The sequence below is a fragment of the Chiloscyllium plagiosum genome, unplaced genomic scaffold, assembly GCF_037043375.1.
Source record: "Chiloscyllium plagiosum isolate Xiang-an unplaced genomic scaffold, Cpla_swu_hap1 HiC_scaffold_33, whole genome shotgun sequence".
NCBI classification, from domain to species: domain Eukaryota; kingdom Metazoa; phylum Chordata; class Chondrichthyes; order Orectolobiformes; family Hemiscylliidae; genus Chiloscyllium; species Chiloscyllium plagiosum.
The window spans coordinates 25,657,802-25,875,910 of NW_028270171.1; the positions used below are offsets into that span (position 1 = coordinate 25,657,802).

Sequence of the window (218,109 nt, forward strand, 5' to 3'; positions counted from 1 at the left end):
CACCCAGGGAGAACACAAAATCTATATACTAACTGCCTGTCTGAAGCAGACATTTTGGCATCACTATGGCAATACCTCTCTGCAAGAGAGGCAGGACGGAACATATCACTCTTAAAGGCATTGTACGATCACAAAAGATAGGGAGGTTTTGCTAAAAACATACAAGCCACTAGTCAGACCAAACTGGAATACAATGAATAGTTTTGGGCCCCTTATCCAAGAAAACATGTACTGGTAGTGGCTGCAGTCCAGATAAGGTAATTAAAATGGCACGGTGGTTAGCACTGCTGCCTCACAGCGCCAGAGACCCGGGTTCAATTCCTGACTCAGGAGACTGACTGTGTGGAGTTTGCACATTCTCCCCGTGTCTGCGTGGGTTTCCTCCAGGTGTTCCGGTTTCCTCCCACAGTCCAAAGATGTGCAGGGTCAGGTGAATTGGCCATGCTAAATTGCCCGTAGTGTTACGTAAGGGCTAAATGTAGGGGTATGGGTGGGTTGCGCTTTGGCGGGTCGGTGTGGACTTGTTGGGCCGACGGGCCCGTTTCCACACTGTAAGTAATCTAATCTAAAACTGATATGGGGGGTGGGGAACTTCTTTGAGGAGAGTTGAGTAGGTAGGACCTGTACTCATTGGCAACCTTATTGAAACATACACGATTCTTCGGGGACTTGACAAAGATTATTCCCCCTTGTGGGAGCAGTCTAGGATCAGAGAGCGTAATCACAGAATAAGAGTTGCACATTTAAAACGGAGAATGAGGAGGAATTTCTTCTGAGGGTTGTGAATCTGTGGAGGTCTTTACCACAGAGGGCTGTTGAGGTTGAGTCAAGTATATTCAAGGCTGTGATAGACAGATTTTTAATCAATAAGGGAATCAAGGGTTACGGGGATAAGGCTGGAAAGTGGAATGGAGGGTGATCTGATCGGCCAGGATCTCATTTAGGTGCAGAGCAGGTTTGATGGGCTTCTACGTCTTTATGGCTTTTATGATACATGATTTGATTCTTATCATATTGTTGTTTATGGCATCTAGTTGTGTGCATATTTGCAGCTGTACCTGAAACATTGAAGTGGGGCTTCAAAGTAATTAATTGGCTGTAAAGAGCTGTGAAAAGGCCTGAAGTTATGATTTACATAATATACAAGTTTCATTCATCTGTAATTGATCTCAAAAGATTGAAGCCTTAAAGTATGAGTGACAACACAAGCTGAGTATGTGGCCACCAGCTCTTCAACCCTGTTCAATTAAATAGTGATTGCAGTACACTTTCATACCACTTACCCAGAGGGTTCCATAGCTTGTATACCTTTATTGAACAAACATCTGTCAATCCTTGTTACGAAACATTCAGTTTTATCTCTGACCACGAGGTATATTTTGGCTTGGGGATAGGAGATGGGGAAAGAATTCCAAACTTCCATCACCCTTTGTGAGAAAAGGTTATCTTGACATCGCCCTAATTCTAACTTCAAGGTCATCCCCTCTCTAATGTGAACTCCTGCCACCAGGTAAAAATAGATTTGCTCTCTCTCTACCTTTTCAACTCTTCAGCTTCTTAAGTCTTCTATATTCAAAGGAAATGGAGCCTACACTGTGCAACCTGTTTTCATAATTTAATTCTTCACTGGTGTAAAATTGCTAAATCATCAATGCAGCCTCTCCAGGAAAATAAAATCCTCACTGATTTACAAAACCCAGAACTACAGGCCTCCAGACAAGGCCTTGCAGCCTGTAGGACCAGTCCACACGTGCCAGAGTCAGAGTCCTACAGCACAGAAACAGGCCCTTTGGCCCAAACTGGTCCATGCTGACCCAAACATCCATCCACACTAACACTATTTCCCTGCATTTGGCCCATATCCTTCTAAACCTTTCCTATCCAAGTATTTGTCCAAATGTCTTTTAAATGTTGTTAATGTACCCACCTCAACCACTTCCACTGGCAGCACATTCCATATGTGTACCTCCCCCGTATAAAAAAAAGTTGCTTCTCAGATTCCCTTTTATTCTTTCCCCTCTAACATTAAACTGATGCTCTCGAGTCCTTGATTCCCCAACCCTGAGAAAAAGACTGAGTGCAGTCACCCTATCCAGGCCTCTCATGATTTTATACGCTTCTATAATATCCTCCCTCTGTCTCCAACATTCTAAAGAAAGATATCCTAACTTGTCCAACCTCTCCTTATAGCTTAAGACTGTTGAGTCCTCACAACATACTCCTTCCAGTTTAATAACATCCTTCCTAAAGCAAGGGGACCGAAACAAAACACAACACTCAACATGTGACCTCACCAACATCCCATATAACTGCAACATAACTTCCCGACTTCTATACTCAATGCCTTGGCTGAAGAAGGCCAGTGTGCCAAAAGCCTTCTTCACTATCCTGTCGACCTGGAACTCCACTTTCAGAGAACCGTACACCTGAACTCCAAGGTCCCTCTGTTCCAATACAATCCTTAAGGTGCTACATTAAACTCCATTTTGACTTGACTTTCCAAAATGCAAGACCTCACACATCTATATTAAACTCCATGCGCCATTTTTTTGGCCCACTTCCCCAGCTGATCAAGGTCCTAGTGTAATTTGAAAACCTTCCTCACTGTCCACGATACCACCTATTTTAGTGTCATCTGCCAACTTACTAATCTTGAATCTTAAATTTACTAAATCTTAAACGTTCTCATTTTTACCTTTTTTTTTTAAAACATGTGAATTTTGCAGAGATAATTCCCCCCCCCACCCTTAATCTACTGGATTTTTGCATGTTGTACGTTTTTCAAAGGGATATTAGATTATCATTTTACAAACTTGCATTAACTAGCTTTGTTTCTTTGTTCAATAAACATTAACACTAATTAAAGATCCATTGATCTGGCTTCTTCAAAGACTAATACAGATTGTTTGATCTGGGTACTGATACAGCCAATTTAGATTTATTCATGTCACCATAGTCTTCCAGACCATAGACGCTGATCTCTTCTTAAAGAGAAGCAACGGGGGGTGATTTAACCTGAGGGCCACCAAGACCTCAGGCAAGGGATGAGGTGGAGAAGCAAAGCCCTTCATGATAACCTCAAACCGGTGATAGGAATTGAAACCATGCTATTGGCATTACACTGCTCTGCAAACCAGCGATCCAGCTAACTGAACTAAACCAATTCCCAAATTAGGTTTTATGCTGTGACCTGAAACTAGAGAAAGACAGTTTCCTTCCATCTTAGTTTTATTAACTTTGTAATTTCGGTACTTCATCCTCAACTGTCTCCTTCAAAGTGAATGATCATAAAACCACTTGCCATTTTCCTCATTTGTCTATCAATGTGCATTTGTAACTTGCTACTCCCATCTATCACTGAACTGTGCCACTAACAAGGAATCACTATCAACTTGTATGTACTGCTTTTATATAAATTATTTAAATAGTGAAAAGCCTGAGACCCTAGTATCGACCTCTGGTGATCCCATATCACATCTTACCCCTGCTCTCTCACCCTTGAGAAATTTCATGCTTATGACAACATTACCTCCAACATGATGTGCCTTTTCTTACAACTTCCTCATGGAATCTTATCAATGATGTTTCTATAGGATAGAATGCATAGGCAATCCCTCACCCACCACCACAAATTCAAATAGATTTACTGGACATGACTTACCCATTTCAAATCTAGAGACTGTTCTCCTTTGAGAAATGGCAGCTAAACGGGGCTCTGGAGGAAATTTTCAAAAATCATGAGGGACCTGAATAGAATAGATAGAAAGAAAAAGTGTTCCTGCTGAAAAGGATTGAGGACAAGAGTGCATAGATTTAAAGGGATTTACAAAATAGCAAACATAACAAGAAAAAAAGTTTGCATAAGTGAATTGGGTATGGATTACACTTTGTGGAAATGCAGAGGAGACATTTTTAATTCAGATGGCATTACATTAATTAAATAGAAACAATGTGTAAGGGTATGGGGAACGGCGGAGTCATGAGGCTAATTTGGAGAGCCAGCAGAAAAACAAATGATGGGCCGAATAGTTTCATTCTAAACAATACTGGAGATATTGTGAAATCCACACTATATATACTTGCATATTCCAGTGGCTTGGATTCAAACTATTGATTATGCAGCATTCCTGGCAGTCATAAAAAATGCCGATGAAGGGTTTCCAAGTATAGATTGATGTCCAGACACCAAGATCTTGAGATTCATTGTGACCAGTAACATGCATTTTTGCCTTTGCTTTAACACCTATCAGACAGTATATATGATTTGGCTGTGATTATAGGTGGTGTGATTAGTAAGCTTGCAGATGACACTAAAATTAGAGGTGTATTGAACAGTGAAGGAGTTACCTCAGTACAACAGGATCTTGATCTGATGGGCCAACAGGCCAAGGAGTAACAGATGGGGTTTAATTCAGATAAATATGAGGTGCTGCATTTTAGAGTCAGAGATGTACAGCATAGAAACAGACCCTTCGGTCCAACCCATCCATGCCAACCAGATATCCCAACCCAATCTAGTCCCACCTGCCAGCACCCAGCCAATATCCCTCCAAACCCTTCCTATTCATATACCCATCCAAATGCCTCTTAAATGTCGCAATTGTACCAGACTCCACCACTTCCTCTGACAGCACATTCCATACGTGTACCACCGTGTGTGTGAAAAAGTTGCCCCGTAGATCTCTTTTATATCTTTGCCCTCTCACCCTAAACCTATGCCCCCTTGTTCTGGACTCCCCAACCCAGGGAAAAGACTTTGCCTATTTATCCTATCCATTGCCCTCATAATTTTGTAAACTTCTGTAAGGTCACCCCTCAGCTTCTGATGCTCCAGGGAAAACAGCCCCCGCCTTTTCAGCTTCTCCCTATAGCTCAAATTCTCCAGGCCTGGCAACATCTTTGTCAATCTTTTCTGAACCCTTTCAAGTTTCACAAAACTTTCCGATGGGAAGACCAGAATTGCACACAATATTCCGACAGTGGCCTAACCAATGTCCTGTACAGCCGCAACATGACCTCCCAACTCCTGTACTCAATACTCTGACCAATAAAGGAAAGCATACCAAACGCCTTCTTCACTATCCTTTCTACCTGCGACTCCACTTTCAAGGAGCTATGAACCTGCACTCCAAGGTCTCTTTGTTCAGCAACACTCCCTAGGACCTTACCATTAAGTGTATAAGACCTGCTAAGATTTGCTTTCCCACAATGCATCACCTTGCATTTATCTGAATTAAACTCCATCTGCCACTTCTCAGCCCATTGGTCCATCTGGTCAAGATCCTGTTGTAATCTGAGGTAACCCTCTTCGCTGTCCACAACACCTCCAATTTTGGTGTCATCTGCAAACTTACTAACTGTACCTCTTATGCTCACATCCAAATCGTTTATGTAAATGACAAAAAGGAGAGGACCCAGCACCGATCCTTGTGGCACTCCACTGGTCACAGGCCTCCAGTCTGAAAAACCACCCTCCACCACCACCCTCCAACTTCTACCTTTGAGCCAGTTCTGTATTTTGGTAGGGCAAATCAGTACACGGCTTATATACTTAATGATAAGGTCCTGGGGAGTGTTGCTGGACAAAGGCCTTGGATTGCAGGTTTATAATTCTTGTAAGTGAAGTTGTGGATAGATAAGATAGTGAAGACTATCTGGTATGCTTTCCTTTAATGGTCAGTGCATTAAGTATGGAGTTGGGAGGTCATGTTGCAGCTGTACAGGATATTGGTTAGGCCATTTTAGAGTATTATGGTCTCCCTCCTATAAGAAGGATGTTGTGAAACTTGAAAGTGTTCAGAAAAGATTACAAGGACGTTCCCAGGGTTAGAGAGTTTGAGCCTGAATAGGCTGGGGCTATTTTCTCTGGAGTGTCAGAGACTGAGGGCAGCCTCAGAGGTTAATAAAATAATGAGGGACATGGGTCGGGTAAATAGGCAAGGATTTTCCCCAGGGTGGGAAAATCCAAAACTGGAGGGTATAGGCTTAAGGTGAGAGGGGAAGATATAAAAGGGACCTAATGGGCAACCTTTTCACAGTGGGTGGTGCATATATGGAATGAGCTACCAGAGGAAGTGGTGGAGGCTGGTATGATTACAACATTTAAAAGGCATTGGGTTGGATATATGAATAAGAAGAGTTTAGAGGGATATGGGCCGGGTGCTGGCAAACGAGACTAGATTTATATAGGATATCTAGTGGCATGGACAAGTTGGACTGAAGGATCTGGTTCCCTGCTGTATTGCTATAACTATATGCATAAATTGAATGCCTTCATTGGACAGCTTGCTGCAGCAATTGAACTGAAGAAACCATTGATACCTGTCCTCTTTGAGAGAGAAAACTGTGAAGTATCACAAAGCTGTAAAATAAACACACCTGAACTGTTATATTGCTAGCAAGCAAGGCACACCCCCCTCACTGCTGCAGGATAACACAGCAAAGATCAACATAAACGAAGTTTAATTCTCATGAATGTCACAAAATGGAGAAGTTGACAAACCTTCACATCAACTAGAATTTTTCAATAAATCTTTATTTGTAACACATTTGTGGTAACATCTGCAAACCACTGTTACAATTCAGTTTAGCGGCACTGGTGTGACACATGTTTAAGGCACTTTTACAAGAATACGAGAGTGCGTATGTGTCTGTTGAGAATTCAACCAGTTTCTGTAGCAAACCTGACAGGAAGGTAAATGGAGCAACGTCTCCTGTGCGGAAAATAAATGTTGCAGCATTTAGGAAAGTGAGACATTTTTTACTCTCTTAGCCCAATGTGTTGTGTATGTAAAACATATCAAACCAAGGTCCCATACAATTCAGTGAATAAGAGAAGCTGGATACAGGATTGTTATATGTACCAGAGCTGGGCATTGAGTTTAAAACTGTGCAGTTTGAGATTTAGCACATTTTCCAGTTTATTTTAATTTTCTTCAATTGGAGGCCAGTGCTCAGAAAAAAAGATCATGATTGGCCAGAGCAAATGGTTACATTATATGCATATATATAAAAGTGAGAATCCATTAACAAATTTTTCTTGATTATATATTTCCTTGTTTAAATATATATTTGGTCCTTAAAAGAATCACAGGAAATGAAGTCATTTTACAAATCCAGTATAGCCAACAGATTATCAAAAACTGTTTCCAATACATTTATGAAGCGATACTCATTTAGATAAAAAAATGAATATATATATCTATAGGTTTCCTTTCAACAGTCTTCTTGGGATGTCATTGCACATTAAAACATTTGCAGAGAAGTCTTGGAACTGGCCAGGTTTGATGTGTACTGTCTGGTCTATTAGTGACCATGTACATCCAGTTCTGTGCTGCTCTTGACCAAGAATTTCAAACAGACATTCTGAACCAAGCAGAATGTTCAACAAATAACTGACTTAAACAGAAACTGTAGTTTGAGTTTTTAACGATTCAGAGATATGCCACAGAGAACTAAGAGTATTGGTTAGAAGTCTTCCTTTAAAATGAGAGGAATGCCCATGCTAACTACATATTCTGGAGTTGACTCTGAATAAGTTCATTATTTGAAAACTTTAATAGATAACAACTAAAGGAAAATGATATGTTCTCTACTCTACTTTACTTTACTTTCCCATGAAAATAGACCATTCCATAGATTCCAATAACTAAAGCTAGAAAATAAAGATTGTCACAATTAATTCACAGAAAATAAGTGTTAGGGAAAGCACACTGGTTTGCTAAGCCTCAAATCAGTATGGACAAAGCTAAACTGAAAACAGGTTTCCAGTTAAAAGTTATTGTTTTCTATTACTACTTCAGCCAATTCACATCAGCAGGAAAAGGGAAAATTCTGTTCTCAAAGCCACTGAAACCTCTTGGGCAGTGATTGGGTAGCCTGCTCCCCAAAACAGGCCAACTCCAAGCAGCAAGACTTCAAATATGAATGAGATATTTCCAATGAGATGGAACTGCTGTTAGTAAACATCAATGCTTTCCTCAGAGTTTAATTTTCAGATCATCATTGTGTCATTTGTACAACACCCACTGATGTTTCTGAACCACTGGATTATCTTTTGCTGTGTGAATCCCAAATGGTTATAAAGGATTGTCAAAACAACATGAGTTTGCCATCTAAAACTAGACATGAGTTCCCAAGGCCTCTTGCCCAACAAAATGCTACAGCCCTAAATCACACTACTAAAAATGTACCCAAAGTAAAATAAGGACAAAACTCTTCTTTTGAAGGAAATGAAAAAGATTGCTCTATAGGCTCAACTCTAGGCTAGGTCAGGTCATAAGCCGAGAATTATAGAAACTGCAATTAATTTTAGGAAACAGAATTCTACATAAGGATTAGGTCTTAACCCTCCTTCACTCGGTCTGCTGCTGCATGTACGAACCTTGTTCTTCCTGATACACAATAATTGTTCTACACTATTAGCACATTACAAAATTATTCAGAAAGTTACATAAAGCTGAGCAGGAAAGAAGAGGGGCCAAGTGGCCTGATGTTACCTACAGCAGCATAAAATATACAGTTATGCATTTTTTAAAAAAAAAATCGTAATCACAATAAGCCCAGTGATGGCGTTTATACTGAATGTAGATTGGCGTTTTGGCATTTATTCAGCAGCTTTGGAATCGCCTGCTTCACCTCGACCTTCAACATCATCATCCGATATTTCATCCAGTTTTCTGCCTGCAGTACGACGTATACCGAATGGCAACTCCCCACGCCTATGAAGAAACACATTTGAATATTTTTTCATGATGAACTTGTGAGAGACGTACTGATCAGCAACATGCAGTAAGCTTCAACTCAATAGGTCAGGCTTCTTTTGTAATTAACAGTTTCTCAACACATTACATATTAACATGTCCATTAGTATTAGCTAAGGATTCAATAAATTTTAAAATCAGGCCCCTCCAACTGGCAATTTAATAAAAACTGACAGCACAACCAAGAATCTGAGCAAAATTCACATTTCCTTGCAGTTGTGCAATACTTGAGTCTGTTCAAAGGATCAATTACTAAATTCTATTTACTTTCCATAGTTCCATATCACTCAATAACCAAACCTAACAAATGTCTATTGATTACTCTTGAAAACCTCAATCAACTTGGCAGCAGATTTCAACTAAAATTAAAGAAAACACTCCAGGTGCAGGAAATCTGAAATACAAAGGGAAAACGCTGTAGGGATTCACCATATCTGGCAACATTTGGGGAGAAAGATACTGTTAGCCAAGAGCTTGCTATGACTTTAGAAATGAAAACGGTTAAAAACACTTGGAAGGTGCATTCGGAACTTTGGGCAGGCAGGAGTAGAGAGATTAAAAAGGAAATATAAACAACGATACTGGAGTGGACCTGCAAACTCAAATAAATGCTTTAAGTAATGCATGAATTTGACAAGATTCTCAGAGATTGTGCACTTGCAATAAATATGCAAACTTAATTTCTTCCACTATGAAATTTGCAACAGTTCCTCAAACTGGCTTAATTTTCCTGCTGACCAAAGCAAACTAGAAACAAACCCTTTCAGGAAATAGCCTTACTTGTTGCCTGGCAGAGACTGAAAACAAACTTCCCAATGACTAGAAAACCAAAAACTGAACTATGTTTTTCGATTTCAAGTTTTCAAAAGAACAGAGTCATAGAGTCCTACAAAACAGTCAAGCCTTTCAGTCCAAACTGGTGCGTACTGACCAAAAAGGTCGATCAATGCTAACCCCATTTACCTGTACCTGGTCCATAAGTGTCTAAACCGTTCCTATCCATGGATAGGACTGAAGCTAAACAATTTTAATTTTGTGATCTTAGTTTCCTTTTCAGTTCAAATTTCCTTGAAATAAATTCCCTAACACTTGTTTCATTAACTTTGAAATTTTACCAATTTACAATCACCTTACTCCTTTCCAATTCCCTTTGAATCATTCATTTTTGCCCCAGTGTATCTTGACTGAAAGCATCTCTTTGGTCTTGTCAGAGTAATTTTTTTTTATTTCTGCCACTTCACAACTGAATGTTGTTTCACTGCCAAGGCAGAATGTGAAAGTACATATTCCTGCCTCTCTTCCAAGGCATCACGTGAAAAAGGACAATGAATGTGGCTAGAAACAAATGAAAGTTGGACAGATCCAGTTAATTTAAATACATTAATAACTTTCTTCAAGGCAAAGGTGTGGCCAAGGCTACCTGTATTGGCCCCAGTTATTCCTGTCTCTTTGTGGGACATTGAACATTCCCTATTCCAAACTTACTTGGGCCCCTCCAAACAATCTTTTCTCCAGTATATCCATGACATCATTGGTGCTGCTTCCCCTCATTTGGAACTGGAAAAAATTGTCAATTTAGTTTCCAATCTCCATCTTGCACTCACTTTCACCTGGTCCATCTCAGACTCCTCTCTTCCCTTCAACATCAGTTTCCATTTCTGGGGATCGACTGGCCACCGATGTACACTACAAGCCCACCAACACTCCGTTACCTCGACTATACATCTGCACACTCTGCTCCTCCAAGGAATCCATCCCATTCTTCCAGTCTCTCAATCTCCACTGCATCTGTTCTGATGATGCCACCTTCCACATGGGGCCCTCAAACATCCACCTTTTTCCTCAACTGAGGATTCCTCACTACTGTGGTCGACAAGACACTTAACCATGTCTGACCTATCTCCTGCACTTCAGCTCTCATCCCTCACCTTTCCTCCCACAATGACAGGGTCCCTCTGTCCTTACAAGCCTCTTAATCTGAAAGACTGAGATGACAAATGACAGTGTACAATGGGATGCCACAACCAGACATACATTTCTCTTCCCTCCCTTGTCAGCATTCTGCAAGGACTGTTCCCTCTGACACACTGGTACACCACTGCTCCAATCCCAACATCTCCTCACACTCCCAGGCACCTTATTATGCAACCACAGAAGATGCAATCCCTGCCCATTTACCTCCTCATTCCTCCACATCCAAGGCCCCAGACATAGCTTCCTGCTGAAATAGCTATTTAACTATACTTCACTCAATTTAGACTATTGTATTTGCTATTCACAATGTGTTCTACCACTACATACCAGAGACAAAACACAAGCTGGGTCCCCACTTTGTAGAACACCTATGCTCTATCCACAAAAATGACCCTGAACTTCCAGTTGACTGCCACTTCAACATACACACTGCATGCACTGGCCAACATTTCTGTTGCAGGCTGCTGCAACATTCCATTGTGCCACAAACTAAGTTTGAAGAACATCATCTCATTTTCTGCTTAGGACCTGCAACCTCTAGGAATCAACATCAGCTTCAATAACCTTAGGGCCCAATTCCATCCTTTTTTTTTAAAACCCATCCACAAATGGTTGTGTTACAGCATTGGTTGTAATATACACACAGTCACCATCTCCACATACTCATGTTCATTATCACATTATATGGGTTGAATTCAGTATTGCTATCCAATTTTCTCACTGAGCTCTTATTCAGCTTTTCTTGTCCTGGCCTGCTATCCATTATTTCCTCGTTTACCTACCCCTTTCATATTGCTCAGTCTGGGCTCTGTCTCCACCTATCCGCTCCCCTTCTCTCAAATCACCCCTCCCCTACTTTAGCTTCTTGCTATTATCAGTTCTAAAGAGTCACCAAGAATTTTGAAATGTTAAGTTTGCTTTCTTCCCACAGATGCTACCTGACATATGGCGTTTCTCCAGAAATTTTTGTTTTAGCTTTGTTATTATTCTCAAAAAGAGGATTTGCTCAGTGTGAGCACTATCAACCTCTTCTTACCTGAGCTTGCTCTTGAGTGTGCTGACTTCACGGGTCATTGCATCTGCCGTTTCAGTGGTATCTTCCAGTTCTCGCTGCAGTTTTCTGCGGGAAGCATTTGCACGCTGGGCTTCCTCTTCTGCCTCCTCCAACTGTCGTTTCAATTGCTTCAAACGAGAGTTTGCTTTTTCGACCTGTAAGGAACATGTACAAACTAGGATCACAGGGCTATAACTTCCATTACTCCAGTTTGCCAATCACCATTTACCATGAATTTAGCCATCTTTCTAAAGAAAACAAAGTATAACCTAGCACTGGGTCCACATTTAACTGCACAGATACAACTCATGGCTGAAGTGCTAGAATTTCCTGCAGTTCTACTTTCTGCAGTTTAAGTTCTGGACTCCTCAAAACAACATTACAGTTTAATTATGACCAGCTCTGACACATTCTAATAATTTGGCTATTTAACTCAACATTCCACTGGAAGGATCGGACAGATTCTGGACAGCAAGATTTTTTCCCCAGTGAGACAAAGTCATACCCATGCAAAGGAGATCACATAATCCGTACCAAAAGCTAGTGGGTCAACTTGGTGTAGCCTCGGCTGAAACAAACCTCAAATCCAAAAGTGGCTGAGATGATAAAGCCATAGGTGACAAGTGTTATGATCACAGTAATTCTAAGGAATTGTAACTTCTGGCAATAAGTTTTTTGTTGTTTCAGAGCCAGCGGGTGATGTCAGAAGGACTCAAGACTAATGGGAGGGATTGAACAGAATTCATGTAGTTTTTCCCAGAGTGGGAGGAAATTCAGAACGATCTTTTGAATGCTCCATCCAGCAGCCAGTTTAAAAGTATTACGTTCAGAGGGTTAACACTTGAGAAGTTTCAGGATGAGTTTCATGAAATATAAAAAAAGCTGACTATAATAATGGAGAAATAAATGCTTCAATTTCTTGATTTAACAACTTTTTGACCTGCTGTCTATGTTGTAAAGTGGATTGGAATGTGCACAGCTTAGCTAAAATTCATAAATCACATGGGTAGTTATTACAGCAAGAGGTAACTGACTTATCAGAAAACTTTCACAACATGCAACTCCAAAAGGCAAATATGAATATACAGAATAGGTGTAGTAGTATACCACTAAGCCCTACATCTATTCTTATTTTACCCGTTCATATTTGCCTTGCTGTTTGATGAATCACACTACCTTGAAAAAAAAGTCAAGGCAGACTTAAGGGGCATTCACCTTGAGGGAAACTTTAGAGGTCCAAACAGATGGCAGTCAAGAAAAGCATATGGTTTCGAAAGAGTTTGGGAAGGGGGAAATAAAACAAGTGAAACTTGTGCAGCTTGTATTTCAAAAGCACACATCTCACTAGAGATTATCAAAACTTGATACTGACCTGGTCTTTGTATTGATCAGAATTGCGTCTTTCATCCTCCATCTGCAGCATCACCTCCTTCAGCCTCTTTTCAGAGCGACGCACTAATTTACTGGCAGCTTGTTTTTCCCTAGTTTGACAAAGTCAGTAAAATTAGTTTGTATATTTTCTCAAGGCACTAACATCAACTGGTCAATTGATGTGTGCTGATAACCACTTAGGTGAAGTGCAATGGGCTAAGTATGAGATCTAGTCAACTTTAAAGGCTATTTGATTGTTTAAGATATTACAAATGAGTTCAATTCTCTCCAAGTACTCTTACCGCCAGCGAATCCTTCCAGAGATGTTAAATAGCAATCACTACTGATTAATATTCCCTCTTACCAAACTCAGAGGTTATGGCCTAAACATGCCCCAATGGAAGTCAGTTAATTAACCACAGATCAAAGATCAAACCTGGAATCTTCCTCAAATGATCACTCATCACCACAATGAGTATGCTATTTACCAACCCAGCCAGTAACACCTTAGTTTCATTGGCAGTTACTGGTTAAAATATATTTACAAGAATACTGATCAATGAGATTTAAAACTCAACTTTAAAATTAGTACAGTAAACATTATGAACAAGTCCATTTACTGAACAGAAAATATCCAATGATTAGCTAATTCGTTAGCAGCTGGCTTATTATTTGCACCAGCCCATTCATACCCTCAAAGTCAAAGTCGAAAGTGCCACCCACAAACAGCTGTGCTTCCTGCACAACTCAAAACTCACTGCCAAAATATTGAGTCAGTACTTTTTTTTTTAAATTCATTTGCTGGCTGGTCAGCATTTATTGCCCGTCCCTCATTGTGCTTGAGATAGTGGTGAGCTGCCTTCTTGAACCAATTGCTGTGGGTTGACCCACAATACCATTAGGGAGGGAATTCCAGGATTTTGACCTAGTGACAGTGAAGAAATGGTGACATATTTCCAAATTTTGAATATTGAAGTATTGGCTGAAATAGTGCTTTAACAATGCAGTGGTCCTTTCTCTATATTCTTGTGGGAGGAGACGTGGACATCGCTCGAATTTGTTGCTCATCCCTAGACTCAAACAGTGACATCCAAATCCAATCCAAAGTCATGGTTGGGACCTCAAGCAAATTCCAGGGAATCACTAATGTTCCGACTGATTTAATGTAGGTAAGCCCCCATTCTAACAGACAGGTCCTCACTTTGAGGTCCCTCACCTTCTTTCACTCTTGAAGGCCTCCCTGGATGGTATAGTTCTAGAAGCAGTCATGTAGTAACTAATGGGAGAGTACAGGCAGCAAGGGAGTGGGTAACCACCAGGGAGTTGAGGACCACCAAGCAAGTGTTATAGGAGAATTCATAGTGGATTTTATTTTTTACCGAGCAAAAATGATTTCAATACTGGCAAATGTTAGTTCCTCTTGCAACAATAATAGAGGATTCTACAGTTAGGGGAACAGACAGATATTTCTGTGGATGCAGATATGAATCAGGTCAGCATATTACCTCCTAATGTCAGGGTCAAGAATGTCATCAAATAGCTGCAAAGCATAAAGGGTGGAGGGCAAACAGACAGACTGTGTCAATACCAGCAAGACGAGGAAAAAACAATAAAAGTCCTGTAGAGAAATTTTAAACAAGGAAGGAGATCAAAAAATACACCAAGTTCAAGATTATTTCCAGTAACCACAAACTAATGAATGCAGAAACAGGATGATTTAGTACATGAATGCATGACTGGACAAATGGTGCAGCAAAGGGAGATTCTGGGGGCAGTGGGACCAGTTGTGAGAGAGGTGGAACTTGTATACATAGCTCAACAGAACAGGATCAATTGCCCTAATGGAGAAATATGCTTGAGTTATGGTTAAGAGTTTAAAATAGACCCTGAACCAATAATGCATTATTAGGAAATGTGAAGCTGGATGCAAAAGGAATTGAGCCAGAAAGACCATAGTAGAAACAGCAAGCTATTAATTAGGGTCAGATTAAGAGGGAACGCAGTAACGTTATGAACCCTAACAAGCCCTGCTCTATTGAGAGCTAGTTCAAAAAAAAAGACGACATGGCCTCATTCTGTGCTGTAACCTTTAAGAGTTTTTTTTAACATTTCTAAAATGTCTTGATCAAAGCACCATTACAACAAAGAGGAACATTGGTCTTATCTAGTTCTATACTTATGCATAGAAACATTTCCTAATTCAAACTTTAAATTTTAAACTGCAGCATATATATTTCTCAAATTCACTTTCAGGAGGCTAAGTAAGAGCACAGTGAATCACAATAAGGAACATTATTCGTTATAAATGTTTAGCTTTCAATCAGTTCAAAAACAGTTTCTACCCTACCTCCTCAAAAATATTTGCTCCTGGCTTATTTCACATATATCATTTCAGAACTTTTTGTACCGTGTTTCTGTATCGAGTTGCTCCTCCAGTTGAGCAATTTTAGCCTCCAGTGCTGTGATATTTGCCTTGTATTTAGATCTAACAGCATTCTCCATCTCTTGCAACTTGGCTTTCAGCTCCTTATTCTGACGTTCTAATTGCTGGCGAGCATTTTCAGCCTTCTGGGCATTGCTGCGTTCAGCTGAAAGGTCTGCATTTATCTGGTCAACCTGTGCAACAGAATTAAATGCAAAACATTAACATTTAAACAGATTTAGTTCTTTTGATCAGCATGAATGTGAGGAGTGAAACCTTTTGACCAAAATACCCTAATCCAAAGCATAGTTTCCAGTTCTTACTAACTACCTTCCCTGCTAAGTTCTTCCCAAAAGTAGAGAGTATGGGATTACAGACATACTGCAGTAGTATTAAATCAGCCCAAAATATTAAGCTTAGTAAATCATGCACATGTTCTCTATCAGAATCTTCAGAACAATTGTTTCAAGTCACACAAGCAATTTAAGTGTGCAGACTGAATCAAAAAGATACTTCACATTATCTGCCAAGTCGATGGACTGCATATAACACCTCCATTTTATTTTTACTACCAAAATTTTTCAAGTTACAACTAAACTGAAATTTAGGCAATTAATACAGACCAGTTCGCAAGTTATAAATTGTAACAGTAAGGTAATTTTATGGAACTCAATGCCACTTTGGCACATGCATGTGTGTGTTATTTAACAAAGACGAGACAGTTTAGGGGCTTTATTTTGAAGCGTGCTCCTGCTACTTGATTGGAAAGGCTACAGGAAAAGTTCCACATGCACATTTGGGCCATACGGCAGCCATAGGCTCATGTTTAACTGTTCCTGAAACTTCCTGGTTAGCAACAGATTTGGGAACTATCAAAGACAATGTAGCCTCCCAATGCTTTGGAACCTGCAATGTCAGCATTTCCCATGGAATTTCAATTTTAAATTCATTGCTCACATCTATGTATGTTGCTAGTAATATCACTAATAGCATTATAATGAAAATTCCATTGCAGCATTTCAGTGTAGCAAACAAAAAAAAGATGTTGGCAATTTATTCTAATTCCCCATCTGTGATCAGATCATGATGAAATCACAACACCAGGTTATAGCCCAACAGGTTTATTTGGAAGCACTAGCTTTCAGAGCCCTGCTCCTTCAACAGGTGCTTGTGGGGAATAAGACTGTAAGACACAGAATTTATAGCAAACATTTACAGTGTGATGTAACTGAAACGATAAATTGAAAAAGACCCTGATTGTTAACACACTCACCTTTTAGAAAGACCATGTTGGTTTCAGTTCTTTCATATGTAAATCACAAAACCTTTTTTAGAAGTTACTTTCTCAAGGTGAACTTTAACAATTGGTGTCATGTCAGACCAGACAACATACTGAAGGTGTGAGCTTCCCTGTGTGATGCTGTCTGTGCCACAATGGTCAGACTGTTTCAAATCTAAAAAAATGGAATCTTACATGGATTCATGAGTTTTTGAGCAAAGTAAAATGTAATTCTGCAAATACAAATTCACCCCACAAACTTATATGTATATGTGTGCAGTTGAGTGTCTGTGAGAAGGTGTTTGTATGTGTGTAAGTGTATGATTAGATTAGATTCCCAACAGTGTGGAAACAGGCCTTTTGGCCCAACAGGTCCACACCGACCTTCCGAAGAGTAACCCACCAAACCCCTTTTCCCTCTGACTAATGCACCCAATTGACAATTTTTAAGTATGGCCAATTCCCCTAACCTGCACATCTTTGGACTGTGGGAGGAAACCGGAGCACCGGAGGAAACCCACACAGACATGGGGAGAATGTGCAAACTCCACACAGACAGATAGTCACTCGAGGTTGGAATCTAACTCAGGACCCTGATGCTGTGAGGCAACAGTGCTAACCACTGAGCCACCGTGACACCCTAATGAGAGAGGGTCTGCGTGAGTGCACAACAATCAATAGATAGGAGTGTTCCCTCCCAAGTGGAGGGCACTTCAGTGGTCCGGAACATTCGACCTCGGACCTTCGGGTGACTGTCCTCCAAGACGGACTTCGGGACAGGCAACAACGTAAAGTGGCCGAGCAGAGGCTGATAGCCAAGTTCTGTACCCATGGGGATGGCCTCAATCGGGACCTTGGGTTCATGTCACACTACAAGTGACCCCATTGCACTCCCCCCTGCCCCACACACACACAAACTTAAACCCCTTTACACACCTCCTCTCACAGACACTCCTAACTGTCCACCTCCCCTACACACATACACCCACATGCACACATACACAAGTTTGTGGGGTGAATTTGTACTTGCAGAATTACATTTTACTTTGCTCAAAAACTGCATGAATCCATGTAAGATTCTGCAAATCAGTTTTTTAGATTAGAATCAGTCTGACCATTGTGGCACAGAGCCTCACACAGGGAGCTAACACCTTCAATATATTATCTGGGCTGACATGACACTAATTGTTAAAGTTCACTTGAGAATATAACTTCTAAAAAAGGTTTTGTGATTTACAAATGAAAAAAACTGAAACCAACATGGACATTCTAAAAGGTGAGACACTTAACCAACAATCCAGGTCCTTTTCAATATATCGTTTCAGTTACATCACACTGTAAACTTTTGCTATAAATTTGGTGTCTTACAATCTTAGTCTCCACAACCACCTGATGAGGGAGCAGCGCTCCGAAAGCTAGTGCTTCCAAATAAACCTGTTGGACTATAATCTGGTGTTATGTGATTTCTAACTTTGTACACCCCAGTCCAACACAGACGTCTCCAAATCATGAAGCTTTGTCAGCATTGACTCCTTAGGCTAGATCCTTTTTCTGTAGAGTTTCTATACAGTTCAGGTAGATTAACTAATACATCCGGAGGTTAATAAGGATTTCATTAATTCCACCTTCGTGATTCTAATTTTAAAACATATTTTAAAACATATTTTAAACTTGATCCTTCCATATTCATAAGTTACTGAATCAGAACCATGCGTTACAGAGGAAACATTTACTAAATAATGGGTGGACCATATACAAGACTTGCACACCTTAAAATGGATATACTTTACTGGTTTGTGTCAAAGCCATCCATCCAACTTTAGGTTACCACCAGCTCACCAAAGACACGGTAGAACCGTCCTTCCCATAATATCACAGCACAAATAAACACTGCCATTTTTTTTAACCTGTAGACATTTTGTCTACAAAAATTGTCTAACATTTTTTGACCCATCCGTTAAGTCAATAAAATTATTTGGTGAGCATATGGAACTATTAAATGTAATCTTTACTATCCATAGATCATGAATTACATGAAATGACATAGCAAATTACAGTAAGAACAAAGTGAAAGTTGATGGAACACATACCTGGAGATTGGCTTTTCTGAGACGATCATTGGCCATTTCAGCATTGGTCTGCTCCTCCTCTACTTCTTCCTCCAGCTGAGCAATCCGCGCCTCAAGCCGTCTCCTTTCCTCTAAAGCCAAAGACCTATACAAAAAAAAGGAGAAAATATTTGTCAAAAATAGCTCCAACTGTCAATGTTTCTGCACCTGAGTAAACAGAACACCCGCAACAAAAGCCAACCAAATGAACCTATTCTAAATGGACTCTCTCAGACATGCACTTAAAACAGTCAGCAGTCCTGTCACTTTACCCAGGAGTCAACTTTCCATGCCCAACCATGAGGCTTGCTCCTTGAGCATTAACCCTATTGCTGCCTATTATACAAATATATGGATGCAGAGAGTCAAAACCCTGAAGTCCAACTAGGCAAATCCAAAGTTTAGAAAATAGTATTACTTTTAAACGCCCTTATCCTCACTAACTTCACAAAAGTACTAAAGGGGAAGGGGCATAAGGCTAATGCCATTGGAATAGTAAACCAAAGGCCCAAACCAAAAAGCTGGGGACAGATCCAAATCCCACCACAGCAGCAAGTCGAATCTAAAACCAATTAATATATCTGGAAATTGCCTGTATAATGGTGAGGATGCCCTTTACCATACTATTTCCACAAAACTAGAAATATTAATTTTTCCACATCCTTCAAAACTTAAGTCCTCCAAGAAATTTTAAATATGAAGTGTTTGCATAACAGATGCACTGAGTTAAACACCTGATTAAGTTTGCCCAAGCTACAAATGATTTCATAAAAACTGCGATTGGATAGGAAGGAAATACTTAAATTCACTTATGGGATAGGAGAGTCGCTGACTGGCCAACATTTATTGCCCATCCTAGTAAGACACAAGATGATTAAACCACTCATGTGAACTGCATGATCACTGTAATCAAGAGAACATTTAATATTAAGACCCAAGTTATAGCACCACCAGTGTCACAACTGGCTCCAACCTAGTAAAGATATTTCGACTTCAAGGCTTTTAATGTAAAATGGGTGCGAGAGATCCAGTTTCGAAATTAGGCAGATCACATTTTTCCAAGTTCAGAAACTGCGGATATAGAAAAAAAGAAATTTTGCTGAAATATATCTCTGGGGCGGCATACTGGCTCAGTGGTTAGCACTGCTGCCTCATAGCACGAGGGACCCAGGTTAGATTCCAGCCTCAGGTGACTGCGTGAAGTTTGCAAATTCTCCCAGTGTCTGCAGGTGTTTCCTCCAGGTGCTCTGGTTAAGTGTAAAATAATAGAGTATGGGAATGAGTGGGATACTCTTTGGAGGATCAATGTGGACTTGTTGGGCAAAATGGCCCATTTCCATACTGTAGGGATTCTAAAGTAAACTTTTTGCGGCTTCATCAGTGAAGGCCACTTTATTCATGAGGGACAAATGTTATTAACAATCATATGTAGTCAAATGGGGCAAATTGAACCAGTAGTGATATGTCAACTTTTTATAGAGAGAATCAAGTGAAATCAACATCCTGGATTACTCCATAACTACTGATGTTGGCAAAATTGACCCTGCTTCGCTCTTTCCACAGAGAAAGAGGTCACTCCACAATGGTACAAGTATTGAAGAAAATAAAGCCCCATTTAGAAGAAGTACATACTTTCCAGAACTGTTGCTGGCAATCTCCTCAGCCAGCTCATCCCTCTCCTGCTGTATCAGTCTCTTGGCACGCTCTGCCGCAGCAAGTTCCTAGATGATTTTTAAAAAGTGCTAATTAAAAAAGTTAACTTTTCAACCAGTCATGATTTTAAAAACACAATACAAATGCATTTAAATAAAACTTAAAATAGTTGCTTGTAAATACAAATTTCAGCATTCTCCACCTGTTAAGATGAATATCCAGCATAAGTTCTTCCATGTATTTAGCAATTCCAGGGTCAATGTTAAAGCTTCTGTTTAAGTTACATTATTCATGGGATCATTTAACTATGTTATGTAACATAAGTACCAGCCATGATATTCTAAAGATAATCGGTTTGTTGCCCAAAACACAATCTCCTTGAAAGTGGAGTCGCAGGTAGATTGGATAATGAAGGCGACGTTTGATATGCTTTCCTTTATTGACCACAGTATTGAGTACAGGAGTTGGGAGGTCATGCTGCAGCTGTACAGGACATTGGTTAGGCCACTGATGGACTATTGCATACAATTCTGCTCTCCTTCCTATTGGAAAGATGTTGTGAAACTTGAAAAGGTTCAGAAAAGATTTAAGGATGTTGCCAGGGTTGGAGGATTTGAGCTACAGGGAGAGGCTGAACAGGCTGGGGCTGTTTTCTCTGGAGCTTTGGAGGCTGAGGGGTGACCTTATAGAGGTTTACAAAATTATGAGGGGCATAGATAGGATAAATAGACAAGGTCTTCTCGCTGGGATCTGGGAGTCCAGAACTAAAGGGCATAGGTTTAGGGTGAGAGGGGAAAGAGACCCAAGGGGCAACGTTTTCCACACAGAGGGTGGAATGGAATGGAATGAACTGCTGGTGGAGGCTGGTACAATTGCAACATTTAAAAGGCATTTGGATGAGTATATAAATAGGAAGGGTTTGGAGGGACATGGGCCGGGTGTTGGCAGGTGGGACTAGATTGGGATGGGATATCTGGTCGGCATGCATGGGTTGGACCGAAGGGTCTGTTCCCATGCTGTATATCTTTATGACTATGACTCTACATGGAACACAAAATAACAAAATCCCAATGGACTGTAAAAACTGTACACAGAGGTTCACTCTTATGGTGACAATGTCTGCAAGCTTTCAGCAAAAATCCGCTTCTGTGGACCAGTTGCCTTTTGATAGAACCATCATTGCCACTCACAGCTACCATTTGCTGCTTCTTATACAAAATCTTAACTTTTCAGAAATTCAACTCAAAAGCAGTGAAAACATCAAATACACTACACCGTAAAATTACTGATCAAACTTTGCTTCAACCACTAGTTATTAACTAAGTTTGCTTGTGGAAGACCAGGCAGATCTAGCTGGGTATTACATATCCAACTAGGTACTACATATCCAGCTGAACCAAACTACTGAACTTTTCAGTCAGCATTTGCATGCAATTTAACACAAAATATTGCTCTTTCTACTGAGATTTCATAGTGCATAAAGGACTAAGTAGAAGTGCAGAAACACACACACAGAATTATAGAACGATTACAGCATGGAAGACCATTCACCTTTTGCATGTTTGTCAGCTCCCGACCAGAGAACTGAGTCCCACTCTCCCACCCTTACCTAAAGCCCTGTAAATTTGAGATAATTAGCCCATTTGAAAGCCACAAATAAATCTGGTTCCATCACATCCATGCAGCACATTCCAGATGCAATTCTTCATGTCACATTCTGATGGTAAACAGACCTTCCTAACAGACTTTATTGCAGCAAGTATACATTGTTGTGGTTTGTAAGTACTTTAGATGTCAAATGACAGAGGTGATTGTTGTTATATTCACAGCAACAAGTTCACTTAAACCAGCATGTTCAGAGAAAAATGAAAATTTCACACATTGTTGACAACCAATGGATCAGCACAAGAAATAAATTTGTTAATAAAGCTAAAAGTTAATTTTACAATCTCTAAGTACTTAATAAAGCTCCTTCGGTATTAATCTCAACATAGCTAAATATTGTACCTCTTGCATATGAAGCATTTCTGCCTCAAGTGCCTTAACCTTCTTCTCATTTTCTTTGGACTGAGTCAGGATTTCCTCTCGAGAGCTGCAAGCTTCTTCCAGTTCACGCTGGTAGTCTTTCAGCTGAGCCTATTGAAAACATAACCTGTCACAAAATACAGCAATGCACACAGCTATCATCTCTCCAAACATCCCTCTTCCCCAAAGCAGGACAAACATTTCTTACAAGGGATTGATGCGTATTTCCACATATTAGTTTCCAGTCTGTGCTGGATCAAGCACCAATTAGGCACTTCTGTGCTTACCATGGGCTTCCCGACTCGTCAGGAGCTCAGCAGAAATCTTTCCCTACTTGAAGTTGCCAGTTAGAGATCGGCAATCACAGGAGTGAGGGTTGTGGAAAGGTGGTCAGAGAATCAGAGATAAGGCTGGTGTAAGTTCAGCAGCCAAATCCCTGCACACCATTACCACCATCATCACCAAGACCCCCAATTTCTCCTGGTTTGCAGCAAGTGGTGAACACCCAGGTCAAACAGCAGGAAGGTCACCCTCATTTCCCTCCTGGGAAAGCAGCATTTTTCTTGCCTGCTGGATATATAGTTAATTGTGACATTCCTTGGTGGAGGGTCTCAACAGTAATGCCATTGACCATCATGAGGTAAAAGTCAGTTTTGCTTTTTGGAAAGTGTCATTTCATATCACACAAGTGTCGACAACTTACTTGTCTCTCATCAGCACAATTTTGGTCGTTGTCCAAGCCTTTCTGCATTTGGAGATCGGCTATTTCAGTATCTGAGGATTTGTGAATGGTGCTGAACATCAGAACAATCAGCAAATTTCCCACCTCTGAACACATGATGGATGGGAAGGGCATTGATGAATAAAGCAGCTTGAGTCACTACCTGGAGGATCTTCTGCAGTTAAATCTTGGGGACCAAGATGTTGCCTTACAACCACAATAATCTTCCTTTTTGCCAAAAGTGACTCCAACTAGTGGAGCGTCCCTCTCCTACCTCCAATTCCTATAGATGCTAGCTTACTCACCCTTGCTGAATAAGCTGCCCTGATGTCAAGTCAGTCAGTTTCACCTTTCTCCTGTAGTTCTTTTGCCCATACTTGGATGAGTACTGGAGCCTAAGAAAACCAAACTGAGCAACAGTAAGCAGGCTGTTGCATGGAGAGCACCAATGATCCCTTCCATCACTGTGCTAACGATTGAGAGTAGACTGACAGAAGGTAATTGGGCACGTTGGCTTTGATCCTTTTTCTTAAAAGGGAATATACCTGGTCAATTTTTCATATTATTGATAGGTACCATGTATGCAGCTGTATTAGAATATATTGGCTAGGATCATGCTTTTTACAGACCACGTCTTCAGTACTAATGCCAGAATGGTGTCAGTACTCAGCCTTTGCAGCATCTTCTGTTGCTTTTTGATACGACGTGGAATTAATCCAATTGATTGAAGAGTGCATTTGTGATGGCATCAGACAGAAACCTTTTTGACTGAAGATGGATACAAATACTTCAGTCTTGTCTTTCGTACTTTGAGAATGGGGATCTTTAGGAATCTAGTGAGTTGTTTAATTGTCCATCACCATTCACAATTGAAATGCCATAGGACTACATAAAGAAACAAAAAAAAAAAACCAGAAAAAATGTCAATGTGCCTGCTTCCACCATGTCCTCTGGCAATGCATCCAGCCTCTGACCATTCTGTGTAAAAAACATGCCTCACATATCTTACTTAAACTTTCTCCATCTCACCTTGAACCTTGTAATTGAAACTTCAACCCTGGGAAAAAGCCTCTGCTATCCACCTTATCTCAGCCCCTCAGGTCTCCTTTCCAATGAAAATAATTCTCTTTTTAACCTTACCTCATTGCCAATGACCTCAGGACCAGGCAACATCCCAGTGAACCTTCTCTGCACTTTCTCCTAAGCTTCAGACAATACTCCAAATGTAGCCTGACAAAGATTTTATATCACTGCACAATAGTTTATCAACTCTTGTACGCCATGCCTCGGCTGATCAAGGCAAGCAAGCCATATGCCTTTTTAAATTACCTTGGCCATCTGTATTGCCACTTTTAGGGAACTGTGGACCTGCATGCTCAGATCTCTCTGTATGTTAATGTTTCTAAGAGTTCTGCCATTTGCAGTATAATTCATACTTAAATTTGATCCTCCAAAATGCATCCCCTCACATTTGTCTAGGTTAAACTCCATCTGCCATTTCTGTGCCCAAGTCACCTATCGATATCTTGTTGTATCTTTTCACAATGGTCAGCACTATCAGCAACTCTAACAATCTTCATGTCATCTGCATACATACATGCAAAAATCAGACCATCCACATTTTCCTCCAGATTATTTATATAAACAACCACCACAGACTGATCCTCTGTGGAACACCATTAGTAACCGGTGTCCATTCTGAAAAACAAAAACACCCCTCCGCCCCTACCCACTGTCTTCTAAGCCATAGCTTAGATATGATCATTTGTTGCAAAATCACTTAGGCCTGTGCATTCTGCTTCCACTATTTGACATGCAAGTAGTCCTGTGTGATAGCTTTTATGAGTTGACACTCATTTTGTGCTGGTCCTCATTGAATTTGTTTGATGGTAACAGTTGAGTGAGGACATGCTAGACTATGAGGAATTGAGTACAATTCTTTTTCTACTGATGGACCCACGGTGCATCATGGATGTCCATGGGTGGAGACAGGGAAGGGCACTTCACTGCATGATAATCAGGAGACTTCTTTGCAAATGTTTAACCTGATGCAATGAAACTTTGGAGAGTTCGAGCCTACGGTGAGAACTCACAGGGCAACTCCTTTCTAACTGTAGGTCACTGCTCTGCCACCTACAGTGGGTCTGTTCTGATTATTGGGACATGGTTCTGCTCCAGTGAAATACATGAGACAAGCAACAGCTTGGCCTAGCCAAGGACAGCTCTCCCAGATTTGGTACATATCCTCAGATGTTGATAAGTAGAACTTCGCAGGTTAAAGGGCTGTGCCTGCACGTCAATTTCACTGCCTAGGTTAATGCAATTTGATCTGGCTATGCCTTTTCATAGGGTAAAGTCAACCATATTAACGTGGGTCCGATGTCACACCTAAGTCAGTCAAGGTAGGATGTTAAGATTTCTTAACTCTGCACTACTGAGGACGGATGCTGAGCATCCTTCATGACATTTCAAACTGAAAAGTGCGATCTGTCCAGAGACCAGTGCTAAGTAGTCTATCATACCCCTATGCTAAAGCTTACTTGTAGTTTGCGGAACTGCTTCAAGGCTTCCTCACGACCTTTGTTTGATGTTTCAATTTGTCCCTCCAAATCCTTCAAATCCATTTCCAGCTTCTTCTTGGCGGTAACAGCCATGGAACGCTGCTTTCGTTCATCTTCCAGTTCACTCTCCATCTCACGGACCTGGAAAATATCAGCAGCAAATAAGATATTCATGATGTTTCTTTCTAAAGGTATATTCAATAAAGGTGTACTAATCAACTAAAAAAAAATTACTCCCACTAAGATGGACAAGGAACAGGACGAAGCCATTACGTATAGTTCAACTAGTCACAGTGAATGACATCCCTAGATCATTTCAAAAATTTTCAAGATAAAAACTTCAATTAGGTATTAGAAAGTCTGTTCTTTGCCCAGCTTTTCCTAGTCATGACATTTGAGGTGTAGTGGTAGCATCCCACTTGCTCCAGAGATGTGTCATAAGTATTTTTAATCAGCTTCTCCAGGTTAATGTCAAGTTCTTGATAACTCAACTCAAGGGATGTACTTGCCTGCTTAATTAACTGCCTCCTCTTTTCTTCACTCTGCTCATCCTTACTCAGCAGGTCCCTGTCAAACTGAGCTTTCATGGCTTGCAGATTTACTTCCAGTCGTAGCTTAGCATCTTCAGTGGCCTGGAGCTCATCCTCCAGCTCTTCCAGCTGAGTTTTCATCTCTTCCACCTGCTGCTCCAGAGCGCGTTTTGACTTTTCCAGCTCATGCACCTGCCCACAAATAAATAAAATTATGTAAAATAAAATTATGTAAGTTACAATAGATTACCAAACCAAGTTTCCTTTCAATAAGTTTAGTAACACACAGTATGGCCATTTACATGACTCTCACTCCATTTGGAGGGTGCTGAGGAGACAATTTTCCATAGTAACCTAACAAGCACCTCATTAAGAGATCAAAAATAAAATACATTTCAAAGTGATACTAAATGGTGGATTTCATGCTTGAGTTGGTTCCAAAGCTGCCTGGAAGTCACACTAAGCTACAGAAACCAGAGGGTCTTTGTATTCTTAAGGTTTTCACTGATTTAGTTAATAGCAACACTTGGTCCTAGCTTTCTCATCCAGCATATAAAGACTACACAACTGGAGGCTAACCTTGATCACTGTTAAACCACCTCTTGAAGAAGGTGTGCATGTGAGGGGTAGGCATGATAATCAAGATTGGTTGTGAAATCAAATGATAGTTGAATAGCCTAAGATGACGCAGAGCTATACAAAAAATACTGGAGTGCTGTGAATCTGGAACAGGGAAGAAACCTAAAAAGGATAGATCTCTAAACCCTTGGGGCATCGACTTACATTCTTTCCTACATCATCCTTGGAGCTAACAAGGTCTTCCATCTCTGCACGCAGTAGCTTGCTCATTTTCTCCATCTCTTCTTTCTGCTCCATAGCTGCCTCCAAGGCACGAGTCAGCGACAAAGTTTTAGTCTCTTTCTCCCGTGCCTCTGCCTGCGCACGATCCCGTTCCTCTGCGTTCTTTAAGGAAATGTTCTTTTCTTCAGCTAGCATCTGAAACAGAATGATGTGACCCATTTAACAGGATTGCACTAATTTTTTTTAGATAAAGGGTAAGTACACAGCTCAAGCTATTAATGTAATACTTTTGAGAATATTCTTGAAACTTATTAATATTTGGGTTAATGCAAGGTTAGACAAGATAAAAGTTGACGTTGACTATCTTAATATTGATGTATCACGTTCAGATGTACCATTCTTGTACAACACATTTGAATCTTGATGGCTAACTACACCCATAGTTGAAAATCATTATTTTCTGATTCCTTTCTACCACTAGAACCTATTGATTCTAATGGATAAGTTTCTGATAAATGACAAATTTACACATTGTCCGCAAATAAATTGTCAGCTACTGCTGACAAAGTCAAGAATATCGGTTCGGATTTCACACCTTCAATAAACCTCAAATTTCAAACCAAATTGATAGGTGATAGGAAAGGTACATTTCGATCTCTAGAACTGAAAACAGATGCTGAATTGGTTCCTTTGGATACTTTAAAATATGCATTACATTTTAATTTTTGGATCTTCCATTTTTGCAATTTGTTCTCAATATTGTCTTCATATTAGGATAAACAAACATTGAATGGCTTAAAAACCAAATGACAGACTTTGGATCAATCCTCACCTGGTCAAATTTCTTTTGTTTCTTCTCAAGATTGGAAACAGTCTGCCTTTGGTGGTCCAAACCCACAATCAGATCATCCAGCTCCTGCTGCAGACGGTTCTTGGTCTTCTCTAACTTGTCATAGGCACCTATTTTCTCTTCATAACGCTGAGTCAAGACTTCCATGTCTTTTTGCAGCTTTCTCTTAACTTCCTCAGCAAGTTCCAATGATGCATTTCCATCTTCCTGGCGTTTCTTGGATTCTGCTAACTGAAATATTTACAATGAGTAAAAATTCAACTGTAATGTATTATACCTGTGTATATGAATTATTATAGCTTAAATCTGTTCAACACAACTTCTCATAATGCACGATAAGAAAATGGCTTACTCGGATACACAGTATGGCATTTAAAGCCAGATGAACGAACAACGTGAAAAATGCAAACAGAAATATCAATGTTAATCAATTAAATGTATAATCATGTCCCTAGCATTGCATTTATTGATTATAATTTTGCAATATGAGGAAATAATTTGTGCATTTTGGTAATTACAAAAGCTGAAATCTTAAACCTCAAGATCCTGCAAAACAGCTTTTTAAAAGCACATCATAATGAAAAACTCCTTTAAATTTTGCCAACTACAAGCACAAGACAACCACGCCAGCAAAACTAGAGCTTGAAATGAGAGGTGAAAAACTATAGTGGACAATTGTGCACAAAAGTTAATCGTCTACTCCAACTTCTCCAAAAAGGAGGATTTTGATTGAACAGAACAATTTAAAGCACATTATTTTAACATGTAAGATCGTATTTATGATAGGTGCTGAAATTTAGGAAATTCCTAGAAATGACATTATACCATGTTTCAGTGGCTGTAGACTTGGAGAAAGGACAGAAGTGCTTACAGCAAGTGCCTATACAGAAACAAAATAGAACAGAAGTGTTAGGAGGCGTTTTACTTGAGTGTGGATGCTGGCAATCTGTTTCTCCAAGTTTCTCTTTCCCTCTTCTTCCTCTTCCAGCTGCTCTTGAAGGCGATTGTTCTCATCTTCCATGTGTCTCAACTTGGTACTAAAAGCCAACTTCTGTCGAGTCTCCTCTTGAAGCAGCTCCTGTACAGGGATGAGACATCATGGGTGAATGAAGCAAAACAGAGCAAGGATATGGAGCAGTAAATTACATCACCCAAAATATATATTCATAGATATGATGCTTCACACATCAAATTTGTTAAGTATTCAGTTATCTGCATTGGACAAATATTAAACCATTAGATTTCATTCCAACGTGGTTTCATTTCATCAGAAATTGGACATCAGGAAATAGATCCACATTAAAATTTAGCACAGCTTATTACAAAGCTTTCAAAGTAGCTTTTCCATGCACCAGACGAGTCTACATGGTTATCCAATTTCTCCATTCTGCATCATTTTTTTTTTGCCATCTCTAGTCAATACCCACAAATTCCTTCTGCTGTAGACTATATATTCCCAAGAACACATTAAGCTAACTGGCCTACAGTTGCCTGTTTGTTTTTGTCTCCCTCCTTTTTTGAATAAAGGGAGAAACACTTTCAAATCCTCTTGTACCTTTTCAGAATTTAAGGATTCTTGGAAGATTACTACCACTATTACGACATTTATCATCTCCGCAGCTACGTTTTTTAAAATAGGAGGTTGGAACTCATCAGGTCAAGGCGATTTATTGGTCTTTGGCCCAATTAGTTTCCCTAGTAATTTTTCTTTAATGATAGAAACAAACAGAACTCTCTTCTAAGAATATTATTAAGGGCTCAGAAGATTATTAATGCCCTTGAACATGATGACTGATTAAAATTATTTACTCAATTCTTCAGCAGTTTCCTGGCTCCTCACTTATTTTCCTAGCCTGGTTCTTTAATGAGCTTATATTCACTGTGGTTCTGGATGTAGGTTTGCTCACTGAGCTGGAAGGTTCATTTTCAGACATTTCATCACCCTACTAGGTAACATCTTCAGTGAGCGTCCAGGCGAAGCACTGTTCATGATTCCTGCTTTCTACATGTTTGGGTTTCTTTGGGTCGGAGATGTCATTTCCTGTTATTTTTCTCAGGGGTGATAAATGGGATCCAAGTCAATGTGTTTGTTGAGAGTGTTCCGGTTGGAATGCCATGCTGAGAGGAATTCTCGTGAGTGTCAGTTTGTCTTGTCAGAGGATAGATGTATTGTCCCAGTTGAAGTGGTGTCCCTCCTTATCTGTATGTAAGGATACTAGAGAGAGGAGGTCATGTCGTTTTGTGGCTAGTTGATGTTCATGTCTCCTGGTGGCTAATTTTCTGCATGTTACATACAGGTAAGGACAGACACCACGTTGACCGAGACAACACATCTATCCTAGGACAAGCCAAACAGAGACATGCATGAGAATTCCTAGAAGCATGGCATTCCAATTGGAACTCTAACAACAAACACATTGACTTGGATCCCAAATACCTCCCCCCCCCCCGAGAAAAACAGGAAATGGCATCAACACAGGAAATCCAAACATATAAACAGAAAGCAGGAAACACCAGCAGTGCTTCATCTGAAGGCTCACTGAAGATGTTACCTGGTGGGGTGATGAAACATCTGAAAGTGAACCTTCCAGCTCAGCGAGCAAACCTACATCCAGAACCTCAACCTGAGCTACAAATCTTCGCATTCATAGAGTCAGAGATGTACAGCACAGAAACAGACCCTTCGGTCCAACTTGTCCATGCTGACCAGACATCCCAACCCAATCTAGTCCCACCTGCTAGGACCTGGCCCATATCCCTCCAAACCCTTCCTATTCATATACCCAACCAGATAACTTTTCATTGTCGTAATTGTACTAGCCACCAACAGTTCCTCTGGCAACTGAGTGAAAATGTCCCCCCTTAAATCTCTCATATCTTTCCCCTCTCACCCTAAAAGTCTATGCCCTCTGGTTCTGGACTCCCTTACCCCAGGGAAAAGACTTTGTCTATTTACCCTATCCATGTCCCTCATGATTTTACAAACCTCAAAGGTCACCCGTCAGCCTCCGACGCTCCAAGGAAACAGCCCTAATCTATTTAGCCTCACCCTATATTTCAAATCCTCCAATCCTGGCAACATCCTTGTACATCTTTTTTGAACCCTTTCAAGTTTCACAACATCTTTCCGACAGGAAGGAGACCAGAATTCCATGCAATATTCCAACAGTGGCCTAACCAATGTCCTGTACAGTTGCAACATGACCTCCCAACTCCTGTACTCAATACTCTGACCAATAAAGGAAAGCATACCAAACGCCTTCTTCACTATCCTATCTACCTACACAACTCCATTGTCAAGGAGCTATGAACTTGTTCTCCAAGCTCTTTGTTCAGCAACATTCCCTAGAACCTTCCCATTAAGTGTATAAGTCCTGCTAAGATTTGCTTTTCCAAAATGCATCACCTCACGTTTATCTGAAATAAACTCCATCTGCCACTTCTCAACCCAATGGCCCATCTGATAAAGATCCTGTTCTCCTCTGAGGTAACTTCTTCACGTCCACTACACCTCCAATTTTGGTGTCATCTGCAAACTTACTAACTATACCTCTTATGTTCACATCGAAATAACTTATACAATGATGAAAAGTAGTGGACCCAGCACTCCCACTGGTCACAGACCTCCAGACCGAAAAACAACCCTCCACCACCACCCTCTGTCTTCTACCTTTGAGCCAGTTCTGTATCCAAATAGCTAGTTCTCCCTGTATTCTGTGAGATCTAACCTTGCTAATCAGTCTCCCATGGGGAACCTTAGTGAACGCCTTACTGAAATCCATATAGATCACATCTACTGCTCTGGCCTCATCAATCTTCTTTGGTACTACTACTACTACAAAAAAAACTTAAACAAGTTTGTGAGACATGATTTCCCATGCATAAAGCCATGCTGACTATCCCTAATCAGTCTTCACCTTTTCAAATACATGTACATCCTGTCCCTCAGGATTCCCTCCAACAACTTGCCCACCACTGACATCAGGCTCACTGATCTATAGTTTCCTGACGTGTCCTTACCACCCTTCTTAAAAAGTGGCACCACGTTAGCCAACCTCCAGTCTTCCAGCACCGCACCTGTGACTATCGATTATACAGATGTCTCAGTAAGAGGCCCCGCAAACACTTCCTTAGCTTTCCACACAGTTCTAGGGTATACCTGATCAGGTCCTGGGGATTTATCCACTTCTATGCATTTCAAGACATCCAGCACTTCCTCCTCTGTAATATGGACATTTTTTTTTTTTAAGATGTCACCATCTATTTCCCTATATTCTAATATCTCCCATGTCCTTTTCCACGTTAAACACTGATGCAAAATACTCAGTTTCTCCCCCATCTCCTACGGCTCCACACAAAGGCCGTCGTGTTGATCTTTGAGGGGCCCTACTCTCTCCCTAGTTACCCTTTTGTTCTTAATGTAAAAACCCTTTGGATTCTCCTGAACTCTATTTGCCAAAACTCTCTCATGTCCCCTTTTTGCCCTCCTGATTTCCCTCTTAAGTATCCACCTACTACCTTCATGCTTTAAGGATTCACTCGATCTATCCTGTCTATACCTGATGTATGCTTCCTTCATTTTCTTAAGCAAACCCTCAATTTCTTTAGTCATCCAGCATTCCCTTCACCTACCAACCTTTCCTTTCTCTGAACTCTCGTTATCTCATTCTTGAAGGCTTCCCGTTTTTCAGCCATCCCTTTACCTACGAACATCTGCACCCAATCAGCTTTTGAAAGTTCTTGCCTAATACCGTCAAAATTGGCCTTTCTCCAATTTAGGACTTCAACTTTTAGATCTGGTCTATCCTTTTCCATCACTATTTTAAAACTAATAAAATTATGGTCACTGGCCCCAAAAGTGCTCCCCCCATTGACACCTCAGTCACCTGCCCTGCCTTATTTCCCAAGAGTAGGTCAAGTTTTGCAACTTCTCTAGTAGGTACATCCACATACTGAAACAGAAAATCTTCTTGTACACCCTTAACAAATTCCTCTCCATCTAAACTTTTAACACTATGGCAGTCCCAGTCAATGTTTGGAAAGTTAAAATCCCCTACCATAACCATCCTATTATTCTTGAGGAATAACAGATCTCCTTACAAATTTGTTTCTCAGTTTCCCTCCGACTATTAGGGGGGCTATAATACAATCCCAATAAGGTGATCATCCCTTTCTTATTTCTCAGTTTCACCCAAGTAACTTCTGTGGATGTATTTCCCGGAATATCCTCCCCAAGTACAGCTATAATGCTACCACTTATCAAAAGCGCCACTCCCCCTCCTTTCTTGCCTCCCATTCTGTCCTTCCTGTAGGATGTGTGTCCTGGAATATTAAGCTGCCAGTCCTGTCCATTCACTGTGGTCTCGGTACCATTTTATATATTTAAAGAAGCTCTTAATGTTCATTCTTGTGTTAGTTGCTTATTGGCCTTATTTGTTTATTTTCTCAATTTCTTTTAGTAATTTTTTGTTGGCTTTGAAAAAAAAACTTTCCCTATTCTCTGGTTTGCTACTAATCTTTGCCACTTTGAAGGTGTTTGCTTAAATCTCATTTTATCTCTTCATAGAATTTCTAGATATACAATTACAGAATAAGTGAGTTAAGCAAGGGTTTTCGCAAAATTATTCAAAACAGATAACTGTCTCATACCTGTGTGTCCTGTAGTTGGGATTCCAGGGTACTGTGGTCCTTGGTTAGTTTAATTGTCTTGCTTTCCGCCTGATTCATTAGCGAAGTAACATTGTCCAACTCACTCTGAACACAAAATAAATATTTCAGTCACCAGGTATTCTACTTAACAGCAAGATCTATGAACAAATTCCCACTTTGAAGCTAGGGTGTCTGACCATTTTCGTTTCCATTCCCACATGCTTGCTTCCAGACCTCTGATACTTTCCAAATCACAACCACATTTTATAGCGCACAGAAACGTGCAAAAAACTACTAATTCAAACATACTGGAAACCAAGACAGAAAGCAGCATCAGTCTCTGAATTGTGAAGCACATCCGGCAGCGACTTCTTCAATGATCTCAAACTGTGGCTCTGAAGAACAGCAAGTTAAATGATACCCTATCAAAACTACGCTCAATTCTCTTACCAAGGAAAGAAATGATCCATACTTTCAGCAATTAATAATCTGCATTTTTGAATAGCTTTTGCAACAGGTATGGATATATAAGCTACGTAGAAAAATGAATTTAAGCTCCATATTCTATCCACTAACTGCATAGCTGACACAACCCTCACCAAGTTGAGAGGTCTGAGCACTGCACTAGCTTCAGAATTTCTGAAACAAAAACAAATTGTTAGACAAACTCAACAGGTCTGGCAGCATTTGTGGAGAGAAAACAATCGAGGCCAGTAACCTGTGTTCAGAATTAGAAGCAGCTAGGTTTTTGTGTTGATTTTTTGTGAGGGAGGGGTAGAGGGGAGTGGGCTGGCAAGGACAGAAGTCCAGAGTGTGGCACTGGAAAAACATAGCAGGTCAGGCAGCATCTGTGCAGCAGGAAAATCAATGTTTCGGGCAGAAGGCCTTCATTAGGAATGAGGCGGAGGAATTAGTCTCATTCTTGATGAAGGGCTTATGCCCGAAGCATTGATTCTCCCGCTCCTTGGATGCTGCCTGACCTGCTGTACTTTTCCAGCACCACACATCGGACTCTAATCTAGCATCTGCGATCCTCACTTTCTCCTAATGAGGTTAGAACTCAGGCAGAGGAGAAAAAAAGGTAGGCAGACAATTTGGGCAGTACGGTGGCACAGCGGTTAGCACTGCTGCCTCACAGCACCAGGGACCCAGGTTCCATTCTCCGGTCTGTGTGGAATTTGCACATTCTCCCTGTGTCAGCGTGGGTTTCCTCTTGGTGCTCTGGCTTCTTCCCACAGTTCAAACATGCAGCATAGGAGATTAACCATGCTAATTGAGGGGTATTTGGAAAGGTAGTGTGGTCATGATGGGCCAAATGGCCTGCTTCCACACTGTAGGGATTCTATGATCCTATGAAGATGGTTGTTGATAGCAAGCTTTCCCAATTCCAGGGAAAGTAGCACCAATTATGTCATCAAGGTACCTGAGAGATACCTTGTGGGAAGACACCCTAGTAGATGTAGGACAAGAAATGATCTACATACCCACAAAGACACAGGCATAACTAGGGCCCATGCAAATAACTCGGCATCACCTTCTTTCCAAAAAAAAAAAGAGTTAAAGGGGGAAGTGTCAAGTGAAGATGAGTTTGGCCAGAGGATGGTTCAGTCTTTCTTTCGAGGAGGAAATTTAGAATCTCTGGATTATCCTGATGGGATTTGCCATGTACAGGAATACATACCTATGGTAAAGAGATGGCAGCTGGTGTCCGTAAACTGGAAAATGATGCAAAGTGCCAGAATTAGATGCAAGTGGGATGGAATTAGACATTGGGGAGGAAACAAAAAGTCCAGAAAGGAAGAAATAAGTTCCATGGGACCAGACAGATAGAAATAATTGGTTCACCAAGACAGTCCTATTTGTGGATTTTGATAAGATGGCAGAAGTGGTTGTATTGGGTAAGAGAACAATAAGCTCAGACACTGTTGGGAAGGGAAGAGTCCAGATGAAAATGAGGTTAATGACAGTCAAGGACACAGCATTATGTTCGATGGTACAGTAATTGGAGGCCATGTCCAAGAGCTACTGGTCAGCCTCCAAACATAGATGTCAGTACATTAGACAATGACACTACTACCCTTGTCTAATTATAAAGTCAGGGTTGGATTGGAGAGCACAGAATGCAGTCAGTTCATTGGGAAACAGGTTAGAATAAGTGAGGGGAACAGAGTTATCTGTCACTTCAGCAATGTTCCTAGGCTAACATTTATCATTTCAGTCCACTGCAGTGCTCCAGCCAGCTCAATGCAAGCTGGAGGAACAATACTTCATTTTCAACATGATACTGTACATACTTTTGACTTAAAGTTCAATAATCAGAGCATGAACATCTATGTCTATCGCCTACCCCACAACCGCAGGTACCATCATGAAATGGGTTGCTTTCAGCACAGCCAATCCATTTTTAACTACCTGGTCCCCATTGTTACCCATCTAGTTTTTCTTCTTCCCTGTTTTACTACCAACAATCCCTTAGCCTACCATTCCTTTTTTCTCTCTCGGGACTCATGTCCACTTTGCCACTCACTCTTTCCCACTGTCCTGTTCATCAGCAAAAATTCTACATTTTCTGAGCTGCTTCTAGGTTCTGAAGAATCACTGGTCTCAAAATGTCAATCGTTTCTCTCCACTGAGTTTCTCCAGTGTTTTTGGTTTTGTTTCAGATCTCCAGCATCTGCAGTCCTGAGTGTTATTTCAGCATTTCTGCATTACGTGTAAATCAGGCATAACGTCTGCAGCTCTATGCTGTTTTAATCTCAAATCACCACTCATTGCTTAGGGTCACGCAGTAACAGACACTTGGGCAAGCTAGCACTGGATTCCTGCTCATGACATCATGTCAATTCAAAGAGGGGAAATGGGGAGCAGTGGGCAAAAGGAAAGCTAGTCAAGACACCTTCAACCAATACAATTGATAATTTAAAAGAAACCCTAAAAAGCAGGATCAACACCACACAATTATGGTCAACATGCTGATCGACTGATTACAATTAGCTCTTGCCATTCCCATAAATATGTGTTGGGAACTCATTGATACCCTTTAGAAGATGAAAGGCTAGAAACTTTGGATTTGCACATAATGGTAAATTCTGACATAAAAACACATGATGCCTTCTTGTTGCCAATTCTCCAGTACTGTCAGCTGATACTGGGGCTGATTATGGAATGGAGCAAATGTAGACAAAAGTACTGGGATTTTCAAACAATACTGATTACAAATATACTTGATATTATAAAAGTATTTATAAAGTAAAAAAATTCAAATATAGATAGTTCTGGGACAACGCACAGTTGGGCAGCTCAACTTGACTACAATGTCGCTGAAGAAATAGGGAACAGTATTTTGGAGAACACTTACCTCCATTGGCAATAGCGTGATTCCAGCAAGGATTGGTTTGTGCGCTTCGTTCTATGCATGTGGCTGAAATCTCAGCAATGTTCTGCGCATGCAATTAACACACCAAAATCTGTGGGTTGTGTGTATGTGCAATGTCCGCGCTGAACATTTTGTGCTATTCTGCACATGCGCAATGTTAGTGCTGGCCTTCGTGCCGTACATCAGTGCCAGTCTTGATTTCATTCTGTACGCTCCCCAATGTCAGCTGACAAAGCAGCTTTGTGTGACAGGTACTGTACAGAGAGCAGCTTTCTTAGGTTTTTTTTAAGATGTACTGTGTTAAATTTACTTTTGTTTTACGTTAATAAATCGGATTTCAATTTTCCTTCAGGCTGAGCTAAAACTTTGCGTGACACTTTTGGATGATTTTTGAGCAATCATGAGTAACACATTTTGCTGCTCCTAACCCCACTTTTCCCATAGGCCCCATTATTCATATTAACGAATTTATTAAGCAAGGTTTTGCTGTAATAGGAGAAGTACCTGTATTAGAATATATTAACTTAATTTCACCAACGAATAGCAATACCCAGCTCGTGCATTCACCTGCAACTTGTTGACTTTTTCAATCAGCTCAGTTCGGGAACGATCCCCATCTGTATTTTTAACTTGGAGTTCCTGCAATTGGGTCTCCAGCTTCTTCCGCTTGTGCTCAGATTCAGCTTTAGCCTGCATCAGACGCTTCACTTCAGTGCTAACCTCATTGCGTTCATTCTCCAGGGCCTGTTTGGTTTTCTCCAGTCCAGTTTTGAACTGTAGAGAGTAGCAGAGTCAATTTAAGTTTGTCAAACTTAGCTCACAGCAAGACCCAAATTTATAACACTCATTTCCTTTATTACAGGAAGATGTTAATTGGATTAATATTCAGTGTGTTGAGTATTGTTATCATGCACCACTGCAAGTTAATTTATTTACTCTTCATCTTCCAAGCCACATAAGTGCTGCATGCAGTTCTGGCCACATTCTGGAGATCACATATAGAAACAAATACGATGATGCACATTTATATATAAAATTGGTATCAGAACTGAAAGTAGTGTTATTTGGAAAGACTGAGACCTGACAAATTTATAGATAGGTTGGAAAGGGTAGCTGTGGAGAATATATATATTCAATTGTGGGGGAAAGCAAAACAATAAATATAGGATAGTTGGGAATAAAGTCAATAGGGTGCAGGCAGAAATTTCCTAAAACATAGCTAAAATATAGAGCTTGCTACCACAAGAAGAGATTTAAGTAAACAGTTTAGATATATTCCAAAGGAAACTAAACAAGTTTGTGAAAAATGAGTGAAAGGATATGCTGAAAGGACAAGACAAATGTAAATGAATGAAAGAGAGCCTATTTCAGTACTGCATGTACCATGTAATTTTATGAGATAGATCTGCAAGGCAGAAGGAAAAGATATGTTAATAGTGATAGTAATTGCTTTAAATTTGTACCACACGTGGATAAATTTTAAAATGAACTGCAAATTATAACTCAAATACAACTAAACACTATTCAATTTTCATGTTATTTTCTACAAATAATTTTTTTTAAACCTAATTTAGGAAAAAGACAACAGAAACAGCATAGACATTGGCAAGAATAGCATATTATCCTTCTTTCTGTCTTTGGAAATCACTTAGTACTTACTCTGTACTCACTACTCGCTTACTATTGCGGAGCTTGGAGTTGGGCAATTATTCAGTGAATCTTGAGTCACATGTGACCAGTACCTCAATAATGGGGACATTAGCCTGAGAGATACAGCACACATTGACATGCCTGTCCTCCCATTAGATTTTGCAAAGACAATGCTGGTGGTACCTCTGCAGGGATTTAACATGTCTGGCCCACGGTTCTGATGAATACAGAAGGGCGGGGACTAGGGTTGCCCTTTGGAACATAAGCTTTGTGCTGGGTTTCAGGCTCTGACTTCAAATACTCTTCTTCTTAGGCATCGGAAGGCTGTACTGGTGTCAACGTTGGATTGCATTCTCAATGGCTGTTCACATTTAAAGGAAGCTTCGAAGTTATGGAAAATAATCCATGATGTAGATTTTGATGGTCAGGGACACTGTTGTGTGGCAGGAGTGGGCTGGTAAAGAACCTTACTTTTCCATATATTTAATGTGAAACCCATTCTCAATAAGGCCCAGTGAATGTGTCAATAATGGTTTGTCAAACGACCTGAGTGTGTGAACATGCAGCTGTCATCTACGTAGTGAAGATTGATGACTGAACTCAAGATGGTTTTGGTTTGGCGTGCAGGGAAAGGTTGAACAATTTCCCATTCATCCTGAAACATTAGTCGTTGCCAGGTTAGCTGAGATGCACTGTCCAAGTAGATCTGGCAGTCCAGCAAAATTGAGCCTCCCATCCAGAGTTTTATCTATCAGCTTAGGGCCAGTTTGTATATTATACAAAGAACTATTTACACTTATGCATAAATGTATCTAGACCATTTTTTTGTTCCTACCTTACTGAGTTCTATCAAACTCTTGACAACATTGTAACAGTGCAAAGAAAATTAATTACACAATTGTTAGGTGGTTTGTTCCCACATGATATTCCGAATTGGAATATCTGTGTAGCATTACTTTGCCCTATTTTGGGCAATACTTGAGTTTAAAATATTTGGACTTTGGTTCAAATAAAATTTAAATTCAATACATGAAAAGAATAGTAATTGAAAGCTAGTCTCAGTAATGGTGACTATGCAACTACAGATTTTTGTAAAACTCATATGGTTCACTAATGATCTTAAGGGAAAGAAATTTCTGATCTTGACCTGCATATGACCCCAGATCAAATTAACATGGTTCACGTAATCATCCTTTGAAATTGTGCCACTCAGTTCTAGGGCAATTTGGGATGTGCCAACATTTATTGCCCACTCCTAGATGCCCTCAAGGTGGTGATGAGCTGCTTTCTTAAGCCGTTGCAGTCCATTTGATAGGTACATCGACAATGTGGTGAGGGAGGGAATTCCAGGATTTTGACATTGTGACAATGTCAAAACAATGATACATTTCCAAATGGATGCTAAGTGGTTTGGAGGAGAATTTGTAGTTGGTGTTCCAATGTTTCTAATAGCGTTTGCTGGCTTGGAAGGTGCTGTCTCAGTAGCCTTGGTGAATTTCTACAGTATATCTTGTAGATGGCATGCATTGCTGCTACCAAGTGACAGTAGGAGGAGGATTAGATGCTATGGATGTGGTACTAATCAAATAGACTGCTTTGTCCTCGATCGTGTCAAGCTTGAGGTGTTGTACTCATCCAAGTGGCAAGTGTACTAACATGCTCCTGATTTGTGCTTTGCAGAAGGTAGTCAGACACTGGGGAGTAAGAAGACAAGTTACTCACTACAAAGATTCCTTGCCTCTGACCTGTTCTTATAGCTACAGTACTTGTGACTAGTCCACTTCAGTTTCTGATCATGATAACCCCCAGAATGTTGATAATGGGCTATTCAGTGATGCTGATAGTATTGAATTTGAAGCAGCAACGATCAAATTCTCTTTTGTTGGAGATGGCCATTCACACAAGGCAAGTACCAGGCGATATTACGTGCAACACATGAGCCCAAGCCAGAATAATGTTCGGGTCTCACTAAATTTGTGTACGGACTGCTTCAGCATGCAAGTAGTTATGCCTCAGACACAGCATCTCTGAACTTTAAGTATCAAACCAATAAAGAAATTAACATACCCGTTTTGTCTGTTCAAGTTGCTCAGACAGATCTTCCACAATCTGAGAGTGTTTTTGTCTCATTTCCTGAATCTGTAATTCATGGGTTTTTGCTTCATCTTCCAGGGCTCTCTTCATCTGACTCACTTCTTGCTCCCGTTTTGCTCTTTAACAATTATAAATGAAGGAGGAAGAGAGCGGATAAAAAGATAGTAACAAATTTAAAATGATGAATACATGTGTATAGAAAAAGCCATGTTTTGTAGTATTAAAACAGATACCAGATGCAATTCAGTGTTAATTACCACAAACGGAAGAAAAGGATCCCATTGATTTTAATTTGTTTTGAAGAGGAGACAATAGAAATGGACATGACAACATTTATGGATGTCATTTATATGGATTTCCAGAAGATTTGCTCATGTCCTTTAATAAAGGGACCGCAATTGACGTGAAGCCTATAGAATTAAAAACAAACTATTGACCAGGTTGGGAAATAGTCAAGCCGAAGAAAGAGAACAGGAGCAATGTGAAGGAATTTTAATTGATTGGTGTGATCAGTAATGGCCAAGATTGTATGTTAGGTCCTTAATGGAGGGGTGTACCACACATTCTCAGACCAAAATGGCCCATGTCTGCTCTCTCAAAATGGCCAAGACAGGCCAGCCAGCCCACCCTTGCACTAAAACACTAAATGGCTGAGAAGACAAACACTACTAACAGCCAGTTCCAGACAGTTTGATAAAAGCATGCCTACAAAACAGACAAGTGACTAATCCCAGCTTCATTAATGAAAGAATAGCTGCCCAAACTAATGAATAAACACCAGGTGAGAGATACAGCCTATTAACTCCCTAAACAGCTACCAGAACAACAGCTAAAGTTAATTTGTAGAAATTAGTTTTTAGGAATACTTCAGAATATTAAAAAATAGACTCCTGTTAAAGATTCTTCAGCGAATCATAGGGGTAGCTTTCAAGATAAAAGCATAATACAAGTATTAAGGGAAAAGCATTTAAACCTAGATGTAGGATTAATTACAGAATGACTTCACTTCCACGCTTAATAAAATAGATTGTTTGCAACTACTAACCACAAAAGGGCTAAACTTTACACTTTATAACTAACATTATAATAGAAATCACCATTACAAATGTTATAGCAAGTTAAAACTAAATATCTTTTGCATTTTTACATATATAATTAGGTCAGTAGGAAATACAATGAAATTACAGAATTAAGGCTGTCCTTAGAGGTAAGACAGCCTGAGACAGACCCAAAGGAGTATAGCTAGTAACTCTGGAAAGAGAATGAATAGGATACATAGAAGATTATAGTGTCTGCTAAGCACCATAAGATCATGGGAACCTGGGGTTTCCCATCATGGATTAGGTGTCTCATAGGATTGGGTATAGAGACTAAGGGGGAAGGACATAGTGACAGTGTTGTATGCAATCGCTGTAACTCAAAAATGTATAAGAATACTGCTTTATGCTGTAAGGTCAGTGTGTTATTGTTGAAACTTTATTGCTGGAACAGCACAGCAGGTCAGGCAGCATCCAGGGAACAGGAGATTCGACGTTTCGGGCACAGGCCCTTCTTCAGGAATGAGCAGAGAGTGTTCAGCAGGAGAAGATAAAAGGTAGGGAGGAGGGACTTGGAGGAGGGGAGTTGGAAATGTGATAGGTGGAAAGAGGTCAAGGTGAGGGTGATAGGTCGGAGTAGGGTGGAGGCGGAGAGGTCAAGAAGAAGACTGCAGGTCAGGAAGGCGGTGCCGGGCTGGAAGGATCCGGCTGAGACAGGGTGGGGGGAGGGGGGATGAAGAAACTGGTGAAGTCCAAGTTCATCCCCTGCGGTTGGAGGGTTCCCAGTCGGAAGATAAGACGCTCCTCCTCCGACCGTCGGGTTGTTGTGGTTTGGCGGTGGATGAGTCCAATGACCTGCATATCCTCGGTGGAGTGGGAGGGGGAGTTGAAATGTTATTGATCTATCTTCCAATCTGAGCCAAAGACTAAGGAAAAAATTGCTTTTCTATGTCAAGCCAGATTCAGGGAAGATCCTTTGGCCTTTACCCTGCAGTCAGTCAGTTTCTGCTTGAATAAAAATCTTCCACTTGCCTGAATCCTGCCTGCCTGCCTCTAGAGTCTTCATTCCTAGTTGGGAATTACTCTCCTACATTCAATAATTCAGTGCTGAGCTAGATGCTACGTTAGAAAACTACACATCTAAATTTAGTAATAGCGAGAAGATTTGTAGCTCAGGTGGAGGTTCTGAATGTAAGTTTGCTCGCTGAACTGGAATTCATTTTCAGACGTTTCGTCGCCATACTCAGTAATATCTTCAGTGAGTCTCCGGACAAAGCAGTAATCACATAACTATATTAAAGTATAATAGAACTTGTAGATTAAAGAATATATTCCATAAATCTATCAATAGTTTAAGTTAATAGTCAAAAATGAGAAAAATGTGGGTCATTCACTTTAGACCTAAAAAGCAGAGGGTAAATCTCCCCAGATTCGACACACACAGGGAATAGGAGTGCCAGTTCGAACTTGACTCCTTGTCACCACAAGACATGCTTGTTTTAAAAGCAAGTGACTGCTCATAAATATTGTCAGCAAAGTTTTAATAAATAGAAGGACTTTCTTCTGCTAACTTTCTTCCCATTTCCTCCCAGATAGTACGGTCACGTATTCTACTTACTGCCAGAAGGCATTTACATCAAACAAAAATCAGATAACGAACAAGTGGAGCCACTCGGCTTTAAGGGATTTAAACTCAAGAAAACTTATGAATGTAAAGAAATTGGGCCATTATTCAACATTTCCCAATTTTCATGCAATATGAGGAATCATTTGGATTCTTGAAGCCAGGATCTGAAGGCAATGTCTTGTACAACTGAAACATGACATCTCAACTCTCTTACTCAATGCTCTGACTGAAGGCAAGTGCGCCAAATGCCTTCTTTACTATCTTGCTTACCTATGACGCCACTTTCATGGAACTATGTATCTGTACCCCTAGATCTCTGTTTGACAACACTCTCCAGGACCCTACCATTAACTGTGAAGTCCTGCCCTGGTCGGTCTTAAAAACGTAACACCTTGCATTTATCGGAATTAAATTCCATCTGCCATTCCTCAGGCCAGAGGTCCAGTTGATTAAGATCCCATAGTATTCTTAGATAAATCATCTTCATTGCCCACTATACCACCAATTTTGGAGTCATCTGCCAACTTACTAAACAAGCTTCCTATACGCTCATCCAAATAGTTTATGTAAATATCAAAGAACAGAGGACCCAGCACAGATCCTTGTGGCACACTGGTCACAGGCCTCCAGTCTGAGCAACAACCCTCCACCATTCTACCTCCTTTAAGGATGCCAATTTTGTATCGAACTGGCTAGCTCTTCCTGTATCCCATGTGATACAACTCTACCAAGCAGTCTACCATGTAGAACTTTATCAAAGACCTTGTTTAAGGTCCCTGTGGACAACTTTCACTGCTCTGCCATCATATACCTTCTTTAAAATTGAACTTTATAGGTAGTATTGAAATGTGATATTGTAGTTATTATTCTTCGGGTTACCTGAGTTCTTGTTGGGCAGCAGTAGAGTCAAGTGTATCTTCCAGTTCGGTTTTCAAAGCCTCCAATTCCTCACCAAGATCTCTTTTCTGTTTATCAGCCTTAGCTCTAGCAACTTTCTCAGATTCCAAATCCTCCTGCAACTCACTAATGTGAGATTCCAGTTCACGGATTTTCTTCAGGGCAATATTCTTTTGCGTAGCTTCTTCATCTATTCTGTAGATGATATGAAATCAGTTAAACTTTATGCTTCTTGGAACTGGCCAACTCACGTCTTGCTTATTCCAATCAATTGTGTCGGAGTCAAAGTAATTTCTACATATTAGTAGTAAGAGAACAAAAGCTATCTTCGCCATTTACCATTCCACTGCAATTTTTACCTGGACAGTGCAGCCTGGAGCTCCTCTTCTTTCTTAGCTAGCAGTGCTCGGAGTTCTGCAATCTGTTGTTGCAGTTCAGAAATCTGATCATGTAAATCAGACGAGTCTCCCTCCAATTTACGGCGATTCTTCTCCAATTCTTGTCGCAGCTTTTCCTCTCTCTTCAAACGATCTGTCAAAATTAAAACATACTGCCATGCTGATTTTATGTATATATCCCCTCAAAACCAATTGGTATTTCAAATTACATATCCTGTTCAGGATGGAAATGGGACACGTGCAGAATTCATTTCTTGTGGACCAAAGGTTGATCAAATGAACAAAAGAACCCAATACATGCTAGGTTACTAAAGTATCCCTTCAAAAGGGAGAATAGTTCACTTCTGTGAACTATTTTAATCCGGCTGCAAACTTTTGCCATCAGTCTGGGGACAACTGGCAGCCATTAACTCAATTCTTAATTTTCATAAATGTTTATCCCTTACAAATGCTTCTAAAACATGTTGAGAAAGTAGCAGATTGACTTGAAAAACAGATTACTGAACAGCTTCCTACCCTGATCAGGACTAATAACTGACAATCATCAAAACATACAACTTACCACAAATCCTATTGCTTAACTGTGTCACCTCCAAACACACAGCACTCAAGGCTATCTTCAAAGAGACAGTGATTTCAGAATACTCCAGGGCTAAAAAGCACTCACTGACATGGCAGTATAGCGATTATATTGGATTGCTAATTCAGAGACCAGGACTATTAATCCAGACGAGGTCAGATGAAATCCCATCATGGCAGTTTGAGTAGTTTAACTCCAGTTTTAGAAAATATAGTCAAAATGACAAGGTGTCAGAGGATTGTTGCAAAGTTGTCAACTGATCCTTTTTAAGGGTGGCAAACCTTCTGTCCTTACTATGTTGTAGAACCAGAATTACACTGATTAATTTTGAATTATCCTTTTAAACCTCCAGCGAAGGTGGTTACCTCAGAGGAGAGCAGGATCTTGATCCTGCCAATGGGCCGAGGAGTGGCAGATGGCGTTTAATTTAGATAAATGTGAGGTGCAACATTTTGAAAAAGCAAATCAGAGCAGGACTTACACTTTAAGGTCCTAGGGAGTGCTGCTGAACAAAGAGACTTGGAGTGCAGGTTCATAGCTCTTTGAAAGTAGAGTTGCAGGTCGATAGGATAGAGAAGGCAGCATTTGGTATGCTTTTCTTTATTGGTCAGAGTATTGAGTACAGGAGTTGGAAGGTCATGTTGCAGCTGTACAGGACATTAGTTAGGCCACTTTTGGAATATTGCATTCAATTCTGGTCTCCTTCCTATCAGAAGGATGTTGTGAAACTTGAAAGGGTTCAGAAAAGATTTACAAGGATGTTGCCAGGATTGGAGGATTTGAACTATAGGGAGAAGTTGAATAGGCTGGGGCTGTTTTCTCTGGAGCATCGGAGGCTGAGGGGTGATCTTATAGAGATTTATAAAATCAAGAGGGGCATGGATAGGATAAATAGACAAAGTATTTTCCCTGGGGTGAGGGAGTCCAGAACTGGAGGGCATAGGTTTAGGGTGAGAGGAGAAAGATATAAAAGGGACCTTTTCACACAGACGGTGGTATCTAGAATAAGCTGCCAGAGGAAGTGGTATAGGCTAGTACAATTGCAGCAGTTAAAAGGCATCTGAATGGGTGCATGCATAGAAAGGGTTTAGAGGGATATGGGCTGAGTGCTGGCAAATAGGAATTGATTAGGTTAGGATATCTGGTCGACATGTATGAGTTTGACTGAAGGGTCTGTTTCTGTGCTGTACATCTCTATGACTCTGTGAATCCAAGTGCCAGAGCAAACCTGATGAAGTGCTTATGCCCGAAATGTTGATTTTCCTGCTCTTCAGATGCTGCCTGACATGCCATTCTTTTCCAGCACCATACTCAAAACCATGAGCAAACTATTCAGTTTTAAAATTATAGTATCCTAGAATCCTTACAGTGTGGAAAGAGACCATTCACCCCACCCTATCCCCATAACTCCACATTTACCATGGCTAATCCTCCTAGCCTACACATCCCTGGACACTATGGGCAAATTAACATGGCCAATCCACCTAATAGGCACACAAAATTAAAAGAGACGGAAATGTGTTGCCGGAAAAGCGCAGGTCAGGCAGCATCCAGGGAACAGGAGAATCGACGTTTCGGGCATAAGCCCTTCTTCAGGAATGGGGAAAGTTTGTCCAGCAGGCTAAGATAAAAGGTAGGGAGGAGGGACTTGGGAGAGGGGCGTCGGAAATGTGATAGGTGGAAAGAGGTCAAGGTGAGGGTGATAGGTCAGACTGGGGTGGGGGCGGAGAGGTCGGGAAGAAGATCTCAGGTTAGGAAGGCGGTGCTGAATTTGATGGATTTGACTGAGACAGGGTGGGGGGAGGGGAAATGAGGAAACTGGTGAAATCCGAGTTCATCCCTTGTGGTTGGAGGGTTCCTAGCCGGAAGATGAGGCGTTCTTCCTCCAACCGTCGTTTTGTTGTGGTCTGACGATGGAGGAGTCCAAAGACCTGCATATCCTTGGTGGAGTGGGAGGGGGAATTGAAATGTTGAGCTACAGGGTGGTTGGGTTGGTTGGTCCGGATGTCCCAGAGGTGTTCTCTGAAACGCTCCGCAAGTAGCGTTTAAAATTCAATGCAAAATTAAAATTCAATGCAACTAGGGATAAGAATACAGAGCATTCCTTTTCTGTTACATCCACATCCAGAGAAATGTGCAATAAAATAATTAATATTCAAGATGAACTTCAGTACCAGAGTTCAAACATCATTTCAAACAAAAGATTGAATGCAATCCACCTAAACAGGGTCCAAGGTGAATTATGACAAGCATCATGACTCGAAATTGAACGAAGACTGCAAAAATAGGTTTAATACATATATTAATACAACCATACACAATAATGATGCAGGTAAACAGGCTGATTTAATTCCTCACCTTCCAGGTCTGTAATCATGGTTTCATGTTTAGCCTTGAGTTTGGTCAGACTTTTGGACTTCTCTTCTTCTTCTGCAAGGTTAGTGGTGAACTCTGCTATTCTGTCCTCCATCAGTTTTTTCTCCTATGGATCCACATGTGTACAGTGTATTAAAAATAGACCAATATACTGAGGTAATGAACGTCATTATAGGAGATACTTCACAACTTCTATTTCAATTTGAGGAAACTATATGTTGTATATAAAGACATTTTTTTTTAAAAAACTACCAACCTTCATGAGTTTACTGCTCTGATCTTCCAGTACAAAGATTTCATCACTCATGGCCTTCATCTTACAATCAAGATTACTCTTTTCCAGTTGCATCCTTTGTCGAGTTGCCTCCTCTTCTTCCAGTTGTTCCTCCAATTCCTGGAAATCCAGAAATTAACTTGAGCATTATTATCACACATTCCCTAAAAACAATAAGCAACCTTTTCCCAACTTCAGAGCATTCAGACACCTTCTCCATATCCATTCATTTGCAAAAGCGTGGAACAGCAAACAGGCAATATATATTATAAACACACTAGCAACAGCCAGATTCATGGCACCATCAATTCCAACTCAAAACTTTGGACCAGCTTTTCACTAAGTTGAAGACAGAATTTTTTAAACAAATTCTGTTTTCCAACCTCCTCCAAATCTATGGGCTTATGAAGTTCTTTAGTTGCTACACTTCAAATGTGTTAAAATTAAACCATTAGTCCTACTTACATTCAAGAAAGAAACAAGTGATGTGTCCAACTGAACAGTCAGGCCAAAGCTTACCCTTAACTCCTAAATGCCACATGTTTTGATTTTGAAGAATCTCACTGAAGATTTCAGCTAGCAAAACTGTAATCATGAATATCCCAACAAATCAAATAATTTCTCTTAAAAGCACAAGTGAACCTCTCTCTATCCTTGCAACCAAGTATCTTTCAGGCTTAACCTGGGGAGTTAATGACTTTCCCCAGACCAACTGTGAATGATGGATCAAGAAAATAGAACAGTGAAAAAAAACCACTGTCTGTTCTTTTTTCCTGTCTACAAATCTATTTCACGCAGATATACGTTATAAGCCATTGGCTATGTATAAATTACTAAGGTGATCAAAGACATAGGAAGGGCCATAATGATGAAGAATTGATAAGCTCATCATCCACAAGTTCCAAATAATCAGTGTTTTAAATAGCCACCCTTAATTAAACTCCCACTGACAGGCTTCATTTGTCAATGTTGGTTTAGGACTGTAGGCAGAAATGTGAAACCGTGCTTGGCACCTCAAAACCAGATAGCTCCAGGCAGGCGAGGGTCATCAGCCTTTCTAGCAGAAGAAAAGATGTAATTTCAAATTCTGGGCACTGATCAAATAACCTTTTTTGACTGAATGTGGAAGTAGTCAGAGTGGATGGTAATGTAGAAAAGGCAGGTTTAAACTGGGAGAAGACCAACTCCAGAATAAAAACTCACATCGTTGCAGTTGCTGCACTCAGGTTGCACATTGCCTCATAAGAGTGGGAGCGATTCTGCACAAACCGCATTTGATTAAACATACTCAATTGACGGGTTGTTCACTGAACATTAACTAACATTTCAAACTTTCTGGACACTTGTGCAATGAAGCAGGTGAGAATCCATATCATTACTCATTATTAGCCAGAAAGCAAAAACTTTGAAGCTCAATCTGATCACTCATTCTCAGGTTACAAAAACAAAAACTGAATTAGTTAGCTGTTAGGAAATGTTCCTTTTCAAAGAGAACAGTAGACTCATGGAGCATGCCAGCTTAGAAACATAGAACATTGAACACAGGCATCATTCAAGACAGAACTGAACCATTAAACAAAGAAATGACTGCAGATGCTGAAAATTTGAAACTAAAGCAGAAACAGCTGGAGAAACTCACGTCTGGCAGCGTCTGTAGACAGCAAGCAGAGTCAATGTTTCGGGTTGAGTCAGCCTTCTTCAGAACAGTTCCAAAGTGTCACTGGACCCGAAATGTTGACTCTGCCTTTTCTTCAGACGCTGCCAGACCTGCTGAGTTTCTCCAGTTACTTTGACTTTTGTTTTAGAGCTATACAATTTTCTAACTTAGATCACCTCAAGTAGTTATTGCATAAAATCAGTTCAAGTATCCTCTGTGCTAGATTTCATTGTCTAATGAAATTAGGGAATATTATGGAATTTATATTCTCTTAACTGATTTGTACTTCGACCTTTCTGAGGAAATTATACAGCTTTGTTGAGGGGTAGGAGCAGACGGGTGTATGTATTATGATACACACAGGCATGGGACAATCTGGCTGGACCAATAGTTTCATCATTTTTGAACCTTCATATTTCACAATGCAAATCAGTATGAGACACTGCCAACAGTTGATGTCCTATCAGTTCCTACAACAAGCTCATGGTCTGATCATAATCAATTGTTGCAAGAGGTGCTACAAACTAACAGTGGTTGCCTTGACATGGCTTGCAATCAACTCCCATTAACAGAAAATCCCAGTACCTGCTGACTTATTTTTCAAGTTGATTTAATACCCAATAGACTAAAACACTGCACATATTCTCAAACCAAAATAACTACCATTTCCTATGAAGGTAAAAATGAACTGATATTTCATTCCCTTAAATCTTAGGTTTGGATGGAGGTGGTGATTTAATCCAGCAATTCTAAAAGCCCAGCATATTCTTCAAGACACACAACTTTACCTGTACTGTTTGTTGCATTTTCTTCTTATCGGTTACTAGCTGCTGACAGTGTTCCTCCTCCTCCTCCACTCTTGCTTCCAGATCATGGAGAATCTCCTCCAGCTCCTGCTTCTTGGTTGCAAGTCGTGCCCTCATCTCCTCTGCTTCAGCGCAGAGCTCAGTCTCAGCCTGTAGTTGCTCCTGCAGAGCAGACTTCTCAGCCAACAACTGCAAGTCAAAAGGCAAGTTGAACTAAGTATGAGAACTAAAATAGCAACCACAGACCATCATCTCCATAACAGAGGTTAATTATGAAAATCTTGGGAGTGAATTTGTTTGCATGAGGAGAAATACATTGACCAAAATATTATCCAATGTTAAAAATAATTTTCTTGACAGTGCAAATATTTCAGATTTTTCCAGTCAGGTCAAGGAGGAGTGCTCCCAGGGAACAATACAGATGAACAAAGAGAACAAAGAACAAAGAAAATTTATAGCCCAGGAACAGGGCCTTCAGCCCTTCAAGCCTGAGCCGATCCAAGCATACTGTCTAAACCAGTCGGTCAACTCCTAAGCATTTGTATCCCTCTGCTCCCCACCTACTCATGCATCTGTCCAGACGGATCTTAAATGAATCTACCATGCCTGCCTCTACCACCTCTCCTAGCAACGCGTTCCAAACGCCCACCACCCTCTGAGAAGTACTTGAAACCTCAAGACGGGCCAACAGTCATTCAATTCAGAACTATTTACAAACTTGGAATACTTTAAATGCTTTCTCCCCAGGGTCAGTTAATTCTAGATGACACCACTGATTGGTTATGAAATGGCCTAGTCCTCCTCACATTGAGAGTAGCTACACTGCACAGAAAGTGCACAGAGATACAGTGCAGCATAGATTATTTGGGCTCTCATGTCTTCAGAGGATTGTTTTCAATATGCATTCATCTGTTTACATTTCCCAGTTCCCTTGAAATTATACTAATTCATAATAACGCAGTACTAAAATTGATTTTAAATCATTTTAATCTACGTAAGCAATATCAATGCTCCATTAACATTTCAATTCCAACTGTTATTAAATGGCAAATATAAAATGAATAACTTTTGAACATGGAGTGCACATTGGGTGATACTTGGAGAAATATATATGAGCTTCTTTGAAAAAGGTCATAAAGTCAGATGAGGCAAAATTGATTAAATCTAGAGAAGCAAAGTTCATATGTCATAAGTGATGAAGCAGAACTGAATGGAGATGTTTTATAAACTTGAACATTCTCCATATGGTCCAATTAAATCAAATTTATATCAAGATCCACCACCATTAGATTGGATATTACTCAATTAATACAAGAATAATTTAAGCATTAGAGGAACTAGTCCAGTGAAATTGCTGTCCCACCATCTCCTTCCAGTGAAGTCAGTGCACTCCAAGTGATATCACAAAGGAGGCCCTGTCACACTTCATGGAATTATATTTCTATTAATGTTCACAAATATTTTATTTCACTGTTAGATGATGCTACTAATACAGGGCTTAATGAACATTAATCCTTATGAAGGCAAATATTCACCTGGGTGTGTTGCTCCTCCAGTTCAGACAATCTATTTTCTGCTTGCAACTGTTTCTCCTTGGTTTTCAACAACTCATCCTCCTTGGCAATCATTTCCTCCTCTTGTCGACTCACCTGAAGCAATGGCTTCACCTGTGTATTAATAATCATTGTTAGAAGAAACAATCCAATTGATAATTTTTCAGATGAATTAAAAATGCTTGTACACAAAGATAACAATTCAGGGTAATAGACCTCAGTTGTTTCACAGGACAGTTTAAATTACATCTTAATAAAAACCAAAAGAACTGTGGATGCTGTAAATCAGAAATGAAATCAGAAGTTGCTGGATAAGCTCAGCAGATCTGACAGAATCTGTGAAGAGAAATCAAAGTTAACATTTCAGATATGGTTGAGGAAGAGTCATTGGACCCAAAACATTAACTTTGATTTCTCATCACAGGTGCTGCCAGACCTGATCAGTGTTTCCAATAACTTCTGTTTTTGTTTCTAAATCACTGGTAGTTAAATTATGGTAAGAGTGATTTAGCAAATACACAACATTATATTTTTAAAATCTTTGAAAATTTTCAGTTGAACATTCTTAGTTAATTCATGACATTGCCTTTTATCAAGACACAAGTGGTGACATACGTGGATTGAAATTCTGAATTGAAATGGTTTAAAAAAAAACCAAGAAATGGATGGATACAGCAGTAACATCTCTGTGCTTCTGGCCACTTTGCCTGTGGAATTCATGGAAACATTGTAAACAATATATTTGGCTGTCATCAGTGCTTGCTCTTTGATTGGGTTGCTTCAAAATCACCTAAGTTTTGCCCATAATCCTCAAAAAGTTCCTCATCCTTAAGAACCTGTCAATCTACCTTTCAAAACTATTTATAGAATAATCTTCCGCTAGCTTTTCAAATGGAGTGTTCCAAACCTCAGGTTCTTACATATATCATCTCTTCTCACTCCCAACTTTATATTTTGCCAATTATTAAAGTTTACAATCTCTAGTTATTGATTGGTTGCCAGATCGAATTGTGTTTCTTTTAACCTATCACGAAAACATCTGTCAACTCAACTTTCCTTATCCCAAGATGCAGTCTAACTTTAACTTCTCATAACTGCAGGTCTTTACCCCAGGGCATTTCTTCTGATCCTTTCCAAAGTATTGACATTTTTTCTAAACTGCTCAGAATTGTCCAAAGTATTTCAAATTGAAGTGATTTCTACTAGTGATTTCATGAGAATTCTATACTTCAAATTTATAAACAAGCTATTCATCATCAATTATTATCCTAACAACTGTTTCTTCTATTGTAAGTTTTGCATCAGCTATTTTTAGAAGATAAAGTACTGATTATAGCATGTCTCATTGGGAAAATTTCTCTCAATTGTGCCAACATTTGACAAAAGAGCTACCAAACTGAAATGTTAACCTTGTATTTCTTCACAGGATCTGCCGACCTTTCTGGGCATTTCCAGTGCATTTTAAATTTATGTTAGAGTACCCATTGGTCATGCAAAGTCACTAATTACTATCCATGCTAATATCCAGGTAAAGGAGAACAGCCTACAAACAAATGTTAAGTCAAGGAACTTTGTTGCCCATGTCTTAGGGGTTGACCAAATACTTGCCTTTGTGAACAATCTCCACCATTGCCAGTTCCGCAGTTTCAAGTAAGCAGCACAGTTCCTCTGTATCACTTTCATAGCGTTCAACTGTTGCTGGCGTCGAGCAAAGGCCCTGCAATACACTTGCTATTAAAATAGAGCTCCCAAAAGCAGTACAACAGTAAATTCATAGATGAAAGGGTTATAAAACAGGAATTTAAAGGATGGTTAACCATACAAATAAGTAGAATCATTAAAAGGAGTCAAAAATGTCTATACAGAAATAGTAGCCATATAAAACAGCAAAAGTGAAAGCCAACATATTGTGTAAATTAGACACTATAGTAACCAAGATATGACTGCAGGAAAATGAGGATCAGGAATAAATTTGCAGAGTAAAACATGACTTTTTTAAAAAAAGGAAAGAAAGGAGTAAATGGAGTAACTATATTTATTCAGAATAAATTAATGGCAATTAATAAAAAGATTCAATTGTGCACAGTGCTGGTGACATTTGCAAGACTGATTTTGGAGATGGCAAGTCTGCCTTCATAATAAATTCAGAAGATTGGAAATATGACAGGCCATCTCAGAAACATCCAGAATTCTTAAAAAAGTTGTGGTGTCTAGAATCTGAGGGAACAGAATAAAAGACAAGCCATTTAGCACCACAAAAGGAACTTCTTCACTTAGAGGGTGATTAACCTTTGTTCTCTTAGATGATATGGAAGCTTGATCATTAATTAAGTTGAGACAAAGACTTCTAGTTAAATGACATCATGGATATGGGGACAATAGAGCAATGTAACAGTGAGAAAGAATATCAGCCATGATCTAGAATAGTAAAGCAGACTGAAGATGATGGCGGCTTACTCTTTTTGCCATTTCATAACAGATATGGATAAAAATACAATAAAAGGTTCAATTGCAGTTGTAGTGTACTCTACAGACCACCTCATTGTGAAAGTGAGGTTGAGAAAAATATTCAGACAAGTTAGGAAATTGAGTTCGAAAAAATGTAATAATGAGGGATTTCAACTACTTTATATTAACTGAAGAGGTGGATGAAAGGGAGAATTGAATGGAATTCCTACAATATGTACGAAGAGCATATCGAGTTGGAAAGGAGTCTGTAGAGTCTCAGAATCAGATATACAGCACGTAAACAGATCCAACTCACCCATGCCAATCAGATATCCTAACCTAATCTAGTCCCATTTACCAGCACTTGACCCATATCCCTCTAAACCGTTCCTATTCATAAACCCATCCAGACGCCTTTTAAATGCTGTAATTGTACCAGCCTCAGCCACGTCCTTTGCAGCTCATTCCATGCACACACCACACTGTGAAAAGGTCCCTTTAAATCTTCCCCCTCATCCTGAATTTATGTCCTCTAGCTCTGGACTCCCCCACCCCAGGGAAAGTAACTTGTCTATATACCCTATCCATGCCCCTCATGATTTTGTAAACTTCTACAAGGTCACCCCCTCAGCCTGTCGCTCCAGGGATAACCGAGCCCATTCAGTCTCTCCCTACAGTTCAAATCTTCCAATCTGGGCAACATCCTTGTAAATCTTTTCGGTACCCTTTCACATTTCACAACATCCTTCCGATAGGAAGGAGACCAGAACTGCACGCAATAACCTTCCTGAATCAGAGAAGAGAATTAAAAAAAAATACAGAAACATGCAAGTGACCATAATACTGTGCACTTTAAAATGTGTTAAAGGTGGTCATAATTATTGAAAACCAAGTTAATAGATTGGAAGAGGGATGATTTTGAGGAACTGAGAATAGGACAATGAAACAAAGTGAGTTTCCAATTACCAAGCAATGATGATCAGGGATAAAGGATATGACAACTATTTGGAACAGGAAGAGGGAGAGTAGGAGGAGCAAAGCGCAGATACGTGTGATTATGTACCAGCGTAAAAACCTGATGAGAGAGTATTGATCGCAGTCACATTACATCCCAAGGAAATGTCACTCCGCGTTCCACTTATACCTCCAGATAGGCAAATGGACATATGAATTTTAAGAAATTTTATTCCAAAGTTTACTTAGTTCAAGCAAAGGAACTAGATTAAGTCATACCCAGTTTTAACAAGGTTAGGGTATGATTGGCAAAGAGACCAAATTTACCCTACAATTAAACGAAGCAATCCAAAAACAGATCCCTTACTTTCTTGCCAAGTAACCTCTGCACAGGGCTTGGAATTCTATGATGACATCAGTGATCTTCAAGTCTCGCTCTTCCTCAAGATGAGCCAATACACCAGCACGGAAGAACACCTTACTCTGTCCAATCCGGTACAGATTAGGATCCAACTCTAGAGCTTTGATCTGCAAGAATCCAAGAGTTAATTTTTTCAAGGTACAGCTATAAATCAGCATTGCCTGATGGGTTCATGATTTGAAACTCATGGAATGACGTGTTAAATATCATTTTGAATAGTCAGCTTTCTTAGCCCTGTTAGATAGCCAATGGTGTCTACGGAATCACAGGCATCAGTAGATGCCAAGATAAGATCTTGTTGCGACAATGTCATTGTCTAGACTCACACTATAAGCTCTATTAAGATTAATGCTAACACATGTAAAACTATATTTCAAACAAAACATTAGACTAACAGAAAAGAGATAACTAAACTTCACAGAACTAGCAATCTCGTTTTATATTTAGATCACTAAATTTAAATATTTTTTCTGCAAGCAAAGTTTGAAATGCTGACTCCACTGAGGATCACAACTGGAGATTAGATTATTCCACACAATCGTATGAAATAGAAAAAGGAGTTGGTCAATAGGTTTCTGGAGCCTGCTCCACTATTCAATAGAAATATGGCGGATCTGATACTTGTCAGATTCATGTTCACATTCACTTGTCACGTTCACTTCCCCGTCCTTTCCCTACAGGTCTCAAGTCCTCTACTCAGCTCTACAGGGTCAGGTGGAAGATGCAGAAAGCAGTAATGATGGGGATCCTCTAGTTAGAAGAACTGAAAAGTTTTCAGCTATTGCAGACTTGTCTCCACGTAAGCATGCTTCCTCCTTTGTGCCAAGGATGTTACAGAGCAGTTGTGGAGCAATTCAAGGAGATGGGTCAACAGGCTTTAGATTCCTGGAATATTCAAAATATTTTGGAAAGTGGGACCAGTGCAATTCAAGCAGACGAGTATAAATGGATAAAATAGAAAAAGGGGAATGTGTGACAAACATCAGGTTGATTATACAAGTGAAAACCAAGCCAAGTATATAAAGTTCTGAGGAGAGGTGAGAACTAAAGGTAGATGAAATTGGTAATAAAAGAGAATCCAAAAAATCTTCCATAGTCATATAACGAAACAATGCTTATAACCATACTTCATGTTGAATCAGGTATTGGTGCTCAGACATTCACATCATGCATTAAATGCTGACCTTGTCAAATGATACCCACATCTCAGGACTAAAAATTTTTAAAAATTACAAGTAAGCTCGAAAATACTCAAATCTATAATCAGATTTAAAATTGCATACCATAAGTACACAAGCCTGCTTTCCATCCATGAAACCTTTAGGAATTGAATTAGGAGTAAGGATTTCATATCTGCAAGAAAAAGACAACAAATCAAAACAAAAGCAAACTACCAGCTCACTTATGCACAATGCTAACTATATAAGCCTATCAATGAAAGTGACCAGATATTAGCTTTCTTCATGAACAATTAAAAAACTATTTCAGTATAGGCTGAATGATTTGACAATAACCTACTCAACATATTGCTGCGAAAGCTTTGTTACTCGACTCGCAAAGGCAATCAAAACAGATATTTTCTGTGCGTGTACTTAGAATTGGAACAAAGTCTGAGTCAAGCAGTACGTATCACTAAAAAATCTAAACCAAGTAAATATAGACTCCCATTTCATCCTTCATAACTAGCTTGGAGTACAAAAATCTACACAACATTTTTTTTAAAACTCAACTTTGTTCCAATACGATGTCACCATTCAACCTGGCCTTCCATAATTAAACCACATATTTATACTGTTACTGCCCTTTTGATTACAAGAACGAACACATGGACAGAAGTTTTCTTTTTTGCGAAAACTAGTTTGCTTTATTATTCTGCAACATGTAGACACATTCACTATTGGAAACGTTAAGGCAGATTACCTTTGACGGAATTCCTGAAACACAATCCTGTTGGGAAATCCCTGTCTACAAATACGAATACCCTCAAGGACACCATTGCATCGTAACTGATCCAAAACAAGGTGAGCTTCCAGTTTTCCAGACTATTAAAATCAAAGGAGGCAAAAGTTTAAAGCATTTTTACTGTAAACTACATCATATAAAGGAGATGTGACATTATGGTAATGCACATGACTCAGAACCCCAAGATCAAGCTGAAGTGACTAGCCCAAAATACAGAAATCTAACTTTTAATTTGTTTCCCTATTTCTTGTCAACTGAGACTGCCAAATCTATAAATAAGGATTAGAGTGGTGCTGGAAAAGCACAGCATGTCGGGCAGCATCCAAGGAGCAGGAAAATCCTGCTCCTTGGATGCTGCCCGACCTGCTGTGCTTTTCCAGCACCACTCTAATCCAGACTCAGGTTTCCAGCATCTGCAGTCCTCGTTTTTACCAAATCTACAAAAAAGCTTAGCAGACCTGGCAACAATTGCAGAGAGAGAAACAAAGTTAACGTTAGAGTTCAGTAAAACATTAATTGTTTCTCTTTTCACAAATGCTGCCAGACCTGCTGAGTTTCTCTAGCATAGAGTTTGTTTCAGATTTTCAGGATCGGCAGTATTTTGCTTTTATCAAAAACTACATTTAAAGTTGTGCAAACTTTTCTTCACTGGTAAATTATGCAAGGCTGTTTTGGCAATAACCCTGATTTACCAGGTTAATATAAGCACAGTTTCGTGCTGGAAAAGCACAGTAGTTCAGGCAGCATTCGAGGAGCTATAAAATCAACGTTTCGGGCAAAAGCCCTTCATCAGGAATACAGGCAGAGTGCCTGAAGGGTGGAGAGATAAATGAGAGGAGGGTGGGGATGGGGAGAAAGTAGCATAGAGTACAATAGGTGAGTGGGGAAAGGGGATGAAGATGATAGGTCGGGGGGGAGGGTGGAGTGGATAGGTGGAAAAGATGATAGGCAGGTTGGACAAGTCATGAGGACAATGCTGAGCTGGAAGTTTGGAACTAGGGCGAGGTGGGGGAAGGGGAAAATGAAGAAACTGTTGAAGTTCAGATTGATGTCCTGGGGTTGAAGTGTCCCGAGGCGGAAGATGAGGCGTTCTTCCTCCAGGCTTCGGGTAGTGAAGGAACGGCGGTGAAGGAGGCCCAGGAGTGGGAGGGGGAGTTGAAATGTTGGGCCACAGGGCGGTGTGGTTTTAATATAAAGGACAGTGTAATACTATGCTCATAGATTATTCAGAATTGTAAAGATTTTGCACTTGGGGGTAAGCTTGAAATAGTTCACTTTATGTACCCTCCCTTCACGGAGTTTTTATAAACTCTCAAGGCAAGATAGAAGTCTCAAATATACACTACTGAAAGCAGCCAATTGGCCCATTGCATCTGTAAAGGCCAACTAATGATCAAGCCTAGTTCTCCTTTCCAGCTGTTGGTCCATAGCATATAATCTTGTAAGATCTTGCATTCATGTGCATATCCAAATACTTTTCAAAACTGTTGACCTTTTCTAATCTCTTACCACTCTTTCAGGCTTTGAGAACTCAGTCACTCTCTGGGTAATAAACAACCCCTTGAATCCCACCTCAACGTACCTATGACTGCATAAATGCTCTCTGATATTGATTCAAAAGAATAATGGGAATAATTGACTCATACCCAAACCCCTCAAATTAATGAACTGCACAATTAGATACCTTTTAGGGTCCTTAGTTCTGAAACTCTATACGATCTTTCCTCATAGCTAAAATGCTCCATTCCCGGCAACCTCCTCGCTAAGCCCATCTGTATCATCTCTAGTATAATCATATCTTTGCTAATGTTCAGAACAATATGCAGTACTCCAGCTTTGGAATAATATTTTCTACAGTTTCAGTATAATATCCCTGCTCTTAATCTTACCTAAATGCATTATACCACGCTTCTCCAGATTAAATTCCACTTGCCACTATTCCACCACCCACCTGAAACTATTAAACATATCTTGCACTCAACAAAGTTAAAAATCACAACACCAGGTCATAGTCTAACAGGTTTAATTGGAAGCACTAGCTTTCGGAGCACCACTCCATCAGGTCGTCGTGGAGTACACAGTTGTACACCAGTATCTCCAAATCATTGCACTCAACAGCTTTCTTCCCATCGGTCCTTTGGCCAATTTTTGAATAATCCATAAATTTCTTAATGCCTGTAAGATGAAGTCCAAATCATTGATATAATGACAAAAAGGGACCGAGGCCTAAGCCTTGGGGACTCCCACTAGATAGATAGATAGATGGAAACAAACAAACACACACACACAAACAAACTTCCAGCCAAAAACTATTTAATTTTGCTTGCTGCTCACTCCACCAACTTGGTTGCGTCCTTTTGGAGTTCTACACTGTTCTCCCCTCATTGCGCTATCTGCAAGTTTTGAAAATGCCCCCTGCACACCAGGATTAGATCACTCAAGGGACTTGCCTACATATTTGCTTTTTCATTTCCTTATGATTAATTGGGAGTCTGTCGTACACACAGTTCAATTTCTTTATGTATTTTGGCTCAATCCTCACAGCCTTACTTGATGACTCTTTTGCAGTTATAATTGGCTTTTCAATCAATTTTGTGACCCTCCCTACCTCTTTCATAAACTGACAGATCATGGACTTACCTTCTTCTCGTGGTTAGGAATAATGCAGCGTACAAAGTTAGGGTTGGTGTTCCTCAATGTAGCCATCAATTTTGAAAGCTGCTCTTTGTAAAGTTGACTAACTGTGCGGAACATGCCCCTTTTGGTTTTGAATGCACCAGGCAATGTTGTATGGGACATCTCTACAACTTGATCCAGTCCAACAATGCGGTCCACTGAGAAAGCAATGAATCTAAGTTGATTAACCATGTTAGCAATGTAGAAAACTGCGAAGGTGAGAGATGTGGTAAAGGTAGTAATGTAGTGAGTAGTGACAGCAAGCAGTAATTAAACACTGAAAAGCTGCAGCAATTGATTAACCCACACAGGTGATATTTCAAAACCTTAGACATTTCTCTTTAATAGTTCAAGCGAATATAGAAAAAAGTTCAAAATTAAATGCTGCAATATTCAGTAGAAATTAAAATATATATATGGGAGGGAAATTCTAGTCTTCTCAATCTATTTCCTGGTATTGGCTTTCAAATTACACTTAAATACAGAGAAATTGATTACATTCAAAAAGGTGCTAAAACCTTTAATTTATAAAATGGTAGGTGAATTTAACCTAGGCAGACACAGCAATGCACGCAGGTAAATAAGCAAGTCAACAGACAGAATTGCTGTCAATGGTTGTAATAGATTTCAAGAGTATTGAAAAATGTGTAAACCTAAGGTTATGATTATATTCTGTTGATAACAATTGCTGTCTTGTGCAATTAGCCAAATGGCAATGGTATAACTTCTGAAAAATGGGAAACTTCAGAGTTCATAGAAGTTGTTTAAGAAGTGTTTGGAAGAGTGAGAAGGATTCGGAGATTAAGTTTGAGGAACACCAGCATTTCTGTAAGAGGTCAGAGAATAAAATGATATTATTTAACTGAAGATAAAACTGAAAACAGTATCAGGACAAATATCAACATTAAGTCTCAGATAAGAGAAGAATTCCACGTTCATTAATGAATCGTGAAATAAAGAACCAAAAATATTGTATAAACGTCTAAAAGTCAAAATAGGCTTGGACATGCTCAAGGACAATTTGTCACAGCTGGTTAGCAACTGATCTTTGGTACTAGTCTATCTCAGACTGGAATTAGCTTGGTCTCAAGTTTATACAAAATGTGTTGATATAGTTACAATTTTTAACATGCATACCTCAAAAGGATAAGAATGCCTTCAATTAGCCCTTTGCAATTAGGTTATGAAAGTTGTTCAGAAAGAAAAGTGAAAACAGTATGTTGATCTAGCAGGGGCTTTAGTGCTGCATTTCAGTTAAAGAACAAATTTTATTCTGCAGTCAGTCATACTACAGACTTAGAAATATTTGTCCAAAATGACAAAACATGCCATTCATCAGCACCAGTGCCCTTCACACCTCAACCACACAAAATCTACAAATCATTTGTTCAAGAAACATTGCCTTTGCATATCCACATTTTGGTCACCTTGTGGAAAGATATATAGACTTGTTAAACAAGTATTCACTTGTTTTGCTACTATGACCTACACAAAGCTGCCTGTAGGTTCAAACACAGTATATGTATAATGTTTGAAAATATTTTTCTCTTTTGCAACTAGTTTGGCTGGACAAGTCATAGATACTCCAAGTAATGAAGCAGAAGGTAGATGATGATGTTATCAAAATTGGGCTAGACAACAAAAGGGACCCTTTCTCTTCCAAAAGTGAACAGCAGCATCTGTTTCAAATTGTGAACAGAGCACAAAGAATCGGTAATGCAAAATAGAATTCTCCACGATGAATACCCTGAGGACATTTCTACTGGCTACAGCATCACAGTATCCATACTAGTGAAAACAAATAATTACATTTTAACTGAAATGTGGGAAATCAATCTTAACACCCATGTAGGATAAACAAATTACACCACAGTTTTCAACTTCAGCTGTAATTTCTACATATTACATACGGTGCAACTTTAGAGCAAACATCCTAGGGACATACAACTCAATAAGCTTAGAACTCAGCAATGCACAATCTAACCAATGTAGGGAAACTATTCTGCACCTAAGGAACAGTTATTCTCCAACACTGCAACCATTAGCAATATTGAAAATGACCAATGTAGAAAGTCACAATGTTAAATGGTTTTTCTTTAAAAGAAAATGGCAGAGCTATCTTTTCTCCCCCAACAGTTACTTTAATGGCTATACAAACATATGACATTACTAAGTACTACACAACCTATTTCTAATTTCTTCAAATTCCAATTAAACATGTTACATTTTACAATCTTAGTCAAGTTGTTTAACTGCACCGTTGACAATTTCATTTTCCTGTTTTCTCTTGCAATGTTTTTTCAAATTAGATTCATTGTAGCTTTTATGGTAAAGCATCTAAAATATTTTAGTTAACTTCTTTTCACTCTTACAACATTGACTCAATTTGTGCTTTCAAGTGATATTTTAAACCAGTGCAAATAAATGGTTTAAACCAGTGCAAACCCCACAAATTCTCCAACTTTTTTTTTCCAGAAAAGCTCCAGTTTTCAAGTATAAATAAAAGCAACGTTTTTTCCTGGCATTTTTTTTCCCCCACACAGTTTCTACGATACGGAAGAAGAAGAATAATTGACCCACATTACTGCCACTGGGTTTTTGAAAGAAGCGTTGGTTTAATGTCATCTCCAATTTTTTTGCCTGAAACCCTATGAATTTTCATCCTTAAGCACAAGTCCACCTTTATTTTATGATTAAATTTTCATCACCTTTTCAAGTAAAGCTTTTCAGATCCCAACACGCAGTTACAAATCATCCCCCCCTCCAGATTTATAACCAATAATTTTGAATCGTAGTCCTGCTTACTGATATACTTGCCAAAAGAAATAGTTTTTAAATCTATTTGATTAAAGCCTCTAATTATAAAAGCCTTCAAGTCCCATCTTAACTTCCTCTGTTCCAAGAATTATGTTCCAAGAATTACCCAACGTTTCCTCATAATTCAAGTCCCTCTCCTTGTTAACATCTGACTCAGCTTCTTCCTAACCTTCTCTGCAACACTTGCATCTATTCTGTAGTGCGATGTCCAGAATGGTCTACAACAAGTAATGTGGGGCTTAAATGAGTGAATTGCAAAGTTCTAACATTTATTAATTTTCATTATTCTATTCCTCCATTTATCACCCATGTAATCCACTTGATCTCTTAGATCACCTTATCAAATGCCCTACCATCTTTAAGGGATTGTGCATATCTCACCAACTTTCACTGCTCACTACACTTAAAAATAAATAATTTATATTCATTGCGATCTTTCACATTCAGGGTGGAAACATTTAGAAGCATTAAGTGCCAAAACAATAGTCCAAGTTAGACTGAGATAACAACACTTGTTGATAATAAGCTTCATGATAAACTAAGCTGAATACAAAGTTTTACTACTTTTCATCTATGTAAACCAAAATTAACAAACATGTTTTGCAGACATAAGCCACCAATAAGCTGGGCCATCAGCTGCATCCCAAAACTTCCAATTACAGGAAACAACAGCTTAACCCTAAAAACACGCCTTGATCTATATACTGCATATATTTGCAGCTACACCAGGACATAGATGTACAACTAAACTTGACACTGCTCAGAAATCTATAACCAGTGTTTGATTTGTTATCTCTTATTGAGAGAAAGATACTCAAGTTCACATTTGGGGGTTACAGTGATGTTGCAAAAATACTTTCCTTGAAGAAAACCCTCAAATGGAGGTGGAATTCCTCACTTGGCTTATAAAAATTACAGCTGAAGTATTTTGCAATCAGGTTAAACTGACTAAGTTTGGTCTTTAATGCAGACAAATGTTGCTGTTACACAAATGCAAGGTGTGGAAAACTAAACTTATTTATAAACTAAACAGTTTTTCTTGTTAAAAAAGGTACCAAAATTAATTTCATATAGATTGTAAAAATCATAGATTTCAAGGAATCTTCAACTGCTCCAGAACATGAAAAATATCAGAATCTTTAGACCACAGAAAGTGGCCCCAAGTTAGCCCTCTAAAAGAGCAATTCATCCAGTGCATTGCCCTGGCATATCCAGAGATGTGAACCTGCCTCCAACTCTGGCAGTGTACTCCAAATCCCTATCATTGTGTAAAGTTCTCCCCTCATGTCACAATTGGTAACTTTGCCAATATTCTCAAATGTTTGTCTTTTCCTTTATTCTTTCAATAACGTGAACAGTTACCCCAATTTTTTCTTTCCAGATCCCTCATGATTTGATTACTTCTATCAAATTCCCTCCCAATCTTCTTTTCTTCTGCTGTCTTTCTACACAACTGAAATTCCTCAGCCCTGGAACCATTCTTACAAACGTTTTCTGCAACCTCTCCAACAGCTTCACATTCTGTGTTCAACCAGAACCAGACAATAATTAAGCGGAGGTCAAAGCAATATTTTATACTAGTAAAGCCCGAGACAACATGTTTCATTAACAGCTCTCAAATTGTTGAAGGTGACAGGGCAGGTTATGTATATATGACATGTGCACAAATCCCTCTGCTCCTACATCCCCTTTAGAATTAGGCTTTTATTTATATAGTCTATATTGGAAGCATTACTCCCATCAAAAATAAACATCTTCAAAATTGTCTATATTAAATTTTCTCTGCTAAGTTTTAAATTCAAACCACCAGAACTTTGGAAGTTCTGCACCAGTATTCTTGTGGCTCATGGCTGGCACACTTCCAATTTTTAATCTTGCTTCCTTTAGCATCCGTGGATGCAATCTTAGTGCAATAAGTTTAAAATGAGACACCTGAATCAGTATATCCTCATTAATTTTAAATTGTAACACATTTAAACTAACTCCTCCTTCACGTTCTGGATCGCATCTCCTTTCTTTGTAAAGACAGCTGCAAACAATCCTAACCCCTCAGCAATGTCCTCTGCTTCCAATCATAAATCTCTTTTTTGGTTCTGAGTTATCTGCATTCATTTTATCACCCATGTACAATTATACTAAACATGCCTACAGAAGACTTTTTCACATTTTTCTCACTTTAAAATTCTCATGGGACTTTGGCATCGCTAGTTGGCCTGCCATTAACTGTCTTCAGACAGTAATGATGAGCTGCCTTCTTGAATCACTGCAGTTCATGTGCTGTAGGTGGACCCATAGTGCCGTAAGAGGGAATTGCAAGATTCTGACCCAGTGACAAAGGAATTGCGATAAGTTTCCAAATCAGAACGGTGAATGATTTAGAAGGGAACACCACTTGCTGCCCTTGTCCTTCTAGATGAAAATGGTCATGAGTGTGGATGGTGCTGTCGAAGGATCACTGATGAATTTTGGCAGTGTAATATGTAGATAGTATACACTGCTGCTACTGAGTGTTAGTAGTGGATGAAGTAGATGCTTGAGGATGTGGTGCCAATCATGTATGTTTCTGTGTCCTGGATGATGTCAAGCTTCTTGAGCATTGTTGGAGCTACATCCATCCAGGCAAGTGTATTCCATCACACTCCTGACTTGTGCCTTGTTGACAATTGACAGGCTTTGGGAACTCAGGTGTTGAGTTACTTGCCACAGTATTCCTAACCCTTGATCTGCTGTTGTAGCTATCGTATTTAAATTGAGTGTTTAGTTCAGTTTCCAGTCAATACTAAATTCAAAGGACGTTGATCATGGGGAATTTGGCGATGGTATCAACAATGAATGTCAAAGGACAGTAATTACATTGTCTATTATTGGAGATGGTCATTGACCATCAATTGTGGCATGAATGTTACCTGCCACCTTTCAGTCCAAGCCTGCGTACCATGTAGATTTTGTTGCATTTGAACATGGACTGTTTCCGTGTATCAGGAATCAGGGAAGGTCACGGAATCAGTGAAGTCTGCTGGACCAAGGACACTAACCTGACGAACTCCCGTAGAGATGCCCTGGAGCTGAGATGACTGACTTCCAAAAACCAACATCTCCCTCCCTTGTGCCAAATATTCCTCCAACTAGCAGAGAGCTTTCCCCCATTGATTCCAGTTTTTATACGGCTCCTTGATGCCACACTGGGTGGAATGTGGCCTTGATGTCAAAGGCAGTCACTTTCACTTCACCTATGGAATTCAACCCTTTTGTCCAGATTTGAACCAAGGCTGTAATGAGGTTAGGAGCAGAACTCAAACTAGGCAGTGAAGTTACTGCTGAACAGACACTGCTTGATAGCACTGTTGATTACATCTATCCATTAACTAAAGCTCGAGAGCAGAGTGATGGTGTAGTAATTAACCATGTTGAATTTGTCCTCGTGTGTACAGGACGTGCCTGAACAATTTTCCATACTGTTAGGTTGCTGTCAGCCTTTTTATGCTGACTGGAAAGGTTTGGCAAGGGATGTTCTGGAAGCAGGTTTAGCACAATTCTTCAGTACTATTGCCAGGGTCAAAGTTGCAGTATCCAGTGCCTGCAACTGTTCTTGGTATCATGTGTAGTGAATCAGATTGACTGAAGACTGGATTCTGTAATGGTGGGAACCACTGGAAGAAGCAGAGATGGTTCAGCACCTCTGGTTGAATATTGCTGAATGCTTCAACCTTATCTTTTGCCATGATGTGCTGGGCTTTTACATTATTGCGGACAGGGATACTTGTGGAGCCTTGCACCCAAGTTGATAATTTGTCCACCATTCAAGACTGGATAGGAGAGCTTAGACTGCAGAGCTCAAATGTAGGTCATTAATAATGGAATTGCTTAGATTCGCCAGTCACTCGCTGTTTATCCTATTTGACATGCAAGTAACCCTGCTTACTAGCCTAACCAAACTGACACCTTATACCTTTAGGCATGATTTCCTGCATGTTTTACTGAACCAGGGTTGATCCCCTAGCTTGATGGTGTTGGTTGAATGGAGGATATACAAGACAGAGGTTGGAGATTTTGCTTGATACAATATGATTCTGCTGCTGTTAATGGCCAAGAGCAACCCATTGATGTCCAATGTGGACCTGCTAGATTTGTTGGCAGCCTGTCCCATTTAGCGTGGTGATAATGCCACACAACATTGAGGTGAAGGTGAGACTTTGTCCCTGCAAGGACTGTGCAGTGGTCATTCTTATATTTACTGTTATGGACAGATGCATTTGCTGTGAGGTTAATGATTTTTTTTCCCTGCTGGTTGCTTCCTTCACCAATAGTTCCAGACCCAGCCTAACATATTTGTCTTTCAGAACCCAACCAACTTGATCAGTAGTGCTCTGCTGAGCCACTCCCTGTGTTGGACAATAAAATCCTCCAACTAGAGTACATTCCTCCAAGTGTTGTTCAACATGAAGGAGTATGATTCATCAGCTGAGGGTAGGCAATGGAACATGGCAGTGGCTGGTAGCAGCTCGAGCCGAGATGGCAGCAGTGGCGGCAAAGGTGGTCAGTTGCGAAGAATGACGACAGCAGTAGTCTGCAAAGCAGCGGTCAGGGCTGAAATCTTGTGAGCAGCGAGGCCTGGCATGCCTGAGAGAGATCAACAGCTGTGGTCAGTGCATATCCAGTGCAGCAAAGCATGCTCAGTGCCAGGGGAGAGTGCGCCCTATTGGGGAAAGCCCAGCTTGCAGCATCTGCAGGCCAGTGACTTAAGGACTATTGTTTGATTTTTAAACGTCATTTCTTTATTTTCCACTTTTACACTAGGACGACTGTATGACTGAACCCTTTAAACTTGTATCTTTATTTTTCTACTTCTGTAACTTGGATTTTGTACCTAGACATTTTGTAGGTAAGTTGGTGTCATGTGTGGCAACACATTATACTTTTCACTGTTATCTTGTACCCCATACTTGACTACACATGACAATGAAACCTAAATCTAATCAGGAGGTTTCCTTGCCCATGCTTAACCCGATGCAATCACATTTAATAGAGGACTCCCAGGGCAACGCACTTCTGACTGTATACCACTGTGACATCACCTCGCTGAGTCTGTCCTGCTGATTAGAAAAGACATATCCAGGGAATATGATGTAGGTGTCTGTAATGTATGATTCCATGAATATGGCTATGTCAGGCCGTTGCTTGACTAGTCAGAGAGACAGCTATACCAATTTTGGAACAAGTTAATTAGTATGGGAAATTTTTCAGGATTGATCAGGCCATTTTTGCTGTTGTCATTTCTGGGGCATAGGTTGATGTCAGGTGGTCTGTCCAGTTTCATTTCTTCATAGTGACGGTTGCATCGGAGTGGCTTGCATTTCAGAGGGCAGTTGAGAATGAACCATATTGCTGTGGCTCTGGAATCGCATGTAGGCCAAGCCTGGCTAGACCAGACCAGCTAATGATGGCAGATTTCCTTCCATGAAGGACAAGTGAGACAGATTGGTTTTTCTGACAATAGTCGTTTCATGGCCATCATTAAAATATCCAGAGTTAAGAATCTATTGTATTCAAATTCCACGATCTGCTGCAGCTGGATTTGAACTTGGGTCCCCAGAACATGAGCTGAATTTCTGGATTAATAGTCTAGTAATACCATGCTGTATTTATTTGCTTTTTCAATTCCTCTAAATTTGTGGAGACTTACATTGATGAAAAAGGGAACAAACAGAAGCAGCAATTTTCTCTATTCCCATTGCACTCCCATCTTATCATCAATAAAGCAATAGGCAAGTCTAACTCTCTCTTTAGGCACCAATTCCCTGAACTTTTAAGTAGTCAGTATTTCATAGCTTTAAACTAACTCGCACAATACTATCCATCTGAAGGACCAGTGTAAAATAGATTTCTCTCTTTTTGGAAGTTCTCCTGCACTGTCAGCATAATACTATGTTAGTACACTACAAGTGTTTAAAAATCAAATATATCCAGTATTTTTAATGCTGGACTGCCAAGACAGAGACAGTGATTCTCTTACAATGTTTATGACAGATCTGTAAATCTTAAAGATAAATTAACCCAAGTTAGTAAATAAAATTTTGATGCTGATATACCAGTATGCAGTAATAATTGTGAATCAACAAAATGACATGCTTTTCAAAACCTGTTTCATGCAACAATATTTTATGCCACAAACCAGGATACATGCCTGCACTGTTCACAAACCTGCTACATTCTTAAATGACCAATCAGAACTTCAATTTCATAAAGCATAGCTTGCGGATTACAGTAGAGGGAATTGATAACGTGCACTTTACTATTTTATTCCAAGTTGATTAGTTCAAATTTCTGATTATGCAAAGACTGCAAGAGCCAAGGCTGCCTGATGGTTACACATAGTAGAACTGAAGCAACAGAACACCTTGGACTATTTGTTTAAGTGTTCTGCCAACCCAATCAAGTCTAACACCGTAAAAAAGGTCCAGTAATGGGATGCCAATTTTCCTCCTTTCTCAGCAAATGATGGGGTGCTGGACACCAAATTGGAAGAAAGAGAGAAGGGGGAATTGTGGAAAGTACAGTTTAAAAAAAATGCTTAATTGAGGTTTAGTTTGTAATGGCCACTATCTTAAAGAAACTGGCACGTCACCAAGCCCCAAGAATAAAAAGCTATATTTGAATTTAGGTCCAACAAAAACCAAATGATTATACTTATGAAATCAGGCTCATTATTGAATGCAGAAGAAAATTCCTTGTATTCCAAAAACGAGTCACTATTAAGATCAAGCTAATTTCAACTTTTTCCACACAGGTGCATCTTGCTTACGAGTTGGTGGAACATGTTTCACCATTGCAGCTCGGGATGAGGCGCTGTTGAAATAGTTGAGCTGCATTAACCTCAAGCGAAGGGGAAACAGAAAAGAAAACTGCACAAGCAGGAATGGAGAGGAAAGATGAGCATTCAAAGCAGGCGATTCTTGGAAGCATCGATCTACGGCACTATCACAGTCTCCTCTCTCACTTCACCTGGTTCTAGATGTAGAATAGGAAAGCGTGTATAGAAATAGGCTCTCTGAAAGCTTTTTATCTCTGCAACAGACACAGAGACATCAAGGCAAAATAAGAAAAAAATTCTTTAAAAAACTAACAATGAAACTACAAGATACACAAAATTTGGTCTCCTTAGGCACTTAGACAATTGTTAAATGAGTCATTTAGCAATTATAGCATTGACTGATTCTTTGGAAGCAGGTGCTGAGTAGAGACCAGGCATTCCTCTAAACAGTGAGGGGTAGGGAAATATAAAAGACAAAGGTCACTCATCAGTTCTTGATATCAAGTTACTGAGCAGCATTAACAGAGGCCAGTAGGTAGATCACCTGTTCATCTTGGGCTAGTGTGTTAATGTGATTTTATAAATGGACATGTACAGCTAAAGATGAAACATTTTTGCTAGAGTAAAATAAGTGCAACTAAACAGGTTAATTGCTTCCATTTTACAGGGAATACAGTAATACAAAGTTTCCAATACAAATAACTTAAGGTGAAATGCAAGAAAAATCTCAACCTGCTACTTTACTAGCCTGACTGCAGTGGTCAAGAAAACACTGGAATCTAATAATAAAGAAGTTTTAAAAATGCATTGAGAAAATCATGAATTAACGAAGAGAAAGACAACAATATCATGAAAAGGAAACTTGTTAAATTTTACTTTTTAAAAAAAACATTGCGCAAGAGAAGGAGAAACTGGCAGACAGAGCCTACTTGAATTTCTGAAAATGTGCCATATAAAACAATAACGTGCAATTTAAAAGCTCATGGACAAAGGGTTGGTTAACAGACCTGCATTAGAAACAGTAGACAGACTGCAACTGGTGGAGTGGCATAAAGATCAATGCTAGGATCTCAGCTTTTAACTATGATAAATACTTAGAAACAATACATTGTCATCCAAGTGTGCTAACTATACAAAGGTAGGTGGAAACACAGGATGAGGGGACAGAAGTTACAAAGAGGTACAGACAGACTTAATAAGCAATCAGTAAGATAGGTAGGTAGAAAAAGATGTGAGGGCAATGAGGTTATTCATTTTATATATATCGTCAAAATATAAAAGCAAAATTTTAGAAAAAAGTCTTCTAAAATAAGATGCAAAACTTGTAAATGCTGATATTCAGACAGAGTTATGAAGCTGTACAGGGAATTCCAAAACGTTAGCACGCGGCAATAGAAATTAGGAAGACATATGGAATGTTCGTCTTCATTATAAAGGTCATTGGTAGAAGATAAGGAAATCTGGCATAATTGTGTGGTTTTGATGACAGCACAAGTGGAGTGCTTCACACAGTTTGATCTCCATCTTTAAAAGATGGATACTTATGCATTGAAGGCAATACAGCAAACATTTCCTCAGTTGACCCTTGGGATAACAGGGCTGTTTTATGACGACAGGGTGGAAAAAAAGTTGGTATATTCTCTAGAATTTAAAAGAATAAGAATTGATCTTATTTGAAGTATGCAAAATCCTGAAGGGGTTTGACACAGTAGAGACAGAGCTCGTTATCGCTGGGTAGGGAATCCAGACTATGGGGATATAATCTCAGAATAAGATATCAATAATTTAAGATTGAGAAGAGATTTATTCATTCAGTCAAAGGATTGCAAATGTTTGGAATTATTCACCCCAGAGGGTTGTGGATGCTTTATTGTTGAATATATTTAAGGCTAAGTTAGGTTGAATTTTGGTTTCTCAGGAAACTAATTGACACAGATAATGGACAGGAAGGTAGAGCTGAATCTGAAGAACAGCTATCATAGTGAATGGCTGAGAAAGCTTCATGCACTATGGTCTGAATGATAAAGTTCAATGCGGCATATAGCCTAATTTTGCCCCTTTTTCTCATATCCTTGCTTAAAGTAATTAAACCCATGAAATTTCAAATAAATGGATGTATTCCACATAGAAGGAAAATGATGATATTTGTTGTATTCTACAGACCACTTTTTTCTAAGCTGATTTCTGTAATATGCAAAAGTCTAAATGGCAATTGCATTAGTGGGATGAAGCACTTCACTACTCAATTTACTAATCATTGCTTAGAAGAAGAAATTTAAATTAGTTTACCTAACCAATTTTCTAAGCAACTAAAACTCATCCGAAGCCAAGATTTGACTGTCCTATCTGCAAGACAGAAAGGCAACCAACAGCTAGCACATTTCCATTACATGAACTAAATTAAGGCTCAGTTCCGTACAATGGGTATGTCTGTGCTGGACCCTTGCAATCCCAATGTTATAATTAGGTACACATTGTGAAGACTTTCAAAATTCAGTTTGACAAGTGACTGGAATACCAAATTAAAATTCACCAATACTAAAATGTGTTGCTTTCTAGATTCAGGGAAACATGCAACAGACCATGCTCTGCATTTAAAAAAATCTGAAATCCAAAGCAACATAAACCTGAGAATAAAAGTATAGAGACAACCCAGGTTATTTATTTTCACCTACCATCCCTCCAGAGATCAGCTATAAACTTATCAGAAGATTGATGCAGTAAGGTGGCAATGTTATCATTCAGTGGGTCCATATTTTTCATCAGCCATTCATTTGCTTTGTAGTCCACCTGCATTAAAGAGAGGTATTACCCAATAATCTCTACACAGTGAATCAAATATCATTATATGGTTGGTTGGATTCTGATTATGAAATTTGGAGCATATAGATTTTGCTATGTTCTGTGTAGATAGCACATGCTAAGGTAAAGAGACTAAAACAGTTCAACAAAATGGCAATTAAAATGACTGGACCACCTTATGCACTCCTAATAATTCTTTTAGATAAACCACATAAATGACAGCCCATCAAGTTTTGAATCAACTTACCTTGCCAGCATAATGAATAATGCAGAAGTCAGCTTTGTCTTTTAGCTGCTTAGGTTTCTGGAACTTAGGATGGGTTCCCTGCTCCTGCATCACTTTCTCAACAAATGTCTTGTCAGTGGCTTTGGGGAACCAGCACTCTTCATCAAGCAGAGCCAGAATACCAGGAGGGCTAGCCTGAAAAATATTTTTGAGAAACAAGTTAGCCCCAATATTCTTCTGGGAAGCAAATTAACTAAAAGCATTAAGGGAACAAAGACTTACAGATTTTTCAATTAAGTCAATGCAAGGTTGCAAGTCAAGACCAAAATCAATAAAATTCCATTCAATTCCTTCTCGCTGATATTCTTCTTGCTCCAGAATAAACATCGTGTGATTAAAGAGCTGTTGCAGTTTTTCATTTGTGTAGTTAATGCACAACTGTTCAAAGGAGTTTAGCTGTAAAAGCACAGAAAATAAAGTTACTGGGAAGGGAGTAAGAATTAGTTAGTACCACATAACAATTTGTCGGTTTTACTGCAAAGCACCTCTTTCTTAGTCAAGATCTGCAAAGTTCCTGCCTTGTTTTGTTCTTGTAGGATCTCATCATTAGTTTGTCAGACAATGTTGACATTACAACCTTAGAGATTACACACTTTAAGACTGCATCACGCCTTTACAGAGTCACAGAGATGTCCAGCATGAAAACAAACTCATCAGTCCAACTCATCCACACTGAATAAATTATCCTAAATTAACCTTGTCACACATGCCAGCACTTGGCCCATATCCCTCTAAACCCTTCCTATTCATATACTCATCCAGATAAGTCTTTTAAATGTTGTAATTTTACCAGCCTCTACCAGTTCGTCTGGTAGCTCATTCCTAACACACACCACCCTCAGAAAAAAGTTGCTCCTTAGGTCCCTTTTAAATCTTCACCTTCTCAACCTAAACATCTGCCCTCCAGTTCTAGATCCCCCCAACCTATTTCTATACACGCTTTCCTATTATTAATAAGTATTGCTCATCAACAACAGTACGTAGATGTTTATTTAATACCTTTAAATTGAAACGTTTCAATTCAATATTCAAGTTCGTTCAAAAATGAAAGTCTACAATCAAAGTCTGGATATTTATCAGCTTAATGTCAAGTCTTTGAAATACACTCAATATTTGCTCCAAAAGTCATCCTCTCCAGAGGTAAAAAAAAACTGGCATAAAATAACAGATACAAGGACCATAGCGATTTTTGAGAAGATTTGCAGCTCAGGTTGATGACAAGTATGTAGGTAGTTCGCCAAGATGAGGCTTGTTTTCAAATGTTTCGTCACCATACTAGGTAACATCAGTTAGTGTCTTCGGTGAAGTGCTGGTGGTATGTCCCGCCTCTCCATTTACAGGTCTTGGTTTCTTAAGGTGGATCATGTCATTTGCAGCTCCTTTTTTTCAAGGGAGGGAGATTGGTTTAGATCTTGTGTTTATTGTTGGAATTCTGGTTAGAATGCCATGCCTCAAAAGAATTCTCGTGTTTGTCTTTGTTTCACCTGTCCTAGGATGTGTTTGTTGATTTTCTTTATCTGTACGTATGGAAACTAGTGATAGTGGGTCATGTCTTTTGGTGGCTAGTTGGTGTTAGTGTATCGTGATGGCAAGTTTCCAATGTATTGTTTCTTACAGTTCTTGTAAACGACATTAGTTTTGCTGTTAATATCTAAAGGACCCTTTAAGTTTATTAGTCGCTGTTGAAATGTATAGGTAGGTTTGTGGGCTACCATGATACCAAGGGGTCAGAGTAGTCTGGAAGTTATTTCTGATATGTCTTTGATTTAAGGCAATGTGGCTACAGTTTTTGGTTGTGTTGTGTCTGCTTGTTTGGGTTTGCTTCCGAGGAGGAGGCCCATAATTTAAACAGAAGGGAAATTGGCTTTCACTCAGTTGCAGGTTATAAACTATTATAAATAGCCCTGAAATCCTGCCCTCGTACAGCCACAAAGGGTCTTTCTGTTCTTGGTTGTCAGATCAGCAAATTACCCTCAACTTTGAAATACCTCCAACCAAACAACCCAATTAATTCCAAGATACCTCAAAAATCTCAAAGCCAGCAATATCCAGAATGCCCACAAAGGAAGCACCCTGTCTCTTGGTCCTATCCAAAGCTTTGTTGATGCGCATAACCAGCCAACGGAAGAGGCGCTCGTAAGTGGCTTTGGCCAAAGCCTCAACAGCAAAGTCAGCCTAAAATGTAAAACAAAATTCAGGTAAGCTATTTAAGACAAAAAAGTGAAAAGGTCAAATAATTATTGATTATCAAAACTGAATAATACATGCAAGAGTAGCTTTGAAAAAATTAAACATAAGGCAGATTATGAAATGTGCAACTGTGTCTTTTAAAATAGGATGCATTGTGAAATTATTTGGTTTGCAGTATCTATCAAAAGCATTACAAATATGCCAACAGCACAAGGTTCAACAAGTTATTAATGCGGGTCTATATGGATCTATGTTAGTCTGCCAACTTCAGCCAGATTCTTCTTCCTTGTTATACTTATCTCAATGCACAGTTACATATTACAAAATTACTTACAACATACATTAATAACTTGGATGAGGAAAGTGAATGCACTATAGCCAGGTTTGTGGATGACAAAATAGGTGGGAAGACAAGTGATAAGAATAGACAAGTTAAGTGAGTGGGCAAAAGTTTAGCAGATGGAAATCAATGTGGAAAAATGACAGGTTATGGACTTTGATAGGAAAAAAAGTGTGATTATTATTTAAATGCAGAAAAACTGTAGAAAGCTATGGAATAAAAGGATTTGAGAGTCCATGATCATAAATCACAAAATTGGCAATCATTGGTTAACAAGAAAGGCAAATGGGATGTAAGCCTTTGTTCAAAGGGAATGGAACATAAAAATAGGAGATTTTACTTTTTTTAAAAAAAGGCATTAGTCAGACCACAGCTGGAATATTGCTAACAGTTTAGGGCCATTACCTAAAGGAAAGATATACTGGCATTAGAGGCAGTCCAGAGAAAGTTACTGGGTAACTTAAGATACTGGGTATGGTGGGACTGTCTAACGAGGAGAGGTTGAGTAGATTGAACCTGCACGGATTGAGATTAGAAAAATGAGAGATGACCTTATTAAAATATAAGAACCTGAGGGGACTTAATTGGGTAGAACAGCCACACTCCTCCTTCCTTGGGTGGGGGAGTTCAAAACTAGAAGGCATCGGTTTAGGGGAGAAGGGAAATACTTTAAAAAAAAAAGGAACTAAAGAGAGGATAGTGCATCTATGGAACGAGTTGCCAGAGGAAATGGAGTCGTCTGGTATAATTACAATATTTAAAAAGTAGTCTGGATGAGTATATGAATAGGAAGCATTTAAAGGGGTAGAGGCCAAACGCTGGCAAATGGGATTAGATCAGACTGGTATGTCTGGTCAGCGACTATGAGTTGGACTGAAGGGCCTGTTTCTTTGCTGTATAACCATGACACTCTGACTAGGATAGACTGGGACTAGAGGGCATAATCTTAGAAAAAGTTGTAAACTTATGACAGGTGAGGGAATTTCTTCTCTGAGGATAGTGGAACTCTTTACTGCACAGATCTAATGAGGCTGGGTTGTTAAGTATATTCAAGGCTGCAACAGACAAACTTTTAACCAGTAAAGAAATCAAGGGTCAGAGATAAAGCCAAGAAAATGGAGTGACAGAGGTCAGATCAGCCACGATCTTATTTTAATTAGTGGGCTGAATGGACAATATCTGCTCCTACATTTTATACTTATTTCACATTTCTCAGTCCTGACAAATTCACTGAGAATATGCCACAGGGAACTTGCTTACAATAATGGCCATTACCAGAAGTATTTCATAATATTGACTATGCTGGATGTATGTAGACCTGCAGAGAATTTCAGTGAATTCAGCAATTGTGTTTTTAATCAACTACTCACGTTATATTATATGGATATTCTCAAAGTGCTGTGAAGCAGATTTACTGGCCACAAAATGATTACAAGAGAATATAAGTAGTTCTGATTACAAGAAAACATAGGTAGCACTGTATTCGGCAATTGCCGGGCTACTGTGGCGACTATGCAGCAGGGAGAAAGAAAGAAAGAAAGAGGGGATCTTTTCCTCTATCCATTCTGAACAGGAACAGAACCCTAGGGGCAGATTTCTATCAGTATTACTTTACAGGCATTACAGGACTGGCAATAGACCATGGGAGATGATATTAAGAATGAGCCTGCAAAATAAATATTCAGTTAATGAAGCTCTCAGGTATTTAAACCAGATGCAGTACAGAAAAAAAATGTAACATTTCTTTAAAATGTATTTAAGAATGTTTGTAAAGGGCTTTTTAAGAGCATCAATTAAAAAAGGATGAATTGTCATTTTCTCATGTCAAGGTAACATGGCAAATAAGCAATATGTTTGCCACGTCATATTGACATGTACATATTTATATTTTGAGAAAATGGCAATTCATCCCCTGCATGGTGGCTCAGTAGTTAGCACTGCTGCCTCACAGCATCTGGGACCTGGGTTCGATTCCCGCCTCGAGCGATTGTGCAAACTCCACACAGACATTCTCCCCATGTCTTGCATGGGTTTCCTCCAAGTGCTCCAGTTTCTTCCCACAGTCCAAAGATGGGAAGGTTAGGTGAACTGGCCATGCTAAACTGCCATAGTGTTAGGTGCATTAGTCAGGGGTAGGAGAGGGTAGGAGAATGGATCTGAGTGGGTTAATCTTCGGAGGTTCAGCGTGGACGTGTTGGGCCAAATGGCCTGTTTCCATACTTTAGGGAATCCAACCAACAAGAAGGTCAAACAGAATTAATGAAGTGGGAAGTGAACTGGAGGCAGAAGAGATCAGTACACATGTAAATGGAGGTAACTAAAGCAAAACACAATTATCAATCTTCTTGTATAATTAAGAACATGCCTGGTTCTCTATGAATATGGTCATTTTTCATCTGGTTAAAAAAATCAGAATTACAAACGTTCTTGTGTGAAGAGCAACACTGCTAAAAACTCAGACATGTAATAAAAGTAAGTGCTCAAAACAAGACTGGGTCTTCTGGTTGTTTGAAAATAAACTCTGGAGAGACATTTCATCTGGTTTGATGTAACCTGAATGAGAGACCATTTGTTGATAGATGCCCTGTTAGTGATAACTGTATCTGGGAACCTCAATCAGTTGCTGCAATCAGTGCAGAATCAATTTTATTTTTTATTAATTCATGGAATAAGGCAGTGCTGGCTGGGCCAGCATTTATTGCCCATCTTTAAACTTGAGAAAGTGAGGACTGCAGATGCTGGAGATCAGAGCTGAAAATGTGTTGCTGGAAAAGCACAGCAGGTCAGGCAGCATCCAAGGAACAGGAGAATCGACGTTTCGGGCATAAGTCCTTCTTCAGAAATGAGGAAAGTGTGTCCAGCAGGCCAAGATAAAAGGTAGGGAGGAGGGACTTGGGGAGGGGCATTGGAATTGCGATAGGTGGAGGGAGGTCAAGGTGAAGGTGATAGGCCGGAGAGGTAAGGAAGAAGATTGCAGGTTAGGAAGGCGGTGCTGAGTTCGAGGGATTTGACTGAGACAAGGTGGGGGGGAGGGGAAATGAGGAAACTGGAGAAATCTGAGTTCATCTTTAAACTTGAGACGGTATTGTTTAGCTGAGTTCTTGAACTGTTGCAGTTTGAGTGAGAAATTGAGCGTTCTGGCTTACTAAAGGCCATGTTGAGAGACTCTGCAATTACACAGATAGCACATTGATGAAGGGAGCAAAGTCGGTTCTTGAGGTCCTGTAAGGCCCCTTTTTGCATTAGTGAAATTCACTTTTCTCATTTAAGGAATCATTTGCCTGTAACTCAATTTTTAAATTTATATTTGTTTTTACTCACACTCAAGTAAAAGCCAAAAACAAAAAGGAGCTAGTTAATTTCTTCCTCGAAGGCAAAGTTTATTACTTTGTTTTAGTTTCCCAACAGAAACTGTAATTGATTTCTGGGATAGCAGGATTGATAAAAGAGGAACTTGATTAGGTTTACACTCACTGGAGTTTAGAGGAGGGATGATTGTATAGAAACCTATAAAGTTTTTTTTAGAAACAGGACTGGACAGGATAAATGTGGAAAAGATATTCCTGATAATGGGAAATACAGACCCAAGAGTCTCAGTTTTAGGATACGCGATAGACCGTTTTGGACTGAGATGAGGAGAAATGAGAAGGTGGAATTCACTACCCAAAAGTGCAGTGAATAAGTTTAAGGAGTTAGACAGATTTTTCATTGGTAAGGGTTGAAGGGTTACAGGGAGAAGGCAGGAAAAGGTTTGGGGTGGTGGGGGGGGGGGGGGGGGGGGCGCCAAGAGCTTATCAGCCTTGATCAAATGGCGAAACAGACTCGATGGGTCAAATGGCCTAATTCTGCTTCTGTAATTTACAAGCTTATGAAATGTCTTCACCCAGATCAGCAACCCTGTGGTATTCACTGCCATAGAAAGGGGAGGCAAAAATATTGAATGTTTAAGGTGAGAGATACAATTCTTTGGGCTAATCTGACCAAAAGATATGGGGCGAAAAGTGGGAACAAGGTATTGAGTTGGATTATTAATCATTATCATATTGAATTCTTGAACACTTTAAAAAAAAAAGGACCAAATGGCTTACTTATATTTTCTATGCTGTGTTGCTATATATTATGAAAGGTTTTACCGTAGAAATTAGCCATGTGAGAAACAGTAGAAAAATAGCTAGTTCCCACTATCTTGAGACAGATATGTTCTCCTGCAGTTTGTTATTGTTTGTAGTACAGAATTTAAACACTGCCAAAAGTCAAAGCTGTTCATCTTGCACTCATCAAGACTACAATGCAAGAAACCAGAGAAGGAACATGAAGTTTAAACTATGGAAGAAAGGTAGGATGATTGACTGGACCATTGCTGGCATGACATTGCAGCAGGAACTGTTAAATGTCAAACTTAATTCGCAAACCATGTAGGTAGACTGATTGATCAGCATGTTGCTGTTGGAATAGAGATTGCAAGTGATCAAGAGAAAGGAATCACCGAGGATACCAGTGGGCAACATGCCAATAGTGCTCAATCAGCCCATGTTCACAACCACATTCAACAGTAGATGCAATTCTGTCACTGGATAGGATTTACTAAGTAAACCAGACTGTTCAGAAATACAATGGCAGGCCCACAGTTTGATGTATTTGCGTGTGCTCGAATCTATATAATGCAGTACACTTATCAAGGTACTTTTATCAGTGACGGTCTCTTTAACTCCTTTGCCAAAAATTTGCTGCGGCCCAAGCAACGTGCAGACCAATTGGAGCCTGTCTGGACCAAGAACTAAGGATGATGGCAGCATATCTATCAACTATCTCTATGCCAATGATGATTGGTGCGCTTTTTCCAAGTCTGGTTTCTTGCAACTTAGAAGATGCAAGATGAAAAGCTTCAACTTAATATCTCCTTTTAACAATATTTAAAAAGCTGCAAAACTGGTAAAATGTGGGAGTTCAACACACTATCCTTTCTCTCAAATGTCCAAATGCCTGATTGTAACTCGTTGAGCTCAGTATATAAAGCCCAGACAAGAGATATACTAAATAAAAAAAACAAAACAAAAAGGAACTGTGGATGCTGGAAATCAAACAAAAAAAAATTGCTGGAAAAACTCAGCAGGTCTGGCAACATTTGTGGACAGAAATCAGAGTTAACATTTCAGGTCTAGCGTCACTTCTTCAGAACTGATGGTAGTTAAGAAAAGGTTGGTTTTTGTGCAAAAATAGGGTGGGGACAAGGGGTAAGGAGTAAACAATAGGTGGAGACAGAGACCAAAGAGAGAGAAGAACAGTCGGACAAAGGTGTGAGTAAGGGTCAGGCAGGATAATGGACAGCAGGAGGCTGGAAGAACACAGCAAGCCAGGTAGCATCACGTGGTGAAGAAATCAACATTTCAGGGGAAACCCTTCTTCAGGACCCTGGTCACCCTGGGAGTGAATAGATGCTAAGGGAGACTATTATTGGCTGACAATGGGTTTGTGCAATAGCAGACTATGTGATAAGAAGGACTGGGTGTGTGGGGGTTAGGGTAAGGACATAGGAGAAGGTGCCTCAAGCCCTCAAATTGTTGAACTTGAGTTTGAGTCCAGAAGTCTGTACAGTTCCCAAGTGTTCTTCCAGCTTATGCTATGCTTCACTGAAGCATGCAGCAAGCCTGAAAGAGAGGTTGGCCAGGGATTAAGGTGCTGAAGTGGCAGGCAACTGGAAGCTCAGGGTCTTTTCTTTTGCAGACAATACTGCAAAATGCGTTGCTTCACATAGAAGGTGTGCTTGGGCCCTCAGATTCTGAGAAGGGACCAAATAAAATGGGCAAGTGTTACACCTTCTGCGGTTGCAGGGGAAGGTGCCATGAGGCTGTTGGAAGTGAAGAAGTGGACCAGTGTGTCCCAGAAGGAACAGTCCCTGTGAAAGGCTAACAAGGGAGGGAAGGTGAATATGTACTTGGTAGTGGCATCCTGTTGGAGATGGTGGAAATGGTAGCTAATGATCCTTTGGATGTTGGTGCTGGTGGGATGATCGGTGAGGACTAGGGTGACCCTATCACTGTTGTGGGAGGGAAGACAGGGATGAGGACTGAAGCATGGGAGATGGGCAAGACCTGGCTGATGGCCCTGTCAACTACTCTACTGGGAAATCCTCATTTAAAGAAAGTGGACATTTCAGAATGCCTCTTTACTAAAGTTGCCATCATCCGAACATATGTGACAGGGATGGAGGAACAGGGTGTATGGTTGTGTAATCAAGCTAACTGCAGGAGTCAATTAGTTTGTAATGAATATCAGCACCCAGCCCATCCCTAGAAATTGAAACAAAGATATCAAAGGAGGGAATGGATGAGTCAGAGATGAACCAAGTGAAGTAGCGAGCAGGCTGGAAATTGGAAGAGAAACCAATAAACGTTTCCAATTCTGCAGGAGTGCGGGAAGCAGCACCAATGATATCAATATACCAGGGAAGGAGTTGCGGTTGAAGGCTGGAACAGGACTGGAACAAGGAATGTTCCACTTACCCCACAAAAAGAGACAGGTATAACTGGGCCCCATGCAGGTACCCATGGCCATCCCCTCAACCTGAAGAAAATTATAGGAGTTAAATGAGAGAGGCTGCTCAGTGAGCACAAGCTCAACCAGGTAGAGGACGAAAGAGGAGGATAGAGGAGGATGGAGGAGGAGAAGGACAGTCCACTCCTTTTTTCTAGGATTTTTTTTAGTCTGCCAGGTAATAACAGCACCATCTTTGTTATGAAGTCAGGGTTGGATCAGAGAGCATGGGAGTTGCTTGCAATAAAGGGTATACAAATGCAAGTGACTTTTTAATGCTGTTACTCCAATTGCTTTAAATCTGTAAGTTGACAAAGTTATTAAGAAACAAACCTTTAAATTGTTTCAGTTGTTAATGTGTTAGCTTTTAAAATGTTTCCACAGAAACTAAGCCAATACTCACTTGTTCTTTGGTTTGAGCTTTCTGAACATAATCCCTCCCAACTTTAATGCGGGGAGTGAGAATTGCCCTGCTGAAGTCCATAACATTGATTCCCAGCAGATGGCAGACTTTCTGGGCAGCTGTAGAGTAAAGACAAGTCTTGAAGATTGAACAGCCTTGTTAATTTTATCTCAATGAGAATCTAATATTTTGTTGTCAACAAAATATCAGGTTCACCTTCAATAAGTTCTTATTCATTAGAGACAGAGTTAACAGCATTGAAAATGGCAATTCGGTTCAAAATGTTGTGTCAGTGATGGTGTTCCAAGTCTTTTCCCACCTTTAGTTTACACAATCAGCTTATTCTTCTATATCTTTCACCCATGTAACCTACTTTGTTTATTGCATCTAACTTACCTGTATCAACTACTTCAGTGTTGCAGATTCTACTTTTTAACCACAAGTTTTATTTTATTCACCCTTGCTCCCCTTCATGTTATCATATTTATGACTAATTATTGACATATCCTATGTTTATCCGACCAACCTATTAAGTCACCTCTCAAAACATCTTTGAGAGCACAGAGCTGTTTAAAACTTAGTTCAGCCACGATGCTGATAAATCTTTGTAATATCAACTTATTTTATAATGCAAGAGATATCAGAAATGACGAAAGCACAACGTTAAGCCAACATTATAAGTGAACACAACTCCCCTAGTTTACAATACTATTCATCTACAAAATAATCTGTGCTTTGTTTACTTTTTTTGGTCTTAAACTGTATTGCATGATATCTGTAACTAACCAACAAGTCCTTTGCAACTTTAGATTCATATTGCCTCCCTCCAAAAAAATACACCCATGTCACATATTGATATTGCAATAAATTTGCTATTTACACACCTATTTTGCAATTTTATTAACATCTTATTTTGTCACAGTATTTCTCCATATTATGTGTCTCCCCTGTTTTGGTCAAATTTATTTGTAATAGTGTACTTTTGATTCTGAAATCTAAATCATTTGAGTGAGTGTAAAGACCACAAGCACAATCCTGACATTAAATGCAATTTAGATCTGCTGCTAACAGGTCTTCTCTCAAGTTCTCGAAAATCTAACGTATATGCGGCAGTTGTCTCTTTCAGAGAGGTGTTGCCAGTGCTGCTGAAATGTCTGCTTCAGACAAGCAATTGACAAACAACATTGGAGTTCGTCCTAGGTGCTTTTTTAAACGAAAAGAATCATGACTGGGTGGGGTCAAGGCTCACAGAAAGGAAGATTCTTAGGTTTGCTTTCAGTTAGTTGAGATTTTCTGCTGGATGCTGAGCTAAAAGCTAGAGTTCCTGGCTGCTAAAGTGAGGTCTCAGACAGTGAAGCTTCTTCAAAAAAGTCACAAGGGGCAAGTTCTTTCTTCTGGACTGGAGAGACACAACATATCAGTACAATAACTGTTTTGCTGAATTGCAATTTTGCTAAAGGTGTACTTATGGGATGCTGCCTACATTGGAACAGTTGATGACTAGTAGTTAAATAATGCATGATCTTGTTAAGAATTTAAAAAGTTATTGTAGTTCTGTTCGCCGAGCTGGGAATTTGTGTTGCAGACGTTTCGTCCCCTGTCTAGGTGACATCCTCAGTGCTTGGGAGCCTCCTGTGAAGCGCTTCTGTGATCTTTCCTCCGGCATTTGTAGTGGTTTGAATCTGCCGCTTCCGGTTGTCAGTTCCAGCTGTCCGTTGCAGTGGTCGGTATATTGGGTCCAGGTCGATGTGCTTATTGATTGAATCTGTGGATGAGTGCCATGCCTCCAGGAATAGCCAAACAGAGAACAGCCAGGGAATTCCTAGAGGCATGGCATTCATCCACAGATTCATTCAATAAGCACATCGACCTGGACCCAATATACTGGCCACTGCAACGGACAGCTGGAACTGACAACCGGAAGCGGCAGATTCAAACCACTACAAATGCCGGAGGAAAGATCACAGAAGCGCTTCACAGGAGGCTCCCAAGCACTGAGGATGTCACCTCGACAGGGGACGAAACATCTGCAACACAAATTCCCAGCTCGGGGAACAGAACCACAACAATGAGCACCCGAGCTATAAATCTTCTCACAAACTTTGAATTTAAAAAGTTAATTATGTTTTTTTGTATTTTAACTGTTTAAGAATAAAGTGTGTTTTGATTAAAATGTGTTGTGGACCAATCAAATCACATTGAAACCACCTGCCTTTAAAAAGTTAAAAAGTTAGAGTCTAGGCTATCTCCTTCTAATACTTTTGAGGAGGAATCTGGTCTGGTCCTTAACAAATTGAGGACTCTGGTCCAGGATCAAAATCTCTGCTGTACCATAACAGTTTACCAACAAAGTGCATTTATATAGTATCATAAACATACTATATCTCAAGGTTCTTCAGAAGAATGATAAACTGCTTTATAAACCATATAAGGAGTTACTAGGACAGTTGAACAAGAGCCTAGCCAAAGAAATGGGTTTTAAGAAGCACCTCAAAAAAGGAAAAGAGAGACGCAGAGAGGTAGAGATATTTTAGGGAGGAATTTCCAGAGTTTAGGGCCAGTGTTCTGTCTGATTTCAATGGTAAACAGCTTTAAATTTCTGTAATCTCCCAACAAGGAACAATTTGAGCAGCTTGCACGTATCTTAAACAAGGAATCAAGCGGGCGAAAATGGGTCATGAAATAGCTTTAGTGAGCAGAATTAAGGAGAATCCCAAAGCATTTTATTCTTATAAAAGAAGCGGGTAACTAGAGAAAGGATTGGTCCACTAAAAGATAAAGGAAGGCAGGCTGTGTGCCGAACCTGAGAGAATGGGTGAGATTCTGAATGATTACTTTGCAGTGTTCACTGAGGAGAGGAACATAATGAATCTTGAGATTAGAGATAGAAGTTTGATTAGTCTGGATCACGTTAGCATAAGTAGGGAAGATGTGTTGGGTATGCTAGAGGTTATTATGGTGGACAAATCCCCAGGACTGGATGGGATCTACCCCAGGTTGCTGATGGGAGAGAGAGGGAAATAGCTGGGGCCTTGACAGATATCTTTGTGGCATCCTTAAATACAAGTGAGGTTCTGGAGGACTGGAGGGTAGCTTATGTTGTCCCCCTGTACAAGAATATTTCGGTTAACTACAGACCAGTGAGCCTGACGTCAGTGGTTGGGAAGTTGCTGGAGAGAGTACTAAGTGATAGGATCTATTTATATTTAGAAAAGAATGAGCTTATCAGTGATAGGCAACATGGTTTTGTGTGCGGGAGATCATGCCTTTCCAACAATTCTTCAAGGAAGTGACCAAGTTGTTAGATGAAGGAAGGCTGTTGATGTCATATACATGGACTTTAGTAAGGCGTTTGATAAGGTTCCCCATTGTAGGCTAATGGAGAAAGTGAAGTCGCATGGTGTTCTAGCTAGGTGGATAAAGAACTGGTTGAGCAACAGGAGACAGTAGTAGTTGAAGGGAGTTTCTCAAAATGGAGAAAGGTGACCAGTGGTGTTCCACAGGGGTCAATATTGGGGCCATTGTTGTTTGTAATATACATAAATGATCTAGAAGAGGGCACTGTTTGTATGATCAGCAAGTTTGCAGATGACTCAAAGATTGGTGGAGTAGCAGAAAGCATAAGGGACTGTCAGAGAATACAGGAGGATATAGAAGGCAGCAAACTCCACTACATTTTTTATAGCTGTCCAACAAGAGCAAGATCGTCTGCTTCCTAAGAATTGGCAGACTGATTGCATTTCATCCAACAAAAATGGAGGAAACACTATTTCCTCTGCAACCCAGCAGTTACTGCATCCATTGCTGGTATGGGGTGGGGGAGTCCAGAACTAAAGGGCATAGATTTAGGGTGAGAGAGGAGAGACATAAAGAGAGATCTAAGATGTAACTTTTCCACAAAGAGGCTAGTACGTGTATGGAATGAGTTGCCAGGGGAGGTGGAGGAGGCTAGTACAATTGCAACATTTAAGAGACATCTGGATGGGTACATGAATAGGAAGGGTTTGGAGGGATATGGGCCGGGTGCTGGCATGTGGGACTAGATTGGCTTGGGATACCTGGTTGCATGGACGAGTTAGACCGAAGAGTCTGTTTCCATGCTGTACATCTCTATGACACTTAGTACATAAATAGGAGAGATATGGACCAGAAGCAGGCAGGTGGGACTACATTTAGCATGGACCGAAGAGTCTGCTTCCACGCTGTATGGCTATGTTCTTTTAGAAGTTTGCAGCATGTTGTACTCTAAGCCAATGTTGATGAGCAACCGGAGGTGTTGGGTGAATGGAACCTGGTGTAGTGAGATTTGGATAAGATGTAGTTTAAGAAGAATGGAAATGAGCAATTTTCTTAAAATAACTTTGAGAAGGTGTTTGTCTTAGAAGGGTAGCCTAGGGGGGGTGGGGAAGAAGCCACTTTCAAAACTTCCTATTTTCAAATTTGCTAGCGCTGTTTATGAAACTTGTACAATTTTCACACTCACCAAGCAACATTACACCAGAGTCTAATTATTATATTTTAAAACAGAAAACTATAGGATAAGAGGAAAGTCAATCAGTCCTAAACTTGAAATAATACATTTGCTTCAAAGTTCAGAACAAAAAGATCAGCTTTGTTTTATGCACTGACTTTCAGACTAAGTAGACTGGATTCTGTCAATAGTTCAAAAGACAAAATTTTAGGAGCAGCTTTTTTAGAGTAGTCAATTAGTGACTAGCTGTTGGATAATAAAGGTGTTAACAAGTGAATCAAACAGGTATTTTGCATCAGCCTTCACTATACAGCATACAAATAACACCCCAGATATAAATCAGGAAATGAAATCGAGGAACTCAGGAAAATCACAAACACCAGGAAATGGTACTAAACTAATTGCTAGAGCTACAGACTAAAGTTCTAAGATGCTAAAAAAAAACAATCTAAAAGTAGCTAGTCAGAGTAACATAGCAGTGTGGATAAAAGTCTGGCTAACCAACAGGAAATGAGATGGCATAAATGTGTTTTTCTGATGAGCAAGATTGATGAGTGCTGTGCCACAGGAATCAATGCTGGGGCCTCAACTGTTGGAACAATACTTAGAACAAGGATTGTAAAGTATGGTTTGCTAAATTTTCTGACAACACATATAGAGAGAGGAAAGTGTTGTGAAGAGAATACATGGAGGCTACAAAGGGACTAGTTTATGACTTCTTGTTTTTTGGCCATCAATGACTGCCTGTTTAAAACATGAATGTTAATTGGTGGCACAACATGAATTTAGGAAAAACACTTCAACCAATTAAGTGCGTTAAAAACAGAAGTAAAAGGTTACTTATGTGAATAAAACAAAGAAGAAAGCATAACTCCCAAAGGTTTCTCTTGTTACAATTAGGCTTACCTGTATTATCAGGCATAGAGGCTTGGTCGGTGTTGCGTTCCTTCTTGAAAACTATGTTTCCAAATTGAAGTACTGCAGAAACAACCTTCAGCATGGCTGGAAAGAAAACCAAAAATTCATGCATAACTTAACATTTGTGCTAATGAAAAGTGTGTCAATATACCGTGTTAATAAATCAACACCTTACTGACATAAAAACTTTGCAGAGTGTGTAAACCAGGAGGGTAGATAGAGTAACCTAATAACTTAGATGTCTCCACCTCATGTTGGCTCACCAGCAATACTGGGAGAAACTCAACAGATTGCATACCTGTTCTCGGTCTGGGAATGTCAGGAGAAGATACACAAAAGAGACTCAATGACAAAAAAGATGCAACAAACATAATTTATTTTTCTTTTTTAAATGGATGCAGTCACCAAATGATAACCAATGTGCAATTATTTATTGGAACAGGTGCAAGGCCATAGATGAAGCACAACAGATAAGACTAAAATTAAGTGGAACGTGGATCTGTGCATTACATTGTCACGAGTCAACTGACCTGGCTGAACTTTCAATAACCGAGAATGAGAAAATTAAATAAAAATGCTGGGGTCTATAATCAGAGACACAGTATGTGTGGTGAAGGTGGTAATACTGAAGTTGAACGTAAAGGGTAGAATGCTCTCTTTTGGACCCCTTATTGCAGGAGAAATTTAAATAGTTTGTGGGATCCAAAAGCTCAAATTATTGAACTTAGAACTGAATAATGAGAAAAGATCATTCATCTTGGGATTTTACCTTCTAAAGTGGGAGATGCAAGTAGGAAAACTAAGTATTTAATCTTTCACAGGCATGAGGATTTTGTATCCAGTAAAGTCGGTCAGATATGGGACTCAGGATTTTGGGGACAAAGTTTGAAGTTTAGTAAAGTTTCAAAAAAAAGTGATAAAATTGAGGAACAAGTTCCGAAAGAAGGGGTGCTCTTCCTAGAATTTAAAAAATGACTGCATTACATATTTAGAAAAGGAATTCTTGGCCTTTAGTTCCAGAATCATAACAAAAGAAGCTGACACTTCTCTCTACAGCCTTCTGGTCTCAATATTGAATCAACAATTTTAGGGCTTGAGGCACATTTGCCCACATCCTTACCCCAAGCCCCACACACCCAGCCAAGCCTTGTTATCACATGGGTTGCTATTACATACAACCCACTGTTGACCACTAATTGTCCCCATTAGAAACTATTCACTCCTGGGCTGATCATTATCCACTTCTTTGCCTGTCCAACTGTTCTTCTCTCTTTGACCTCTATCTATATCTATTGCTTAGTCTTTACTCTCTCCCTCTTCTGCATAAAAAACAGCTTTTTCCTAGCTACCACCAATTCTGAAGGGTTACTAGACCTGAAATATTAACGGATTTCTCTTCACAGATGCTGCCAGACCTCAGCTTTTCCAGCAATTTCTACTTTTGTTTCCTATTTTCAGCATCCGCAGTTCTTCCAGTTTTTAATTGAGGAACTAACAAAGTTTGGAGAGGTGACTATATGGTCCAATGTTTTCCTTGGCAAAAATACAGCACTATGACAAAATAACCAAGATTTATTAATTGACAAAGAATACTTACACATAAAAATAAACTCCCATTCACTCTCTGAAGGGCATTATACCTCTCAGATACAGCATCTAGAGACAGATAGTATGTATCGGCCTTGCTTTGCTGACCACTTCCTGAAAATCTGTTTTAGAAATAACTGTACTTCTGTACAGCTATGAAATAATTCTAAAACCACAGCCATACAAATGTTTATAACCTTAATGTATAGATCTGTAGGTATAATAATTTCAAAGTAACAGATTTCTTTGCTTTGTAAACACGATTGCTCAGTTTTGTTTGTCTCTCTGCCCCTCCCCTATCTATCTTCAAGGTTTCTTTCTATAGAGGGTGCCTTCGAAGGTATAGGAAAGTAAAAATTAAAAGTCTGAAGCAGTGTAAATAATCTATGCTAACATTGGTAATAAGTAATATTTAAATTCAAAATATACCCAGTGGTAATGATTGAAATGCTTTCTGACAGAAAATTAATTTTGCTTCAACATTCTTAATAGCTATTACTGGCTTAATAGCTATAACTGGAACCATTTATTTCAAAGCAAAATCATTAAACTAGATTTATAAATTATTTATCACAAACCACTGTGAAAGAGATACAAACAATAGGTCAACTAACTCTTCTGATGTGAAATGAATTACATTCATTCAGAACTTAGCTTAAAAACTAGTAAATTAAAGGAACTGGGAAGAAGGATACACCTATTCTTTAAATGGTTTACAAGGACCCTCCAATTCAGTATGAGTGTCAAGTACAACATACATATGCGTCACTCCACCATTTGTTACTATACAGTAAGCCATACCAATTAGTTCATCATCAGGAATTCCCATGATTCGGAACGCCTCCATCGTTTCCTGAAACAAATCCTTGTCTTGCTGTCCAGGAATGGTGATGTGGCCATTAGAGAGAAATCTGTAGTTATTGTAACCCTCTAATAATAGATCAGCTGCAAATCAGGAGATTTCATATATTAGCATTGGAAGGAATAGAGAAACTTGCAAACATATACAAACGAGTTCAGGACATCCAATAATGTTTTACATTCAATAAGTACTGAGGTGCAGTCAGTGTTCTAATATAGTAAAATCATCCTTGTGGGGGCTAAAACCTTTAGTCAATTTTGCAAACACAATTCTCCAAATATAATAAATTTAAGAAAGTGGAGTTAAAAACAAATTATGTAAGACGATGAAGTAAGTTTATTGCAGGTAGGATTCTTTTAAACAGACATGAAGCAAGCAGTACTATATGGCTATCCAGATGTACCCAAGGGCCATTGACTTCAGATAAGGCAGTTGTGTGCTTGGTTGTTTGGATCAGAGGACCAATCATGGTAGTCATTATTGGATGTAGAAATAGTTCCTTATGCTCATTTGCTTGAAAACTGACTACACACATTTCTTTGTCAAGACATCCACTCACAAGAGCAACTAATAAAGCAAATGAACTGCTAAACTAAAACAGAAGCACACACGTCAAAAGAAAGATTAGAAGCCAGACAAAGGAGAAAAGGATACGACAAAGGAGAAAAGGGTGCATGTATCAGATATCAGGTTAATACAAATGCAAACAAAGCTACAGAAAATTGAGTGCAAGTGGGAAAAGAAAAGTAGTCACAAGGAGAGACTGGGAGTCAATGTAAAAAGGAATCCAAAGCTTCATTTATATGCTCAGACCACAAGGAATGAGGTTGATTAGGAAGCAAAAAATGGAGGGGGAAAGAATATAACAAAAGTGTTAGGAGTTTGCACCAGTCATTATCAATGAGGTGGTGCTGCCGTCAACGTTTGAGGAAAGATTTCTGAGATACTAATCATGTTATAAAGATGGATTAAAAAGGCTGCGGTACTTAAAAGGTGATAAGTCACCAAGACTGGATCAGTTGCAACCTAAGATACCATGGGAAATATGGTTGGAGATTGCAGAGGCATTGTCAAAAATCTTCCAACACTCCTCAAATACAGTGGTAGTATCAAGGACTTGAGAATCGCAGATGTTAAACTCATTCAAAAAAAAATTAAAGGATAAACTCAGCAACTGCAGTCAGTTCAACTATAGCAGTGGGAACACTTTCAGAAATATCACTGATAAAGCAGCAACTGAAGGTACTGCATAGTGCAAAGGCCTTTACAATATGCTAACAAAGCTCTGAAAATCTGTTCTCCAGCACTAGACACAATCCTAGACAAACTGCTCCAGACAGCTACAAAAGCAGCATAAATCCAACCTGGTTGAACACCATCTGATCATGTGGAGGAGCAGGTGTTGGACTGGGGTGGCAAAGTTTAAAAAAAAAATCACACCACCAGGTTATAGTCCAACAGGTTTATTTGGAAGCACTAGCTTTCGGAGTGCTGCTCCTTCATCAGGTAGTTGCGAAGCAGGACCATAACACAGAATTTATAGCAAAAGATTAATGTCTTGCAACTGAGATGATATATTAAACAAACCAATTGTTATTAAGTCTTTCATCTTTTGGAATGGGTTGCAGGTTTCTGTTGAATATGTAAATCCTAGAACTTCTTTTAAGTCACATTCTCAAGATAACTTAAGGTCGTATATTTTTTAAAAAAAGAGTTTGTGTGCGTGCAAGCTTGCTAAACTGCATATGTCAGTGTGATGTTGTTTAATGGGCTGTATGATGGGTTATAAGTGCGTGTCTGCATAGTGTATAATGTAGTGGGGTCACTTGTAATGGGACATGAATTCAAGATCCTGATTCAGGCCATCCTCGTGGGCACCAAACTTGGCTATCAGCCTCTGCCCAACCACTTAGCATTGTTGCCTGTCCAGAAAACTGTCTTGGAGGATGATCACCCGAATGTCCCTGATCGCTGAAGTGTTCCCTGACTAGAAGAGAACACTTCAGTGGTCAGAGACATTCGGCCTTGGATCTTCGGGTGACCATCCAGCAAGGCGGACTTTGGGACAGGGAACAACGCAAACTGGTCAGGCAGAGGCTAATAGCCAAGTTCGGTGCCCACAAGGATTGCCTCAACCGGGCTCTTGGGTTCATGTCAGACTGCAGATGACCCACAACACTGTACACGTTCTCTCACACACGCAAGCACAATTCCATGTGCAATTAGCTGAAAATGTGTTGCTGGAAAAGCGCAGGTCAGGCAGCATCCAGGGAACAGGAGAATTGACGTTTCAGGCATAAGCCCTTCTTCATTCCTGAAGGGCTTATGCCCGAAACGTCGATTCTCCTGTTCCCTGGATGCTGCCTGACCTGCGCTTTTCCAGCAACACATTTTCAGCTCTGATCTCCAGCATCTGCAGACCTCACTTTCTCCTCCATGTGCAATTACCCTCACGCAGACCCCCTCTCATGTACCATGCATGCACACACACAAGTCTATGAGGGTGAATTTGCATTTGCAGATTCATTCCATTTTGCTCAAAAGGTGCACAACCTGCAGGCGGTTAACGCAGGCAGTCAATGCATGTAATATTTTGTACATTCCACTTTGGAAATAAAACTAGTCTGACCCAAAATTAAGATCCAGACAGACTGTAACCTTACACTTTTAATGCATTGTCTGAGATGAGATGTTACTTTTTTTAAACTCAAGGTTTTATTTATCTCGAGAATGTGACTTCAAAGCAGTTCTAGGATTTACATATTAATGAATCAAAACCTACAACCCATTCTAAAAGATGGAAGACTTAACAACAATGACAGGACTGACAGCTTAATGTTCCCAGATATAAATGCTACAGGAAGGATAGAAAGGAGGGCAAGAAAACAGGGGGTTGGCATTTTTGATAAGGAATAGCATTACTGCTGTACTTAGGGACGATATTCCTGGGAATAAATAAAGGGAAGATATTTGGGTGGAACTGAGAACTAAGGGAATTGTATTATTGACCTCCTAATAGTCAGCAGGAAATTGAGAAACAAATTTGTAAGATTTCAGTTATCTGTAAGAATAATAGGATGGTTATGGTAGGAGACTTTAACTTTCCAAACATAGACTGGGACTGCCATAGTGTTAAAGGTTTAGAACTGAAAGGAATTTATTAAGTGTGTACAAGAAAATTCTCTGATTCAGTACATAGATGTACCTACTAGAGAAGGTGCAAAACCTGACCAACTCTTGGGAAATAAGGCAGGGCAGGTGACTGAGGTGTCAGTAGGGGAGCACTTTGGGGCCAGCAAACATAATTCTATTAGTTTTAAAATAGTCATGGAAAAGGATAGACCAGATCTAAAGGTTGAAATTCTAAACTGGAAGAAGGCTAATCTTTGCAATATTAGACAAGAACTTTCAAAAGCTGATGTTCACAGGTAAAAGTCAACTGGAAAATGGTAAGCCTTCAGAAATGAGATAATGAGACAGTATATTCCCGTTAGGGTGAAAAGAAAAGCTGAAAGGTGTAGGGAATGCTGGAGAAATTGAGGTTTTGGTTAAGAAAAAGGAGGAAGCATTGTCAGGTATATACAGGAGAGATCGAATGAATCCTTAGAAGAGAATAATGGCAGAGGGAGTACACTTGAGAGAGAAATCAGGAGGGCAAAAAGGGGACATGAGATAGCTTTGGCAAATAGGACTAAGGAGAATCCAAAGGGTTTTTTCAAGTACATTAAGGACAAAAGGGTAACTAGGGACAGAATAGGGCCCCTGAAACATCAGTAAAGCACCCTGTGCGTGGAGCCTCAAGAGATAGGGGAAACTCTAAACAAGTATTTTGCATCAGTGTTTACTGAGGAGGACATGGAAGATATAGAATGTGGGGAAATAGATAGTGACATCTTGAAAAATGTCCATACTACAAAAGAGGTAGTCTTGAAATGCATAAAAGTGGATAAATCCTGATCAGGCGTAGCCTAGAACTCGGTCAGAAACTAGGAATGCGATTACTGCACCCCCTTGCTGAAATATTTGTATCACGATAGTCACAGGTGAGGTGCTGAAGACTGAAAGTTGGCTAACATGGTACCAGTATTTTAAAAAATGTTAAGGAAAAGCCAGGGAACCTGATGTCAGTAGTGGGCAAGTTGTTCGAGGGAATCCCGAGGGACAGGATTTACATGTACTTGGAAAAGCAAGGACTGATTAGGGATGGTCAGCACAGCTTTGTGCATGGGAAATCAGGTCTTGCAAACTTGATTGAGTTTTTTGAAGAAATAACAAAGAGGACTGATGAGGGCAAAGTGGTGGATGTGATCTAGAATCACAGAATCCAGAGAGTGTGAAAACAGGCCCTTCAGCCCAACTAGTCCACACTGACCATCTGAAGAGTATCTCACAAAGCCATTGCCCTATCCTACTAACACATGCCTGAACACTATGGGCAATTTAGCATGGCCAATTCACCTAACCTGCACATCTTTGGACTGTGGGAGGAAACTGGAGCACCCGGAGGAAACCCATGCAAACACAGGGAGAACGTGCAAACTCCATACTGACAGTCGCCAGAGACTGGAATCGAAACTGGATCCCTGATGCTGAGGCACCATGCTAACCATTGAGCCACTGCACTGCCTAAATCTACATGGACTTCAGTAAGATGTTCAACAAGGTTCCCCATGAGAAATTGATTAGCAAGGTTAGTCACTTGGACACAGAATTGGCTCAAAGGTAAAACACAGAGGGTGGTCATGGAGGGTTGCTTTTCAGACTGGAGGTCTGTGACCAGTGGAGTGCCACAGGATTGGTGCTGGGTCCACTGCTTTTTGTCATTAATAGAAACAATTTGGATGTGAATGCAGGAGGTATACTTGATAAGTTTGCAGTTAACATCAAAACTGGAGGTGTAGCGGACAGCAAAGAAGGTTACCTCCGGTGAAAATGGGATCTTGATTAGATAGGGCATGGGCTGAAGAGTAGCAGATGGAGTTTAATTTCGATAAATGCGGGGTGCTGCATTTTGGAAAAGCAAATCAGAGCAGGACTTATACACTTAATGGTAAGGTCCTGGGGAGCGTTGCTGAGCAGAGAGACCTTGGAGTGCAGGTTCATAGTTCCTTGAAAGTAAGTCACAGGTAGATAGGATAGTGAAGGCAGTGTTTGGTATGCTTTGTTTTATTGGTTAGAGCATTGAGAATATGAGTTGGGAGGTCATGTTGCAGCTGAACAGAACATTGGTTAGGTCACTTTTGGACTAATGCAATTCTGGTCTCCCTCTTATCAGAAGGATGTTGTCAAACTTGAAAGGGTTCAGAAAAGGTTTACAAGGATGTTGCTAGGATTGGAGGATTTGAGCTATAGTGAGAAGCTGAATAGGGTGGGGCTGTTTCCCTGGAGCTGAGGGACGACCTTACAGAGATTTATAAAATCATGAAGGGCATGGATAGGATAAATAGACAAGATCCTTTCCCTGGGGTGCAGGAGGCCAGAACTAGAGGGCATAGGTTTAGGGTGAGAGGAGAAAGATATAAAAGGGATCAAAGGGACAACTTTTTTTTTTTTTTTACACAGAGGGTGATGCATGTATGGAATGAACTGCCAGAGGAAGTGGAGGAGGCTGGTACAATTTCAGTATTTAAAAGTCATCTGGATGGGTATATGAATAGGAAAGGTTTAGAGAGATACAGGCCAAGTGCTGGCAAATGGGACTAGATTAGGTTAGGATATCTGGTCAGCACGGACACGTTGGACTGAAGGATCCGTTTCCATGCTGTACATTTCTATGACTATAATTTCAATTACATGACACTGTAATCTTCTGTTATAAATTCTGTGGTCCTGCTTCAACTACCTGAAGGAGGAGCAGCACTCCAAGACCTAGTGCTTCCAAATGAGCCTGCTGGCCTATAACCTAGTATTGAGAGATTTTTAACTTTGACCATCCCATCAGTCTACTCTTGATGGAAATGATGGAAGGACTCATCAACTTCTATAAAATTGTCATTTTATCAACAATCTTTTTACTGACATTCAATTTGGGTTCTACCAGCAGAATTCCTTTTAATTTTTGTACAGGCAGCACAGGCCTCCATGGTCTGCGTGTAGCAACAATTTCCAGAATATGATTTCCATACATGGACCATCGGAGGAGCGATTGCACTCGAAGGTTACAGGGAAAACCAGCTGCAAACCAGGGCTACAACCACCACCTGAAAATTTCCACTCTGATTTGGAACTATCATTCCTTCACTGTTGCCAGACCAAAATCATGGAATTCCCACCTAACAGCACTCAAGTGTATCTGCCCATAAATTCAGTTCTCCAAGAGGTTGGTTTGTCAACTTCCCAGATCAGGGATTGACAATAAATGCTGGTCAAACTAGTGAAGCAAATAAAAAGGGTAATTCAGGACACAATTAACATTCACTAGGACAAGTATTAATTAATCACGGAAAGCCAGCACAAATTTGCAAAGCTAATGCGTGTATTTAATGAGGGAATGGAGAACTAAATGATGGTAATGCTGTTCACATGGAGAATATGGACTTACCAATTATATTTGAGGAAGTGACAAATAAAAGGCTTGACAAAACTTTTATGGCCTTGTAATAAAAGTGGCGTAAGGACACAAAGTTAGAACATAGAACATTACATTGCACAGTACAGGCCCTTCGGCCCACAATGTTGCGCCGACCTGTCATACCAATCTAAAGCCCATCCAACCTACACTATTCTATGTACGTCCATATGCTTGTCCAATGACGACTTAAATGTACGTAAAGTTGGCGAATCTACTACCGTTGCAGGCAAAGCATTCCATGCCCTTACTACTCTCTGTAAAGAAACTACCTCTGACATCTGTCCTAAATCTATCATCCCTCAATTTAAAGCTATGCCCCCTCATGCTCACCGTCACCATACTTGGAAAAAGGCTCTCCCTGTCCACCCTATCTAACCCTCTGATTATCTTGTATGTCTCTATTAAGTCACCTCTCAACCTTCTTCGCTCTAACGAGAACAGCCTCAAGTCCCTCAGCCTTTCCTCATAAGACCTCCCCTCCATAACAGACAACATCCTAGTAAATTTCCTCTGCACCCTTTCCAAAGCTCCCACATCCTTCTTATAATGCGGTGACCAGAACTGTACACAATACTCCAAATGCGGTCGCACCAGAGTTTTGTACAGTTGCAGCATAACCTCATGGTTCCAGAACTCGATCCCTCTATTAGTAAAAGCTAAAACACTATGCCTTCTTAACAACCCTGTCAACCTGGGTGGCAACTTTCAAGGATCTGTGTACATGGACACCGAGATCTCTCTGTTCATCTACACTACCAAGAATCTTACCATTAGCCCAGTACTTTGCATTCCGGTTACTCCGACCAAAGCGAATCACCTCACACTTGTCCGCATTAAATTCCATTTGCCACCTCTCAGCCCAGCTCTGCAGCTTATCTATGTCTCTCTGTAACCTATAACACCCTTCGTCACTATCCACAACTCCACCGATCTTAGTGTCACCTGCAAATTTACTAACCCACCCTTCTACGCCCTCATCCAGGTCGTTTATAAAAATGACAAACAGCAGCAGACCCAACACCGACCCTCGCGGTACACCACTAGTAACTGGACTCCAGGATGAACATTTCCCATCAACCACCGCCCCGTCTTCTTTCAGCAAGCCAATTACTGATCCAAACTGCTTTATCTCCCACAATCCCATTCCTCTGCATTTTGTACAATAGCCTACTGTGGGGAACCTTATCGAAATCCATATACACCACATCAACCGGTTTACTCTTATCTACCTATTTGGTCACCTTCTCAAAGAACTTAATAAGGTTTGTGAGGCACGACCTACCCTTCACAAAACTGTGCTGATTATCCCTAATCAAATTCTTCTTTTCTAAGCTTTTCCAACACTTTACCAACAACTGAAGTAAGGCTCACTGGTCTATAATTATCAGGTTGTCTCTACTCCCCTTCTTGAACAGGGGAACCACATTTGCAATCCTCCAGTCTTCTGGCACTATTCCTGTAGATGAAGAAGATTTAAAGATCAATGCTAAAGGCTCGGCAATCTCCTCCCTGGCTTCCCAGAGCAGCCTAGGATAAATGCCATCCGGCCCAGGGGACTTATTTATTTTCACACTCAACTCCACACAGACAATCGCCCAAGGCTGGAATCGAACCTGGGTCCCTGGCGTTGTGAGGCAGCAGTGCTAACCACTGTTCCACCTTGCTAATCAACTAAGTTGATTAGTTGATAAGATCTATAGCAGTGAACAGATATATAATTGGTCTAGATGGTATGTAGTGGGTTCCATAGGGGTCAGTATTAAGGACCCTCCTTTTCCTTAATTATATTAAATGATACAAAGTCGGGTACACAGAACAGTTTCAAACTCCGCTGACAACAAAACTTGCAAACAACAAAAAAGGACACAAGCATGCTGATGGTATGGGTGGACAGATGGAGATAAATCTAATGCAGAGATGTCTTAAGTGATGTATTTTAGTAAGAAGAAAGCAGCAATACAAAAATATATCATTCTAAAGGGAGGGTGGGCGCTCAGGGACCAAGCAGTTAATAAGACATACTTTAGGAAGGGTATAATGGCATAAGAGAGGATATAGAAAAGATGACTACAAAGGTTAAGAGACTTCAGTTACAAAAATAAATTGGAGAAGACTAACTTACAGTTGAATTGATTAGAAATAGAATGATCTGGGTCAGTAAATAGCAGAACTTGCTTCTATTGACGCAAGAGTTGAGAACAAGAGGACATTGGTTTAAGATGAAAGGCAAAGAACTCAACTGCAGTGAGAAAAATATTTTTAATCCAGTGAGTGGTTAGGATCTAGAATGCACTGTGTGAGATATTACCATAGTCTTCAAAAGTAAATTGGATAATCGGAATACAAAAAAATTTGTAACATTAGAGAAAAATGTGGCTGATCTGTTCGTGCAGATAGCTGACACATACAAGAAATGTCAATGGAGCACCCACTTTACTGTAAACATTCTATAGCTCCGCACAAACTGCACAGTAAGGGTGATCTTGAGGCATATAGCTACATAAAACATTACAGAAAGAAAAAGTTTTGGACTAGTAAAAGATGATACATGTCAGGACTGACATCTGGAAACACAATCAGAAATGATAAAATCGTGAAATTAATTTTAGATAAGATAATAAACACAAAAGCCATGAAATCTAGAAACATCTTGACCTTATGATGCAAGCACTTTCAAATTATTGAGATACTATATTTCCATCTGTTGGAAATTATTTATAATGAACACACTTACTTTTCAAGTGTTCTCCAGCACCAGAAAGTAGGTAATAAAAAATATGGAAGGTACGTTCATCTTTGGCTTGGCGTATGGCACGAGATTTTTCCAACAGATCTGGAAGCTGGTCGTTAAAGAGACGTCAATGCGAAGAGTACTAATGATGTGAACAGTAATATCAGACCACAACTGCTCATAGGATGGATAAAAGCTAATAATAGCAAGAGTTAATTACTTGTCTTCTTTCCAGAGGTAATCAGGGTTTAAAATATGGTAAGCAATTTGTTCCCCAAAACCTGCAAAAATATAATGTCGACTGAAGAATTAAAGAAATGAGTGTCACTTGGCCATATCAGTTACACATGTCCCAATACTAAAGGCTGATTAAACCAATTTTCTTTATCATACTTCCTCCAAGCTTTGAAGAAAGAAATAATTTTAGTTAATTTTAAAACTTCAAACCATTTTGTATTTATTGCTTTCAGTCTACAAGTGTCTGTTTCATATAACAGTACAACAAGTTAATGAAGTTTGGAACAAAAACATGCTTCATTCATGAAGTTCATAGACCTGTTCCATGAATTAACCTAACCCTTATTCCATTCTTCAATTTTGCCTAATTAAAATCTTCTGTAATTACTTAACTCTTTTCCTGGAGCACTTAACCAATCTTTTCCTTTTGTCATGGCCATTAGGTGCAATCCCAAATTAATTTCCTTCCCTGGTGTTTCAATTTCCATTCCAGTTAACTCAGACAGACATTTCACCACCTAAATCATCTTCCATAACTAGTAAATATTAGTCTTCCTCAAACTCTTACTGTCTAAATCCTAATGTTCAATTCTTACCAATTCCTGATCTACTTTTCACACAAATTGATAATGTTTGTGTTTTCCAACAATAATAAATAATAGGGCAAACTAATTTAATTTCAAAAAGAGGGCCCTTTCACCATTAACTTTTCTTTTTATCTTTGCGATATCCAGCAGCTAGCTCAAAAAAGGTCTAACAAACAGAGATTCTGTATCAACATTTCACGATGTGTCAGTTCCTTCTATAATTGATCAGGGATTGAATAAAACTTCAAATTCTCGTGAAGACAGGCTTGTCAAATTTTGCAACTGCTCCACTGAATTTCACCCACAATTAAAAATATATTGGACAATGCTGTTCACGGTTATAAGATATATGAACATCAACCAGCCACAAAAAGACATGACCCACTACCATTGTATCCTTACATTCAGATGAGGAAGGGCACCACTTTGACTAGGACAATAGATTCATACTAGGACAAGCCAAACAGAGATACGCACGAGAATTCCTCGAAGCATGGGCATTCCAATCGGAACTCTAACAACACATGGATTTGGATCCCATCAACCATACAAGAAAAAGAACCGGAAATGATGTCACCAACGCAAGGACATCCAAACACAAAAATAGAAAGCGAGCCATAACACCAGTGCTTCACTGGATGCTTACTGATGTTACCTAGTATGATGATGAAATGTTTGAAAACGAACCTTCCAGCTCAGCGAGCAAACTTACATCAGGTCCACACCCCCCAACAATCCACCCTCCCTTCCTGGCACCCTCCCCTGCCACCGCAGGAATTGCTAAACCTGCGCCCACACCTCCATCCAAGACCCCAAAGGAGCCTTCCACATCCAAAGTTTTAACTGCACATCCACCAATATCATTTATTGCATCCGTTGCTCCCGATGCAGTCTCCTCTACATTGGAGAGACTGGATGCCTCCTAGCAGAGTGTTTTAGGGAACATCTCCAGGACACCTGCACCAATCAACTCCACCGCCCTGTGGTCCAACATTTCAACTCCCCCTCCCACTCTGCAGAGGACATTCAGGTCCTGGGCCTCCTCCACTGCCGCTCCCTCACCACCTGACGCCTGGAGGAAGAACGCCTCATGAGGATGATGCTGAGCTGGAAGGTTGGAACTGGGGTGTTCAGAGGTGGAAGATGAGGCGAATGCTTCGGAACATTTCAACCCCATGGCATCAATGTGGATTTCACCAGTTTCCTCATTTCCCCTTCCCCCACCTCACTCCAGCTCAGCACCGTCCCCATGACCTGCTCTGCCTTCTTCCTTTTCACCTATCCACTCCACCCTCCTCTCTGACCTATCACCTTCATCCCCACCCCCATTTAACCATTGTACTCTTTGCTACCTTCCCCCACCCTCCTCTCTGAACTATCACCTCCATCCCCACCCCCACTCACCTAATGTATTCTATGCTACTTTCTCCCCACCCCCACCCCATTTCTCTCTCCACTCTGCAGGCACCCTGCTTCTATTCCCGCTGAAGGACTTTTGCCCAAAACGTCGATTTTCCTGCTCCTCGAATGCTGCCTGACCTGCTGTGCTTTTCCAGCACCACTCTAATTGAGACTTCAAATAAACATATTGAGACAAGCTAATGATGTGAAAAATCCCTTTCTGGCTTTTAATGGCTGTAAAGGATACAAGTTTCAATATTGGCTCCGACAATGTAGCCATTCACATCAAAGTTAATTCGAATAAATTTGCCCTGTGTATTAAAAACAGAGTTACAAGTTAACCGCTTGGAAGCACTAAAAAAGAAAACAAGCACATCAATAAATTTTTTTTTTGCTTCAACCTTCAAGATTTAAAATGAGAAAAGGTGCCTGCTTTGACTCAATTTTCACTGATGCATTTCCTTAAAACACATTTGTAGAAAAATACACTTTGGGACCCAAGGAGGTATTACTAGGCTAGTGATAAAAAACAGTCATTAGATGGTTGCATTATGGTAATATCACTGACTACTAACCTAAAGTCGGAGGCTAATGCTCTGGGCCGACTAGCTCCAATCAGAATATGGCAGCTGGAATTTAAAATTAATTAATAATTTGGTATAGAAAGCTAGTCTCAGAACCATAAAAACCAATTAATTAGAAACTCATCTAGCTCATTAACATCCTTTGGGAAAGGAAACCAGATATCCTTAACTGGTTAGGTCTACACATGACTCCAGGTGGAGGAATCCTAATCACCCTCACAGTTCAAGGGCAATTAGGGATAGACAAATTCTGGTCTCCATTTGCCAGCAACATCCATATCCCAAGAAAGAGGAATAATAGATCCAAGGACATACTGTTGTTCACCAGTTATAAAAGGCGTTGTAATTTTTTTTTAAAAACTCACAAATCTGGAAGAGTTGTCATTTTTCACGGTTTTTGCATTGCCGAAAGCTTCAAGGATAGGATTGGCTTGGAGCAGTTGCCTCTCAAGCTCTCCCTGTAATCATAACAGGACTGAGATTAGTTCATTGAAAATCTGCTTTGCAAATAAAACTTGTTAGAGAATTTTGAGGACTTTGAAGTATTGTTTACAGATCTGCAAAAGACTTTGATGCAAAATGAAAGACTTTAGAAGTAACAGCTGACTGCAGCAAGAGTACAAATACATGTTTTTGGTCACCCTGAAACTGAATACAAACAGATTTATCTAGTAAGAAAGAATATTTCCCCAGACAGACCATCTGGTAAAAATTAAGTTTTGTTATTCATAAACTAAATCAACTGTAGGTTGTACAAGCATCATTTAATTTGAAAACAAGCCAATAATTCCAATCTAACACTTCCAGTATTAGAAAAGTATATGGGGGAAAGACACAAAAGACCAAATAAAAACATCTAAATGGCCACAAATGGACATTAGCAAATTTCCTGCCACAAGAAAACATTCTTAAAGAAAATGTCCTTTCTTCCAACAAATTGTTCTGCCACCACAAAGTCCAAGAGCAGGATCCTACTACCCTTGATCATTGGGGCCGAAAAAGGTAAGGAATAGAACAAATGATACAATTATATCGAATGACCAGAAGTAAATGCGAAACTAAATTTTGCTTTTTACTATGAAGACTTGGTATACATCAAAATAAAGTTGCATTGTTTAATGAGTTCAAAGTTTAGTCCCTCATGACAAATCTACACCATTACTTCTATCAAGATACTTGTAACATCAATGTCTAAAGAGATGTGTACATTTACTTGAAAGACCTGCAAGGCTTCCAATCACTACCATCCCTTTGACAATTCATGCACACATATGCCAGTTACAATTTTTAAAAAGTCACCACTGCAAACAATACACCCAACACAACACTCCAATATCACATTCAGACACCACACATTCAGTAAACAAACTATTTATTATTCACTCACATCAAGCATGGGAAGTGCTCACAGGAACCATATAACAAATCAATTCAGATTTTTGCAACTGGTCAAAATATTGACACAAGTTTAACTTGACTCCAGAGAATTGGATCTCAATTATCCAGCAGGAAAATCTCAGGTGCATCCAGTTTAGAAGTGATAAGATCTGATGCACAGAGTGTCTTAGGCTCCCATTTAAGATAGTGAAAATTGTGATACACATTAAAACTTCTACAAGTGGGACACAAATGATACAACTTGCTTGATAGATATTAAAAGATTTCCCTGATCCACGTCAAGAAATATCCCATGGAAAGTCTTGGCAGTCTCTTCATAACATGGTAGCATCAGGATTCAGATCCTTGTCTTCACTCGACTTCCGAGCACAGCATTAAGTGCCATTCAAGTGGGTAAATGGAAGATTGCAAAATGATTTGAGTTTTTAACATAAGTTACCATAGTAAGAAACAAACACAGCCCTTTAATTTGAACCATGCCATTCTTAACACTATTTTTCAAAATATGCACTGAAGAACACACTGCGTAATAATCAATTTCACCATTTATAACTGTTAGATTAGGTCAGTAGCTTTCTTTAGCATTAGTGCTAAGTTAGGCAGGTGAGAAGCAAAGCATGGAAATTGTTCAGTCTCTGTACAGCTGTAAATGAATCTTGATATAATTTGATGTCTAAAATGGAATAAATTTAGACAAGTGAAATTTGGCAGCCGAATGCATATAATGCCATAAAATTTGTAAACAGCATGTATTAGGATTCAAATCTAACAACATTTTACACACATTTCAACACAAGTTGCCAAATATGTCAACTGAGGGGTCTGTGAACCTTTACAGCTTTACAATGAAAGAATGAAACTTGAGTTTTACAGAGGTGTACAAAATTGTCAGTCATATGTACACTCCTTACTACATGCTATATTTGGAGAACTCAATGCACATATTAATGTGGTAAGATTGGTGTTCATGACATAAACAGCCTGATACAGGGCACTCAAACTTTAGTTATATTTGAATTCTGAACAATTTTCATTTCTTTGGAGGAGGGGAATTAAAATCTAAAGAGCTACAACAGTTAAGAAAACTTCTAATGTCCGCAAAAAAGCCAATGAAACATCTGGCAGAAACTAAAGCATGGTACTTGTACATTATGTTCTGTACTGCTGGTGCTTAAATCGAGCACTGACTGAGTCAAACAAAATTCTAATTGTGGGCAATTGAAACATTATTAGTTAACAAATTTGAACTCAAGCTTGATTGATTTCTTCATTAGTCTACAAAACTAATTAATTGAAAGATTTACACTGCGTGCTTCTTGGAGAAAAATAACCCTTTCCTGATCAGATACACTACATTTCCTACTAAGATTACACTAAAGCCTAACAAAATAATAAGCGTTTTCTGTAAAAAAAAAATAAAGACAGCTAACAAATTCTATCATTGGCTGTCCATAGATAAATTAAGCAACTCATTCATTTAACAGAATTTCATTTAAGTTCAGGAATCAAAGTAAATGAGTAAAATAACTTTAGTTACAAAAACTGAAGGATGGAATTTACATTAAGTGGGGAAAATGCCAAATCTCTGGACAAATTGATTTCTGCTCACCACCACAATGTGGTTGCGCATTCCATATTTTCAAACTGCCTAGTAGGCATTAGTGCCAAAAGAGAGACGGATCATGGTTTTGAAAACTTACATGAACTCATTTTCTTCTGATGGTGTCAGATAGTACCCAATTTCTTTATTGGGAAAGGAACTCTCAGGAAAGGAAGCATCCCATTTGAATTAAATGTTCTGTTTTAAACAAATCATTTCCCATTTTTTAAAAAAAACTAGGATGCACTTGAACCACCTTTACACCCAAAGCATGCAACATAAACAATATACAGATCCGAACTTGCTCCACAAAGCCATCTAAACAGTTGGACATTTTGCCTGGCAAAATGACCAAGCCTCTGAAAACTTATGCATTCATTGTCGTCGTAATTTCTGCAGCCCATGGATCAAAGGGTCTGTTTCCATGCTGTAGATCTCGGACTATTGTGCCAATTCTAATTCAATCAGGATGTAGTTGGATTTAAAACTGGACTAACCCAAATGTCAGGGAGTTATTTTCAGCTCAAGCAAAAAGGACATGGTAATTGCAATTACTAATTCAACCACAATTATAAGGATTGTCACAGAATTTAATCTGCATGAAATAACTGCACTAACATCAATTATTATTTTGGTTCCACTGCTTCAGCAGGAAGTGCTGATAAAAAGGCACAAACTTGCACATTTTTCAATGTCAACAGTTTGTGAACTAGGGAGCAGTTACACATCCTGGAAAATAGATTGATTTCTGTGAATTGATTTCTGGGTTAACAATCTAAGCTTCACTACTTCCCAAACAGCCGTCGGATCTGTATACAAGGCGTAAAAAGTGCAGAATATGCAAATCAAATTATAATAACCCACTCACGTATGCTAACACCGTAGACTGCTGCAAATGTCGAAGGGGGAAAAGTGTTATCAATGGCATGCAAAAATCGGTAAGAATTCTTCAAGCATTTACTTTGTTAAAGGGATTTAACAGCCTGAAAGGCAGTATAAAATGTTAAGCTACAATAGGTTCAAAATTACAATTTCCATAGATTAAATTTTAAACAAGCAGCAGGACATCTGCAATCATTGTACAGGTAGATCACAATGTTTAATGCTGTATATTTCAAGTGAATTGCACGGAGGTTAAACAGCTTTGATATAAATAATGATCAGTGCCAGACTTTTATGAATGCAAATCAACACAAAAGACACTTACCTGTTCCTTTCTAGATTTGTGAGATGAAGCAACATGAGCTAAGTATTGAATCACTTTCTTGGTATTTTCTGTCTTACCAGCACCTGACTCTCCACTGTAAGTAAATATGTTTATGTGTTAACACTTCCATAGTGTTTCATTGAGTGAATATACATAATGGTTAAAATTTGGAATAAAATTAATAGGATTAAGTTAACCATAAAGGAATTCCCTTATTGAAAATCTGACATATTTGGTAGTGTCACCAATTAAATTGAGAAACACTAAATAATTCAAAAGTAGTGAACATTTCATAGAACCTGAATAGGAACAATTAGAAAACATTTTCTCTACCAGTCTGATATGTCTACAATTAAGTACACTTGATAATAAACGGATCTAGAATGACAGGTAAAATAACCACGAGTCAAGTTAAGACCATTTTTGGTTTATTAATAAACCACATTTAATATTAGGCTAATGGAAGAAGGCTGCAAGGCACAAAGGCAGTGTCCCTTCCTGCTCCAGAGGAATGTCATAAATTTTTTAAAAATTGTTTGGACAAGTTAAACAAAAAATGACCATAACAGAAGTTAAATGTTGAGCTCAAAAGAGAAATGCAAGAAATTAAGTAAGGTTTTAGATTTGACTCCTTCTCTATCAACGTCAATGAGATGATGTACAAGAGTAGCCACATTACATTAAGACGTAGGGGGAAGAGCCTTTTTGGTGATTCAACATGATCATGGTTGATCTGACAATCCTCAACTTCACAAATCCTGCCTTTTCTACATACCTTGGAACTCCTGACTGATTAGAAATCAATCACAGCCTGGAATATACTTAATGGCCCAACTCCACAACCCTCTGCAGTAAAGAATTCCACAGATTCACCACACAGGAAATATCTTCCTTATCTCAGCAAGATGGGCAACTCCTCACTTCAGTTACAGGGCAACCCCTGTAGCTGCAGAATCGTTTTCCACAGTTTCAGTTACCTGCGGATTACCATGGCCTGAACACAGTATAGGGAACCAGGGACCATGAGGCTACCAGGTAGGTACATTTCCCATTTAAATGAATGGGTTTGCTCCTCTCTGCAGTTTCGGGCATGCGCAGTAGGTCCTGGAATGAATCCCCCATGGGTACAGGAAGACTACTGTATGCTCTTAGTTCCCAAACTTTCCTACAAGTGGAAGCAACCACTCAGCAGCTATCTTGTCTAACCCTTTAAAATTCTTATAGGTTTCAATGAGGCTCTTCTCATTCTTCTGAACTCTAATGTGTACAACTACAAGTCCAACCCACTCAATTTCTCCACATAAGAAAATCCTTCCGTACTCAGGATCAACCTTGTGAACCATCGCTGGACTGCCTCCAATGTCAATATACATTTCCTTAGATAAGGGAACCTAAATTGTTCAGTATTCTAACTGTGGTCTGACTAGTATCTTGTACGGTTTTAGCAAGACCTATTTTTATACTCCATTCCCTTCTAAATAAAGGCCAACATTCCATTTGTTTTCACTAATACCCACTTTGCTTTGAGGGATTTATGTATTAGGTCCCTGAAATCAGCTCTAACAACTTTCTGCAACCTTTCCCAATTTAAATAATATTCCGCTCTTCTATTTTTCCTGCCAAAGCGTATAACATCACATTGTCCCACATTACATTTCATCTGTCAAGTTTTTTCCCCCCACTTACTTAACCTATCTATATCCATCGATAGCATCCCAAGTCATCCTCCTTACAGGTCTTCTCACCTATTTTGTCGCACAAACTTGGCTATATTGCATTAACATCCGCTTAAAAGTGTGTCCTCTCTTGGCCTAGACTCTCACACAAAGGGAAACAATCTCTCAGCATCTGCCCGGTCAAGGATCCTAACAATCATTTATATTTCAATCAGGTTACATCTCACTCTTCCAAACTCTGGTGAGTACAAGTCCAACCTACTCAACATCACCTTATAAGAAAATTGCTCCAAGCCTGTATCAACCTATTAAACTTTCTCCAGTCTGCCTTCAAGCCAGTATATTTTACCCGAGACAAGAGGACCAAAAGTCCCCAAGCTACTGAAGCAGTCAACTCCATAGGAAACAAGTCCCAAACAAATCCTGGTGTGGGCTGTCAAGGGGTAAGTAACAATTGTGCCACAAGGAGAGAATCTGACCATCACCCTTTGACGTTGTGGCAATGTGTGCCTTTAAAAGAGGGAATTGTTCTGTCCTGTTTCACTTAAAGATGTGTTGTTAACCTGTTGCCAAGCTGCTTGCTCCATGAAAACCAGATTAACTAACTTTGGGTTTTTTTAAATTAAATAAAAGCAGCATGAATGGGTGGAGTCAGGTTCACAGACCCAGAATTTTACTTTTGCTTTCAGAGGAAATTGGAATTTTTTGGCATTGAAGCTGCTATCTACAGCTCTCTCTCTCTCTTTCTCTCTTTGCTGCTTCAAAACGTTTGAGCTCTCTGTTACTAGATTCAGTCTACTGGTGTGCCTTTCGGAGACTGGAGGAGACAAATGAAGAAATCTGTAGTCTTGCTGAATTTATCTTTGTCTATGGGATGCTGCTTTAATGGAACAGTTGTTGAGAAGTAACATATTATTTTAAGTCTTTTAATAGTGTTAAAGTTGTACCAATTCCTTTTTGTTTGTGGTGCAAGAATAAAATGTTTTGCTTAAACCCTGGTTGGGTGACCAATCAAATCACATCTGGAACACAGTGCATTACAATTGCCTCTAAATATGATAAAAGTTGGATCCATGTCATCCCCTTCATATATTTTGGGCGAGTTTGGTCTGATCCATAACACTCAATGGAATTACCACTGCTGAACCCCTCACTATCAACATCCTCGTACTATTTATTATAGGCCAAACACTGAACTGGGACAGCCAAGTAAATACCACGGATACAAAAGCAGGTCATATGCTAGGATTCTATTAAGTAACTTGTCTTGTCACCCCATTCCCTATCCACCCTCTAAAATTCAAATGAGCATTACAATGGAATACTCTCAACTTGTCTTGATGAATGCAACTCCTACAATACTAAAGCAGCTTAACACCACCCAGGACAAAATAGCCCATTTCGTTGGCTCCCCATCCACCACCTTTAACATTTATTCGCCAATGCAGCATAGCAGCACTGCACACATCTAGAATATTCATTGCAGAAATGCACTAAAGCTCAGCAACATCCAAATTCACAATCTTTACCACCAAGAAAAACAAAGATCAACAAATGCACGAATACATCAACAGTTGGAAGTTCCTATTATCACTGAACTATTAACCCAGAGAACCAGGTAACTAAAATGGATCATGCAATTTGAATTCAGTAAAACTCTGGAATTAAGAGTCTAATGCTTACCGCTAATCTATTGTCGATGGTAAAAAAAAAGCCCATTTGGTTCACTTTTAGGAAGGAAACTGCCAGCCATACCTGGTCTGGCCTACATGTGACTCCAGACGCAGAACAATATGGGTGACATTAAACTACCTTCTGGGAAATTAGGGATGGGCAAATGCTGACCTCGCCACTGATACCCTATTTCTGTGAAGGAATAATGGAAAAAAAAAAGACCATTCTGACTTAGAATTTTACTGTCATTTATTCACCATCACTGGCTCAAAATCCCAGAACTCGAAAGCATTATGGTGTCTCTACACACCAAGAACTTCATTGGTTCAAGGCCACAGCTCATAATCATCTTTTCCAGGACAATTAACAGAGGGCCAGCCAAGGACACCCACATCACATGAATTTTTTTTTTAAAAAAAGATATTGTGCATTTACAGTAGTAGCCAACAAATCAACAATGCTAATACAGCGCTCTCATTCTGGATATACGTAGACACTGGTAGACACTAATAAAACAACTGGTCCTTGATAGAAGTCATGTCGTCCACTATTAAGAGAGGTCAGAAATTTCATTCACGGACTCCTAGACTCACTACTCTTCAACTTTCCTGTCAGAGCAACTCTTTGAAAGTCATCATTGCTTGAAACAACATGAACAAAAGCAATTTAAGATTATAGCATTTTTTTAAAATTGTTAGGAGCGATACCAAGAATATTTTACATGTAAACTCTATTTTTACCAGTCAAAACAATTTGTGGCAAAACTATTTCAGAACCTGAAGGCAATATAACAGTCTCAAAAAATACATATTTAGATAAAAAGCAAAATAGTTCTTACGTGCAGAGGATTGACTGGTCCTCACGATCTGAAATGAAACAAAATGAAATGCGAAATTATTTCTTTCCATTTTTGTCATCTGTTGTGGACCCATTCCATCCTCAAATGATCAATTTAACTCAAACAAACAAACAAAGTCTTATAGTAGAGTACTGTATGACCTAATTTAAAACATGAAACGTTACTCAGCTCTGCAGGCAAGCAATTGTTGAAGCCCATTAATCATTAGAAAATGGTATTTGTTTCTCACCTTCAACCATAACTGCCATTTGTTCTCAAGTTCACTTCCAAAATACAGATAGATGCAGTTAAAAATTTACTGCTGATAATGACAAATATTAAAGTCTAAAAATCTGCAGATGAAGAACAATTTTGGTTGGATGCATTAAAAGTAGCCAGCAACATTTTAGATCCCAAAGGGAAAGGTCGTACACTTCTGAAAGCCAAATACAGGTTCCACTAAAAAAGTACATTTTAGTGAGTATAGAAAATAACTGATGGCATCTAAATTGCTGCACTACTTTTGTCACAGATACTGGAAAACAGAATGAGAGAATAAACAAATCCCCAAGCATTTCCTTTTTCTACTTCAGCCAGACTACTGTCAGACCATACAAACATGATAAAAGAAGCTTCCAACTTTAGATTACAAACTGCATATGTTCAGACTGGAGTTAATGTTGAACATTCACAAACTTATAAAACAGAACACTTGAAAGCATGCATACACATTATGAAACAAGAAGCTTCACGTTGACCAAATAAAACAGTGCTTAGCTCAGAACAAAATGACTTGAAAGGATTCAGAAAAGATGTTGCCAGGATTGGAGGATTTGATCTATATGGAGAGGTTGGACAGGCTGGGGCTGTTTTCTCTGGAGCATCAGAGGCTGAAGGGTGACCTTATAGAGGTTTACAGAATTATGAGGGGCATGGATAGGGTAAATAGACAAAGTCTTTTCCCTGTGGTGGGGGAGTCCAGAACTAGAGGGCATAAGTTTAGGGTGAGAGGGGAAAGATATAAAAGAGATCTACAGGGCAACGTTTTCACACAGAGGTGGTACGTGTATGGAATGAGCTGCCAGAGGAAAATGGTGGAGGCTGGTACAATTGCAACATTTAAAAGGCATTTGGATAGGTATACGAATAGGAAGGGTTTGGAGGGATATGGGCCAGGTGCTGGCAGGTGAGACTAGATTGGGTTGGGATATCTGGTCGGCAAGGGTCTGTCTGCATTCTGTACTATGACTGAGGGTGGGTCAGTGAGCTGAGGCCATGAGAAGTTCAGCCACTATCTTGTTGAATTGTAGAGCAGCTCAAAAGGGCCAGATGGCCTAGTCCTGCTCTTTGTTCTTAGGTTATGTTCTTACCCTCAGCCAAAGGAAAAAAGTGCACAATTCCGACTTCAAAATCAACAGATACTTTTATCAACTGCCTTTCTGTAAAAGGAAATTTAGATGCAACGGTAACTGTCATGACTCATATCTGATAAATCAAGCATCCTGTGCTGCGCCTTTCTTCAATAACAAAGTGAGAACATCAAATCATAGAAACATATTGCAATACAGCTAGTTCTTCTATAACACTGATTTTATTCTTGTGCAACCCCGCATTATAGAAAAATCATGGTTCAAAAAACAGTATTTAAAATGTTAGTGATGTAATCGCATTACAGCCAACGCACATTTTAAAAGTTCATGCTTTAGAAAATGTACCCAATTTGTTAATCGTGTTACAGCCAATTTGCATTAACAAGTTATAGCAGAACAACCTGTACCTCAAAATGAAAATTTAGATTTCTTAACTACATAGTATTGTGGGACGGTATTTTTTTTTCCTGAAGTCAATTGCATATGTCAAACTCAAGTTCTGATCAACTCACTTATCTCACCTTGCTTAATATTATAATGTTAATCTAAAAATTCTGAGTCTACAAATCACTTGCACATGTTGCATGATAAATAGAGGAACAACAGCACAAAACCCACACTAAGATAAATCCATGCTTTTGGAACATTCTCCAGTGGGAAGGTGAGAAAATTTGCCCATGGTAAAGGTAGACTGGAAGTAATCCAGTTCACTTCCAAACTTCCGATGAAACCTAATGGGTAGCCCAGTTAACACGAACAGAATAAAAACACAAATAAGAAATGTCCAGTCTCACAAAGAAGAAAGCCAAAAAGAGAATAACGGTAAGAGGTGCAAAACCAATGGCAGCCTCAGGAGAGCCCCATTTTGGTCTACCTACTGCATTGTTGACAGGCCTTTTGCTAGTTCACATTCATTTTTCTGATTAATCATCCTGAACGTGGTCAGAAGTCAAAGTCTTCCAACTGGGTCAGAAGTATAAAACAAAATATATTCTCTCACCACCTGCCTTTAACTGAAAAAAAAAGAAAAGACAGTGATCTACTCCAAGAGCTTAATCTCAGCTGGTAAATTGAAAGTTGGGAGAAGAATGTTTCTGTAAGCAATTAAATATAAATTTTGTGGGGCAGTGGTAGTGCCCCTACAACTAGAACTTTAGCATTCTCCTATGGTGGCATCTTGTCAAACAAAATAAGAGCCCACAGTGTTACAGGAAAGGTACAAGCACAACTGACTAGTAGAAAGTACAGAGTGGGGATATTATTCATTTATTCATTCACAGGATGAGAGAGTCCCGGCTAGGCAGCATTTATTGCCCATGCCTAACTGCCCAGAGGACAGCTAAGAGTGAACCAAGCTGCTGCACTTTGGTTTTGCACTTTGGTAATGAGAATAGAGATAGATGCTATTTTCAAAATGGGGAATGGCTTTGGAAATCTGAAGTACAAGGGACTTTGGATGCCCAGCTCAGAATTCTCTAAAGGTTAACATGCAGGTCCAGCTGGCAGTCAGGAATGCAAATGCAATGTTTAGTATTCATTTCTCAAGGGCAGGATTACAAGAGCAAGGATATACTGCTGAGGGTGCATAAGCATTGGTCAGACTAGGTTTGGAATACTGAGCGTGGTTTTGGGCCCTTTATCCAAGGTAGGACATTCAGGCCTTGGACAGAGTCCAGAGAAATGCACAAGAATGATCCAATGTATGAAGGACTTGTTCTAGAGGAGCGGAGGACTCTGGGTCTGTACTTGATGGAATTTAGAAGGACAAGGGAGTATCATATTGAATCTAACCATACTTACAGGCTTGGATAAAGTGGACATGGAGATGTTGTTTCCAGTACTAAGAGAGATTAAGAACCAATGGCACAGTAAGCTTGAAGGGACAACTTTTTAAAAACAGATGAGGACGAAAGTTTTTTTTAGCAATAGGATGGTAAATGCATGAACTTCATTGCCACAAAAGACTGTGGACGCCAAGCCATTGAATGTATTTAAGACAGAGATAGATAGACTCTTGATTAGTAAGGGAATCAAAGTGTATAGGCAGAAGGCAAGAGAATGGAGTTGAGAAACCGGTCAGCCATGATCGAATGGTAAAACCAACTTGATAGGCTGAATGGCCTAACTCCACTCTCAAGTATTTTTATATATAATCTTAATCTAGAAATCTTGGTTGGGAGTAACAGCCTAGCGGTATTATCACTAGACTTTGAGACCCAGCTGATGCTCTGGGGACCCAGGTTCAAGTCCCACTATGACAAATGGAGGAATTTGAGTTCAATACAAACCTGGAATTAAGAAACTGACGACAACCATGAATCCATTGTTGATTATTGGAAAAGCCCAGCTGATGCATGATGGTTCTTTGGGGAAGAAAATGCCATCCTCATGTGGTCTGGCCTATATGTGACTCCACACCCCACAATGTAGTTGACACTTGACTGCCCTCTGAGCAATTAGAGATTTGCAATAAATACTGACCTTACCAGTGATGCTCTCATCTCATGAAATAAATAAATCAAGTCCCACATGCTGTGGACACTGGTCATTGTAGATTGGATCAACTTGATAAAGCATATATCACCAACACAAGTCTGACTGTCACTTAGTGAAGGGGAAAATAAAAATAAATAAAATTCCCATTTCCAATTGCTATGCAATAACCTTGCCTGGAACCAAGACAAAGTTAGACAGGATTGTGTTTGGCTACAACTGGGTAAACCACGTCAATAGTTACAAGTGAATAATGCTCTCTGATATTTTACCAACTGCTTAAAAATGTGTTGCTGGAAAAGCACAGCAGGTCAGGCAGCAAAGGAGCAGGAGAATCGACGTTTCAGGCATAAGCCCTTCTTCAGGGCTCCTGCTCCTGCTCGATTCTCCTGCTCCTTTGATGCTGCCTAACCTGCTGCGCATTTCCAGCAACACATTTTTAAGCGATCTCTAGCATCTGCAGTCCTCACTTTCTCCTATTTTACCAACTGGTCAAGCAAGCTGCATAGAACCTTGTCCCAGCAAGATTAAACCCACTGCATATTTTATGATTATAAAGGATACAATTTTTTTTAAGAAATTGGACCAAATTAAAGAGAGGAGTAGGAAACCAAAAACTCAAAAATTCCTGCAGACTAGTAAGAGTAGCACTTCCACTTAGCTGAATCACAATGGGACAAAAATGACACAACTAGATGATACATTAAACACTGAAGCAATTTTACCAAGTTATCCACCAACAGCAGTGTGAAAAATATCTGAAACAAATGCAAGCTCATTGGCACATAGGAGCAAATTTACATAACTCTGGGAGGAGCAGGAAATAAGTATTTAATTTGGTTTTACAATGGACTGACAAAGAAAACTCAAAATCCATTTTACTTCCATAAAAAGGAGAAAGATGACAATTATGTCATCAGTTTCCCTTAGGAGTGACATACCTGAAATACTAAAAGCCACTGATGCATTCAGAACAAAGTTAAAACTTAGGTGCTAAAAGCACCCATTAAAACTAAACATGATGAAAACTGAATTGATGAATTCATCAACTGAATTGATGAAAATTCAGAAATTTACATTTTATGCATACTCTCACTCTGACCCTCACAAAGAACAGTAGGAGACTATTGAGACCCTCCTGTATATTTCACCATTCAATTAATCTTTTTCTATATCTCAACTGGTCTTTTTTTGATTTCCCTCAATACCATTACCAACAGAAAAAATCATGAAACAAAACTCAATTATAATAAACATGAACCAATTATTTATTTAAAAGCTTTCAAGTGTTGGCACAATTGAACAAGGTTTGTAAAATCAAATTTAAATAATCAATCCTGAATCAAATCGCATGCAACTGAAAAAACAGAAAATGGAGTCTCAGTATGCAGGAAGATGTGCAAATTTGCAGCATGGATTCAAAATTGTGGCCTACAATTTATTGATAGATATGGTCTAGCAAGTTGTGCCTTCTAGTGGGTTGCTTTATTTGAAGTTTCCAGTACAGTATTTACTATTTTCTCAGCCTCATTTGTTTTCAGAGAACATTTAACTCCATAATCATTTGAGCCTCATTTCCTCATGCACATCTGTTGGAGAGTTTCTCTTTCAACATTCACTTTTAAGTTCTAGTGCTATGGTGCATATCAAAACAAAGTGACACAGACAAACTCTCCTGGCCTGTTCATGCCTGCCAATGACTGTTTATAACACCCTCACATCCTTGAAGATTTCTGATTGCTTGGTTCAGCCTAATAAAAGCCATGGTCCAGTGCATACCTGATCTCCCAGTCAAATCCTATGTAATTATCATCAATAATTTACCACTCAAAATAAAAAATAAATTTAACTACCTGGGTAATGTTCTTTTGCAAAATAGCATATTTGATGTGCCATCTCCTACTGGATTAACAGAGTCAGCTCTATCTTTGAAGAACAGATTTCCTTACAGGAAATAAAGGCTAAGTCTGCCAACTGAATCTCTTACATTCTGAATCAACTTACTCAAAGTAAGTCATAGAGATGTATAGCACGGAAATAAAACCTTCGGTCCAACACGTCCATGCCGATCAGATATCCCAACCCAATCTGGTCCCACCTGCCATCACCTGGCCAATATCCCTCCAAACTCTTCCCATTCATATACCCTTCCAAATGCCTTTTAAATGTTGCAATTACACTAGCCTCCACCACTTCCTCTGGCAGCTCATTCCATACACATCCCACCCACTGCATGAAAAAGTTGCCCCGTAGGTCTCATATCTTTCCCCTCTCACCCTAAACCTATGTCCTCTAGTTCTGGACTCCCCCACCACAGGGAAAAGACTTTGTCTATTTACCCTATCCATGCCCCTCATGATTTTGTAAACCTCTATAAGGTCACCGCTCAGCCGCCAGTGTGCCACGAAAAACGGCCCCACCCGATTCAGCCTCTCCCTATAGCTCAAATCCTCCAACCATGGCAACATCCTTGTAAATATCTTTTCTGAACCCTTTCAAGTTTCACAACATCTTCCCATTAGGAAGGAGATCAGAATTGCACGCACACGCAACAGCCAAACCAATGTCTGGTACAGGCGCAACATGACCTCCCAACTCCTGCACTCAATACTCTGACCAATAAAGGAAAGTATACCAAACGCCTTCTTCACTATCCTATCTACCTGCGACTCACTTTCAAGGAGCTATGAACCTGCACTCTAAGATCTCTTTGTTCAGCAACACTCCCTAGGACCTTACCATTAAGTGTATAAGTCCTGCTAAGATTTGCTTTCCCAAAATGCAGCGCCTCGCATTTATCTGAATTAAACTCCATCTGCCACTTCTCAGCCCATTGGCCCATCTGATCAAGATCCTGTTGTAATCTGAGGTAACCCTCTTCGCTGACCACTGCGCCTCCAATTTTGGTGTCATCTGCAAACTTACTAACTGTACCTCTTATGCTCACATCCAAATCACTTATTTAAATGACAAAGAGTAGTGAACCCAGCACCAATCCTTATGGCACTCCACTGGTCACAGGCCTCCAGTCTGAAAAAGCACCCTCCACCACCACCCTCCAACTTCTACCTTTGAGCCAGTTCTGTATTTTGGTAGGGTAAATCAGTACACGGCTTATATAATTAATGGTAAGGTCCTGGGGAGTGTCGCTGGACAAAGGCCTTGGATTGCAGGTTTATAATTCTTGTAAGTGAAATTGTGGATAGATAAGATATTGAAGACATCATTGGTATGCTTTCCTTTAATGGTCAGTGCATTAAGTATGGAGTTGGGAGGTCATCTGAAAACGAACCTTCCAGCTCAGCGAGCAAACCTACATTCAATTTAGCTTACTTCCTTTTGAAGGCAACTATAGAATTTATAATTACCATCCATCAGGCAATGCATTCCAATTCCAAACTACTATGTATATTTTTTTCTCAAGTCCCCTCCAATTCATTTATCTGTTACCTTCTCATCTATGAGCAGTCCCGGATGTAGAGCAATTTCACTTGTTTGGGGTATAACCATGTAGAACCTTAACCAAATTGACATTTCACTCTGACAAGTGTTATGGACCAGGCCAGACTCTTCAAAACATTAAGTAGTAGCCCAGACCCTAACTTTGCTAGTTGTTTTAAGCAAAATGGATATTCCAGGAGAAAGGCTGCTGGTCAAACCACTCAGTTTTAAACAAAACAGAATTTATTTAAAAAGATTACTGAATGAAACAAACAACAGAAAACAGAATACCAAATAACTTAATCTCTCCAAAAACCCAACAGAACATCTCAACTTAATGTTGTTCCAAATATTTGCAACAATCTCTATAAACACCTTTGGCACAAAAGGTAAACTCAAAACACAGTCTTGCAAGAGACAAGTCAGAGAGAGTACCAGCCTGGACTGCTTCTTTGGGTCCAACACGTTTTCAACACTCCTGCTAAAAACCAAACAAAACCAGAGAAAAGTTGAGCTGGGGGAACTGGCCACTCCCCTTACATTGTACAAGTTTTTTTTACTTGAAAGCCTTCATGTTAGCGGGTTTTGGTAAGATTTGTAGCTTACGTTGAGGTTCTGGATGCAAGTTTGAAAACGAGCCTTACAGCTCAGCGAGCAGACGTTTCGTCACTATTATAGGTAATATCAGTGAGCCTCCGGTGAAGTGCTGGTGTTATGTCCCACTTTCTAAACACACAAACACCTAAACACAAATAGAAAGCAGGACATAACATCAGTGAGCCACCGGTGAAGTGCTGCTATCTAGTATGGTGACGAAACGTCTGAAAACAAACCTCCTTCCAGCTCAGCAAGCAAATTTACATCCAGATGTTCATGTTATGGAGGTATTGGTGTTGGACTGGAGAGGATACTTTACCTGAAGGACCAGTCTCCAAAAGCTTGTATTTTTAAATAAACCTAATGGACGAGAACCTGCTATCATGTGACTTCTGACAATGTTCAGTTTGGGTTTGCCAGACCTCAGATCCTGACCTTATTACTGCCTTGGTGAAAACATGGACAAAATAACTGAAGGAAAACTGCCCTTATTACCAAGGTAGCATCTGACAAGAGTATAAACATGAAGGAGTTTTGTAAAGACTGGAGTTGATGGGAATTGGGGGAAAAATTCTCAACTAGTTAGTCATGCACAGCACAAAAGGATGCGGTTGCAGAAGGGCAATCATCTCAGTCTCAGGACATCATTGCAGGAACTCCTCAGGTTAGTTTTCAATGTCCAACCATGCTCAGCTAGTTAAAAGTTTTCATAAAGTCAGAAGTATGATTGCTAACAAATTGTGTAATGTTTAGCATTCTCATCTCTGAATTACCAAAAGCAGTGCCCAAATGAGGCAAGATCTGTACAGCATTCAGTCTTGCATGATGAGTAGCAAGCCAACAAAAGAGAAACCTACCATAAATTCCTGAGCATTTAATGGTTTTATTTTCTTTGAATCCCTCATTAACATTATTCTTAGGGATACTGTTGACCAGAAACAGAAGCAATTATAAGCACGATGGTTATAACAGCAGGTCAGAGGGCTGTAATCCTGCACTGGCTAACACCTTTAACTTTCCAAAGCCAGTTTGCTAAACTCAATTTAGGAGTGTGATGTAATACTCTCCACTTGTCCAGATAAATGCAACTTAACAATATCCAGGGCAAATCAGCTGCTGACTAGTACCCATTTAAAACTTTGTACACCACCACCTGCAAGTCCTTCTCCAAGCTACACATCATTCAGACCTGGAACTGTCATTTTCCTTCATAGTCACTAGGTCAAAGTAGTGTACTCCCCAATGTAATATTAAAGAGTTAACTTGCTCAGCTGACCTGTAGGAAATTGGATGACCCGAGGCTAGGGTGGGATGCCTCTGACTTACAGGTAAATTGTAAGGAAGTTGCATTCTCATCTCTTTTAAAGCCATTTGCATTGCCATTTCCTAGTTATTCAAAAGCCAAATTTACATTGTCATCTACTATTTACATTTTAATCCCTTTTCAGAAATCAATAAGAACATTACAGTTGGAATTTGACTATTCCCTGTAGTTAAAAAAAAACTATTTGCAACAGATTCATCAAGGGATGATTTACATTATATTGTTTCTGGAGATGATCAGGTCACTGCATTGTGTCTTCAGTTGAAAAATGTGTTGCTGGACAAGCGCAGCAGGTCAGGCAGCATCCAAGGAGCAGGAGAATCAACGTTTCGGGCATGTGAGAGAGTGCGCATGTGTGCATGCATGTTGGGGAGGGGGGGGGGGGGAAAAGAGGAGAGAGCGCGCGCGCGCGAGCGCTAGGGGTTGTCTTGTGGGCATTGTTGACTGTGATGTAAGGATTTTGTATAAAGGAAGGACTGTTTCCTTTGTTCAGAGAAAGCTTTAACACCTCGCAAGGCTTGCGGAGTTGTATGTGTTTAAAAAGTTCCTCCAGGAAGTTTGTACTGAACCCTGCTTAATAAAGTTTTGGTTGTTCACAGAAGTTGGCATGTTGCAGTTGCGTCAAGTGTGTAAGAATCTCAGGAAAAAAAAAAGAGAGCTTAACACCCAACAGCACAGAGGATGAACCTACATCAAAGACTGCAACAGTTCAATGCAGCAGCTCACTAGCACTTGCCCCAAGTGCAATTAGGAACGGACAATAAATGTTGGCCTAGCCAGTGACACAACCTTCCTATAAATGATTAAAGATAACGTTGAATTTAAAAGGAATTAATGTGCCAATTAATTGCCAGATATAACAAAGATATTTTAAAGGTCGTAAACAAATCACAAAGCATGATATCATTGACACACTGAGATGCAACAGAAAAAGCAAAACAAGAGCAAATCAAGATTAAAAATTCATGGTTTGGACTGAAATATTGACTGCTGCCACATGATCAGAACAATCAAACTAATATACTGTTATAAAAGGTGTAAGGGGGTGGAAACAGGCCCTTCGGCCTAACAAGTCCAAACCGACCCGCACCCACCCAGACCCATTCCCCTACACCTAACATTATGGGCAATTTAGCGTGGCCAATTCACCTAACCTGCACATTTTTGGACTGTGGAAGGAAACCTGAGCACGTGGAAGAAACCTACGCAGACACGGGGAGAATGTGCAAACTCCACACAGTCAGTCGCCTGAGTCGGGAATTGAACCCAGGTCTCTGGCGCTGTGAGGCAGCAGTGCTAACCACTGTGCCACCGGGTTGCCCTAGGGTACTGTACCTTTGAGTGCTGAAGGACTTCGCAAGCACACAGTGCTGGAGAATTTACAATGTAAAAGTTGGTCCAGCAGCTAGCAGTACCTGGTTGCTATAAGACAACCAAATCCAATGCTTTGGGGTATAAGACCAGGAAAAAAATTGAACAGTTGGGAGACCTGCCAAGCCACCAACATACGTGCACTACTCACAAATCAGCTGGCTGAAAAAGGTACTTTTATCTATCAAAGGCCTGTGAAACAAAAACCCTCAGAAGAGAAAAAAAGACATAGGAAGACACAAAGAGAAGTTTCAACAGCTGGCTGGTTTTGGAATTTTAATTTTTGGTAAATCTTAATTGGGGGTTTTATTGGACCAGTATTATAGAAGGGTAATTAACTGATAGGTTAGAGAAAGGAGTTGTAAATAGTTGTTAGTTAATTATTCTCTGTCATACAGTTAAAAAAAATAAAGTTGTTAATTTTTACTTTAAATAGTAACCTTTGGGATAGTTCCTGGCCTCTTGAATTTTAACAGATTACAACACAGGTTAAATCATTTGTGTTGCAGGTTTAAAGCAGCAGGGGGGTTTACCACATGCAACAATACATCATAATCAAACTAATCATAATCTTGCAAGGTACCAAAACAAGAACGAACTGATAAAATTATTTGCCTAAGGATGCTGCAGAAAACGAATACCACACAATTAGTTGCAAGATAAATTTTACCAAGAACAGACTTAAATCCAATAACTAGTGACAAAATGTGTAGCTCGCAGTGAGACTAACATTCAAATGGATAAAGCTATGCAACTTAACACAACTTGAATTTTATGAATGTTTTGGAAAATTACGGTGAAAGTTTTGTTTCAACGAACGCAGCGTTGTGCAAGACCTGCCAAAAAAAAGTCAACAGTCCATTCCAGATGTTTGCACAACCATCTGTAAGTGAAGCCAATAAGCAATCCAAGAGTAAAGGGAAGACCTTTTAGAACTGAGATAAGGAGAAACCTCTTCAGCTAGAGAACGGTGAATCTATTGAATTTATTGCCACAGAAGCCAGAGAAGGCCAGATTATTGAGTATATTTGAAATGGAGATGGATAGGTTCTCGATTGTCATGGAGATCAACAGTTATAGGGAGAAAGCAGGAAAATTATCAACCATGATTGAATGGTGGCGCAGTTTTGATGGGTTGAATGGCCTAATTTATGCTACAAATGTGTGTTATGGAGAATTTCTCTCTTCAATGTACTCAGCGACCCAAGTCTTCTGTGGTAGCAAATTTCACAGGATGACCATCGTCTGAGTGAAAAACATTTTCTCATCAGTCCAGAGACAGCGACTCCTGGTTCTAGACTCCCTGCTCTGGTAAACATCCTTCCTGCATCTGGCCTGTCTAGAATGTCCAAATCAGAGCCTTCACATTCTAAATTAATCAGTGAGGTTACTTCTTACCCTCATAATGCCACATCTAGGATCTCAAAATGATTAATCCTCTCAACCACAAGCTGCCCCGAGGTAATCCCATCAGAGGTTCAACTTCTACATTTAGTTGAGTGATGTTCAAAATTATATTCTCCACATATAATTAGGCCCCTAAATGTTTTATTGTGGTCAAACTGGCTTCCTGACGTCCAGTCCTAAACATGTTAAAGCTATCTCCAGCTAAACACAGTCTTAAGACAGAAGCCATTGTTTTCACACCACATTACAATGTGTACACCCTCACCAGCAGTTCCATTTTCCTTTTGTTACTCTCTCGGACTGAACCATACTGATCACAACCTTGTGCTGAAGATCACATATCCTCTCCTGCTTTCTCCATAACTCTAACTTATGGAAAATTCTACAGCAATTGCATAACTAGATCTCTTTCTATCCTTATTGATCTACACTGAATCCCAACTCCTGAATGTCTCACATGAAAAAACACGAGTTCTCCCAAACATTAAGTTTATTATGCAGTAAACTGTTCAAATGTGAAATAAGTGCTTTGTGGCAACTCAATTCAACACCGGTTTAAACTTGACTGCAATGCTTACAATGCTTGTTTCTAAAGCATGTCCCTTCTAGTGAACAGTGGGAAGATTCCATCCAGTTATACTGACAGGATATAAAATTCACCAGTGCCATACAAATGTGCATTCTAAAACAATTTACAAAGTAATCATACCTTTTCCAGTAAGAAATATGTGGGGTTTAATCATTTAATAAACCAATAGTTTCCATCTGGTCCATGCCTTTAGAATTTTTAAATCACAGTGCACATACAAGGCCGTTGAAAAGCCCAGAATGTTACACAAACATTTGATGCCATTATTCACACAATTAGAACAATACACTGAATCGTAATGTGTCTATCTAAACATGACTCAGTCACAAATTAAAATGTAATTCTAACAAATTGTCTTTAGCGATCAGGTCAGCTTCAGACTTGACAATCAATTAGGGAAAGGCGGTGGCATTGTGCTAACATCATTGGAATAATAATCCAGAACACTAATCAAAATGTTCCATTGGCTATAGGTTTGAATCTTGCAAAGGCAGATGGAGAAATTTAAATTCCAGTTTTAAAAATTTCTGAAATAAAACCACCATATAACCACTGTCAATTGTCATTTTTTTTTTAAAAAAAAGGCTATCTGGCTCACTAATGTATTTTAGAAAAGCAAATCATGCTTAATTGTTCTGCCCTACATATGACTCCAGTTGCCTTATGGTCTTCGGGCAATAAGTGCTTTCAGCCAGCAATGTCTACATCCCATAAGCAAGAAAAAAGCTAAATTGAATGAAGTGTAGAAAAATTCCTGTGTGTTTATTAAAATAAGTAGCATATACTGTCTGAAATTCATCCAATAGATTTTAAATGACCGCGACATCTTTGCCATGTCCAAAGTCGTACTACAGAACTACAATAATGATAAAAGATGTTGTCAAAGCTTTAAGTTTTGCTTTTATATTTGTACTTCTTGAGCATATAACAATTGTGAGAGCGCAACGGGCTGATTGGATCAAATAGGTTACAACATCCAACCATTTCTTCTATGGTTCATTTTCTCAGAGCAATTCCTTGACCAGAATCAAGCTGTCTGGTATAAATCTTAAAGCTTGGCAGTTAGCTGTCAGTCATCATTAACTTACGCATTCATTATGACAAGACCTCTGCCAATCAGCACCTTTCTCTCAAATACAAATGCAGTTTTCCCTTAATGCTCATATTTGTCACTAATTTTCCTGGTAATTGCAAGATAAAGTTTTTTTTAAAATGCTCATCTCAAATATCTGTTTATAAACTTGCAAATGCATGCACTTGAATATTATTCATGTACACGGAGAAGTGCCAGATGACTATGGAGTAATTAAATCTCTGGAGTCAGCGAGCAACGTCTACAGACTCATACAAACCTCCTCTCAAAACGTACCTCAATATCACAAAGCACAAAATTTAGCATGAACGAGCAGGACTAGACAACATTTTGAAAGTTCTTTTCTTTTCAAAATAATTATTATATTCACATCCCATGAAAGAATGAATTAAGAAAAAAGTTTGATTGATGCAGTTAAAAGTCAGATTATCAAAAAAATGGAGTATTAACCTACCACCGAGTTCAGATTTTAAAAGCACTAAAAAGTTGGGAAATTATTTTCTAGTTAGTTTGTAGCAATCAGCTATTTTGTAATTTTTTTTAAAAGTCATTAAAAACATTTCAATGCGTGCCTAATAATGACCTTGCCCTGAAGGTTGTAACTTAATGGTGAAACTTCTCAGACATGTACAAACAAGTGCAAGCGCAGACATGCCCAGTGGTGATTACTTAACATTCTCTGGTTTTGGTTCAGATAATTCCAATGTGGCACTGGAAAAGTACAGATCAGGCATCATCTGAGGAGAGTCGATGTTTCAAGCATAAGCTCTTCATGAGAAGTGGGGGGGGGGGGGGGGAGAAGCATAGGGGCTGAGACAAATAGGAGGGGGTGGGGCTGGGGCTGGCCTTCCCTTCCCACTCCGCCAAGGACATGCAAGTCCTGGGCCACCACTACCAAATCCAAGCCACCCAACGCCTGGAGGAGGAATGGCTCGTCTTCAGCCTTTGAACTTACAACTACACGGCATCAATGTCAATTTCGCCAGTTTCATCTCCCCTCCCACCTCATCTCAGATCCTACCTGTCAACTCGGCACTGTCTACTTAAGCTGTTCGACCTGTCCATCTTCCTTCCCACCTATCTGCTCCAACTTATCACCACACTCCCCATCTTCATCTACCCATCACCTTCCACACTACCTGCCCCCCAGCCTCAATTTTCCCTCAATCCCCTTGCCTCCCTCTTCCAATATTCCTCAGCCTCCTCCCATCCCCCCCAGCCAATATTCCAGATGAATGGTTTATGCCCAAAAATGTTGATTCTCCTGCTCCTCAGATGCTGCCTGAACTGCTGTACTGTTCCAGCACCACACTTTTTGACTCTGATCTCCAGCATCTTAAATCTTCATTTTCTCCTGATTATTCCAATAGTGAGTGAATTACTTGTTTTTAAAAAAAAGTGGAAAATCAATTAGAAGTTCCTGTGCCAGGTTTGATTATCTGCAATAGCGAATGTGAATACAGATCTGAAAGTTTGCTTAAATACTGAGTCATGGCAAAGTCGCCCAATTGCAATTCGCAAGCTTGACCAATCTACTCACTCAGATACAACCAAAAGTAGTTTTGTTACAGTTTACTTTCAAGAGTATTACAGATAGATTGTGTAACTGAAAGAGGCCATTTGCTGCTGTTTAATTTACTAAGTGATGGTAAAAAGAGATATAAAGCAAGCTCCAACTCATCTTCCAAGCATGCCTCTGAAATTACGAACAGTCTTGGCAGCTATACAGTAATTCATGTTTTAGGCTGTCTGTTAAAACATGTCAAAATGCAAAGGCATCATACAAGTTGTGCCATTAGATTTTTCTACCACCAGAGATAAGGATATGCAGTACATCAAAATGTGGCATTGAATTCCTAATAGAATAAGTTTCAGATACATCCATGCAAGTTGTTATAAGGTGGTGCGATGCAGAGTTAGCAGACACTACATCAATTATATAAATAATCATAGTACACAAATCAATTCTTTAGTTTTCCTAATAAATTCCTGTTAAGACTTGGAACCCAAGATAACTGCTCACTGACAAATGTCACGATTGCTGGAATTTTATTGCTCTCAGCTTACCCAGGTGTTCTGACGAGTCGTCATCAGACTCCATTGTTTTCTCCCAACAGATGCTGCCAAACCTGCTGGGTTTCTCCACAATTTCTGTTTTTGTCACCCAAATATTGATGATTGTACCTTTGCAGTTTAGTGACTACAGTAATGAAAGTATTGTAGCAACAGAAAGTGTAGCAACAGAAAGTGTAGCGCTACCAATGTTAGTAGATATGTAACAGGAAAAAAAATTGTACCTTTCATACCTTCAAGACACCTAAAAGGTGCTGTAGCCAATGAACCAATATGGAGCCTAATAATTATTTTCCTGCAGTCAAATACACCCAGCCATCATATGCCACAACATCACTTGACAAATTAAAATTCTGCTAATGAGCACCTAATCTACTTGAATAAAAATGTTGTTGAGGGAGGAATGTAGAACTTCCAAGGTCTTCAAAATAGTGTCACAGAATTTCAAGTCACCTTGAACAGGTAGATTGGGGTCAGTTCAATACTTCATCCAAAATACTGCAACACCAAAAATCCAGCACTCTCTCAGTACAGTGTTTGAATTACGTAACATTTGAACACATTACCACAAGAGAGCGAGAGGACTACCACTAAACCAAATTCAAATCAGCATTACATAAGCCTTCAGGTCATTTATTTATTATGATGAAGCACAAGAATACTCTTTGCACACTGCAATCTCATTTACAGCTGGATTAGGTTTTGACTTAGCAAACGATGGATCATGTGAACTTTTTGTTTTATTATTGAGTGCTCCAAATGCCTTCAGTGCTATGTAAAACTGATTCTGTTCTAATGAAATTTTTGTGCTTTTTCCTGTGTTTTGAATATTATTACAATGTATGGAAAATATTTCTCAACTGACTGTCAGGGCTTTCAGAGTGTACAGAGAATTCTGTCCAGATACCTCTGCTCATTATGCAGTTTACTAATAACCTGAAAGTATGGAAGCAGGTTTTCTGTGGTCCAACAATACACTTTCAAACAACTTATAAATATTTTCTTCTCCCTATATCATTTCTACTATCGGTTGATGTGGATAATCTGAAAAAGGCCCATTGCTTGTGCAGGTTTAGCTTACTGCGCTATTGGTGACACCATAAAAGATGACAGCTTTTTCTGTCCAGAAACTAACAAAGCTTTTGAAGGAGTTGATTCAGTTAAGCAGAGATGCCTATGTGTGACAAAGCTGCTCCTTTAACAAGGTGATGCTGTCCTTTTTTTAAAATGAGAGAGGTGGGTAAATAACAGACTCCAAAACACCTGGGGGTTGACGGGTTTTAGGACCAATTTGTAGTTAGCAGATACTGCATCAGGCAGAAGGCTTTCAAGTTTTACAAAAGAACACATGTACAATGAAAAGGGAGTGGCCAGTTCTTCCAGCTCGGTTTTTCTCTGGCTTGGTTTGTTTGGTTTTTAAAGTTGTGTGAGAAAAGATGCTGGACCCAAAGAAGCAGGTTGAGGCTAGCACTCTCTGACTTCTCTCCCGTAAGAACCTGTGTTTGATTTTACCTTTGGTGCCATGGGGTGTTTATGGGGATTGTTGAAAGTATTTGGAACAGCATCATTAAGTTGGATAGGGAAAAAAATACTCCCTATTCTGTTCTCTTTTGTTTGTGTTTCATGCAGTAATCTTGAAAATAGTTTTAAACAAAACAGAATTTAAGTGGTTTGACCAGCTGATTCTCTCGCGGAATATTCACTTTACACCTACTTAAAGGCAACTAGCGAAGTTGAGCCTGGACTACCTTCTTGAAAGGATTGGAGTCTAGCTTGGTCCATAACAGATTGGAACAAATCCCACAAAGACACCCATAGTTCCAAATTGGGATTAGAGTTGTTGGACTCAAAGGCAGTGAGTGGTAGGGGTTAGTGTCTTTTGTTCTTTTAGGTGTTGAATTCGGTTGGTTTAAACAGTGCTCGGGATAGCAGTGGCGCTTTCAGTCACGAAGGGTTTGCTGGGGGTTTTACAAAGGGTGATTAAGGCCAAGCTGCTGGAATTAACAGACAAGCTGGAGCTGCTTCCTTCTGTGAGGAAAGGAGAGATAATTACAATAATAGCTTAGCATTTAAGTTTGCTGGAAACACCATCAGAATCTTTGAGATGGCTAAAATTCAATTGAAAATGAAGAGCTTGAGTTAGAGGCAAAAGACAAGGAATTACAAATAAAAGCAGAGGAAAGAGGAAAAGAGGAAAAGAGGGGGTGGCGAGCAAGGAGGGGAAGAACGAGGAGGGGATGAGGTGCGCAGTTTGGACTTCAAAGGCCAGGTGAGAAACAATTTTAATATTTTCAAGCATTGCCTAAATTTGATGAGGAGGACATGGAAGCCTTTTTCATCTCATCTGGAAAAGTGGCTAAACAAATGCAGTGGCCAGTGACCATGTGGGTTTTATTGTTGCAAACAAAACTTGTAGGTAGAGCTAGTCAGGTATTTGCATTACTACCGGAGGTGGTATCTTGAGTGTACGAGGTGAAGAAAGCCATCTTAAATGCAAATAAGTTTGGCCAGAAGCCTACAGACAATATTTCAGGTATCTAAGGAGGGACCCTTGTCAAACATACATTGAGTTTGAAAGGATCAAAGTAATTTTGATAGGCAGATAAGGGCATTAAAATTGGAGCAAACCTACGACGCTCTTAGAGAGACCATTATTTTAGAAGAGTTCAAAAATTCACTTCCTGAAGTAGTGAGAACTCATGTGGAAGAGCAGAGAGTTAAACAGCAAGATTAGCAGCAGAAATAGCTGATGATTATGTGTTGATCCATAAAGAAAAGTTTGGCTTCCAGAATCAATTTCAATCTGAGGGGGATAGAAATTAGGGAAAAGAGAAAGCCTCACATGAAAAGGGAAAGGCAGATCTCAGTGAAGATAAAGATAACTTACCTCAGGGTAAAAAGGAAACGGTTGAAGGGGACAGAAAAGTTAAAAAGTTCCAGTGTTTTCACTGCAATAAAGTAGGCCCCATGAAATCAACCACAACGTTGGTGGGTTAGGAAAGCACTGGGAAGTCAGATGTAGGAAAACAGGATAAGCCAGTGAATTTTGTTGGAGTTGGAACAGAAAGCACAGTGGAGGCTAGAAAGCTACACCAGAATGTACAAGCTGGTCAGAGATTGGTTAAGGAGGAAATGCCAGATCTTCTTAAACCATATACCTGCAAAGGTAAAGTTTATTCGCACAGACCAGGAGCAGCAGGTAAAGATGTTACAATATTAAGAGACACAGGATTTTCTCAATCCTGAAAGATGAGGAGATGCGTACTTCTGAAAGACTACTGCCAGTAAGAATACTACTAACAGGAATTCACGCTGAGACAAGAAACACTCAATTATATAAAGTGAGGTTAGAGAGTCCACTGAAGAGTGGAGAATTCATGGCAAGAGTGTTGGACAAACTCTCAGCTCCAGGAATACACTTTATCCTTGCTAATAATATAGTTGATTTACTGGTAGGAGTACTGCCTACTGTGGTTGACAACTGAACTATTGCAGGACACATATTCTGAGATTTTTCCTGACTGTGTGGTAACGAAGTCACAAAGTCATGAGTTGACTCAAGAGAGATCAAAGAGTACAGATAAGTTGTTGAAGTGGAATTAGCAGAGACGTGTTTGATCAGATGGTTGAGACAAGCCAGGAGCAAATAGATGACAATGCAGACATCTTTAGCTCAGATAAATTAACTGAGTTACAGCAAAAAGATGAAAACTTAAATTGTATCAAAAAACAAACAAACAATCTGAATGTATCAAGTGTCATAATCTTAAAAATGAAGTCTTAATGAGAGAATGGAGACCATCACAGATTCAGGCAGATGAGAAATGGGCAGAGGTTCATCAAATCATATTGCTAGTGGGTTATACAAAAGGAGGTGTTGCGTATGGTCACAAATTACCTCTGGGGGCCATTTAGGAGGGAGAAAAACTCAAGCTAAGTACAAAAACATTTTTACTGGCCTGGACTGCACAAGGACGTAGTTGAATTTTGCCAGACATGTTGTATGTCATGTAACTGGAAAACCACAGGCAGTAATAAAACCCACACCTTTAATATCTATTCCTGCATTTGAGAAACCTTTTTTAAAAAAGAGTCTTAATTGATTGCTATCTCAAACAAAAAGTGGTAATCAGGTGTTTGTTAACAATTGCAGATGTGTTGACTGGATCTCCAGAGGTTGTTCAATTACGCAATATCACAGCTAAAAGGATTGTAGCAAAATTACATGAATTCTGCCACTAGGTATGAACTTCCCACAGAGATTCAATTAAATCAAAGGCCAAACTTCACATCAAAATTATTCAAGGAAGTTATATCATCTTAGGATGAAAATAATTCAAATCTGTTGTGTACCATCCAGAATCACAGGTAGCGCAAGAAAGGTGGCATCAGACATTAAAAACCACGTTGAGGGCTTATAGTCAAGACTATCCACATGATATGGAAATTGTTCTAAGTATTTGGAACAGCATTAAGTTGGGATAGTCTGTTGGGTTTTCAGATAGGATCAATTATTCAGTGTTCTGTTCTCTTTTGTTTGTGTTTCATTCAGTGATCTTGTAAACAAATTGTTTTGTTTAAAACCACGTGGTTTGACCAGCTGATTTTCTCCTGGAATATCCACTTTACACCTGCTTAAAACCACTAGCGAAGTTAGAGTCTGGGCTACCTTTTCTAAATGGTTTGAGGGGGTCTGGCCTAGTCCATAACAGATGGCAAGGCTAAAGAAAGGGTGTCAGATTGGAGGAAACAGACCAATCTTTCTTCCTAAAATAAGAATGTACAATTCATTAAACTTAGATTGGAACAAGTGATCTAGCCTGACGCTTTTACAACTTGAGACAGTTTTTCATTATGAGCTAGAAGGTAGTGGGTGAAGCATCCCATTCTCATCAACTAAATGCATGAGGCTTTAACACTACTTAGTTAAGTGCTCTTCTGCAAGAGATTCTAATAGTTGTGGCAGCAAAAAAAACAAGCAATCTGGCAGTAATCCATGATATTTTGAGAATTGTCACGTGCACAGCTATATGCTAACATTTGCCATTTCTGAAGATAAACAGAGATAAAAGAAAGGGAGTCTTAAGCAATACGATCTGACATTAGAACGCCTCAAAGTACTCAAACATCCAAGGATCTGTGTTGAAGTGCAGTCATGATTGCAAATATAGGACACAAGACAGCAGCGTTGTCACACAACAGCAATAAGGCACATATACACAGATAATACATTTTATGGTGTTGATTTAAATAATTTACTTTCACCAGAACATACAGACACACAGTCATAGAGATGTACACCCTGGAAAGAGACCCTTCAGTCCAACCTGTCCATGTCAACCAGATATTCCAATCCAATCTAGTCCCACCAGCCAGCACCTGCCCAATATCCCTCTAAACCCTTCCTATTCATATACCCATCCAAATGCCTCTTAAATGTTGCAATCGTACTAGCCTGCACCACTTCCTCTGGCAGCTCATTCCATACACGTTCCACCCCCTGTATGAAAAAGTTGTCCTGTAGGTCTCTTTTCTATCTTTCCACTCTCACCCTAAATCTATGCCCTCTAGTACATTTTGGAAGACAATATTCTAAATCACTTCCAATGCTGAATTCCTTACCTAGCTCCTAATTAATTCAATGCTTATCACAGAAACTGTCAAACCTATAAATATTTCCAATATTTTGATTTCATCCATAGTTTAAAACCTTGCCCATATGTCAATCAATTGAACCTCAAACTGAAAATTTCCAAACGTTTCACTGTGTTCAGATCTTGCTAACTTTCTTTCCTTCCTCTAACGTCTATGGTTTTAGTAAATTTTAAAATCTCAAATATTTCAAATTCTGCAGCAAGATTGAGAGCTTTCTTAAAAGCTAATGCATTCAATTGACAAAGTGACAAAAGGGTTTTACAAAGATAGAATTATTGAAGAATTTTCCTTATAGCTAGTACTATTTCCAGTTAACTTAAAATTTTACATTAAAAAACTTACAACTGAAAATATGTACAGAATCTGTAGTGGGATCCCAAAATAAAAGCATGCTGTCGCCCCAAAACTGAGAGATTTGCAGCACATACAAACCTAGATAACAGACAAGTATTTTACAACATTTTGGCAACCTAATAGGTCAAGAGAAGTGGACAGGTTATCAGTTGACAAGTACAGCCCAATCCCATGCTTTTGGAAGGTTTTATCATGGGACAAACTATAATAGTTCAAGAATGCAATTCACCATCTTAACAAGTACGAATAAGTAATAAACATTAGCTAACAAATGACTCTTCTGCTCCTCGTATGCTCCTTGACCAGCTGCGCTTTTCCAGCACCACACACTTCGACTCTGATCAGCAGTTCTCACTTTCTCCTAACAATTTATGGGACATTCATGAAGTTGTCGGAATGCACTGTCCCTTCCCTGATGGTCTCCCATTTGTGTTCCCGGTGGCACATCTCAGTCAACACATTGCATGTTTTTGCATGCACCCAGGGATGCACTCAACATTTCAAGTGGGCAAATTATTCAGCTATCATTCCAAAGTATTTATTAGACATCTTCACTTAGCAAGTTACTTTACTGGTTTCCTTTCCTCTTGCACATGTTTGTCACCATTAAACAGGTCCATGCTTTCTACTGTCGGTAAAGGGTATTTGCGAATGAAATGCACAGTTTGGAAAAGACAGCTCAATGTGAATTTAATTTGGGTTTTTATGCAAGAGGTCTATTGAATTGCGTCGAGTTTCGCACTTTCCCTCTTGCAGTCCTTAGTTTCACCGTGTTTATTCAGTAAATGTGTAACTGATGATGCTTCATTGGATGAGGTTTCAATGAAATTAAAATGGAAAATATAAATGCCTTCATTTTATTGAATAGTTGGTTTCTATTTCTTTTGCTATTGTACGTCTGTTTTGGTATACATTCTACTACAATTTTGGAATACAGGTATTGCATGCAATTCTGGTCTCCTTCCTATCAGAAGGATGTCGTGAAGCTTGAAAGGTTTCAGAAAAGACAGAGGCTAGATAGGGTGAGGTTGTTTCCCTGGAGCATTGGAGGCTGCGGGGTGGCCTTATAGGAGGTTTATAAAATAGTTGAGGGGCAAAGTATTTTCCCTGGGGTGGGCATAGGTTTAGGGTGAGGGGGAAGAGATATAAAAGGGGCCTAAGGGACAAATGTTTTACACAGAGGATGGTGCCAATGGAATGAGCTGCCAGAGGAAATGGTGGAGGCTGGTACAAGTACAGCATTTAAAAGGAACCTGGATGGGGACATGAACAGTAAGAGTTTAGAGTGATATGGGCTAAGTGCTGGTAAATGGGACTAGATTAGGTTAGGCAGGGATGAGTTGGACGGAAGGGTCTGTTTCCATGCTGTACATCTCTATGACTGAGTGATATCCCAATTTATGTATGATTCAAAGCGAAAATAAAATGTGCTATCAATTGAAATGTGGAGTCTAATCCCACGCCTTTGGAAGATTTTACCATGGAACAAATGTAGAAATTCAAGAATACAGAATGTGGTAAAGGCAGCTTGACAAGGATGGAATCTTGTGTGACACCTGAGGTATGATGCACCATGAGGTGATGGCCCAGCCAAGCTAACAGACCTAAAACATGAATAATTCCTCTTCACAGATGCTGCCTAATCTGCAAAGTATTTCTAGTATTTTCAGTTTTCAGGAAAACATTGGAAAACCAGTGGGCGATGACTGTCAAATATGCAAGGAGATCAAGAAGGATAAGAAAGGAGGACAGTGTACCTGTCACATTCAAGGTATTGTTTAATGCTCAAGGTTGTTTGAACTTTCCCCTCTGGTATAGAATTCAAAGGTTAAAACTAAGACATTCTCAAATACTTTTAACAACTGTATACACAAAGATTTCAGTTGCACGGCAGAGAGGATAATATTGTCAAGCCTTCCTTGAAACCTATTGCCATACACATCGACCACATCCTGAACAAATGTGAACCTTCTTTACAGTTATTTGCATGTGATGGGTTTGCAAAGCTTCACCATATAAGGAGAAACAGAACCGCCTGTCTGAGTCATCAGCCTGCTCATATAACTACCCGAAATTCAATGACCTGCAGCAACTATTTGATGTTAAAAGCCAGCTTGTCAGAAGCTGTTGTACTTCGTGCATTGCAGAAAGATACTCCCAGATTTTTAAGTATGATCAAATTCTGCATGCTTAGTAATCAACTATCACATCTTTGCAAGAACACTTCCCCCAAAATAAGGTAAGACACATCTTTTGGAGGTTCTGCACGAAACCTAAATAAAAGCATAATCCTATAATTTCTGTTTCTGTCATTGCTTTAAACCAGTGTCCTCTTTCATTCACTTTTGCTCTTCACCTCTTATCTATATTACCAATTTTCAGTTCTCCCTTCCTGAAGGTATTACACATGCCACAAGTCAATAACAATTATTTTAACATTGATGAAAACATTTGTGTTAATAAAACTAACAAGGCTACTGAATAAAATAATTGAGTAAAAGATCACTTGAAGCAACACCAAGGTGAATATCTGTCTCCATTCTGGATGGGAAAAGAGGCGAATAAATCACTTTCTAGTAGCTCAGATACACCCTTGTACTCCCTGGGGGAGCAAGAATAAATATAGGTCACACTACTTCAAACAGATTCTCTCTTCATACTTCTTTCCCCATTACTTATTAACCAAACATTATGCTACTATGATAAAAACAAAATACTGTGGATGCTGTAAATCTGAACTTTTCAGTTCTGAAGTCAGACTCTACACGTTAACAATGCTTCTCTCTCTACAGATCTGCCAGACCTTCTGAGTAGAGTAGTATCATTAAAAAAAGAAAAAAGATAATCAGTTCACTGCATCAGTAACACAAATAATACAGTCCTAAATAACTGCCTCTTGCACAGTCACGTTTCTTTAAATCATTCACAGGACATGGACATCACTTGTTAGGCCAACATTTATCGCTCATCCCTAACTGTTCAAGAAGATGGCAAACTACTTGAACTACTTCAAGTTTATGGTGAAGATGCTCCCACAGTGCAGGGAGATAGGAGAGTATTAGATTTTTGATGCACTCTGGTAGGACATACTTGGTGAGATGCTTGGATGTTGTGGGGTCCTTACGTGCCTACTATCCCTGTCCATCTAGACAGAAGTAGTTTTGACTTTGAAAGATGCTATTATTGAAGTCTTTCTTAGTTTGTGTAGTGCATTCATTTTGCTGATGGCATACACTACCATCTGCACAATGTGGCTACAGAGGGGTAGATTAACGGGACTGCAGTGACCAGTATACACTTGGAGCAATTGTTAACCAAGTTATATCCATTGTAGAGAAGCTAGGTGAGGGAGCTAAGTAGGTGGCAGTCCAGAGCTTCCTTATTCATACTTGATGGGGCAATAACAGCCAAAACAACTTTATTCTTTCTTTCTGTGCACAACAAATTCTGGAGTTTTCCACTTTTTTGGACAGCTTTCGTAGTGTAGCTTGTACCAGAGATGGAGTTAGTTTTGGAGGACGCCATCAGCATCACAGCTAGAAATTTGTCAGATCCATGGCCGATACAATGCCCAGTGCATCCAGTAGTTCAAGTGTCTCACAGAATATCTAAAATTAGTTGAAAACAGTTACCGAAGATTGTGGAGGACCAAGAGGAGACAGAGATAGATAACCCACTCGTCTCATTTAGCATAAAGGATTTGTTCAACACGATGAATAAATCTAGCGTGAAGATGGGACTTGGTATCCACAAGGACTATGTAACGGTCACTTCAACAGATGTTTTAACAGGAAGATGCATTTACATGAAGAATGTTAAAAGGTTCTCCATTAACGGAAGGGTTTGGATGTTACAACAACTATTCAAAATTGCACAATTCTGCACTGAAATAAAGCACAAAAAAAATTAAAATATACAAAAGCATCCGAGTTAACAAATGCTATGCAATCGAAAGTCCATTTACACATCTGCAAATTGAATTCTATTACCAAGAAAAGATGATAATTAAATGTTGGAGATTGGAAAGGGAGGCAAAGACATGTTTTGAAAGTTACACTTGAAAGTAAAATGTAAATCCAAAACTTTGTTAGACTATTCCAAATGAACATCGATTCGATCACTCCTAGACATTGACAGCATAAGCATGTAAGTTCTAACTACCACAAACAGATTTCACATTTGAATGCCTGCCATTCCTTCTAATTATCCATTATGTTGATTACAGAGCAACCCAAAGCAAAAGAAACACTACCACACCCAATAAAAATCTGAACAAAGGATGAGATCAGTCTAACTATGGTCCGTGTTCTAAGTTAATATTGTGTGCAAAATTAAAGATCCTGCAGACACTAGAAATCTCTAACATACTATACCAAAGACACAGATCAGGTGCTGTTAAGAAAGCCATTTAGGTTTCACATACAAAAACAGTTCACAGTTGAAGTTTCAACTTGTCTGTTGACTCCATAAATACTGCTCAAGTTGATGGTGACTTCCATCAATTACGTTTTAATATATTTTCCATTTCTTCAATTCCTACTCAATTTAGGTTTAGTCAGTGTTCTATGAAGAACAGTGAAGTACAAGAATAAATTGAACATAGAACCTCACAGAATAAGCAGTCATTATGCAATAAAGAGCTTAAAATGGTGCAAGCATCAAAGTTGCTTTTTTAAAAAAAAAGGAAAGACTACAGACAGAAACAGATAGCTACTTTACTCAGGGTTATCTGCACATTCTCCTGCTTAAAAAGGAGACTACCCTAGTTCCCACAGCCACCTCATTCATTTGTAGTTGTAATAATATCCGAAAAGCAGAAAGTTAGCTAGTGGCTCATTCCAGATCACACTTTGGCAAATCCTCTAGAAATATGCATGCATGGACATTGGTGGACATCAAGATAGGGTAATCATTCAAGATTACTTAAGACAATTGCTTATTTTGAACAGCTTATAGACAGTCATACAGATGTACAGCATGGAAACAGACCCTTCGATCCAACTTATCCATGCCAACCAGATATCCCAACCCAATCTAGTCCCACCTTCCAGCACCTGGCCCATATCCCTCCAAACCCTTCCTATTCATATAGGCATCCAAATGCCTCTTAAATGTTGCAATTGTACCAGCCTCCACCACATTCTCTGGCAGCTCATTCCATACACGTACCACCCTCTGCATGAAAATGTTGCCCCTGAGGCTCTCACCCTGAACTTATGCCCTCTAGCTCTGGACTCCCCCCACCCTAGGGAAGAGACTTTGTCTATTTACCCTATCCATGATTTTATAAACCTCACTAAAGGTCATCCCTCAGCTTCTGACGTGCCAGGGAAAACAGCCCCAGCCTATTCAACCTCACCCCATAGCTCAAATCCTCCAACCCTGGCAACATCCTTGTAAATCTTTTATGAACCCTTTCAAGTTTCACAACATCTTTCCATAGGAAGGACACCAGTATTGCACACAATATTGCAAAAGTGGCCTAATCAATGTCCTGTACAGCTGCAACATGACCTCCCAACTCCTGTACTCAGTACTCGGACCAATAAAGGAAAGCATACCAAACATCAACTTCACTATCCTATCTACCTGCGAGTCCGCTTCCAAGGAGCTATGAACCTGCATCCAAGGGCTCTTTGTTCAGCAACATTCTGTCGGACCTTACAATCAAGTACACAAGTCCTTGTATATTTGCTTTCCCAAAATGCAACACCTCACATTTATCTGAATTAAACTCCATCTGCCACTTCTTAGCCCATTGGCCCATCTGATCAAGATCCCATTGTAATCGGAGGTAACCCTCTTCGCTGTCCACTACACCTCCAATTTTGGTGTCATCTGCAAACTTACTAACTGTACCTCTTATGCTCGCATCCAAATCATTTATGTAAGTGACAAAAAGTAGTGGACCCAGCACCAATCCTTGTGGCACTCTGCTGGTCACAGGCCTCCAGTCTGAAAAACAACCTTTCATCACCACCCTCTTGGTTGATGCCTACATATAAATTCACAAAAAAACTGAAAATTATTAGGTGACTTGGTTTCCTGGAACTTTATACTAGCAAGGATTCTTGCAGTTTTGAAAGCAAAAATTTCACCTGAAAACACTAAACAACCAGTAACATTAAATTAGCACAGAAATTAATGTGTTATAAATAGTCAACACTAAGTCTCACAAAATAAAATTATGGATATAATCATAGCAGTAATAGGTAGATAACATACTTTAAGACAAAATCCTCACCTTGTAACATGCTCCTATATGCAGTGTCTGCAATGGCATAGATGTGAGGTGGTAATTCATGCCGTTTCTTTCCCTTGTACATCTCAACAATTTCCTCCGTGTAGATAGGCAGATTCTTGTATGGATTGATCACCACACAGAAAAGACCTGAGTATGTCTTTAAAAAAAAAGATTAAGTTAAACACATTTTACTATTATATCAGTAATAATTCAGACTAATTATTTCTCAAATTTTAAATAGGCTGTTTAATGTCAAATCAATGTCTCTTCTATTAACTCTAGGTTTTCCAAAAAGGATCTGAACCATAAATTCCTAGATTCAAGCTCCTGTCTGCGTTCAGTTAAATAATTTCACTTTTGGTGGTCATGATAAGTACAAATGGTTTCAACAAACCTGGCTTAGTTAGGCAGTAAAAGTATAATCTGCGATGGATTCTATTCATCATTACTATGTAACAACCACTTGTAGAAGTGCACATTGGCAAATGCCGCGCAAAGACAAGGCTGGACTCAATTGCAACAACCACTGCAATTAACTAGCACACCAAACTTCATCACTGATGCTGATAAATTGACAATTTCTTAAGTAAGGCATTGGAGAAGAATTGATTCCAACTAGCATAATAGCAAATGTTTTAGTGCCTTCAGGGCCAGAAGGAAGAAAACTAGCTATTAAAAACAAAATCCAAATTCAAATTGTGCATTTTTAAGTCGTCGAATACATTAATAATTCCACATATAAATGTTTTAAGAACAATTCCATAACTCTAAATAAAAAAAAGGTTAGATTTCACATTAGTAGGAATTCTAAATCCAAATGGTCTCCAGTCAGCCACGGAATTGTAATTGACCACTACTTCCTCCAATTTGGTCTGTTTACAAGATCAAGGGGACTGGGTTTAAGTCAGAGTTGTGTAACATCACATCTGAACAGGTTAATTAAATATCTAAAGAGCCCCGCAGGTAAGGCATATGGAGAGAGAATTGGAATCTTTTAAAAACATCTAAAATAATAATTATTTCTCTCTCTACAGATGTGGCCCAACCCTAGTATTTCCAGCAGCTGCAATATTTTGATTCTGAACTTTATCTTACAAACCTGGGAACTGACTTAATTCTCAAATGTTGCAAGAGAAACACGGCTGTTGTGTACCAACATTTACCACTAGGAAACTGCAGTATAAATCTGACAACACAAAGTACTTCAGAACAGCCTTCGTTCATGAAAGGGACTGCACAGATCAAAGTTTGTTCCTTTCAAACAAAAAGAAATCAGTGTATACCTTCAACCAGCTCACAGATCTCTATAAATCACTATCCAGGTTATTTTACTGTGTTATATTGTCAAGACATAACTCATACTTAAATGCTTGCAGAATTGTGGTAAGCAATTGGTGTTCTTGTGTAATAGCACTATACTGCAAACATCAGGTTGTTCTTGCTGCCCAAAATGAATATAGAACTGGCTCAAAAGGTAGAAGACAGAGGGTGATGGTGGAGGGTGGTTCAGACTGGAGGCCTGTGACCAGTGGAGTGCCACAAGGGTCAGTGCTGGGCCCTCTACATTTTGTCATTTACATAAATGATTTGGTTGCGAGCAGAAGAGGTACAGTTATTAAGTTTGCAGATGACACCAAAATTGGAGGTTTAGTGGACAGCGAAGAGGGTTGCCTCAGATTACAACAGGATCTGGACCAGATGGGCCAATGGGCTGAGAAGTGGCAGATGGAGTTTAATTCGGATAAATGAGAGGTGCTGCATTTGGGGAAAGCAAATCTTAGCAGGACTTATACACTTAATGGTAAGGTCCTAGGGAGTGTTGCTGAACAAAGAGACCTTGGAGTGCAGGTTCATAGCTCCTTGAAAGTGGAGTCGTCGCAGGTAGCTAGGATAGTGAAGGCGGCGTTTGGTATGCTTTCCTTTATTGGTCAGAGTATTGAGTACAGGGGTTGGGAGATCATGTTGCGGCTGTACAGGACATTGGTTAGGCCACTTTTGCAATATTGTGTGCAATTCTGGTCTCCTTCCTATTGGAAAGATGTTGTGAAACTTGAAAGGGTTCAGAAAAGATTTACAAGGATGTTGCCAGGGTTGGAGGATCTGAGCTACAGGGAGAGGCTGAACAGGCTGGGGCTGTTTTCCCTGGAGCGTCGGAGGCCGAGGGGTGACCTTATAGAGGTTACAAAATTGAGGGGCACGGATAGAATAAATAGGCAAAGTCTTTTCCCTGGGGTCGGGGAGTCCAGAACTAGAGGGCATAGGTTTAGGGCGAGAGGGGAAAGATATAAAAGAGACCTAAGGGACAACTTTTTCATGCAGAGGGTGGTACGTGTATGGAATGAGCTGCCAGAGAATGTGGTGGAGGCTGGTACAATTGCAACATTTAAGAGGCATTTGGATGCGTATATGAATAGGAAGGGTTTGGAGGGATATGGGCCAGGTGCTGGCAGGTGGGACTGGTTGGCATGGACGGGTTGGACCGAAGGGTCTGTTTCCACGCTGTACATCTCTATGACTCTAAGTTTGATTTCAAAACAAAATTAGCCAAATGCCCAAACCAAATGCTTTCAGTAAGGCCAATTACATTGCAATATATTCTGATAAAATTAAGCTCACCAAAAGGTTAGCTGTTTTTTTTTAAAAAACATTCATTTTTGCTAATTGGTGCCTGTGGGTGTAATGTTAAAAGATTTAATTGTACTCTCTCTGGACATTAATGCAATGTTTAAGAGTTAAACTGCACTATCTTTGGGTAGGGATGACTGTCATGAAAGAATGTGGATGACTATCATTTAGACACGACTCCCCTGCTATTGTCATGTTCAACTATCAATTTAATCTCTTCCATTCAGAAATACTTTCTGGCCAAAGGTATGTCGCACCTGTATGATCTTGGAATCTGAGTCAGGAAATAGTCCGCATAATGGGTCCCCAGGATTAAGACATTAGCATTTGCAGCATGATCTCAGAGGATGATCTCATCCTGCCATTGTACCTGCGGTAAAATATGACAAACTGACGGGGGGGTCTTGAGTGGCATGTGACTGTAGGGAGTGGCCAGAGCATCAGTCAACATTGCAACTGACTTGTATAAAAGTTAAAAATCACAACAGGTTTAAGTGGAAGCACAACAGCTTTCGGAGCGTTGCTCCTTCATCAGTTGGTAGTGATCACTACCACCTGATGAAGGAGCGACGCTCCGAAAGCTAGCGTGCTTCCAATTAAACTTGTTGGACTATAACCTGGTGTTGTGTGATTTTTAAACTTTGTACACCCCAATCCAACACCAGCATCTCCAAATCATGACTTGTATAAAGGTAGTGTGCTTTCTTTGTTCAGTGCCTCACTTTGGCCTGACGTTGCATGCCTGTGAAGAGGGTCTAAGGGGATCACCTGGTTTGTACAAGCTTTAATAATGTTTAACTGTTTGCAGACGTTGGTATATTGCAATTGCATCAAGTGTGTAAGAACCTCGGGAAAAGAACTAAACATGGGGACAGAATTGGAAATGGCTGTGATCAGCATATCTATTCAATACCCACTTTTATTTTAAGATTCCTACATTTTAAAAAACTAATTCAAAAGGAGATGCTAGAGATTACCCAGTATCTAAGAAACCGTAAACCAAAAATATGCTTGAAAGCATGTTTATCCCCTTAAGCCATTGAAGGAGATAAGAAAGTTTTATCAGGTGCTAAAATTAAAATGTTGAAATTTACAAGCCACCTATAGCTTGTATAGCAGTTCAGCCAAAAGTTGATGGAAACCATGCAGAAGATTAAAATTGCTTGGATCACCATGATTTAGTTGATAAACAACTAGAAATGTGTCAGGTTCTAAATAAGGCAAATATTATCATCTGTACCCTTTAGTCAAAAAAAGGCAACATTTCCTTCCCCTCATCAGGATCCAATGACCAGTGGTGGAAAGCTTACAAGTGAAAGCAGAGTCTGCCTCTGAATGAGGTGGTTCAAATCTCTCCTGCCCCAGATGGTGTAATAACATACTTGAACAGATTGATTATATACCATCTACAGATGAAAACTGCTATGTGAATGAGGTAGAATTGTGAACATCAGAGGAGAGTGAATAAATGCTGGAAGTGTGACAATACTATGGCATTGAGATGTATTTTGTCCTGGTCTTTCTTAAGAAATGTTGAGATGGGGTGGCAAGCGGTCAGCTCAAAGCGATTAAAGTCAACAGCTTGCAAAACCTTTGATTTTTTTGTTTAAGATGTTGGAACAACATGAACAACCTGAATGGATGGGGTCAAGTGCCGATTGAACCAGAGTTTTGAGTTTTAGCTTTCAGCAGTTGCTGGGTTCTTGAAACTGGATGTGGAAGCTCTTATTCCTCTGTTACAGCTGAAAGCTACTGTTCTCCTCCTGCTGCTGCGAAATTTGCATGAGACACAAATCTATTTTACTGAACTTGCCTTTGCCAAGAGTGTTAATGGGATGTTACTAAACTGGAACAGTTCATTAGTAGTAGTTAATATATTATTTCGTCAAGCATTGATAGACTTAAGCCAATTCTCTCATTTTTATTTTAACCATATAGTGTAAAAATATAGACAAGTGAAGTGTTTTGCTTAAAGTCGAGTAGTTTGACCAAATTGCATCTGGAATGCAACACCTTACACTTTGCTTAAAAGAAGAACAGTTAGGGTCTAGGCCCTCTTAATTTTGAGGGGATTTGGGTCTGGTCCTGAACAGAAGTGTTGACCAGGGACTGACAGGAAGGTGAATCACTGATTGAAATACTTACCTTGAGCATCAGGGCCCTCTGTTTTTGTTTCAGCAGCAGGAAGAGCATGGGCATCAACCAGGGGCTAACGGGAAGTTTTTTTTTTACAGGAGCACAGGAAGAGGCAACACCAAGGACCAGCAGGCTGCCCGGAATATATTTGGGCAGCAGCTGAACCCGAGACACTATACATGTAGTATCTCCCACCTGCTCCGCTAACCAAAAAACGGACTCTGATGCATTGACATGGTAAGGCTTTTCTACTTCTATTTCTTCTGTATCGTGTGATTGGTTAAAAGTTTGCTTTCTCATTTATCTATTAATTGGTTATTTGAATAAGACCATAGCAGAGATGAACTAGAAATTATTTACCTCATTAACTAGCATAAATTAATTAAGTAGAGATGGCTGGGCAGGTGATGTGCTGTAGCTGTATAATGTGGGAGCTGGCTGATCCCATTGTGAACGGCAGTGATCCCATCTGCAGCAAGTGTTGGTTGATGGAAGAACTCCAGCCCAGAGTTGATGATCTGAAATCTGAGCTAACACTGCGGCACATCGGGGGTCGGGTGGGGGGTTGGCGGGGTTGAGAGTTAGCTGGATGATTGTTTCAGGAGGCAGTCACACTTGATAGATTAAGTACTTCAAATTCAGTTAGTGATCAGTTCAACAGGGTGTGATTGCAAGTGAGGCAGGTAGGGGGAATCCTGAGTTCAGGAGTGGTGGAGCCTCAGCTTTTGACCTTATCCAACAGGTATGAGATTCTTGCTCCCTGTGTGGAAGAAGAAAAGGGCTGTGGGGAGGATGAGCCAAATTACCATGACGCAGAAGGACACTCAAGAGAGGGGAGCAAAAGGACAAGTGGTAGTTATAGGGGATTCTATAATTAGGATAGATAATATCCTTTGCAAGCCGGATCAGGAGTCCCACATGGTATGTTGCCTGTCCGGTGCCAGAGTGCAGAACAACTCTAACCGGCTTGAATGTATATCAGAGCAGGAGGGGATGGATCCACTTTGGGACTAACAATATAAGTAAGGCTAGGATGGAGAACCTAGGGATTATCAATGCAAGAGGAACAAAATTAAGGGTCATAATCTCCGGAATACTGCCCAAGCTACATGCAAATTGGCTCAGGGATAAGGAACTTAGGGAAGTAAACACTTGGCTAAAGAAATGGTGTGGGAAAGAGGGGTTCCATTTCATGGCGCATTGGCATCAGTTTGGGAACTAGAGAGATCTGTGCCGATCTGTAACCAGTGTTCTAGCAAAAAGATAAATAGGGCTGTCACCACAACTTGAGTCGGGGGAGGGAAAGGGAAAGCAAAAGCGAAAGCAACAGGAAGATAGTGATAAATAAAAAGGTAAGCAGCAGGTTAGCATGTATGCAGGATGGTTTAAGTTCAAGGCAGATAAAAGAAGCAAAAGGAAGGACAACTCAGGAGATATTAGAGATGTTATGAATCATGACAGTAAGAAAGCTAGCATAAAGGCATTGTACCTGAATGCTCATAGCATTTATATCAAGGTTGATGAGTTAACGGCACAAATCATCGCAAATGAATATGATCTGGTAGCCATTACAGACATGGTTACAGGATGGTCACGACTGGGATTTAAATATCCAGGAGTCCCAAACTATTCGGAAGAACAGACAGGAATGTAAGGGAAGTGGTGTAGCTGATATTCAAGGAAGACATCAGGGTGGTGCTGAGAGATGATATAGGTTCCATGAAGAATGAGGTTAAATCCATTTGGGTGGAAATGAGAAATTCTAAGAGAAAAGTCACTGATAGGTGTAGTCTATAGGCCTGGAAATGTGTTGCTGGAAAAGCGAAGCAGGTCAGGCAGCATCCAGGGAACAGGAGAATCGACGTTTCGGGCATAAGCCCTTCTTCAGGAATGGGAAAAGTTTGTCCAGCAGGCTAAGATAAAAGGTAGGGAGGAGGGACTTGGGAGAGGGGCGTCGGAAATGTGATAGGTGGAAAGAGGTCAAGGTGAGGGTGATAGGTCAGACTGGGGTGGGGGCGGAGAGGTCGGGAAGAAGATCTCAGGTTAGGAAGGCGGTGCTGAATTTTTCCAGCAGGCTAAGATAAAAGTCTATAGGCCACCAAATAATATCACATTGGGACGGACAACAAACACAGAAATAACTAATGCCTGTAAAAACAGTATGACTATTATCATGGGGGATTTTAATTTATATGTAGGTTGGTTGAACCAGTTTGGTCAGGCAAGCCTTGAGGAGGATTTCATCGAGTGCACCCATGACAGTTTTCCTGAACAGTATGTAATGGAAGCAATGAGAGAGCAAGCCATCATTGATCTGGTCCTGTATAATGAGACAGGAATAATTAATGACCTCAAAATTAAGGATCCTCTTGGAAGGAGTGATCACAATATGGTTGAATTTAGGACACAGATGGATTGTGTGAAGATAAAACGCAATACCAGGATCCTGTGCTTGAACAAGGGGGACTACAATAGAATGAGGAAGATCCTGGCTAAAGTAGACTGGAAACAATGATTTTATGGTGGAACAGTTGACTAGCAGTAGAGGACTTTCAAAGAAAATTTTCAAAGTACTTAGCAAAAGTATAATCCATGGGTGTCTAAGAAAATAAGGGAGGCTATCAAATTGGAAAAGGTGGCATACAAAGTGGCCAAAAACACCATGAAACTAGAAAATTGGAAAACTTTAAAAGGTTAACAGAAAGCCACAAAAAGAGCTATAAAGAAAACTAAGATAGAACATGAGAAAAAAGAACTAGCACAACAAAGACAGATAGCAGAAGTTTCTATAAATATATGAAATGAGAAAGAGTGGCTAAAGTAAATGTTGGTCCTTTAGAGGATGAGAAGTGGCATTTATTTACGGGATATGATGAAATGGCCGAGGCAACAAACAGGAGTTTTGTATCGGTGTTAAAGTAATAACCTGCCAGTAAGTGACAGAGGAAGGTAAGTGAGGACCTGGAAACAATTATTACAGAAGAGCTAGCATTGGGCAAGTTAATCGAGCTAAGGACGGCCCTGATGGAATGCATCCTAGGGTACTAAAAGAGATGGCAGGAGAAGTAGCAGGTGTCTTGGTGGTAATTTTCCAAAATTCGCTGGACTCCGGGGCAGTCCCAGCATATTGAAAAACATCAAATGTGACGCCACTGTTTAAAGGGCAGGTCATACTTGACAAAGCTTTTGGAATTTTATGAAGACATTTCAAGCAAGATGGACAACAGGGACACAGTGGATGCAATTTACCTTTATTTCCAAAAGGCCTCTGACAAGGTGCCGCAACAAGAAGCTGCTGCATAACATACGGATGCATGGCATTAGGGGCAGAGTAGTAGTATGGATAGAGAATTGGTTGACTAACAGGAAGCAAAGAGTGGATAAATGAGTGCTATTCTGGCTGGCAAGCAGTGACTAGTGGTGTGCCTCAGGGATGAGTGTTGGGATGGCAATTATTTACAATTTATATGGATTATTTGGAGTTGGGGAACACGTGTACGGTGTCAAACTTTGCAGATGACACTAAGATGAGTGGCAGAGCAAAGCATGTAGAGGACTGAGAAACTTTGCAGAGGAGCATAGATACTTTGAGTGGGCAAAGGTCTGGCAGATGGAATACAATACTAATAAATGTGAAGTCATACATTTTGGTAGGAGTAACAGTAAAAAAGATTACTTGAATGGCAAAACATTGCAGCATGCTGCTATGCAGAGGAACCTGGGTGTCCTTGTGCATGAATCACAGAAGGTTGGTCTGCAGGTAAAACACAATTAGGAAGGCAAATGGAATGGAGTCCTTTATTGCTAAAGTGATTGAGTTAAAAAGCGAAGAGGTTATGTTGCAGCTGTACCAGGTGCTGGTGAGGCCACACCCAGAGTACTGCGGACAGTTTTGGTCTCCTTACTTGAGAAAGGATGTATTGGCACTGGAGGGGGTGCAGAGGAGGTTCACTAGGTTGATTCCGGAGTTGAGGAGCTTGCCTTAGGAGGAGAGATCGAGTAGACTGGGATTATATTCATTGGAATTAAGAATGAGGGGGTATCTTACAGAAAAAAATGTAAAATCATGAAGGGAATAGATAAGATAGAAGTAGAAAGAATGTTTCCACAGGGTGGCAGTCAAAACCTGGACAAGAGGGCACAACCTCAAGATTAGAAGGAGCAGATTTAGAACTGAATTGAGAAGAACCTTCTTCATCCAGAGGGTTGTTAATCTATGGAATTCCTTGCCCAAGGGAAGTAGTTGACACTACCCAGTAAACACTTTTAAAGCTAAGGTAGATTTTTTTTTGAAAAATAAAGGAATTAAGATATACAGTGAATGGTGGAGCAGGCTTGAAGGGCCAGATGGCCTACTCCTGATCCTAGTTCTTATGTTCTTGAAGGGCAAGAAGATAACTGGATAATTCAGTATCTAGTATTGTGGGATTTCCTGCAACCAATAAGTTGCAATCATAATCTTCACTTTTATAAAGATAGGCAGTGATGCAAGGTCACATGACAGGAGGGCAATGAAATCATAATTATGGCATAATGTCCAAACTAAATTGTTCTGGAATGAATTTAACAAGTACCCAGAGTCATCCTTAACTCAAAGCTACTTTTTGTTGAGCTCTTTGTACCTCACCAGGATATGCATGCCCAAATTAGAATAGAAAACACCAATTTAAAATCAGCTCAATGATCTTCCAAAGAGGTTCAGAATATGAAGTCAGCATTAAAAACACACAGTACGATCTAACTATTTGTAAAATAATTTCAAATCTTAGATAGAAAAGAATGTATCAGTAAAGAATTGTTGAGACTCACTTAAATTGTGTAAATGACAAAGAAATCAATAAAACAAACCTTCAAACCAGTTATTTGTGGTCTTTAGGTCAGGAAGGAACTGGTTTTGTTAACTTATTTAAATTTGTTTCAAGTATTATTTATTTAACTAAATTTAAATTCCCCAACTGCCAAAGCATGTGAAAGATACAGCCAAGGTGGAAAAAAAATCACCGCTTTTTCGTTCCTGTGATATAGTACTGAAGATGTTTTGTGACTTGCTCTCTTGTTTACGGATAGCCAAAGCACCAGAAATGATTCAAATTTGATCGGCAGAATTCTGTCAATTTTGAAATTCTATCACAATCCAGAGTAATTCAAAGGGAATGTCTTTTGCAAATTAGCCTATAACTAAACTGAAAAGTTGAAGCTTTAGTTTTGCCATTCTTTCAACTGTTCTTCTAGGTGCCACACACACAAATGCAATTCGTATATAATCTGAAAAATGATTGTACCACATTGGCCCAAACTAAAAAGTCGACTTCAAATGCTTCAAAAATCGTGCTAATTTCAGGACAAGTAGGATCAAAACATATCTTCACCTAACCTACTTACAAGTTGAAGTAAAACAGTGAAAGTACACAGCATCTGGAAAAATAAACTAATTGTTTGGGTGAAGGCTCATATCCAGTCCCATCCACAACAAAACATTATCCAATTTTTTTTAAAACATGTGAAGGAACTGCTTTTTATTTCTAGTCATTTGTGTTCTACTTCGTTTCTGTAAAATTCTGCTATTACACAAGGCATTCTGGTAAAACGCATGTTTCATCAAAGCAAACTGGCTATAATGAGATTGACAAATTGTGGATGCTGTTTGGATAACACAACCTTTCTACTGAACAGGTTTAGTGATCTTCTACAGCATGATTTTCTCTAGCAGTTTTCCATGGCACGATTTTCTATAGCGTGGTTACAAAGGGACGCACTGTCACATTAGTCTCACGACAGAGAAGATAGTGGTAGTTTAACCTGAGGGTTATGATAACTCAGGTACAAGGAGAGGTCATGAAGGAAGTTCCTTCATGGTAGCCTCAGCCAGTGCAGGAACTGAACCCATGCTGTCGCCATCACGCTACGTCACAAACTGGCCGTCCAGCCAACTGAATCAATAATAGACACTGAAGGATAAAATAATAAGAAATCTACAATTCTTACCTTTATGTTTAACAAGGGAATATGAACTAGAATATTAAAAAAGCTGACAGTTTAAAGTAAGTATTCACACAGATACAAATCTCCCATATTCTGGTAAGTACTCTGAGGCTGCCGTGGGACTCAATGTCATGCATACCGAACCAGAAGCTTGCAGTTCTGAACCCTTGTGTAGAACTGACTGACCTCAAATAGCTACAATAAGCTTCAGACATTGAGCTGTTAAAATTTAAGGCAGGAAAACATCCGATATTCAAGTTAGATTAATGTTCAGTAAGATTTGATCAAGAGAAAAACTGTAGACACAAGACCATCCTGATGCACTCCACACCCTTCCCTGCACAAGGTTTACATCACTTGCACAAAACTAAAAAGAGTTGCTGTATCAGAGAAACACAGGATTATACAAAAAGGAGATCTGGGGATAAGGACTTTGTCCCAGATCTCAATATTGATACAAGATATATGACCTAAATTTCCTTCCTAGTGATTTCAAGATGCAATAGCTTTCATAATTGCAAAGCACTTACTGGATCAACAAATGCCAACAGTAAAACATTTATGACTTGACAATGTCTGAAACTAATCTTGGCAGCTACTAGGTCACATTCATAATTCAAGTGTCACTCCCAACATATCATTCAACAAATGGGTTGGTTCCCATAATATACTCCTGCAGCTTGAGTCAACAGGATGCAAACAGAACTATTCTTTAATTAGTATGTTTAGCAGATGTTTCTTCCCCAATTTCTTTACAGCTGCTCAACACTTATTCAGTGCTGAAGCACATCTTCCCATTCATTTTCTTTTTTAAAAAAAACAGACCGCTCTTTTCCATAATCTGATAAATTAGAGACAGCAATTAATGCCTTTTCACAACTGTGAACTTTACTTTAAACCATTCTTTCCATTTGACACCAAGTGCAATCTAAGTATGTTCCATTACTATCCAAGTAAAAAGTGGGACAGCCCAAGTTTACAGATTTGTTGAAGTCGTAGGTTTCCGAATGGGAAAAAAACTCAAGATAGAGCCAGATAACAAGATGGTGGGGTCCAGTTACATGAAACGTTATTGGGTGGATGGGGTTGGTTAACAGAAGATACTAAAACGTTTCCAGAACAATTAAAAGGTCTGCAGCAGGCAAAGGCTCATGAAGCTAACTTCAACCACAGCAGTTAAGGAAGACAAACAGGAGGAAGAACATAGCAAGCCAGGCAGCATCAGGAGATGGAGAAGTCAATGTTTCGGGTGTAACCCTTCTTCAGGACTTTGGGAGTTAAGGAGATAACTATCAGATGGAGGCAGTCAACACAGGTCTAAGGGTGTTATACTTAAATGCACACAGTATACAAAATAATGAGGTTGAAGCACAGACTGAAGTTGGGATTCGTTGGCAGTTATGTTGCAGATATCACAGACTTGGCAGCAAGGGGAACTAAATATCCAAGGATATACACCTTGGATATGCAGATGAGATGGGGTTGTTTCATTAGTAAAAATGAAATTAAAGTAAATACCGAGTCAGAAGGTGCAGAGTCTGTCTGGGTAGAGTTGAAGAGCCACTGAGAAAAAAAGACTGATGGGAATTGCTCCATAGAATCCCTACAGCGTGGAAACAGACCATTTGGCCCAACAAGTCCACACGACCCTATGAGGAGTAACCCGAGACCCATTCCCTTACCCTATTACTCTACATTTACCGCTGACTAATGTGCCTCACCTACACATCCCTGAACACTATGGGCAATTTAGCATGGCCAATTCACTTAAATTGCACATCTTTTTATTGCGGGAGGAAATCAGAGCACCCCAATGAAACCCGTGCAGACACGGAGAAGGTGCAAACTCCACACAGACAGTTGCTCAACGCTGGAATCGAACCCAGATCCCTGGCACTGAAGCAGCAGTATTAACCACTGAGCGACTGTGCCACTCTCCCACTGAGCCACCCTATAGATATAGAGGTGGACTGGGAAAAGTCAGGTTGGTAGTAAATCCTAAGAAATAGAATTTGTGCGATGCCCGAGATGGTTTTTGAAGCAACTTGTGGTAGAGTCCACAAGGGAACAGCCAATTCTGGATTTGGTGATGCATACTGAGGCAAACTTTATTAGGGAGCTTAACATGAAGGAATTCCTAGGGGGCAGTTACCATAATATGACAATTCACTCTGCAGTTTGAGGAGGAAAGAAACCAGAATCAGATGTGACGGTATTACAACTAAATAAAAGTAACTACAATGACATGAGGGAGGAGTTAACAAGAACTGATTGGAAGGGATGCCAAGCAGAGAAGACAGTGGAGCAGCAATGGCATGGGATTCTGGGCATAATTCCAAAGCATACATGTAAGCGTCCAACAGGAGATTGGCAAAGTTATCAATGAATATTTCCCCTGTTTACCATGGAGAAAGACATGACAACTTGGGAAACTTAATGGTGATATCTTGACCAGATATATCCAAGAAACCTAACAAGGCCAAAGAAATCTTGCAGCCCTGACTGATATTTTTGCATCATCATTAGCCAAGGGAGAGGTCCCAGAAGACTGCAGGTAAGCGAATTTTGTGCCATTGTTCAATAACGGCTGCAAAGAAAAGCCTGGGAACAATAGACCAGTAAGTCGCGAGAGAACGAGAGCAGGCCTCACAAATTTGTTAGGGTTCTTGGTGAAGTCACCAGGAAGGTTGTCCAGGACAGGAGATGTAGTCTATATAGATTTCAGTAAGGTCTTTGGTAAGGTTCCACACATAGGCTGCTCTGGAAGGTTACATCACATGGAATCCAGGGCGAGCTGCAAAACTGGATACAAACTTGGCTGGATAGTAGCAAGCAGAGGTTAATAGTGGAAGGATGCTCGTCAGACATGAGGCCTGCGACTAGTGGAGTGCCTCAGGGCCTATTACTGTTTGTTATCAATATCAAATGATTTAGATTAGAATGTACACGACATGATTAATAAGTTTACAGATGACACTAAAATAGGAGGTATCTTGGATAATGAGGAACATTATCAGAAATTACAGCAGGACCTTGATCAGATGGAGAAGGTGGGTCAAAAAACAGCAAATGAAATTTAATCTACGTAAGGTCTTGCATTTTGAAAACTCAAATCAAGGTAGGAGTTTAATGGTGAATGGTAGCACCTTAAGGAACGTAATGGAACAGAGGGACCTTGGATTTCAGGTACACGATTCTCAAAGTGGACAGTAGACAGGAAAATGAAGGTGGCTTTTGGCACACTGGCCTTCATCATTCAAAGGCACTGAGCACAGCAATTGGGAAGTCATGTTGCAGTTGTACGGGACGTTGGTGAGACTACACTTGGAATATTGTGTTGTTTTGGTCCCCTTGGAGGTTATTAAACTGGAAGGAGTAATTTATAAGGATGCTGCCAGGACTCAAATGTCCGAGTTATAAGGAGAGGTTGGACAAGCTAGGACTTCGGAAACTTGAGGGGGGGGGGATCTTATAAAAGTGTATAAGATCTAAGAGGCATGGACAGGGTGACTGCACTCAGTCTTTTTCCCAGGGTAGGAGAATCAAGGACTACTGGACATCATTTTAAGATTAGAGCGCAAAGAAAAAAGGGAACCTGAGGGGCAACTTTTCTTTTTACACAGAAGGAGGTATGTATATGGAACAAGCCGCCAGCAGAAGTGGTTGAGGCGGGTACATTAACATTTAAAAGCCATTTGGACAAATACATGGGTAGGGAATGTTTAGAAGGATATGGGCCAAGCACAGGGAAATGGTCTTAGTGTGGATGGACATGTTAGTTAGCGTGGGCCAAAGGGCCTATCTCTGTGCTGTAGCGTGGTATGACTATTTTCTGGCACGTGTGGACTGGTTCTACAGGCTGCAAGGCCTTGTCTGGAGGCCTGTAGTTCTGGGTTTTGTAAATCAGCGAGGACATACTTTCTCTGGAGAGGCTGTATTGATGATTTAGCAGTATTACACCAGGGAAGAATTAAATTATTAAAAACAGGTTGCACAGTGTAGGCTCCATTTCCTTTGAACATAGAAGATTTAAGAAGCTTGTCCAATCTCTCCTTATAAATCCAGACCAGGAGGTTTTGCTGAAAACATACATGACAGTAGTCGGATCAAGAAGAGTTGAAAGGGTAGAGAGGGAGAAAAACTATTTAATCTGGTGGCAAGAGTTCACATTAGAGAGGGGATGACCTTGAAGTTAGAATTAGGGTGATATCAAAATAACCTTTTCTAACAAAAAGGTGATGGAAGTTTGGAATTCTTTGCCCATCTCCTTTCCCCAAGCCCAAAATACACCTCGTGGTCAGAGATAAACTGAATGTTTTGTAACAAGGATTGACAGATGTTTGTTCAATAAAGGTATAAAAGCTTACGGAACCCTCTGGGTAAGTGGTATGAAAGTGTACTGCAATCACTATTTAATTGAACAGGGTTGAAGAGCTGGTGGCCACATACTCAGCTTGTGTTGTCACTCATACTTTAAGGCTTCAATCTTTTGAGATCAATTACAGTTGAATGAAACTTGTATATTATGTAAATCATAACTTCAGGCCTTTTTACAGCTCTTTACAGCCAATTAATTACTATTGAAGCCCCACTTCAATGTTTCAGGTACAGCTGCAAATATGCACACAACAAATGCCATAAACAACAATATGATAAGAATCAAATCATGTATCATAAAAGCCATAAAGACGTAGAAGCCCATCGAACCTGCTCTGCACCTAAATGAGATCCTGGCCGATCAGATCACCCTCCATTCCACTTTCCAGCCTTATCCCCGTAACCCTTGATTCCCTTATTGATTAAAAATCTGTCTATCACAGCCTTGAATATACTTGACTCAACCTCAACAGCCCTCTGTGGTAAAGAACTCCACAGATTCACAACCCTCAGAAGAAATTCCTCCTCATTCTCCGTTTTAAATGTGCAACTCTTATTCTGTGATTATGCTCTCTGATCCTAGACTGCTCCCACAAGGGGGAATAATCTTTGTCAAGTCCCCGAAGAACCGTGTATGTTTCAATAAGGTTGCCTCTCATTCTTCTAAATTCCAATGAGTACAGGCCCTACCTACTCAACTCTCCTCAAAGGAGTCCCTGCATACTGGTATCAGTCTAGTTTCCTTCTCTGGAACGCTGCCACTGCTAGTATATCTTTTCCTTGGATAAAGAGCCCAAAACTTCACTGTATTAGAGTTTGACTGCCTTGTATGTTCTTGGCAAAACCTCCCAGTCTGGAGTTATAAGGAGAGATTGGACAAGCTAGGACTTCTTTCTTTAGAGTGTAGGAGACTGATAGAAGTGTATAAGATCATAAGAGGCAGGGATAGGGTTAATACACTCAGTCTTTTTCCCCAGGGTTGGGGAATCAAGTACTAGAGGGCATCAGTTTAAGATTAGAGGAGAAAGAATAAAAGGTAACCTATGGGGCAACTTTGTGTTTTACAGAGGGCAATATGCATTTGGAATGAGCTGCCAGCGGATGTTTGTTTGAGGCAGGTACATTAACAGCATTTAAAAGGCATTTGGACAAATACGAGAGGAAAGGTTTAGGAGGATATGGGCCAAATGTAGAGAAATGGAGTTAGCATGGACAGACATTTTGGCCAGCATGGACCAAAGGGCCTGTGTCTGTGCTGTAGGACTGGCTCATTCAGGAGAAAGAGTAGAAATTCATCCAAAAGGATGAAGACACATTAAGGGGCAGAGGAGACAAACACAGCTGATAAGCGACAGCATAAAAGCAAAAGAAAAGGCATACAATAAGAGATTAGTGGGAAGAGAAGCCTTTAAAAACCAGAGTATAACTATAAAAGCAATAGAGGAAAAGATGAAGATGATCTCATTGAAACTTACAGAATATTGAGAGGCCTGGATAGACTGGACATAGAGAAGATATTTCCACTAGTAGGAAAGATAGGACAGCCTCAGATCGAAGGGACAGCCCTTTAAAACTAAGGCAAGGAAGAATTTCTTCAGCTGCAAGGTGGTGAATCTGTGGAATTCATTACCAAAAAAAGGCTGTGGCAGCAAAGTCATTGCGTGTATTAAAGACAGAGATTGATCGGTTCTTGAAAGGTCAATGGATCAAGGATTACAGGGAAAAGGCAGGAGAACAGGATTGAAAAACATATCAGTCATGGTCACTCCTGAGCCCCATCTCTGTAATTACTTAGACAGTCCCAAGCGCAGAGTTCATCTGCATTTCCCGTTAGGCCTTTTGCACTGAAATAAATTTATCAGTCCTACCTTGTTCTGTTTAGTTCCTGCCGACTTGCTCTCTTTCCCAACTGTACCAGTTTCAGATTGATCTCCTCAGAATTTCTCAAGAGCCACCCACCTTACTGGACATGGAGAAGATATTTCCACTAGTAGGAAAGATAGGGCAGCCTCAGAGTGAAGGGACAACCCTTTAAAACCAAGGCATACTGATCCTCCCGAACAGCTCTAGCAAATCTCCCTGTCAGTATATTAGTCCCATTCCAATTTAGGTGCAATCTGTTCTTATACAGGTGACCCCCGCTCTCCAAAAACCGTGTTCCAATGAAACCGTTCGCAAGCCGAAATGGCATAAAGCAACGAAGCAATTACCATTAATTTATATGGGAAAACTTTTTGAGCGTCCCAGACCCAAAAGAAATCTACCAAATCATACCAAGTAACAAGACCTAAACTAACACTAACGTATAGTAAAGGCTGGATGTTAGGGTGGTGGAAAATATAGGAGGGAGGGGAAAAGGGTGATCAATTAACATCTAATCATCGTCTGAATCCAGGAGAGTAGGCAAGTCACTAACATCCACACTTTCGTTTATGCCTGCCTGCCTGGATTTTGAAGGTCGAGGTTTGTCGAGGTTCTGCTGTGGAAGGCTTGAAATAAGACAGTACATGCTTGACTGCTTAACCTCACGCATTCTTCAATCATACAGTTCTCTGTAGGCACTCAAAACATCTGCAAACCTGCCCTAAATTTACATGCCCTTTCAAAATTGAAGTCACACTTTTCCATAATCATTGCAGCACTGTTGATCATAGCAAAAATCTCATGCAAGTGCTTCATATTCAGTTTCTGGATGACTTCACTTTCGGGCTGTTCACTATTGTGTTCGGTTTTGATTTGTACCCTTTCCTCTTGCAAGTGCATCAGTCTTCAGCTGTCAGTTCTTGGTCATGGGATTCCAAAACCTCTTCAACATCATCTTTGTCAACTTGCACAAATCCAGCCTCCTTAGCCAAAGTCATTATTGCCATATTTATTGTTGTTGATTCGAAGCCTTTAAAATCATTCACTGCTTCAGGAGAGTTTTCTTCAAACATAATTTCTCAGAGACTGTTAGCCTATCAAGAGCATCTCCAAGGTTGGGTGATTGCCAATTTTATACTGTTCTGTTTCCTGATCTCTTGCAAAAATGCTTTTGAGTTGCCATCTGTCAATGGCACTTACAATAAAACACCACATTTTGTGTAAAGTAAGCCTTAATTGTGGTTATTAGGCCTTGGTCACATGGCTGCAGCAACAACATATTTGGTGGTCAGAACACAACACTAATGTTACCGCCATACTTGATGCTAGGTGGATGAACAACACAATTATCGACAATCACAAGACACCTATTATCCTAGTTATTTTTTCTAGCGTGTCTTTCAACAAAAGGACTAATGTATCCATTCGTACTCAAAGAATTATTTGAGAATTCCAACCACTTGGATGTGAATGAAACAACAGGAAGTGTATTCTTAGCAAGTTCTTTAATGGCCCTCAGATTTTTTTGAATGGTACACAAGTAGAGGCCTAAGGTCGGCCTCACCAGTAGTGTTAATAATTAGGGGAAACCTGTCCTTCGATGCCTTGTGTCCGTTATCCTGCTCCTCTTCTATTGAAATAAAAGTCTTGCTTGGCAATTTTTTCCAATAAATTCCAACTTCGTCACAATTAAACATTTGCTTATACAAAAACCTTCTGTAATTATTTTCTTCAGTTCTTCTGGGAACTTTTTGGCAGCTTCAGTATCAGCCAAAGCACTCTCTCCAGTAACCTTTAAGCTATGATGATGCCCTTGCCTCAAAAACCAATCACCCATGGCTACCTTTAAATTCCACATTCGCAACACTTTCATCACCATCGCCCAGTGCTTTGTTTCAGCTAATTAAAAAGACTGACTGATTTCACCTCAAGTATAAGGCAACTTAACAGAACACCACACTTTGTACACCCATCAATCCAGTCAAGCAATAGACTTATCATTTTATTCATTATTGGATGCCGACTAAAAGAGACCACTTTGCTGTTAGAAGAACTAATAGCAACTTCAGCCACTTTCTCTTTGCGTGTAAATAGTATGAATGGTGGACACAGGCAAGTTCAACACACGCACAATGTCTTTATTTTGTTGATCAAGATTGAAACACTTAATTATGTCCAGTTTTATGCTAAGCATTACAGCATTATGAGCTCTCTTAGGCTTTTCTGATACCTTAGGACATATCTTGCTAACCAGATGCACACAAGAGAGATAAAGCACAGATGCTCACACAGTTCAAAGCCATGGCAACTTGATGTGGAGTGTAGTTCCTGGGAAAGATGCTTGGCAGTACCACTCTCGTTGTGCGCTTTTTCGTAAAATCCTCTTTCAATGAGTGAAAACAGGTACTAAAGTTGTTCTTTTGTAAAAAAGCAAATTGGCATAAAGCGAACATTCGGAAAGCAGGGGTTACCATGTGATCTGACAGACTCCTGACAGAAGAATCTACAGATGAAATATTCCTAACAGAAGTATCAGTGAAGACTTGCCTTATGAAGAAAGATTGAATAAGCTTGGATTTTTCTCTACGGAGAGAAGGAGGAAGAGAGAGACCTGATCGAGGTACACAAGATAATGAGTGGAGTAGACAGAGTCAATAGCCAGAGACTTTCCCGCAGGGCAGGATTGACTGGTACGAGGGGTCATAGTTTAAGATATTAGGAGAAAGGTATAGAGGAGACATCACAGGTAGGTTCTTTACGCAGAGTGTTGTGAATGCATGGAATGCGTTGCCAGAGGTGGTGGTGGAAGCAGCGTCATTAGGGACATTTAAGCGACTGCAGGACACACACATGGAGTTGAGGGGTGCGTAGGTCAAGTTATTATATTTTACATTAGGATTAAACCTCAGCACAACATCGTGGACCAAAGGGCCTGTTCTGTGCTGTACTTTTTATATTCTAAGACAAAATTCTGAAAGATGCGTAACCTGGCTCTACCTTCAGAGCCTAACTTCTATTGTGTTTATATAAGTGGGACTTATATTTATTGAAATATCATACCATTAGAATCTTGCATTATTCAGGAATAGTTAGTAGTTAGAGTGAAATTGTTCAGTCTGTTAATAGTTGAGTTCATTTGTTCACTATTAAGAGTTAGGTAAATAAATTGTTACTTGTGGATTACACCCCTCACACTCCTTTTTAATAAATTAAGAGGTGCTCCTCTTTGGGTTATTCTGTTTTAGTTTTCAAAGGTGGGTCCACCCCTGCTTTTAAGCCCTCAGCTTCTTCCTCACCAACAGACCTATCAGTTCCTATCCACCAATACCTTCCTGTGCCTCACCAAACTAGTCCACACCCTCACTTGTTCAGTTTCCTCCAAATCCAGGGGGTGGCCATGGGCACTCAGATGGGCCCCGCTCTTTGTCGGCCACGTCAAACAGATCCCCTCAGTACCTACTCAGGCACTGTGCCCCAACTCTTCTACCATTAAGTCAATGACTGCATTGGTGCAGTGCCCAACACCCAGGTGGAACTGGAGCAGTTCATCGACTTCACCCACAAGTTCCACCTCGCGCTCAAATTCACTTGGTCCATCTCTGACACCTCCCCTTTCTTGACCCCTCAATTTTCATTTCCAGTGACAGTGTTCAGATGGATGTTTACAAAACCCACACTCTCACGACTACCTGGACTATACCTCCACCCACTCAGTATACTACAAAGAACGCTATCCAGTTCTCCCAAATTTCTCTGCCTCCAGCACATCTGCTCAGACATGGAGATATTCCACTCCCAAGCATCCCAGATGTCCACCTATTTCAAACAACGTGCTTTCCCCACTTAATCATCCAGACAGTCTGCCACTCCCTGTTCCACTTCTCTAATCCCACACAATAAAGACAGAGTCCCCCTTGTCCTCACCTACCACCCCACCAATCTCTGCATCCAACACATCATCTTAAACACTTCTGCCAACTCCAACTAGACCCCACCATCAAGGAATCGTCCCCTCCCGACCCTTCTGTCTTCAGCAAGGACTGTTCCATTTGCTAATCTTTGATTTGTCCCACTCTTCCCACCGACAACCCGAACTCCCAGAAACCTTCCCTTGCAACTGGAACAGATGCAAAACCTGCTGTCACAGCACCCCTCACTTCCATTCAGGGCCCCAAACGGTCCTTCCAGATAAGATAGAGGTTCACCTGCCTCTCCTCCAACCTAGTTAACTGGGTCTGGTGCTCAGAATGTGGTCTTCTCTATATCAGAGACCAAACATAAACTATGGGATCGTTTCATCAGGCAGCCTACAGCCTGAAGGACTCAAGATTGAGTTCTCAGGTTTCAAATAATCTCCCTTCCCATCGCCCAACTCCCTTTCCAGCCCCTTGCCCTCCTTTCCACTCCTGTCAGCCACCCGCTGGATACATCCCTCCCACTGACCAAACAGGTCTCAATGGCAGACATTGAAATCTCCCTCCCAAAATACATTCTGGGCCCTTGCCAAATTCAGTACAACTTTCAAGTATTGTTCCACTTGGGGAAGCAATGATTATTAGCCAAGGAAAGATAATGCTTGGTAATCAGGAGGCTACCTTGCCCATGTTTGATCTGGTGCCATGAGACTTCATGCAGTCAGAAGTTCCACATTAAGGATTCTCAGGGCAACTCCCTCCCAAATGTATAACGCTGTCATCAGCTCAGCTGGGCCTCTTCTGAGAATGAGACAGGATATATCCAGGGATGATGGTGACATCTGGGATATTGTCTATAAAAAGATACGATTCTGAGAGTATACTATATTAGACTGTTCTTTAACTAGCTTGAGAGTCAAGTCTCGCAATTTTGGCACTAGCCCTCAGGTTAGTCAGAAGAACAGGAATACAGGGCTATTTCTGCCATTGCTGTTTCCAGTATCTAGGTTGATGCTCTGATCTGTCCGGTTTCAGTTCTTTTTGTCAGATAGTCTAGCAGTTGTTACAAACTAGTAGCCTGCTATACCATTTGAGGGCTGTTAAGAGTCAACCACATTGCTGTGGGTTTGGAGTCAGATGCAATCCAGACAAGGCAAGGATGGTAGTTTCTCTCCCTAAAATGAAATTATTGAACTAGATGGATTTTTCAAAAACAAAAAATAATGGTTTCATGGTAATTAAACTCTTAATTCCAGATCTTTTCAAGTTCATGGCAGGATTTGAACCAAGATCACCAGAACATTACCCGAGTCTCCAGATGAATTGTATCACAATAAGTCACTAGACCATCACCTACTCCAATGGCAGAACAGATTCTGTGGGCCAAGTAGTTAGCCCACATTAAAAATACTTTGTTTTGGTGCCCTCAAATGTTGGAGATATCCAAAGACAGGAAGAGTTATTTGATTGATGCCCATATTTAATAGATTTTTTAATCTGGAAAGGACAAGGGACTTGGAGCTTTTTACATTCAAAAACTAACCGAGTTAAAAATTTCTGCAAAATAAAGTACAAGGTTCATCCAAAGAAAAGGCCTATTCAAATGAGATTGGAAAAGGACTAATGCATCAGTACAGATTAACAAAGAATGACAAGGGGGTATTTCTCCAAAAGCTTTAAGGTGGTGTTTGGACATTGGCAAAATAGGTAGCCTAGAACCAAGAATCAGTCTCAGAATAAGGAGTCAGCCAGTCAGGTTCGAAATAAAGAAATTTCTTCAGTGAAAAAGGTTGCAATCATTAGGATTCACCATCCCAGAGCAGAATGGATACTTCATTGTCAAGATATATTGAAAGGCAAAACTTCATACAGATTTGAATACAAAGGGAATCAAGGGATATGGTATGTGCTAAAAGGCAGAAAACCAGCCACTGATCTTACTGAATGGGGAAACAGACACAGTGAGCCAGATGGTTTACAATTCCTTTGGTCTTACAGATTATGAAAGAAGGTGCTAGGAAGTATTATTTCATCAGGGGCAGATGTTGGTGTGGCATTAATTTCAATGTTTTAGCAATCCAGAAACCCAACATAATGCTTAGGTCATGGGCTTAAGTCCCACAACAGCAATTAATGGAATTTAAATTCAGTTGATCAAATTTATGTTAAAAGTTAGTCTCAATAATGCTGACCATGACAATCATCACAGATTGCTGAAACAAATTTAGCTAAGAAAATCTGCTTTTTTAAAATTCAGTCCACATGCTCCTCCAGATCCAATACGTGATTAATTTTTTAACCTGCCATCCAAAATGGTCAAGGAAGTCACGCAGTTCTAAGGGCAGTTAGAGACAGGCAAATGCTGATTTTGCTGGTCACATCCAAATAAAGAAAAAAAAGCTAACATACACTTTGGAAACATTAACTTTTGTAAAATGTATGGACTTGCTTCATTTCCTTACATCAAATTACATGGTGCTACAGAAGATAGCTGAATTAATTGAGACTAGTGAAAACAGTCACCATGCAACTTTATTAAATATCTTCAAGGTTTGGAAAGAAATGTACCCAGAGTTATTGTAAATTCAGTTATGTTATCTTTCCCTTCCAAAGGGAAAGAGTTGACTGATATGGCTTGATATATATTTCACCAAGAAAAGGAGACAAGCTTACAGGCCAGTGATTTTATGTTTCCCCTACCTTGTATGCTCATAAATCAGAAATACTAGGAATACAGATTGAAAATACATATTAGGATGGCAAAAGATAATCACTGAACAATGTCATAAAATTCAATAAAATTGAGTAACTGTTAAAGTACTTACATAGATTAGCCCTGAGTAGTAACGTTCTTTCAAATTGTGTAGTACAGAAGCCTCATTCAGACAAGTCAGCTCTGCCATGTCTTCAACCTTGGAGAACTTGGGTGGGTTCATCTTCTGGATGTCATCCTTGTTGACTTTGACTTTTTTGCCATTTTCTACCAACTCAACTAGTGCCTCATCACCCATTTCCTCCTTGAGGCTTGCAGCCTCAAATCCATTACGTTCTGAGGGCACCCACACCAGTTTTTTTGCTGCCCAATCAGCTTGTGTCAATGGGTTATTGATGACATTTTTGTCCACATAAAGATACCGCTCTGCATCTCGTCCAGCCATGATGAACTGGAGACCTGAAATTTAAAAAAAAAATTGAAGTTACCCACATGTTGGGGAGCTGCACTTCTAGCAATGATTCTAACATCATTCCTGCCTTTCAGAGTACCACTCAACCGATTTCCTAATCAGGTCAATAACCTTTTTCAATTCAATGTGGCCAACTTCAGCTACTGATGTCTTAGAAGGGAATTTTGATGGGAGAGGGGAGAGGGGAGAGGGGAGAGGGGAGAGGGGAGAGGGGAGAGGGGAGAGGGGAGAGGGGAGAGGGGAGAGGGGAGAGGGGAGAGGGGAGAGGGGAGAGGGGAGAGGGGAGAGGGGAGAGGGGAGAGGGGAGAGGGGAGAGGGGAGAGGGGAGAGGGGAGAGGGGAGAGGGGAGAGGGGAGAGGGGAGAGGGGAGAGGGGAGAGGGGGTTACAGAATATTTGACAACTTTATTCCTTCGGCAAAGGCAATTTAGCAGTTATTATTCTCACATGCTGTCTCTCTCCAGTTTAGAAGAAAGAAACAATCTCACTTGATTTTTCAAAGGAAACCTTCCTGTCTAAGATGTCACCCTAGAGAATTCAAGCTTTTAGCTCCAACAGTCAGTAAAAGTCACCAACTAACAGAACACAAAAGCAAAATACTTTTGGTTTGGAGAGAGCCTGTTGCTGCCAACTGCTGATTCTTTTAAAAAAGACCCAGGGAGAACTCAAAACTGTTTACCAACTGTATGAACGAAGGGAGCCATTTTGGCATCATTGTGACAATATCCCTCTATGGAGAACAGGGCAGAACATATCACTTAAAAGATACAGTATCATCATAGAGATAGGAGCCATTACAATATGGAGTCTGAAAGGACAACCAAAGGCAAGCAATACTGCCTGCCCCAGATCTGCTGCAGATGTTTATGCCACCCAGGAATGACAGTTCTGCTAAGGTGAACCAGATGAACCAGAGTAAATGCTTTGGTGGGTATGTTGCTGACAAGGGCACATATCTGTGAAGACATGAAGCCTCTGTGCTGGGTGTAGTGTGTGGTGGCAACAAGTTGCTGTCTGTTGCAGCCTGTAGCCAAGCTGTTCAGGAAACAGGGAGCTGACTGGCAGGACTTCACATTAGCCCTGCTCTGTAAGCCCCCCTTCCATTGTAGCCTAGGAAGTTGAGGGGTGACCTCGTAGAGGTTTATAAAGTCATGAGGGGCATAGATAAGGTGAACAAGCAAGGGTGAAGGAAGCTCAAAACTAAGGGACATATTTTTGTACGACAGCAGAGAGTTTTGAAAAGAACATGAGGGGCAACTTTTTCAAAACCATGTGATACGTGTGTGGAGTGAACTGCCAGAGGAAGTGGTGGATGCAGGTACAGTTACAAGGTTTAAAAGACTAATGGATAAGTACAAGAACAGGAAAGATCTGGAGGGATACGGGCCAAATGCAGGCAAGTGGGACTAGATTAGTTTGGGAACATGGTTTGAAAGGATCTGTTTCCATGCTGTATGACTCTCAATATTTAGATGAAAGACTTGCAACCATAGCAGACAAATACTAGGAAATGGAATTAGAGTAGATCAGTACTGGACAACTCTATGGTGCCCACCACTGAAGACTGCTTCAAAACCATGCATGCTTTCCTGCATTTGTGCATAACGCCGTATGTACACACTACGTAATGCCATCATGTGTTTGGCACTGTCCATTCCCTAGTAAGCACGCAATTTGCTCACAATTGTCAGTGATAGCATCGCTGCTATTTATTTCAGCCAGGACCGTATTTGTAAAGTGAAAGCCAGACCAAATAGGGAAAGCAATTTTCTTCCCTAAAAGAATGTTAGTAAACCATCTGGGATTTTTCCCCCAACAATTGAAAGTGGTTTCATGGTCATCATTAGCCCTTTAACTCCAGATTTTATTGAATTCAAATTCCAGCATCTGCCATGGCAGGGTTTGAATCCATGTCCCCTGAATATTACCTGGGCCACTGAATTAACTGTTCAGCGATAATACCAACAGTCCATTGCCTCCCCCCAATCCTGGAGTCAACAATCAAATAATTAGAAGATTAGAAGGGAGTTGAGGAAATTATTTTTCACCCAGAGGGTGAAGGAGATTGGAAACATACTGTCTGAAAAAACATGACACAGGCAGAAAGTACATCCATAAATGTGATAACACATTAGAAATACCGCTACCTATAGGGGTACAGAACAAGACCTGGAAAATTACATTAGGTTGGATAGTGCTCTCAGCCAGCACAAGTATGATATTCTGGTTGGTTTCCTCCCACACTATATAATACTGAACTATTGAGTGAAATAGCCCAAAGCAAGGAGCTATAAATTTGGTAAAAGCCCATACAGACTGATACAATGTCAGCTCTTCACAAAAAGGGGTATGGAAGTCTGGAGCACTCCCATAACTAGGTTAATTGTTAGGCACAAGTATCAGAGTCAGAGGTCTACAGCACAGCATAAAGCCTTCAGCCCAGTGAGTCTGCGTCAATCAAAATCAACCACCTAACTATCCTAACTCCACAACGTTGCATGCCTTGGGATTGCAAGTACACATCTAAATGCTTAAGTATTATTATGAAACATGGAGTAAAGACAGGGAATACAGATTTGAAGTATATGATAGCCATGAACTTAATGAAATGGTAAAATTGATCAGAATCTAGATTACATAACAAATCCTGAAGTTGGCTCAAACACATCTGCCTCTCTGGTACGGAGCCAAACTAACAAAAGGGCAGCACAGTGGCTCAGTGGTTAACACTGCTGCTTCACAGTGGGTTCAAATCCACATGAGTGTGTGATGGTAGAGAGTTTGCAATATTCTCCCCAATCTGCTCTGGTTTCCTTCCACAGTCCAAAGATGTGCAAGTTAGGTGGATTGGCCATGGGAAATGCAGGGTTATAGGGATAGGGTAGGAAGGTGGGTCTGGGTGGAATGCTCATCAGAGGGTCTGCATAGACTTGATGGACCAAATGCTTCCATACTGTAGGGATTCTATGATTCTATCAAAATTTAAGCACACAATTCACAAAGAAACTTTATATTCATTTCTTTCAGTGAATTTGAATGACCAAATTGCACTTGATGGGTTCCTATGGTTTTGGCAAACCAAAAGAAAATATAATTTATCAACAAACAAGCACTCTCAGTTTAAGCCTTTATTTTAAACAAAAGTTTGATGGCATGATATACTACAAAACTGAGTACCATGCAGATAAATGTCAATGTTCATTCAACAGTCTTATAACAATTTTTCAAACTCAAAAATAGTGTGCAGATCCACGAACATCCTAAAAAAACATTAAACTAGCTGTAAATATCGAGATTGGATCAAAGTTGCAATGTAGTTTGATCTGCAATGAAGTGAACCATCTCTTGCCCCACAATATTAATAATAGGATAATTTTATTTCATTAGGACAGTAAGCAATAAAAAACAAAATTAGGTTACTCAAGTTTATACCTCAACTCATTAAATTCTGCAGATGTGTATCTTACTAGTATTAAGCTTGTGAATTAATTAAAATTACACAAATAAGCAGTTTTTGCTCAAATAAAATGTATTTTTTGTGTAACGTTCAAAGTTCCAAATAGCTGGGAAAACAACTAGGACAAGCATCTCTATGATATATTTCAAAACAGTATTTAAATTATTCTATAACATGCTATTAATGGTAGCCTCACTGCTTTACGCCCCAGTTATCTAGCTCCTCCAGGAGATTTGACTTCACATACCAAGGGAATCTTTCCAAACACCATCTGTTTAGTGTATGGCAAAATACAAGTCAATATATGTTTGAGCATATTCATGTACTATAAGACTACTTTCCATCCTCTCCTTTCTCCTATACTAAATATTCAACACCAATGGACAGAAGATCTCTACAAACATAATATACAAAATTTCTCTCATCTAAACAATAGCTGTACTTAGGTAGCATTGTTTACAATCTGTACCTGCAAACAATATTGCAACTACTTGACAGAGCCACTATACATATACAGCATAATTCTACAGGAGAATCCTATTGCAGTCCAAACACTGGCAGCAGTATTTCACTAATACATTTCACAGAGAACGAGCCATTTGGATACAGAACTAGCTCAAAAGGTAAAAGACAAAGGGTGGTGTGGAGAGTTGCCTTTCAGACTGGAGGCCTGCGTGCCACAAGGATTAGTGCTGGGTCCTCTACTTTTCATCATTTAGATCAATGATTTGGATGTGAACATAGGAGGTATAGTTAGTAAGTTTGCAGGTGACACCAAAATTGGAGGTAAGGTGGATAACGAAGAAGGTTGCCTCAGATTACAACGGGATCGTGATCAAATGGGCCAATGGGCTGAGAAATGGCAGATGGAGTTTAATTTAGATAAATGTGAGGTGCTCCATTTTGGAAAAGTAAATCTTAGCAGGAGTTAATGGTAAGATCCTGGGGAGTGTTGCTGAACAAAGAGACCTTGGAGCTCAGGTTCATAGTTCCTTGAAAGTGGAGTCGCAGATGGGTAGAACAGTAAAAGCAATGTTTGGTATGCTTTCCTTTATTGGTCAGATAAAGGAGTATAGGAGTTGGGAGGTCATGTTGTGACTGTACAGACATTGGTTAGGCCATTTTGGAATATTGTGTGCAATTCTGGTCTTCCTCCTATTGTAAGGATGTTGTGAAACTTGAAAGGGTTCAGGAAAGATTTACAAGGATGTTGCCAGTGTTGTAGGTTTTGAGCTATAGGGAGAGATTGAATAGGCTGGGGCTGTTTTCCTGAGTGCGTTGGAGGCTGAGGGATTGACCTTGTCTAAATTTATAAAATCATAAAGAGATAGGATAGTGAAGGCGGCAATTGGTATGCTTTCCTTTATTGGTCAGAGCATAGAGTATAGAACTTGGGAGGTCATGCAGTGGCTGGACATTGGTTAGGCCACTTTTGGAATATTGCATGCAATTTCTATTGGAAGGATGCTGTGAAACCTGAAAGGGTTCAGAAAAGATTTACAAGGTTGTTGCCAGGGTTGGAGGATTTGAGCTATAGGGAGATGGTGAATAGGCCAGGGCTGCTTTCCCTGGAGCGTTGGAGGCAGAACGATGACCTTATAGAGCTTTATAAGGTCATGGATAGGAAACAGAGGTGGAGTGGGGAGTCCAGAACTGGAAGTCACAGGTTTAGGGTGAGAGGGGAAAGATATAAAAGGGACCCAAGGAAGATCTTTTTCACACAAAGGGTAGTGCGTGTATAGAATGAGCTGCCAGAAAAGGTGGTGGAGGCTGGTACAATTACAACATGTAACAGGTATCTGGATGGGTGTATGAATAGCAAGGAATTAGAGGGATATGGGCCACATGCTGGCAAATGGGACTAGATTAGATTAGGATTTCTGGTTGGCATGGATTATTTGGTTCTTTTTCTTGAGATTCTTGCAAATTTGATGCAACTGCAATATACCAACTTCTGTGAACAACCAAAATTTTATTAAGCAAGTACAAGCTTTTGGAGGACCACTTAACACTTCACAGAGCTTGCAAAGCATGTCAAGCAATCTTTCTGAACAAAGGAACCAGACTTTCTTTTATACAAGATTTCAAATCACGGTCAGCAATGCCCACAAGACAACCCCCCAGCCACTCCCCCTTAAGTCACATGCCACTCAAGACACAATGAGGTGATTTAATTATTCCCAGAAATAATGTGATTAAATCATTTCTTAATGGCAAGATCTGGTGTAAATTTTTTTTGTAACTGTAGGATGTGGTCAGAACTTTAACTGCAATGTTCTTAATGATTCTGAATAGGAGATGATAATGTAAGTTTACTCCATTAAGGGGTTAAGTTGCTCTGCTGACCTTCAAGAAATTGGATGTCCCAGGGGTAGGGTGATGCCTCTCTGTCTTGCAGGTACAATATCCTACTATTCAGAATGAATTTACAGGATGAGTTGAACCCAAGGGTCTGTTTCTGTGTTGTACACCTCTATGACTCTGACATAGGAGCACAAATAGGCCATTCAGTCCACTGGCCTTCCCCACCATTCAAAAGAGAAGTTTTCCTCCCCAGAACCATAGGAAAATCTGACCACGTCAGCTTCAAAGCTATGTCTGCACAATTATTGGAAAGTTTTCATCTGAAAGGAACTCAAATTCTTACCAATCCACCTCTATCTGAAAGATCAGCAAGACTTAATAAAATATCGTGTATGAACCATGGGAATTCTTCTGCTCTTTTAACTTCTCCTATTCCAGGATATACATTACATAGTTTATTCATTCAACAAATCTGGCCTTATGCCATTATTAATCAAATTAGCTATAAGAATCATGTAGCAAAGTAAAAGTACCATGAGTTAGTAAACAAGGTGCTGCCCAATTTCCACTGTTCCATCATTAGCTTCAAACAAACATCATCTTGTACTTAACCCCCATAATTATCATGGAGATGTTATTAGACCACGGAACATGATTTAGTCATTATCAGTGCAAGTAACCTTTTAACACAATCACTAAGTTACTGGCAGTTAGCCTCTCTTGTCCAGGAAATAAACAATTTATAGGATGGAATTCTCATTTCTTTAGTTTGTGACTATTTTAAGATTTAAATGGTAAATTTAACCTTGTCTCTTCTCTCAATTTGATACTGAATTCAGTCACTTCACTCATGTCCCTCCTCCATTTCTAAATTTGCTAACCCCATTGTTAAAGATAAAATAACAAAAGAAAAATTACAGAAAAGCATAATCAAGCTCTCTCACTATGTCACTACCAGCATGCAACTCCACAAAAATTAAAATGTACATGTGCAGTCCAAGACATAAACATTGTCACTTTGCAAAATATTCCAGAAGCAATATCTGTTCCAATGACACTAACATTACTTAGGTTAAAAATAATTGCCATTCAAGTATGAATTCCAAATTTACAATATTTACCAATTTGAGTAGTTTCAGGTTAATGCTTCAGACATTTTAGACTTTAATATACTCAACGATTCTGTCCCTACAGCCATATAGTAGACAAAGAAACCCAGATTCACCTCCCTCAGAAACTCCTTTCATCTCTGTCTTATATGAACAATCTCTTATTGAGATTCCCTCTCAGAGTCAGAGAGATGTACAGCATGGAAACAGACCCTTCGGTCCAACTCGTCCATGCCAACCAGATATCCCAACCCAATCTAGTCCTACCTGCCAGCACCCGACCCATATCCCTCCAAACCCTTCCTATTCATATACCCATCCAAATGTCTCTTAAATGTTGCAATTGTACCAGCCTCCACCACTTCCTCTGGCAGTTCATTCCATACACGTACCACCCTCCACGTGAAAAAGTTGCCCCTTAGGTCTCTTTTATATCTTTCCCCTCTCATCTTAAATCTATGCCCTCTAGTTCTGGACTCCTTGACCCCAGGGAAAAGACCTTGTCTATTTACCCTATCCATGCCCCTCAATTTTGTAAACCTTGATAAGGTCACCCCTCAATCTCTGACGCTTCAGGGAAAATAGCTCCAGCCTGTTCAGCCTCTCCATATAGCTCAATCCTCCAACCCTGTCAACATCCATGTAAATCTTTTCTGAACCCTCTCTGGTCCTAGATTCTCCCTCAAGGAGAACATTTCTTCGACATCTGTCAAGTCCTCTAAGAATCTTGTTTCAATAAAGTTGCTTCTCATTCTTTTAAACTCTACCTAATACAGGCCAAACCTCATCTTGGAGGAAAATCCCCGATATAGAGAACTAATCAAGTGAATTCTCTCTGGACTTCCAATGCCAGTGTAGTTTTCTGAAATTGTTACAACATGGAGACAGAGAGCCAAATCAGAACAGCTTCCCTGTCCCTGTATTTATAACTGTAAAATTTAATGACACTCAAAATTAATCCCAAACACTTCTAAATCAGACTTTAACAACCAGAACCAGACTGAATAACTGATACAAGACACCAAGTTCATAGCTTAAAACGACTAAACGAATCATTAACAATACAGTAGTTTCAGAGCATAGTTAAATCACAAGGTCATCTAATTAATGTGTATGATTTTTGCTGGCTGTTGGTGCCGAAAGCTTGAGCTTGCTGCTGCTAAAGTGGAGTTTTAGATAGAGAGGCTTCCTTTTAACAAAAATCAAAAGAGCAGCTTGTTTCTTTCAATTTTCTTTCTACTGAACTAGAAAGAGACAACAGATTAGAATAATAACTGTGTTGCTGAATTGCCTTTGCCAAGAGTGTTTATTAGTGGGATGCTACCTATCTTGGAACTTGCTGATAGATAGTGATAAACAGTGGCTAAATATTCCATTATTTTGTTAAGTATATCAATAGAGTAAAGTTATGCCAATTCTTTCATATTTAACTTGCTGCAAGAATAAAACTTAGTGGAGGGCCAATCATATCTGGAACACAGCAACTTACACATTCCTTTTTTAAAAAGGAATTAAATTAGGGTCTAGATTACCTCCATAACATCAATGTCCAAAAATTAGGAAGTCTTAGCGTGACTTCCTAATTTTTATATTCCAGTCCCATTGAAATAAAAGGCCATTTGCCTTCCCTGCCTCCCACAAACCTGTAAGCAACTTATTGTCTATCCACAATTCCCAAATCCTTTGGCGCAGTAATTTTCTGCAGTCTATTTAAATAATATTCAGCTTCATTCTTCCTGCCAAAGTGCATATTACTCATTTCCACACTATCTGCTGAGCTTTTGCCCACTTGCTTAGTCTACTGTGAGATATTGATAGATTATCTTCACCACTTGTCTTCCCACATATTTTTGCATCATCCACATACATAGAATAGAACAGAATCCCCAGAGTGTGGAAACAGATCCTTCAGCCCAAGTCCACAGTGACCCTCCAAAGAGTAACCCAACCTGACCCATTTCCCTACCCTGACTAATGCACCTAACCTCTCCATCCCCAAACACTGAGCAATTTAATGTGGCCAATTCAGCTAACCTGCACATTTTTGGATTGTGGGAGAAAACCAGAGCACCTGGAGGAAACCCATGCAGACATGGGGAGGATGTGCAAACTCTACACAGACAATTGCCAGAGGCTGGAATCAAATCCAGATCACTGGCGATGCGAGGCAGCAGTGCTTCCCACTGAGTCGCCATGTCACCCACTGATTGTTTAAGTGAATATATATAAAATTGTACCCTCGCACGGATCCCTGCGACAATTACAGGTTGCCATCCTGAAAGTGGCTGCCTTATTCCAAATCTGTCTTCTGTTACTTAGCCAATCTTCTATCCATGGTAATGTACTACCATGGGTCTTATCTTAAGTAGCCCAATATTTAGTGACTTGTCAAACCTCCTGGAAATCCAAATATTAGATCAACTGTGTGCAGAGAAGTAAGGAAAGATGATAAGAATAAGGAAATGAGAACCTTCAATAATCTGAAGGCTTTCAGACCTAAAACAATAAATCTGGTTCTGTCCATAATCCTGCAGGGTATTGATATCCTGTTTCTATTTCATTTACATTATCCACAGTGGTGGCCATAATTATGTGTACCATCATAATGTAGAAAATATGTAGACTGCATTTGCTGCCCATCCCTAGTTGCCCTGATGTGCTAATGGAGGGCTGTCTTTTCTTTTTGTAGGCATGATGCATGTGACAGCTGTTGAGTGGAGAATTTCAGACCGACCAAGGATGAAACAGCACCACATCGACTAAAGATGGCGTATGATTTGGAGCTGATGATATTTCTAAGATAACGGCTTGAGAACCAGCAAACCACCTCTGCGCCAACTGTGTTGAGCTTCTTCAGTACTTTTGCTAATGCACATTTCATCACTTTCATAACTTGCGTCTTATGCATGTTGGAGTATCCTTGTAACCACTCATTTGCGTACACAACTTCTAACCTACATCAGTCTCAATATTACTCATCTAGTTAAGTTTCAGCTTACTGTGAAAACTTCACAAAAGAACTTAAATGATGATACCACTAAAAGACCAAGTGCAAACATAAGGGTCCATTCCCCCTTTATCTGTTGGCACACTCCCTTCATTACAGCTTTCCACAATTCAGTTCTTGGACACATCTTAAATATCAAAAAAAACTTTAAAAAATGGTACACAAACTTTAGCAGAATACAGAGCCCAATATCATTAAAATTCTTTCCAACTCCTTTTTTTTTTAAATCCTTCACATTTTCCATTATTCTGCACCCTACAAAAAAGCTTTTCTCGAATGAAACAAAGCAATATAGTGCAAAAAACATGAAACATCCATCATGGACGAGTCAAAACACTACTCTACATTCCTAAGCACCCTGCCACACCTTAATGCCTGAGGAACTTGGAAGCCACACAAGATAAAAAGGAGTTTAGATTATTTGTATATTGACAGTATATGGCAATGTTGTCACCTACACCTTTAGCTTGTTACATTCAAGATATCCAGATCTGATTTTTTTTTATAAGTTACCAGATCTATTTTATGAAAACGTTATATTACAGTTCTATTTTTGACTACCAAATTCCTCCTCCAGAAAATATAAGTTGCCCAGAAACTACTCTTATATATAAACAATAAATTGCTTAGAAATTTCAAAGAGAGTATTTAATTGACTTTCCCCCAAATGATTTCATGAAGCTAACAAAGATAATGGAATTAAAACCTCTAATTATAAAAATGCCCAAATGCCAAAATTACAAGATTTAAGTACCTTCTGAAATGCCAGAGAAAATGTCCTTTGTCACATTTGAAAATGTGCCTTTTTACAGCAGCAAATTATGGTTCAATTTATCACATTCTCAAATAGGTAGCAGGGTAACCTCTCCATTGACAATATTGAGATTTTACAAGAACATTTTGAAAGATATACTGCAATTTATATGGTCTAAATCTTCTTAACCATGTTATTTTGGTACTTTAACATAATGAAGCATTCCAAGGTGCTTCACAGGAACACTACTTACAAACTTTTGACATCAAGCTATACAAGGGATTAAGAGAGACAAGAGGATGGTTTTCATAAAGTGCCTCAAATAAATAAGGAGAGTTTGGAGGGAAGTAGGTGGTGAAGAGAGGAAAAGGTACACAGGACGAGCAGCTGAAGGTGAGAATTCCACAGTTGAGGGCTCAGGCAGCCAAATGGCACAGGGATGAAAAAACTGGAGACACACAAGAAGCATGCAGAAATCTGAAGCCTGTAGTGCTAGAGATCAAGCATTCACAGTTTGGAAGGACTTAAAAGTAAAGATGATAATTTTCAAATAGAAGCATTGCAAAACCAGGAGTCAGTATAGTTCAATGGTGATGGGTGAATAAAAGTTAGTGACAGAACGTGAGCAACAGAAGTTTCACTGACTGAAAATATTATGGAGGAAAAAACTTGTTCCATTTCACACTATTGGAGATGAAAGCAAGAGGCAAGTGACCCTTGGCAAGCTGCTGTATTTTCATAGTATCAGAAAACAACTCAGTAGGCATTTCGGAAATATTCAAGCTTGTTTCGATATTCTTAGCCTCTTAAAAATGCATGCTTCACCAGCAGGCAGGATAAACTACCAGACTTTTTTAAAGCAGTAACGTTTCCAAATTCCAGAAAAGTTACTAGCCAGCTAACGGGAAAGCTTTTGTAAGTCATCAGCACACTTCTCCATGAGTCATTCTTAACTTACATTACTGTTTTACACTTTGAACTGGGTGGGGTTTTGGTTCATGCACTGAAGCCCTAAGGATCTTTAGAAGGTAAAGCAGCTATCACACAAGCAAAGCAATTTAATGAAGTCATCTACAGTACTTTCAGGTAAATAATGTGCACATTATCTCAACTTACTCCTTTTAAACCATCATTACATTTTCCCTAAGTTTGGCAATTAACTCAATTAACAATTTTTAACTAAAATCTAATCATTTTAAAAGTGTTCAAAGTGGTGCATTACTTCCAGGCTATATTCTAGATGCACTAGCATGCTTTCTTTGAATGTAACTTTGTTCTTTATTTAAACAGGAATTATATAACTTACATTTCATACTTTCCTTATGCCTTCACTTTTGGAATGAACTGTTGGATATCATACCATAATTTTCACTTGTCAGAAACAAGTCAATTACTGTCCTTAGGATGCTGACTTTTTTTTAATGATAGTGGGATGGGCACTTGGGGTATGACTGAATTTTGAAGAATGAGGAGAATTCAAAGTTTTTTTAAGATTTCATAAAAACTGCTTTTCATTACTGTTCTGGTACAGAACACAATTGTGCAAGTTAAATGATACTAAAAATATTTTATATAGAACAATTATGTACATAAGAGACGAATATTCTGCTCTGTATTAAATCAATGAAATACTGTCTTTGACCAGCATTCCACGTTCCAGGGACGTAATCAAGTTTTAATTGCAATCTTACCAAATAGTTATTCTAGGAAGGAGGGAATTTTGGACTCGGAGAAAAATCACATAAGGAGTTCATACAACCGGAGAAGCGGAAGCCAAGCCCATTTCTAGACGGACTGCAACGCGAAAGGCGGTTTCCATGTTACCTGTCGCCTGACTAGCACGAGTTTGAAAATTATAAGATATTTACACTACATGCATTAACCATCCAGCTCTCAGTAACTCCAAAAAAAACTCGATTATTTTACAAATTAAAACCTTGATTTAAAAAAAAATCCCAGTAGAGTGAATCGATAGAACATGGCTATCCTCCGAATTTCTGATTCTTAAAAGGAAAACATATTTAAATTTGATAGGAATGAAATTGCCTATGGCGAGCGCGCCGGCCCAACCCGGTGTCTGACTCTCTTCCTGGTTTCTCTGCCTTTTCCGCTTTAAGAAATGGACCAAAACCAAGGATTTTTTTTTAAACTGTCTCTTATCTCAGTAAACCAGGTATTTTTCGAATGTTCTCACCTACCTGAATTATAATCTGTGGAAATAAATGAACTTCACTTATTTTTTTTTAATCAGAATTTTAAAAAAACCTCTCCGTCCTTCGCGATTGTCTGCTTCGCTCGAGCTCTCGAACTGCAGCTCGCGAACCAACCGTTTGGGCAGCACCCGAAATCCCGCCCGTAACGCCAACGTCATCGCTGCTCACCAATAGACGGGTGCACTGATAGTTGAGTGACAGCAGGTATAACCAATAGTAAGAAGAGGATCCACCCGCTGTCGGAAGCGCTGCCACTCCCACAGACTGATGTCTCCCTCTTAGAGAGGGAGAGCCGAGAAAGCGGATTGTGTCGCAGTCATATGGACTTTTGAGGTGAGATTGAACGACATCTCGTCCGACCAACGGAGAAGGACACTGAATTGAGAACAAAAATTGAGGGGATTGGTAGCTCCTGACTTACTTAGCCTTAATTTATATTTTATTCGTAGATGGGATGTGGGCAAATCTGGTTGGGCCAGCATCTCCTGTCTATCCCTAATTATAAGAGAGAAGTCAAGAGATAACCATATTAATGGAGCTCTGGAGTCACATGTAGGCTTGACCAGGTAAGAATAGAAACATTGTTAAGAATTATTCAGCCCATCGAAACTGCTCTGCAATTCAATGAGACCATGGCTGATCTCATAAACCTCAACTCCACTTAACTGCCTTTTCCCTAAAACCCTTGCTGATTAAAAATCTCAACCTATTCTGAGAGAATAGAATCTTACTTTCTGTCAGTTCCAGATAAACTTAATGGCCCAGCCTCCACAGCCTTCTACAATAATGAATTCCACATTCACTATTAGAAAAAAAACTCTTCATCTCTGTTTTAAATGGATGATCCTTTATTATGAGATTATGCCATCTCGTCCTAGATTCTCCTCTCCACATCTATCCTGTCGAGTATCCTAAGATTCTTGTATATTTCATTAAGGTTGCCTCTCATCTTCTAAACTTCAATGAATACAGACCCAACCTACTCAGCCACTTCTCATATAGCCCCTTCATATTCCAGAAATCAACCTAGTGAACCTTCTCTGTACTGTCTCCAATGCCAGTATGTCTTTCCTCCAATAAGGCAAACACAACTGTTCATAGTATTCCAGCTACGGTCTCACTAATGTCTTGCATAATTTTAGCCAAACCTGCTGACCTTTTTAGTCCATTTTAATTGAAAAAAGGGCATCCTCTCATTTGCCTTAGCATAAAACAAAGAACTGCTGACAAAAATTGCAAACAAATATGAAACAAAAACAAAATTTGCTGGAGGAACTTGGCAGTTCTAAAATATCTGTAGAGAGAAAAACAAAATTAAGGTTTCAAATCCAGTGACCCTTCTTTAGAACTTCTGCTCCAAATGTGTTTAAAAACATCTCTGAACAGGTTGATTAAAAATATCTCCAATACTACCTGTTTTGCACCACTGATCAAGATCAATTTCTATCCTTATACATTCAATTGATTTGATCACACTTTCTAGTATCACAAAATTATACATGTAAGAGTCCAATTTAGTAATCCAGAATGATTTGAAGATTCCCCTCCCTTTGCAGAATCCAACTCATTCCTAAATTATGCATGATTTGTGCACTGCACTACCATTTACTAATTCTAAATTGTGGCATTTGCTCTACTCTTGCAATTTAATTAAAATTACTTTTATCACCACATTTTTTCCCTGCATTTGATAACAAGCAGTTCTGAATGTACTTTGATAAGAAAGGTATTCAAGCTAAGGAAAGGCCATACCAAGTTGCCAAAATAATTCAAGAAGTGGCTATTTTAATGACTTGACATTCCAATGATTTCACTAGTTTCCTTTCTGTCCTATATCCTGAGCAATCTTCCTCCTTGATGGCTAAGGCCGAGTGAATAAAAGCATTAGAGAGTGTAACACACAGGCCTGCAAACCCAAACATTCCCTAATTCAGTCTTGGTTTGTGTTGACTTATTTGATCTCAGCCAGGCAATACATAGACATCCTACAAAAGAAGCACCAATTGAGAATTGAATACCTCTAACTAAACAGCAAATTAACACAATAACAGCATTTAACTGGACACCTAGGTTCTGTGACAGAAAAACTGCAGATGCTGGAATCCAAAGTAGACAGGCAGGAGGCTGGAAGAACACGGCAGACCAGGCAGCATCAGGAGGTGTAGAAGTTGACATTTTGGGTGTAACCCTTCTTCAGGACTAGGTGTGAGGGGAGCTGCAGACAAAGGGGGAGACGAGGGGTGGGGGGGGGTTAGTGGTGGGGATAGGTGAAGACAAGTGGAGGGTTGATTAGTTAATGGGAGGAATGAATCCAGTTGGTGGCAGGGAACAGTGGCAGTGAGGTGGAGAGGCTTGGAAGGGAGATTATTTGAAATTGGAGAGCTTAATGTTGAGTCCTGCAGACTGTAGGGTGTTCAGGCGGAAGATCAGGTGTTGTTCCTCCAATAGGCAGTGTGATTTGATTTGGCAATGAAGGAGGCCAAGTACGGTCATGTTGAAAAGGAGTGGTTGGGGGAATTGAAATGGGTGGTGACTGGGAGGTTGGTCAGCCTCTGCGGACCCAGTTGTGATGCTCAGTGAGCCGTTCCCTAAGTTTACGTTTGGTCTCTCCGAAGTAGAGAAGACCATCAGGAGCACCTGATGTAGTAAACTAGGTTGGAAGAGAGGCAGGTGAACCTCTGTCTCACTTGGAAGGACTGTTTGGGGCTCTGGATGGAAGTGAGGGGGGTGGTGTACTGGCAGGTTTTGCATTTTTTCTTGTTGTAGGGGAAGGTACCTGGAGGTTCAGTGGTGGGGGTGGTGTGATTTAAGGACTGTCAGGGAGAACAGACCTTGCAGAAGGCTGAGAGGGGTAGACGTTCTTAGTAGTGGGGTCTATCTGGAGTTGGCAGAAACATTTGAGGATGATCCATTGGATGCAGAGACTGGTGAGATGGTAGGTTACGACAATGGGGACTCTGTCCTTATTGCGTTGGTGGGGCGGTTTAGAGTAGTGGAACAGGGAATAGAGGTCGTGCGGTGGAAGGCTATCTAGATGAAGGAGGGTGGAAAAGCACGTTGTTCAAAATAGGTGCACATTTGGAATGCTCAGAAGTGGAATGTCTCCTTGTCTGAGCAGATGCAGCAGAGGTGGAGGAATTGGGAGAAAGGGATGGAGTTCTGGCAGGATACTGGGTGGGAGGAGGTGTAGTCCAGGTAGTTATGGATGTCTGTAGGTTTGTAGGAGACTGTCTGGAGACTGTCACCAGAGGTGGAAATGGTGAGGTCGAGAAAGGGGAGGGATGTGTCCGAAATGAACCAAGTGAATTTGAGGGCAGTATGGAAGTTGTGGGTGAAGTCAATGAACTGCTCCAGTTCAGCCTGGGTGCAGCGATGCAATTATCGATGTAACAGCGGAAGAGTTGAGGTACAGTGCCTGTGTAGGTGCTGATGAGGGACTGTTCGATATGGTCGACAAAGAGGCAGGCGTAGCTGGGGGCCATCCGGGTACCCATGGCCACCCCCATGATTTGGAGGAAATGGGAGGAATTAAAGGAAAACTTATTGAGGGTGAGGACCAGTTCAGCAAGGTGGAGGTGGATATTGGTTGAGGAGGACTGGATGGGTCTATTGGAGAGGAAGAAGCGGGGAGCCTGGAGGCTGTCCTTGTTGGGTATGGACATGTATAAGGACTGCACATCCATAGTGAAAAAAAAGCGCTGTGGGCTGGGGAATTGGAAGTTGTTGAAGATATGAAAGGCGTGGTTGGTGTCGCAGATGTAGGTGGGAAGTGCCTCTCCCTTTAAGGGGGAGAGGATGGAGTCGAGGTAGGACGAGATGAGTTCGGTGGGGCAGGAGCATGCCGAGTCGATGGGTGGCCAGGGTAGTTGGGCTTGTGGATCTTGGGGAGCAGGTAGAACTGGGTAGTACGGGGTTGGGGGACTATGAGTTTGGAGGCAGTGAAGGCACTAGTGGATCTTGGATTTGCATGATTGCATGAATGACCGCAGTAGGGTTGTGGGCAAGGGGGAGGTGGGACATGGTGTCGGAGACTTGGCAATTGGCCTCTGTGATATAGAGGTCCGTCCTCCAGACTGCCACCGCCCCATCTTTGTCAGTGGGTTTGATAGTGAGCCAGGTGTTGTTGTGGAGTGAGTGGAGTGCTGCACATTCAGAGGGGGTGAGGTTAGAGTGGGTGAGGCGAGTGGAGAAATTGAGGTGGCCGGATGTCATGTTAGCAGTTTGCAATGAAGAGTCCTAGGGCAGGTATGAGGCCTTTAGGTGGTGACCAATTGGAGGAGGAAGGTTGGAGGTAGGAGACGGGGTCGTCTGAGGGAGGTTGGGAGTTTTTGTCAAAGAAGGAGGCACAGAGGCGGAGGCAGGAGAAGAAGAGCTCCACGTCGTGCCAGATCTGGAATTCGTTGAGATGGGGACAGAGGGGTACGAACGTGAGCCCTTTCCTGAGGACAGACCATTTGGCCTCAGAAAGCTTGGGGGTGGGGATTTGGGGGAGTCCCGGGGTAACTATTAGGTGGTTTTGGGGGGGTGTGATAGCATGTAGTGGGTGAGGGTTCAATATGGTGTAGTGGGGTGAAGTGGGTGTGGAGGAGAAGAGGGATTGGGAGGAAGGTGGAAAGCGGTGCGGGGGGTGAGGTGGAGAGGGAGAAGTGGAGGGGTAAGGTGCATTTTGGGGGTGGATGGGTGAGGAGGAAGAGCTGGTATGCTGGCTGGTTGCAGGATTCATTCCTCCTCCAACTCTGCCCCCAACTCACCCTTTATCTGCAGTTCCCCCAACTCCCACCCCCAGTCCTGAAACATCAACTTCTACACCTGCTGACACTGCCTGACTTGCTGTGTTCTTCCAGCCTCCTGCCAACCTAGGTTCTGTGGCAGTTGATTTGGGATTTGATTTGGGTGGCACAGTGGCTCAGTGGTTAGCACTGCTCCCTCACAGCGCAGTGACTCAGGTTCAATTCCAGCCTCAGATAACTGGCTGAGTGGAGTTTGCATATTCTCCCGGAATCTGCATGGGTTTCCTCCCACAATCCAAAGATGTGCAGGTTTGGTGAATTGGCCATGCAAAGTTGTCCACAGTGTTCAGGGATGTGTAGGTTGGGTGCATTAGTCAGGAGTTAAAGGTAGGGGAATGCGTCTGGGTGGCTTACTCTTCTCTTCGGCGTGGATCTGTTGGGCTGAAGGGCCTGTTTCTACACTAGGGATTCTACGATAACATGAATATAAATCAATATAATTGCATGCATGAAGAGGTATCATAATAAAGTCCATTCCATTCATTTATTTTTCACAAAGTGACTGCTATAAGAAGTTGGTTAAAAAAGTCCTATTTACTGATGTTGTGGAGTTTTGTGATCTTGATAAAATGATTGCAATGTTATTCAACCACCCTGTAATCAAGAAAAAATAAATAACACTCCTTTAGCCACAGTATTTAAATGGTTAGTCCAGTTCAGTTTCTGGTCAGTGGCAACTCCTGGGATAGTACTAGTTCAAGATTCAACTATGAATAATAATGAATCATGGTTGGATTCTGTATTGTTGGCCATGGTCATTACTTAGCACTTGTCTATTGCAAATACTACTTGCCACTTCTCAGGCCATGCCAGAGTCTTGTTGCGTTTGTACACTGACTGTTTCAGTATCTGAGGAGTTGTGATGGTGCTAAACATTGTGTCAACATCAGCAAACATCCCCCAATTCTAATCTTATCATGAAGGAAACATAACTGATGAAACAGCTGAGGAGCACCTATACTAATTTCTTGTGGCTAAGATGATTGATCATCGACAACTATAAAAACATTTAGCATAAAGGAAAATATGACTCCGAGGACCAGAACGTTTTTCCTCTGATTGCCATTTAGCTAGGGCTTCTTGATGCCACACTTGTTCAAATGCTACTTTAATGTCAACGGCAATCACCCTCACTTTCCCTCATGGGTTCATCTCTTTTATTCATGTTTGGACCAAACCTGTAATGAGGATGGGCTCAGTGGGCCGGGCATAAATCAAACCAAGCAACAGTGAGCAGATTATTGTTAAGTAATTACCACTTTGCCGATTGTTGGTCAGATTAAAGTTTTCTAACCTTAGGTTCCTAACTCTAAAGGGCATTTGTGAACCAGATGTTTTTGACAATTATTTCATACTTGCCATGAGATTAGTTTTTAGTTCCAGATTTATTAACCAAGTTCAAATTGAACATTGTGGGATTTAAAACCATGTCCCCATAGCATGGATATCTGGATTACTAGTCTAATAACAATACCAGAATGCCACCATCTCCTCCTGATGATGATGTAGGATCTCTCCATCCACATAAAAATACAGATCAGACCTTAACTTTTGATCTAACGTATGACTCCTTCAACAATGCAGCACTCTCTGTGCCATATGAAGTGCCAACCTAGATGATGTGCTCAAGCCCAGGAGCAAGCTTTAAAATCAATACCTCTGACTTGAAGATGAGAATCAGCTGAGCCAACAAGAAAGGGAAGTCCTGTCCTGAAACATCGACCTCATCTGTCATTGACAGTAGTGTATCACTCCCTATATGGTATTAAGAAGATGATACATACATAGTTCCTTTATCCCTCATGGCACCTGAGTAGGTTGCTTCAGCAGGAGCTCATCTGCTCCATTCATTTCTTTCTCATTTTTTTTTCTTCTTCCTTGATGTTTCTTTTCTTCACACCCAGTCTCAGCACAGACCTGGTGAGGTGTCCTCTCAGCCCAGTCTGACCTGTGGCGGTCTCTCCGTGCTCATAGCATCTCTCGGCCCAGCATGGTGGTGTCTTGGCTCAGTCTCCCAACAGCCCACACCAGTCTCTCAGCCTGGAGTGGCAGTGTCTTTGCCCGATTTCTCAATGGCCCATGGCGACCTTTCAGCCTGTCGTGGCGATACCTCAGCCTGGTCTCTTGGCCCAGCATCGCGGAATATCAGCCCCCATCCTGCCAAAGTGAGAGACACCATAGCTTAGTCAGTCCCAGTACTCTTAATTTTCCAGCATTATTATTGCAGTGGAAATCCAGCTTTTTTATTCTCCCCTCTGTACTGAGGCCAGTAGAATCACTCCGGTTGAGAATAGCAAACAGTCTGGGACCTTTCTCGTCTGTTTGGCTCACCTATTCACTATGACCAGCAACTGGGTTATTGCAGAGCCATGTACTATCTGAGATGAATTACCTTATTCCAGTACTGCGACAGTGGGTTATTTCAAGTGACCTGTGTTAGGCAAGGTCAGATCAATTTCAGACAGACCAAGCATTCAAAATATTGAAATTTGCTCATTTTTTAATTGTATGCTTAATTTTTCCAGTTGCATTCCTCCCTTTAATTTCCTGAAGCAAAGCAAATTTACTAAGTTACTTCACAGCTGGAGTTAGCAGAGTTTACTGTGCAGATTAGAATCTCTGCTATCTGATGTGGTACTTTGGTGTAAGATAGTGTTTTGGGAGTCTGGATCATATTACTTCAAATATAAAGGCAGCCCCCTGAGAATTATAGTTTGAAAACTTTAGTCCCCTTTGGGACAGAGAGCTCAGAAACAGCATAACTAAAATATGTTTATATTTTGTGTCATTAAAGGAGCAGTTTCATCCAGAGGATAAAAGCAATATGCTTTCAATGCCTTGTCTCTTTGACCTATTTTGTTTTCCTCCAGATATTTTCCCAAAGGTCTATATTCACAGTAGTGATGGGATCAACTGCCTCAATCTTAGACTATAGAATACCTCTCAAATATCTAGCCCTGTCTCTTCTTTTAAAACGTTCTTTAAAATGACCCTAACTAACTATTTACAATCTAGATTAATTACTTGGATATAGGTTTAGAGGGTACTCAAACCAAATTTCCAAATTTTTAAAAATTGCAAGTGATTATGGAGTGGTTAGGTGAATGGGCCAAAACTTGGCAGATGGAGTTTAACTTGGATAAGTATGAGGCTATCTATTTTGGTTGGAGAAATAGAAAGACAACTTTATTATCTAAATGAAGAGAAACTTCAAAGTGCTTCAGTGCAGAGAGATCTGAGTATCCTTATGCATGAATCACAGAAAATGTGTAAGGAGGTACAACAGGTAATAAGGAAGGCAATGGAATTTTGGCATTTATTGTGAAAGGAAAAGAGAAAGTAGGGAAATGTTGCTACAACTGTACAAGGTATTAGTGAGAATGCACCTGTAGTATTGCAATACATTTTTGGCTCCCTTACATGTGGAAGGTTGCAGTTGCATTGGAGGCACTTCAAAGGAGGTTCACTAGATTGATTCCAGACATGAGACATTTGTCTTATGAAGAGAGATTAAGCAGTTTAAGCCCATGCTCTCTCGAGTTTAGAAGAATGAGAGGAGGTCTAAGTGTGTATAAGATATTACAGGAGGTTGACAAAGTAGACATAGAGCAGGTGTTTCCATTTGTGGAGCAATCTAGAATGAGAGGGGTGTAATTTTAGGATAAGGGAGCAGATTTAAAAAGAGATGAGAAGGAATTACTTCTCTCACAGTATTGTGAATCTTTGGAATTCACTACCCCAAAGTGCAGTGGATGCCAGCACATTGAGTAAATTTACTCAAGGAGACAGACAGATTTTAAATTAGTAATGCATTGAACAGTTATGAAGAATGGACAGGAAAATAGAGTTGAGGCCAAGATTAGATCAGCCATGATTGTATTGAATGGCAGAGCAGGCTCAGGGGGCTTAACTGCCTACTTCTGTTCGTAGTTCCTATGTTCTTATGTGTCAACTTCCAAAGGAAAGAACAAGAACCATGAAAACAGGAGCTGGCACTGGCTGTCGACCAGCCCATAGAGGCACAACAGCCTATGGAAGAGGACCCATTTAGCCATGAAATGTTGGCAAAAAACGGATTCTGCAGGATTTAATGCAGCTACCTTCGTAAGGACAGACCATCAATGACAACAATTTCTCAGCTGGAGAGTTGACTTCTACATCTGCTAGATGGGCACCTGTATCCTTATGAATCAAGAGGTAATCCCATTCCAGTTGCCTTGAAAGCAAAAGTGGTCTTAATTTCTATGCTTGTGAGTCACTTCAAAGAGTCATTGGGGACCTCTGCAAAATCTCTCAGGCATCCACTCATGTGCATTTATAGATCAATGTTTTTCTGTTTGCTGTAGCTCAGCTATTTAATAATTTCCCATTGGATGCCAGAAGTTAGGGAACCACAACAGGGACTTTGCTGCCATTACAGAATTTAACAGGTAGAGAATCGCAAATTGATTGTATCTATGTAGCCATCAGGGCTCCCTTTCAGTAGCCAGCAGTCTTCATGAATACAAAACGGTTTCATTCCATGTAGGTGCAGATCATCTGTGACCACAGGTAATGTAGGCATACAAATGTCATACAAAGAGTTGACATGAGACCTAATTCTGGAAAACTCTCAGGTGCCAGCCAGCCACTCGCTTGTCCACACCCCAAGTATGTACAGGGATGGTTGTCCTAATTCATGACACTTGCTTGGAAGGTTAAGGCGAATCCAAAGAAGTTTGTTAAGTATATTAAAGCAAAAACAATAACAAGTGAGAGAATAGGACCCCTCAGGAACCAAAATGGACATGTATATATGGATTAGTCAGCATGACCTTGTGAGTGAGAGATTATGCCTCTCCAATTTGTTCGAGTTCTTTGATAAAATCACCAGGAAGGTTGAAGTAGAAGTAGAATATGGATTTCCATAAGGACTTTGATAAGGTTCCTCATGGTAGGTAGCTCTGGAAGGTTAACTCACATGGAATCTAGGGAAAGCTGGCAAATTAGATACACAATTGGCTTGATGTTAGGAAGCAGAGGGTAATAGTGGAAGGATGCCTGTTGGACTGGAGGCTTCTGACTAGTGGTGTACCTCAGAGGTCAGTGTTGGGCCCATTACTGTTTGTTATCTATAATAATGATTTGGACGAGAATGTACAAGGCATGATTAGTAAGTTTGTAAATGATACTACAATGACCAGTATCATGGACAGTGAGGAAAGTTACCAGAAATTGCAGTAGGACCTTGATTAACTGGGGAAGTGGGCTGAGAAATGGCAAATGGATTTTAATATAGATAAGTGTGAGGTCTTGCATTTTGGAAAGTCAAATCAAGTAGGAGTTTCATAGTAAATGGTAGGGCCTTAAGTGTAGAACAGAGGGACCCCGGGATTCAGGTGTACAGTTCTCTGAAAGTGGAGTCACAGGTAGACAGGGGAGTGAAAGAAGGCTTTTGGCACACTGGCCTTCATCAGCCAAAGCATTGAGTATAGAAGTTGGGAAGTTATGTTGCAGTTGTACTTGAAGTTCGTGAGGCCATACTTGGAGTGTTGTGTTCAGTTTTAGTCACCGTGCTATAGGAAGGATGTTATTAAACTGGAAAGAGTGTAGAAGAAATTTACAGGGATGTTTCCAGGGCTCAAGGGTCTGAGGGAGAGGTTGGACAAGCTTGGACTTCTTTCTTTAGAGCATAGGAGATTGGGTGGGGGATGGGATCTTATACACTTTTATAAGATCATAAGAGGCATGGACAAGGTGACTGCACTCAGTCTTTTTCCGAGGGTTGGGGAATCAAGGACTGGAGAACATCAGTTTAATGTTAGAGGGGAAAGAATAAAAGGGAACCTGAGGGGCAACTTTTTTACACAGAAGGTGTTACGCAAATGGTATGAGCTGCCAGCGAAAGTAATTGAGGTGGGTACATTAACAACATTTAAAAGGCCATTTGGACAAATACATGGAAAGAAGAGGTTTAGAAGGATATGGGCCAAGTGCAGGGAAATGGCGTTAGCGTTGATGAACATATTATGTCCATCATGGTTTATGTCTGATTCTCCAGGCATATCGATTCTTCTGTTCCTCGGATGCTGCCTGACCTGCTGCGCTTTTCCAGCAACACAGTCTCGCCTCTGATCTCCAGCATCTGCAGTGCTCAATTTCTCCGACAAGATATCATAGCCTGATCTAGTCCCATTTGCCAGTACTTGGCCCATATCCCTCTAAAGCCTTCCTATTCATATACCCATCCAGATGTCTTTTAAGTGCTGTAATTGTACCAGCCTCCACAATTTCATCTGGCAGCTCATTCCATACACACATGCCCTCTGCGTCAAAAAATTGCCCCTTAGGTCCTTTTTATATCTTTTTCCTCTCACCCTAAACTTATGCTCACTAGTTCTGGACTCCCCCACCCCAGAGAAAAGTCCTTGCCTATTTATCCTATCCATGCCCCTCATGATCTTATAAACCTCTATAAAGTCACCCCTCCACCTCCAAAGTTCCAGGGAAAACAACCCCAGCCTATTCAGCCTCTCCCTATAGGTCAAACCCTCCAAACCTGGCAACATCCTTGTAAATCTTTTCTGAACCTTTCCAAGTTTCACAACATCCTTCCGATAGGAGGGAGACCAGAATTGCACACAATATTCCAAAAGTGGCCTAACTAATGTCCTGTACAGTTGCAACAGGACCTCCCAACTCCTATACTCAATGCTTTGACCAATAAAGGAAAGCATACCAAACACCGTCTTCACTATCCTATCTACCTGCGACTCTACTTTCAAGGAACTATGTACCTGCACTCCAAGGTCTCTTCGTTCAGCAACACTTCCCAGGACCTTACCATTAAGTGTAAAAGTCCTGCTCTGATTTCCTTTTCCAAAATGCAGCACCTCACATTTATCTAAATTAAACTCCATCTGCCACTCCTCAGCCCACTGGTCCATCTGATCAAGACCCACTGTACTCTGAGGTTACCTCCTTTGCTGTCCATTACATTTCCAATTTTGGTGTCATCTGCAAACTTACCAACTATACCTCCTATGTTCATATCCAAATCATTTATATAAATGACAAAAATTAGTGGACTCAGCACCAATCCTTGTGGCTGTTCACAGGCCTCCAGTTGGGCCAAAGGGCCTGTCTATGCTGTTGGACTCTCTGACTTGTCACCAATGCACAGACTGTTACTGACAAATACAGTATTATCCATGCTTCCACAAGGACCACCATGCTTCCACAAGGACCATGAGAAGATGAGACTCAGATTCCTGGATCTTCAGACAATGCAGCGGATCCAAGACAGAGTGAACCATTGATAGTTGTTTATAATGTCCTCCTCATCCTGACTTGATAAATAGGGAGATGTCTTGGGACATAATGAGATGGAGGAGCTGGAGGTCTACTCTAGTAAGAGAGTGTATGCTGACATGGCCCAAGCGGTCCCTCGTATACACCAAGACAAAGGGCTTTGGTTCACCAAGCAACTGAGGCATGTGAAAATCTCACAGCCACTTGCTTCCAGGGTGACTAAGCTACATTGACAAGTTTACTTTGCTGTTCTGTTTGTAACTGGGCTAACTGGCCTGCAGGCAACTGCATCGTCTAAATAACATGTCTTATTCACTGAGAACTGTTTTGTCTTGCATGTTTTTTTAAAAATTCATTCATGGGATGAGGGCGTTGCCGGAGAGGCCAGCATTTAATGCCCATCTCTAATTGTTAAGAGTCAACCACATTGCTGTGGGTCTGGTCACATGTAAGCCAGATCAGATAAGAATGGCAGTTTCTTTCCCAAAAGACATTAGTGAATCTGATGGGTTTTTCCAGTAATCAACAATGGGTTAATGGTCACCATGAGATTCTTAATTCCAGATTTTTTTTTTCCTGCTGAACCAAGGTCCCCAGAACGTTATTTGGGCCTGTGGGTTTACAGTCCAAAGCTAATATCACTAGGACATAGTCTCCCCGATGTTATTTGGAACAAAAGCAAATCTATTCTTCTCTCTGCTGTGGATGTGACAACCTCAAAGCAAGAAGCCTAGCTGAGAGATATAGTAGCTTTGCATTAACTGTCAAGCCTAACACCAGCTACTCCTGCAAACGGGCTCATGGAGGGCTGCAATATTTTGGATCACCTGTCCATTAACAAGAAGGCTAATCGGGGAGCCATCAGCTCCAGGAAGATTTATCAGATCCATGACATTCTACCTATACCATTAACCTCATTCTTCCCTTTCTCCCCTTAGAATCCTGTAGTATATTAGGATTCTACACTGTACATTTGCAATGGCTATATGTTCTCCATGAGTAAGCTTTCAATATCAAATGCACTGAAATGTCTACACTTTCCCACTATACCTCCATACCAGGAATAATGCAAATAATTTCTCAGTTGAGCTTTTCCTAGCTGATATCCGAAGATTGGCTTGCCTGGTGATGGAGACCCCAACCAGGAAAACGACCTTTGGCTCCTGCACACCTGTGACTGTTAAGCATAGTTTTCATCAATTGCTTGTGCAGCACCAACTTTGTGGCTGCCCCATGTTCAATATCATGCCATTGAACTTATTGGATAAACTGTGGATCATTGAACACTGCCTATGCAACTTTGACTGTGTGCACAAATTCAAGGTCTATGGTTTGCTGGATTATGAGTGAATGTCTGCACATTATTGACGCAGTGAGGAATTCAAAGGTTTCTTCAGGAAAGGGCAGCATCTCATTGTAATGGGGGAGGCTGTTGTATTGCTTTCTTGTAAGAAAATCATAGTGATTAGTGAAGAAATGAGACTACATCAGAAGCTAAAAGATTGAAAATGCATACATGTTCAAAATTCATACTGCAATTAACTACTCAGACCCACTGAAGTGACCTCAAAAGGATTTCTTCTTCCTTCACTTACCACTGCATCTAAGTGGAAACTCAACATCTCCCACTAGAGTATGCCTTGTTCACTGTAAAGGTGTAAAGTGGGTGTGCTGTGTGGATTCAGAATCTAGAGATATTAAGAGTCTCCTGCACGCTCTTCATACTGCTACAATAGCAATTTCAGAGGGGAGTTGTGGAAAAGGGCAACTCTGGAGTCAAAACTCAGGACTTAGGAGCAGGTGATTTGGCCCTTCTAGGCTACTCTTCCATTCAAAAGTATTGTGGTGGATATTGTTGTGGGCTCAACTGCATTTTCTTGTCTTCCACCCCATAAACTTAATGATTCCTCGAAAGAAAGAAAACCTCCTCATACATGTCTTTAAAAGGGAGATTTCTCATTTGGAAAATGTGGTCCATAGTTCTTGTCTCCCTTACAAGAGAAACCATCCTTATGATATCCATTGTAGCAAGACCCCTCGAGGATGTTTTTTTTCATAATATCAACTATCATTCTTCTGAACTCTAATGGGTAAAGGCCCAGTCTATCAAATCTTTTGTCACAAGATAGTTTCTTCATCCCAGGAATGAATAGAGTGAACCGTCTCCAAACCACTCATGCACAGCCATATTTCATCTTTTGATCATCTATCTTGATATTGTTCTGAAGATTTTTTATGATCTCTTTTACTTTTCTGCTCCTTCCAGATGAAGTCTCAGCTGCGTTGAAACAGGGTACTGTGCAGTGTGGCTCAAGGATGACCAACCATGTCTTCAGAATCTCCTGACACCACTTACAATTGCACCCAGGGCTATCAGAAGATTGTTTCTCTGTGAATTTTAAGTTTGGGCTTGTAATGTTTTCACATTTTGCAGGGATAGTATTGAAATAGAAAAAAAACTGTTTGCTGGTTTGTTCAATTGCATGTAAAACACAAATTTAATACTGGAGATTGACACTTCCACTTCGTACTGAGGGTTGAGAGATTTATTCAGATAAACTGACTCAGAAAGGTATTGAATATCCAGTAATCTTTTGTTTTAATTGCTTTATTGGAATTTCCCCAAAATATGAAGTTGAGTCATTACCTGCCACAAGTGCAAGTAAGTTCCAGGTTTGATTTCTTAGTCTGTGTCAACATAGTTGAACTCAGCACTGCAGTTGTCCTCATTTCCAGACTAATGGGGGAAAAAATCCATCAGGGTTTCAAATTCATTCCATACGGCAATATGATGGTGCAGTGGTGATGTTACTAGACTAATAATCAAGATGCTCAAAGTTTGGGAGAAGATTTGTAGCTCGGGTGCTCGTTGTTGTGGTTCTGTTCGCCGAGCTGGAAATTTTTGTTGCAAACGTTTCGTCCCCTGTCTAGGTGACATCATCAGTGCTTGGGAGCCTCCTGTGAAGCGCTTCTGTGGTGTTTCCTCCGGCATTTATAGTGGCCTGTCCCTGCCGCTTCCGGTTGTCAGTTTCAGCTGTCCGCTGTAGTGGCCGGTATATTGGGTCCAGGTCGATGTGTTTGTTGATGGAGTTTGTGGATGAGTGCCATGCTTCTAGGAATTCCCTGGCTGTTCTTTGTTTGGCTTGCCCTATAATGGTAGTGTTATCCCAGTCGAATTCATGTTGCTTGTCGTCTGCGTGTGTGGCTACTAAGGATAGCTGGTCGTGTCGTTTCGTGGCTAGTTGGTGTTCATGGATGCGGATCGTTAGCTGTCTTCCTGTTTGTCCTATATAGTGTTTTGTGCGGTCCTTGCATGGGATTTTGTACACTACATTAGTTTTGCTCATGCTGGGTATCGGGTCCTTCGTTCTGGTGAGTTGTTGTCTGAGGGTGGCTGTTGGTTTGTGTGCTGTTGTAAGTCCTAGTGGTCGCAGTAGTCTGGCTGTCAGTTCTGAAATGCTCCTGATGTATGGTAGTGTGGCTAGTCCTTTGGGTTGCGGCATGTCCTCGTTCCGTTGTCTTTCTCTTAGGCATCTGTTGATGAAATTGCGCGGGTATCCGTTTTTGGCGAATACCTTGTACAGGTATTCCTCTTCCTGTTTTTGCAGTTCTGGTGTGCTGCAGTGTGTTGTGGCCCTTTTGAATAGTGTCTTGATGCAACTTCGTTTGTGTGTGTTGGGGTGATTGCTTTCATAGTTCAGGACTTGGTCTGTGTGTGTGGCTTTCCAAAGGACTAGCTACACTACCATACATCAGGAGCATTTCAGAACTGACGGCCAGACTACTGCGACCACTAGGACTTATAACAGCACACAAACCAACAGCCACCCTCAGACAACAACTCACCAGAACGAAGGACCCGATACCCAGCATGAGCAAAACTAATGTAGTGTACAAAATCCCATGCAAGGACAAACAGGAAGACAGCTAACGATCCGCATCCATGAACATCAACTAGCCATGAAACGACACGACCAGCTATCCTTAGTAGCCACACACGCAGACGACAACATGAATTCGACTGGGACAACACTACCATTATAGGGCAAGCCAAACAAAGAACAGCCAGGGAATTCCTAGAAGCATGGCACTCATCCACAAACTCCATCAACAAACACATCGACCTGGACCCAATATACTGGCCACTACAGCGGACAGCTGAAACTGACAACCGGAAGTGGCAGGGACAGGCCACTATAAATGCCGGAGGAAACACCACAGAAGCGCTTCACAGGATGCTCCCAAGCACTGAGGATGTCACCGAGACAGGGGACGAAACGTTTGCAACAAAAATTTCCAGCTCGGCGAACAGAACCACAACAATCAAGATGCTCATTTGGATGCATGGTTTCATAACAATCCCACTATAACAACCCATAGAATTTAAATTGAGTAATAAAAGCTGGAATTTAAAGCTAGTGTCAGTAATGGTGACCATTAAATACTACCTTAGGAAATGTGCCATGCTTGCCTAATCTGAAAGACATGTGACCGAATCACACAATATTGTGGTTCACTCTTAATTGTTCTCTTAAATGGCCTAGCAAGCCACTCAGTTCAAAGGCAATTAGGAATGGCCAATAAATCTAACACTGATTTTTTTAAAAAGACTCATCATAACCGAAAAGTGTACTAATGACAAAATTGAATTTGGACAAAATTGAATATGGACATAATTGGCTTGGCTATGAACCCTTCACAAACAAGTCTCTAAAACAGGTGAATGATAAGTTTAAGAAGTTTGTTTGCTACCTCCTTTGGCTAACTACCAGGAGGTACAGGCACTGGTCAACAAGGACATCCTATCTGAATTTCTGTACTCCTTTAGGAAACATGTTTTCTTCATCATACCACCTTCTCTTGCACATTTTGGATTGATTACCAAACAGCATAAGAAATTAACTAGTCCTATAATGTCACATAGAGGGACTTAATAGTGTAGCTGTGGTTATATAGGGTCATTCAGCACAGAAACAGACCCTTTGGTCCAACCAGTCCATACCGAACATAATCCCAAACTAAACTAATCCCACCTGCCTGTTCTTGGCCCATATCCCTCCAAACATTTCCTATTCATGTACTTATCCAAATGCCTTTTAAACACTACAATCGAATTACTATATTATGGAGCAGGTTCAGTGCACCGATTGGTCTTTTCATGTCTGTTATTTTCATATGTTTTCAAAATTCAAAACCTCTTTATAATATGACTGGCAATATTAACTTTTGCAAGGCCTTATAATTAAACAGATCACCAATTATGACACTGATCCCTCATCTACACTTCTAGCTGCTTTCAGCAGTTACTATCTGTAATAGTTATAGAGGTTTTGAAACTGGTACATCAGCTCCTGGTACATTTCATTGATTGCACTTTGCCTCTGAGTCAGTAAATTTGGGTTCAAACCCTATCCCAAATTGCATAATCAAGGCTGACACATGAGTGCAATTGTAAACACAGTGTGTAAAACTTGGGAACAGGAATAGATTATAAAGCCTCTCAAATATGCAGCACCATTGGGGAAGGTTGTGCTGAGATTGAACCTCAATTTCTCCTTTACTCCTAACATTAATTCCCTCGATTTCCCTAAATTTCTATCCTACCTTTTTGTATACTCAATGACCAAACATTCAGAGCCCCAAAGGGTAGAGAATTCCAGAGATTCACAAACCCTTAGATGAAGACAATTCCCTCTTCGTGGGCAGCACGGTGGCACAGTGGTTAGCACTGCTGCCTCACAGCGCCAGAGACCCGGGTTCAATTCCCGACTCAGGCGACTGACTGTGTGGAGTTTGCACATTCTCCCCGTGTCTGCGTGGGTTTCCTCCGGGTGCTCCGGAAGATGTGCAGGTCAGGTGAATTGGCCATGCTGAATTGCCCGTAGTGTTAGGTAAGGGGTAAATGTAGGGGTAGGGGTATGGGTGGGTTACACTTCGGCGGGTCGGTGTGGACTTGTTGGGCCGAAGGGCCTGTTTCCACACTGTAAGTAATCTAATCTAATCTTATCTCAGTCACAAATAATTGACCCTTTATCACAAAACCACGTCTTCTACTTCTCAGATTTCAAACCAGGGTAAACATGTCTCAGCACCTAACTGTCAATCTCTCTTATAATTTTATGGAACTCCCAACAAATAACAATAAGGTAATTCCTAAGAGGCTTAAACTTCAACAGGCAGTTATCCAGCATGTGGAACCCACAAAAAATGTTTTTCACTGAGTTAGAGTTGGAGATTTTGAAGGTTTCTGACTTAATTAACTAAAGTGATGCCCTGAGAAAGTTGGAGGATGAAAGTTTGCTGTAATTCCTGCGTAACTATACTATTGACTCCCTTCTTGCACTAATTGCCTGCTTTTTCACATAACCAAGCCTACTATCCGAAACTTGCCACTACAATTCTTCTGGACTCCCCAGTCTGTTTCCAACAACTGATTCCCTCTCTCATCTGACCATACTTTATCTGAAACTCCCAAACCCAATTCCGACCTTAATCCATGTACACCTGTCACTTCCCTATCCCTTAAGAAACCAAGACCTTTCAATAGAGAGGCAGGTCATAGCACCAGCACTTCACTGATGATGGTGATGAAACATCTGAAAACAAACCTTGCAGCTCAGCGAGTTAACTTACATACTTATCATCGACCTAAGCTACAAATTTTCTCAAAAATTACTTACCTATTCCCCTCACCACCTACTTATCACTCTAACCCTCATACACTTACCTTACACATTTATCATCCCTCACATCGAGGTCTGAAAAGGTTACCTTTGAGAAGTACCATAAGCACTATCCTATTGGCTTAGGATTTCAAAGGAGGACCTAACATCTGATCCCCTTGAAGTTTATAATAATATCTACTATACCAATGTAACCTGTAGTTAGTTGCTAAAAGCAATAAACTATATCTTATTAACTGTAAGAGACTCTTCTAGTTGGTTCAGGAAGTGGTTTACTCAAGCACACGAAATCAAACAGCCCAGTAGTTTACTACACCGAAAGAGGATAATGGCATACACCATACTGAGCTGGCAAGCTCAGAAAACATTTAGATTATTGTTAATGTTTTGGGACCTTAAGCTTTGTACTGATGAATACAGCAGCTAGTGCCCTAAAAAGGAGGTACAGCTTCTACAAACATTCTCCACGCTGTTCCCAAATAGTGTCCTTAAGAAAGGAAGAAATAATACTGAGCGTCCATCATGGTTCAGTTGATGAACCAAGTAATAACTGAGTCACAGAGCTCAGAAGAGTCTCAAGTTTGATTTCTAGTTTATATTAATTAGCTAATCTCGATTGGGTGGTGTCATTGAGACATACTCCACGGAAACAGACCGTTCCGTCCAACCCATCCATGCCAACCAGATATCCCAACCCAATCGAGTCCCACCTGCCATTATCCAGCCCCTATCCCTCCAAACCCTTCAAATTCATATATCCAGATGCCTTTTAGATGTTGCAATTGTAGTAGCCTCTACTACTTCCTCTAGGCAAAAGTGAGGACTGCAGATGCTGGAAATCAGAGTCTAGATTAGAGTGTTGCTGGAAAAGCACAGCAGGTCAGGCAGCATCCAAGGAGCAGGAAAATCAACATTTTGGGCAAAAGCCCTTTATCAGGAATGAAGGCAGGGAGACTCCAGGGTGGAGAGATAAATGGGAGGGGGGTGGGGCTGTGGAGAAGGTAGCTAAGAATATAATAGGTAGATGGGGGTGGGGATGAAGGTGATAGGTCAGAGAAGAGGGTGAAGCGGATAGGTGGGAAGGAAGATTGGCAGGTAGGACAGGTCATGAGGATGGTGCTGAGCTGGAAGGTTGGAACTGGGGTAAGCTGGGGGAAGGGGAAATGAGGAAACTGGTGAAGTCCACATTGATGTCCTGGGGTTGAAGTGTTCCGAAGCGTTCGCCTCATCTTCTGCCTCGGAACACTTCAACCCCAGGGCATCAATGTAAACTTTACCAGTTTCCTCATTTCCCTTTCCCCTCCCCCCACTTAACCCCAGTTCCAACCTTCCAGCTCAGCACCATCCTCATGACCTGTCCTACCTGCCAATCTTCCTTCCCACCTATCTGCTCCACCCTCCTCTCTGCTCTACCCTCCTCTCTGACCTATCACCTTCATCCCCACCCCCATCCACCTATTGTACTCTTTGCTACCTTCTCCCCAGCCCCACCCCCATCCCATTTACCTCTCAACCCCGGGGGGTCCCTGCCTTCATTCCTGATGAAAGGCTTTTGCCCAAAATGTAGATTTTCTGCTCCTTGGATGCTGCCTGACCTGCTGTGCTTTTCTGGAACCTCTCTACCACTTCCTCTGGCAGGTCATTCTATACATGTACCACCCTCTGTGTGAAAAAGTTGCCCCTTAGGTCTCTTTTATATCTTGTCCCTTCACCCTAACCCTATGCCCTCTAGTCTGGATTCAGGTAGGGACTTTGCAGATATTTTCAACAGAACATAATTAGCCTATTTTCCCATCTCTGATTCCTGTTCAAGCATTCATGCTGGAAATTTGTAATTCCAAAAGGACACCATTGCACTGTGAGATGATGTCTACACAAATATTTTCAAAGATTGGCTGATAGGTTGAGATTCCAATGCTGCCATCCTCTGTGGAATGGCAATTCAGTAAGAAACTACAACTCCATAGAAAGAGAAGGGGCCAAAAACCAACTATAGTTATTGATGGACACACTGGGCTGGAATTTTGACATGGTGGGGGCAGTCAAGAAAACAGGATGCCTCATCAAGATATTCCTACATATTTCTATATCTCTGCTGGAATTTTTCTGGGCAGCCTCGGAGCAGGGTCATCTCTATTGAGATGGCAGCCAAATTATTGAACTAAGTCTCCACTTAGGTGCCATTTTGCACCTGTATTAGTAATTTACCAATATTGGAGTGGTTCCGTGCTGTGTGCAAAGGATGGTAGCTCGATCAAGGCAGCCCTCCTGTGACAGTGAGAATGGAGGCTAATCAAAGCCAGAACCTCTGTGCCCCAATGACAAGGTCAGGGAAGAAAGATTACAGCTTTGTCTGTGACTAAGACTGTACATGTGTTTCCCCTTTTACCAATGCGCTACCAAGCTTGGGCCTTTTTACTTCATGTCCACCATGTTGTACTTGCCTGTCTGTCTCCGTAGTGCCCACTACGTGCAGGGCCTCCTAGACTGACATTGCTATGAGCCTAAATGGACCTTCATCTATGAAATCCACCTTCCATCATTAATAGGAGGCTACTTTTCTAGAAGGTTATGCCTGTGGGCTCAACACCAAAATGACAGGGTTTGGTACCTTGTTTATAAGCTAAACTTTGGAGTCCTGAAACCTGTAGGAAAATCTAGCCCAGTGTAGATCATAGAAAATAGAACAGTACAGCACAGAACAGGCCCTTCAGCCCACGATGTTGTGCCGACCACTGATCCTCATGTATGCACCCTCAAATTTCTGTGACCATATGCATGTCCAGTAGTTTCTTAAATGTCCCCAATGACCTTGCTTCCACAACTGCTGCTGGCAATGCATTCCATGCTCTCACAAATCTCTATGTAAAGAACCCGCCTCTGACATCCCCTCTATACTTTCCTCCAACCAGCTTAAAACTATGACTCTTTGTGTTAGCCATTTCTGCCCTGGGAAATAGTCTCTGGCTATCGACTCTATCTATGCCTCTCATTATCTTGTATACCTCAATTAGGTCCTCTCTCCTCCTTTTTTCCAATGAAAAAAGTCCAAGCTCAGTCAACCTCTCTTCATAAGATAAGCCCTCCAGTCCAGGCAGCATCCTGGTAAACTTCCTCTGAACCCTCTCCAAAGCATCCACATCTTTCCTATAATAGGGCGGCCAGAACTGGACGCAGTATTCTAAGTGCGGTCTAACCAAAGTTTTAAGAGCTGTTACAAGATCTCACGACTCTTAAACTCAATCCCCCTGTTAATGAAAGCCAAAACACCATATGTTTTCTTAACAACCCTGTCCACTTGGGTGGCCATTTTAAGGGATCTATGTACTTGCACACCAAGATCCCTCTGTTCCTCCACACTGCCAAGAATCCTATCCTTAATCCTGTACTCAGCTTTCAAATTCGACCTTCCAAAATGCATCACCTCGCATTTATCCAGGTTGAACTCCATCTGCCACCTCTCAGCCCATCTCTGCATCCTGTCAATGTCCCGCTGCAGCCTACAACAGCCCTCTATACTGTCAACGACACCTCCAACCTTTGTGTCGTCTGCAAACCTGCTGACCCATCCCTCATCCAAGTCATTAATAAAAATTACAAACAGTAGAGGTCCAAGGACAGAGCCCTATGGAACACCACTCACCACAGACTTCCAGGCAGAATATTTTCCTTCTACTACCACTCACTGTCTTCTGTTGGCCAGCCAATTCTGTATCCAGACAGCTAAGTTCCCCTGTATCCCATTCCTCCTGACCTTCTGAATGAGCCTACCATGGGAACCTTATCAAATGCCTTGCTGAAGTCCATATACACCACATCCACAACTCGACCCTCATCAACTTTTCTAGTCACATCCTCAAAGAACTCGATAAGGTTTGTGAGGCATGACCTGCCCCTCACAAAGCCGTGTTGACTGCATTTAATCAAGCCATGCTCTTCCAGATGGTCATAAATCCTATCCCTCAGAATCCTTTCTAACACCTTGCAGATGACAGACGTGAGACTTATTGATCTGTAATTGCCGGCAATTTCCCTATTTCCTTTCTTGAAGAGAGGAATTACATTTGCCTCTCTCCAGTCCTCAGGTACGACTCCAGAGGATGCAAAGATCTTCGCAAGTGGCGAAGCAATTGCATTTCTCATTTCCCAAAGCAGCCGAGAACAAATCTGGTCTGGGCCTGGCGACTTGTCAATCTTAATGTTTGACAAAATTTTCAGCACATCAGCTTCCTCTATCTCTATCCATTCCAGCATGCACACCTACTCTTCAAAGGTTTAACTCACTACAAAATTTGTTTCTTTCGTAAAGACAGAAACAAAAAACTCATTTAGGGCTTCCCCTAAATGTGACAGCTATTATTAAACTGAAGGTTGATAAACCTGTATTTTCAACATCCAAGTGTTCTAACAATATACATTCCATTTCTGGTCACTTCATTCCAGCAGAACTTTGTACTAAATGATTCCATTTGTAAACATTTTGCTTTTTCAGCTCCACAGCTCTGGGAATGCAGCCCAGACAGATGGGTTAAAACCTTCAGATGACTATTCATTGCTGATTAGAAATATGATGAAGTATGATTCCCAATGCTGCTCCTGTTTTCAATCCCAGTGGATCCAAAACTACATCACAAAGTAATCAACCCTCACAATTCACAACTTATTACATCTAACAATTTGAAAAAATATGAAACAATTAATACATGTTCCAAATTAGTTTTTCCTCTTCAATTTTAAAAAGGACCACAATGATGAAACTCCCTTTTAGTCCACTGAAGAGGTCTTTTAATAGCTGTGGTTATTGAGACCTCGGGCTTGGATTTTTTGTGTGTCATAAAACAGTCAGGAATGGTTGTGGCTTGGACAAAAATTGGGTCAGCATTTTAGAATTTCTTACGAACCTATGGAATATATAAATCAGGATCAGGGATTGATCATTCAGACTCTAAAGCCTGCTCTAACATTAGTAAGATCATAGTTGATCTAATTGCAACCTCAAATCCACATTTATGCCATCCCCTGATAACCACGCTTAACAATAATTTATCTGTCTGTGTCTTAAAAATATTTAAGAACTCTGCTATCACTGTCTTTTCACAACGATATTCACTCCCTTTGGGAAAACTCTTTTTTTGCGTAAACTATTAAAATGGACAACCACTAATCCAACATTTTCTTGTAGGAGGAAACATCCTCTCCATATCCACCTTATCAAAACTTTTCACTTCTGGTTACAATCCAATCTGCATGACCTCTGACATTGGGTAAAACTTGGGTGAAAACCGCTTCAAGAGTCAGGAATATTCTGACAAGTAAATGTTAAATGATTTCCAGCTTCAAATTAGATTAATTATCAAATTAGGTTAAAATTAGATTTGTTTTAATGCAATGATTGTTTGTAAGGCTCTATACTGCAAAGATAAGTTGACCAGTAGTAACAGGTACAGCAGTGATTAAGAAGGCAAATACAATGTTGTCATTTTATTAAGGGGTATGGAATGTAAAAGAAGGGATGTTGTGCTACAGTTGTATAGCAAGTTGGTGAGATTGCATCTCATATACATGGAAATCTCAGAATTATCACAAGTGGTCACCTCTTCCTGAAGACCTGGTTTGGCATGAGGAGTCAAAGGTTGGACACCTCACACCTGTCTCTGGCCAGTTCTGAGTATTTTTTACCTGCAATTAAACAAAGGTAGAGATTGAATGAGGTAAAAGTGGCTGGCACAGCTATTAGTGCCGGTGCAGGTGGTGAGGTCTCCCCTGTGAGTGAGCAGAAGTGCAAAGGCATGCATGGTCTCGGAAATGTGAGAGTAAGTGAAAGAAAGCGCTGTATGTATTGATAGAGTTGGTGACCATTAGCCTTGGTGGGGGTGGGTGCAGAGGAAGAGTTTGGGTGTGAGAAGGCAGAGAGAATAGTGACATTTATCCTTGCAGAGCACAGAAGATCATTCAACTTCTTGCAGCACTACTGCCTCTTCCACCAGACTGCAAACACTGCACTAATCTGGGTGACAACTTCAGACCACTTTGGCAGGATCTAGAACTATGGTATCCTCCTCTTCATCACTCCATCAACTAGGATTTCTAGGTTCCTGTCCCTTTCTCAGCCATGCGGCAACACACCATGAATGTCAGTTTCTAGCTTGTAAAATTTGATCTGGTGCACAGTTTGGATTTAAATGTGATGCCAGTGGCACAAATTCTGAAAAGTCCCAATGAGTATCTCAACAATGAATGCAAGATAGTGTGAGTGCAATGCCACAGGGGCATGTTGCACATATAAAGAGATAACTTGCTGGAGCTTATAGAGACTTATTACCAGTGTTTGTGTGTGTTGTCACTTTTTATTGGTGTTTGTAGGACTTTCATACATTCAAGAAAACCTTATAATTAGGTTCTTTTGTTTTAATCTAGTTAGTTGCATTTCAACTTAAGTGTATATACGGAAAAGCAATAAAAATGTTTGTTGCAACCAAACAAAGGTGTTTGGTGTTTAAAAAGAGGGGTTCTTGATTTTCCCATGTGTACCTAGTAATAACATTGGAAATGTTATTACTAGGTACAGTAATCCAGAGTAACGCCAATCTTTGGGAGCACAAGTTCAAATCTTATTCTGGTAGTAAGTGGAATTTAACTGAAGTTAACTAAAAGAAATCTTAATTTTAATGCTAACCTCTACTAATGATTCGGAGATGCCGGTGTTGGACTGGGGTGTACAAAGTTAAAAATCACACAACACTAGGTTATAGTCCAACAGGTTTAATTGGAAGCACACTAGCTTTCGGAGCAACGCTCCTCTGATGAAGGAGCGTCCCTCCGAAAGCTAGTGTGCTTCCAATTAAACCTGTTGGACTATAACCTGGTGTTGTGTGATTTTTAAATCTCTACTAATAGTGACTGTGATAACAATCAATGATTGTCATAACCAAAATATGGTTGATCCTTATTCTTTAGGGAAGATTATCTGTTTTACCTGGTCAGGCTGACATCTGACTCCAGGTGCACCAAAATATGGATGACTTTTTTTTTCTTTTTTATGCCCATCCTTGATTTTTTTTACCTCCACACTACCACCTAATTGCGGTAGTGCTTATTTTTTTCCCCAGCACCCAGCTTGTGTGTGCAGGTGTGAGACACGGCGAAAGACACAAAGTGCACAAATCTTTATTCAATTTCCACCACCATGAAGGAAAGAAACACCCAAGTGGCCAGTGACAAGCAGTGCCCTTGATATCAAAGGGCAATGCTGCATGATGTGGATGACTCTTAACTGCTGTCAAGGACAATTAAGGATAAACAACAAATGCTGAACTTACAACATTCACATCCCATGGACAAATAAAAAGACTCTTCCACTCCCAATCACCATCTAATGTCCTTTGCTAAAGATGAGCTTTAGTCAGGGACAAGGGTGGGTTTTGGCTGGGACACTTTCGGTAACAACTTAGTGGCATTTCTAGTTAACATTCATTGTAAAAGAATAGTAACGTTTAAATCTCTGAAATCATAACACTATTAAGAGGCAACACATTCAAGAGAGGAGTAAGGATTTTAAAAATGTTTTGTTTTGTTAATTCAATCTGCTGATACTCAAAATATTTTCCAAAGATGTTTAGATTCCCTACAGTGTGGAAACAGACCCTTCAGCCCAATAAGTCCACACCGACCCTCTGAAGAGTGGCCCACCCAGACACATTTCCCTCTGACTCATGCACCTAACACTACGGGCAATTTAGCATGGCCAATCCACCTGACCTGCACATCTTTGGACTGTGGGAGGAAACCGGAGCACCTGGAGGAAACCCACGCAGACACGGGGAGAATGTGCAAACTCTACACAGACTGGCTGCCCGAGGCTGGAATCAAACCTGGGACCCTGGTGCTGTGAGGCAGCTGTGCTAACCATTGAGCCACTGTGCTGCCCAATGTTATTATATGACACTATCACTTTGGTCCAATAAAGCAGTCTTTTCAGATAACTCAAATCTTTTTCCAAGCATTGACCATTTATTGATATATTTTGATCATTGTGTTTTGAATTGACCAACGCTACATTTAATTTATGCATACCATCTTTTTCCTTTAATGTTTAAAGTTGTTCTGATAGGATACATCTAATTCCCAAACTCATTAATCTGTATAAATAAGAGCACCAACATGTTTTTCTATCAATTTACTAACAGCACTCTCACTAATGAAAACTGAGCTTGGCTGTAAATACTCCCATTTTGCCCTGGAGGTGAAGTTATAAATTCCACTGAGTGACTCATTCATGAGCCTAATAGTTTGCAAACTACTTTTGTGGCTTGCTTTATAAGAAGAGACAACACAGATGTCAGTTATTCACATTCCTTTGCCACAGCATTCATTGGACAGCAAGACATTTTAAAATTATTTTTTTCTTATCTGAAATCCTTTTCTAACTTCTCTGTGCTGGAGGTGGAGTCCCAAGCTCTGGCTTTCTCATGTGTTGGGATGCTATTTTTCACATAAATGCCATCATTAAAAAAAAATGTTTAACTCTGGAGGAAAGAGGGAAACTATCTGGACCTTATCCTGATTTCACCTGACATAGGTTTGCAGGCAAAAGTGCAGAACTGAATGCCATCACTGATATTTCTTTTTCCCTTCTTTCTATGCTGAGGTCACTAGAGTAAAAATTATTCCCCAGGCAAGTCCCACCTGAGACCTGTTAGTTCAGTTCAAATTGGCCTTTCTTGGATCATGTGGTTGAGTATGCACATCCCTGTTTAGATCCTCATGCATCTACCAGACAAACCAAATTGAGTCAGGGCCAGTGTGTGGCAATATCTCAGGAAATGTTCACATCTACACTGTGAACTGTGTTTTAACACTACAATCATAATGATGGTGTTAACTCACCATTTTTAGTATGTTTTTATCTTCTGTTGTATCTTTTTTTCACCTATTCAACTGACATGACAGGGAAATGCCATTGTCTAAACCTTTCAGTCAGAATGTGCTGAAAAGCTGGGTGATTTTCTGCTGTGTGCTTCTTATTGAATGCATGTAGTAAATGCATTTTTGTTGAGGGACCTAAGATTGCAAGGTATTCAACAGAATATAACTGCACTTGCTACAATGTTCACTTTAAAATGCTGTGGAATGTACTTTTAGATATTTTATGAATGAAGTACATTTATGGAATAGAAAACTAGATCATTCAATCTAATGGGTTAATGCTTCACACAAGCCTCCACTCACCCTTCATAATTTTACCTGAACTATCCCTTGTATACAATACCAACTTGTTAGATGGCACCCCACATTATCTGTTTAATCAAATAATATATGGTAGCTTCAGCAGTTTGAGCTATAAGAGCCAATATTCAATCTTGGCAGGAATTTATTAATGAAGGATTTTAATCCCCTAAAGAATCGTTGTTGGATGCCTAATAAAATGTAGCTACTATTTAAGTGAACACTTTATTTGGTGTGCCTTCTGATTTTGGCATTTAAAACTGGTGATTTTGAAGATTGTATACCAGGTTTGATTATAATCATACTGCATTTACCTTTTCCATCTACAATCTGATGATGTCAGCACCAAATCTTTTGTTTCATATTCATTTGGATTGTAATTTAAAATCCAGTGTTCTTAATCCTGAATATTTTTTCATTTTGAAAATACATGCTTTTAGTTTAGTTGATTTTAGATTGAACATTATTGGTCAAAGTATTGAGTACAGGTGTTGGAAGGTCAAGTTGCCGCTGTACAGGACATTGGTTAGGCCACTTTTGGAATACTGCATGCAATTCTGGTCTTCTTCCTATCGGAAGGATGTTGTGAAACTTGAAAGGGTTCAGAAGAGATGGACAAGGATGTTGCAAATGTTGAAGGATTTGAGCTATAGAGAGTGGATGAATAGGCTGGGGCTGTTTTCCCGGGAGCGTCGGAGGCTGAGAGGTGATCTTATAGAGGTTTATAAGATGACGAGGGGCATTGATAGGATAAATACACAAGGTCTTTTCCCTAGAATGGGGGTAGCGCAAAACTAGAGGGCATAGATTTAGGGTGAGAGAGAAAAGACATAAAAGGGGTGGTGCATGTATGGAATGAGCTACCAGAGGAAGTGTTGGAGGCTGGTATAACTGCAGCATTTAAAAGCCATCTGGATGGGTATATGAATAGGAACAGTTTAGAGGGATGGGGCCAAGTGCCGACAAGTGTGACTAGATTAGGTTAGGATATCTGGTCGCATGGACGAGTTGGACCGAAGGGTCTGTTTCCATGCTGTACATCACAATGACTCTATGACTCTATAACTATTAACATCAAGATAACTGTCATAGAGCCATAGAATCATTCAGCACAGAAACTGACCCTGTGATCCAACCAGTCCATGCCAAACATAATTCCAAACTAAACTAATCCCACCTGCCTGGTCCTGGCCCATATCCCTCCAAACCTTTCCTACTCATGTACATATCCAAATCTCTTTTGTATGTTGTAATTGTAACCACATCCACTACTTCCTCAGGAAATTCATTCCACACATGAACCACCCTCTGTGTAAAAATCTTTGCCTCTCATGTCTTTGTTAAATCGCTCTCCTATCTTGAAATTGTTCATCCCAGGGAAAAGACTACTATCATTAACTCTATCTATATGTCTCATTATCAACACCTATCAGGTCACCCTTGAACTTGCTATGCTCCAGTGAAAAAAGTCCCAAAATATCCAGCCTTTCTTTATAACTCAGACCTTCCATACTCAGCAACATCCAGGTAAGTCTTTCCAGCTTAATAATATCCTTCATATAACTGGGTGACCAGAACTGGACACAGTATTCCAGAAGAGGCCTCAACATAATCTTGTACAAGCTCAACGTGACTTCCCAACTCCTATACACAAGGACCTGAGCAATGAAGGCAAGCGTGCCAAATGCCTTTTTAACCACTCTGTCTACATGTGATATAAACTTCAAAGAATTATGTACCTGCACACTTAGTTCCCTCTGTTCTGCAGCGCTACCCAAGGCCCTACCATTAATTGTATATGCCCTACTCTTGTTTCAAGTATAAAGGAAAATGCACTATTTTTGACATAATACTTAACAGCCAAATGCTACCATTTAACAGCTTAATCATTCACTTCAAGGTAAAAGTAACAAAAGAACACAAGGAAGAGTCAGAATTGAGGAAGGGGATCAAGTTTGAGTAGGCCAAAGATAAATCACTGACACCTAGAGAAGGCTACCAGCAATGAAATAGGTTCAGGGGTGAGTATCTTACAGTTGTTGGGGTAGTAGCAGCAGAGATTTGGAATTCCTATGGGTTGGCAAGGTGATGCTCACATCCCTCAGAGTTAAGGTTCTTTAACTTACCTTAGAGGATCTCACTATTTACCCAAAACTATACACAGAGGGTTAGCAATGGTAGGAGCCACTCTCAGGAAAGAGTTAACATATTTTTGGGGTGCTACATACATTGTGGAACCTGATTTGTATTTAAAGTGAGCTTCTCATCAGGAGTTTAAACCACCACCACCAAAATTAAGTGTTAAAAATAGGGAATCAGTGGGATCTATTTGAACTGTCACCCCATTCCTTTTCCATCAAACAGGAAAGATTTGAAATTCTCCAAAGACATTTTTTCAAGTACAGCTGTTTTGATCTCTTGTTGGAGTCGTATTCAAATTTCACATTAGCTGAACTTCTGTGTCAGGGACTTATACACATTTCCCACCTTGCTACCATGATCTAAATCTTAAAGTTGGCTCACGTATTTTTCTGTCCTCCCTTGAAGGCATTGACTTCAATTATGGTTGGGTTCCATGAACACAAGATGCCTTGCAGTACAGTCATTGAATTTTTTGGCACAGAAAGAGACCTCTCAGCCCATTTTATCTGCATCGGTTATCAAGCACTTATCTGTTCTAGTACATTTTTGAGCGCTTGGCTTGCAACCTTATCATAAAGATGAATCAATAAATGCTTTCAGGTTGGTCAAGAATAGCAGCAGACATTACTACATCATCCAGTCAATGTTGGATCACAACCAGCAGGTTGAATTCTGGATAATTTGATTTCCCCCTCTATCTGGGGAACCTTAAGTAAATTCTTTTCTGTTTACTGCAACCCCAGCTAAAAAAAAGCATCAAACTTGAGCTGTGGGGCTCAGATATACATTGGACTTACCAACTGATTTATAAGGGGTGTGAATTTGAGCCAACAAAATGGCAAACTAGCAATGGTGGTCCCTTCTCACACTCACCCATGGGAGTCTTCCACAATAATATGTCAGAGAGCTGAAGATTAGCAGAACTATCCTTCCTTCCACTCTAGAGCTTTTTGTGCTTTCCAATTCCAATGTGCTAAACATTGATAACACCATATTGCTTCACCAATTTGTTACAGGCTACTAAATCTGATGTGTTGAAACCTAAATGATGACAAAGGAAACCGCTCCAATCCACCCCCATTAACTTCCACATTAACAATTAATGTACAAAAACAAGCATGATTTATTTTTGTTTTTTTGGATTCCTTTCTACAGAGATGTAGGAAGGAAAAATCAAATGCTGCTTTCTATTAAGTACACATTTCTCGTCAGCTTGAATTCCTTGCCAAAAAGCTTATGTGTTCAAGAGGAATGAGAAAAGGCCTCTGCTTGAAAGTTTTATTGCAACATATGTTATACCTCAACTTGCAAAATGCTGGTTCAGACCACAGTGCTGTGCTAAGCTGAGCAGGATGTGGTTAGAACAAGGAGATGCTTTGCACAAACAGATAGCAGGCATTTGTGACATGAGTTTATTCTCTCCAAACTACAACCTAATATTCAACATGAAAAGATACAATTTGTATTTTTCTTTTGCATTATTTATGTTGGTGCTTTTAACTTGCAGGTCTCACACTCTACTTGTAACAACATTTAAAAGACTTGCTCAGACTATTCATTAGGCAGTAAAAGCACTAATTTCTCTTTTTTCTTTTACATCTATCTGAAAGGGGAGACGACAACTTGCCTTAACATTAAATCTGAAATTTAGTATCGCCAACACTTCCGCATTCCCTCACCTCCCCATTGAAGTGACAGCTCAATGTACAAACTCTGGTAGGACATAGGGGATAAAGAAGCAAGTAGACAATCAGAACAACTATAATTTTATCAGATGGTGGTACAGGCTAATTTGGTCAAATGGCCTACAACTCCTAATTTGTTTCTCCGTATGAACCTACAACATTCTGACTCAGAATTAAGAGTAAATATAGGTATTGACTTTTATATTTATACTAATGCTGAGTCAAAATTTGCGAACTCACTAACAAGGCTGTAGATTGAAACAGTTCAAGAAAATGGCCCACCATTATCTTCTTAAAGGCAATTAGGGATGGACAAATAAAACTGCCATAGCAACATTCACATTACAAGAATGGATAAAAAGAAGCATAGATGTTGCATTTTTGTAGAGAGAATTAAGAAGCCAGATGGGAGGTAGTGGTAATGCCGCTGGGCTGGTTATCCACAGCCCCAGACAATTTTCTGGGAGCATGAGTTTGAATCCCATCTTGGCAGATTTTGAATTTAATAAAAAGCTAGTCTAATAGTAACCATGTAATCTCATCAACTGTTGTAAAAACCCATCTGGTTTACTAATGTCCATTATGGAAGGAAATCTGCCAGCCTTACCTGCTAGGCCTACATGTGACTCCAGACCCACAGCAATGCCCTTTGCAATAAATGCTGGCCTAGCCAGCAATGTCCACATTCCATGAGCGAATAAAAAGAAACATACTCTTGTTAAGAATCTAGTTGGGATAGAGAAAAGGGATATAGAAATACATAGTTATTGAAACAGTAAAGATTGCTCTTTTGGCCAATAAGGCCATTATAAAAAATAAGTGAACTAAGGATTTTGACTCATTTCTAGAGGGATAGAATTGAAAAACAGATGTTAAACTAGTATAGGTCCTTGTTTAGATTACACTGAAGTAGGAATGTTCAGTTATGGTTTGAAGATATAGAATAATGTGAGATGGTGTGAGAAAGATTCACAAGGATGACAATAAAACTGAGTGGATACAATGATCATGCTGAAAAGTTTGGGGCTTTCTTTTCTAAAAGAGAACTGAGACATGATCTAAGAGACAGCTTTAAAACTTTAAGTGATTTGATGAGATAGAGAAAACATTGTCATTTTTAGAGGTCATAAGTAAATATAGTTTAAGCTTTCCAGTTAAATATCAGTCATCATCTAACAGGTGCATTCTCTATGATACCAATTCAACAGAGATCACATGCCAACCAACCAGAAGTGCTATCTTACACAGTATAAAAAGGTAGTTATCCCTTTACATTTGGTATTTCTTGTGTATTGTCCTGAGTTCAAGATGAAAAGCTTCAACAAAATCTGTATTTTTTGAACAAAACTCAAGTTGTAGACTACTAAACAACAAAATATAAGCTAGTTGTTAGTGAATCAACTAATGAATGTGTGTAGAATGTGAACTCGCAATGACTTTTAAGCAGTTGAGGTGAATAGCATAGATGGAGAGGGACTTAAGAATAAAAGCACCTGAAAATTTGGTTACATGTGGATGGATCGAGGATGCTCATGTGCTGTTGACCGAATGTGTTAAACAACTGGTTCACACAAAAGCTCTCCACATTAATCCAAATATAGCAGTAATATAAATGCAAGTTCTTTTATTTAGTTGAGTCAAATTTCAAATATTCCAGTTTTTTTTGTTACTCATTCACGGGATATTGGCATTGTTAACTAGGCCAACATTTATTGCCCAAACCTAATTGCCAAGAGGGCAATTAAGAGTCAACCACATTTGTGAGTCTGATATCATAATTTATCCATAGGTTCTGCCAATGTCCTACCAATGTTATGACAGGACATTCAGAAAAATACATAGAAATTTCAGGTTAGTGAGGATGAAGGATGAGATTTAGCTTACAAAGTCCTTGAATTTGGTGTGTGTTTTTACATGCACTTTGAATTCCATTTCCAATGGGAAATGTTTGATGTTAGTTTGCTATCTAGTGCACTGTTAGTTTAATGCTTTCTTTTATTTTTGAATTAATTGAATTTTGAACTTACTTCCTGATTGCTCACTTGTATTGTTTCCAGATATCTTGTCATTTTCTTTTCTTATCACATTTGCAGGTACAGGTTCATGAATGTTACTTGCCCTACTTTTCTCAAAACTTCATAATATTAGCAGATTGGGATGACTGCAGCTGGCATCAGAACTGGACCCAGTCCTGCTTTACTTGAACATTACTTAACATTCATTTTTCAGTATTAGCTACTGAATGGTATTCAGAAAAGGGAACCTTGGTTGCTTTTCCCCTCATAAACCTAACAGTTATATTTCATTAAATCCAAACTTTCATCCTGACAATGAATCTAGTAACATTTGAGGTGTTCAGGGAAAGCAGTAATATAATGATAATGTCTGTGGACTATTAAATCCAGAGCACAAGTTATCCTGGCGACATAAGTTTGAATCCCACTATGGCAATTAGCAATATTTGAATTCAATAAACAAAGATCTGTAACAAAAAGCCAGCTTAATAGCAATTATGTAACCACTGTTAATTGTTATAAAATATATCTAGTTCACTAATATCCTTTAGGGAGGGACGTTTACTAACCTTACCTGCTCTGGCCCAAATGTAAGTTTCTCTGAGGATTCTGTTTACTGAAGAAGCTCCGTGAAAATTTGGGTGAATTCTGCTATAAATTGTTAATTTTGCCCCACTAATATTTGCTTTTCTCCTCTTTCAAAGGCAGATCTAAAATTTTATGGTGTCAACAGACTTCCTAATACCTTTTGAAAATTTAGTTCAGTTCTTGGTCAGTGAATGGTGGAGAGATGTTTAAACAGGGAGCAGCACCACCAAATCTGTCCTCACTTGTGTGACATTTATTTGTTTAATGTGGATGTCATTGGCTTGACCAGCATTTATTGCCCATCCTAATTACCGTGGAGAAAATGGTGGTGTGTTGGCTGCTTTTACTGTTGCAGTTCTTGGGTACAGGGACACCCAAGGTCCTGTTAAGAAGGGTGTTCCAGGTTCCAGCCACAGTGTAGGAATGATGATATTGTTCCAAATCAGGTTTGGAGGGGAACTTGCAAGTGGTGGTGTACATGCTTCTGCTGCACTTGTCCTGAGTAGAGCTCAAGGATTTTGAAGGTGCTATTGAAGGACCCTTGGTGAGTTGCTGTAGCACATCTTGTAGCTGGTAGTAAACAAATTCACTGATTTTTTTTTAAACTTACCCCCAAGCCCAATGATACTAATGCCATTCATTGCATCATCCTAATAAATTACCAGACTGAGCTTAAGTAATTCAAAACTGATCAGAGCTGAATATATCTGGTCAGTTTAATCTGTAAAAACAGTTACAGAAGCCAGGATCAGACTATTCAGAAGATGCAAGTTTTGTGATGAACTGGCATATCTTGAGAAATGGGGGAGAGGCTCAAAATACGTTTCCTCGGCACCTCAATGCAAAGTAGATTAAGTCAGCCTGAGCTGCACTATTGTAGAAGATGTGCTAAATCTTTAATATGATAAATGAGAACGGAATTGAATGCCAGGTCTTTGCAGCTAGATCACCCTTTTCCTTGTTGACCTAAATTGGCTTCTAGTCAAGCAATGACTTTGAAATCCTCATTCTTATTTTCAAATCCCTCATGGTCACATTTCTCCCTTTCTCTGTAACCCTTCAAAGGCTCCACTACCCTCCAAAATCTTTGTACTTATCTATTCCTGGTTTCTTAAGTGTCATTAATTTTGTTTGTTTCACTACTGTGTCTTCAGTTGCCTTGCCCCTAAACCTTGGAAATCCATCCTCCACCTTTACCTCACTTTCCTCTTTAAAACTTACTACTTTGACAGAGCTTTCAGCCACAAGGCTCGATAGCTCCTTATGGGCCATGTACCATGCTGACTACCATATTTTGTTTTATAATCTTCATGTAAGCATCTTGGGACATTTTATAATGTTGAAAGCACTACATAAATGCAAGTCATCATTATTGGTTACTGAATTCTTATTGAAGAGATATAATTTGAGACGGCTTTTAAAAATGGGAAGAGGGATAGAAAGTTGAAGGTATTTAGGGAGGGAGTTCCAGAAATAGAATCAAGGATTTGAAAGCACTGCCACTAGAGCTAGACCACATAATTTGGAGTTTATGATCAGTGACAGCTGGGAAACTATCAAGTGGTAAATTAGAGAAATTATCCAGTCCCCATGTAGACGATGAGGACTGGATAAGAGTTTTGGCTTCAAGCTTATCTCTGTGTTGAACAGAATGTTTCAGCCTGGGTCAGCTGTCAGGGAACCAGATGAAGGGGACAAAATCAATAGATTTGAACTCTCAGATGTTCACCTGTAGAAAATTCTGGATCGTCTAAGGTTTTTGAATGAGCCAGACAGTCTGATGGCACAGAGATAGTTACAAACCAAAGAAGAGAGCATCAATAAACCAGCAAGCTTGAATTCATGTCTATAAACAGTGCTGCTGGTGAGCAGCATTTCGATGAGAAAGAAAAGGGTTGAATTCTTGGCCTAACCTGAAGACAGCCAGGTGGGACCTGGAGGAGAGGCCATCACATTAAAATAAGAGGTCATAATTTCTTGGGTTGCTATTCAGTTATTCCAGCTGGCAGATGTACAGCGTGAGCCAGCAAGCAAGAAGGTTATGGCTGAATTGATTTTTTTTCTACATTCTTTTAGGAGAGGTAAGCAAGGCCAACATTTGTTGTCTATCCCGATTGCCCTTGAACTGATTTGTTTGCTAGGCCATTTCAGACAGTAGGAAAGAGTCAACCACATTTCTATGGGTCTGCAGTTCCATGTCAGCCAGACCAGATAAGGATAATCCATTTCCTTTGTTGACAAAAGGACCTAGGTGTCCTTGTCAATAAGTCACTGAAAGCTAACATGCAGATGCAGCAAGCTATTATGAAGGGCATGTTAGCCTTTATTGCAAGAGGATTTGAGTATAAGAATACTGAAGTCTTACTTCAGCTGGTTAGACCTCACCTGGAATACTGTGCAATCTTGGTCTCCTTGTCTCAGAGAATATATTATTGCTATTGAGGGAGTGCAGGAAAGGTTCATCCAGACTTGTTCCCAGGATGCTGGGACTGTCCTATAGAGAGAGAAATTGGGCAAACTGGGCCAGTATTCTATGGAGTTTTGAATAATTGGGGTGATCTCATTGAAAGTTACCAAATATTTAAAGGGATAGAAGCAGGGTGGGGGGAGCAATTTAAAAGTAAGGGAGATGCCACTTAAGTCCAAGATTATTTTACAGAGGGTTGTGAACCTTTGGAATTCTCCAGCACGGAGAGCTGTGGAAGTTCAGTCTTTGAGCATGTTTAGGGTACAAATTGATAGTCTGATTACCTGTGGTATATAGGATTAAAGGCATGTGGTGAGTAAAAGGCATTGAAATGTTCAATCAGCCATGAATGTATTGAATGGCAGGGCTAATTGCCTATTCCTGTTCCTATAGGGATTTAGTGATCCAGATGTGTTTTTATAGCAATCATTGGTAGTTTCATGACCACAGCTACTTGAATTTAAATTTCACCCACTGCCACAGTGGGATATGAACCCATAGCTCCAGAACACGAGCTTCTGGATTACTAATCCAGTGACATTGATATAATTCTGATGCCACTCTATGTTAAATAGCCTTCCAAGCTGACTGCTTTCAACTCAGGTGTGAAGTGCTGGAGAATAGTTGGTGTGTTGCAAATCCTATCCCAATATTACCCTAAACCTTCAGAATAGACGGAAAGAGAATCGTAGAGAGAAAAAGTAAAGCTAATTCTAAGAAGCCGACAAGGAAGTCATTTTAAAAATGTCCTTTTTTTTGCCTGTTATGATTGGGTCTGATAGTGGGTCATATCTTTCTGTGGCTAGTTGATGTTCATGTATCCTGGTGGCTAGTTTTCTACCCACTCCCACTAGTATCCTTACATACGGATGAGGAAGGACATCACTTTGACTGGGACAACACATCCATCCTAGGACAAGCCAAACAGAGACATGCATGAGAATTCCGAGAAGCATGGCATTCCAACCTGAACTCTATCAACAAACACATTGACTTGAATCCTATTTACCACCCCCTGAGAAAAAGAATAGGAAACGACATCACCAATCCAAGGAAACCCAAACATATCAATAGAAAGTGGGCTACACCACCAGTGCTTCATCTGGAGGCTCACTGAAGATGTTACCTAATATGGTGACATCCAGACTTCCAAAGAGTAGGATCTCCAGGACAAACCAAGAGAGAGGCTTTACAGGTCTGAGTCCAAAAGGATTCCCTGGGCCATCTCAAATCTGTACTTTTAACAAACCTTCCACCTCAGCAAGCAAACCTACATCCATGATTCTATGGTCTTTACCCATTTTATCAAAATGCACTGACAGGCATGGCACTCAGGTTTCTCAGAGGCAGTTAGTAAGCTGGATCAAAGGATGGAAGAATCCACCAAGGTTCTGAATGCTGCATTGGTTCTGACATTCATGCATCTGGCTACCTCCATGGCCAACATGGCTACCACCGTGGAGATGCAGGTCCAGCACACAGTGTCAGCACGGGCATTTGCATGGACCCACACTTCATCACTATCATTAAGTGATCAACATCAATGGCAACGTGAATAATGAAGGGTCCTCAACCTCACTCCAGGTACCAATTTCCTCTCAGGGAGATAGAGTGGTGCCAGTGGACACCAATAGGGAGGAGGAGCTACAAACAGGATCCCGAAAGCTTCCTCTCAGGACATTTTAGACATATCCAACCACTCCACCTCTCTCCTGACTGTGATGCCATAGCCTGCAGACGTCCGAACCAAGGACGGTTAACCTGCATCTGGACTAGACAATGCCCATGGATCTGGGTACTCCAGGCCCAAATACTCCCAGGACCAGCTGAGTCCTCCAGGCCAGCAGGACCAACTACAGAGGATATGTCCTTCACTACAGCTATGGAAGTTGTGATTGAACGTAGACATAGTGGGAGGGAAAGTTTCTTGCACTTTATTAAATACATGTCCACTGGCACTCTTAAAGTGTCCACTTTTTCACTATTAAACCTGGTGAGATTTGCAGCCTCTTCACCAGTCTTGTTTCTGCAATCTTCTAACATTTCTGTTGCTAAATAAATGTTTAACTATCCATCTAATTGTACACTGATCGTATCTGCATATTGTTGTGCAGTAAAGGCTCTCATTATAGGGATCAGATTGGGAGCATTGTTGAGGCACATTCTTTTGACCCTTCCATCATTGGTTAGCCTTCAATGTTTCAGAATTTATGCAGACTGCTAAACTGCCCTGAAATGCATGAGCATTTTCAAGTTCAGAGTTCAAGATGAGAAAGGCAGTGTATGTCCCCTTATTACACTGTGAGAAAGAGTGGAGATAGGACTTCCTATTTTACATCTCTGAGCCTTGAATGGCTTGAAAAGGTGATAGTTTCAATGAAATTTTCTGAGAGAGATGTGTGAAATCATCACTGATTCTGTTCATTCACTCACAAGGTAAGCATAACTAATCTGTGCAGGGTTGGCCATATCACAATCCTTGCACATTGTTTTTAGCCTCAGTGTTGATCACAATAAAATGTAATAATTTAGCTGTAATCATCAATATTATTATTAAGGACCTGTGACACCAGAGACTATCTGTGATCACAGATACAGTTGCTTGTGAGAGATGAACAATACTTGGCCATTACAACTTTCATCCTCAGGATGTTCAATTAGGACGCCCAACTTCACCAGACTCAATGGTGACAAAGTGGACATTTTAAGAGTGCAAGTGGACATATATTTACAGAAGTGCAAGAAACTTTACAACTTTGTTTTCCCCATGCCACCTATGTACCATAAGTAGGATAAATTTCTTCCTTTCCCTCCCACTATGTCTACGTTCAATCACAACGTCCATAGCTGTGGTGAAGGACGTATTTTCTGTAGTTGGTCCTGCTGGCCTGGAGGACTCAGCTGGTCCCGGGAGTATTTGAGCCTGGAGTAGCCAGATCCACTGAGCAATGTCTAGTCCAAATACAGGTAAACTGTCCTTGGCTTGGACGTCTGCAGGCTATGACATCGCAGACAGGAGAGAGATCGAGTGGTTGGACATGTCTGCAATATCCTGATAGGAAGCTTTTGGGATCCAGTGTGTGGCTCCTTCTCCTTATTGATGTCTACTGGCACTACTCTTATCTCCATGAGAGGAAATTGGTACCTGGGATGAGGTTGAGGATCCTCCACTATTCACATTGCCATTCATATTGATCATCTAATGACCATAGTGATTAAGTGTGGGTCTGTGCACATATCTATGCAAACACTGTGAAGGCAGCCAAATGCATGAATGTCAGAACCAATGCAGCATTCAGAACCTCGGTGGACTCTTCCAACCTTTGATCCAGCTTACCAACTGCGTCTGAGAAACCTGTCAGCCATCCCTGTCGGTGCATTTTGACAAAATGGCCAAGACCATGAAATCATCTTCTACCTGGGACCAAGCAGATGCCTAGTCTCTGGCAATCCTTTCAGTGCCAGAGACCTGGACATTTCTTCCTCAACCAGCTGAAGATACATGTCAGTAATGTGCACATCAGATTATAATCCCAAATCTAATCATGACAAAGAATCATCTGAGGTGAAAGGTACAGGTGAAATCTTTGCTGGTGTATTATCTCAGCATTCTGAGAGGTGTTATTGGAGCTGGGACTTCCAGCACTGGCCACTTCTTAGCAGAGATTCCATAGGTGTCACTCATGCCTGCATAAGAGATGAGGATTAGTTCCGTAAGTGGGGTAAAAGCTGGTCCAGGTTAAGAATGAGTTAGCACTGGTGTTAATGAGAGAGCTGCATAATGAAGCTCACTGGGTTGATTGCTTCAGGTGAGCTTTGCATCTGCACATTAGCGGTTATGCTCTTCTCTGACCAGATCTAGCATAATCTCCTTAGATGGAGTGAGGAGCTTCATATCCACCATCCCACCACTAGCCTTTTCCCTCTTGGCCCAGTTAAGAGATATTTTGTCCTGCAATTATTCAAGAGGAAGATTGATTATGATGGAAGTGGAGAGGCAATTGTGGTGATGCAGGGCAGGAGCAATGTCCCAATAGATTGAATAGGAAGCACAGAGAAAGGAAGAGGTAGTAATTTGGGGATGATGTGGCTGAGAGCTGATGATTGGATTTGCTGCAAGCAATAGTGAGTGATGGCCCTATGAGTGTGAGGTAGCAGAGAGAAGATGGTGGCACATACCCTTACGGAACACATAAAATAATTTGCTTTCTGCCTGCATCAGGACCAGGGATGGAAGTAACAGGTCCTGGAGTTCCTTATGGTCTGGGCTCCGGTCCCTAATCAAGCATAGCAACTCTGCCCCTAATCCAATCAGTCGGAAAGGCCCCCTCCCCATCCCTGACCTGAGCACAGTGGCCCCACCCTGATCCAAGCACAGTGGGAGTGACCTCTTTCCTGACCTCGATCTAAGCATGGTAGCACAGGCCCAACTTGAGCAGTGTTGGACACTGCACTGACCCAGAGCACCATCTCGGTCCAGAGTGGCTGTGTCTAGTGGAACAGCCTCCTTTGCCAAGCAGCATGAAAATATTGTCTTTCCTTCCTGCCACTCCATCCACCAGCACTTCCAAGTTCTTTTCCCCAAAGCATGGAGCTAACTTGCTTTTCAGGCCATTTTCTCAAGAATAGGACTGGAGTATCACAATGTGAAGGCCAGTTCTTGAAGTGGGGTTTAAATATAGTGACAATGCATGAACATAGCAAAATCCTGGCAATGGCAGTCACTTCTGCCTCTCCTGTGGCACAGTTCCAACAGACAGGTGCCGAAGAGGCTAGTTACATAATTAATGAGATAAACATGGAACAGTACAGGCCCTTCGGCCCTCAATGTTGGACCAGCCATTTAATCTAGAGTGGAAGATTGCTTGAGAAGAGTCAACATAAGTCATGGCAGGCCAAGTGTCATGAATCTCACTTAAAAAGATACTTTCCCAAAAATGTGGAAAAATCAATTCAATGTCTTTGTCAGCAGTTCATAAGATTTCCAGTTAAGTAGCAACCACTTCCTTTACATTCAATGTTAACAGAGATCTTCTCCTTCAGAGGAATTGGATCCCAGCCACAAAACTTACATTCCCTAAGTACAAGATCCACCACAAAACTTTGTCCCTGAAGGTACAGCGTAAACAAGGAATAGCCCTTAATATTTTGGAAGCTGCAATTATCAGTCCATGTGCTCAACAAGTAGGACTCAAAATTTCAACCTTTTGACTCAAGT

At 40.1% G+C, this 218,109-nt stretch overlaps 1 protein-coding gene and 1 long non-coding RNA gene across 5 annotated transcripts; one reads left to right on the top strand and one right to left on the bottom strand.

Moving 5' to 3' along the window:
- Nucleotides 1-6,514: 6,514 nt before the first annotated feature.
- Nucleotides 6,515-176,125, bottom strand: LOC122542322 (myosin-9-like). Of its 2 annotated transcripts, XM_043679971.2 has the most exons (42): nucleotides 175,992-176,125; nucleotides 162,805-163,151; nucleotides 139,083-139,239; nucleotides 111,072-111,099; nucleotides 106,884-106,977; nucleotides 106,545-106,565; nucleotides 103,044-103,136; nucleotides 102,342-102,405; nucleotides 99,873-99,971; nucleotides 90,507-90,650; nucleotides 88,107-88,202; nucleotides 82,730-82,848; nucleotides 75,285-75,437; nucleotides 73,485-73,658; nucleotides 73,224-73,397; nucleotides 72,850-72,964; nucleotides 60,511-60,704; nucleotides 57,829-57,950; nucleotides 57,192-57,261; nucleotides 55,855-56,015; nucleotides 53,694-53,802; nucleotides 52,068-52,199; nucleotides 50,515-50,721; nucleotides 48,052-48,189; nucleotides 47,778-47,901; nucleotides 44,801-44,972; nucleotides 44,424-44,636; nucleotides 40,854-40,998; nucleotides 37,704-37,910; nucleotides 33,761-33,865; nucleotides 29,037-29,189; nucleotides 28,094-28,342; nucleotides 27,244-27,456; nucleotides 26,440-26,652; nucleotides 25,910-26,071; nucleotides 22,631-22,759; nucleotides 20,603-20,691; nucleotides 18,953-19,076; nucleotides 15,569-15,777; nucleotides 13,163-13,271; nucleotides 11,773-11,945; nucleotides 6,515-8,720 (listed from the first exon to the last, which is right to left on the bottom strand). In XM_043679971.2, the coding sequence occupies exons 2-42, from the start codon at nucleotides 163,135-163,137 to the stop codon at nucleotides 8,606-8,608; spliced, it is 5,901 nt and encodes a 1,966-aa protein (XP_043535906.1). In that variant the 5' UTR covers nucleotides 163,138-163,151; nucleotides 175,992-176,125; the 3' UTR covers nucleotides 6,515-8,605. The 2 variants fall into 2 exon arrangements, with proteins under 2 accessions (XP_043535906.1, XP_043535905.1); XM_043679970.2 differs by lacking the exons at nucleotides 106,545-106,565; nucleotides 175,992-176,125.
- Nucleotides 176,126-176,239: 114 nt separating this feature from the next.
- On the top strand, nucleotides 176,240-203,541 carry LOC122542325 (uncharacterized). 3 transcript variants are annotated; one of them, XR_015752577.1, is made up of 4 exons: nucleotides 176,240-176,339; nucleotides 176,456-176,572; nucleotides 184,758-184,993; nucleotides 202,381-203,541. It is a non-coding gene; the product is annotated as an uncharacterized LOC122542325 (long non-coding RNA). The 3 variants fall into 3 exon arrangements; XR_015752578.1 differs by lacking the exon at nucleotides 184,758-184,993 and having other exon boundaries at nucleotides 202,381-203,537; XR_006309776.2 differs by lacking the exons at nucleotides 184,758-184,993; nucleotides 202,381-203,541 and adding an exon at nucleotides 190,353-191,026.
- The last annotated feature ends 14,568 nt before the right edge of the window (nucleotides 203,542-218,109 follow it).

Excerpts from the sequence above, each read along its gene's own strand:
- LOC122542322 (XM_043679971.2), bottom strand. The coding sequence starts at position 163,137 with ATGGCTGGACGAGATGCAGAGCGGTATCTTTATGTGGACAAAAATGTC. Across the intron at positions 52,200-53,693 it reads GGTGGAGATTGTTCACAAAG|GTGAAGCCATTGCTTCAGGT; the intron begins GCAAGTATTTGG and ends ATTAATACACAG. Across the intron at positions 26,653-27,243 it reads AGGATGATGTAGGAAAGAAT|GTGCATGAGCTGGAAAAGTC; the intron begins GTAAGTCGATGC and ends ATTTGTGGGCAG.